The 263690-nt window shown below is 41.0% G+C and overlaps 14 protein-coding genes across 21 annotated transcripts; 6 read left to right on the top strand and 8 right to left on the bottom strand.

Moving 5' to 3' along the window:
• Positions 1-2620: 2620 nt before the first annotated feature.
• On the bottom strand, positions 2621-18800 carry mcf2a (MCF.2 cell line derived transforming sequence a). Its single transcript, XM_079556049.1, has 29 exons — positions 17915-18800; positions 14655-17695; positions 11840-11908; positions 11651-11765; positions 11399-11489; positions 10008-10127; positions 9719-9835; positions 9498-9647; positions 9292-9404; positions 9055-9169; positions 8827-8946; positions 8557-8748; positions 8289-8480; positions 8048-8219; positions 6837-6913; positions 6674-6759; positions 6332-6398; positions 6115-6230; positions 5832-5901; positions 5659-5751; positions 5488-5580; positions 5288-5416; positions 5002-5223; positions 3980-4072; positions 3831-3909; positions 3679-3742; positions 3372-3526; positions 2817-2914; positions 2621-2661 (listed from the first exon to the last, which is right to left on the bottom strand). The coding sequence occupies exons 2-27, from the start codon at positions 14770-14772 to the stop codon at positions 3391-3393; spliced, it is 3009 nt and encodes a 1002-aa protein (XP_079412175.1). The 5' UTR covers positions 14773-17695; positions 17915-18800; the 3' UTR covers positions 2621-2661; positions 2817-2914; positions 3372-3390.
• A 797-nt stretch (positions 18801-19597) lies between these two features.
• On the bottom strand, positions 19598-48886 carry atp11c (ATPase phospholipid transporting 11C (ATP11C blood group)). The gene is made up of 29 exons (XM_079556047.1): positions 48341-48886; positions 36598-36717; positions 34445-34534; positions 29401-29481; positions 27274-27381; positions 26978-27106; positions 26568-26656; positions 25973-26023; positions 25529-25593; positions 25370-25451; positions 25154-25304; positions 24829-25026; positions 24276-24446; positions 23669-23898; positions 23504-23575; positions 23352-23425; positions 23164-23267; positions 22889-23070; positions 22518-22784; positions 22255-22432; positions 22076-22178; positions 21850-21995; positions 21698-21757; positions 21324-21451; positions 21086-21221; positions 20935-21000; positions 20726-20829; positions 20018-20174; positions 19598-19688 (listed from the first exon to the last, which is right to left on the bottom strand). The coding sequence occupies exons 1-29, from the start codon at positions 48365-48367 to the stop codon at positions 19599-19601; spliced, it is 3459 nt and encodes a 1152-aa protein (XP_079412173.1). The 5' UTR covers positions 48368-48886; the 3' UTR covers position 19598.
• Positions 48887-65533: 16647 nt separating this feature from the next.
• Positions 65534-111996, bottom strand: LOC306962795 (uncharacterized protein). Of its 4 annotated transcripts, XM_079556086.1 has the most exons (7): positions 111737-111996; positions 110770-110944; positions 97930-98190; positions 86028-86282; positions 85430-85583; positions 84055-84169; positions 65534-65878 (listed from the first exon to the last, which is right to left on the bottom strand). In XM_079556086.1, the coding sequence occupies exons 4-7, from the start codon at positions 86088-86090 to the stop codon at positions 65857-65859; spliced, it is 354 nt and encodes a 117-aa protein (XP_079412212.1). In that variant the 5' UTR covers positions 86091-86282; positions 97930-98190; positions 110770-110944; positions 111737-111996; the 3' UTR covers positions 65534-65856. The 4 variants fall into 4 exon arrangements, with proteins under 4 accessions (XP_079412212.1, XP_079412211.1, XP_079412214.1 ...); XM_079556085.1 differs by lacking the exon at positions 97930-98190; XM_079556088.1 differs by lacking the exons at positions 86028-86282; positions 97930-98190.
• On the bottom strand, positions 104818-106389 carry sox3 (SRY-box transcription factor 3). Its single transcript, XM_079556084.1, has one exon. It carries the CDS (start codon positions 106239-106241, stop codon positions 105342-105344), a length of 900 nt encoding a protein of 299 aa, XP_079412210.1. The 5' UTR covers positions 106242-106389; the 3' UTR covers positions 104818-105341.
• An 8856-nt stretch (positions 111997-120852) lies between the features above and the next one.
• Positions 120853-122825, bottom strand: LOC306963375 (P2Y purinoceptor 4). The gene is made up of 2 exons (XM_079556923.1): positions 122640-122825; positions 120853-122227 (listed from the first exon to the last, which is right to left on the bottom strand). The coding sequence occupies exon 2, from the start codon at positions 122208-122210 to the stop codon at positions 121143-121145; it is 1068 nt and encodes a 355-aa protein (XP_079413049.1). The 5' UTR covers positions 122211-122227; positions 122640-122825; the 3' UTR covers positions 120853-121142.
• Positions 122826-124990: 2165 nt separating this feature from the next.
• inppl1b (inositol polyphosphate phosphatase-like 1b) lies at positions 124991-134326 on the bottom strand. Its single transcript, XM_079556655.1, has 28 exons — positions 134223-134326; positions 133343-133945; positions 132513-132576; positions 131733-131871; positions 131495-131597; positions 131282-131422; positions 131012-131093; positions 130843-130920; positions 130604-130747; positions 130422-130536; positions 130245-130345; positions 130077-130179; positions 129807-130003; positions 129561-129678; positions 129397-129493; positions 129188-129323; positions 128994-129093; positions 128812-128900; positions 128311-128392; positions 127944-128033; positions 127763-127876; positions 127589-127677; positions 127438-127525; positions 127166-127318; positions 126741-126819; positions 125919-126669; positions 125721-125836; positions 124991-125643 (listed from the first exon to the last, which is right to left on the bottom strand). Exons 2-28 carry the CDS (start codon positions 133477-133479, stop codon positions 125550-125552), a joined length of 3600 nt encoding a protein of 1199 aa, XP_079412781.1. The 5' UTR covers positions 133480-133945; positions 134223-134326; the 3' UTR covers positions 124991-125549.
• A 1652-nt stretch (positions 134327-135978) lies between these two features.
• Positions 135979-140007, top strand: arr3b (arrestin 3b, retinal (X-arrestin); the record flags this gene model as incomplete). Its single annotated transcript, XM_079557151.1, has 14 exons — positions 135979-135992; positions 137432-137462; positions 137586-137646; positions 137734-137778; positions 137866-138059; positions 138135-138194; positions 138255-138331; positions 138415-138635; positions 138710-138782; positions 138876-139013; positions 139112-139186; positions 139275-139298; positions 139391-139440; positions 139880-140007. 14 exons carry the CDS (start codon positions 135979-135981, stop codon positions 140005-140007), a joined length of 1191 nt encoding a protein of 396 aa, XP_079413277.1.
• A 309-nt stretch (positions 140008-140316) lies between these two features.
• Positions 140317-146090, top strand: rab41 (RAB41, member RAS oncogene family). 2 transcript variants are annotated; one of them, XM_079556398.1, is made up of 8 exons: positions 140317-140506; positions 141459-141517; positions 141603-141656; positions 142235-142340; positions 142529-142640; positions 143060-143153; positions 144167-144233; positions 144357-146090. In XM_079556398.1, the coding sequence occupies exons 1-8, from the start codon at positions 140428-140430 to the stop codon at positions 144419-144421; spliced, it is 636 nt and encodes a 211-aa protein (XP_079412524.1). In that variant the 5' UTR covers positions 140317-140427; the 3' UTR covers positions 144422-146090. The 2 variants fall into 2 exon arrangements, with proteins under 2 accessions (XP_079412524.1, XP_079412523.1); XM_079556397.1 differs by lacking the exon at positions 143060-143153 and adding an exon at positions 143529-143622 and having other exon boundaries at positions 140320-140506; positions 144357-146086.
• A 3578-nt stretch (positions 146091-149668) lies between these two features.
• On the top strand, positions 149669-152171 carry stard14 (START domain containing 14). The gene is made up of 6 exons (XM_079556924.1): positions 149669-149886; positions 149991-150138; positions 150407-150516; positions 150590-150707; positions 150807-150859; positions 151738-152171. Exons 1-6 carry the CDS (start codon positions 149716-149718, stop codon positions 151942-151944), a joined length of 807 nt encoding a protein of 268 aa, XP_079413050.1. The 5' UTR covers positions 149669-149715; the 3' UTR covers positions 151945-152171.
• A 1489-nt stretch (positions 152172-153660) lies between these two features.
• pdzd11 (PDZ domain containing 11) lies at positions 153661-155289 on the bottom strand. Its single transcript, XM_079556921.1, has 6 exons — positions 155192-155289; positions 154807-154902; positions 154523-154663; positions 154342-154440; positions 154182-154242; positions 153661-154088 (listed from the first exon to the last, which is right to left on the bottom strand). The coding sequence occupies exons 2-6, from the start codon at positions 154897-154899 to the stop codon at positions 154054-154056; spliced, it is 429 nt and encodes a 142-aa protein (XP_079413047.1). The 5' UTR covers positions 154900-154902; positions 155192-155289; the 3' UTR covers positions 153661-154053.
• Positions 155290-155657: 368 nt separating this feature from the next.
• On the top strand, positions 155658-161877 carry gdpd2 (glycerophosphodiester phosphodiesterase domain containing 2). Its single transcript, XM_079556794.1, has 15 exons — positions 155658-155783; positions 156808-157013; positions 157366-157469; positions 157561-157654; positions 157732-157791; positions 157865-157963; positions 158065-158158; positions 158284-158429; positions 159256-159338; positions 159435-159594; positions 159658-159864; positions 160463-160611; positions 160927-161074; positions 161164-161246; positions 161497-161877. The coding sequence occupies exons 2-15, from the start codon at positions 156921-156923 to the stop codon at positions 161573-161575; spliced, it is 1599 nt and encodes a 532-aa protein (XP_079412920.1). The 5' UTR covers positions 155658-155783; positions 156808-156920; the 3' UTR covers positions 161576-161877.
• A 530-nt stretch (positions 161878-162407) lies between these two features.
• Positions 162408-220558, top strand: dlg3 (discs, large homolog 3). 4 transcript variants are annotated; one of them, XM_079557329.1, is made up of 24 exons: positions 162408-162462; positions 162672-162803; positions 166172-166257; positions 169591-169701; positions 190915-190968; positions 191276-191326; positions 192388-192512; positions 193619-193788; positions 193871-194007; positions 194538-194682; positions 195179-195323; positions 199933-200089; positions 200169-200271; positions 207917-208031; positions 210128-210304; positions 210378-210453; positions 212564-212663; positions 216590-216631; positions 216750-216800; positions 216878-216979; positions 217058-217230; positions 217308-217417; positions 217498-217589; positions 217668-220558. In XM_079557329.1, exons 1-24 carry the CDS (start codon positions 162423-162425, stop codon positions 217772-217774), a joined length of 2601 nt encoding a protein of 866 aa, XP_079413455.1. In that variant the 5' UTR covers positions 162408-162422; the 3' UTR covers positions 217775-220558. The 4 variants fall into 4 exon arrangements, with proteins under 4 accessions (XP_079413455.1, XP_079413454.1, XP_079413452.1 ...); XM_079557328.1 differs by having other exon boundaries at positions 169585-169701; positions 194538-194684; positions 195163-195323; XM_079557326.1 differs by lacking the exons at positions 162408-162462; positions 162672-162803; positions 166172-166257; positions 169591-169701 and adding an exon at positions 173289-174452.
• Positions 220559-220721: 163 nt separating this feature from the next.
• tex11 (testis expressed 11) lies at positions 220722-228584 on the bottom strand (the record flags this gene model as incomplete). The annotated part of the gene is made up of 29 exons (XM_079557150.1): positions 220722-220787; positions 220855-221022; positions 221541-221661; positions 221853-221961; positions 222023-222172; positions 222284-222356; positions 222706-222819; positions 223077-223147; positions 223219-223296; positions 223361-223401; positions 223477-223530; positions 224876-224961; positions 225034-225158; positions 225229-225331; positions 225404-225541; positions 225618-225703; positions 225804-225955; positions 226026-226104; positions 226316-226397; positions 226469-226564; positions 226636-226693; positions 226775-226860; positions 226927-227007; positions 227178-227297; positions 227372-227452; positions 227551-227630; positions 227711-227795; positions 227894-228003; positions 228569-228584. The coding sequence occupies 29 exons, from the start codon at positions 228582-228584 to the stop codon at positions 220722-220724; spliced, it is 2709 nt and encodes a 902-aa protein (XP_079413276.1).
• A 3969-nt stretch (positions 228585-232553) lies between these two features.
• Positions 232554-255574, top strand: kdrl (kinase insert domain receptor like). Its single transcript, XM_079557149.1, has 30 exons — positions 232554-233009; positions 236566-236656; positions 237179-237378; positions 238085-238212; positions 238694-238853; positions 238933-239069; positions 239168-239339; positions 239411-239537; positions 239614-239780; positions 240622-240778; positions 242224-242347; positions 243179-243287; positions 244236-244520; positions 244595-244741; positions 244828-244956; positions 245159-245265; positions 245500-245629; positions 245853-245957; positions 246549-246662; positions 246743-246831; positions 246904-247054; positions 247984-248081; positions 248286-248408; positions 248501-248612; positions 249080-249179; positions 251079-251184; positions 251547-251671; positions 252554-252632; positions 252742-252845; positions 254762-255574. Exons 1-30 carry the CDS (start codon positions 232946-232948, stop codon positions 254901-254903), a joined length of 3882 nt encoding a protein of 1293 aa, XP_079413275.1. The 5' UTR covers positions 232554-232945; the 3' UTR covers positions 254904-255574.
• The last annotated feature ends 8116 nt before the right edge of the window (positions 255575-263690 follow it).

Raw genomic sequence — 263690 nt, 5'->3', positions numbered from 1 at the left:
TGCAATCGTTTTTTTATTATTATTTGGAAGTACAATCAGCATCTAGCAAAGGCTTGTTGGCTCATTTAAATACATGACTTTTCAAGCATGTTCTTTGGTTTTCCAAAGATGAAAAACTGTGCAAAATCTGCGGCATTTCAAAAGGAGTTAAAACATCAAACAACACAATCATTTGGGAAGAGACAAAAACAGTGTTGGCTGCACACATCTTGACATTAGGAACCAACATGACAGAAACAATAAATAAGTTAGCAACATAGGAAAAGTGTAGCATGCAGTTCCTGCTGCTTTAGAAACTCATTTCCATATCAAACACAGGGAATCAAAGGCATCGCTCCAACTGGGGCCGTGATTTGATGTGGCAAATTCATCTAAGACAGCAATCAATATTTCATTAAGTGTTCAACACAGAGGGTGTATTTTATGTTGGCTGTATGATCCCTTTTAAGTGAGGAGCTCGGAGAAACAGTGCTGTGATGGGAAGGAAGAACAGTCCGCTCAGGGTTCAGCTTCCTGTTACACAGTAAGCATTAGCAGCTGAGAGAGTGTCTCTGCTCCATCTGTCTTCATCACTAAGGTCTGTGCATTACAGTGACAGTGACGCGCCGACCGCTGGCTGCAGGCAGGGGGTCTGTCTCCTGTGCAGCAACCGCATTCAATAGTAAACGCTAAGAGCTTTTACACCAGCAAGTGCATAGAGTTAAGCTGAGAAGAGTGATTGCATCTTAACAAAGTGCTTGGCAAATCTGTTGATATTTCTTCAAGTCGGAGTTGAAGTTTGCATATATTGTATTTTTTGCAAAAAATAAATAAATGAAAAAACATGATGTAAAAAAATGCGCTTAAATATTGGGAAATTGGCATTTAAATTATTCAAATTACACAGTTTTATAAAAAATATGAAGTATAATAAAACATGTAAAATATCAAAATTCTTATAGATGTGTGAAAACAAATGGTTTTATCAAGTATTAGCTGTAGTCGAGAAATGTTCATAAAAACCATCATGTTTCTGTCCACAACTCGACAGTTCATTGTCCAAAGTCACAGCCGTCCTTTTATGCCTTTCTGCTGGTTGCAAATTGTACAGAAATGTACATGATGTCCGTGAAATAAATCCATGAAAAAGAAACTCAGGTCTTCATGAGTCGACGTTTCAAGGTGTGAGCCACATTAGGAAAGCGGACAGCCCCACACAAAGAGCTGGCAGATGACAGTGCATCCTCATCATGCGGCGCAGACTTAGCTCCTAAACCTGTGCAGTGCCGGATTATCTATGGAGAGCTGAGTTTTCTCATCTTCGGAGTACCAGGCGCTACATAACAGCAAAAGTATTAGACAAAGATTGAACCAAATTGAAGAATAAGTTGATGAGAGGATCTCACCTCCCAGTCTGCTGGACTGTCCTGCGTGCACAGACTCCAGCACTGACTGCAGGCTTGCTGAGGACATGAAGCCTTCCCGATGCTGGCTTAGGTTTTTCACCAGCCTACAATGGTCAAATCAGTACGTCAAATATATGAGAAAGGACATGGAAAAAAGGACAAATAGTCATGCTACTGCTTAATGGTTCAGGCTACCATGACACTTTATTCTAAGAGTAACCAAGAGACTGACGACACTGCAGAGATTAATTTTACACTAAGACAGGCCTTCTCAAACTCTGGACCTCGCTGGCGCCTCTGCACTGTGAATTTTATTGTCATAGCGGAGCTTATACCATCACCAGTGCAGTGGCAGCTTTGGCCTGTAGAGGCAGCGTCATAAAAATAGGCGCACACTGCTGGAATGGCGCTATATCCCTCACACAGCTGCTAATAATAAGCTCTTGAGGTCCCGTTTGAGATTACTGGCTGATGTCCAAATCATTGAAAAAAGATAATATTATATTGTATTATATAATTGACATTCTTTCAACACCCTTAGCTGATCATGAAGCGAAAACTATTCATATACATTTTTTCCTGGTGTTTGGAGTTTTGGGAGCTTTGAAAGTTTGAAATGGGTAAATACCTAAGAGAGTATAGCAGTGATCTGGCTAAATCTAAATGGAATATGAAGAATTTGTTATTTAAAAAAACAAACGAAAAACAAACACTTTATCTTAGTGAAGTGCATTCTCAAGCATGAACTTTATAAAGAACTCCAATCGCAGCTGTCTGTAAACAGAAATCATTTTCTTGAGTAATTTCCAATATTATGCTATTTCTTTTTTACTATCCAAATGTTTACAGTTTTAGTGCAATGAGCACTTTTGATTTTGTAAAAAATAAAATGTTCAGACCTTTGAGTTCTGTGAATTGTTTTTATCAGACCTTTTGATTTAAAGTTTGAGAACCCCTGCTCTAAGCCTAGGACAATAGACTCACCATAAACTGTGCTTGTCTTCTTGCTGTAGTTGAAGGATGTCTCCAGACTTTATTAGGACACTGCTGGTTCCATTTTGACTACAGTCCGCCAAAGCTTTATATCTGCCTGGAGTCTAAGACATAAAAAAATATATATTTCCCAATAATAAATGCAACACTTACATTATTGATGTTTGTGAGGATCTTACCAGTGTCAGCGTACTGCCCTCCTCCGTGTCTGATGGCTGGAAAGGATCGCATTCAGCAGGCCACTCCTCCAGAGCCTCGCACATTTGATGAGCTCCTGGCCAACCTAGAAATGCAAACACGTTTTTATATTGACATAAATACTAGGTAACTCTGTAACTTTATAGGCCCATTACCCCTTAAAGGTTTGAATCAAACCTCAGTCATTTCTAACCTGCGTGTGCAGTGCCTTTATATTTAGTGTTCATTTGAATGACTCACTCCTGCGGTTTTGTTGCTTTGGAGAACGACACTGATGGTTAGGACTGCTCCGGCCTGACTCTGTGTCCTCAGAGCTCACCGACGCCCTCTGCTGTTTGCTGCGAGAACAACACAGAAACAGGTGTGTCACTACAGTGCAGGGGTTTAAGCACAGCACTCACAGAGATCATCCTCAGACACATGTTCAGTGTCCAGGACCACTCCTGTGATAGAGCCACCATTCAGGAGTCGGGCAGCACAGAGCAGCTATGGCCAGGTCTCTCATGAGGATGTTGTGTGCCAGAATTTAACGTCACCTCAAACAAAAATGAAAGATATTCATTTGAAAAATAAAGGTGGAGCCTGATGAGCCAGATGTTACTAGCAAATAGGCAAAATAATGAAGAGACACATTTATGAATGTTAATAGATGAAAACACAAAATATGATTTTAATTTTGGGGAAAAGCACTGGTTTTGCCAGAATGGAATTTGATTATGTGCAGGTGACATGATGCACATTAGCTCTGGCTTGGTCACAAAGCAGGGCCTGGTGGTTCATGCCAGACTGAGTTACCCCTGAGTGACAGGGCAGGTCAGTGGCGCTGAGGACGGTGGCAGGGGTGCGGCTGGGGGCTTTGGGAACGAAGGCACAAAAACAGGTCTGCAGACAGAGACACAGCCAGTCCCGGCACACAGCGCCCTGGGACCCCTCTGGATCGACGCATGCCCCTGCAGGGAGGGAGGGGAGCAGGAGGGTGAGGCAACCGAAAAGCACTGGACACAGTGAGCCCACACACACAAGAAGCTGAGGTGAAAACCATACATGTGTTTCCTATCAGCATGCCCCTCAACAAACATATTGTGCCTAAAGAGCCACTAACCTCTCTGAGAGCGCAGGAGACAGCTGCATGCGTTCAATCATGGGGCCATGATGATAAACCTCATCTGTGGTTAAAAAAAATACTCACTTAAATATAGTACATAGACAATACAAAAATAATAAAGTGAATAATAGTTTACAGTAAAGCCGTACCTCTTAGGAGCTTCTGCTGGTTTGTTAGTATTCTGCGCAGCTCATTAAGCCATGCTGTCTTTATCTCTGGTGAAGGAGCCTGCACAACAATCCCAGCAGCATCAGAATTAAGACCCCTGTGCCATTTACTGATGCTGAGATGTGCCTACCTGTATCACATACACCTCCTCCCTGCCGCTGTACCAGATCTCAAACTTCCTGACATCTCCTTTGACGTTCTCTGTGATCCCCACAGCTGTCATCTGTCAGAAGACATACAGTCACACAAGGGGGCGCCATACAGGTGTTACATCATGTAGCACAACTGTCACAGACATACTCACATGCACCCTCCCATACACCACCCCCACCTCACTGCTTCCTCCAATCAGACTAAATAATAAATCAAGAGCAGCATCTGTTACTCTGCAGCCAAATGTACAACAGGTGGAAGAGCAGGACGCCACAAGAGTGACACACTGTTTGTCGAAAGCACTGTATAACTGTATGGGCATTGTTAGAGGATATCATTAAATCGCTATTTATCATACTGGGTCAGGCTGTACAGTCGTACTGTCTCTGTCATTCATAGCCTGAATGCTTGTGTATCAGTATGACGCTCTGAGAGGGTATTTATCCTTTTTCTGTGGAAGCATAGACAGACTTGAATGGTAGGAGTAACGCAATGTCTCGAGTTCATGTCTCCGTGTCCCGCACCTATGGTAAATAAACTTCTCCTGTATTAGACATCCAGACTGCTGCCTCTCCCTCTCGAACACCATTGTTAATTCTCTAACACTCGTCTTTTACTCAACACTTCCAATCATCATTTCCTACAGATGACAGTTTGTAAAAAAAAATTTAATTGGATTAATCACACTTTTGGAATTTCAATGTTTAGGATTAATCACAGCTCATTTTATTAATTGTTGTATTCATTATTAATATTGTGACGACATAAATGTTATTATCATTTTATCAATTTAATAAAACCATGTGAAAAGCCCAACTGCTTACAATTTGCAATTTGTTCAGGGAACGTGTCCCCATATGATGCGATTAATCCATGGTTAATTAGTTAATTATCTTTTGATTAATTGTGAGTTAAAGCGTTGACAATGATATTCAGGGACGCCTGTTTAAAATAAGGCAATCTTCTGCTCACACAGACAGTACATGGAGAGAGCAGCACCTTTAGACAGTGTTTGAAGCTGTAGGAAGGCGCCTTATCACAGCCGTCTCCGTGCTCCTCGCGGCGCTTACAGAAGAGCAGAGCCCTCTCATAGAGGAAGAGGTGCCGCTGCATGGGCTTGAAGCGTGCAAACTCTTTCATGCGAGTGGCTCCTCTCTTGTGACTGATCCACACACTGAAGGCTCCCTGCATCAGCACGCGGCCCAGCTCACACAGGTCACCCTGTACACTCCAACAACCGTCATTATTCATTTGATTCAGCAGCTTCAACATTGGAACAGATTACCTCATATCCTGTGATGGCTATCTGATGCATGGAATCGTTGACTGATTTGACCAAGTCCAACATTGCAGTTAAAGCTCCATGTAGATCTGAAGTTGCTTCTGACTCAGTGCTACAGTATTTCAGAAGCTCCTAGACAGTCAACAGAAACCAAAATATAAAGATACAATACAATAATGAAAATAAATGACAGAAGTGCTCACCTTGAGCAAAAGTTGGTACTTAGTTAAGCGCTGAACTGGTTTAAGTAGATAGGAATCGAGGCTCAGTTTGTGCTCTAGCTTTATCTGACAATCCTTCATGAAAGGAAAAGGTCTTGTTAGAATTTGACAAATAACCAAGGATAACGGTCTGTAATAAAAAACAAGACTCACATGAAAGAAGGCACAGTCAGAGAACTGCTTCCAGAGTGCATCTGAACGTGGCTTGTTATGGCAATAGCATTCGTACATCTGAAAACTGTTTTTCTGCAAAGAATAGTGAGCAACCAAAGATAAATGTCAGTGTATCTTTGGTGTTAAAAACATTATTTTAGTGATCTTCTTACATGCGCTAGAAAACAGGCCCCAACAGCCTCTGGTGTCTCCAAACAGGACTCAAGATCTTGAAGGAAAACTCTACAAACAGAGAATGCCATATCAAACTGACAATATGCACAATTATGTCTGACACAACGGCACAGGCTCTTTATTCAGTAACTGTTAGTTTGCTTAGTAAGTGACATGATAACATGTTGCAGCGTCCACATAATCAGCTATAAAACCTGCCAAATAATTGTTAAATCACAGTTATGATTTAATGCTTTTAGGAGACTAGCATCATTCACTTGCCTGCTGTGAAAATTGTAGATCTCAGGCATATTTCCAAAGAGAATGTCCCTCCTGCTGCAGAGACCCGGAGGCAGGAAGCCTGACAAAGCTGGGTTTTCCATTTCAGCTCTGTACCCCTGTGACACACACACACACAAACACACACATGCACACACAAACACACACAATTTTTATGATTTAAATCACAATAACAGCAACAGGGAACAGGATTTCTTACCAATAGCACAGACAGAAGCTCCTCTACGTAGATTCTCTCAGTTTCTATCAGTTCCCTCATCACATGCCTGTACAGAGGAAGCACATAGGAGACTAAAAAAAAGGCCAAGTTTTTGTATTCATTTTACATCAAAGGGAGGCAGCTTCGAAACTTAAAAGTTCACTCTATTTATTCTTGATATGAGTCCAATAAGAAACTGTCGCTGATGTGCGAGCCATGCTTTGCTTACATCGGCTACTCACAAAAACAGTCGAGGATTTGGTCCAAAAGGATGTTTTTGCTCGAGTGTGCATTCTCTCTCATTCACTCACGTCCCTTATGGAAATGCGCCTACCATCTCACCGTTTTAGGACTTCTGGGCTGTCCTCTCCCTCCAGACTGTACGACACACAACTGCGACTCTCCTGATAGTCATGGATCACTTCAATCTAGAGGCAACATTAAAGGATCATACAGTCTGAGAAGAATGAAATCACGTAATCTTTTCTCGGTTGTAAAATTATACCTTTCTGGTGTTGGGGTTCTTCCGCGATGCCCTTTTTCCAGGTAGTGAAAGGTCAAAAGTGAACTTGAGACCCTCACCTATAAATATCACATCATAAGGGCAGGAGCTGATAAAAACAGCCACATACAGAGGACAGCACGTGCTTGTAGATATACTAGTATACTATACGACTCATTCAGGAGCCTACAGTATATCAGTATAAATCACACACGGTTTTCCATAACTGCTCCACTAGCAAGTCACATAGGTTTTCATTTGCCCTCCTCATGACCTTCCTATATTTTTCTGTGAGCTGTGTGAAATATTAATCAACAATGACTGGCAGTTGCTATCATTATTGGTAATAGGAAGCTTCTCAAAAGGTGAGCAGTGTGAGCAGATCTAAAGACGAGCATTAGAGGAGAACCTTGGCACTACTGGTACTGTCCTTTTGATCTCCACAGGAGAACTCTTCCATTACAAGGCCAGCTCCACTGAATCTGTGTGAGGGTGGGACGCTTCTATGTGCCCCATTACATCTTCATCAGAGATCTATATGCATGTGTGCATGTATGTAGCAGATCAAGTCAATCAAAGCAAACCACTTTCCCCTTCATCTACCCTCTTAAGAGGCTGTTCCCAGGAGTTTTGAACTAACCTCAAAGGCTTTTCCAAGCACAAAAAAATGTCTTTCTTGCGTTTATCTAATTAATGTGTGTGAGGCCCTTATGGGCAAAAAAGAACAAATGTTAAAAGGATAATATTCCTTTTACACTGACAATTTTGTTGGATAGAAAGCTAGGATGAAAAAAAACAACAAACGGACACAACACATGGTTCTAATTGGGTATCACAGTATGTAGTGAGCTTTGTGCAACCTCCCCCAAGACACAAAGAGAGATGAAAGGTGCTTTAATGCATATATGAAGCACATAGCATGTCTCTGCAGCTGCCTAACTAACACAGGAGTCAGGTGTGTCCCTGGGGACTGATTAGAGCCGCTCCCTTCCTCAGCTTGTTTGCTAAGGCTCCGGTTAACCCTGCAGCCTCCTCAGCACCGCCTAAAGCCAGCTCACTATAGACCTGTGATGTGTTAATTTAGGAATGGTGCCTAAAGCAAAATATAGAACAAGAGAAAGCAAGAGCGAGACAGAGACCTGCCTTATTTACGGCCAACCAAATGAAACAGTTATTCCATAATAACGATGAGTGTCTGAGACCATAGTACGTACTGTTCTTCGGGGAGAAGAGAGGGGACTTGGGGCGTGGAGAGTTCTCAGGTCTTGGGGCCACTAGCTGCACCGGTCGTATGTGTTTGTCTGCCAACTTCCTCAAACATTTCTGCCGATTCTGAATCATTTGTTGAACTGTTCCATATTTTTCAAAAGTTTTTTTAATTTGACTCTGTAAAAGTATACCAAATACATTGAGCTTGGATGTTTAAAGTGTCAGCACAGAGATCACATTACTGACCAGCAGATGAGGTGTCATAACAGCCTCATGTTCCATGGCTACAATCTCAGGTTCAGAGCTCAGCACTGAGGGCATCCCCTGTAGGAAGTTCTCAATGTCCTTCAGAGCAGACTGAGCCCCTTCTTTAGACTGGTGCTTATTCCCAACTTGACTGGCCAACAGATAAGCTCCATCATCACACCAAGTCTGGGCCTAAACACAGACAGGGTGCAAAGAAGAGGGTGTTAGCATAAACACATGGGCCTAATAAATGTTACTGTTGTAATACCTTTCCCAGACACAGGAGCAGCTGGTGCGCCTGCAGAAGGAGAGTGTGTTTGTTCTTGAGAGCAGCATTTAGTGTATCACTGTAGTGCCGCAGCTCATTGCAGCGCTGCATAATTAGAGCCATGGCATAATGGTGACCTGCAGAGAGCTGGTGTCCATGCAAGATTATGATCTGGGCCCGGGACATCACATCCTGCGGGAACAATCGGGACATTCAGTGCATAAACCTTTAAGCATTTGTTTATTATTTACTGTGTGAAATTCAAAGTACTTGGGCATTTGACTGAAGGCCATCCATCTTCTTCAGAGCCTGCTCTGCTTGAGGCAGATTATCAACAGTGGAAGGTAGGTCCTTCTCCTGAGCCATGAGATGCTCCAAGCACAGCTCCATCTGACAAATAGAGGAGGATAAACATAAATAAGAAATACGGCGCTGTGACTCAGCAACCATTGGTGTAAATGCAGACGTTATCATGTAGCGGCATAAAGTAACAGTTACCTCCTGGAAGCTCTGTTCGTATCTCAGAAGCTGCAGGTACTGATGTAGTTTCATGTGATGCTTTTCAAAGAAACCATCAAAGGCAGACTCCATCTCTTGGAGTTGAGCAAGAAGCCTATAGGCATTCAGCACAAATGACATTAGTCTAAAATGTTAACAATATGAGGATTTGACCAAAAATATGGAGATGGAGAGCAGAGTGCTAGTAAAAGGATGGATGTATTGTACATGTCTTACCTGTGCACAGTTTCCCTGTCCAGCCGCACATCCCAGTGAGAGTCTTCTTTTCCAGAGGCTTGTAGATTTGAGAGAAGATGACAGCCTTCTTTGGACACAGTTCGGATTGCATCCTGTGAAGCAAATACTGCTTCATTCAACTTTCTTTTCAGCATAAAAAGTCACAGTAGTAAGTAAGAGTAATGAAAGAGTTATAAAAGCTTTACTTTAAGGGTCCTGTATTTGTTGGTTTGAGATTCAAGGAGGTACTCTGTATTTTTTGCTTCACTTGGTAGATCAGTCTCTGCAAGCTCAGTGCCAAAAGTCTGTAACATCTGAGCTATGTCCTTGACTGTCACTGCAAAACTCTCGATCGCCTGTATAATATATTATCAAATTCAATTCACTTAATAGAACAATTATATTATGTAGTCTGTGTATTGCCTACAGTTCGTAAAACAATCCAGTCACTGTGGCAGTAGTCCAAGGTGCCTCCAAACTCCGATGTGAGCTGATTTTCTTCAATGTAGTGCAGAAGATCAGTCACTGAGCTCAGCATGACCACCTGAAGGACACACATGGAAAGGCATAGCATTCACATACTTAACTACACTATATTTCATCAGGCCAGTTAGATTATACAATGCATCTAAATCTAGTGTCTGAATAATGATGTCTCTGAAATGTTGACAATTTAAAAATATGTACCATGTGGTGGACATGTTTTTGTTTCTTACAGGCATCTTAAGCATGAAGTCCTCTTGACTGAAGCGGAAGCCGATATCTGTGACAGTGCGGTGGAAAAAGCTGGTGGGTCTCAGCACCAGGACTAGGTGAAGGTTGCCAGGGAAGGATGCCTCGATAAAACAAATCATGAGATGACCAGATGTTAAAACATTAACTAGTTAGAGTGCATTTAATCATACGTAATAATACAGTACTTGTGCATTAGATTAGACTCAAATTATACCATTCATTCACTATATATTTGTGATAAGCTGTTCCTGTAGCCACAGCTGCCCGGGGCTGACTGACTGATGTGGCTGTGACGTGTATCAACGAACGCTCCGACTGCCTCCAGTCACTCACTCACACATGAGCTCGATGCATTGGCAAGGTGCGTGAAGTGTCTTGTCAAGGACAGACAGAATGCTCCGGCCAGAGCAAGTATTGAACCACCAACCCTCTGGTTAACTACAGCTCGACCATCTGAGCTACTATTACCACAAATCCAACCGACATTGTTGAACCTGATTTTGAGTTTCAATAGGCTAGTGTTTAGTTGACTGGGAAATGCTGCTAGTTATATTTTTCAATAATGGTCTATACAGACCTAAAAAAAAAAGCCTGTAGGTAAATCATTATCGCGAGTTACACTTAAGTGGGGAAATTATGTTTTACAGGCAACTCAATATCCCAAAGAAGAAGAAAACGAACTTATCTTCTACCAACACCTATGACTTTCAGTCGCCCTGAAGCATGACAAGATCAATAATCATGCGCTATTTCGGAATAACCGAGCACGGCTCGCCGAGAACAGCCAGTTTAGATTTCATTTCACACACATCACATGCACGGGAGATAATCGCATGACTAAGCAAACGCGCACTGCAATGCTACAGCGCGCAGTGCCACTGCCGCAGTGCCAGCCCGCCCGAAACTTCCCGCTCAACTCCGCCACGTCTCTGTCAAATGTTGCTCGTTACCGGGCTTCTGCGGATCCGCGGCATCCTCGGCAGGTTAAAGCGGTCAGCCCTCGTGTTACCGGCCATTTTCATATTTCCGATCGCAATTCCAGACAAAGAATTGTATCATTCCGCCTCGGCCTGCTGCTGCCCTTCTGCAAACTTTCCCTCCCTATGGCTCCGCTCTCCTGCTCATCTGCTCGGCCCGGCGCGTCATCATCAGCAGCTACTGCTGAGTCACACTTTTGAAGCAATAAACTTGGCCGGGAACATCTTGCTATTGCATTGCATTGTGCGTCTGTGCAGCTGTGTTTCAGCACCATAGACAGCTCACGGTTTACTTCTATGGAGGCAGCCTCTTTACAGCAGCATGGCTCATTTTCACGTTAGTAGGACTTAGGCTGTTGCAGGAATATTGATTTCTAAGGAAATGTAAAACTCACTGATATTCTTGCCAGTGCACTTTTGATGGATGGCCATGTGTCCAGTCTTCGATCTAAAATGATGATGAACTTGACTCCTGGTTGCCTTTTTCTGTAAAGATGACATACTCAAACATTGGTATTTAATGCATAGCTCCTTATTGCTTAGTTACAACAGTTATTTATTTGTTTTCCTCTGTTGTACCAAAATGCTGATTCCTAACCCAGCTGTACAGGTGCTTGGTGCAGTGCAGAAAAGAGAGAAAAACCTACCGTGGGATGAGCGTGAGGTATGTAAACACTTTGGCTAAAGCTTCATCAGGAATGTCAGTGAATGCTGAGCATTCTGGGAGTGTGATTATGACACTAGAGTCCTCCCCACAGCCCCCTGCAAATAACACAAAGCATAAACAGTCCTCTGAAGAGCTTTAGAGCGGGCAGCATGTTTAACCACAGCCTCACCTGACAGGTAGGCCACCTGCTTCTCTATGTAGCCTCCCACTTCCTTCATGCTGACAGGCACTGCCACCTCTGAACAAAGACACACATTTAAAGACCTTAAACCTCATCTTTTGTTTGCAACAGTGAAGGGAGCAGAGCATGTGAGGTTTTTGTGGTTCAAGCTCATTCCTAACACATTTCTAACATACCAGTTCTTCACAGGGATAAGTTTATGAGCACATTTCTCCACTTTTCAGAGGAAATACTGCACGCTAATGTAAACAAGAACAGCAGTGAGGTCACAATCGATAAAAAGGCTTTATATTTAGATGATCGGCGCATCTAATGTATTTTTCACAAATACTACTCTTAGATTCAGGTGGTGAGCTTCAAAAATCGCAGCATATGTAATGATAACTCTTGTGTTGTCATCAGGCAAATAAATCAACATAGTGAGTATACCAAAGAGTTCTTTCCACATTAGATTTGAGGCAAATTAAAGCATTTTAGAAGGGTGAATTTTAGTGTGTCCTATTACTCACTGGGCAGCTTTAAGGGCAGACTGCGTGCATAAATCCTGTCTCCGTTCAAGACATTGAGGACTCAGAGTGCATTAGCTTTCTTACTCTAGCGTTTTGTGTAAATGTTTAATCCTGGCTAAACTGTAATTACTAGGTTAGTTCAACTTGTTCATCTTATAAAACATGTTCATTTTACAAAACAGTATGTCAGATCTGTGATACGTGTTGAGCAAACAGTTTCACTGAACAGGTTTAGGGGTGGCTGTGACTTGAAAACAAATTGTAATTTCCCACTTCAAAGAAATTATTTTACTATTTGGTGCTTTTGCTCTCTGCTCAAAGACAGACCAACCACTCCTCCTATTGGCCAGTCTCTGTCATGCTCTGTGCAAATTAGGCAGATTTTATTAGTAACAGTTAAGTGTGAACCCTCAAACGAAGCAGATAAAGGGCGGATATCAAGAATGAGTTCTCAAGTCCTTGTGAAGTCTCAAGGTCTTGCCTGTGAGAAGATTTTGTTCTCTACTGTGAGTTCATTGCTTTATTCATAACTTTAAAGCATGTAAGCAACTTGATTTACTTTCAATATATTTGGGCATAAAGTGTGTCCTTGAGCCTGGCAGCGAACCTTTCCCATCTCTGGAGCGCCTGCTGAATATTTCATGCGTGTGTGTAACAGAGATGGCACACACACACACTGACCATTCTTGTGACGTACACAGGGTTCAGTTTCAGTCACAGTTGTGCCGTTATATCATCGCTTATGCTCTGAGCCACTAGACCTTTGGTAGACAGGCCTGATATGAGTAGCTAGCTACAGAGCGGAAGCATGCGAGACGGTGGCAGCATGTATATTTAATGTCCATTATGACCTTATCTAGGGAAACATAGGCCCGTGAGGAACCTTTTTAAGTTTCTTCTATGGGGGATAACATTGACCAAACACAGACTGGATTACTTAGCATGTCTACCTGACCATAACCTGTCCATGAACCTGCAGATGTTATTAGATGGTGTACAAGAAACAATACCTCACAAAATCAAAACAAAGCTAAAGCGGCTAAAACCTTATGTAACACAGCATAACTGTATCGTGTGAGTCATTTGTCATAGTTGGCCTTAGCTGACATGTTAACAAACCATGTCTCCCAGTTGTAATTCTGTGTCTATTTGAGCTCCAAGACTAAATATTCACATTACAGATAAACAAATTATTCAGCACAATCTTGACATTACGTAAGTTTATTTTTAAATCGGCAAATCAATGTTTGACCAGTGGTTATGTTTGCAAATAGCTTGTGCTTCCCAGACAATTCGAAGCCTATTCCAATTCTCTTATTTTGTACTTTGTAGATTTTCAGTATCTCCATCAATTACATTACTAAAAGCCCTCTGTTTTGGCCTTAGTGCCCAATTGACAGTCGGTGTAGTAATTCCATATTTTTCAGGTCACCAGTTCCCCTCTGACTGATTGTTTTGTGCAAATACAAACATGTAATCCCTGCAGAGAAGCAAATCCTTCATTTTGCCCACAGACATGTCGACTGCATCCACTGAATTTAGAAATACAGTCATTGCTTTAGATTAAAAAAACAAAACAAAAAACACATAAAGGACAGAACAGCCAATCCGATCAATAACAATAAATCTTCGGCGCACACTTCACATGACTTGACTCCTGCTCTATGTGCCCTGTATTCTTATAGATGTATTTGAACAAAGAATGGATACACAGCCTGAGCAGGCGTTAATAGATATTTAGTTGCAGAGTTAGTTGCGCCCACAGTACTGGTGATACACAAAGACCAAACAGGACAGAGGAATGCAGTAGTCCATCAATTAAACAATAAATCAGGCTGCCAGGTCCCTATAGTAATCACATTAGGCTCGGAGACAGCTGATCCTACAGGCTGTCAGCCATATAGGCCCATTTTAATTGTAGTTGTAAAATGCTGTACAAAAGCCAGAAGTTGTATCTTTTGAAGAAATTGCTCTCGGATTTTCTTGAAGATTAGCGAAATGCTTACAGATACTTGCCCACAGTCTGCTTACAAAAACAAAAAAAAATCCATCTATGTTGGCTTAAAATAGCTGACATAATCCCTGCAATGGCCCACTCTGCATAAAAAGCAGCAGGAACTGGCATTATCAATAATTCTGACTTGGGACATTGTGTAGTAAGGGCAGCCTTGAAAAATACTGGAGTTAAATGCAGGATTTTTCATGTATGACTCTGTAACTTGACTTTGAGAGAAACACACTGCAGGCAGTTAGCAAACAGAGGTTAGATGAGGACTAGAGTGCTGTATACTCACGCTGCAGAGTGCTCTGGAGCTGAGATGAAGCTTGCAACAGACTGTGGTAACTGTCCATCTCTCCTTTGGGCTTGTCTTTCTTCATGTGTCTCTCCTCCTGCAGTGACGCCGGGCCCATTCCGCTCACACGGTCCGTGGGACAAGTTTGAGAGGGGACAGTCTGGACCAGGCCTACCTCCTCCTCCTCAGAGTCCTATAGTCCGCCATAGTCAAGAGTTTGCAGTGCTGACAGCAGTGGGATGTGCGCTCACCTCCAATCCGAGTCTCTTCTGACTTTGAGCTGCATAGAGTGGCCTCTTTGAGTACTGTCCACAGAAGCACAAACAAATGTCCCCTGTACACTGTCAGATGCTCCTTCACCTCTGCAGATGTGCTAATTCAGACAAGCACAACCTGCTCCCAGCAGCAGTCTCTGAGTCCAAAACAAACATGACTCCATCTGGACACTGCTGCCCCTCCCCTCTCCCTCTCTCTCTCTCTCTCTCCCTCTCTCCCTGTGCGGAGTGCGGCAACTCTGCTCTGTGCACTGCTCAAGAGTCTCCTCGTGACACACTGCCAAGTCCCTCCCACCTTTCCACTATGCCTATTCACTTTATTCTCTTTCAACCAGATCTAATCATACACACAATCAGAACCTGACACTGAACATGTATACAGTATATGTAGTTATGGCAGAAAGTCTGTAATTTGTTAACTCGATGCCACCCACAAGTGAGCAATTTAGAGCAGTGTGAAGCCAGCCTTCAACACACAACAATCACATTCAAACAGTAGGACAAATATGAAAGGGGCCGTTGTGCACTGAGCCATATAGTATGTGCAGGCCCTCTCTGCTCAGCCCAAAGCTATGAATGGACTGAGAAATTCATTTAAACCAGTGTGGAGACAGATTATGCATACATTCCTTTTTGCCACATGCAGCAGGAGCAGAGCAGTGGCCAACCGGATTCGCAGCCACTCAGCTGATCCAGCTTAGCCTCTCAACCTTCTCATTACTGCACAGCATCTGCTTAGTGGACGCACAGGCCAGCCACCCACACAGACAAACATCCCTCTATCAAACACAGTGTTGGTTTAACAAAGCACCAACACAAGTCTTCCAAATGTTTGACTTTATTACAGACAGGTCCACAAGAGGTACATTCAGAGCTTTGGAGAGTGTCCTTACAAGCACAGTGCACCACAGCACATTCCCTCCACTCCTCGCTGGGATATTATCACTCCCCAAGACATCAGAGCATTGGAACCACTCCACATTTTTAAACATTTTAATTTTCTTACAAAAAATGGTTGGAAAAAGTTGCATTAAAAATACATACCATTCTTTTGTTTTGTATTTTTATTTTGGCAGGCAAAATATTAGAATTAAATAGATATAAGCTCTGAAAATAGCATCTCTGATGTCACTTAAAGGTTTGTCAATCTTTAAAAAAAAGAAAAGAAAAAAAGCAGGCAGCCCCGCTCTTCTGGCACAGTGCAGTCTGAAATGTCAGGAAGCAGCAGTTATTAATGGTCATTTGATCTCGATAACGGTGCCATGGACTGATAGATCCTACGTGTTCAGGTGGCAAGTCAACTGCACAGCCAGGTTTAGCATGTGAGGAAGTGGTCAGAATATAAATGATAGTAAAAGCACATTGAACAGGGGCTGCCTGTTTTGACTCAGACATACAACATGAACTGGCATAAAATAATAGATACATGTAACAAAACTAAATTGAGTAAAAATGAGCAATAACTGAGCCAAAGAGACAATAAAATGTTTATGATAAAGAAAACATGCTCTAAGTGTGAAATGCTGGCATGTGTAAATGGAATGTTTAAAGCGGTACATAACACAGAAAGGCCTGACACTCCAGTCTGGAGCAAAAGAGCCTCACAGTGGTTTAACTATAGCAGATCTCCATCTAAAACCTGCCTCAGTGAACTAAAATGATCAGAACAGAAATACCTCATTTAGGCTTTAGTGCACATGTGCATTTGTTTGTACATAACTGTGGTAATCAACAATGTGCTCAGGCGTGTACGAGTCCTGACAACTTTATGACCATTCAAGCAACGAAGGAACCAGTTTCCTTGAATAGTGCAGAAAACAGTTAAGTTTCAAGTCATCCTGGTTTCATTTGTTTCTAACTAACCAGCACACACCAAACAACACACTCAAAACAACAAACAGTTTGACAGTGTCCGCACTGGTGCCTGATGTCATCTTTTTGGCCTGGAGCATGTTAATTTAAGCACATAAAAGATATAAATAAACATAAATTACATGGCACATATATTAATTTCTGTATTGAATTTTCTTAAATATTCTCTGAGAGTGAAGTCAAACCTCAAGACAATATAGACAGGATTCTACGTATTTCTATGATTTTCTTGCATAAACAAAATGTGTGGACGAGGCAAAAGAACCTCATCTATAACTTAACATAACAAGTCTTTAGTAACTCAGAAAGTACACTGTTCTAACAGTCTTACTGGGCCTATATCTATGAAGTAACTTTTCACTTTGCAAGTATGAATGAAGTCAATGAGTTAGAAATAAGCTATGATTGAAAATAAGTTTTAAAATCGGATCTTGAAACTCGCAGAGTAGTGCCTGAGCATCAGTGAGGTGTAGCCTTCTTTTGGGCCATTCATGCATGTGAACCTATCTGGGAGTAGATTTTACAACTGCTTCTTCACCCTTCACTGCAGTTGAACAGAGCAACCATCAAGGCAGTCGTGTTTGCATTCAGTTTGTAGCTTGTATACAAAAGAATAAAATAAAAACATCATGCCCATTAGCTCTTAGCCTTTTAAAAATCCAGGGCATGCTTTAAAAAAGAGAAGGACGGACAAAAACAGGTGCAGCAGGAGCCCATCAAAATGACTGCGCTGCCATTTTCATTTTCCTCCTGATCAGGTACTGTCTTTGTTGTGTAGGGACAGTCTCTTCCTCTTCTGTAGCAGCTGTGACCCAGCGCTCCGAGGCGTCACCGGATCGAAGTTTAGTCGCCTTCCCTCAGACTCTTGTAGGAGAGCGGTGTGACGGGCGCAATCTGCAAAACAACACAGACTTCAGCTCTAATGCAGAAACACTCAGGAGAAGCCAAGGAAATCACCCAGAATTAAGGTTAAAAGCATGTGGCTGTAAAAAATGATTAAAGCAACCCTTCACCAGACAACAGACGTGATTAGTGATCCTTTCCCTTTGTGATCTGCAGAAGCTTAGACCCCACAGTGAGCAGACACACACATTTGGTTTGTTAGAGGTTTACCTGGACGTTTGTAGTAGGCCACTGTTTGAAGGCTACAGGGAGAAATGGAAACGCAGGTTAAATCACGCCTGACTATTATGGTACTGGTGAACTTTATCAGAGCAGGAATCTGGAGATACCTACAGGGGGTGGACAAACAGCTTTCTTTCCTATGATTGTTTACATACTTTCATCTTGTTAAAGCCTCACTGTGGAACATTCCAGGCTTTTAAGTCACTACAGGAACTCAACTTACAAACATAATCATAAAAGCTATTTTTGAATGCTGTCTGTGTCTACCCCTTGTATGTAATACCCACATCTTGAAGTTATAAAGTCATATCATGCAGTGAGCTTGGTGACTCAAATGTCATAGGCAAAGAGCAATACGCACATAGAGAACAACACAGGTTTAGGCATGCTCATAACATGGCACACAACAACTGAATCATGTGATGATATAGACCTCGTCCCCAACCAGCTCCAACTAATACACAACACAAACATAGCCACCAGCTCACATTCACTGCTCACCAGATACACAGATGGACTGACGGTAAACTTGTTTTCATTTGGGTTTGTAGAAGCACATGCAGCAGGACAGACAGGCTAAAGAAGGGAGGCTGAAAAGGCGCATGTGGCCTTGTAGCTGCTCTAATGTGTACTATTGCGTTGCAGTAAGCGTGCCAATCGACAAAATGAAGAAGAACTGTGCTCTCAAATCTGCATCTCTTCAGCCAGCCAACACATACATACTACAGTATGACACAACACAGAAGTTGCTGTAATAACAAGGTCTTGTCTGTGGCCAAAATGCTTTTACACTTTGCTTTCATTGGGTTAGACTAAACTTTGGGCCAAAAGGAGGAGGATAAGGAGCATAGTTTGCAAGTCCCATGTCAAACATGGGCTGATACCTGTTTAAATGACAGTACTGGACTCATCTGAAAAGGTTCTCATGAGCAGGGGCCTGGCCGAGGATCGGGGAGACGGCAGTCCCCCCACACTCGATTCAACCAGTTCTTTCTAGAAGGGCAAGGCAAAAGACACTGATGACACACTACACTGCCACACAGCCATTCACACGTGAGACATTCACATGTATGTACACAGACAGAGCTGGAGAGTTTGAGGAAAATACATTATTTTGAGAACTTTCTTTTTGGAACAATTACCACACGAATGCCATAATTCCACAAAATGATTTAACATTATCTGAAGTTACCCGTCAAAAACACACAGACCAAAGGCAGGTCTTGCAAGGTTTTCTGAGGGTCCAAAGGGAGGCAGCTGACTTGAGCCTCATGCAGGAACTGTTTGGTGCTTGGAGGTGCTGCATTCATTTACAGGACATGCCAAGGCAGCAGGCAGTAGAGCATTATTGGCAGCAGCAGGTCACACTGACTGATACAGTACACACAGAAATATAGGCTGACTGCACGTATTTAGAGTCTGGTCCTGCTCCTCACTGCTGGCTCAGCCAAGTCATTTAAAATGTTGGAAACGTGCTAGCCACAGATCAATGTCTCCATAAAGGAACTGAGGTTTTTTATGAGTCACCAAAGATATTGGCTGCTAAAATGTGTACAAAGGTTTCTTCAGGATAGGGAAATTAACTCTAACAGTGGGAGAGGAAGAAGACAACAGGTGGGAAACAAGCAGACTGTGGGCTGACATAACTGAAGGCAGCAAGGAAAGAGAGACCTCAGTCAGTCCATGAGAAGCTGTGAGAGCTAGCGGTCTGCGACAACATGAAGATAGTGGAGGTCCCAGAGGAAGGAAGGCGCTGTTTCATCTTTAGGGCAGCACGTCCACACACAGACAGGAAATAAGACATCGAGACAGAGCAAGGAAAAGGTATGAGGAGATTAAAGTAGGAATCATATTTTTGTGCCAAGAAAAAAATAGTTTTGGGGAAAATGGAATAAAATAGAAAAGTCACACAGTACTAGCCCCAACATTTACAACATTATATTACTTAATTGAATCTGTTTTTGGTGGGCCATCCTGAATAACAGATATTACTTTTCCTGAAATCAAATTAATTGTACATCATGTCTGACAGTAGTATTTAAAATGTCTGTGTCGTTGCTGTAGTGAGGCACCGCAGTTACACGGCTGTACCTGTCGAAGGTGGGGGCCACGGGGCTTGCGGAACACAACCAGCAGGATCTCAGGCAGGAGGCTGAGCAGGATGAGTAAGATGATGACCAGCCAGGCAGAGACTGAACTCAGCATGTTTGCAAACACAAAGTACAGGCGCTGCTGCCTCAGGAAAGGCCTACAAATGAGAGAGGCCTTTAGTTCACACAGAAAAGGACAAATGAACACAAAATTAGAGGTCGACCGAACAGGGTTTTTTCTAAGGCCAATGCCAATGCATATTGGTATTGGCCCGATATGCACGAACATTTTTGGCTGATGTTTTAAAATGTTTTGTCTTTAGTGTATGATGCTTCCAACCTTGAAAATGTGTCAGCGTGGAACTGTAAAAACAAGGGCTGCTTTACTAAGGGCTAAGGGCTGATTTATCCAGGACATTCATGTTTAGCAGCTACTTCACAGGGAGCTAGTATGAAAGACAAAAATAAGATTCCAGAAGAAGTCTCTACTATCTCTTATGGTTGCGAAGATATACGCAAAAGTCTGCAACATCAAATACATAAAATATGATCCGACGTGTAAACTTGGTACCGTCTATCACGGTGATGTTTCTCAGCCCCCTTGAGGTCTAGGAAGTTGTGGGTGGGCTCGGCCGATAGCCGACATAGTAAAATACCTATATATCGGTATATCAGTCGACCTCTACACAGAGTTCTGCTTTGCTCTTACCATATAATCCCTCCCCAGAAGAAGCTGAAGAACACATAGAAGGCCAGGGAACCCCAAATGACAAAGTGGTTGATCCATGTCCAGTGTCTGGTGTCCAGAGCGAGCTGAAGATAAGAGGCGAGCATGTTATAGAAATAAAACTAATGTACATGCATATAAATGAGTGATGCCATTTTTATATCAATTACGAAGTAGTTAACATTGGTTACCTTCAGTGTAACAGTGAAGACAAGCACAGTGAAAACAATAGTTCCATAGGACCAGTTCCCAAAAACCTGCATGTGAAAAGTTAAATGAATAAATCACTTTTAGGCTGTCAATGAATACCTTAATTAAAAAAATAACATTCAAAGCACACACCTGTCCATTATCCTGCAGAGCTGGGTTACAAAACAAATACCAAACTCCAAAGAAGAAGAGAAGCCCATGAAACAGTCCAAGAACTGTCCAGTATAGGAAGGGCCTCCAACGCAACATGGCATTTTTGGCAATCTCTCTATGAACATTAATGAGGGGGAAACCAACAATACAATAGTAAATAGCAATAAAACTAAAGCAGAGAGACACGTCAAACACAGTTGTAGTTCATAGATCTTACCTGTAGAGGGTAGCATTGTCCAACAGAACCTCAATGCAGATGTGCTGCTCTAGCAGGCTGTAGGCCAGGATGGGCATAGAAGTGAAGCATATGTTGTACATCGTCAAATAGGCTGCATCATACAAGGGCTGACAAGAATGGAGCGGCAAGGAAAGGAAAGACCATGGTAAGGAACAAGTTCTAAAACGGGGGAAACCTACATATGGATTGATTCAATGGACAGGGAAAAAGAATTTAGCATCTTCCATAAGAAAGATGCCAAAATAAAACAAAAATAGGCTCAACTACCCCAAAGGGAGGGACACATTTATGGAAAGTAAAGGAGTATACAAGTGACACTAATTCAATACTCTAAGCCACTAGGAGCTACTCACCTGCTGCGAATATCCACAGAAAAACTGGTACAAAAACTGAGGTAAGATGAAACAAAGGTTCTGCAGAAACAGAGGGAAGAGGACAGGCTTACAATGACTACTAAGATACAATGTATAATAAAACAATGGGAAAACCAAAGACAGAAACTGACCTTGTAAAAAAAATATTGCACCAAGTGAGCAATGCGGACATAATACAGATGACCATGAACAAGTAGGAGTTTTCTGAGATGCTTTAGTTTTGGAATGGCATAATCACTGTTTCTTACGGCCTGACGACCTTCCTTCCCCTTAATGCCTGAAAGAGAAAAATCACTCTTCATCAAAGATGGACTCTCCATTGTTATAAGCGGTCAGCTTTGAGACTTCTTTTCTCACCAATGCCAACATGGGCTTCCAAAATCATGCTAACGTCATTTGCACCATCGCCAATGGAGAGCGTGATTGGGCTCCCCTTGGAGTTCTTTACCATTTTAACAATCTTAAATCCAGTAAACAAAGAAAACACTTACTAAACTGTATCATAATAATGTTAATTTCATCCTTCAGCAACTGACCTGTGCTTTCTGCAGAGGAGCCATGCGACAGCAAAGCACAGCAGTAGAGTTTTGACAAATCTGCAAAAATAGGTTCTTATAGCGACTATTGCTTGAGTCTGGGGAAGAGTTCAGGATCATTGACAAAGAGGCCCCATCAACAATAAACCCATAATCTTGGCTAGTAGAAGACCAGCTCCTATAAAACACAGAGTAAATGACATTCAATCAAACATAAGCTGATATCCATTATAATAGAACTCTGGGGGAATCTTGGGCCGAACCTAGTGACGCCTGCTTTAACAGGGGGTGCATCTTGTACAGCCTTCTTATGATACTCCACCAGAAGGTCATGAAGTTTCTCTTCACGCCTTCGGACTTCATCTTCCAGAGTTCGCACGGTTAGCTCCAACAGTTCTGTGTTCTTCTGAAACAGACGGCATGCGTAACAGGTGGATTTTGCCGTCTCCATTTTGTCCCCCGTTAAGACCCACACTTTCATGCCTGCACCCTGCAGAGCCTCCATTGTTTCTGCTGCTTCCTCCTGGAGTCTGTTACATGTATGACAAATAATGCAAAACTATGTAACTGACAGAGCACTATAACTGTGTAATTAAAAGTTGATAATGTTGAGGTAAATCTCAAAATAACTCACCGGTCTTCAACTGCGGTGGCTCCTATGAGACTCATGCCAGTCTCCACTTGGTTGTACACAGCCATGAGCTTCTCCTCTCTGTCCTGCAGAGCCAGCCTGGCTTCTCTTAGTCCTGCATCTGCCTGAGCATACTCTCCTGCACTAAGGAGCTTGTAGGCTACGCAAAGTGTTCGGTAACCCTCCTACAGAGCAAGAATTGTTTTAAAACAAAATTATCTTTTTCTGAAACTGGAATGTGTATTGCACTTAATACAGTGAAAGTATTAGACACCCACTGTAGCATTGCGCTCTACATGCATACGTATCCTCTCAACTTCCTCCTGTCTGACACGAGGAAATATGGATGAGTCTGCTCCTTTGCAGAACAACAGTGTGTCACCTACACAAAACACACAAAAATGAACAAATAAAATAAATCAACTCCACCACAGTCCTCCACCCATGAGAAAAATGTCAGGCTCACCTGAAGATGATCGGACTATCACACTCATCCGTCTCCTCACAGGGTCAAAGTTCAACACGTGAAGCAGTTCATACCTAACAGATGTTTGACAGTAATTATCATTATCACTCTGTAAATTAGAAAACATGGGATGCTTTTATACTAGGACATACCTTTCTATGTCATTGCTCCTGTTGAGTATTTTCATTGTTTTACTCTCAAGACCCAGAAACGTAAAGCCGTACCTGCAGATAACAGCAGCATGTGGTCAGGTTCAAGAGCAGTTTTCATGATACTGCTGATCGGTCATATTATACAGTATGTCCTTGTGTGAGTACCTCATGGCCCCTTTCACCAGAGCGATCTCATCAGGTGAGGAGGCAATGAAACCTCCCTGCTCTTGTGGCTGAGACAACTCTCCATCTATTCCCAAACCATCCACCTGGTCACTCAGTCCATCCACCTGATCATTCAGTCCATCTGTCTGATCAGGGAACTTCTCTGAGGACTCTTTGACCTGGACTGTGTGACACAGGCACAGGGCACGCAGAAATAACTCCTCTTTCTCCTACAAAGAAACCATGTTAGACTTTTTAAAAAGAAGAGGATAAGACAGAGTAGCAAACACACAACCTACACAACTGTAAAAGTTTGATTCAAAGAAAAAGATTCAAAAGTATAATAAGCTATATCTTTCGAAGGTATATTATAATATACAAGTAATCAGAAACTCCTCAATGGTCTAAAGCGCGAACAAATAAAGTGAAGTGTGCTGACGTTTAATGGCATTATCAGGTGCTAATGTCAAGAGCACTTAGCTTCTACTTCACTGCTGTGTGCACATGTTGTACATGTGTGACCTGTGATGGGTCTTTCTGATCACTGGCCTGTGTAATGGCCATATGTTGTTGCTTGCGAGTTGTGGACAGATGGAGGAACACTCACCCTGCCCGCCTTCTGCTGTAGTTTGTTCACAGGTCCGTCTGTGACACAGAAGCCATCCAGCTCTGACCCTGCGTCGCGATGCTTATACTGGAAACCATCTATGCAGCACTCTATGAACTCCATGTTATTTTGAGTAAGGGTACCGGTCTTGTCTGTGAAGACATACTCCACCTATATACGATATTTAAAGTATTAACAGCTTTACCAACCACAAATCACTTTCATATTTGCTCAAAAAAGAATCACAGTGTGTACTGGTTAAAGGTGGCATCTAATCACCAACCTTCCTGTTATAAGACCACCATATTAATACTAACTGTCGCCCCTGAGACTGGGCAATTAATCATATTCAAATTACTACAGTGTGATATTACACAAATCATCTTTTAAACCAACTATGACAGACATCAAGATTGTTCTTTATCAAATTACTCAGGCCTCCAAAACACTTAAAGGCTGAGCGATTCACATCATATAAAGTATATCAATATAGTCTAATACAGCACAGTAAAAGTTATAACGTGTGTGGCATAAAGAAAACAACATGCATTACCTGTCCCAGCTCCTCATTGAGGTCTGAGGTGTTAACCAGCGCTCCTTCTTTTATTTCATTATCAAAAAAATCTTTGTCCCATGTAATGAAAAAAGAACCGAGAAACTTCTGCATCTCCACAGTCACGTACATGGACACAGGGATTATGAAGTTGAAAAGCACCATGAAGGACAGGAAGTCCGTGAACATTTTCAGGTACTGTGGAAAAATACAAAGACAATTCAGTGTGAAAAAGTAAGACATTTAGACATAGTTCACATTAAACATATATACACTTTGATGTTAATAATTGTATCGAGATAGTCCAGATAGATCCACGTCTCACCAGATTGGTGTCCCTCTCTCTTTGGGTTTTCTCATTGTACCAGGGCTCATCCTGTCCCGCCTTGCTCTGCCACACATACTTAAGTGTTGTGCAGACAAGAGCCTTGCTCACCAATATACAAAGGTAAACCAAGAGGAAGGCATTGATGGACCTGACAGCAACACATTTTGAATTATTTCATTGTGAAAAAATGCAATTAAATTTTTATGATCTTACTTCTCCACAACAGAACGCTTTTGCGATTTTCCTTGATAGTTGAGAGCCATTTTGGTTTCCATTCCCGTATAAACTGCAACACCTTCCGGAAATATTTCAAAGGAAACTTCTTTTAGGCCATATAATTTTAGGGCATAAAATCAATGTTAATGGACTCACCACAGATTTTCTGAGTGTTCTTTAAAGTTGCCCCTTTCAGCAGAAGATTTTCTGGACCCAGTGACCTACAAAAACCACAATGTCTGTTAGACAGTGTAGTGATGCGGGAGCAGGACTGTTGCCTAAATGGATGGCTGGCACTCGCACTGGTAGCCACTCCAAAACTGCTGTGACAGTTACAGTATGATTGCAGCCTGGGCTCACGCCACTCTGTTCTTGAAAAGAACATTAGCATTTGTTTGTATGGCAATTACAAAGCAGTCAATAACAAATACCCATGGGGGCACTTTGTAGGCTATGGCTGAAGCCCTGCCAACCTGTTTTAATTTTAATGCTTGTCCGCTATGACGGATCAATGCAATAATGATTGGTTGATGCAAACAACAAGTGAGTGATTAAGCAGTGTATTATGAATCTCAACTGGTCGGGAATGAGTGGCCTCACCTCACTATAGGTTCCTGATTGTTTTTACAAATGTGCATGCGTCCGACAAACCTGAAACAAAAAAGCAGAGATCCTCATCAAACCATCCAAACATCGATCTGTGGTAAGAAGTCCTAAACCTGTGTGAACAACTCAATGATGTGAAGATCACACAGATTCGGGGAGCCAGTTAATTACAGATCCGCAAGAGTCACTTTCACTAATTAAATAGCAAACACTTGGCACTATGTCTCTCTGTTAAGGCAGGTTAAGTAAGTCTAAATCAAAATGCCACTCTGCTAATTTACTTTCAAGACAAGATGCTTTTAAATATTCAGTGGAACGGACCTCTTTGAGTGTTCACAGCATAATGTGCCACTTATTTTCTTTTAATAACTTCAATGACATTTCTAAACATTATCACGTACAACAAGGCCAATTTAAAATCTATAATTGTCTGTAAAATTGTATCGCAACACTAAGAAGTTACTATTGTGGTTAAGATGACTATGCTAATATGTCAGTTATAAATGAAGTATATCTCTAATAATGTAGAGTGTAAATGAGGACACACATGTTTTTTGTCACATGTTGTGCCCTTGCATGGAGTGCATACTTGTAAAGGTCTGGCTGAGGCTGTTCACACTCGATAGTGGCGCTGAGAGACTCCAGATTCTTCTCTGTGTCTGGCACTGTGTAGTGTGTCTGGAAAAGCACAGGAGAAAATGACACAATGTCAATAGGGTGACTTGCCACTTAAAACATTATACATATGCTAAAAGTCCTGACTAAAACCAGAAAACCACTGGCTTCCTGCTGCTCAGAGACTTTAAAGTAGCTTTGCTTGTGAACAAGTGTCTCTGAAAACCTCAGGAAGTGGTTTCCTACTGGCACCCAAAGTCAGGACTAAACACAGTGAGGCGACACTTCATTTTAATGTAGCTAAAGTTTGCAACACTCTTTCTAAAGATGTGAAAAAGGCCTCACCTCTGACACAAATGAAAATAGTGTCTGATTTGACTTTACTTTATGATTGGACTCTCCATCCAGACTTGCTGTGGTAACAAAGCATGTGTCATCATCGCGACTGGACTTCAGCAGAATTAAATCACAGGGAAAGGTCTCATCCTCTTCCACCTCCACCACATCTCCCACCTGCCGAAAACAAAGCAGTACATTTGTCCAGTTACAAAACCAACTGATAAGTGCACTCTCACATGTTCACCGAGACATTTCTAAAACTGGCTAAATGCACGTCTCTCTGGTAGAAGAGTTATAGACAAATATACAAACACACATCATGAAGATTAGGGTGATCCTACCTTTATCTTCTCACTCTCTTTTCGTATCCTTTGACCATTTTCGAGCACAGTTACAGGGTACTTATTCACTTCATTGTCAGCCTTGTGTCGAAGCCAGTCTTCATATCCCTACAAACAATGATAAATTGATTTTATCAATGATAAAAGTGGAAATTGTTTCAGAAACTTACACTATTCTTTATGCTAAAAAAGGCAGAAAAGTGGGTTTCAGTATCCCAAAAGAATAAACATTTAGTGGACAGATATGTACGAACCATAGCAGTAGATGCCTTCATTGGATATTTCAGGACTTTTTGACATCATTTCTTAGTTATCCACAGTGTTGTTAATTTCTGGAGATGCTTTTTATTTTTAATTCATGCAGTCCTTATATTTGAAGAGTTTAGTGGTGCTAGGCTAGTGCTAGGCTAGTGCATGTCTATGGTAACTAGTAGCCTGCATTGTCTGACCCAAGCACAGAGGCAAATCACATTAACACCAGACTACCGATATAAATGTCTGTGTTGACTGAATAAATTATTCAAATTTAACAATTTTGCATTTAAAAAACGTATATTTGAGCAACATCAGCTTCCTGGTTTGAAGCTACGCAGCGGCGGAGTGATCTGCTTACCGGATCTACAGTGTTTACCTGTGGCCGGCATTTCTACAAGTGGAATTCACAAAGGAGCTTTCTACAAATCAGATATGGCAACATTTGGAGGACTACCCCATGATTTTGAGGAGGTTTTTAATGCAGGCTACTAGTTACCATAGACATGCGCTGGCCTAGCACTAGCCTAGCATCACTAAACTCTTCAAATATAAGGACTGCATGAATTAAAACAAAAAAATATCTTCAGAAATCAACAACACTGGATAACTAGGAAATGAGGCCCTATGTCAAAAATCCTGAAATATTCCTTTAAGTCAGTGGTTGCCAGCCAGGGGGGGGGGAAATTCATCAGTTATTACTAAGAAAAAGTGCATTAAACAATCAAATTTCAGTTTTGTTTGAAATAAATACATAGCAATTATTTTTCATGTTTTGATACATTTGTGGGGGCCACAGTTTTGGACTGGGGGGGACACGGCCTGACTACAGCATGCGCAGGGGGGCTTCAAGGAAAAAAGGTTGGGAACCACTGCCTTAAATAATAGACAACCATTACATGGCAATTAAGGAAAAATTGCAAAATGCACTAAATTATAAATAATACTATTATATATGGTCTAATATTTTGTCTAATTCGGTCATGTGTAAAAGGCTTTCTTCATGGGCATTCTGAAAGATGCAACAACATAATAGAGACGCCTTGTGTCGCATAAATTCCAAAAAAGGTGATGAGGGGAAGAGAAGGGGAATCCACAGATGGTGCACAGGTTATTTCTGCCTGAATAATACTCAGGGGACAGTGTGTTCTCATAGAGCACAAATAGTGCTACTCAGACTTTTACATGCACTCTATTAACACAAAGACACACATCTTTTATCTCAGTTTCTGACATCAGTAACAATTGCCTAAAATTATCCAGATTTTCCCTTTTTGTTTATTTTGGTTTGATTCTAATTCTAGTAGTTAATTATATTCTCCAAGGACATTTATTTTGGACCAAAGATTTCTAAAGGATGCTTCTGTGAGGGAGAAACCATTGCTCCATAAGAAGCATGTCCAGAGGATAGTACATGTCTGAACAGAAAAGTCACAGTACTTTTAAATGTCAGCTGCACTAAACTTGAACCGTTTGACCACTGAAGGAGAAGCTTGTGAGCTGAGAAAGATCTCTAAAGTGAAGTACAGGGGAAGTTGCTGTTATGGGGTGGTTTTGGTGTGTGCACAAAAGAGATTGCATCATGAAGAGCATTATGTAGAAATATTAAATCAACATCCAAGTAGAAGAGCAAATGAGTCTTTCCTCTTCCGTTCCTTCTTCAAAAGCTCTCACAAAGAGAATAGATGTGCACAGAGTCTCAAGGAGCTCATTTAATCTTTCCCTGATCACAATTCATGACCACAGAGCATCACTGCCACTAAACCCAAGAGAGCATTAGTCACGTACCAAATACAAAGGCACATGAAAGAGAGGAGATGAAGGAAGACAGACTCATTTGAACATACCATGACTCGGAGAATAAGTTATTCTTACCTGCTTTATAGCCGTGACTGTTATGACAAAAAATAAGGGTAGGCCACTGGTGACTGGGCTGGTGGGTGTGTCCACTATGACCTATGGAGAAAGCAAACAATTAATTCAAATGTTACATAGAAACAAAGCAGTGCTAAGATACTACTGTGTTGCTGACTGTATGTGTGGTTTCAGCATGGCCCAACCACTAAATACAGGGTGTAGCACATTTCTAGAAATCATTTCATTTCTTTGATAGCAGTGATTTTATCTGTAAGAAACACTTTTGTTGATGTAGCAGACTTCTAATCATCTTGGCCCAAAAAAAACAGGACTTAATGCGCAGGTATTCTGTGTAAAGCCTGTGGTTTTGCCAAGGCCTAGGTAAGGCTGTACCGTTATATCTCGGCAGCTAAGCAGGGAGGGGCCTGGCTGGTGCTTGGATGGGAGACCGATGGGAACACCAGGAAGCCTGGGTGAATGTAGTGAGTGAGGGAGTAGTTGGTGGTGGTCAGAGGGGCCAATAGCACAGACTGGTAGCCTCGCTTCAACAGTAGCTTATCACCACCGAGTATGAAGTGAATGAATAATGACAGTGTAGCGCTTTGAGAAACTTGGTAATGCAGACTTGTGAAGCACAATACAAGTGTAAGGCATTATCATTGTTATTGTTGTTATTATCATTATTATTATAACACAAAAATTAGCTGAAATGTTTCAGATGTTTTGACCTCTCAGGTAATCCCAAAGAACCAGCTGCCAGTCCAGCTCACAGTTCATAGCTAAAACCCTAGTATACAAACGGCCTTCTGTGCCACTGTGTCCCTCTGCACCACCATAAGATGGATTTATTCTGGTATTTGTGATCCTGCAGCATGAAGCATGGCCTCCGCCTGAGCCAGACTGTGCATTAGTGCAGACACACTGGTCGTTAGTATTCTGACCAGGACCATTACACACTGTCAGATAGACATCACGGTTGCTGAAAGCACGAGTGTTTTCCTCACCGGTGCTCTGACTGTCAAAGATCTATTCTTCTAAATCACAGGCTTTCGGAATACTGGATTTATACATTCCTCTAGAGACCTCCTTGTAGTCTGGTCACTGGTGACTTGTAATCTGTGTGAGCCTGTATTCTCAAAGGGCAGCAACATGTGTAATACCAGGTAAAAATCTATGCTCTTTATGGAAAATTAGCAAGCATTTTAAAAGCTTTTTTGGCACGATTTTTGACAGATGATTTATAGGTCTGATAGATGCTGTAGGATCACTACAATATTAAAAACATGAAACACCACCAAAGAAGACATTGTGTCCATTGTGCTTCTAAGTAAAAAAAAAAAATCACTAAATTGCTCCGTATACTGTATCTCTATAATAATTCTTCCCGCAAAGCTTCCAGGTGGATGAATACCTTCCCCAGGATTAAAAGGGCACTGCATTATGTCCCAGCATTACCATGAGACCTGATGTAGCAGTGTGATAGCAGGGCAGCGCAAAGCCCGTCTTCCGAGCAGGCAAGTGTGCCACGGAGCGACAGACAGCACTTCCCAGGAGTCCCCCTTGAGCCATCGCATCCTCCTACACTATACCACCCCCTCGTCTTTCCCCATTTAGCCTCATCACGATTCCCCTTGCTTTCGAACCCCTGTACTATTCCCATTTGAACAGATTCAAGCAAAGACACACAGGTCTATTTATAGCAGAGAGTGGGGCTTTTTTATCTGACTGTGTCTATTTGTGGCACACCAAAGTACAAGAGGGCTTCCTGGCTGCTGACGTAAGCAAGAGCTGCTGCAGAGAGATGGGGGGCATGTGTGAGAGGAGCAGACAGAAGAGGATGGAAAAATAGACAGGGGGAACGAGACAGTATGATAAAAGCGCAGACAAAGGATGGGGAACACATGGACTGGAGGAGGCACGACATTTAGCTCTTGGTTGAGAACTGATACACTTGTATTGCGCTTTAGTTGAAGAGCTTCTCAAAGCTGCAGTCATTATTCATTCATTCCATAGACTGTAGTGGAAAGCTGCCCTGGGGTAGACTGGTGGAAGCTGGGCTGCCAATCTGAGCCACCTTCAGTCATTCAGTCACACAGGAAAGGCGGGATTCCACATAAATGGCAACCTTCTGGTTGTCGCTCTACCACTTGAGCCACTGTCCACAGCATTGGCAATTAGCATTAGATCCTCTGTGGAATCAGCCATTTGGTGAATCTTGCTTGTTCACTATTAAATCATAGGCAAACGATATGAGTAACATGTAGGGAACCGATGGAGAAAGAGAGAGTCCAGATTAGTGAGGGGAAAAAAGCTCATGAGGCAATTTGAAAAGACTAATGTCACATGCCTGCTTAATCTAAGCTTTAGCTCATAATATTTGAAATGTATTCCCTCAATACAGCACACAAGAGTACTATTGTGTGGTACCAACTTAAAGGTAGGGTATGTATTTTTTGTATATTTTACCAACCATCCCAGTGTCCCCAGATATGAGGTAAACTGCGCCAGATACTAAGGCTGAAATCAAGCAGGAAATGTACTTTTAACTGTCTGTCTGAGATATGTTCCTACCTGCGTTACTGTCTAGTATTTGCGCGTGCGTTCAGTCATGCAAATGTTGTTAGCATTCAGCCTCTCCCAGCACAGGTATAGCTCCAAAGTGGGGGGAAGTTAGAAGCTGGAAGCAGATAAAAAGGGGTACTATATTGTGAAGCAAAACATCATCTGGAGTACTATAATATATTACTATGGGGGACGTCAAAGTACTCCAGGGGTTATTATGCCTCACAATGTAGTGCCCTTTTTATCCGCTTAGAACATTTTTGATTTTGTGTAACTAGACTTGAGATCATGTAAAAGCTCACGCAACTTTATTTAAACAGGGAAAACGTGGAATAGCTTGGTAGCTTCTGACTTCACCCCAGTTCGGAGCTATACCTTTGCTGGGAGAGGCTAAAGGCTACATTTACGTGACTGAGCGCACGACCAGACAGGTACGCATTTCTTGTCTAAGCTAAGGTAAGAACATATGTCAATATGTAAAAACGGTGGCCTGTTCCTTTAATCTGCTTTATCTAGTGGACAAAAATAGGTCTGGTTTACTGTTGACTAAAGTAAGTCTTCTAATAAAAGTCTCCTCTAAACTAGTAAACCCAGACCAACCAAACTGGATTTGCAGTAAACTAAGCAAATTTGTTAGCCTTAGCCGAGATTCTCAAACCTTGGGCTACAAAGTGTGCCCAAGGTTTGATACGCTGACTTCCTGTGTAGGAAGTCAGCGTATCACTGACTTCCTACACATGGCTCAGGGACTCCCGGACACCACTTTGAGAATGGTGGGCCTAAAGGACTCACTGAATGACCACAGAAAGCAAAAGCCTTCTGGGCAAACAGGAGCACCTGTTTACACGAGAGAGCGCTGAGAGCATCAGAGTTAAGCTTAGGATCAAGGCTGTTTCCATTTATGCACAAATACAATGATGGAGAAGATACAGCAGATGAAACCAACAGGCACTGAAAAAGATGCCGGTCATTGCTTGTTGTTGATCTCTCGATCCAGATATAGTGATAGTGCAACCACACCAACCCTCATACACTAAACAACTGCTGTTACAATTTCACACTTCAATGGAAAACTAAAGCAGTTTTGTTTACAGTGTTTTATATTTAGCATTATAAGAACCTCGTTCAAATCATAAGCATACGCGTCACTTGAAAAGAATGCCCCTTCTGCTTTGATATTACTTCACAGTCAATTTGCTTTGGACCATCTTCAATCAATCTAAACAACCTTCCAGTCTATACAAAATATTCCCTTGCACCATAATGCTCACAACCAGTTAATGCATGAATGTCTGACAGGTGTTGGTGTTTTCTTCCTTAGTGCCTTACATTCATTGTGGGTGAAAGGCAGGACACGTTGTGAAATGTGACTGTTCATTTACCTTAAAATAATTTCAACAATTTCAGTAATTGTTACATTATCCATCCATCCAGCTATTTCCTTATCAAAAACACCCCCAGAGTGGTTTTTGGCTTCATTCACGCAGTTCTAAGCAATCCTCCTGAATCCTGCTCCACCCTCTCCTGGAAAATGAATGACTTGTGACACTCATAGTGTCAAACAGGAAGGGCCCAACGTCTGTAATGTAATGCCTTGCGGCCTGATTTTAATTTATAAATTAAAATTAAAAAAGAAGTGCCCAAGGCACTTCCAGGTCAGCGGACAAAGAAACGCACCCTCTGAGCGTCTGAACAGATGTCATGTTTACACTGAAAGCTGTGCAGAAGGAGCTCTTTCTAACCTACTCAGGACATCCCTGTTCTTTTTTCTTACCCAACGATAATGTCACGGAGAAAAGCACTTCTGGCTACGAGAGGACCGGACTTTTATTCAACCTTCCAAAGAAGAGGCCACTCGCCAGAAGTGACTGTCTCTTGGTGGATGCTTGGTGAACCTTTGCCAGAATCAAAGTGGATTAACTTTTGTAAGCAACGCGAGTCCCATAACGTAAACACGCGATGGAGCGGCCAGGATAGAGCGGTGAGTCAATCAAAACGGGTGTTAGCCATTTATGAAGCTGTGTTGCAGATGTCAACTCCTTATAACTGTATTGTGAAGTAACTTCACTTACTGCTGTGATATTTATATTTCTTAATGCTAATATTACATGGGCAGATTAGCTAGGAGAGAGGGGGCGGAGTTAACTGAATCAAGGCATTGTGTCTTCTGGGTTTGCAAAATACCTCCAGAAAATACTTATATTTCTCACAAAAATGAGTACTCCATAGTGATAGAGGTACAATATATCATATATGCCTATAGTTTACTTTGGGATGGCTAAAATAGCATGATACAGATCCTTAAAAAAAAATTCCTGTTTACCATTCCAAACCCCTTAGCGCTGTCCAAGTAAAAAATACTGCAAAACCATGGATGAACAGGTCTGAGCCATGTGTACCATGAAATCAAAGAGTTTGTTCTTGTGCAAACACTGTTCTGTTGTTGTTATATACACAAAAGTCCAAAAAGTCAACTAGGACAATAGGCACCTGTCCTTACCTGTACCAGGAAGATGATAAGAAAGTAGAAATTTGCGATTCTTCTGAATTGTTCAAAAAGATTCTTTGGTAGAAAGTTCCACACCGTATACTACAGGGAGAAAAATAAAGAAAGTCACAAATTATTGAATTAATATACAACTGCTTCATGATGACTCAATCACATGTGATAATTACAAGTACAAAGAAAGAATGTTCTACTGAAAAAAAAGAAAACTGGTCCTTGGAGATATCTCTGATATAGAATGAAGTTGAATCTCCTTTCAACAAGCTGAACTTTTCACTTGTCCCTTTTGTTCTCTGATAATGCCTTGAATGTAGATTGTTGGGGCTGTAACATCCCTTCCATCTGCCTAAGTGCAGAGAAGCACCACAATACCCTGGGAACAAAGTATCACCGGGACTAGCACAAGCAGCTCACACAGATATTTCACACAAAAAGCGCAATGAGCAGCCTTTGTAAAAGGGGATGTCTGCATGGGGGAGAAGCGAAATGCAGTGGCAGCAGAACGGCCCATCTCATTTTGCCAGAGAGAAAAGAGAGGGAAGTAATGAAAGACGAGTGTGGGGTGTGCGGGGATGACTGCGGTGGAGATGCAGAGACTGTGTTTGTTTGTGGAATGAAAATGCAACAGGAAGATGGAGAGAAGAGGCACGGAGCAGCACAAACACTACAGCTGGGTAATTAAGGACTGTTTACCCCAACGTTCATCAGCAGACCATAGATTGACTCATCTTTGCAGGGAAATGTCTGCGCCACTATAGCTCGAGCGTCTTACACACATCTTTGCATACACACCGCGACTTCAACAGCTCATGTCCATACGCCTGCCCAGTGAGCGTATCACTCGGCACAAACACATGGCTCCGGTGAGATTTAGGTGATGCTCAGAGGCATCTGTCAAAGCCAGGGGGGAAAACCACCAAATTGCCCAGCTCGCTCGAACATTAATCGCAGCCATGTATTTCTCTGCCATGGTCTGTGACAGACAAATAATCACAGCAGCAGGAGGCGACGATTCATGTGAAGAGAGCAAGAGGAGAAACGGCGAGAGGATTAAAGCTTAGAGTGATTTGTTTTAGGTTTTTGAGAAGAGTTTGATGAGAAAGATACCTTTAGCACCAAAAACATGACACAAACACTTGGAGTTCCTGGTTACACATTTTTAAAGTTGTTTCCTCAGTTTGTAACACATGTAAATGCAGAGCCCCGATTTCTCACATTGACATAGATCTACTGGAGAAAGCCAATTGTACCTGGACTAGTAACCTGCTTGTATCCTGTTAATGTCCCCCCTGAATACTATAGGGGGGACAGCAACTGCACTTGTACAACAATACCATTCCACACCATGGAGATACAGTATTACTTAAACCTAGATTGGCTTCACAAAATGGACATCCATCGATTTCAATAACCCATGTTCAACGGTGCAATGGTTCCTTGTTTGTGGCCCAGAGAATATGCGCTCGGCATGCCGTGTAGCGCAGGGCCCAGTTAAATATTAAAGCTATTTTACACATTACATTTGTTTTTTACCCTTTCACTGTTGGATCTCTGTACCAGCACTAGGTTCCAAACTGTTCCTCTTTGTAACTTACGGATTTAAAAGGGAGCAGGACACAAGCCGATCATGAGCAGTTTGATGCAGAGTGATTTCTGCACTGCAGTACCACAAAGCATTCACTAATCAAATCAGCAACATGCCAAAGGAGGCAGTACTCCGTGCAAATCTTTGTAATGTTTTCTACAGAGCAACAATATGGCAAGGAGTATGGCTGTGTATTAGCACTCAACTGAACAGGAAAATACAAGACACATACACAGGCATTTTAGACCAGCAAAGACAATAGAGATGCTAAACAGTTCAATAAATCGATTAAGCATCGATTGTTCAATTGTGCAGTGAGAGATGTAATTAACGTGACAAGCACATTTTCCATCTGGTACAAACATATATTATTTAAGTATTTGTGTTGTTGCTGATATGAATTAGTAGAATTATAAGCATGTTAGCCATTTCAGCAAGTAGAGTTACAAAGATCAAGACCCAAAGCTTTATTCCCCATATATCCTCAGTTTGTTTTTGTTGTTTAACTCGGCTTCTAACACATCTACACCTGTGTGAAAATCACAGATGTTATACTACTCACCTTGGAGGACACAATTCTGTTATCACAGAACTTTGAAGGGATAAAACCCTCACTGTCTGGACTCGACCGGCGACCAACATAAACAGTCCTGCTGTCCACTCTTCTCTCGTCACGACCGAGCTGCGGAGAGGCAAAGCACACACACACATGCATTAGTTGAAAATAACCACGTGTTCTCTATGCATCACATCAACTGCAAGCCGCGCTTCGTCACTATGTGTGATCACAGTCCCTGCTAAATGAAAAAGTTGAAGTAATAATCTTATTTATGTAGAAGATATTTAAGTAGGCTGTCAAGAAGAGAGAGGAAAGTGAAGGATTTTTTTTGTAATGACCAAAGAGCTGCTCTTCAATATGGCTTTAATTGCAGCTGCAAAATAAAGAGATTAGCATTACTACAGTGGTACATAAAATTAAAGCAGACACAAATGCACTCTCTGGAAAACTGGACCACGGGTGCGTTCCAGGAACAGTCACAGTGGCAGAAGAAGAAATGGCCAGACCTATAACTTAATTTCTTGTGTCCCGGGTGGTCACTCATCTGTAATACAGCAGATGTTCCGGAGTAACAAAAGTGGCCGGAGAAATATGCTGTGCTCAGATTTATGAGGGGTGCTTCCTGGTGGTGCAGATGGCTCAGAGACATACAAATGCTGACACTCCACACACACAGTGTTTATAGGCTGCGCACAAGACTGTACCTTAGGAACCAGTCAGTAGCTGGACTCACTTCAAAACAACAAGCACGTGACATTCCTCATCCTTAAAAGACAGAATCACAAGCAACTAAAGCAAATTGGGAACATTCTTTATAGATACACTTGAGATGTCCTAAAAACTCATTAAGAGAAACAAGATGATTGCCCTTAGAGTGACTATATACATTTTATGAAGATTTTTATTTCTTGTTATTTTGGACAATGTTGGTATGTACTTGAAAATATAATAAACACTTGAAGAGAAGAGAATATCTCAAGTGATTTTTTGTTTTTGGACAGAAAGCTTCTCATTATCCTTGTGTACTTGTTATGAGTTTGCACACAGTGCCCAATAGCTTACATCAAGGAGCACAGCATGTGGGCTGAGGGACAGAGATCATTACTATCTGATATTGGACATGGGCCAGAGAATATATGAATAATGGCCACCTGGACCACAAGCTGCTTAGGGTGTGAGGTGAGATCAAAGAAGTCTCCACAATCTGGATTACAGACAACACACATCTCCACACGCAAATGCATCATTTATGTCCCACATTTAAGAGAAGAGCACACATTTAAGACCACTTCTTTGTATCAATTTCAGGTGAGCAAAGAAGATAAATAAGATCCAACAGTCTTACATAATGGAGCCTTATGCATGAGCAGCCACGTTCACACCTCAGTATGACTGTCAAATCTCACACCCCCTTCCCACTCGGCAGCTCTGACACGGGTCCAGCAGGACCGGACAGAGCTGCTGCCATACGATGAACAGAGAGCGAGGGGGGTGAGGAATGAGGAAGCACAAACACAGCCAAGGACAGAAGTACATCCAGGTTTTCTGTATCAAACAACAAGCAGCCCCCAGGAGAGGCAACCAGCCAAGTACACCCCCATCCACTACTCCCGCTCTTTCTTCTGAGGCTGTACTGGCATTTCTACCTAATACACTGTGTCATTTCTTTCCCTCAGTGAACGACACAAACTTAAGAATTAGTTTAACAGAAATGCTGCACATCGTTTTGTTTACCGGTAGTTACGCTGGTGTTCATCTATAAAGCTGCATGTTCTCCCTCTGTCTCTGGATTGGATGCACTAGATTTGATAAAAATGCCCTATTATAAAATCTGTCACTTATCACGTGTTACCTTCAGTCCATTGGACCCGGGTTTTTATTAAAGTACGCAAACAAAGACATTTGAGACCTACAAATTTCTACAGGAAACAAAAAAGGGACAAACGAGGAGGTATCCAGGCAAGATTCGCAGTTAAGCTACACAAGGCTTCTATCCCTACTATTGTTCTGACTAACGTTCATTAACTAGAGAATTAGACGGATCATATATTCGTCTGCTATGCTCTTCCCACAAGATGGTGAAAGACTGTTGTGGAGCAGAGGGAGCTGCGCAGGCGGAGGGAGGAGGTGGAGGAGCTGACCAGTGCAGGACACCATGCTCTGAAACAGGAACAACCCCAGGAGGCGGTGCACCGTTTCAGAGGATCAGAGGAGCACCTAAGGCAGTACTCAGGTTTCCCCTACCTCCAAAAACATGCTGGTCAGGTTGGCCCACAATGGCAGCACGCTCAGTTGCAGCGGCTCAGGACTAGCCCAACGTCTGAACACAATTTTGTTGTACAATTACATGATGACAAACAAAGCACTTACTTATTGGAAGTTCCTTTCTCTCAATGATGCAATAAGGTCTCAACTATGAAGTAAGCTTTGATATAAACTCAAAATGGGCTCAAAAATTTAGGACTCAACTTCAACAAAGTTTTATGATAAAGAGTTGCTTTTCCCACATGGCACTTGAACTCCTAGTGGTAAAAGATTCTCATGGAGGCCACTGCTTGAGGTTGTGGTAAGAGATGAGAAAAAAAAAGACCCTTGTAAAAACATTTGTAGGATCAGACAAATAAGTTTCACTTTATTTCAGGATACCCGACTACAAACCACAACGCACACACGCTAAATGCCAGTGTAAGTAAAGCGTCCATTATGAATTTGTGCTTTTGTGTCAAAGGTCAAACAAAACCCCATTAAGCTCAATGATGTTCACAGATAACGTTTTTGCCAAGAATCAAGCGCCAGCGTGTCAATACCAAACAGCCTGCATACCCTTGATGAAAATGCATTAGGAACCCAACATGAACAGGGATCGATAAAGAGAGCATCCAGCGCTCCTCTCTTACATAATTACTTACTCTAAATGGTGCATTAGAATATTAAGAAGGCTAAGTTTGCTGAATTGTAATATACACACACACACACACACACGCAGAACTGTGGTGACAGTAGAGATGGTGCTCCGTAGACAAATTAGAGCAATGATGACTTCAGGCTGATGACACTGTGTCCTGTCACATTACACCATCAGGATGAACCACAGTCTGTCTCACTGATGATCGCCACCGAAACAAGACAAGCACTATTGGCTGGAAAACATAGTGACACAAAGTCATTATGCAGAATTGCCCTAAATCAGTAGAAATTGACCCTGCTAGCAATGGCACTCTCTTAAGTTAAAGTTGCTCACAGGGTAAAAAACAAACAAACATTTGATTATCGTGTGATATTAATTCCTATGTTATGATGGTATTTTTCTTTACTTTTATTGAGGAGCTTCTGTCTTCTAGCAGTCTTTTTTCAGTGTTTTCATAGTTGATAGAAGACTATGCAGCATTATGGGCACTTTACAACTAAGTAGCATTCAAAGCAAATGTTTTCTCACATGTTTACTTTTAATAAGTCTTCAATAATGGATTATGATCAATAAAAAACATGCAGTTTGTATAATGTACACTGACATGAAGCCAGTGGTTAGCAATCAGCAATATTGATGAATCGTGATAGTTGATTCTTCCAAATGACTGTTTATAGAAAATGTACAGATTGCGCGTCCCCACAGCCGATGCTTATCACCACCACACAGGCCATTGTGCTAAGCTTGCATCTAACTAAGGTTCCTAAAGATAGAGAAAACTATTGACCGGCAACTCCTTTTTCTCCTCATTTGCTTTAAGTGTCTATTTTTAATGTGCTGACTCCTCACCAACTTCAGGTTTGTTGCTAAATATAACACATGGAGGGTATAGGACTCAGCAAGTTTGGCTTTAATTAACATCCCACTGGTTGAAAGACGCACTGGAGCTTGACTGTTGCAGCTTGGCATCAGGCCCTCAGCAATACGTAGCGGAGAATGTTTTTTTTATGGTGCTGTATCAATATCTAACTCAACAGTTACATGACAAGTGAACAACAAAAGGATTACGGTGCTATGATGCGTGCAAAGAAGCGTGCAGCAGCAGGTGAGACTCAAGAAGAGCTGTTGATCTTCATTTTGTGGATATGCTAAAAGTGATACATAATGATGGCAGCAGCACAGGGCTGCACAGGTAACCGCAATCAAATCCTAATGGTTGTTTAGTAGGTTGTAATTGGCAAATCTCAAACAACTACATGGTCTGTACAATATTCTTTGAAAACAAAAGTCACCTTTCTCTTTTATTAACACTCTTTTATAAACCATGTAGTTTTGTATTCAATGATAATAAACATAAATCTGTATTTACCAATCAAATAAACCAATAAATAATAAATAAACATGTAAATATATATACATACAGTATATATAACTTCAATTCTCTCTCCTCATTAGCAGGTCTTTATCTGTACCAAACTTTTTTATGAACTACCTATCAGCATTTATGATGTTCGTCCTCTCTTGGTGGAGTCATGCAGCCTTATCCCACTCAGTCTCGCACCATAATCTGTTTATCGCTCAGTAGATAAAAAGGACAGCACCAAGGGTTAGGTATGACTGTATGTTTGTGGTGAAAGGGAAGTAAACAAGGAAAAGAAGAAAACATTGTGCAGCAACATTCCACTACATGAGCACCAATAAATGAAGCATGACAACAACGTATTGTAACAGTGACAATAGGACACATATCCCATCACATTATTGTTAATCCAGTAATGATAATTGTGTCTCAATACATTTCAGAACATTGATTAACGGCTAATGCATAAAATCAGCTTAATTCACTTATTTATATTATATTTTCTCTCATTATGTCGATATTTAAAAGGAATGACATTGTTACAGCAGTTGTGTTAGCTGTAATGTTTCCTAATATAATAATGATTTTAGTATCCGTGAGTTATGTTCATAAAAAGAGGAACTACTAGAGCAGCCTAATGCTGACAAAATAGTCAAATGCACAAATAAGCTTGAGAAACTTACTGAAGCGTGAACTTTATCCTCAGTAAGAAAATGACTATGCTGTTGCCAAATGTTGCCATTACATTCACTCATGAAAGCAAACAGGAACCAACAACCGACAGCCATAAAAATAAATAGCAACACCACTTATAAAATCCATCTTAAACCACACGCAGTTTAAGAAATCAATAGTGTCCATCAGAGTAAAACTATAATAGGAGTTACCTCCATTATTTAAATAGAGATGCCATATCAGTGGCCACGCTCTGCTCTGTCTGCTGTTTGCACCGTGATGAACAACCTCATGCACTGATGACAAATCAAATGGGGGGCTGAGGAGCTGCTGTAGCTATAGGCAAAGGCCCATTGTTCCAGAGGCATCCTGCAGCTGTACCAGACACTGGCCGTACTGTAGTATGGGCTGGTACTGGCCTACATTACACTGGGCACAAACAGGGCAAGGAGGGGAATCAGGCCGTGCTCTCACACGGACATGCAGCCACTTCCTCTGTCATTAATACACTTCAGCAGTTTTGATATGGTTCAATTGCAATAAGTTAAGAGGAAGTGCAGCAAGTCCTGCGTTGAAACTTCTGGTCGTTACACCAGAGACTTAACAGGAAATGTGTAAGCAGATGGCACAGTGCTGACACTAGTCTGTGGCCACTGCTGGTCAGAAAATACCTAATCGTGAAACATATAGACTCTAAAAAGATGTTTACTAAGCTGGACCTCTATGCTGGTGCACTTTACCATTTACACACTTTATGAGTTACTTTTTAACTGTTTTATGAGACAAAAGTCCCAATACAGTGAAGCTTTGTATTTGGCTTAGAGATTATGTTCCTGCAGCCTAACCTTTGTTCCTGTGGTCGTAGTGGCCAGGCGGCTCTTTCTGTCATTGTTCTTGAAGAGAAACCAAGCAGAGTTAATGTTTAAAAACCTTTCAGACTATAAAGCCTGCATATTTGGAGCTTCAACCAAGTCACACTTGCATGTATAATTAAACACAATTTTAAGTGGCGTAGCCATAAATGGAGGATGTTTTTTCCAGCGAAGTGCACTGCTCACTGCCATTTGTGTGTGACAAATAGACACATTGAACTACTTAGAGAAAGACGCTTGATCTTACACTTATTCTTGAGCGTGGTATTGAGATGTAACTCAACTAAACACAGTAATAGTACAGTAGCTTTCATAGTTTCAATTGGGCTTGAGAAAAAGCTGTGCAACAGCAACAAAGAGCCATTTACGATTGATGCAAACGCTGACAAGCTTCAAAACCATCCGTGTCAGCTACATTCCACTGACGACACTATCGTTAATACAGCAGCGGGCTACACGCCATGTAATTGCTCTTTAATTAATCATACTTAGATGCTGCACTGTAAGGCATTGAGACTAATGGCAAAAAACAGCACAGCTCTTTTCTTACTGTTCAAAGACTATGGTTCGGTTTTGATTAAGATTATGCTGCAGATCTGTGATCATAGTTAATAAGCCGACTGTAAAAGGGAATTCCTGATAACTTTTCCATATTATCAATCACTGTGGGATGCTATATTTCAGTATATAGGGGCATAGGGGTAGAGATGCTTGCCCTTTGGTGATTGTCCATTAAAGATTGCTCTTAATCAGGTTAAGCCAGAAAAGGCACTCACTAGAGATTAAACCCTTTTTTTTTAGATCATGCCTTTTTCTTGCCAACACTTTTTGGTGTTGTTCTGTTGAAAGCTCAGGAAAGATGATTATAATGGTTCTGACAGTCACGTAATATCAAGCTCAACACTCTTTGTGCCAGTCCTAAGTCCTAATAATTATAAGGGCTATATAGCATTGGATTATTGTTCAATAGAAGTAAGACTTATATATTTTGTACTCAATAAACATCATCATTAGCCTTAGTGGGAAATCCTGTAACTGGAGCACAACTACATGTGAATGGCTAATTACATTAGACATACAATTTTATGTCTAATGGACAATTAGACATTCAGATTTATAGTTATTGTGCCTAAAACTGCAGTATACTAAATGTGGATCATTTGCAGTGGTTTCAGAGAATGTCTTTGGCTTTTATCAGCTGAGCACACCCGAGGACTTTTTGATTCATTTATATTGAAGGAGGAGATATCCCTCAGTCATAGCATCTCTATATTTATGTCACAGCTCTTCATAAATGCTGTCTTGGAAATGCAGGGCAAAGAAAAATCTTTATACATATATAGATGACAAGCTGGCATTTGAACAACAGCTAGCTGTCCTGCATAGCTGATATGTGGACGTTGGGACAGGGAGGAGCGATGTGAGGAGAATTCAAAATAAATGAGGCAGTCTGAATTATTTAGAGGTACAAACTGGGAATTGAACCTAGCTTTTAACGGGAAATGGAAAGTAGCCACAAAAAGCCATCTCGCTGCATCTCCCGGACACAGCCCACTCAGACGCTAGTCCTATAGAAGAGAAGCTGCATTATGGGTCCAGTAAGTGAGCTCAGAATAGATACATGGAGTGGTGCTAAAAGGTTACAGGTTACAATTGCTTTTGGTGGAGTTTTGTGGCATTTGTTTGGTAGTTAGTTGCTTATGAACAGGGTGGATTGTAAATGAAAACTCAATCATTTTTCATTAACAACTCAATAGTTGTCTCTGCAGGACAATAAACCGGCGTCCATTGTGAAAGAGGGTCAAAGTTATGATCAACCCAAGCCACAAATAGTAATACTGTGCACTAATGTTTAGGGATTGTCATCAACCTTGAGATATATGGGACTGGATGATAGCTGAGATGATGGCCATCAGCTATTTTGGACTATACATGTCTTTCAGTCATGTGACTTTTGTTGTTATGGTGGCCATTTTGAATACCGAAGTAGAATTATGCAGTATTACAACATGTTACAATATCTCTACTCACAACTGATGGACAGTGGCATTTTTATGTACTTGTAGTCATTGGTCAAGAAGATAACGGTTTTAACACGGTCCCAGAGACGCACGTTTATGTGAAGAAACCAGTGAGTCAGTGTTTAAGCTGCTCAAGATGTTAGCATGCTACTGGTTAGCATTTAGCTTCAACAGCACAGCTCTGACCTCTCCAAGAAAAAGCCCTGAACCACATTCCAAACATCTAGCCTTAGATAAATGTGACGGACGTCAGAGCTGAGCTGTTACTGCAGTATTTCCTCAGTGTGCCTAGATGTGAGCCACACGTGTTTATCGTGTTGAAGTCATTGACATTTGATTGATGACAGTTGCTAACCAGTGTTTAAGTTGCTCAAGACATCTTGAGCAACTTAAACACAGACTCAGACTGAAACTCTGTTGACATGACAAACTGTAAAAATCAGAGAGAAAGGTCTTCTGTTTCCTCTTTGATGGGTTAATTTAGTCTAAAAGCAGATCTTTAGTAAATCCTGCAGTAGCTCGATGGACAGAGCTGCTAAGTCTGTGCCACATTTGCTGGTTATATCACATAAACGTGCGCTGTGGGGCCGTGTTTTTACTGTAATCTTCTTGTGCAATGATTACGAGTACATAAAAATGCCACTGTCAATCAGTTGTTTTTCATTTATATCAAGGGGTAGAGATATTGTTGCCTGTTGTAGCACTGCATAATCGTACTTTGGTGTTCAAAATGGCCACCGGAACTATGTGTGATGTCATTGGAAACGCAGGTATTTACTTCTTTAATTGAAGATAATTCCATTCATGCTTTATTAACGCATTAGGTGCTTTCTGACTGGAGCAGAACATTTATGAACTAGAAAAAAAGCAGAAGGTGTTCTGTACAAAGAGTTCAGCTGCGAAAAAGACACATTTCCAAACCTTGCTTTGTTGCCAATATGAGGTCTAAATACCAGGTTGCGATGCTTCGCCTTGGCCTTTTCATCAATGGCTAATGTTGACCTTACCATCATTCCTTCTCATAGCCACAAAAATCAATTATCTGTGTATCTACTGTGTGTCGCTGCCTTTCAATTAGACCATAGAAGACATGAGGAAAAACGTGAATGGGGAAATCAAAGTAAGCACTTCTGTTCATGGAGCAGTTCACAAGGCAAGACTAATGGCGGCAAAACTAAGCACCCGCCAATCAATAGGCATCCTTCTTAATCAAAGAGCCCTGATAAATCAAATTGGCCTGCACTGCTTGTATGGTCCGTGTCCTTCACTGCCTTTACTGCCCCCTCCAAGAGAGAATAACTCTGAAAATGTTGGTGCCAACAGGTGCTTCAGAGAAATGTAAAATCAACAATGATTTAAAACAACTACTACTACTAGAAAGTAAAGCACAAAGCAGCTTATCCAAAAACAGTAATATAATTAATCATTAATGCTGTTTACAGGAATTAACTAAATGCAAAACTGCCAAAGTTACAAGGTCAGTTAAAAGCACTGTACAGCAGGACGCAAAACCAAAAAAAAAAATTGTGCAATGGAGCTTCCCTAGAGAAAGGTGACACAGGATAAATATTGAAAATTTAACCTTGTGCTTGTTGATGTTAGCAGAAAACCGTGTAAAACTGCAGGAGTGCCCAGTTTGCGTCCGTGTCAATACTCAGAGTGTTGTTACAGCGCACAAAGGAGGGGGGGGCTGCTCCTCTCAAACCTGAGCGACCTCAGAAAACAGGTTTGCAGAGCCCTGGGGCGTCAAACCTCACCTGACATGCAATCCTTCAAAGCACCACTACGCAGCACCACGCATCTCCTGTCAGGAATGAGCCTTGCACACTCACGCCTGGGTCAGAGCGCAGAAGACTGAAAGAAGCTCAAAAGTCCAAGGCCCTAGCGGTAATCTGGTCTGGTAACTTTCGATGTGGGGGCAGCAAACGATCAAGTGCACTGTAGCAAAAAAAAACAAAAGAATGTTCCAGGCCAGTATGCAAAATAAGGGTGTAAATGCTTTATTTGTGTAGCTACCACAACAGATGCTTTAACAGATGTTTTCATTCACTTCTGTTTTGTTGAAGTGTAGCAGATAGTCATATTTTTTCTCAATCATATACATTTGGATTTGAGTAATCGATGACAAATCTCATAATTGTATCTCTTGCAGGCTTATATCTTGCATGTAACTACAGAGAGACATGTCGAGTTCCTCTCATTGTGCCCGGGACAATGGCACCTGTCGTGTTTCCGTCCTGTTCCTGTAGAACCACATAGTTACGCCTCTGTGATTATTTAACCACCGGCTACACGTTTGCTTTTTTAAACAGCAGGAAAATAATAAGACCCAACTTCACACATGTTGTACGGAGCGTGAAGCCGAGTGTAGGCGGAGACCTCCTGGCTGGTTACCATGGTGAAGTAAAATGAGGTGTTGCCGGGGCCGCGGTGTGTTCATGTGTCTGCAGTCATGGCAGGGGCTCCCACAATGAATACTATCACATTTCCTGCAGACTCCACCTCTCGCTGATCACGCCGCTGCCTTCAAGCGCTTGAACGGACATCAAAGGCAGCTGTGGGATTTTGCATTCCTGTCAGAGTATTACAACCTCTGGAGCTTCCCCGAGATGAAGAAGAAGGAAAAAAAACTCCGCTCCTCTCCTTCCCTCAGCCCTCTGTAATGATTTCACAAAGAAGATGCACTCTGGAGGGTTTAGTGGCACGGCACGCATCGCGGAGGGAACGCCAACCTCCCTTTTAGTACACAAAACACGACTTGCTATCAGTCTCTTCACCGCGCACACGTAACTCCTATAGGCAAGGGGAGAGGAGCGGCCTCAGATAACACCACGGAGTGCATCAATGACTGCGCGGCTCCCTGCTCGGCACAAAATATTATTTACAGCTCAGTGCGAGGAGAAATTACAGCTGCAATCCTCTCCTGAAGAAAAGAAAAGCAGCTGACCTGGCAACACTCAGTGCCGGGCCAGGAGGAGGGTCAGCCGCAATAATTATTATATTGCTTCTCCTTATTCATTGTCAGTATCTCTACAGCTCACACAGCCTGTGGGGAATTCAACACTGGAGACAACAGGTTAGTGGTGGTGCCTAGGAGGATGATAAAGAGGTAATAAAAATCAGTGAGGAATTTAGAAATGTGGCTTTGCAGATTGTCGTTCAAACGAGTCTCACTAAGAGTGGTTAGGTAACAAGACGTTCATATGGAAGTCTTACAAATCGCTTCAATTTAAATGGATCAATAGGGAAAATGTAATTGTAAAGCTGCTCATGATGGCAACAAAAGTCAATTATAATAATGCACAACTCCACTACAGGGAATAAAAAGAAAATGGAACAGTAATAAAATAGAACGCAATCAGCCAGGCATTAGTCTCCAAAGTAAAGAGAACAGGAAAAAAAACAAGGGTCTTTAGATGGAAGTCTTTGTTCTTCATAATAGAGTATATTTTTAGCTTTGGGGACCCCAGAGAGAACTTCCAGCCCCTGGAGACAAGTAGTGCTCCTGAAATTGAGGCGTAGTTTCAAGGTCTTTTCCACTCAATATTACAGTACAACTTACTTGACAGCTCCGTTTTATCACCGTGATGTTGAGGTCGGACATAGAACATTATTCAGGCCTGTAAGGCATATAACCTTAAAAGTGCAGGGACACTGAGAGGAGCTCGCACCATCTGTCTGTAAAGAACTAACAAATGTTAAACAGACTTCCAGAGCCGTCTGAGGCACGCAGCGCTGCAGGCCAAGTTTACAAGAGCCACATTCAACAGCCACCGTAAGGGAAGGGCGTGATGGGAGAGATTGCAGGGGTAGCTCGCATTCTTTGGTGGAAGAATCACAGCAGACTGAACGCTAGGTGAAGGAGCAGTGTGTCAAAGCTAAGAGTGTAATGTCGTGTCAGGGTACATACCAGACGGTTCAGCCTTCTCCGGAGCATCTCTATCCTCTTCTTATCGCAGTACAGATGAACTCTTCCGTATCAACAGACGCCCTGAGCCCCTGCTCCAGCTTGTCAGGGAAATAACTTTACATGTATGTTAGTTGCAGTGCTAGCTCCTTGGCTATCTGTTTTCTACTCTAGCGTTAATTCTAGCTACACGAAGTGCCGCATTCGCGCTACATTGTTTCCATTTTAGTTGGTTTCTGTGTCCTCGCACCATTCGCATGCTCTTCCTCTGAAGATTTTCCGCGTTGCGGTGGACTAGTCGCGCTCTTCTTTGCTCGAGGCTGAGGCAGTCCCTGACATTTCTCTCTGCGCCCTGTTGCTGAGTCTCACACAAATCATCTGTCGTGCAGAGTGCCTCCCCGTTTGCACGGGACCTGCCTTTAAGGTGAAACTAACTTCTCTTTTCCCGTCCACAGATCAGTCCTCCCTGTCAAACGCTCCTCACTCCAGCCGTGGACACGGACCTTCCCACGCTCACAGGCTCCACCCGGTGAAGGTGCGGTGACTGGCGCTCACACTGGATTCTGGGTAATGTGGTCACACTTTGAACTACAGATTCCTTCTTCACCACCAACCCCCCACACACGTCGAAGCGAAGGAGAGACAATTTACTATGAACTTCCTATTTGGATTTTAAATAGTGTGTTTAAAGGCTTACTGACAGCATTATTCACTTCTAGTCTGTTTAGGAGTTTCTGAGACTGTAGCCTCAAGTGTAGCAGGATCACCTCATTTGCTTAAGAGACTGAAAGCTGGTCAAAATTAGTCAACCGAAGTGTGTAGCCTATATTGTTAAAAGTGAAACCAGACAGGACTGGCCTTGGACAAGACTGCTGGTCAATAATTTGAATTGGTCCTGTGTCCGAATTTGACAGGCTACAGGCCATTTGAATGTGGCGGATTTGTTTTTTGCATAATCCCCAGCGCTCCTTTCTATAGCCAAATTAGTTTGGTTTGAAAAAGCTATTGCGAACTATGTTGACGTGTTCCTTGAGATTGGAGGAAGGTAAAATAAAGGGGGGAAACAATCTAAGAGTAGGCCTAAAATATGCAGGCTGCCTGACTAGTTGCATGAAGTTTGCGCTAGATAACTTTGCATTAACGCAGACAAAGCCCGTAGAACTTAAAGAGACAGCCTGAGTTATGTCCTGCTGTGCTATGCTGCCATCGCGTGGTCATGGCGAGTATTACTACTATCGGCTGAAAGAGGAAGTATCCATGGAAGTCTAGAGACTAATGCTGAGAGATGCAACGCTCAGGGGCAACTCCGACTCTGTCTTCTGTCCCCTCTCTGATTATGGGAACATTATAGATGAAAATATGTATTTATTTATTTATTAATAATACATTTTAAAATCAACACAGTTGACCAAAGTGTAGCACACATCATAAAAAACAACAAACACACAAATATATGATAGAAAAAGATTGCAAAAATAAAATCAGAACAATAAATGGAAGAAATACAACAGAAGACGATGAATCATCCATCCATCCATTTTCTTCCGCTTTATCCGGGGCCGGGTCGCGGGGGCAGCAGTCTCAGCAGAGATGCCCAAACTTCCCGATCCCGCACACCTCCTCCAGCTGTTCTGGGGGGACCCCGAGGCGACACCAGGCCAGCTCGGAGACATAGTCCCACCACCGTGTCCTGGGCCTTCCACGAGGCCTTGTCCCACTAGGACATGCCTGGAACACCTCCCGCGGGAGGCGACCAGGAGGCATCCGAAACAGATGCCCGAGCCACCTCAGCTGGCTCCTTTCAACGTGAAGGAGCAGCGACTCTACTCCGAGCTCCTCCCGGGTAACTGAGCTCCTCACCCGATCTCGGAGGGTGCGCCCAGCCACCCTGCGAAGGAAACTCATTTTGGCCGCTTGTATTCGCGATCTTGTCCTTTCGGTCATTACCCAAATCTCATGACCATAGGTGAGGGCGGGAACGTAGATCGATCGGTAAATCGAGAGCTTTGCCCCGACTCAGCTCCCTCTTCACCACGACAGACCGATACAGCGACCGCATCACTGCTGACGCCGCACCGATCCGTCTGTCAATCTCACGCTCCATCCGTCCCTCACTCGTGAACAAGACCCCGAGATACTTGAACTCCTCCACTTGAGGTAAGGACTCCCCACCGACCTGTAGACGGGAAGCCACCTTTTTCCGGTGGAGAACCATGGCCTCAGATTTGGAGGTGCTGATCCCCATCCCGGCCGCTACACACTCGGCTGCAAACCGCCCCAGAGCGTGCTGAAGGTCCTGGTTCGTTGAGGCCATCAGAACAACATCGTCCGCAAACAGCAGAGATGAGATCCTGAGGCTCCCAAACCGGACACCCTCCGGCCCCTGGCTGCGCCTAGAAATTCTGTCCATAAAAGTAATGAACAGAACCGGTGACAAAGGGCAGCCCTGGCGGAGACCATCACGCACCGGGAACAGGTCTGACTTACTGTCGGCAATGCGAACCAAGCTCCTGCTGCAGTCATACAGGGAACGGACAGCCCTTAACAGAGGGCCCCGGACCCCATACTCCCGGAGCACCCCCCACAGGGCACCACGAGGGACACGGTCGAACACCTTCTCCAGATCCACAAAACACATGTGGACTGGTTGGGCGAACTCCTACGAACCCTCGAGCACCCGATGAAGGGTATAGAGCTGGTCCAGTGTGCCACGACCAGGACGAAAACCGCATTGTTCCTCCTGGATCCGAGGTTCAACTATCGGCCGGATCCTCCTCTCCAGCATGATGAATGAACGATGAATCAATGCAAGCTAAAAGCCGAAGCAAAAGGGCAAGTTTTCAGCTGGTGCAAAAGAGCAAACAGATCAGTTCAGACACTGCATTGGCTATCTCTCCAAAAGTGTCAAGCCTTTAAACCGTTTTGTGGGATCCTCATCCAGACCCCCTGTAGTCTAATTAGCCGAATATACAACATATTTTCTAAAAAGTGGTCCCCCACTTTAACTTTGGAGGAGGGGAGGTCTATCCTGAACTGTTAGGACGGTGTTTTTAAAGGTTTGTTTCTTTTCTTTTCTACTAGCCTAGAGGAATAAAACTTGTAATTAAAACCAGTCATTGTAACCTAATATATGCCCCTTGAAAGTTGTGATCTGTGCTCATAATCTCATCCTTGTAAAGAATTGGGATGTTGTAAATGTGGTAAAAGTATGAACAGAGTAACGGAATACATAAGTATTTAGAATACAAATTCAGTAGTTACTCTTTAATCAAGGTTTTTCAGAATACAGTTACTTTGCTAATACCAAGGGTGGTACTCTTTTAAATTTCGGCTTCATACCGCACGTCATTCATTAGACAGAGAAAATGTTAAATTAGTCTAACCAGGGACAATGACTTCACATGCTGGGGCCTGGGGCGCGCACCGCCGCACACACGAGGGAGACTCGCATTCGGGGAGCAGCCCAGACTGAGGAGGAGGGGAGAGCATTACCCACAAGGTAGTTCTGTCCTTTGACGTTTTCGCTGAGTTTGTTTGTTGTGAGCAGTAGCAGTAAGCTGTCACACTTTCCCAAACTCCTCTGTCTGTCCTCTGTGGGATGCAAATTAATGCAGCCAATGGTTCATAAAAAGACTGTCCTCCCAACATAGAAGTAAATGTGCCATGATTTGCCAGTGTTATAATCTGCAGACTGGAGCGGCTGCACATTTGCCACAGCAGATAATCAGACAGGTTAATGCTCCCGGTGAGCATTAACCACTTTCTTCTTGTCTAATTCGTGGTAAATAAGCAAATTATTAATGAAGTGAAATAAATGTACATGTTTTTAATCCTACACGAAGTGAAAGTATTTAAAGTATTCAGAATACAGTACTCTGATTGGCCAGAGTAACGGACTACGTTACAAAATACACTTTCTGGCAAGTAATTAGTATTCTGGAATGGAATACATTTTAAAGTTGTATTTAGTTGCAAAATACTGAATAGCCTACTGGCCTTAAAATGTAATTTGTAATGTATTCCGTTACTTTGTCCAATCAGAGTACAGTATTCTGAACACTTTGAATATTTTCACGTTGATTTGCATTATATTTATGTAAATACGGTGCATAATTAGAACGTGTAGGCTACATTTGTTGGAACGCCTGTTATAAACCCATTACCACTAAATAGGAACTCAAACTCTCAGCAAATGCACAAGAGCAGAAGGTCACATGACGCGCATGTGCATTGTTTTATGAACTGTGGCATAAGGCGTTCTTCATTCAAGAGGAACATAAGGGGGTTATCATTAAATGTTTATTTATTTTTTATTTATTTTTTTAATACTGTACAATATGGAGCTAAAATGTAATGACTGAGTACTGTGATGTAATTCTTTGGTTTAGGAAAGTAACTGTATTCTAAATACTATCAAATGAAAGTGGAACTGTGCCTGAATACGGTTACTCTAATGTATATTCCGTTACTACCCAGTGTTGGGTATATGTAGTGAGTATTTGTCAACAAAAACTTAAACTTAAACTGCGACAAAAGAAAACTTCAAATAAACACTTCAGACGTACCCTGGGTTTTTGGTTTACGCAGCATTCAAAAGAGAGCAATGTCCAAACAAACTTAAAGGTTCAAAAAGAGGGTTTATTTTCCAGATTTGGACGGCAAACAGCAAGATTTCATGTAAAGGCCTACTTGCTGCCTCTCCGACATGACTGGTAAAAAAACATTAGCCCACCCAGGTGCGTGTTGGACAATGTGCGCTACTCCCCTATACCCCCTAGGTGCGCAATAAAAGACTAATCAAGAAAAATAAAACAAAAAGTAAGCAAATTAGACTTAACTTAGCATATTGAAGACTACATAACAAAAAAGAAAACATACTTATGTGTAACTAATAAACAAAAAGTGACATTTTAGCTTTTAATCAAAAAACTGACAAATAGCTCCTACAGTATATGTGAAGTCCTCCACAACGTCCTTGTTTGGCCCCTCACAATAACAAATGACTATTTTATGTAATGCAGTAATTGCCCACACGATGGCAGCCCAGTCACACCGATGAGAGGTCACCTGTTGCACACAGAAGTTGGCGAAAGGCGTCGGAACTGACCAGGCTCCATTTAGTAAGTGCATTTTACATAGTACATTGACTCTAATAACCCTACCTGAAACATTATGCCAGGAAGTTTTATTTTTATTATGTTTCCTATTGGCTATATTACAGGCCCATATTTGATCCTTGATAAATGCAAATCATTCATATTTCATGGTAGAGGTGGTGGGGGTTAAAATTTACACTTTGAAACATATTTTTATGGATTGTTATTTGTGTTTGTTCAATGTTAATGTTATTTAAATGTTACTGTTATTTAAATGTCAATGTACATTTCAAAAATGTACATTGACATTTAAAATGTACATGGACAAAAGTAAATTAACTTTTTTGTACTGCTGATGTTCAACTGACTGTACGTGTACACTGGCTATTTATCTCCAGGGCATTCCTTCAGTGCCTCTTCCGTGTGCGTCTCACTCGTAGTTGTGAATTCAAAGTGACAGCCCCTGTGGAGGAGTTGGGAGACTTCCCCAGCCATCTGTCTTAGATGCAGCCCCTCAGGACACCCCTCCTCTGCCTCCACACATCCACACATCTCTCATTCCCACACTGGGCCTTTGTCAGCAGTTCCTGTCCCTGGACTAGGCGTGGCGTGCGCAGAGGCTGGGGCGACCGTGGGTGCTTTCAGAGGCACCTGCAGATGGGACAAAGGGCCAAGGGTGCTGGGACTGAAGACAGATTGATGCTTTGTGCACCCGAGCTGGAGAGAGCCGGGGAGAGAGCCGGGGAGAGAGCTGGGGAGAGCGAGAGGGCGGTGGGGGATAGTTAGCTGAGAAGTTTGAAGGCAGTGGATTTTCGGGGGGACAGGGGTGGGATGGGGTGACACCGGAGGGGGGTCTGTCACTCCAGTCTGTGTGAGTCCAGGCTTTGGAGGACCCCAAAAAGATTGACAGCTTTTGTGGGCCACATCTCAGCACAATAGTGGTGCTTTAATGGGCGGTAAAGCTAGAGCAGAGTTTGGGAAGGTTTTGGAAGGGAGGTGGTGTTCTTCGCTGGTTACGATGATGGCAGTGTGGGGAGGCTAATGGATGGGGGGCCAGAGGCTTTACTGCTTCGCTTGGTGGGGACCAATTCATGGGCATTCAGTCCAGGGCTCGTTATTCACTGAATGCATCCAGTGGAGGTATGCAGCAGCATCAATTAGAATGTGTTAGCAGATAGCAATGGCGGAAGAAAAAAGCTTTCTCTCCCTTTTGCTCAGAGGACAACACAGTCCCACTATAGGAGGTGTCAGAGCCACAAAGCCTTTTTTGTGGGTCTCTCTCCATTACATTACCAGTGCAATATGTAAGGTGGGGACTCTTTTGATTTAAATTAAGTGGAAAAAACACTAAATCCTATTTTTATTCAGCAAGGATAATGGTGTTATACTCTATAAAGGTCTTTAACTACTTATCTGTGGCTTAAAATCTTCCCCAGCTCCTTTCACTCCACCTCAGTGTCTTTGGAGCATTATATTTATTCAATGGTGGAGGGTCAGACAGACTGTTAAACAGAGAAGCTTGTAGCCTTAACTGCCGCATCACTTCTAATTGTGTATCAGTGGGTCAGTGGTTTGTTGTGTTGTCGTTGGGTAAGAAAGGACGGGCGGATATGAATTTAAACAGTATCTTGTAAGGCATTGTCTGCAGAAGACTCAGGCCACCACTTCACTCACAGTAAAGAGTTCCTCTAAGTTCAGACAGAGATATAAAAGAAGAGAGCAAAGTGGAAACACTTTAATGGCGATCACATGTCAGGACTGACACATCGTTTACACAGGCCAACACTGCATGGATTTCCAAATAATTAGCCTGCACTTCAGTGCGTTTTAGTTAAGCACAGCCATAACATTGCACATCTATAAACAACCAAACTAGATCTTAAAAATTAATGATCATTGCCCTCCTTTTCAATAATATTCTGCATAATTTTCATTTATACTCCCTTTGGAAAAGAAATTTAGAAAACAGGTTTGCATTTTTTTTAAAAGACTGTTCTCTGTTCACAAACATGAACAAACTGATTTTTGAGTTTTCCACCCATGCACTCGGCTCCCATTTTATCTCCAATTTCCTTGCTTTTACCACAAGATGATACAGATGTCATGTGTGCTGAAATGAAATAGTGAATTTTTGTTCCCCATAGGTTTAATGAGAACTAACTGGCAGGAACCTCTTGTAGAAAGGTGTGGATTTCAATGTGAGTAATTATGCTTCATTTCAAGCCAAATGAGACAAATTTGCATCAACTGAAAAGGCAACCAGAGTTAAACTGTGTGAAAAGTGTAGTAAATTGAGGCAAACATCGCAACGTGCAGAAATGCATCTCCGCTGTAATTGTGTAATGGTAGAAGAGCTGTAAATGCACAGGCCAATTAAACGGGCTTCTTCTGCAGGGGCAAAGAATCGTCAGGTTATTATGCAGCGAGTATCAGCACAGTTAAATAGCTGCCTCCTTCATGGGTCGCCTGAAGGGTGGCATCATTTGCAGCAAAATGGAATATCTGATCAAATATGGACAGATGTCTTCATACATGTGAAACGGCTGTGAATTGGATTGGAAGAGGAGAGCGAGATGGATGGCCTGCTCTCAGAGACACAGCTTCCTGCCCTGAGTACTAAGGGGCACAAGAGGAAGAGGGCGAGGGGGGAAGGTTGGCTCAGCGGGGGGAGACATTTTCCTCAAACACCAGTTGATGGGTTTCTCCCACAAAGGCTTCAGTGACGCAGTCTGCGCTGCACAGAACAGCCTGGTTTCTGTCTGGATTAGGCCCTGCACTGCACAAAGGGAGCTCAAATAAACGATTCATGAATGCTGATTAATTGATGCCATTTTTGCAATGTGCCATGGAGATTTTGTGGGTACAGTGTGTGGAAGAGGAGTCTACTTTGATGCTATGAAATCCATCGATTTTTACATTATTGCTAGTGGAGGTTTGAGTCACAAATTCAGCAGGGATGCCATAACCACATGGAGATTTCATGTCGTGCAAGGAAGGATCGTTCTGAATGTTGCAACTGACTGATCTTTCGATTAGCTATGAACGGGCTCTGCTGTCAGATGTGCCCAACTGGCAGGCCCATGGAGCTCAGGTGGCAGCGTCGGTGGCCTATGCTGGTTCCCACGGTGGGCTTTGGGGTACAGGTGTCTGGGGAGAATGAGGGTGGCCCGGGGCGAGGAGGGGCGAAGCACTGGCCCATAGCCCACCTCAATGGAGGAGTCCCAGGGGCCAACTCAAAAGGCCGGGTTCCACTTGATGGAGAGAGAATGGAAGGTTTGAGCCGTGGCCCAGCAGGAAAGATCTGGTTGTGGGAGACCTCTTTCAGGACGTACTGTTTATGTGAAGGCTGTCACAGCAGATGAGTACTCAGCAAACAGCGTGAACAAGGATTTGAACCAGAAAACCAACAGAGCCCCGACAATATTGTGATTGGGCCTTGTCTCTTTAGAGGGGAATGAAAGCTGAATTGAGAGCAGTAACAAGTGCACATTCAGAGTGGGACAGGGATGCATTTGGGTTGAGTTTTATGCATTTGCGGCCTGTGTGCGGCTAAAGCAAAATCATGGTAATCTCCTCTTTGTCTATAGAACACAACCTCTGGCACTTTAATGGTCTAACTAATGTCTTTAAAAGTCATTCTTGTGTCTTGCAATGTCAGCCGTGAATGGGACTTCTGCTGCCTGTTGACCCAAGATAGAAACATGAGCAGTAGTTTCAAAGACGGGCTTTGTGTTACTTTGGACTTTTTTTTCCGGTGGACCTTTTAACGTGAAATAGATTTGTATTAACATTTCACTGAAACTTTATCAAACCGTTTAGAATGGCATCTGTAATGAAATTGTTGAAATACTAACACACTCAAAATTATTACATTTCTTATGAACCAAACTCTCTCTTCTTCATTCTACGCCTGAATCTGTCCCCAACTTGACTTTGTGTACATTTATGGGCCTTTTTTATCCGTTTGGACGTGGCTTGAGAGGAGCCCTTACAAAGAGCCATGTTGTCTTTTTGGGGAAGAATCGGGCAAACTTTGAAGGTTTTTTTTTTTTTTTGAGCGAGAGACGGCGGTGATGGAATGGGCCGGGAAAGACTGTGACTTCTCCATTGAGGGAGCAGGGGCACGCTGGATTAGCTTGATTTGCCTGTGAATGGCCGCCCTCCATTCTTCTTGTTAGAGAGCTGTCACATCGAATTGAGAAAGTGAAAACCTCCTTTTATCAACCTTTTTCCAAGTGAAAGTGAACGGGCAATCAATAACTGAATTCAGGCCCAGGGGAAAGTCAAGCAGAATGATATGGGGCTGGGATAAAGGGGGTGTTTATCAAATTGGTAATGGAGGGAAAAGCGGATAACTGTTGTAATGTCGGTTGGAGTAACACACGCTAAAAGGCCAAACACCAATTAAATCGAGCAAACTATTAAGCGTTAATTTTTATTGCTTTATAAATCAAGCTCTTGCACATGACTGAACACACATTCCTATTTTAGTCGTAATACGGGGTGAATGAAACACCACAACAGATATTAGCTTTTCTTCTTTCTTTCTTTTTTATTGCGTCAAGTGAAATTCATTTTTACTTATGCCAATAAAGTGCTCATTTGCATTGTCCAAGCCAGCCCAGATACTGTTCAAAACAATAGGCACTGGTCCACTCCCATTGCCCGTGAACGACACCATATTGTTTTGTAGTTTCATTATATTGACCTTATTGTGCCATTGTACGTGTTCTGACACCATGATAATGCCTGAATACTGGGGGAATTATGCCCTGTATAAATAGATCCCATAGTGGAGGATCGCTTCAATTATCCCTCTACACATTGACAACACGCACAGAATAAAAAACTAAAGCCGCAGTCCAAGCCGGTCTCAAGGCGCTCTTCAAACATTGTTGTGGCCATTGTTCGCCGGGCCGCGCGAACATCATCAGCATCAATGGCCACAATAGAAAGAAAAACACTCATCTGATACATTAACCTTTTTTTAGTATAATGCAAGTATTCATTGGGAGCAAGTAGAAAAGAGAGGACAATTTTGGTTAAAAGCTTTAAAATTCTTGGATTTGTTTGGCATTTTCCCTTCTTTCTTTTTTTTTCTCTCTCTCTCAAACAAATTTTCCAATGATGTGGCTTCCAATTTTTTCCGCTATTGCCTGAAATTAATCGGATCATTTACTCTCATCAATCAATTCGGTAATTAATGTTACGCACAATTGAGCACCTAGATTTTCACTGTCAAATGTTTCAGATTTTTTTTTTTTTTTTTCCCCAATAGCATTGTATTGTCAGCAACACTTCAATATGTAGAGGCCAAATTAGGATATGGAGGATAGAAGTGCTTAAAAAATAATGTCTTATGATACTGTTGAGTACTCCATTAGGTTATGTGGGGTTTTTCATTGCTGTAATTGTCATCCATCCATCTTGGGCGCTCTGCTGGTTGATAAGCGTTTATGAAAAATGACTCAGAGCTGTAATGAGTGTCTCACGTCTCAGTGCTGCTAACCAGGGCGGGTCATTTATTTCCAGTCCGCTGTGCTCCCCTCCATTCCACGTACTGCTTTATAGTGGAGGTCTTAAAGTGCAGCGCAGGGGCCCGTGTGGGACAGGGTCGAACTTTTCAAACGTCCTCAGATCTGAAACGATTATGAATGAAGCAAAAGCCTCCTTCGATTGAAATAATGTGCTGTGGTAATTCAAACTCGCTGACTGGTTGTTCTTTTTAAACTGTAAATCCAAAGTTGTCTGCAAAACCCCAAAACAGCATTTACAAAGCACTTTGCACTTTGTCTTATGTTAAAACTCTTGTTACTCTGTAGTTTAGACCTCTAACACAATGTTCTGAATTGCATGTGATTCTTGTATTAGTTTAGCAGTTTTCTTTCAAGAGTTACGCTCTTGTGTGTGCTTAATATGCACAGTGAGCTGAATCTTAAATTACTAATCTAATCGCATTTTCCCAATTCACATTCCTGCAGTTACCTTTTTACTTATTCGTTATGTAATCTGATCCACAGCTATTTATTAAGTCATCTGATAATCTTGATTTCATGCAATCAGTTTAATAACTCATCAAAAGGATTGCGAACTTTGGACTTTTTTTTTTTAACTCACAAGGGCACATTTTGCGTACTTTCTCCACCAAACACTTACTGTACACCTCCCTTTTAGATTCAAACATGACTTTAACCCTTTAATGGGCACAATATTGTTAATTGACGTACGGGATGTGCCAATTATTTCTGTTCCCACATCGCATGGAGAAAGGCAGCCGGTTCCAAGGCTCTGGTGCAGCTGTGAGGAAGTGATCGTCAAGTAGCGGTGCATCTGTGTACAAACAATCCCCCAGCTGCTGGCATTGACACTGTACATGCAGATGGAGCGGAGAAAGCTCGGGTTAACCTCGGGGCTCCAGTGTCACTGTTAAAACCGCCACCAATTCATCAAGAGGGCCGAGTCTCACCTACCAACACTTAACCTGGGTACTGTTTCAAATGAGCTGTGAACTACACTCTGGCCTTTGTCCCGCAGAAGTGTCAGTGTTTGTGTCACTGAAAAAAAAAGGATCGTCAAGTCATTTTTTGCTGCTATAAGAATGTTTATAGACTCTGCATTATTTTACATTATATCTTCCTTATTTTTTGGGATGTTCAGAATATATCTCACTTAAATTGTTGTTCATAGATGAATCAGGAAGTTACTTTGTTGTGACACTGCTGTGGGTCTGTGTCTCCTAGAGTTGTGATGTGCGTGTCCAAAAATGTGAGTGGGCCCGTTTGTGAGAGGCCAGTGTGGGACGGGAGGGTAGCGGGACGATGACTTTATGACACCGAGGGGACAGGATGAGATGAGGGTCTGGCCAGCGGAGGTGGTGCTGGGGGAAACGGGGGCAGCTCTGAGCCCCTCTGTGTGCGTCTCAGCAGGAGCCCGGCTTGGCCCCAGGACGCCCTGTCACCACGGCGAGGCCCTGGAATGCGCCCGCTCACAATGGGCTCCCGGGGCTCCTGGGCCACTCCGATTTGATAACCGCATTAAGGTCCTAGCAACATCTGTTGGTGCGCAGAGAAAGGCCTACTGGCAGACTCTCACCCCTCCAAACTGGGATCATTAACCCGGACCCTGGGAGAGAAGGGGGACAACAGGCCTCTATTTGTCAGCCGCCCTGCGCAGGCCTGTGGGGGCTAAGATTTACCACAAACAGCGTGAGAAGAGAAGCAGCTCGGCATGGGCACCTCACTCAGGCTGTGTCACACTTTACACACATTAAGTACTGTTGGCTTTGCCATTAATAACATTTGTACAGCTGCCAATGCACCTTTTCATTTTACTGTGGACCAACTGTACTGTTATATGTAAATGCACTTCGATAACAGGTGATCCAAGTGGTCTTTTTTATTGACATAATCAGAAACTTTCTCTCAAAACAGCATGTAACATTGAGTTGTGCAGTTTATTCGGAAACATTTCAATAATAAAGATTAGCCAAATTGCCTAAGATTACATGTTAAATTGGATTTTTTTGAAATTATTTTTTTCCCTCTGGAGAATAGCACGTAATCCATTTCTCTAATATAAATGCAAACAGAAGGTGCTGCTAGTATCAGCGCATCCTGTTCCCATATAAGGACATTTAATTATGACATGTAAACAAAGCTGTGTGTGATCTGTGGGTTGTTCAGAGGCAGGGCTGCAGCGCTGATGTAGGCAGGAGAAGTAACAGGTGTCCCATCACAAAGACACCTCTCCGCTGCGGGACGCTCCAGTGGTGTGGGTCAGCGCCAAGCCTCATCCACCTCTGCGCGTTTCAAAGGGAAGGCCACCTCTCTGTAATGAATAATTAAGGAAACAAAAGGCCCAGGAATAGTGGAGGTGGGTTGGTGGTGGTGGGGGGCTTGCTTCTCAGAGTGGAGTTTAGAGGGCCTAATGCTGAACCAGATGCAGGCAAAGGAGTGCCGAGGTTTTTTGCCCCCTACATAGAAAGCATCATCCTAAATGTATTCCCTGGAGATATAAGGGCCTGCAGGAGGTGCCCCCAAAGCGCTGCGGTCCTCTCAAGTGCCTCCACACAAGTAATCCCATTCAATGCAGCTCATTACATGGGCAATTAAGTGCTGGGGTGGAGGAGAGCGCTGGGCTGGGGTGGGAATATCGAAGAAGTGCGTATGCAGTGCATCCTACCGAACCAATCCACCCTCCCCTCTTTTAAAGCCAATGGGCCCCCCCCCTTCCCCACATCACAGCTCCTTCACCTGGGCTGGGTCTCCACGGACACCTGCCTCTCCCTAATGAAGATCCATGGCTTCATTTCCATTTCTGGAGTCATATCAGAGAGTGGAGAGCACAAAACGGGCCTGTTTCCTCCGAGCCTTGGAGAGACGGATAGAATGACACGGCTAAGTGCTCTGGCAAAGCGGGGCAGCTGCGGAGCCTCCAAAAAATGGGATTTAACTGTGAGGGGGTACTGAAGTGGAGGGGTGGGGGTTCGGAGATGGAAGATGAGGAGAACCTGATGATCGGATTGGTTACAATTTAAGCTGCGTGCTACCTCATGCAGCTCCTGGGCGCTATTGAGGCTTTCTGTCAATAGAGAAGAGGGTAGAGAGGATAGGAGAGGTCACGAGGAGCTAGGAGAGGAGAAGAAGATGACCACTTATTAGACCTTCACTCGTTACAGAAGAGTGTCCTTGCACACCAATCAAATGAATGAAATACAGCAGGAAAAATGTGGATCACAAAACCCCCTTTCTCACAACATTATCAATTCAGAATCAATTCATCAAGTTTAGCATTCAATATAAAATACATGTACACAGTATACATGCTTTTCAGTAATGTGACTTTTATTGTTATGGCGGCCTTTTTGAATACCGTAGGTAGGTATTAGGTAAGTAGAATCAGTACTACATCATGTAACAATAGCTCTACTCTGGATGAAATTGAAAGACAATTGATTGACAGTGACATTGGTATGTACCTGTAATAATTGCTCAAGAAGATAACAGAGAATGCACGTTTAAGTGAGTCATTGTTTAAGCTGCTCAAGACGTTAGCATTTAGCTTCAACAGCTCAGCTCTGACCTCTCCAAGAGAAAGCCCTGAACCACACTCCAAACATCTACTCCTGGATACAACATGTGACAGAGGTCAGAGCTGAGCTGTTACTGTAGTATTTCCTCAGTGTTCATAGATGTGAGCCATACATGTGTTTATCATGTTGAAGCCATTGACAGTTGATTGAATCAACTGTCAATGGTTGAAGCTAAATGCTAACCGGTAGCATGCTAACGTCTTGAGCAGCTTAAACACTGTCTCAGACTGAGACTGTTGAAGTGACAAGCTGTTAAAATCACAGAGAAAGGTTTTCTGTTTCTTCTCTGATCTGTTAATTTAGTCTGAGGAGTGAAGCAGATCTTTAGTAAATCCTGCTGTAGCTCGACAGACAGACCTGATATGCCTGTGCCACATTTGCTGGTTATGTCACATAAACGTGCGTCTCTGGGGCCGTGTTTTTACTGTTATCTTCTTGCTTCTGAGCAATGATTACAAGTATATAATAATGCCACTGTCAATTAGTCTTTCATTTTCATCCTGAGTAGAGATATTGTTACATGTTGTAGTGCTGCATAATTCTACTGCAGTATTCAAAGTAGCCGCCGGAACTATGAGCAATGTCATTGGAAATGCACGTAGAGTACAAAAAATGTCCTATGTGTGAAGAGTGAGGACAGTGATACCTCCTCAAACCAAGTCCCTCTCTTTAATGTGAGTGCTACAAACCCATTAGAGCGTGACAAAATGGTGTCCTCTCTTTAGATTTGTCATAGCTGTGGTCACGTAGAGAGCGAGGGTTGAAAAAGGGTTGTTCTAGTTCATTCCTACTTTTCCCACAACAATAGGTAGCTTGAACTTGTCACCTGTCCCCTCTCCACAGGCTACGCGTGTGTGTGTCATTCAATGCACTGGCTTAGGCTCTGGTTGTTAACATGTTCTAGCTCAGTGACCCCTCTCAGAGCCCGCAGGGGGGGCGTCCTGTGCTGGGACAGGTGAGGAGGAAGAGGCGGCAGACACAAGGCAAAACAAACACGTAACCCAACAAGGCAACACCTCCTCACGGGAGGCAGATGGCCTGTTCAGCCACACACCTGTATCAAGTCCTTACAGGAGGGGAGGGACAAGATTCAAGCTGCACCCTAAAACGTAAATAATATGTGAATTCTCCTGCTAGGTCCTGACCAATCAAGATGTGGAGAAGGGTCCCCCGGTGCTGCAGGATGGGTCAAATACAGGAACATATTTCTATGGCAAGAAAACATACCATAACCTTGATATGTTGCTATTGCCAGTGTCAGCTGTTCTTTATTTTATTCAATGATAACTTTTCACTCTTCTGTTGGATCAGACAAACTTAAGAAGAACAGCAGGGATGGTCTGTTTAAACCTGAGACATAAAGGTGAGCTGTTTATGTGTGTAGGGGCGGAGCCTTGAGCCAGGGGGGTGATGTGGTGTCATTTTGCAGGCCCCTCTGCACTCACCTGGAACAGAGCACTTCCCCTCCCCGAACCTTATCAGTTCCCAGAGGAAATACCTGCCATAGGTAAACACGACCCCGCGACCCCTTTGGCCCATCTCCTCTGCCCTTCTCAGCCGTCCCTGTCCTGGGATCTGTCTCGAGGATTACAGGTAGCCCCTAAGCACCCTCAGCCCATGGCCACGGCTCTGCTCATGCCCCACGTCTGCTGCATCCTCTCGGCCCCGTCACGGCAGGCTTAGTGCTGTTTGTCACGCACCAGCAAGGAAGCCTTTACCCCTCAGTCGTCTCATCCTTCTGTCTCAAATTTAATCTTATCTACATATCACTGCTTGTAACCAAATATCCTGCTGCCCCCCCCCCAAAGTGTCGCCAGCTCTGTTTTTGCTCTGTCACGTGTGATTTATTCAAGGCTACATAGTAAATGATGTGTCTTATGTAATCTTGCAGTATTTTCTGAAGTTCAAAAGAATGAAGAGGTTGGGTTAAAGAATGATAGTAATTAAAATGGAGATGTAGTGTAGTTTTAATGACTCTGGTGTGTAATCATTCTTCAGCTGTATCTATATCCCACTTGGTAATAAATGTGGGGGTGGTGATTTATTTTTAATTACTTCCTTAATAAGTTTGTAATAGTACTTTTTCTGTGAAATATGACTCAGACAGTGATCACTACAGAGCCACACCTCTCTCATTTTGCTAAATAGGCTTTACCAGAAACGTCAAGACACAGTGCAGACGTGTACAACTGCATATGTACTTCAATGTAGATGTTTTCCGTCAGTAACTATTATAAGAACACAACAAATATATTACTATAGTCAAATATAAATTCACTTATAAAAACAGATTACAGTTGTATAAAAACCTTTGGTACAATAGAAAAAAGGAATTCTGAGATCTATGGTTCTTTGGTTGTAACAAACCTAATTGGCTGAAGACAAAGACAATGACACATAAAGGTGCAGCAGAGTTTGAATGAGAGAAGAATGAAATAAAATATTATTTTTGTTAGTGGTAAGAGGCTGACGATTTCATTTGCAATTTGTTTGCGCAGTAAAATCTAAATTCTTTATTACCGCTTGATAGTAGTGGTGGTCAAAGTACTTTATTTCATCTCTTTATTAAAAGTACAGACACTATAAGTTTTTTAATCAAGTGAAAATACTGAAGTATTTGCTCTGGAAAAATTCACAACCCGCACTGCGTCAACATTTATTCAAATTCAAACCTTCTTCCATGTCGTGACATTGACTTAACATCTGCACATTGCCACCTCTTATGGACTGCACGTTTTAAGGATTTTAAAACAAACAAAACACATAGCAAAAGGTACTTTTTACTTTGATGCATTTATAGAAATGTAGTAGAGTTGAAAGTATTATATTTCTCTTTCAAATGTAGGGGAGTAAAAGTAACAAGTTTTCAACAAAAAACACCACTCAAGAAAAATGTCGATCCTCACAAACTCTAAATTACAGTATTTAGGTGAATTAACTTTGCTACTGAATTGTGAAAAATGTGCTCCTTATTTTTCCAACATTTTTTCCAAGCGTTCTCTAATATTTTTAGATTTTATTATATGTCTGTTATAGACTTTGACACTTTCCCTTGAAAGATGTCTGGAAAAGTCTTCTACAGAAGCCACAGAGTGCTCTTGTGACTGTCCCAGGACAAACCAAACCCTCTGCTCCCCTGTCCTGTCCCTCCAGGGTCAGGGTTATCGCCGCCCCTCCCCCACAGTCACCTGAGCTGCCCAGGTAAATGCTTGACTTTCTGTGATCGATGCGGTTTCCCACGGAGACAGTGATGTACTAGGAGCGCCCCCCTCTTCTTCCTGATGGAGTCTGGTGCTACACAGTGATCTGGAGCTGATAACCTCCTCCCTCCCTCAGAGGCTCGGGCCGGAGAAACTGGAGAGGAGAGAGAGACATCCTGTGTGACGCACCGCAGTGTATACGGCTCATCAGGCGAAAACAAGGAGGGGGCATTCACAAACTTATCATTAGGGAATTAGGGACAAACAGCTGATTATGTACACATAAATGACAGCAGCTTTTAAGAAAACTATATTAGGGTGAAGTGCGGGGAGAGACATTCAGCAAACTGTCAGTTGATTTGAACCCAGGACACTAAAATCAGAAAGAACAAAGAAAGATAAATAATCTTTTAAATGTTGAGGTCAGAGCAGTTAAGGAAAAAAATCCTTAACCTTGTTTTAAGTGCCCTTTTGGGATAAGATCAACTCGATTTTATAGGAGCCAAATACTCTCACAGGTACAACCCGCCATGTTAACTTCATGCCCCCTCTGGGAGTGTTTCATACATTCTGTGAATTTTGATTCCTTACACTACCGTTAAAATCTTCAAATATTGATTGAAAATGACAGAGTACTTTCATACATTACCATAAATCATAAACCTTTAAGATGCAATTTTTTACCATGAACAAACAATTTTAGATAAAATGCATTATTTTTTAATCAAATTGTTTAAATTATGGCTTTTGTCTGTGTGACCGGCCTGTCAGTGTGAACAATCAGTGGGAAGATTGAATTTGGTGCATTTTTTGTTTTTGTGTAGTCAATTTCAAGTCAATTTAAAAAAAATGTCTCCTTTGGGAGTGTTTAGTACATTCTGTCTAGTTCGACCTTTAAACTAACATAAGATTGTCAAAGATTCCTATTTTTCAAATATGATTTTTTGATTATTTTCATGACATTAACATTGACACACAGTGGTATGCACAAGTATGGGCCCCCTTTTAACTTTTCGACATTTTGCCATACTATGGACCAGAAACTATTAGTCGTACACTGCACAGATCTGGCCTTATGGCAGAGTGGCTAGAACAAGCCATTTTTTACAGAAAACCATAAGAAGTTTTCTGTTTGCCAGAGGCCACATGGTGGCTTTTGGCAAACAGAAAACGGGACTTCTAATGGTTTTCTTCTAAAAATACCACTCCGCCATAAAGGACAGATTTGTGCAGTGTACGACTGACTAATAGTTGTTCTGTGTACAGTTTCCCCCACCTGAGCTGTAGCTCTCTGCAGTTTATCCAGGGTCATCATAGCTTGGTAACAGCTCTGGTCAGTGCTGTCCTCTTTCGGTCAGTAAGTTGAGGAGGACGGCCGGGTCTTGGTAGGTTTGCAGTGATATCATACTCTTTCCATTCCTGGATGGTGTATTTAGCTGTTGAGGAGATGTTCAAAGCTTTGGAAATCTTTTTATAACCTAACCCAGCTTAATACTTCTCAATAACTTTATCCCGGACCTGTCTGGTGGACTTCATGATGCTGTCTGTTAGTTTCCCCAATAGTTTCTTAACAGACCTCTGAGACCATCACAGAGCAGCTGTATTTGAACTGACATTAGATTACACACAGGATGACTATTTAGTCATTGGGTCAACATGTGATCATTCAGAAATCATCATCTTCTGAAGGCAATTGTTTGCACTAAAAGGGAAGGGGGCTAATACTTTTATACATCACACTTTTCAGTCTTTTAAAAATGTTTAAAAAAGGATTTTAAAAGTGTAAAAAATGTAAATCATGTATAAATTTCACTTCACAATTGTGAGTCACTTAGTGTGTGTCTTTCACATAAAATTTCAATTAAATATATTTCTGTTTATGGTCCATAGTATGGCAAAATGTTGAAAAGTTAAAGGTTATGCAACCCACTGTATTAACTTTATAAATCACCAAATACTATTAACCCTTTAAATGCCAGTTTTTGCCATATATACGACATCAGCAATGTTAAGTAAAATGAAATAATTTAATAGTAACCCTTTTTTTAACTATGGCTATGCTATCAGTGTGACTGGCCAGTCAGTGTGGATAATCAGCAGGAAGACTGACTTTGGTGCATTTTTTGTTTTTGTTTAGTTGTGCCCCATAGACTTCCATTATAAATGCAAGCTTTTGTGAGACAACCCCCATTATAGAAAGCCCGAAAAAACGTACACGTACATTTGCCCTATCCAAAATGTCAGATTTTTTTTGTTTTTTTGTGGTGACTTTTTGTTCCCACAAAGTCCTTGGTAGTCATTGTATACAAGATATCACTATTTACTATTTAATTGTTTTTTCCTCACATTTCCTGCCTATCCCCTGAGTGTTTCTAAGAGCTGAATGTAACAAGTACATTTCTCTATTGTGAGATCAGTAAGGCTATCTTATCTTATCTCATCAAATTACCACATTTTCAGTATACTCTGAAAACCAATGCTTTGCATTGGCATTGATTTGTAACTGTCATTGACTCCTCCCTCAAAAATGTTAAGACAAATTTCACTTTGACTGATATCGTTGTGACCGGCTCACCCATATGAATCGTCAGTGGGAAGATTGAGTTTGGGACATTTTTTATTTAGTATCAGTTTGAACAATACAGTTACTTCCATAGTATTAAACTGCATGACTTGTCTCATAGACTTACATTGTAATTTGCATTCTAATAAGGAGAATTACAGAGTTTTTTTGTTTTTTCTTCACTTTTTTTACGCACCTCAAATATTGTCCCTGAATGCATAATTTGGCGGCATTTGAGCTTCCCACACATTTTGCACAGCCTCCACACGTGCACCCACAGTGGGTCATTGAGTATTGAACATGAAGGTACTAGTCTAAATTGTGCGTTTCCACCATTCAATCCTAAAGAAAATTAAGATATTTTGTCAGAGTATATATATATATATATATATATATATATATATATATATATAATATTATATATATATATATATATATATATATATATATTATTTTTTTTTCATTTAAAAAAGTGCAGGTTGATTTCAATAGTTGAGATCTTTTTGTACACAGCACAATAAAATGCTCTTATCCCCGACAAACCATTTCAAAAGCTCCTCCCCATAATTAGCAGAGAGCGCGACATTGCAGATAAGGGGCACAGAGGCCGGGGCAATGCGGTCTTATCTCTGGCCCGATCTGCAGCCTGTGGTGGTTCTGTCAGAGGATGTTGTTAGACCAAGGAAAACACTCAAACATCCTGTGGCATCACTCTCCCTGTAGAACCGCACCACCTCTGAATACAACATCCACCTCAGTGGGCCGGGGTCTAGACATGGTTCACAAGATCAGAACAACAATAATAAAACATAAGTCCACATGTCAAACAAGGTTGTAAAATGTATTCAAATACTATATTGTTTAATGTATAAAGTGAGGCCAATAAATATTTTGACTGTGACCCAAATTGTGTTGCTTTATTTCTTTATATATGCAGGCAAACAGGAAGCGGAGTAAACCAATCAGCAAAGGGCGGGCGTCTGCCTTTGATGTGGCATTGATATTCGCACACAGGGGCGCCGCTAGATATTCCGGGCCATATGGCTGAAAAAAATTCTGGGCCCCCACACATTTTTTTTTACATAACCCATTAAAAAAATCACCTATATACCTTAAACAGCTAATTTAAATGCACTTACATTTACTTACAGCAACTTACAATAAGGGGCGAGGGGTGGTGCTCTACCAGAATTTTTTACTTGAACAGATGGCATTTCCTGCTATTTGTGTTCAAGTTCAAGTTGTTCAAGGTTCAAGTTGTGTATTTTAATTTGCATAAAATGTTGTATGGCTACATTTTATTTTTGCAATATTAGTCCATTTAAAAACAAACAAGTAACATACTTGAGTACACAGTGGAAAAATAATGGCCCACATAAAGGTTAAAACCAACGTATCTTCTAATTTCAAAATAAACATATTTTTATTTTGACAAAACACTGCTGCTTATCAATCTGAGTGAGTGGGTCCCAGACTCCCAGGCCTCTGCTGCCTGTGATCCGCCCCTGCACTTAACTTAATTACTGACAGCGAGGTGCAGCCACACACAGGTCTGGCTCCAGTCACAACACTCTAAAGCTTTAGTCAGGACACTTGGTCTCATGTTTTATTTTGCTTTTGTAACAGTTTGACTTATGTATGTGAACAGTGTGTCGAGAGTCGAGGCGCCGTAGACATTTGTGCATTTGAATGACACTTATTACTGACTTATCAGCTGTTGGCATTCAGGGGTAGACTGGCCGATACCGAACTGGGCCACGGTCGGGGATCAAAAGCGCACAGTGAGCTCTGTGTGACCGAGCGGATGCTGCAGTGATCAGTGTTTTGGTGACAGTGCTCCCGGTTTGAGTGGCCTGGCTGTGGGGCGGCCTGCATGAGCATGGAGCTCTCAACACTCGAAGACGTGATAAAGATGAAATCAAACGATGTATTTGAAACTTACCAGGCCCTGCCTGACTTTTGACGTGATATGGCAGTGGAGGAGCAGTGACAGAGGCCGGAGCCTTGTGCGAGGAGCTCCAGTTCAACCACACACGTTGCCTGTCGCCATGCAGCAGTATGGAGGAGCGAACCATTATGAATGGAGGGGGGTGTAAAATAAGTATATGTTTTTATTAAGAAAAAAAAAAGACAATATTACATTAGAATTGACTATATTTAGGGCCCACAGTCTTACAGCATTTAAGCCTATTCATATATTGGTCTATCTGCTGAAAAGTGCCATGATTTTTATGGGCCTTTGTCAGCCCAGGACCCTTAGAATCATCCTAACCTCCCATCCCTTTACGGCGCCCTTGGGATTATGAATAGAGAAAGCTCGTTCTTTCTCGTGCACCGTTCGTAGACTGTTATTGAGGGGACTTCCACGTCCCGTGAGTGACGCTTCTTGTGAACAACACGGGACCACAAATAAACGAATTGGATTGCACAGGCTCATTTGAGTTTTCTACTACCACCAAAAAGGCCGTGGGTCCCAGACTGATACCCCTCTGTATAAAAAACAATACAGAGGGGTATCATTCTGGTCTCACCAGGCTATACAGGTGCATTATCACCAACATAATTCGGAAAAGGCTCATTATATATGAGCTCAGAAAACCAATAGAAACCATTAAAATTGTGCGTCCCAAGATTTGAGGCCAAAATATAATGTGGCAGGTAGGTGATGAGTGGTTTATGCTCTGCCTCACCCGCCACTTCTGAACTGAGTTGGCTTCAACGGGTCACACTTTTTTTTCTAGACTTTACTGCACATTTACAAAACATCCCACATGAGTCACATTACATTTAAGCTTCAGTCTCTCTTCTTGTTCATATCTTATAGCAAGAAATAGCTTTCTAACCATCATAAACAGGAAAACCAACATGCCCCATGCGTGGGCCAGGTTGTCACAATGATTGTTTTTTATGAGAAAAGAAACCTTTTTTGGTTTGAGATAATAAAACAAATTTTAATGTTTTTTTTGTTTTGTTTTTATCTTTTTTTAAATATACTCTGTATTACTCAAATAATATAATGAGCTGAAAACTGTAGGAACTCACCCCATGCCCAAAAATATGGCCTCAACAAAAACGAATGTTAAAATCATTGCAATAACAAAAACTGACACAATACAAAATGTTCCACCATGTACAGTAAACCCCATGTGAATACAAAGCCCTGATTCCATGAGGAAGAGGTCTGCAACCTGCAACTCTTCAGACTCTCAGGCTCTCTTTCGCCTTGACGAAAAAAACAAAACAAACAAAAAAACGTGAAAATTAATATTATTATCATTATTAATCAGTATTATATATTTATTTATTTTAGACCCTGAGTTGGTGTAGGTTTTTGTTAATTAAGGTGCTTCAATTGAATGCTGTCAGTGAAAGAAACATAGGACAAGCGCACACTGAACGCTCAAAATTTCCTTTTATTTTTGTTTTTTTAAAAGCTGCTAAACTGCAGTAAAACAATTCCAAGGCATCCCAAATTGTTACATTTTGATTAATGACTGGATTACCTCAAAACTTTACCAAGTGTTTGCTCATGTGCAAAACAAACACATGCAAATGTGGATCAGCGGCACAGTCATTTTCCCTTTTTTTTTACTCACGCAGCATTTTCTCTTTTACATATCAGGTTTTGGGCTCTAAAACTATAAAACAGGTATGGAAAATATCAAATGGTAAATCAAGCGCAACATTCCCACAAATGTCTATATGCTAGTTTGCACTCGCTATTTAGCACCTGTCTTGATAAATAGTGTAGGTGTGGGGAAGCAACTTTTGAAAAATCCAACAACCTCTTAATAAAGAGTACAGCCAAAATATTCTAAAAATGTTTTCACTGCAATATTACCTAACTAGCTTTTGATTACAAGAACGTATGTCATTTGTGTGTTAGCATTAGCATTTTCTGCTTCGCGACTCTTTTTTGGGTCAGCTCACAGCTGAATGACTGAGCATACAGGTGGGTGTTCCTTTTTCCGTTTATTGCCATGACGGTCACCACCGTAAGAGATTGGGGGGAAAAATACATTACAGTGAATACATTTCTCATATTACTACCAATCAACCAAGGTATGTTTTATTTTGTATAAAACATACCTTATTTTTAATCAGCTCGGGCCGACAGTGAGGTCTGGCAAACCCACCCGCCATATTCCATTTGAACATTTCCTGCTTCCCAAGAACAGCAAGTGCGTCATAGTAGAAAAACAATCTTCAAAATAGACTTTGTCCATAACACTAACATTTTATTGAGAGACAGAGCAGGCATTAAGGTTCCAGGTCTAAATAAAAGTCGAGGTCGAGGAAGAAAGAACACCCCACCCACCTCATTGTTTTTTGAGAGAATGAAAAGCTATAAAGCTATCAGGATTTTGATGTCTGGTAACAATATCAAGTCACAGCGCCCCCTAGTTTGGAAAAAGCAATGAGACAACCAGACCTGGTCACTCCTACAAGTTCATCCAGTTGAGTGGGTAGGTTTCATACACGTGCTCTGGTTTCCTCCCTCCAACCACCCAAAACATGCAGAACAGGCTATTCCTCCTGACCACAAACCTGTCGGCCATGATTTGGAGGTGTCTCTAAGATGCTTCAGTACCAGCAGCAAATATGGATCAATCACAGAGGGGACAATTAAGTATATCTAACCTTTAACGGAAAACCAGAGAAGAATGTTTGAAACACTTCATATCTCAAGATGATCCAAATGACAGGCCACACCAGATTAATATAGAGTGCCATTAGGACAGCCATTTAGTGTAAAGTTGTAAAACCATACAAAATAAATGTTGTACTCTTGTTCACATAAATCGTTCACTTAATATTTGTCCAGTTCATATTTCAGTTTCTCTTTAACAAACTTTAATCAATAAGCCTCATGTCAGAGTGCTTACACACGCACAGACATCTGCCCAGAGTGAAGGGAGGAAGCCTGGGAGCAGGCAGGTTAATATCAGGAGCACTTGACAACAATGGTGTGTTATGAGGTGCTGCGGTAGTAATAAGGTCTTTGTTGGGACTTTAGAGCAGAGCCACATCACATCATTACTCATCCTGGGAGACCAGTCGCCAGTCGGCATGGCAACTGGGACTTGGCTGAGGCCAGGAGCAAGACCAGAATCTCAATGCCCCGCGAGGACCAACACACAAAGAGTGTTCTGGAGCAGGGGAAAAGTTTGCAAGTGGACACAGTGACCCTGGACGAGTGGTGCGCTGATGAGTAGGAAGAAGTTTAAAAGTGTTGAAATACTGTATTGAGAGAAGGGGAAGGTGACTTATTCAATTCGAAGATTTAGTTTCACAGAATAATTTTTTGATTGACTCTATGAATGAGTTAAAGTACCTTCCAACTAGATAGTCCTGAGGTTTCACTGTAAGTCGTAGTATTTAATAGATGAATTTTCTCAAGTTTGAATTGAAAGTAAAGTCACTGGAATAAGATTTGAGGACTTCTTAACAAAAATGTTTGGATTTTATTTATTCATTTGTTTACATTTGGAATTGCAGCAACACATACCTGCTGTGAATCAGTGTCTGTCCCCACGTGAACTAAATTATCTCTTTCATTGGGATACTGCGCCATCACTCACAGTGGACAGTCATCTGTTGGACTCTAGTGTAAACGCGATTGTGCGGCCCGTCGATGCTGGTCAGTGCGGAGCGGTCAGCAGCTGCTCCCTGGCCGAGGTCCCATCGTTCCCAGGCTGGGGGGATTGACTGGCCAGTAATAAAATCAGGCGCCCTGGTTGGGCTGTGTGCGGCCCATTGTTCCTGCAGCGAGGCCCGCGGCTGCTGTTTACTTTCTCCCATATGCATTATTCAACGGCACAGGAGCTCCCGGAGAAAGGGGCCCCATTCAGGGATCCTCTTGCCCTTGTTTTGTTTTGCTAATTTTCAATTAAAATAAACCATCTCTCGCCAATGCCATGGCTGAGTGGGGTTAGCGAGAGAGAGAAGCACTGTCCTTGCCATTTGGGCTGTCTGAAAAGATTAGGCCCAATGTATAAATTAAAAGAAAGAGGCATGTATCGTTTGTGATATGTTTTTGTGTAGGTCTTAGATAAAGAGTTTCAGTTGAGCGCATATGCAGGACCCTTTTATGTATGTCATTGTGCATGGACATGTTGCTCAGCATGACCTCATTTTCACAAAATCGGATTAGATATGTAGACAAAAATCAAACCTCTTTTTTCTGATCTTTTCTTCTTCTTTTTTATTAATTTTGCCTTTGTTTTGGCTTGGCCACAGCACAAATCTCACCCCTCGAGTTTTGCAACAGGAGGATTCCCATATGGCAGGAGAAAGTGTGAAGCGACCACAAAGACAATGACTTTTCAATAATGACTCCCAGAGGTCATTAAATGAAGCCGGCCAGGGCAGGCTGGACTAATCAATAAGTCCAGTGATGGCTCTCTTTTTTTTTTTTTAAGTCCCCCCACTTTCACACAGGAAGGCGGGGGGCTGAGCGGGGGGACACAGATGCGGTGACAGTGGGGAGTTGGGAGTTAAAGATTCACCACACATCTGTCACTTGAGCCCGGGCCCGAGCAGCTCCGAGCCGGCCCCCGCTGACTGCCGGCCTGCCTGGCTGCCTCCGTGACGCCGTGCCTACCTGTGGCTGCCCTCTGAGTCCGGCCATCTGCCTCTCCTCTACCACAACAAACCCCATTCCCTGTGCCTGTCCCCTTACACTTCCCTAATCTTCAACATTATCTAATTAGGCTCGAAAACTCCTCAAAGCGCCACCTCTGAACACCTGATATCCCACATCCTCTGAAATTACACCGGGAACATTTTCTGTAAAGTAGGCGTAATAGTATTGACCCTATTGGCCTCCCTGCGCCTTCCTGTCAAATACTGATAATTACCGAGTTTAAGCGGCATCATGTTGTGACCTGCAATGGCTCTCACAGTAGTCAACTTTCACTTGGAGAACCATTCAGCACAGCATATAACTGGTCCCGTATCTGTCATCATGTGCGCTAACTGTTCACCGGGGCTTTTACCACAGGCTGAGTGGGGAGCTGGAGCGTGGAGAGGCCTCTTGGCTTGGCTGGACACAGGCCGTCCCCCCGCTGCGTGCAGGTGAGCTCACAAAGCAGCCCCCCAGCACCTGCCCTCTTTGTTCCCCTTGTTGATGGCTTTATGGCGTGAAGAGGATCTGTCTGTCTGGCTCTCGTAAAGCTAAGCGGCGCGAGGCCTAGTAAAAAGCTATAGGCTGCCGCTGCTGCCAGGGAGAAGGGCATTGTGCGGGGGGCCCTCGAGCTTCCCGGAGTGACCCCACTAATAATGCACAGGCACCCTCCGCCACTAACGTTGGTAAGTTGAGGCAACAAGGGCACAAACGCTATCCCCGGACTGGGACATCAAAAACAACAAAAGTACCTCTCCTCCATCACACAAAAAACAGATAACCTTAAGACCTTTGTTGTTGCTACTTCTGGGGTAAATGCTCAATTAACATCAGCTAAAATCTACAAATACATGTATAGCATCATTGTTAAGTCACTTGCTCAATGGCTGGATGGTTAAATTAAAGCTAAACGGGAAACACAGCCCACACACTTTTCTATGCAGGTTCTCTTTATACAGTAAATGGTAAATGAACTCAACTTATATAGTGCTTTACTACCATTATCATGGACAAAAAGCACTTTACAGCAAAGAACCAGTCACCCGTTCACTCTCTCATTCATACACCAATGTACGCAGACGCTGGAGGCAAGTAGGGGGAAGTGTCTTGCCCAAGGACACAACGGCAGTGTGCATTTGAGAGAGCTGGGATTCGAACCCATGGCCGTCCGATCACGAGACGACCTGCTCTACTAACCCCACATACAGTAGCATGTATGTGGATATTCTTTCAGTCTTTACTCACTAAACCTTGATGAGAGACATCAGGCTGATAAAGAGGCTGCATCTTTCAGTATCGTGTGCGTGTAATTTACCACCAAAAGTAAAGAGTTACAAAAATATACTACTTTTTCAGTAACTTGACTTGATGGTTTTGTCATTGCCTTTGTATTTGTTTATTTTACCTTTTTTACTGTTTGCCCTGCTCTGTGTGTACTGCACTTTGGTTGTTTTTAAACTCTAGTATATATAAAATTGGATTTGACTGGAACTAAGGAATACAACACATAAGATACCGGAATATATTATTCATTACAATTCAAGTAACTCGAGTTACAAGTGTATTTAAATGTATGAACTCCCCCCAAATAACGCAACATTGGTGTATAAGCTGTGCAATGGCGTGTAGCTAACGTCGCATGAGGCATTATTACTATTTTCAGTTTATATTTTGCAAAAAGTAACTCAAAGTAGTGTAACTCAGCTACATTTTTGAAACAGTAATGTGCAACACAAACATATTACATTTTTTATATACTAATACAGAATACATTACAGTTTTAATGCAACTTGCCCAACACTGACCACAGACCTGAACTTTCATAACTATATTGAAATCATAGATAAATATTGATGGTGTCGTATGGGATCTGAATACTCATCACTGTGAAAGTCTGTTTTCATCTTTTCTTTCTTTTTCAAAAACCCTCTCGATGTCTTATTGTAGGGTAATCAGTAGAATAAATATCTTACACTTCTTACTAAATCAAATGGAATGAAACGCAAGGCGTAAAGCTGTCTTGCTTCCTTGTCTGATAAATAAGTGCCAGGCTTTTGTAAGTGGGTTTGTCTAAGCCGTCGATCTGAACGACTAACAGTGACTCTTGAGGCTCATAACCGGACTCAATGGTGGCGGGAGGTCAATGATGGAACAGAAATAAGCCGCACATTAATGTTTAATTTATATGATTTTTCTGGATACCGGATAATCTGACGGATAAGCACAGACAAATTAAGAGGCTGAAAGGAGGGCCATAAGCACTTTGCTATTTGAGATCGGGTCTTTGAGTGGGCGCATCTTAGAAACCAATTATCAGACAAGAAATAGATCATTATTTTTTCTTAGGGGAATCGGTTTGGGTGCGGGGAGGGGGGCAAAGGTGCTCGCTAAAAGGAAGGGAGGGTTTGCTAGATTGAGGAGGTAGGGCACAATAAAGACATAATCATCCAGCCTCAACTTTTTCCAATCCAACTTTCAGATTTTAATTTGCCGTCTGTGAAGTGGTACCTAATTTACTTTCGCCTCATCCCTTCAATGCGCCATTGTTGCCCGCGCTGAGATTCAGAGCTTCCTCTCTTAGCTCACCCCGCCGTGAAATTGGTTTAATGAAGCTGAAAGGTATGGGGCTCTCACAACACTGTGGATTCCAGTGACACTGCTTGATCCACCCACCTCCTCCCCCTATCGTCCCCCCCCCATCACCCCATCCCTGCATTACGGGCAACAATCTATAACGCGGCCACAAAAGATCCCTATCTCACACATTACATCAGGCCATATTAATGTCCCTCAGAGTGCCGAGAGCCGGTGGGGAAAAAACAGCCAATCAGATGGAGGATATGCCATGTTAATATTCAAATATGTTGATTTGATAGAAAGAAATTAAAAGTACTGTGAAGAAGGTATTACCAGGAAATATGGACAGAATTGAAGGTTTCATGCCAGTCATGAGATTTGCAGAAATAATTCAGTCGTGTAGCATGGATGGACACTGGACACAAATATAATAATAACGAATAACAAAACAAACTTCTTACTGTCTATGCAACAAGTTTGTGATATTGATAGAATGAGTTTGTGACTCTTTTGAATTGTTTAAATCAATTCTGACAAAGATTCACTCAACAAAATCATTTGACTAAATTTCTATGCTATTAAAATAAAAGGTACAAACTGCACTGTTACTTATCATACATTTGTGTGGACGAGTGGGTAGTCTATTTCGTACTACTTTAACTGCAGTTAACGCAGTAGTTTTAAATCCATTGCTTCTAATCTGACTGGTGTATTGGCAGCTGAACTACAGATTTTTTTTTCCATTGAAATTTTGTTGTAATTAATGAAGTAAATCTGTCTATTTGTTTATCAAGTGGAAAATGCATTTACTGTTGTCTTTGGTTTTGACACAAGGGCTGGGCTCATTATTTTTACCATTGTGAAACAGAGCAGACCTTTGGCAGAGGCATTGGCACTCCTGTTGATTCTATTTCCTGTATCTTTCTACTTTGCTGTCACAGTACATTTAAAATCATATTATCTACGTTCAACAGTTTTCCTCGGGCCTCAGTCAATCTGACCCTGTGAAAGGTGCGCTCCAGTTACCTGCGCTCTGGGTGTGGCCTCTAATGGAAATGAGACGGAAGTCCTGTGGGATTATTGTGTACGCCGTACATTAATATGATCCCCCCCAAGTCCTATCACTTACTTCTTCTTGTCCCCCTTTAGGACAATCGAATGGAAATGCATCTGTAACCAAATCTGCCACTACCTGCACCACTGGTTTGTGGTTTGAGGTCCAGTTTGAACCTCACGGCACAACGGACTTGGGTATGGAAATAATACAGCAGTTTCCCATTTAATGATGTTAATAATAGGAGCAAATTCATTTAGTTTAGTTAATTTAGTTAAATTAAAAGACAAAATGCAGGAAGTGAGTAATCAAGTACATATGGATGAGGGACTGAATGGAAAGAAGAAAGAAATCCCTTTACACTATGTGAAGCCCTTTGGGTGACTTGTGTCATGTGAAAAGCGCTACACAAATAAGCCTCCATTCCAAAGAAGTGGTAGAAGTTATACAAGCAACTCAAGTTTATATAAGGTCCTGAAGGTCCTTAATCAAGCTTTAAAAATACTGTCTTTGCTCTGATATTCACTGTTTAGTATTTGAAATAATGTGTGTAGGTGTGAGGAAAGAACATTGAATTTCTATAGCACTTTTCACAGACATGATCAAAGCCCTTTTCAAGGAACCTTTTTTCATTCCACTCCATACATTGCAAACTCTCGGAAAACACCACCCACCACCACTCACACACCTCTCATCCAGAACACCTTGAGACTCCAATACAGTTAGTAACTGGGTTCATCCCTGCTTCTCCTGAGATCTGATGAGATCGGGCATTCACAATAAACAAACTAACGCTGCGTTTGGAGAATACAAAAGGCCAAAGTTCATCCTCAGCTGAAACAGAGTGGAGTGAAACATTTAAGGTAAAGTGAGGGGGGGAAAATGCAACTTGAAAAAAAGGCTCCCGCACACACTCTTTTGCGTGGCTTTTATTACAGTGACGTTTCGGTCGCTCTGACCTTCATCAAAATGCAAGAAAATATTCTTTGTGGAGACAATTTGAGGGCTAAAAATAGGTGAAGCTGTCTTGGATTTATAAACACAGAAGAGCACCAACTCATCATCAGGTGGGGAAGAGTTCTAAAGCTTTCGAGATGGATACGCCGGATTTCTAAAACAAGAGGAAGGATCAATGAAACAAGCTCAAAATGTTATTTTATAGCCCTTTATTTTTAACGAAAATGACAGTTAAGTGTGTAGATCTGCATGTGTGGGTGTGAGCGACAGTGAGAGGAGCTGGAAAAAGCAAAAGGAGGGTACTGACAACAAGAAGGAAGTATCATGAAGAAATGATGGAGAGAACTGATAATCAGATGAGCGAGACACTGGGTAAGAGGTACGGAAAGGAAGACAAGAAGGAAAGAGGAAGACAGGAACTAAAGAAACAATCTTTGAATACGATGAGTGAATATGTTTGGGACGGACCTAATGAAGGACTTAACAACAATCAAACAAACAATAAGTCCACACTGTTGTGACATAGACATTGTTGTCGTAACTCAAAGAAAAAGCCCACTTTCGCTGCAGAGGGCTGTGGCCCGCGCTCCTAATGCTGTTTGTCTTTCAGATGCCATTGTGGGTGAGGCCAGTAGTGTGCTCAAAGTGCCTGTGACAACTCTCCATTCACTGATGGATTGTGGACTCACAATGGAATGTCAAATTACACATTGACTTTGTGCAATGAACATTTAAGTATCTTTATGTTCAAACATCAGTATGGATTTACTTTTATTTGCTGTGAATGACTTTGAGATCCCGGCTGCACTATCTGAATGTGTTTTTGTTGTTGTTTTTTGTTTGTTTTTTATTCATTCTAAGAGATCAGGATATTTTGTGGTTTGCGAATGACATTGTACGAGATAAATAACTGCCAAGTGGTAATTGCGACCAATGACTCAGTTGGGATTAATTTTGCATCCCCTGTACATGTCCCTGCCTTGTCAAGTCAAAATGCCATCTTCAGCACAGTAACATAGAAACATTAGAAACCATAGCAGTGTTCGAGCTTCCTCCCAGGGCCAGCTGAATGTAAGTTGACAGATCCCTGGAGTGCTGTCTTTTCAGGTAATTACTCAATTATCAACAAACACTGTCACAGGATACACAATGGCACCGAGGAGCTGACACAAACCGGTGAATGATTTGCTTCAGCAGGGCAACAACAAGCATTCACACAGACGTGAGCACGATGGAGAAAGAGAAAAATGCGTTGCACCTGTGTGTCACAACAGTTTAGTGCACTCTGATAAAGACTGCACTTGCAACTATGAAAGACCCTAAACATCAGTAACAAAACCACAGAGAAGTGCATGCTTACCGTTGAGCACCACTAGTGGGAGCCAGTGAACACACTAACTCCACCAAGCCATGGTAAGAAAAAGTACCACTGTGATTTATTGTTCATTACCTTGTTGAACCTAACCAAATCATCATAAGAATATCCTGCTTATATATTTACAGTGATTTAATACAAGATGAAAGGTGTGTGTGCAAAGTAGACACCAATCTACAAAGTTTGAGTCTTGTTTTCTGTCCTATTTTGGGTCCCTCAGAGGTTATTTAGAGACAGTGTGGTTCCTTCAGCCACACTGTAAGCCAGAGCTAAGTCTGTGGTGTTCACTGCTTGTGGTGCAAGCGCCCTACAGTCATGACCTGGGCTGCTCTGCCTGCGGTCTCACACACTCCCCACTCCGCAGGTTAACACTCAGTTTGAAGTAAGCCCCGGAGGCTATTTAAATCTCCCAGGGATGACCTGCCGTGAGCTAATGAGGAATTAAAGCGAGGAAGGAGGTCCCCTAAACATTCACAGGTTCAAACTCCTGCTAAGCTCACCCAGGAAGAACCGCAGGTCTGTGGCTCTCACTGACAACAACAAACTCACCATCCCAGCAACTGGGCAAGTGTGGCAGGATGGCCAATCATGCACAACGGCATTATGGGGATTTGTTTTGTTAAGATGCATACTAACCTCTAAATGATCTCTAATTCTATTTTTATCTTAATACCATGCCGCACGTGATATTTTATATCACGGCTGAAAACTAAATTCATATTTTAGTCATAAAGTGAAACATGTTCTGTCTCAATAAAATGTCGGGCTGCACAATCGGTCAAAAAGAAAACACGTCGCCGTTGCTGAGGGCGCCGATACTAGTGTCTAAACACATGCGCTATATCAATCGTGTGTGTTGATCACATCAGCATCCTGTTTACTTTTTCACCGATATATCACCAAATTATTGTTACCGCATTATCAAGATCACAAGAAGCCAAAATACTATATCACAAAATCAAAATCATACCCAAAAACAAGAGCGCAACGTGAATTTAAAATGTTATTGTATTTTTATTTCTAGATATTGAATACAGCATTTTTTTCTTTTTTTGTCGTACAGCCCTAATAAAATATAATCATTTTAAACCTGAAAAACCTGTTACTAGCTGTGTAGAAAATATAATATAAATATGCATTAGTGAAATAGTTCAGCAGCAGAAAAAGCAGTAGAATTGATCTTAATCAGAAACTTACAATTGTTTGTAGTGGCTCGTAGTCCTGGTGGTTCTTTGATGTAGCTTTACTTTTGCTTAAATACATATCTGGAGTACTTCTTTCTCCTGAGCCAGCTGGAGCTCATACTAGTCATTTTCAATGTCACACTAAAAATATATTGATTAAACGGATCGCATTCATTTATTGGCGTGGGAAACGCAGCAGCGATGGCGAGCTCCTGTGTAATTAAAGGTAATAATAAACACAGTGTTGGCAAGAATTAGACATGGGAACATGTCCTTGTTCACCTCGAGACAGCCTGTTATTACATCTGACTAAGTTGATCAGTGCAATGAGTAGAATGTGTTTTGGACACTGCACATGTCATGATTTCATAGCCACTCATCATTCCATACAGCGTTCCCGAATCAACAAAGTAGTAGTATTTCAAATATCTTCCTTTGTTTTGTCCAACTGTTTTAAGTTGTGTTGTTAATGCTACTAAATATTATCCATGTTGTGACGGGATTGTAAAACACCGTGAAAATGTATTGCACCTTTTGGACATAGTCTACAGTGAGCGGAGGAAGTAAAGAACAGACATGGATTACAACTGATGCGACATGCAGATAAGGTGACAAATTAAAGCGAAGAAAGACGCAGACATTTGTCAAACACGCAGCTTAAAATAACTTTAAAAGGATTGCTTCGCTGCTTACATACTGCATACTCTACTAATTCACACGTCACTAGAACGAAAACACGCAGTCTGACTCACCCCCATGTCATGAACACAGCTACAGAGCAGACAAAATAAATGTGAAAATCTTCATAAAGGTGGCGTAAAGATTTTGATGTTGAGGACACCCAAAGTAAAGCCAGTACAGCATAAACATAAGGGATAAATATAGGATACAAAACAAAATAATTACATCGGACTGAAGTTTGAAGATATAAATTTCACTAAACCAGAATCCTCAACATCAGGAGAATGTTGAGGATTCCTGAACATCAGGAGATGCACAGGTTTAGTGGTGTGTTCACACTCTTACCACTATGAGAGCTGATTTGCAAAGTCAAATACATAAAGCACTATGCAAATACCTTAATTTCTATTTACAGCTAGAAAAAACACTGGATGTGGTATAGAATTCGGGTTTATAATTTGGCATATTAAAATGATGAATTTCATGAAGATTTTTCAACATTTCCCAATCATATACATATAATTGAAATATAGAGTGCTTAATAAACATAAAATAAACACATTTTGGATGGCTATAATCAGATATAGATGGTAGACAAATCCCATCTATTTGAACTTAACTTACTTTTTTTTCCAATTAGAGGAAAATGGTGTAAAAAAAAATGTATATATATTGTACATTGAACTCGGAATAAACAATAAACAACAATACTTCAATATAATTTTGTGCAATAGGAACATAATTTAGATCTTTGTTTCTTTTAACCCCTTGCCACAGTGGTACAACAGATTTCTGGGATTGCTCTGAAGATGATTGACAAGCGTGGGTCATGAGTTTGCTGAACGACTGGCGGCTTCCTCTCCCTGTTACAACAACCCTGAGCCCTGTACCAGAGGGGCCTCATGTTCAGCGGATGGGCTTACACCCTCAACAGGTATGTACCATGCAATTACCAGGCTCGCTCTCAGCACGCTGTAATCAGTAGGTGCTGTAGCATTAAGTACGGGGGCGGCCGCGCAAGCAACTTTAGAGAGGGACCACTAGTGTCAGGTGTCAAGATTTACTTCACCCGACTAATTTCTGTCTTTACTACAACCGTCTTGTTCTTGTGGGTGTGTCTAAGTGTGGGAGAATGTGTGTAGGTGTGCTCACTGTTTTCTAAATCGGAGACGCCAGATATGAGCTTACGTTGCGGAAGAGCCTCCAAAATGTGTCGGTGTGCCCCTTACAGCACCACAGTGTGACGGTAACGGTGAAATGAAAATGTATGAAAAGTGCGCAGACGTGGTATGGGCAGATAAACATAAAGAATACCAGAGCACTATAGGAGACCTCCGGGAGTATTCGCGTGCGTGAGCTGCCATGTCTGCAGGGTGAGGTGGAGGCTGATGCTTTGGCAGCAGGTCTGGCACGTCTTTCAGGCCCAAACCTGCAGCGGAAGAACAGACAGGGAGCCGGTAAATAGCAGCGAGAGTGCACCTCCATAACAGTGTCCTCGTCAGTGTAAACTCAAATTAAGCTCCGCACTCTCATCTCATTCCCACTCTTAATTCCTGGCTCTGGTTTTCAGATTTGTATTGAGAATCAGATTGAGATTGTGTATTTGCTGTGGTCTTATCGAGATCACAGTGGCAGGTGAGGTCTTTGTTCTGCCTCTGCGTTTAACTCAAGCGCATCACTGGGAGGAACACATTGTGTTTAAGCAGTCATGTGTTTCAGACAGAAATCTATTTGTACAACCACGAACTGAAATGGATGCAAACTTCCAAAACAGTCTTTTGAATCATACATGTCCTCAGCCTTGGTCATTACTATATTACTACTCTTGAATGCTTTAAATTCATCAACACAAAGTAACAAACAGCTGCGTAGTAATTGAGTAGTGTTAGCACAATAGCATCACAATAAATCGATAAATCTAATGTGTTTTATCATTACATCTTATTCATCAAAAATAAAATCATAACATGTAGGTCTCTCACACTTTTCTTTTTTTGCAAAACAACTGTTGATTCTACTTAAACTACTGATTCTATTTATTTATTATTTTAAAGTAACAGCACTCTTGTAACTTTGAAGATTTTGATGACTCAAAAAGACTCCCTTTGCAACAGTGGTGTATAATTGTGTAAATACTTTCCATTTATGGCGTGTCTTAGTTGTAACTTTGACAATAACAGTATTATTAGTATCCCTAGCTGTACCCCTCACTCATCGTCGACCTCTGTGCCCTGTCCCAAAGATGAAAGCTTGCATTCCCGCATTAAGTCAAACGTCTACTACCAATATCGTTAGATAAAAGGATTTCCTGAATAATATCCAGATAATGCCTACACCTACGCGGGAACACATCTAAAGCAGCTAAGTGTCCCCTAAGGCAGTAAATCACTCCACACCGCGACCACAGCACAAAAGTGATGCTGGCGAGTATATCAACTGTATAACCTCAAAGGAAATCTCTATTCAGCGTCCCATAAAAGAGCGCCTTAGCCTACTGTCGCTTTGGGACCAGTTAGAGAAAGGAGGAGCGGATTAGGAGAGAAAACACGGTGTGCCCAGCGTACAGGTGAAGTCCTATCGCTGCGGAGGTTTGCTCAGCTGTGCGGTGTTCTGTTCGGGGCCCCACCCTGTAACCAAAGGCCAGGATATCTTTTCATTTTAAAGTTTTTTCACCGTGTCGCTCACTCACTCTCTCTTTCCACAGGCTTGTATTTGCACAGGTGAGAGGACAGCAGCGGGCCGATGGGTGTGGGTGGGACAGGTTGTATGGCAGGTTGGCCCGGCTGGTGGCTGTGATGGACGCTCACAGATCTGATGGTGGTGGGGCCCAGACTGGCTTTTGTCTGAGGGGAGACAGTTGGCAAACATGCAAACATGTCAAAAACAGCCGTGAGGTATGACACTGGTGAAAGACGTACCTTCACAACATCATTAGTCAAATCACTTCAGAGACGGAAAAGAAAGCACGCACATAGTGTTGATTTAAAACAGTCCTTAGCAAGTTGAAAATATCTACAGTTTGTGTTGTTTTTTTTCCTTTATAATCAGAAAGCTTTGCCAACATCTTAATCAAAGTAAAATAGTGAACATATCAGCTGTGTGGTGTGCTCCAAATCCTCCAAAAGTGTACTACATACATAGTATTCATTTATTCATTTGTTTGTGGCTATGTACTGTGTGCTTCATAATCACTTGTCACAACAACCTCTAGTATTTACAGTGTTCAAAGGCTACAAACTATTTGTAGTGGAAATTTTACAAAACCAAGGATGTAAAAATGTGATTACACAACTTTGTGGGAGGGCTGACTTGAGAAAGCAGCCAGGCAGGTGAGGCAGCAGCGCAGTCATCAGGGTGGAGAGGTTTAGCTTCGAGGGCCAAAAGTTCACCGCGAACAGGTAACCCTAGCCGTCATGTGCCAAAGTCTCACGTGTTTTCCTCATTGTCTTGGCAGGATCGGGTTTCTGGATCTCCCTGTGTTTCCTGGGATCATGCTGCCCTCCTCTTCCTCACCCTTTCTCTCCTGGGCCTCCGCCCCTGCCCTGCCAAACCAAAGGTAAACAGGCATAGGCAAACACATACAAACCACATCTAAACATACATGACAACATTACGCAAACACAAGCACTGGAGCCTGTACCTTTAGCATGCAAAGCTTCACGTCTGCAGAGAGGAATGTCTTCCTCATGTTATTTCAAATACATAGTTATTATGCAGAATTAGAAGGAGTCAGTGACTAATAAAACTTATAATGGTAGCAACTGGAGAAACAAGTCATAAATCAGCATAACTGCGATAGTATTACGCCCATGTCAGAACACACCAGGCGCGACTATCAGACGTACACCAGAGGCAATCCTTTCACCCCACACCCTCAGGGGAGTGTGTCCTGGGCTGATCCACACGGCAGGTACATTACAAATAACATCATGTACCTTAATCATTTACAAGGTATCAAATATTTGTTTCCTTGAATCTAGTATAGTGCCATAATGTTCGGACTATTGAGCGCTCCTGAATATAAGTCGCACCAACTACTTTTTTTTTTTTTTTTACATATATTTTACTTTTCTTTTCTTCATTATTATTATTATTTTTTTTTTACATATACAGGCCACACTTGTCTATAAGTTGCAGGTGCCCACCACGTTGTCAAATATTCCAAGAGAACTGCGGCCTACAGGTACAGTTCCTTTTTTTTTTAGAGCTGCTCTCCCCTTGTCTGCGCAGACTGCGCCGGGAGTTTCCCGGTGGTTGAAACCGCTCGAAGTGTGGCAGAGCTGGGTCCATGGTGAATTGCTCAAGGTTTAGCCCGTGCTCTGCTTTGCCCACGTTACAGGCACAGGAGGGTATCTTGCAGCCCCTTCCTGAGTGTGCAGTAAACTTCGAGAACAGAGCTGGAGGAAGACAGACAGACGGCTGTTGTCACGTTGGAGTTCTTTCATTGGAAATAGTCCAGTGTTTTAGGCCCGTATTAAAGCACTTTTGTAGCACTCTATCTAAGATTAAATGTAGATACATTGTTATTTATAACATGACACAATATTCAGTATGGCCATAAAAATCTAAAATTACAGTAGTTAACAGAGCAATATCAAATAAGTGAATGAAAGACAGAAATATTCTAAATGCCCGTGGATCACCCCTGGTCTACAAAATGCTTGTAAGAAAAAAACACACTCTACAAAGAATTTATTAAATTAAGGACTAAAGAGGCCAAAGGTAGATATACAAAGTATAAGAATAAACTAATTAATATTCTTAGGAAAAGTAAGAAAGAGTACTATAGCAATATTCTAACAGCAAAGAAAGCAAATGTAAAAGGAATATGGAATATACTTAACTCAGTAATAAAAAATGGAGTAAATAAGAAAACCTATCCTGAATATTTTATGGATGATACAACCAAAATGGATGATCGAGAGTCGATGGTTAATTGTTTTAATGAATTCTTTGTGGGTGTTGGACCAAAGCTTGCAGAAAGCATTCCCCAACTTGATTGCAAGGATGGTAATGAAACATTAATAGATAGAAATGACTATTCCATGCTGCTCTCCCCTGTAGATGAAAAAGAATTATTGCATATTGTTATGAATTGTAAAAGTAAGCAATCAACAGATTGCAATGACATTGACATGGCTCTGGTTAAAAAGGTTATTACAAGCATATCTAAACCTCTCACATACTTCTTCAATCTGTCTTTTCAGACTGGTATGGTCCCTAACACAATGAAAATTGCTAAGGTAATACCACTGCACAAACATAAATTCACAAACTACAGACCAGTGTCATTATTACCTCAATTCTCGAAAATTCTCAAAAAACTTTTTCATGCTAGACTGGAAGAATTTATAAACAAACACAATTTATTAACAGACGACCAATATGGATTCAGATCAAAAAGATCCACTGCCTTGGCAGTTTCAGAAGCAATTGAGGAAATTAACAAATCTCTCGATCAAAAAAAGTACACAATGGGTCTATTCATAGACCTCAAAAAAGCATTTGACACCATTGATCATGTGATATTAATAAACAAACTGGAGAGGTATGGGATTCGGGGGGTGGTGCTTGATTGGATAAAGAGCTACTTATATAGAAAACAATATGTGAACATGGGTGAGTTGAATTCTGATTATTTAACTGTAACCTGTGGTGTACCTCAGGGTTCGGTACTAGGCCCGGTGTTGTTCATCTTGTATATTAACGACATGTGCAAAGTTTCTAAACTGATCAAATGTATTTTATTTGCTGACGACACAAGTGTTTTCTATTCAGATAAGAACGTCGACAAGTTATTTGAAACAGTAAGCGCAGAAATGTGCAAATTTAAAAAATGGTTTGATCAGAACAAACTCTCACTCAACCTAAGTAAAACTAAATATATGTTGTTTGGGAACAGAAAAAATAATGAAGCAAAAGTTCAAATCAAGGAGGTAGAGATATTTAACTAAATTAAATTTCTTGGGATTTTAATTGACTGCAAATTAAGCTGGAAGCCGCATATTAAACTTATTGAAAATAAAATCTCTAAAAGCATATCAATAATAAATAAAGCCAGACATATACTGGATTATAAATCACTTCGTACTCTCTACTGTACGCTAGTCCTACCACGTCTAATATATTGTATTGAGGTCTGGGGGAATGGCTACAGCAGTACTACAAACTCACTTGTCCTTCTCCAGAAAAGAGCAATTCGTGTAATTCATAATGCAGGATATAGAGATCATACTCACCCTCTTTTCCTAAAGTCAAATCTACTTAAACTGAAGGATCTAATCAATTATTTCACCGCAATAATGATGTTTAAAGCTAAAAATGACCAGCCAGTATTCAGGATTTCTTTCGACAACAGGAGGAAGGGTATAGATTAAGGCCAAGGGGTCAGATGAATTTCAAAACTCTGGTTGTCCGATCCACTAGGAGGAGTTTCTGCCTTGCTGTTTGCGGCGTAAAACTATGGAATAGCTTGAATGTGTCACTCAAGAAATGTACCACAGTTTGCCAATTTAAATCTATGTATAAAAACATGGTCTTCACAAACTATAGAGCTGGATGTTAATTATAATTTAAACAACAATTTAAACAATCAGTAACATTATTGTCGCTGGATTTCTATGGCCGTGATGTGTATATCGTGGAAAGACATTCATAGTTTGTAAAACAATTGTTGTAAATATTGAGTTGTGCAAGTTGCTGTAAAAGAAGAACGATATGAGCTTCTATTACTCCTGTAAAAATATCAAGTAGAAAGGGGGTGGGACTAAATAAGGTCACACTTCAACCCACTCCTTTTTGAACAATTGCTGTATTGGTATCCATTACTTGTATTATCATTGTTTTTAAATTGTTCGAAATAAACTAAATTAAAAAAATATTTAAAAAATCTACATACAACACATACGATTTGAAGCCAGCAGGCGGGAAGGGCCTGGAGGATGAAGCTGTCCTTCAGTCAATTTATCCTGTCACTGATCGAGAGTCTGCACTCTTCTCCCCTCTGGGACTGAAGAGGTTTTGAGGTGGGTGTGGTAACTCCCCCTGAGATTACCCTGTTCACTCTGCAACAGAAAAGATGGTGGAATTGGCCCAGTCCAGATTATTGTTGAACCAAATCACAATAGATGTCGTTTTTCCACCAAACCGCTGCACAGGTAGACATGGCACTGGGCTGGGTAGGAATTGCCAGTGGGAAAGGCCTTTGGAAACACTGTAATTGGAATTATCTCCAGTAAAACATTTACAAATACTCTGTAGTTTTAACAGTTTAAATCCCTTGTGTGATTTAATAATCCAAGATGCTTTCAGAAAGTTTAGCTTGGCCTCCTTTCACTTGGTTTTCAACTAAAGCTGTGGTCCCATTCACTTATTTAAGTAGGATTTCTTACTCTTTGAAATTCCCCTTGTATCCTCATGTGTCTCTAATCCACAACAAGAACCCAGGCCTCAGTGAAAACAACAGGTGATGTCATCAGATTGTGCAGAGGCCATCGCCACGACAACACACCTCCAACAACTCTGTGTGTGTTCCCCAAGTTACTGGGCTATATAATATAAAATACATAGGTAGTGATATTTTAAGGTCAATATCTTGTTTTACAAAAACCTACATACATATGGCAAAAGCTGTTCACAAAAATATGTTCTTTGATAAAACCTTTAGTGCTGATGTTCTCAACTAATCTGATTTTTATCCTTGGTAATGTTATAATATTTGTATCTTGAGAAGTAAGTGAGATCATCAAAATGCTGACTGATTTATTTACAAAAAGAAAAGATGTTTAACTGAAAACTCCTTCAGTATATAGTAAACTCATTTGTGGGAAAAACACATCTAATTATAAACACATCTAATTATAAAGCATTTCTATCAATCTCATGAACTAGCAGGTTTGTTTTCTCACAATTCTGTGAGAGTGACTCTGAAAAGTGACTCTGCAGGTTGTGAGATGTGCTTATAAACTCGTGTTGGGAAAGCTAGAAATGGCTTTCTCCTCTTTCATTGTTTGTAATTAAATTTCAGTTATAGGCCCTTTAAGTTGTAGCTGTGGTTCTGGTTGAGCCCCTGACTGACATTATGAATTGCTTGCGACAGTACCAGAATATAGTTTTAGTGTGCCACCTTGAAATGCCTTTAAAGCAACCTAAACACAGAGTTCAACGCCAATACATTACACATTACATTTCACCTTACACGCTGTCTAAATAATCTTCAATACATATTTTATAATCATGTATTTTATAAAGATAATTTGACAATTAACTTAATTAATGTAAATTCTCAGTCCGAGGTGGTTCATGTAATCTTCTCTTCAAGACAAGTATCATAATGACATCTACACTTTATAGTATGCTACTTATACAGTATGACAAGGATCCAGCTGGTCACACCAATGCAACCAAGAAAACAAACAATTAGTGGTTTTAAAATAAGATGGAAATTATGTATGTGTGGCCTTTATTTCCAAAATCAAAAGGATAGAAAGTACAGTACATGAAAATGCGTCTGTTATTTTTATATTGAAGATAATTGGCCGTAAATTCAAAGCACCACCTCAGATCAGTGTAAACTCACACCACTGCACAAAAACACACTCTTCAGTAATAAATCAAACTGAACAATACAACAAAGTACACCGCTGTCTCTGCGCTTCCTTTTCCACACAATACACAGATCAAACACATCTATGACTCTTTAGGCTATGTTTGTCAAGTGCCCTTTTTTTTAATTCTGACTATGTATTGATACCTATTCTTTTATTAGTAATGAAAGAAGCAGCTCGTCTAGTTTCCCTTTGCCTTTGAAAACCAGAAGTCTCTCCAATGGCCCGGGGGCACGGTGGAGGTGCAAATGCTAACGCGGCCCAATCTGTATGCCACAGCGGAAAAACAATCCATGCTAATCTGCCACCACAGACAGGAGTCCAGTTAGGCCAATCAGAACGGGAATCATCTGGAGTGGAGAGGGGAAGAGAGAGAAGCCTAGATCGGGCCCCTGATTGCAGCGTGGTGATTTGCAGCTCGAGAACAATGATTGCCGCTTGGGTCAGCAGCAGCAGCAGCAGCAGCAGCAGCACTGATGGGGCTACTGCCTCTGCATCACACCTGCCCAGAGGTGGGTGGACGTGCCAAAATATTTACTTAAATACAAGAAACGTTACTTTAAAATGTTAAAGTGTACAAGTAAAAAGTCGTCGTCCGAATAATTCAATAGAGAAGAAAGTTTTTGGTGGAAATTGAAAGACTTTAATGTTTAAGCACAAAAGTCAGATTTATGTCTCAGTAGTGACATAATCTGAAATGTTTCAATTCTGACATTTCTCATAAATACACCATTAAATAGAAAGAAGAAAAATACACAATACTGATATGCTGTGTTGGGGGTAACGTGTTACAAAAGTAATGAGTTATAAAAATATATTATTTTTGTCAGTAACTAACGAATATAACATATTACTTAAACAAAATACGGTAATATGCTAGTTATTACAATTTAAGTAACTCAAGTTACAAGAGCATTTAAACATATGACTGAAAAAATGCCAAACTCCCCTAAAATCAAAAGGCAGCACAAATCAAGTTGGACACTGGTGTGTAAGATCTGCTGTTGCGTGTTGATAATGTTCAATCAGAAAAAAACACAAGAGAAAGGTGGTGATAGCGAAGGAGAAGGAAATCTTTCACTGCACTTTTGCTCAGTGGCATTATTACTATTTTCAGTTTGTATTTTGCCAAAAGTAACTCAAAGTAGTGTAACTCAGCTACATTTTTGAAACAATAATGTGTAATACAAACATATTACAGTTTTGAAGCTGTAATAATCACTAATATAGAATTTATTACAATGTAACTTACCCAACACTGTGGATATGTCAACATGAAGCAGTCGTCACAGTTACCATATTTACCGAGCACTGACACCACAAAAACCTTTACTAAGTAAAGGTGCTGGGTGATTGCCGTTTTCACATTATTATTATTTTTTACTTTACCAGACAAATTACTTCATGTTTGGAACACAAAACTGGTATTTACACTAAAACATTTACTAAGTACTCACGCAGTATATTCATCAAGTACTTTTATACCTTTTACTTGAATAAAGGAATCTAACATAATCTTTCTCTTACTTGTATAAATATTTTTGCCACTCTACCCACCTCTCCGCACCTTCACACATTCAAACATGCATGAGGACGCGCGCATACAGCAAATCCCACTGTCAGAGCGAGTTAAAGAGCTCATAGGATCAACCAGGCCCGCGTTTACTCAGCCACCAAACCACGGCCCCTGCAGGCACTTTGAATCTGACCCTTAACATCTGCACTATCAACATAAACCAAAACAACTCAGCAAGAGACTTCCTACCAACTCAGAGAGATAAAAAGACATTGGTGGCATATGTAAATACAAGAGAGGGGAACAGAGGCAGTGGTTTTGGTGAAAGACTGCAGGAAGGGGGGCACTGAGATGTCAAGTGTGCATATGAGGGGAGTGGGACACCATCAAGGTTTCTTTAGGAGCATCTCCTTTGAAGTGGCCAGTCAAAATGTGGCCAAAGAGGAAGGGCCAAGAGAGCAAAGGTCCCGCTGGGGTTACCTTGGTGAACATTAAGTTGTTTTTTTTTCAAAGGTGAGAGATTTAAGGATTGTAGGAGTGGAATTGAGGGTTGTAATAATTAAGACCCCAAAGGAAAGACACATATTAATAGAAACAATGATTGTTATGGTCGCATGGCAGTACACAGTGCATAACAGTGATTCTCAAGCATTTAGTACCACCGAAGTAAAACCAATCCTCTGTCATCGGTCTATAACTGAATAAGTTATTAAGCTAAAGCAGTTTGAACTGGGACTTGCTGAAAAGGACAAGAACTTGTGAACTACGTCTTAATTCCCACAAAAAAAAAAAAACACTGCAGAAGGATTTATCTGATCATTTTAAAGTGGTGATAAGTTACGCATTTGTTTGTCATTTTCTTGAATATTTCCTCTGTGTTTGCCCTGTGGCCTTTTTGCATCATAAACTGTCATTGGCAACATCTGCAAGGAACAGCAACGAGCTTTCACTTCATCTGTCAAAACTTTCAAACATTTCAAACTTCTGAGCGCTGCATAAAGACCTGGCCAGAATCCAAAGATCTTAATAACAACAAGACACTCTTCCTGCCCGTGAACATGCAACACGGGAATCGTTTCATCTTTTCTGCGCTTGTCATGAGCTAATACTGTGCTTGTCATGAACTTGTGTCCTTAATAAAGATTGAATGAATGAATAACACTTATTTTTTGTCTCAATTTCAAAAATGCACTTCCACAATTGATGAAATGCATAATTGCTATTAATGATAAGGCATCGAAGTTGAAGCGACTGTTTGAAATGGATGTGCTGCTACTTGCATGTGAACATAGTGGTGGTTAATTCTGGGTTTGCCCTGTGTGTTTTTAAGTGGCCGCACTCTCGCCCCGGGACTTATGTGGGAGTAGGGAGAGAGAGGCTGGCTTGTCGTGCCACATTACACAGATGAGACTGCGCTTAGCTTCTGGAACAGGCAGGTGACTACATGCAAACGCACCCCTGGTCTGCCCCCACAGCACACACAGCCCTGGATTCGCTATGTAGTGGTAAAAAAAAAAAAGAGAGATGGCATGGGCCGTTCTGTGAAGACACGATCATACTTCAAGGATATCAACTGCTGCTAATGTTTTTGCTAATTTACAAAATCAAGGGGGATAACGATATTACAGTGGTTATTTTCAACAGATTTTAGGATTATGAATCAGGAATGAGCTATTTCATCCAAGTGATTTTTGCCTTGAACAGATTGTTTTACGTTTCATGAAATATTAAAAAATATACAAAATGAAAAATTGCTACTCTCACTCTGGTCACAAGCCCTTGTACAGTTTGGATGAATGGAGACAGAAAAAAAAGTTATAATTTTTGTTTAAACTTTTCCATTACAGCATTGCAATATAATTAGCACACAACTTTACTTGCGCAAACACCCTACAGGGAAAGAAAACGCTTACTCCTAGACATGTCAAAGTGATGGGATAGATTGGAAACCATGACAACCGCAAGCAAAAACACCTTCTTAACATTCGTTTGCTCCATGAGGGAGTGACTCATAACGTCCCGTCCAGAAACCAAAGTGTGTGAGAGGTAGAGGTTTGCCTCTTTATCGCGGTCGGACTACTGTATGACATATGAACACGACCTATGAACTGTGGGGGCCTTTGTGGAGGGCATGGGGCAGAAAAGGGAGGGGGGGGCGGAAAGAGATTTTAGGGTGCCTAGAAGTTTTTGGGCCTGACTAGGTCTTGTATATAGCCCCCGGTGGATTGCCCCTCGCAGCCCCTCCCTCCCCACTGCCTTCTCCTCCCCCTGGCTTTGTGCGCCCTGAGCCCCTCTCCTCCCCCTTTTGTCACCCGGGCATTCCGCTTTGGTTAGCACGCACAAAGGCCGCTCAGTGCTCACCCTCCTGACACTGCATTCTGCCTGTGCACCAAAGGGGGGAGTGGGCACGGGGAGGGGGAGGGCCACAGGGATGACAGCTACTCACCCCATGTGATCAAAATGCCATCAAGTATCAACTCCCCCAACTTTTTATTTCCATGCATCTAACTTCCATGCGGGCAGGACGGGCAGGAAAAGTAGTGCCAGCCGGTCGCGTTGGCACATCGCAGAACAAAAGGGCACTAGCCAAACAAATGAACAGGTGTCTCTCACGGCTGAGTGGAGACGCACAGCCCTGCCCTGTCCTGTCTGTGCCCAGCTACACGTGTGTTCCCATGCTCCTCGAGCTGGTGGGCACACATTCTAACAGGAATTTTAAGACCTGCCTTAAAAAACTTTTTTGTCTGAAAAATAATCCCCCGGTCAGAAAAAAACTGGCGTAAGTACAAGTGGAGGCCCTGACAAGTTTATCAGAGTTTGGAGCTGAGCGCAGCGTCCTGCAGAGTGGCACTGCTGATTACTGCTGTTTTACTCATATCTTTCAGTTGTCAGTTCTTTTCTTATTTACCCTTTAAAACATTTATTTGGAAAAACTACAAATTATTGAAACATGGGTGATTGTAGTTGGCACATTGAACTGGGCATTTATATATATATATATATATATATATATATATATATATATATACATAGTTAGTTATATTTATATATGGTGGAATCTACAGTGTGCAAAAATGATTCATATCATTAAATGACAACATTCAGTATTAGCACAAGATGAAGATGTGATGAGAATAGTTCTGAACAAAGTTGGTGAGAGAGAAGCTGCATGTTGATGGTTGCTAATGCCAGGGACTGTAGATGTGTATGTGGCAGTCGCTCGAAGTTGCTGGGTGGGGGGATTGTTGGAGTTTCAAAGACCCTGCTTTGTGCCCATATTTCACACCACAGTGACATCTTAAAGCCTAGACAAGCCTGGTTGCTTCGCCTTCTCTTTCACTTTCTGAGAAAAAGGGGAATTGGGATGTGAGGGAGGGGGTCCCGAAATATATGCAAATAGTCCCCCAGAGGGGATACGAATTTTATGGGTTCAGAATTTAGTTCAGCCAACCTGAATAATCAAATGTGGGAACAAAAAAGTAGCACCCCACTATTCCAGCACCAGAACTGGGCACTGCAAGGTTCATCCCCCACCTCGGACCTCATCTGAGGTCCCTCCTGCTAGGTCCTCTCATAAGAAGAACTCACTACGTCCAAACTCCTATTAGGATCTCCTTACGGGGCAGAGACGAGGGGGAGGAGGAAGAGGGCCTCGTATACCTGATCAGGCAGAACTGCCAGCTCCTGATTACGACACCATTTTCTCAGCAGGGCTTTGCAGCCTCATCCTGCTTCTGTGAATATGGAGCATAGGGCCAGCCAATCCCCACCGCGTTGCCTCTCATCTAATAGCAGAATTAAGACCGTTTAGAGTGATTTCTCCTGCCTTCATGGTCACACTCTGAAAGAGCTGAATCTTTTTCCCTTTGCACCGATTTACAGTGTGGGGGGTCTGGCATGCAATGGCTGAGAGAAAAGTTCTACATGGCTGAAATTACAATACAACAGGTGGGGAATTCAACAGAGTTTACAGAACATGGCCCAAAATCATATATGTGCATTCTTCTTATATCCTACCACTTTTTCAATTTGGGGAGAATATGTACTTTTGTTGCACACTTACCCATACAGGACTAGATTACTACAGCCTGCTTTCCCAGGGAGCTCCACAGTGCGAATCTTTTGTCTCCAACACTGAGTAAATTAAAGCTTTAAATCAGGTAATAAAACCTAGGACTTTGTGGGTTTTATTGTTTTATTTTCACATTATTGCAACAGTCCAGCAGTTAAATAACTACTGATGACCACTCATCTGTTCCAGTATTGATCCATAATGGGGCAGACTAGTAATAGAAGAATGACTACTAACATGTATCGTCTGGTTGTGTGTTTGTCAGGTCTAAGCACTCATTCATTTTTTGAAATAATAACTTAAAGGCTCTGCACCCGATTTTGTGTATAAACCATGAAATACAGTTTAAATTGATAGTTGCAGACTTAACTAATACCCAATTCTTCACAGTCATGTCAAGACTTCATAATCATGTTTCAGAACTTTCAGTGGAGCTATACAGTCAAGGTAAAGCTAACAACAACTAGTCCGCGTATTAACAATAAATTAAAACACAAAATAAAAGAAAATCAGGGCTATTAATGTACAGCTAAGACAGTGGCCATTTGCATTTTTAAGAGTTCTTCAAGCCAGGTCGTAGTGGTAGAAAATCCATCATGCTTCAGATCACCCTGATTTGTAATGACACAAACCCAAACAGGGATTAAATCTCCTTAAACTCACTCCTACTCTGTCAAAATGCATTTGGTGGGAGCCATCACTGAGAAAAACACCGTAGCAGCAGCAGCAGCAGCAGCAGCAGCAGCAGCAGCATATCAAACAGTCGCAGCCTGAACCTGTTGCTTTTGTGTTACCCATGCCGTCTAATGATCCCCCACACTTGTCCGACTCCAACTTCCAGTAGACAAATCCTTCAGCTTTATTGCCCAGATTCAAGGACTGCAGGTGCACAGGCCACAAAAGGGAGAGATGGGGGTTTTAGGGGTGTGGGTGGAGGAGGGGATAGGCAAAAGAACGGTCAGTGGGGAGATAAGAGAGGAACACAGCCCCCCTACTCTGGTTTAACCTCTGCCTACACAGCCACCGTCCCCACCGCACCCCAGTCCATCAGTGTGGTGCTGCCTGGTGCTTGCAGGAGCTTCACCCGGTGCACAGCGGCAGTGGCATGGTGGTCTTGGAGGGAGAGTGACCCTTTTCTCCTCAGCCAGCAGAGGAGCAGTAATGACGGGAGTACCGCTGTGCCCGCTCAGGCTTGGTTCACACTTTGCCCCACAGCAGCCTCTTCTCATCGCAGTGCCCAGTCCCTCGGGCCGCAGCTGCAGAGGAAAAGCACGATTTCTTTCACACAAATCTATGCGCTGAAATGCTGACATGTTGAGGATTCAACATCACAGTAATTAAGAAAGTACAGAGCAATAGAATAAATAATACAATATACTTTTCAGAGAAATACTTCTAAGTTTATAGAAGTTATTCAAATGTAAAATTGCAGTGTGGCGTGGCATTTCTTACTATGATACTGGGAGGAACTGTATAATTTGCTGTGAACTTATAAAGTCAAAACAAGCTTTGGTAAAATAGTCAAATTCTAAAATTACAGTAAATGAAATATATTCAAATAACAATGGTAAAAATCACCATGTCTTGTTCGCACTAATGTTTTGTTTTGTTTACAATTTTTACAATATAACCTTCATTATAAATTTAAATAAAAACATTTTTAAAGCACATATGAATTTTAATCATATTTTAATAACAATTTTAATAAACTTACATGTTTGTTGTAAAAGATGAAAGAAGACACTCATATTTTGTTTCCACTTTAGTCTGGTGAATGTAGATGATCAAACTCCTTAAGAATTCACCAAATCATATTCTTTCACATTTGCATGTTTGCGTATGAAGTTTAATCTCAAGTTACATTACATCTGAACTCAAAAGGGGAAATTGTTGGGAGAGAATGACTATTTTAAATCCATTTTTACTTGTCACTCCAGAGCGTCATTATGTTGTTTGTCTAAATGTGACTCACTTTAGGTTACAGTTCAAACTGAACACCTTGAGTGAGTCACATACAGGACAGTGGTGTAGAGAGTGCGCCAGTTTAAATGCTTAAAAAGAATATGACAAGGCCTTAAAGCACACACGGTGCTGTGGGAAGCAGGGCCGAGAGGTCCCGTTTCAACACACAAACAGGTAAACAACAGCACAGCTCAGTCTCTCACTAATACATATATAATCACAGACAGGCCTATGTTACTAGAGCTGTGACACTGGGAACACACCCTTTGGGACAGGAATAACAGGCCACTCCGGAGCACAGGGACATCTGAGACACAGTGGCACCATGCAAGCATGATGACTCTCTCCCTCTCCTTATCTCCGGCCCTTAATCCTGCATAGCTTACTTTACGCTACTGTTTACACCAAGCACAAGTCAAGAGTGGAGGCAGAAGATGGACTTTATTCATCCTGAATGACTCAAGTCCACTAGAAATCCATTGAGGAAGGCCCCAAATGTGGAGGGAGCCTCATACTGAATACGGATTGAAATTTACATGACAACTTAGGAAAAATGCTTTTTTATTACTCATTCATCCTCTAAATCACTTGGCACCCCTTCTTATTTCCTTTGCTTGAGCTATTAAATCACCATCTTGACCCTGTGACCTGGGGCCGCAGCTATAAAGAGCCCCCTGCGGGTCAGAGGCCTGATTGTAACATTTGAATATGAAACGGACTTGGTCGGGTCTGGAAACAGCCCGATGCGCTGACCCCCAAGAGAGAGGCCCGGGCCCGCGTTACTTGGACTTGAGGATTTTGGGATAGGAGGCTGAGGAGTCGGGGGTAGGGTAACGGTTTGGGGAGGGGGTGAGCGAGAGTGAGGGGACTGAGAGAGGGCAGACATTTGAATAAGACAAGAAGCGATGGTTGTTTGCATGACAAAAGAGCCCGCCATCTCCTCTGATTGGTGTCACAGCGCAGCACTAAAGCCATGCAGGACCCCTGGGGTGGGGTGATGTGTGGAGCACAGGCATGTTTATGCATTCAAGGTGTGATATTAGGGAGGCAATGTAGGCCCAAACTTGAAAGCTTTGGCCGAAGAACTTTATGTCCAGATTTTAAAACTGGGCATTGGTTTGAAATTCTCCGAAATGTGTTGCCAGATATGACTTTGCATTCATAGCCTTTACAACCTGCAATAAAACCCATAAAAGATAAGCATTAAAGCACCAATTCCCTTTATTGCTGTAGGTCTTTTCTCCAAGTTCAGTCAATTGTTCTGTCTAATGACATTTCAATATAGCAAGATCTTTAAAGCTATCTTTGAAAGTTGTGTGTGTTTCTCCTTAATCTCAATTCTACTAAATATCTCCCAATGGTGTGAAAAGCCCTTACTGGTTAAACCAGTCTGTATGGATAGGCAGTTTCTGCAGGTGGACCACTGCGTCTACGTGGCCTCAACTACACTGAATATAAGTTGAGTCGAATAGAGAGAATGTCGATGCAAGTATGGAGATGAGAGGAGATCAAATCCTGGGATTTCACAGCTCACTAACTTTGGACAATTATGTACAATCCCCATTATTACACGTCCCATGGGACAAGGTATATGCATAAACATCGATGCATTTAAGAAAAAAGATATAGGAGCTTAGCCATTCTACTCAGGAGGATCGCCAAGAGGCAGCAGAAGCTGAACTACCCCAGGGGGCCATGGTAGGAGTGATGAGGAGAGAGGAAGCATGAGTGAGAGTTAGCGAGGTCACACGCTCATGCACACACGCACACACAGCGACCCCCTGCAGACAAAGCCTCCGCAGGCTCATCTGGCCACTGCCGCCGGCCTCAGGGACACACCTCCAAGAGAGATGGCCTGGCTAACTCTCCATGGCAACTAATCAATAAGTGACAGAGTCTGTCAGGACTGACCCATAGCAGAACATGTATACCTCCCCTTACGTTCCCAGGGTTACACGTTCACGGTACTACACTTGAAGACAAAGTGATCAGTGCCCCCGGGGGATAAATCTGTGTCTGTGTTTGACAACATTCTCCTATCACTTGTACATTACTGTTTATGTGGGAGATATGAAGTGAGTCAGCGATGGGCACACATGGGCACACATTAAGTGATGAACACCACACTTTGACAATAGCCATATGATCTGAGTCCACAGTCACCACGCAGCCATTGTGTGTCTGTCAAAGTGCGTTCCTTCTCACTGTCCTCAGCAAACACTAATCGATATTTGTGGCCTAGTTGAGCGGCCTAATCTCTTGCTTAGGCCACCCCCTCAGCTCCTTGCGCCTGACTATGTATTGTCCAAAACTCACTGTGCTGTCTCAGGGCATAGATACATCACTGCACATAGACATGGCCCCATTTTTTCCGAGGTTCTTCTTAGACAGGTCAGAAGTGGGGTCAAAACTCTAGTTTGGCGAATTAACGCTACATGCTCCAGTGTCCACAGACAAAGTGAGTCTAGAAAGGGAGCATCTGCGACAGGCACTCACTAACTCACACTTTGGGAGCAGCCGTTTGTATATAATTGCCTTTACAGGTTATTCAGGAAGACGCCTCCTAATCCAGTTTCATTCCGTGCTGATGTATGTGTGGTTTTACACCGCTTCCTTTATCTACAATTACAAGCAAAAACAGGTTCAAGAAAACCTCAGCCAGGCTTAGGCGAACAAAACCTCAAAAGCTTTGGGTTTGAAGTAGTCTAAATATACAGGACGCAGGCAGAGGAGTGTACACAGCCCTTCCATTTCAACTGTTCGCGTGATTTGTATTTGTTTTGTTTGGCACAAAGCAGCTGTAATCCCGTCTCATATTTGAAAAGTCTCATATTCACACACACCTGCTGCAACGAAGTAAACACACCTTTGCACAGACACCTTAATGGATGACCCTCACATTAGAGGCTAAGGCCAGTAGAATTCAAAAACAAGTGCGGTGACAACTGAGGGTAAAGCCACTTTCTATTTGTCAGATGATTCATGGGAGGCCTATGAACAAAAGCAACGCGGCTGTGCTCTTTGACCTCACGTACACCTGACATTTACAAAAGCCAATGTTGAAATGTATCAGCGTTCTGTATTCAGAAATCTAAAGGGAAAGGATTTCACCACCAAAGTTAAAAAAGTGCCAGTGAAAAAAAAAAACATCTGTGAAGAGTAATCCGTTTTTTTTATCTTTGCGTAGCAGTGTTTCCAATTGCTAATTCTTAGTTCTTATTTTAGTGAGACATTTATTCTTCAATAAATTCACTAAACTTCTGAAATAAAACTGAAAAATCTGTTTTTGCATAAGAACATGCGTAATAAAGAGTGCTGAAGTAATTTAACCAAGAAAGATCAAAACAAAAACAAGCAAACACAATATTAAACCACAGGATGAGGCCAAACCAAGAGCAATTGAACTAATTTAATTTATTTGACCTTTATTTACATTTTTTTCCCACTGAGATTAATTATCTCTTTTACAGGGGAGTCCTAGCCCCAGAGGGGAAGCTATTGTACATGTTTTAGTGGTGGAGAAACCGGAGTACCCGGAGGAAACCTACGCAGACGCGAGAAGAACATGCAAACTCCATACAGGAAGGCCTTGTCCAGGTGGAAATCGAACCCGGGACCTTCTAGCTGTGTAGCACGAGTGCTAACCGCCGTGCCACTAATGTGTTGTCACCTGTAAACAAACATGGACGTCACACATTCTGAACAGGCAGATGCTGAAGGTTGCAGTTTCACACTACTTTCATGCCAGGTTATTCTCATCTGCCGCCTTTGCTAAGTTTTGGTTAGTACGTCTTAATCCACGGCACTACTTTAGAATCTTCTCACTAATACATATATAATCACAGACAGGCATCGCATCTTCATCTTAATTTAGTTCACAGACAAAATCAGTAGTTGCCCTGTGCAGGGCGGATGCGCTTTGTTGAAAAGCGGCATATTTGTCTTTGAAGCATTTCCCACTTGGCATTCCTTGCGGTTGTGTCAAAGCAATGACGATTCAACCACAGCTATCATTAATGGGCCAATGTCATCACGGAACAAGACTGTTCTCAACAAGAGCAGTGGTAGAAGACTGGTCAAATGTGACTTCAGGAGAGGCTGAGTGAATGAAGAGACTGGAGAGGGTTGGCTCTCAGTGGGTCAACCCAAAAGCCCTGACCCCCGGTGGATTTGATGCCATTTTCCCACGCAGGGAGTCGACCTGAGAGTAGCTCGTTAACAACATCTGCCCCAGTTCAGGGAGATTAACCCCCCCAGCCCCCGCACCTCCACATACACACCACTCTGCTGTCAATCTCAGCCTCTCGGCACTGGACAGGCCCGCTCAGGCCAGGCAAACACTGGAGGCACTTCCATCACTGAGGGCCTGGAGATCTCAGGCAGCCACAGCAAAGTGTCAGTGTAGGAACAGCCGTCAGTGCTGTCCCTTTCGGCCTCACACGGATCCAGACAGAGATTAAGGGACCATGCAGTAAATTCACAAGGTGTGTTCCTCACAACGACTTGCCTGGCCGGTCTAACAGCCACATTAGTGATGTCACTAATGTCAACCTGTCAGCCAGATTTAGGTAATGAGTTTCCACTCATCATCCTGACGTAGAGAGGCTACCCTGACGTTAGAGCACTCACCATGTGGAAAATCATGCCCTGGTATTATGATGCCAAAGACTGGAGGTTGTTCTGATGTGAAATGGCAGCAATATCACTGATCAAATGTATGCTTATATGCAGCCTTCAGTGGCAAAATCCACAGGGAATCAATTGGAATCGTCTAAATCCATGTTCTGCAGAGCTATAATTAGGTTAGTTTTTGGAGAGGGGGTTAAATAAACAGGGCTGTGAGGTCATAAGCAGATGGAAGTAGGATATGCCTGCACTTGCTGAGTGGGCACAGAGCTGCACATGACTGGAGTGTGAGGCCCCAGAGCGCTCTGTGGGATGGGGGGTACAAGAGGGGGACCAGCCTTAGATAGCCAGAACATTCAAACCAAATCAACACAGCACAGAGGTGCTCACACACTTTGCCCCAAAGATGCACATTCATTTCAGTCACAATCAAGAAATCATTTGGAAGGAAACTTTCTGATTTAAATAGAACTGAAGTTTTACATATGCAGCAAAAAATACAGAATTATTTTATTTTATCTTCCCAGTCCACAATAAACACTCCAAATATTGCAGAGAAGAAATAGAGAAGCTGTTAAATTACAAAAAAGTTGTGAGTGTGTGATTAGGTGACGGCTGGCTGCTGGCACGCTAGAGCGACTTAAGACCCTGTCAGTGAATGCAGGGAGGTCCCGATAATCTTTCCCTCCACAAAAGTGTAGGGCTAATCCATGCTGCAGCGCTCAACTGTGGATCAGAGCTGCGCAAGTGTGGGAAGGCCAGTGTGACCACGGCTGACCACGTTTCTATGGACAGTGCTGAAATAATACAAAGCAATTATCTAAGTTCTGTTTGTTTTTATTTTAAATATGATGGTTATGTAAAATTAAAATAGGCTTTTTAAATACATAATGAAAAATGTCAAAAAGTCTGAAGATTTTCCTTAAATTTAAACAGAAAAGCATGTTTTAAGTGTGTGTTTGTAAAGTTATTAACGCCATACAAGAGCCTTGACTTACAGTTGCACGTACAACTGTTTTGTAGATATTAAATGTACAACATATTCCAATAATTCTGTAATTTAAGGATCTTTAAGGATTTAAAGTACACGTTTGCACGCTCAGCTTTATCTGTAAAATGTGCACAATTCCGTAGTAGTTTTTTAAGTATATTAAATGACTGCGTATGTAAAGTAAAACAAATGCACATGCAACACAACACACAGAATCAAAATTATGTTTTGTACAAATTTATTCAGCATTTAAGAATAGAGGATGGTCTTAAAATATGTAGAAACGTCAGTTTAAATAAACCTTTTCGTTCGAGTAAACATGACACTGTCAGAAGTTCAGAACCATCGCAGAACAAAACATATTCACATGACAAAACATGGGGATCACAGCTAATGAAAAATGTACTATAAATAAAACCTGTTTGCGACCTGCACAGTCTTAACATTTCATTTAAAACTATAAGGGGAGGACAAAAAAAGACTACAAAATTTGGACACAGTCAATACATCTGACATTCTACAAATTAAGTGTAAACATTTATGGTCTTTCCATCCAGCTTTTCTGAAATACACAGCCTCATCACGAGGCCACATGCCTTTTCATTTACAGAAAATATGGCATTAGTTAAAATATAGAAGTCCAGTTCTTCTACATAAGTTGATTGCTTATACTGGAGATAAAAAGCCTACGCATTGGCTCAACGCTCAGTGAGTCCATTTCAAAAGCGCAATGGACAAGTCCACCTTTTTGAAATTGTTTTGAGTGTTAAAGCAACCAAAATGTTCAAGTATCCAAGTACTTTAAAAAGTTCACGTCTGTAGCGCGCCTCAAATGTGCGTTAGGGGCAGCGTGCCGTTGACACCGGTGCCTGCGCTCTGGTAGTGCGGGTGCACGCTGTGTAACCGGCTGCTCTGCAGGGACGAGTGCTCCGCGCTATCTCCTCCGGGGGGCAGGTACATGCTGATCATGTCCCGCAGGTCACCAAGACACGCGCGCTGTGTGTGGGACGTGATGGCAGGCGGTGGGGAGCTTGGTTCGCTCTTACACACGGATGCCATGGAACTCAAGCCCATGTTGGAACTCTGCTGCGTGTACGCCGGAGACATGCTGTACGTGGACGCTGCGTTCATATAGGTCTGAGCGGAGGACATCATAGGATACTGCAAGCCGGCCATCTCGTAGCGATGCATCTGTTGGATCTGTGGGCTATTCATGCTGTGGTGCTGCGGGTACGCGAGCTGGTCCTGCATCAGGGAATACGCGCTGTTCGTCCAGCCGTTCATGTGTGCGTAACCGTCCATGCGCTGTCCCACTGACACAGAGTTGCTGACCGGGTTGGTCCCTGGCGCCAGCAGCCCTCCAGGCAGCGAGTACTTGTCTTTCTTCAGCAGGGTCTTGGTCTTTCTGCGGGGCCGGTATTTGTAATCCGGATGCTCCTTCATGTGCATTGCGCGCAGTCGTTTGGCCTCGTCGATGAACGGCCGCTTCTCGGCGTCCGTTAGAAGTTTCCAGTCGGCTCCAAGGCGCTTGCTGATCTCAGAGTTGTGCATCTTGGGGTTCTCCTGGGCCATCTTCCGGCGCTGGCCCCGGGACCACACCATGAAGGCGTTCATGGGACGCTTGACTCTCTCCGCGTCGCTCACGCTGTTGTTCTTGCTGCCCGGCGCCGTGCCCGTGTTGGACTGTGGCAGCGGGGTCTTCAGCTCGGTCTCCATCATGTTATACATTCAGGCGGCAGGCGGGTGCACGCGGCACTGAAAGTTGAGAAAGTTGGAGGTTGCCTCGGTGTACGACCAGAAGTTTTCTGGGAACAGGTGTCGGATCAGTCCGTGCTCTCCCCTCTCAAACTCAATTCTGAAACTTGTCCGCCTGCCTCCACAGTTAATAGGCCCAGCAGTGTCGTCATGTGACCTAGACTGACAGCATCACAATGAGAAGTGAGTAGCCAATCAGCGTCTAGCCAATCAGAGCGCGCACGACTGTTTTGGTTAGTGAAGGGAGGAGAGACAGTTTTACACATTTCTAGCACTTTATCTATAGGCCTAATAACAAAATAATAGGCTAATAATAATAATAAATAATATAAATTAACCTGAAGTAGACCTATGTCAGGCCAAGCTTGACTCGGAGTAAGACCGATAATCAAGGCAAAGATTTTATTCAAAACAAACCCAAGAGCTAAAGTGGCCTATTTTAAAATGGCATTGCAACAAAGGTTTAGGAATATTCATCTAAACTACGTTTTAAGTCTAAATAGTCATGCCAGAATTTGTATTTTAAAATGTTTGTATATTCGATAGGGTGTGGCCTTTTTCACGAGGAAGTTTCAGTGCAAGTTTTGGGCACAGTAAACAGCTCCTGCAGTAACGAATTTGAGCCAAAAGAGAAGTGCCAATGGTTTATATGTTTATTTCCAACAGAAACACCGCCTTTATTATCCAGGGCCCATCTTAAGATTTAACTGCTGCACATAAACCGCATAGCTCAGGTATCTATATTATTTACCGTGATTGAAATTGATATGTTCCGCATCCCTTTGGCCTGCTAAATGCAGCCTACAGTGGAGTATACGATAGCCGTTTTCCGTACACAGGCCTACAGGCTCGTGAGCAGAGCTGGAGCAGAGCAGTAACGCTCCCCCATTGAAAGTACATCAACGACCTCTTGTGGAGAAGAGAGGCCTGTCCTTTTAAGGGAAGTTTGTTTGAGACGTGTTAAAGCCCTCGCTCTACGCCTGTTGCTCGTCCGAAAATTAACACCTCCGATTTGTTCACTTGTTAATGTAAAATAGTGTGCGCGGTTGCGCATTTGCAAGTGTCTCCTGGTAAAACACTGAAACTAGCAGCCGAAGCGAAAAAGCTCTCACCTGCTAATGACACGAAGCGCTCGGCCATCGAAAGCAGCCATTAACACCTCTCGGACCTCTTGGTCTTATGCACATAAGTAATGTCATTTACATGGCATTACTTATGTGCATAAGACCTCACCTCCTGCGGCATCCTACCTCCACCTGAATGGGGGTTTCAGGGTTATGCACACTCTATTACCCTTTTTAGTGTAAAACCACAAAGTAGATCCATTTCAGAAAATATTTTACTTTTTTAAAATGATGGTGAGTGTAGTACGATGACAAATGGAAGTGGCCGCTCACGCTGATATGGACTAAATGTTTGTTATCAGTTTCTTGTAACCCACAGATTGCACATTGCAGCCCATCGGTCCTTTCAGGAAAAAGTCCCATAGCCTCGATGCAGAGCAGAGGTAGGCTATACCTCTAACGGGGCGTTTCGGGTTGCCATAAAACCAGTCCAATTAGTCACCGTGTCCTTCTCGGGGAGCGGTTATTTGTTTATCTGGCCACATCTCGGCACTGATCCTCTTGTAATCTGCTTATGGAAATGGACCGCTAGAAAAGGAGAAGAATAGGAGCTGCGGGAGTAGCTGGGCTCTGGTAATGAGGGCCTGTGTGCGGCTAATTTCCTCATTAGGCAGCACGGGACCACCACCGCAGCCTCTGCGCGGTATAAACTCAACCATAGAAATGATCTCAACTGCAAACGTCCGAGGACTGTGTGCGGGGCGCGTCCGCTCACTGCTGGACCTCACACGTCAATGCTGAGAATTGGAACATATGGGAAACTTTTACCGCGCCGATTATGGCATTTCTTTGTCAACAATGCGCGTAAAAATATTTGATAAAGAAATGTTAAACTTTCTAAAAATGACAACATATTAATGTCCATAGGATAAATTAAAACCAAGGGCTACATAAATAAAATATGGAGAAATTGGATGTTTAGACGGCCTTCAGGCCCGACCCACAGGCAAAATATTAGTTTGCCAAGAGATTTAACATCTCTCGTTTACGCAAAAATGTCACATTAATCCAACCTTTGTGAACATATTCGACCGCATCCTGTGCTCGGTGTTCTGGTAAAAGATTTAAAGAGGATAAAATGCAGGTAATGTGTCTATGTCTTATTAAAAAGAGGGGGGAAAAACGACTAGAACCTCCACGGGCATTTAGCACGGGAGTTGTTCTCTAACCCGTGTAACCTCTGTAATCACAACTTTCTTGTTTCAGCTCAGAGGACAGGGCCTTGTGGAAAGAGTAATTGGCAAAGAATGGCTTTTCAATTACGACCACAATGAGCATCTCATTAAGATTGGCATGATTTTTTTTTTTCTTCCAGGAATGCAAATGCAAATGAAGATACAATTTCCGTACGGTCTGCTGTTCCTATTGTGTGGGCGTGAATGGCGCGTCCTTGCACAGGTAAAATAATATTCACGGGTCATTTAGAGGAAGAAAAGTAGTGCCATTATCACCTCTTTATTTCACAATGTCTGGCTCCGATTCCAGTTGATATTTTTTTAGTTTATTTTTTTGACCCGTATCTGAATTTGACAAAAATCCCAAACAGAACCAATTGCACCAGCACCCAGAAAAAAAATAACGTTTCTACAGTGACACTAACTGCAACAGGAAATATAGATTTTTTAAAAAGTAAAAATAAAAATAAAAAAAAGACAATTTATGAGCTACAGCCACAGTACAAAAAAAAAAGGATGAAAATATGATATACGAGAATCACATCCACCTATAAAAACAATTCCCGGCAGCCTATAGCCTGCGTTTTTCTCAAAATGAAAATGACAAGTTCTTCTTCTAAACCCCACATTACACAGGAATATATAGATTTTTTTTTTTATATATACCATTTTCCTCAGTCCTAATAAATCATGACTTACTTAACATTATCTTTGTAAAGCGACACATAAAAGCGGCATGAACGCTTCACCAACATTTCTCTCGTTGGCAGACCAAGCATGTCCCTCCTCATTATGTCCGACACAAGCACTATAATCTCTTTAATGCCAAACAGTGGCGAACAGACAAGGCGTGACCACAGCACACTCGGAGCCGCGGGAAGACTTCCTCACTCCGCTGTTAATGGCACTTATCACATCAGGATTTCAGAACGCCGCCGGGTTAATCGCTGTTACAAGGATCATCAAACGCAGCGGTGTGTGCTACTCAAAATTAATAAACTCACTGACCCATTGAGTCCCAGTAATTGACACATACATTACCAGTGATTATTGACTAATGAGGCTAAAATCTAATAAAATTAACGCCACATGGAAAGACATCTTGTGAGTGCATTTTTGAAATTAATATACAATGATTATTAGTCATCACTGAAAGAGGTCTTAACTGGCCGATTAGAGGGAACACTCACATGGAGCATTTGGGATATGGTCCGTTAAATAGAGAAAATAACAGTAAATGGCTCAGAGTGATGACCTCAGAGCCATTAGCACTAGTTTCCATTGAGGGGAAATTAGGCAGAAAATTTGAATGAAATATGGTTTGGTTTCTGAGTCGTTGCTTGTTGCTGCATTACTTTGATCACTTTGAGAGCTTCGTCCTAAAAACTCCACTAAATGCATGTGTGATGCGGTGAAAAAAGTTTGGTACATTTGCATGCGTTCTGTCTGTGTCTTTTATTGACAGCAGCAGAAAAGCTGCCGTCAGCCATTAGCTCCATACGATCCTCACTTAAAGCTGGTATCCTGGCTAATTACTGCCGACATTATTTCTCGTGTATCTTTTGAATCAATGCAATGTTCACTTTGACACAAACAAAGGAAACTTTCTTTTTTTTTTTCCTGTTTTTTTTTTTTGGGTTAAGACAAAAGTGCTGAATGGTCACTTTTTGGTTTGCACCGTACCCAAGCAGCCTTCTTTTGTTTTAGGCTTAATTGAGATCCCACTAATCTAGCCTGTATAAAAAAGAAGCATTCCCTTTGTCAGGCCTTCATTAGTTTAAGATAGTATTGTGAGAATGCACAATTAATTTGCAGCGTAACTTTAATTAATTAAATACACCCACTTTTCTAATAAGATTAATGTTGCCAAGTTGCTATCTGCACTTTCCAAAATTAATTTGTTATGACAAAATGCATCACATTAATTGCAGAAATTTGAGCTTTACGGGGCCTAAACAAGGCTAGGTAATTACCAGAGGTAATTTATTAAGTCTTAATAAAGAAACAAACAGGCTTAAATTAATATATAAATCATGAGTAGTATTATACACAATAACAGTGATTTGGGAGAAAATGACAAATTATTGTTGTTATTCTTGATAAAAACCGATAGGACTCATAAATTTAGTTTCATCCCGAGTCTCATTAAAAAGGCATAGTTTAATTAAGAGTTAGGAATCGCCCTCTAAATATATTAATTACCTTGAGCATGACGAGATGAGTGCGGCGATTATTGCTGTTTCATTATGCTACGTCTTGTGGGAGAAGAGCAAACGAAGGTGGGGGGCTCCTGCCATGACAAGATAATGGATGGTTCCAGAGGAGAGTGGTCACCTTGCACTGCGCTCCAGGAGGTGACACAGAGGACAGCACGGCTCTGCAACAGGACAGCAAGACGTGAGACAGAAAATATCTGAATCAGAAATTTAAAGTACGCATTTTGTTTAACACAATAAAGTAACACCCTCAGCCTAATATAGGGACAAAATCAATATGTCATAATATTACATTTCAAAACAACTTTAATTGGTAGAAAAGGAATATAAAAAAAAGAAGAAGAAAATTGTAAAATAATAATAATTTCAAAAATTCCCGTTGCTTCATTTCAGTTTTGCACTAAATCTAAAAACGGTACATAAAGCATGCAAGCGTCCCAGAGGCGTGCAAAGGAGACGGCTCATTGCCTCACAGACAGATATGTCAATGCAACATACAAAATGTTACTGCTGCTTTGGCTCGACTCACGCACTCGCTCCTCTTGTGGCTGACAGCAGGACAAAGAGCTTAAGCTACTATTATCTGCCAGCTCTCCTCTCCTTTCATTTTTCTCCTACACAAACATAGATGTATGCACTTGTGATTCGAATAAATTCACTGATGCACCTGGGCAGTCTAAATAATATAAGAATGTAGACTGGACTACAAATAATGAAGTCATTATTCTGTCATAACACTTAATAATGAAATTGCATTTTATTAATATTTTCCAAATTTATCAGCTGCATATTATCGGCACAACTGTGATCCTCATCAGATGTTGTTCGTTAGCAGAGTACACAGATGTAACACACAACACTGTGGTGCTCCATCTCCCAGAACATCCCCTCCCTCTTCTCTATCTTTACTGCTAACCTCCTCCCACTCTGGCCACTAAATTGAGGACACTCACCAAACTGTGGCTTCCCCAACGCTGCCGCTGCCTCCAGTCCTCGTTAAGACACACCTTTGACAGCAGCATGCAGTTCGCCGCCGCCACTGACCACACAGAGGGATGAGCAGAAAGCAGCCACGTCCATAGCCAGACTTCATCCACCAGCTATCTCTGAGAAGAAGCTGCACCATGCCCGAGAAGCAGAGGAATAGAATTAGAAACGCGTCCAGCCCTGGTGTGGAAGTGCACTGCAGCTGAGCGCACCCTGCTCTGGGACCCATCTCATTCAGCCAAGATTGCTTCATACAAAAGTTGACAATGCACCAGTGAAAGCCATTGTTGATATTCAACATTTTTTAAATAGCTGAGCAGAATAGACAACATGGCAGGCTGCAAAACTTGGCAAGGGAAACTGACCTGGAGCTTCCTGTTTGAAAGCTTGCCATGGTGAGTGAGAGCAGCAAGGGCTATTGTGATGAAAAAAAAAAAAAATAGAGCTGGTCTGAAAGAGCCAAAAACAAAACATGTCCCATCACATGGAGAGCAGAGCACAATAGTTTCTATGCCACAGAAAGAGGACAATCTCACCGCACAGCCACAAGCGAATATGCATTACCAAAATGAGTCAGGCCAGCAATAAACCCAGCACAATCAGCTCCAACTTAGACACTTGCATATCTCCCTGATGTATGCTCATCAGGGGAGAAACAGAGTGATCACTGGCATATCGGTGTCAAGAGCAATGAGCAGGTCAAGAGCATATTTACAATAAGAATTACAGCTGATCATATGTAATTGACTGCACTGGCTGAACTCCAAGGGAATGTCTTCCACAGAACCATCTATTCCTCTACAGTTGCACACAGCAGGATCATACTTCTCCTGCTAATGGTGTTGCGTTTCCATCATTGTCAGGCTGACAGCCATGCAGATTGATATGGACATTTAAGCCGCCTTCAAGCCTCCGTATGTGTGAGTATCAGTGCAGCGCTCGTGTCCCAGCGCCTATCAAAACATCTAGCTCTGTGCAGTGTGTGTGTGTGTGTGTGTGTGTGTGTGTGTGCGTGTGTGTGTGGCCTCGGGCATGTCCCAGTGTTGTGTTTCACTCACCTCGTGTCTCTGTGTGGGACCGCAGTGGGTGGGGTACCTACTCAAACTGCCAGTGATTAATGTGGATTTTAAAACCCCTAAAGGAAACTGAAAGCTTCCTATCTACGGCATGATAAATTGACTAACTGCTGCAACAAAGTGGAGCTGCACGATATGAGGAAAAATTGTGTTATTCGATACACAATGTAAAATATTGGGAAAATAACATTGACTTTCATTTCATTTCTTAAACAATTTTCACACAGTATGTTCCACTTAAGTTGAGCAAAAAAAGGCTAAAATTGAATCAAATTAGGAAAATGAAGAAACTTTCTCACATTTTTGGGTTGCCATGTTATGGTTTTGAAAGGTGTAAATCTCTGGATATTGCGTCACCCAATATTGCAATAATAATAATTTGGCAATGTATTTCTGTACGCTGTAAGTCAAAGGTCCAAAGAAATATTTGTAGCATCACTTGACAATGTAAAGTTATGCATTACGTAATGTTAACAGGGTGGTAAAGTCGCCTTGTTCAGTTTACTCAGACCAAATGCACTGAAATCTCAAATGATGATGATTTATATGAATTTACATTCCATCCTCTGACCTATCTTGTCACAGCTCAGAAGTATTATTCACGGACGGGGTTAAGTGGAAGAGTCAGGTAACAAAATGCGTGCATGTTCGCTTCTCATCTGTCCTGGGAATACTGTATAAGAGTGTTGTTCAGCCGTGTCGTTCCTGACAGTGTGAGTGAAACAGAGAAGCAGGACCAGTCTGCTCCAGTTAGAGATAATTACACTGATCAGCAAGAAATGACAGTGTTGTGAATAAAGGAGGTACACGCATAACCTTAAGGTGTGTCAGTCGGCAGAGAGAGAGAGATTTGGAGAACCTGTGGCGTCCTTACTGGAAATCCACCCATCGCACACATTAGACGCCATCAAGGCTCTAATTTTACTATAGCATTACACCCGGCTCCCGGAGCGCCCCTCCCTCCCCTGCTGGTGTAGATGGTGTAGCCTGGTGGGAAAACGACATTCAATCCGCTGTCCAGCCCATTCAGCCCAAATTGGCAAATGACAGTCTCTCCGCCTCTCAGATTTCGGGAAGAGAAAGGTACCACTGCAGCCACCATCCAGAGGAACGGGGGGAGGTGATGTGGAACTGCGGCTGGAGAGAGCGGTCCGAGAGGTGGGTTAACAGCTTTCCCTGTCATCCTCTGTAGTGACAACGCTGGACAGGGAACAGAGAAAAGAGAGTAGAAGAATACCCACTCAGCAGATCAAAGAAACTTCCCCAGTCTAAACGAGAAAAGGTTGACCTCAATTCCCTAATCGCACTCTTTACCAGCATGGACCGGGCGCATGGCGGGATGGGCGCAGCGCTTGCGCTGGTCAAGATTAACCTCACTGGGAAGGCGGCACACAGTTCAAATTCAGAGAGACAACATTAAAAAGTGGCAGACTTCAGAACAGAGGCCATATTTATGAGCTAAATTTAAGGTTTAGGTTCAGTGCAAGTCAGGGCTGAACAATATAGTGGCCGATAATTTTTATCCAAATATAATGCTAGAAGCCACAGTCACTGAGGCCTTTCATTTGATTAGAGTTTGGCTTCCACAGCCTACGAAAACATAATGAAACATGCTCTGCAAAAGTTACATTTTTAGTATGATTTGACTAATTTAGTTCCTTTTTGTTTTTGTCAGTCTTTTTTATTTTAATTTTTTTCAAATGTTCCCTGAAAAACCAACCATTTGAGACCCACTGCTGTGACTTCCATAGGATTTTCTGTAGACTTCTGTAGACTAGCTCCATTGCTAATTAATGAGATGGACCACAGATTTTTATCATGATTGACGATCATTGACAGGCAGATTTCAAATTAACTAAAAACATTTATTCCTCTCCAGTACCGTTTAACATATAATAGCTTATTCTACTTCTCATGGAGTTCATCCTTCTTAGCATCTCTAGCTCAACAAACACATCTCCAGATCTCACACCTCGCACCACCCTCTTTCACCTTCGCTTGTTGGCCAAAATCAGAACAACCCTGAGCTGTAAGAATCTTCAAAAAGCACTCCACGCCTTGTGAAATGAACTGTAATATATAAGTGTTACATTTTTTGTGTTGTTTTATCTTTGTCCATCAACTGTCACTGTTGGAAAGCGCTTTATAAATAAATGTACTATTTGACACAACAGACCATTAACTAATTAAGCAAAAGTGAAAGCCGAGCATTATCTGTGGTTTGGGAAACTTTGAAGCAATAGGAATAAAACGCCATATCAGAAGGTGGTACTTCTGCTATAACGCACAAACAACAGTCATTTGTGCACATTTTCCATTCGGACACATAGAAACACATAGAAACATATTGTGTCAGACACTAAGAGGCCGCCCAGCTGAATAGTACTCTTGCTCCTAATTAAGTGCTAATGGCAGTTCCCCCTGCAGAGAATACTAATTAATGTCCCATTCTTGTGCGGCTCGAGCTCGCACTCCACAGCGGCCTAACGAGCAGAGGCAGGTACGTCTTCTCCCAGGCCGCCTTAATAGGAACAACACAGTGAGAGGGCCATACCAAGGGGCTGCTTCCTGTTCTCTACCAGACCCCCCTCGGAACACTCACAATGAAATGAAAGGGTTTTGTCCCATAAACTTAGAAATTAGGCAAGCCTATCTGACTGCATGGACACCACTTCAAAGTTTTCGCATACAGCTGCTAATAGATCTGCAGTTATGGAAATGTGTTTTTGTTACGAGGGTAAATCTGCCTAGCAACAAATAACGAAGAATTTGAAAAGTGTATTAGGTGTGGGTGTGATTACACTTTGTACAGGAAAAGTTAACATAAAACTGTCCCATTTTTGAATAGCGTCTATATATTGGGTACTTTTTCCCTCTTCATTCAACAGAATCCCTTGCTCAAAACTGCTGATGCCTCTGAGAAAATAACTTCTATTTTATATAGTTTCCAGGGCCCTGAGAATGTGCACTGCCAGGAAATAAATAAATACATAACCTGTTTGGATGCAGAAAGCCTGGGAATCAGATTCAAAGTGCTGAAGAGTGAATGGATGTGCGAGTATGCGGGAGTGTGCAAGAGCGTAAACATAGATTGAGGACCGTATTGGAATTACCTGAGTGAGATAATGGTGCAGCATTAGATTAACTTTCAGCCTCTAAATGCAACACATTTAGGCAATCTTGTCCCCCAAAAACATGTCAATGTCTGAAAGGCCTCCCTCTCGCTATCAGGAGCCTCTGGTCCCCCACACTGATGCAGCTGGCAAGGCGCTAACGGTGACTGTCAAAACGCAGCGCCAGATCTAGTTATAAAATAATTGAATTTTCATATCAGAGGGGACCAGAGTCCCGGCAGACAATAGGACTGCTGAGTCCTCTCTGATATTGGCTCAGGCCCTTTGCCATGCGCATGAAATCAGTATGTTAATGTTCCAGGGTTTTCTTTTTTTAAGGGCACTTGTGCTCTCGCAATGTACTACCGATGCGGTTTCAAAAATTGCAACTATTGATAAGTAGGCAGCCAACCCCCTCGACCCTCCTCCCATCCAACATGCCCACACCGCCTCCCCCCAACCCTGCTCGGTTCTAGATGTTCTCGCACCCCCATCCTCCCCCATTATTAAAATTGTAATTTATTTTTCTAAATCAGAATGACAGCTTGCTTTCTTTTCTGTGCAGCAGGCAGTGAATCACCAAGCTTTAATTACTTTCGTAACTTCGCTGACCCTGTGAGCGTGCTGCTCTGCCAGAGAAAATGGGACCTCCAACAAAGGCCCTCCATAGCTGCCGCCGCCTCCGGTTCATTCAGAATGCGAAAATTTATCAAACTTCATATTTTCTAAGATTTTGTTAACATTTCACCTCCTATCTCTTTCACGCTCTCCCAGAACACCCCCCGCTTGTGGCAGCTTCTCGTCCAGAAACTCAGAAACACCAAAGCCTTATTCCAACTCTGCCTCATTCAGTGTGCGGCTGTTCATGTTGACTCAACAAGGACCTTCCAGGTCAAAACAGTCAGAGGTCAAACCATTATCAGTAGTCCTTGTATCCAGGCCATAACCTCAGCAGCAGCAGACACACAGCAAAGGTCCTGCAGCTACAAAGCACTGCTCAACAAGGATCAATGCCACATTTGATCATCTCACAGAGCCTTGGCCCGTAGGGTCACACTTACTTCATCTAGAGCCCTATAGAGCCTATGGTCTGGACTCCGTAAATGCATATTCTTCGCACATAGACACGAATGTAAAGAAGTACTTTCAAACTTTTTAGCTACAAACAGATCCCTATTTGCTGTGGGCTGATGGTGCCGGTCGTTTTATTAAACTAAAGCAGCTAATATGTTGTAATCCCTGCTATCGCTCTCACCTTCTCATTGGCACACCTCTGTTTCGGGCTGTGCCACTGTGTGAACCAGAGCTGCGCAGGCACAGTTGGTCTTTTGCTGACTGCCTGATAATTGAATGAGCGATTATCCCTCCCATTAATAGACAATGATACAGAAAGCAGTGCCATATGTAGGGAATATTAATGAGTGGCTGCAGCAGCCTAGATAAGAGAAGCACCATGCGGTTGCTGTAATAGGGGTTAAAACAATTTGCCCCCCACCACCCAATCCCCCCCAACACTCACTGGATCTTTGCACTATGCTAATCCAGCACCACACACACAGCCAGCCACAACTTGCAGAGCAGCCCCCAGCGGCCTGCCGTGGTGTTCGGGGCTGACCTCTCTGCTGCCAAGGCCAATCTGCTATTGTGTAAGAGTACGATCAGGGTCACTTAGCAACAAAATGACATGCTAATGATTATTATCATCAAATTACCACATATATATTATAGCCTATAAATATGCAGTCACACAGGATTATTAATTTGAAAGAAAAGGTTTTCATATGAGAAATGTTTTGAAAAAGCGAGAGTACATTAAAATATCATTATCGATGTCTCTCGTGTGACTAGTTATGTACTCAAAGCTCAAATTAACTTCCAACATAACACAAAAAGGCCTGTCCCTAACTCTATCCATCATCAAACACTAGTTACCTTCCGACGTGCAGGTGTAACAGCCAGGGCACCCAGTCGCACGAATCTCCTCACAAATCAATATCTAACATCTATTAGCATTGGGAAGCAATATTTCCCCTTTTACCGTGCAATAATTGTGCTTAATGCTGTGAAGTACCTTATCATAGGTCTGACTGCTGAAGAAAGGCCCGTCTCCATGGCGATGGTGAAAGCCATTGGTTTCCTTTTCAGCAGAATAATGAACTTCTCTCCTCTGTGTGTCACTCTTCCACTCCACTCACAGCCTCTTCGATTAAATTCAAGTCCACGCGTCCTTGAAATCCCTCGTCTCTACCTTATAATTTATCAAACAGAAGAGACACAGAAAAATGTTCAAGTCTCAACAGATGCATCACTTTAGGGCACAGTGTAGGTGTATTTGAACATGTGTTTTTTGTTGTTGTTGTTGTTATTCTTGTTGTTTTTTAATTATTTATTTTATTTGTTTGAAAAGTAGAAGGAAATCCTTCAAGGACCTTTGTCTGTTCTTTGGTTTAGTAAAAAGTCTGATTAAAATGAACCTATTTTGATTTCATGCGAGACCTACAATTCTAATCAAAATGAGTGTCTGTTTTGTTTTATTTTGTTTTGTTGTATTTGCTTCCTAACTTTAAAAGTACTTTAGTTTTATTCAGGTTTAGGAAAAGGTCTCACGTCATAATAACGGATTATTAATAAATAGCTGCAGTCTATACACGTAAAAATATCCATATAATTGTGTGCATATTTCTTGCTGGGGCTTGGCGGTGTCCTTGAGTAATGTCTGAGGCCACGCAACATGTGGTACAATGAAATGTAAATCTGCACACAGGATGTACAAATAAAAGTACAGACTTATATTGAAATATAGTCAAATTCAGTAGTTGTATCCCGATAGAAAACATTTAAATCGATGCAAATGTGAAGATTTAATTATTTAAATTGTTTGCAGGCATACCGCTGCTTGGCGTCTCCATCTCCATTGTGGAAAACGAGTCACCGACTTCATTGCACACACTTGCTGCACGTGCTTGTTTCCGTGGTTTCATTGTTTTCTGGCGGGCCCAGCGAAACTCGCGCGCAGACTTGACACCCGTCAGGTGGGTCACACCACAAGGTGGCGCCAGTGAGCTATTGATGACCATAACAAACAGAAATGGGAGCGAGGACGTTTTATTGTTTGATATTAGACAACTTTATTCAATAATTTAACATGTTTATATACGTGGACAAGTTCATCCATCCGTCCATGTTCTTCCACTTTTCCGTTGCCGGGTCGTGGGGGCAGTAGTTGGAGCTGCCCAAATCACCAGCCCCTTATGGTTCCTCCTGCAGGTGGTGGGTCCACAGAAGGACGGGCTCATGGTTTAAACCGGGCCCGTCACCTAGGACCTGTTTGTCCTGGGACACCCAACCAGGGGCACGAAGACCCGACAACAGAGCTCCCTGGATCATTCGGGTGCTCAAACCCCTCCACCGCGTTAAGGTGGCGGTTCGGGGGGAAGTAAGTTCATGGTTTATTAAATAAGCAGACTTTGCGCAACAAAATGAATGACTCTTAGATCTGTATAGGTAACTGAAAATCCTGGCAAATGGGAGTTTTTTTTTTTACTTATCCCTACAGACATCATTTAAGCCGGGAAAACATTTTCATTATTTTCTGTTTTTAAATATTTGCTGCAGTCAGCTTGGGTCAATGTCATTAACTACAATATAGTCATTGTGATATATTAAACTACAGGGAGGGGTTTTCATAAAGATTTAATTTCATAAATGACATAGCAAATTCACACACAAAAAAACAAATAATCTCTGCGACCCATAAAGCTTAATAACAATAACATTTCTAGATCAAACATAAAACTATTAGTGAATTCACCAGTTGATAAATCCCCTCACAGCCTAAGAAGGACTTTTCCACACCTGGAGGAGAAAAGGCACAACAACTGTTGTTAACCTTATACTAACAATGACTTTTCTAACTTTTGATAAATGTCAAGTTTAACGTCGTGGACAAACTATTTTTTACAGGAAAATGCCTTTATGACTCCAGATATGGCAATAAATGACTAAAAGGGTTTAACTACTGAACCGCTTTATTATTTGACAGTTTCATACACAATATCAAACCTTTATCAATCTTATATAAAACTGTTAAGGACATATTATTGGAATATTGGAAACCTTGTACATTAACAAGAGGTAAGAGGGGTGCCCAAAGTGAGGCCCGGGGGCCAACTGCAGCCCTCAAGCTTCTCACTTGAGGGCCTATACATCAGTAGGGACTCTCCTTGTTACTGAAAGGTTAATAATTCTGCACAAATTATAACCTCAATAACATTTTTGCATGATACAGAGCTTTGTTATGGAAATCTGAACCATTAATTGTTTATTCCTCTCATCATGTCACATATGCTTTATGGACATTTGACCATTACATACAGTGACCTATATTCAGTGAGCATTACCTCATTTACTAGAGTTCATGTGCATGTTTGTGTATGAGTTGGTGCGATAGGGCGGAGGATTTCTGTCCGCATTTATGTTCCAAACCCAGTGAACCCTGTTGAATGGTTTGCTTCAACAGGTTAAGTGTGTGGATTGGCTGTGGACGCTAATACTATAGGATTTGGCTATTGGAGACATTGCTCCACTGAAATTAACCTCTAACAAGAAATATTTTATGCAGCAACTAATGAACTCTTACTCCACACCCAAAACGACACTTTAAACAAATAAGAGGTAAACAAAGAAAAGGATTTGACCATAGACTAATGGTTTAAAGTTTTCAAGTTTTATGGTTTCTTGTGGACATGTGGCATGAGAGTCATTTTTCTTTCCCTTTGTTCATGTTATGTTTTACATTATATCATAAAACAATAAGATATTTAAAAAAGAAAAAAAAGATATGCTGGAGCATATTATAATAGCATTATATGCAGTAATGTATTGTACAAACTTGAATCTTTCAAGTTTCCAACAGAGTCTCACAGTCAGATAACATTACTGGCCATAATAGTAAAAGTGGAAGAGAAAATCGTACAGAACATGTGCTGAACTGACCTGAGAGAGTTGAAGGACAAAACAGCTGGAGCAGTTTCTGGGTAACGCCAAAAATATTTAGAAGAAGTAGGAAGTGTTTGGACAGAGGCCAGTTTATGTAAAGCTGCTAACTCCTCTCACTGATACAAACTTTAATGGCAACATGGACATGTTCATCATTGGCTATACAATAATACAGGCACTTGCGCTTAGCTTGCCTCTTTGCTTGATAAATCATGTGACTGCAGAGCGATGTTATTGTTTGGTTGTGTTTGCCCCTGCTCTGGAGCCAGGCTACTCAGTGTCTGTCTTTTTCCCGTCAAAACAGACATCAGTTTGGAACGGTAGTGGTCTCCGGCCAAAAAATATACAATTGGGTCAATGCAGCTGTTGACACTTGCTAGTGGTCTGGTAATCTTGTAGGTGAAGTTGACAATGTTGAGGAATTCACAGTTGGCATCCAGCACGCGGGAGGTGTAGTAGAGTGTCCTTGTGATGTGAAAGGGAACAAAGCTCACCGCAAACACCACAAGCACAATCACGATCAGCTTAATGGATTTCTGGCGAGAAGCATTTCTTTGTTGGCTGGCCGATAATCCAGCCCGGGGTCTGCAAAGCGACCTGGCCATGAGGCAGTAACAGACCACAATGACTGTGAAGGGGACCCCAAACAGAAGCACCATGACCACAGAGCTGTAGTCCACATACTCATTGAAGGCATCCTGGCTGGTCGTATCATGGCACAAAGTAATATTGTCCCTTCTGGAAGTGGTGACGAAAATCAGATTTGGCACCAAGCACATCGTTACCACTGCCCAGACCAGGCTGCACACCAGATGGGCGTGTCGCGGCTTCACCAGGGTCATGGCTTTGATCGGATGGCAGATGCCCAGATACCGGTGTACACTGATGCAAGTGAGGAAGAGGATGCTGCAGTACAAGTTTGCATAGAATAGAAATCTCACTGTTTTGCAGGCAGCTACTCCAAAAGGCCAGTGGCTGCGGTTGGCGTAGTAGTATATGAGGGTGGGGAGAGAGATGACATAGAGGAAGTCAGACAGAGCAAGGTGGAACATGAACACAGTGCTGGGGTTCCATGGACGCATCTTCATGAACATCCACAGGGCAGCTGCATTGAGCACAAAACCAAACACAATCACCAGGCTGTAGGACACTGGCAGAAGAATGTACTTGAACTCCTCATCGAAGCGGCAGCTGGAGTTGAAGACAGGGATCGATGCAGCAGACAGGTTGTGTGCATGGATCAGTGGTTCCATCCTCACAGCGATATGATCTGTAAACGCAGAAGAAAAAGCTTTTAAAGAAAGGGTAAGTTCAGATAGGCTACACATTCATAAATGTTTTATGAACATAGCAGGCCAGTGTCAGCAGTGTAAAGGGAGTAACCTAGTGCAATAACAAATCCTCAGAGTTACGCTACATGTAAAATGTTATAATTATGGAGCATAAAAAATGCACACGCCCAGTAGCAGTTTTACATTACTGCAATATGTTATATCTGTTTTTTTATTCCGCCACTTTAAGTCTAGATGCAACATAAAATGCACCCCAAACGCAACCAAGAAATATCGGAGGTATTTGTGGCAATAGCTGCATGAGCTGGCGAGGCACGCTCTCACTTACAACATGCTTTTTGCGCGTGACGTTAGTGGGAAACAAGGCACAGTGAAGCCAATTGAACTTACCACGAAATTGGAAAGTTGAGTATCCGATATCTTGGTGTAACCTTGACTACCTCAAAAAACTATTCATGAGAAAAGTAAAGAGGACGTTTCCGTCAAAAATCGAAAGATCCGCTCGCGTAGATCAGCAGATGCGTAAATTACGTATTAAACGTCTTGCGATCATCGCCAATTCCGAGGCAGGCGTTCCTCGACGGGGGAGCATCGTAGCCCGCTATCACTGCGCCCATTAAAATCTACGTGTAAAGTGGGAAGTCACATTGCTGAGTGGACGGGTCTGTGTCAGTTGTTCTAAAAACAGCCTTCAGTTGAACTAGCGAACCACGTGAAGCAATAGTGCCGAGAGAGCGCGCGCTGGGTCCAGACTTGGTTCTGTTGCACAAAAGTTATCACGAAGAAGGCATGCGTCAGCTATCGCCAATATTTAAAAATGGATAATGATAGTAATAATACAAATCAAAACCTTACAGAGACAAAAGTAACATAGGAGCTGATGCTATACTGTATTGTCAAAACTCGCAAGTGTGTGGGTGTGAAAATATAAAGGTAGGCGGAGGATCCAGTGGATGATGAACTCGCTGAGATAAGATGAGAACTTAATAAGTAACCAAGTTTAAGTCACATTGAAGTTTATAAACAATTGAGTTGACTGACCCTTTTGATGAACAGCACTGACAGGGGACGCGGTGCTTAACTTGGCATGCGAATATATAGCCTTCCTGTGGTTTTGGTCAGTTTGCCCACTATGTTCTATAGGCATACTCAGATTTAGGCTTTTGTGCAATGAAAAAATAAATAAAAACAATAATAAATAGTTAAAGCCTATGCCCCCTGACCTCCTCACCCTTAAACCAGAGATGAGCTGGTCTTGTGTGGTTGATCTCTCCAAATGGGCAGTTTGTTGGAAGGGGTTTCTGCGGTTCGCTGTCAGGAATGTGAGCTCCTGTATCCAAGCGGGCCATTACTTCCACATATGGAATCCATATGTTCACTCTGGAATACTTTTCTGGTAAATGTGTCTCTCGCCGTGTAATGCTATTTCTAAAACTGTCTGTGTAAGCTCTCAGTCGTACAGGAGTTGTCCATCTTCAATGAAGGTATTCAAATCGTCTTCTGTACTCAGTGGTTGAAGTCTTGAACGTTTCGCCTCTCATCCAAAAGGCTTCGTCAATGAAAACTAGAGTTCTGTTCAGCTCGCAGCCTAGATAAAGACCAAAAGGGGAGGAGTTGGGGTCGGCCCGGTCCCTCCCCAGAAACTACCGGTACCCTCCCTGCGCGTAAACACCTTTGAAGTAGAGTGTCTCTAACAACCTGCTCACTCCAGAGTATTGATGTGTCCTGACCTATTCAAAGCTGATCACTGCTAATTACCTGCCTATTGTTCTGTTGTTGCTGATGTGCCGTCTCATTGGACTGGCAGAAACCGGCTGTTGGCGAAGGAGATTGGAGTAAAGTGGAGAAAGATTAAATCTGAGTCCCCCATTCCGGTTCATGGAAGGATTTTCTTTCTCGACAAAAATAGCTTCTTTTACTCCTCGTTCAAACCAACGTTCTTATATTGCTAAGATTTTGACCTCTCCGTCCTCAAAGGAGTGGTTGGAGGCTTTGAGGTGGAGATGCACAGCCGACTGGGGGCCGCTAGTGCTTTCTCTTCGGTGTTGATAAAGTCTCTTCTGTAATACTTGTTTTGTTTCTCCAATATAATGTTCTTTGCACTCTTCTTCTTTGCATCTAATAGAATAAACCAAATTGCTTTGTTTGTGGCTCGGCGTTTTGTCTTTGGGATGAACTAGTTTTTGTCTCGGTGTATTCACAGGTTTGTGGTACCCTTTCTTCTGGGCTCTGTGGTCTGTCTGTCCTGTTCTTTGGGTCTTCTTGCCCTTTGCGCTTTAGTGAAGGACCAGTTAGGATATCCACAGCCTGAGAGAGCTCTCTGGATGTGTTGCTCTTCTTTGGTCTTGCCCTCTGCACTGGTGGGCACCTCTTTAGCCCTATGTCTGGTCGTCCTAATGACCCCTAGCTTGTGCTGGAGTGGATGGTTTGAGTCAAACATCAAATACTGGTCAGTATGAGTTGCCTTCCTGTAAACCTCTGTCTGAAGTTGTCTGTTTTCCCCTATGATAATCTTACAGTCCAAAACTGTTATTCTCTAACTGCTGTTTTGCTAGAAATCCCAGTTAGGCCTTCAAGTACTGACTTGTATTATTACTACATAGTGGTCAGTGACATGACTGTGTGGTCACACAGAGGGATGTGTTTGAACATTCAAATAATAAGTAACTGAGCAGCTGAACGTGTAATCACTGAAACTGTGCCTCACTTGATCACATGGTTTTTACTAGATGGTTATTGTAAAATGTTATAAATCCACACTTTAAGTCGAGTGAAAAACAATAAAATTGTCTATTTTATTAACACCTTTTGCACAGCATATAGGTCCTCTGTCAACTAATGTATGCTGTAAAACGACAAACATTGCTTAGTGATGGACAAGAGTTGCTTTGTGCACATACAGCTGAACAGGTAGCATAAAGCACTGACAGTGACCATTCAGCTGTGACATAAATGACATGGTAAACAAATGAACTAAAGCAGCTTGTTACAATAGATATGTACAGCTATAGATTTTACGATCCACAGAATAAACCAGGGGCTTTTAAGGGATACAGGCTCAACAGCAGCAGAGTGAATGAAGTGCACACAGCCTTGAGTGAGGACTGAAAACCGCACCTATGCTGTTTATACACACCAAGAGTCACACCAAGGCTGAATGAAGGACAGCTGAATGCAGCAGTTCTCTGCAGCTGTATTGATTGAGTAAAGTAAAACATACTTTGAAATACTTGACCAACTCTCTCCAATTGGAGCTTGGTTTATAGGTTCCAGTCTTATTGTTTTAAGTCCATGACTTAGTCAGTTCCAGTTTTGAGGAAGGTTTTCCAGGATCCTGCGTCTATGGGCAGGATTTATTACGCCAGCCGCACAAAGGTCTTCATCTGTGATTACACTGTGGAAGACATAACCACTTCAGTATACAGTATAAAGTACAAGCAATGTTCAATGCAGTATAGTACATTATTTTACCTAAAGTAATCCAGGTCATTCCAGCCACTCAGAATGAGGCCTTGGTTGTATCTTTGAAGACCCAGCATGCTGAGAAGTTCTTGCACTGTTTCAGGTGCACCGTGAGGGACAGACACCTGTAATATCGTAAAGTGTTTTAAGAAAGTGGAATCTGAAATCTGGAATAATGTCATTCATATGAATATGAGAGTGTCTAACCTCTTTAATCCAACTATATCCCTTGTCTGCTAACATTTTACGACTATTTTTATACTTTGGTGGTTTTGACAGACTTTTTTCTTCAACGGGAAAGAAATCAACCTCACTGAGTGACTTGGCCATCTGTAAAGCTGTCAGAGAATTGTCTCCAGTTGGGCAGGGGGTCTGGGCCTCCACCTGCCAAGGGACAGAAGCCCGAGAACGCTCTGCTTTGGTTGGAACAAACGGAAAAGCTGCTGGAGGCTTGGCTGAAGAGACAGGTCGATGATCATTTACAACTTTGTCTCTAGTGATCACTGAGTGATTCATATACAAGTTTTTGAGGTTCTTTTTTGGCAGAACAGAGTCCCGGACTGCGTTCTGAATGCCTTTTTCTTTAGGTTGTGGAGTGTGGTCTTGATATTGTGAAATGCTGGATGTTGGTGGAACAGGAGGGGGATTTTTTGCTGGAAAAAGCTGATAAGAAGAAGCTGTTTGGGACATGTGAGGGTCATCTGTCAGTGTGCATTGTGGCAACATAGCTGGAATCTCAATCTCGGTAAAGTCAGCTCTACGGTCAGGTCTCCTGTCAATGCCTGGACGTCCTGAGACCTTGGGGAGCTGCAAGGCCTCATTTCCAGACCAGATCACCTGGAGGTTTCTGCGCTGAGGTGAAGACTGCAGTCTGGGTACCACTGACACGCCTTCAAAGATGAAGTAGGCAGGATTGGTGTAGCTGCTGGGAGTTAACCTTGAGGAAGCTGCCGAGGACCTGCATAGAGCACATGTCGTGAGGTGTCACACTAAAGGGGGAAAGATGTTATCTCCATTCTTAATAATTACCTGCTCATTGTGAATCGAGTTTGCAAAGGAGCCTGACATCCCCTGACAGACAGTTTGTCATCTTTCTCAAAACAGAATTCTAAAACAAAAACCATAAAGCAGTTTCAATAAATGAACCTACTTACGTGTACCGAGCAAAAAGAGTAAAAAGCAATAGCTAAATAAAATTAAGTAGCCTAACCTGGCCACACTTTACTCATCTGCTTTATGTCTCAGGATGCATCTGGGGAGGGTGAGCCAATCAGGAGCCAAAAGAGGAAGCAGCAGATAGATAGCAGCAAGTGCAAAGCCATTGATCATTGAGAAACCAAATAGAGGAAGAAACGTAAGGAGAAGCATGGATTGCAGTAGTATTAAAAACTGAAGTGTAGTCAAAAGTGCAAGTGTTAGGGGAGAAAAGGAAACAACACTTCTGTATCACCAACCATAGATTTTTGTCCTGGTTCCTCTTCTGTCTTTAGGCACATGAACTCTGACCCGCCCTCGTATGGAGCCCATCTCCTCCCCGCGGTGACTCAGAAATGCCTCAAACTGCTCTGAGGCTCCAATGACTGAGCGCAGAGCCACACAGCATTCTCCTACAGATCAGTGATTTTTGTTTTTGTTACATCCATAAATCCATTTTACATCAAACATACAAAATATATGTGTATCACAAGTAGACATGTTATTTTAAAGACTTGTCCTCAGCTCCTACCATATGATTCAAAGCCATCACATGACTTCACAGACAGCAGCAGGTGTTGATCTTGAAGATACTCCAAGTCAGAAAAAATGGGAAAGAGCTACCAAAGAAAAACAGAGTAAGGCTGATAGCATTTTTAATCACTTTTTAGAAGATTCTTTACCTTTGGCAGTTGTTTAAAAGACCAGCTGAGCTTCAAAAATCCAGGAACATCACAGCTCTGAGAGTCATTTTCACTTGAGCGCCGTGTCTCTGTGAACAGAGGTGAAAACATTTACATGATGTTTTTCATTACAATTATTGTTCATACTAATTATACTGAATTATGATGTCAAACCATCAAGAGAAGGTGAATGAAACTCAATAAAAAACTTGGCTTTGCTTGATGTTTTTACGATGGCCTCAATCACTTCAAGTTCAATCCATGCTTTCTCAATGCTTGTTTTTTTATCTGTAAAATACCAGCATGGTCAGAGAATGTTTTTTTGTATACGTGTCCAACAAAACCTCCACAACACCTGTTTTGGAGACAAAATGTGGTGTCACTCCGACTTGGAAAGTGGCAAAAACAGGAGAGTGATCACTTGTAAAGATATCATCAGTGCAACCTGCCATGAAATAAAACAAAAACATTTATTTATACTGTATCAATTATATTTAATTTTTAAATAGATATATTCGTTTTAAGAGCCCATACAGGGTCCTCCCTAGGGCAAGACGAGATTCATATAAGCATGGTTTGACTTTGCTTGACATATTAGTATTTGATATAGTCTTATTCTCTGCTTCTTTTGAGAGTTCAATTTTCACTATATGACAGGGTCACATCATATCACGATACGAACTCTGCACCTTCTTACATTGTGAAAACACACATTTTCTTACCATATGAAGTGCAGACAATGTGTGTTTCTGGAAAGGATTTCCACAAAATCCTGTCACACCACGAAGGCACATTGACTCGCACCTTTAACAAAAAATATTATTGATGATGTTGTTGCTTGAAATTCTGCAGTGATGTTGTTCTTGTTACACTGAGCTAGACTCAGGATAATGCTGTTATTTATGGAATCAGCAACTGTCCAGTTATGCTGCTGCCTCTCAGACAGGATTAGGTTACTCATGAAAATAAATATAGCACGTGAACTGCATTCTTTAAATGCTTTAAGAGAAACCTTATTTATTTCAAGATGTTTTTGTTCTATTAAAATGGGTCCTATGATATATTATATTCTGCAAACACAAATAAGATTATTTAAGTATTTCAAAATCTCAAATATAATTAAATGTTGAAAGAATCATTAGTGTTGCATTTACGCATTTCAATATGCACTTAACTTCTGTGATAAATGAGCATGTGTCTAAACAATATAGAAAATCATTCACCCCAGAAGTCTTGTATTTCTGCCACAGGTAACAGTTTCTGGAGCCTCTTTCATACCGATATGTTGGTGGAAATATGATCTTCTCTTCCTCTTAATCACATAAAGAAAGAAAAATATATATATATGCATTTTATAAAATGTATAGTGTTTGAAAAAAACAAAATTAAGAAGAAAAAAACTCACTGAAATTAAGAAAAGACTTTCTCTTGTGTCTTTCTCTGGTCAGTTGGTCAGCACACATCAGCTCTTCAAATTCTCTTTTGGACACATATTTTAGAATATCCTGTAACATATTTCAGTAACATTTCAATACTGTACAAATCTTTTGTGAGTGGCATGACCAACCCCATTGTTTTGTGAGTAGATGTTAGACTAACCTGCACATCCAGGTCTAGTCTGTAGTTGAGGTCTCCACACCAGAACAGGTGAGAGAATCGCAGACTGATGTCAAATGGACCAATCTTGTCCCCGAGGGAAAGCAGCCTCATGATATCCAGGAAATTCTGGTTTCTCCTAATGTTAAACAAGTCATATACCCTTTTTTCATATAATAAAATATAAACATCAGAGCATACAAAAGAATTACCTGAGCACTTTATCACTCCCAGACGTCAGGTGGCAGTTCACAAAACCAAAAGACGTCCCGTTAAAATAAAAAGAGACACCAACTGCTCCTTTATTTCCTATTAAAAAATAAAACAAACAAACGTAAATGTAAAGTGTATTTCGTCCATACTTGAAGGTGCTTACCCAGAGTGTTGCCTAAGCCGGTTTTGACGCTGGCCGTGCCCACGCGGCTGATGCGCCTCTCGTGCTGTGGCTTCACAAACACCGCCACTCTCATATTCCAGAGGGATTGCACTGCCACCTACAGGACATCGATCTGCATTACAACTTATGACTAAATGACCGGTTCTATTTTTCATACTGGCCTCTTCAGTTACCATGAGAATGAAAGGCACTTAAAACACTGTGATGAAAAAGTGAGTCTGTTACCAGTTTAAATTCGATGTGAGTGGAGCTACGGAGACTGGCTTTGATGTTTTCGATCCACTCTCTCTCGCCTTGTGGATTTTCTTGAGTGCCCAAAGCGTATATGTCATGAGGAAGAAGCGCAACAGACTCGTCGGGAGTGCGACCCAAACCACAACAAGTCGTCCACGACTGCAAACTGCCCGGAGGAGGAGACCCCCCTACATACAGCAACAAACATTTGATTAAAGAGCAGTACTTGACCTTTTGTAAAGCTTTGAACAATTCCATTACCCATGTTCCATGTCCCAACAAAGACAGAGATCAGGTCTGGGTCACTCATGTCAGAATGTCGCACCTTCGTCAGCTGCAGGAGTTGGCAGAAAGCATCACGTTTCTGAAAAGAAATCATGAATGTGAATATCGGAGTATCTAAAAGGATTATTGGTAGTTTAGTCATACCCGAGCACTTTCGAAAATCATCTCTCGTGGCGTGTTGTGGAGTTTGTCAACCACCATCTGCACCTTGGCCGGACTGCTCTGAAATTTGATAATCTGAAGGACTAATGGAGGAGAGGATATGATTATACTATCTGCAGTGTGAAAGAGCAAAAATAAGTAGAAGTCAAATGTTCTTACTTCGGTCATGTGAAACCTTTTCCACACTAAAGGAATCAGCTTTTCTGTCAAAGAGAATTACTCCAGCATCAACATCTACAGAGACAATCTGTCGACCATAGCGTGCCATCTTAACCTGGACAGAAGAGAGGTCATGTAAGACACACAGAACTACAGTGTTCATGGTTTATTACAGGTGTTACCTGAAAGGAGCAGACAGACGTGTGTCTAGAGACAGTCTTAACAGGTGCAGTGTTTGTCATATTGATGGTTGTAGATTCTGGGGGTGGATTTGGCTGCACGGCTAAATTGTGATTTGTCACTGCCTCTTGAAGAGCGTGTAATACCTTTGTAAAAAATAAAACACACACATACAAAAAACACATAAAACACACATACAATCATAGTATTTCAATGGAAATATTGCTTTGCCCAAACTTACCTTTTTTTCTAAAGTTGAAAGAAGGCTCACTAAGATTGATATCTTGAACAACAAACTGTCTATCTGCAGGTCTGGACCCTGTTAACAAAATGGTAATAAAACAATAATAATAAATAAACATTTCCAAACCTCAGTGCTGTGCTAAGCTTGTGTTTGTTTATTTTACTACCTTAGTGTGGGTTAAACTACAGCATGGATGGTCAAACACTTTGGCCAGGGTTTCCAAACTAGAGAGCGTGAGGTTCATCTCACTGTTGAAGTAACCAGTGAAATTAATCATTCAATGCAGCTTTCAGTTCTACTACATGTAAAGCACATGCAGGGAATCAAAATGTTGTTTCTCTTAATCCAATGATGCAAAAATGCATTAGTTAATACCAGAGCAATATTTGTTTTTTTGCTAATGAAAATAATTCACATAAAATCTGAAAATACAAACTTGTTCAGCCCTTGGCACGCTGTTCCCAGAGTACGTCTGAGATGGAGAAGACTTGTAGCCCCCTTGTGCACATTCTCAATGTCAAGGGGCAGCTCACAATAGAGGTAGTCATTTAGCAGAGAAATCATCTCACTCGCAGCACTGTAAAATACACAGTGGACATAAGAAATATGTAAAAGATTAAATACTTGTTCTACTTGAATATTCTTGTACCTAGAAGTGTTAAGCTCCTGAAACTTTTCCAAGAACAATGCTGGAGGAGCAGGTTTTGCTTGTGTGGGCACAGGCACCACTGGGGGTGGAGGTTTCTCATCATCTGCACAAACAAAATATACATGAAAAATAGCACAAAATGTATATATATATATATATATATATATATATATATATATATATATATATATATATATCTGTGTATATATGCTGCTTTTCTATTATTGTGTCTATATACCAGAGCTCTCTTCCCCAGTGTCAGCATCCTGGGGAACAGGATACAAAAGTGGAGAAACAAGACCTTTGTGTGGATACTGATATCCCAGTACCAGGTCCTCCAGAGTCCGGAAACAGTTCACCTGCGCTCCCTGCGTTGTCTGTGAGCCATAAACACAAAACAGAAGTCAGTGAGTGTGAAAAAAAAGTCTATGTCCTGTCAACATGAACCTTTACCTTCAACATGCATATTATTGATTCAAACAGACACACAAGACATTTTATATACTACACACAACAAGCACACGGTTCCCCTGCATCTCTTCATCAATTGCACCAATGATTCAGGACAAAACTGGTTACCGGTCAGCAGATGCATTTCCTCAACATATAACTTAAAAATAAATAAATAATAAATAAAACAGAAGAAATTATATCATTTTTAACCTGTCTAATAGCTCTGCCTCACAGCAGGAACTGTGTTTGTGTAAGCTATTATTCATCCACTTAAAAACAAACACTCGAGTGTCAGTGGCCTTCTGTGTGGGTGGAGAAGGAATCTTTGAGACAAATTGCGGATTCTCTGTTCTGCTGTGCTCATTCATTAGGCATGCAGTCACATCACAAGGTTTTCATTCAAGCAACAAAGCAAACACCAATGCAACAGACTCTATTTAGAGGACAACAAATGTGTTCTGTTCTAACGCAGAATAGCAAAGCATTGTTTCTGGCTCTAAATGGTTTTACTTGTCAAACTGAAGTCTTTGCATATTGACTGTTAGACTCTGTGTAGGTTACTCACCTGCACTGCCAGGAGGCCATCAGGGTCAGGAAGAATGCGGTAAGTGTGAACGTGTCGCTGGAACCTTCAAACAAATATATATCACACACAATTGAAAATATGACTGTAAATAACCTAATGACATGTTTTTTGTATTGACTAATTAAACAAAACAATATCCTATTCTGTACTGGTGAGACTTTAGCCAAACATGAAAAGTCATCAGCTAAATTCATTAAGGAGTATTGGTGGTAACTTTGCTAATTCCAGCCAGTGGAAACAGAACAGATGGATCAGACAGATTTAAAATGTACGAGCATTAAAGTGGGAAATTACAGAGCTGGTGAAAAAAAATAGGGAAAGGGTTAGTGGAGGCTGCTGGGCTCGACTTTCAGGAATGTATCTGGCTCAGCTCGAGGAGCAGTCAGCGTGGTGCGGTCACTGGAGCTCCCACCCTCTTTCAGGGCCCCCGGGAACACAGAGGGTAAAAGGGGAAACCAAGCCCTGCACCGGGCTCTGGTGCCTTCAAAGGTAGCTGTAGGTGTGGAGTGTCCTAACCCTGTCCAGTGGTTTTGACTATATAATGCAAATAAAAGGACAAATCCATTCAATGACGGGGCCAATCTGCAGAAACACTCTTTCTGAAGGTTTTCCATCATTGGAAAAGGCATAGCTCACACTACACTAAAGTTCATCAGTGACTGTGGCACTTGCAGATCTTTAGCTCTTGAGATATAGTAATGTGCTGTTTATAAAATGAACAAATGAATGCAAAACCATGCTAAGTAACTCTCATTTGTTGAATGATACAAATGAGTGTCTTCGACAGCATTACTGTCTGTCATACTCACAGCAGGCACAGTGCATAGGCCCCTGGCACAGACTCACTGTCTCTCACGAGGTAGCTGCCATCCCTTCCGGCCCGGGCCAGTAAATCCTCTGCATGCACCCGGCTGATATCATGATGATACCAGGCCGCTGTAGCCATGGTGATCTGCGCTGATTGATGATATGGCTGTAAAAGTCATCCACATGAGGCGGAGAGCTTCACATGACATGTCCTGTTATGTTTACTGTCAAATGCACTCATCACACTGTCATTCATGATACAAACTGCGCCGCTGAACGTTGTGCGCCCGCAGTCTTCCAGTTCTAATCCACATTGTTTACATCAGTCCATTAGCTCCCTCTGAGTCACACTTTTTGATTTAAAGGCAGAAATCTCTGTTCGTCTCCGTTGTCCACTTCAAATCTGGCCCGCTGGTGAGGAAGTTCCAATCCAGTTTAATGATGATGTCAGTTTTTCCTTGTGAGCATCTAAAGTCTGGTGGGTGTGTTGCTCCAGTAAACATGCACCATCATAACTGTGTCCAGGAGGCAAAGGTAACAGTGTCGCCCAGGAGCAACAACGATCCCAGCTTCAAATCAATCACAAGCCGAGCCCTCCTCTTGACCTAGAGTTAAGAGAAAGAAAGTCAAAGTTAATGAAAGAGAAGTGAAATGTACAAATTAAAGTACAATCTGGTAATAAAGACATTCACAAGCGTCAGACAAACAGACCTCAGCTGGATCTCAGTCAGCACTAAAACCAGACAGACATGCAATAGAAAGCAGACAAATTCAAATGATTTCCCAGCTCTGTTGCCATATAAGGGAAAAGCAACAACCATGACTCCAGTTGTCCAGGCCCAAAGATTTCTTTAGCAGAGTGTCTGGTGGGATGAGGCTTACCCAAGATCCAGAGGTCTGACTCTCAGCGTTGTGCTCTGACGGTGTCTTCTTGTCAAAAAGCGACGTGGTGTCCAGCGGCCCTGCACAGAGCTGTCAGAGCAGAGGGAGGGCGCAGAGTGGGAGAGGACAGCCCTGTTAGAGTGAAATGCAGACAAAGGAAGTGACTGCACATTCCAGATGGCGGACACAACCAGAGAGAAGAATTCTTGCGAGGGGTTCAACTTTACCACCACTGTGTGAAACTGCTTCCCGTCTCCTGCTCTCCCTTCTCTTCCTTCCTCTCTTTTATTATTCTCCTTTTCATCGTCTCAAACGCAATATGCTCACTCAGGTGACCTCATCCAATTTTTTTCTCTCCTTTCTCAAACACATATGGTTACGATCAAGCCTCACTTGGTTATTTGTGCCTAACCAGAACATCGCCCATTTTCCCTTCTTGAATACTTCCCTACTTTTTCCATCAACTGCAAAGTCAAACACAGTAGGATGCACTATAGTTACATATTTGCTGTTGTGTCTCTATTGAGTCAGCAGAAATCAGCCGACCACTTTAACCGCAACCCCCATTAAAAAAATACACCCAAGACCATCCCTATCTGGTGACGTAGAAACTTAACCCTTAATCACATTTTCCAGTGGTTGTCAATAGGACAATAAATGTTAAAAAAAAAAGCTCCTTATCTTTTTGACATTTGTATTTGTATATAATCAAGTAAACCTGCATTGTGAAAATGAACTATATGCCTACAAAGGAACTGATTGAAATTTGCTGTATTTTTTAAATATAATGTAGCGATAATCCTGACCGGCTTGTCAATGATTTGAGGTGGTTCTAGTTGATGTGAAGCATTCACTACATCACTGTCCCAGTGCACCAGTGCACCAGCACAAATACTGGGAACTTACCATCACTTACTATCACCACTTAGTGCTGTAACACTGGACCACTAACAACTCACTATTTATAAAGAACCTGCTTTAAATGGCAACAGCTTAAGTCTAAGTGGCTTATGTGCCTGTGTGTAACTCCCATCAACAAAACAAGAAGCATAGATAGGGAGGGTCCCAGGAACAGATGGGGGATGTACAGTACTTACCTAAGTTTGCTTGTAGCATTTTTGTATATAGGTATCTAGAAGCTACTATACAGACATTAAGACATAGTTGCATAATAAAACATACACATCAAAGGTGTGACTCTTATTTCACAGGAGACAGAGTCCTGTTTTGTAAAGGTTTGTAAAGGTAATGTCAGAGTCCTGTTTTGCAAAGGTAAAGGGGCAGCACGGTAGCGCAGCAGTTAGCGCATCCATTTCACAGCTAGAGGGTCCCAGGTTCGATTCCTACCAGGTCGGGCCCTTGCTGTGTGAAGTTTGCATGTTCTCCCTGTGTCTGTGTAGGTTTCCTCCGGGTACTCCGGTTTCCCCTACCACTAAAAACATGTGCAATATTTGAATTCTGACCATCAGCCTCGCTCCACATCATGAAGATGGGTCCCCGGGCGCTGCACTGCCGTTGACTGCTGCTCCTTACGGTTTGCCCCAGTGGCATCGAAGGATTGGTCAGATTGGTCAGGTTTCCCTACGGGAACAATAAAGTATACAAACAAACAAAGCATTCATTCATTTCAAGTCATTAAAGTATAATTGATAAATGAATCCTTTGAATGCAATGATGACAGTGTGAGGAGCAGGAAGGTAAGGTTGGCTTTAAATGCTGTTAAAAGCTTAATTACTTGAGCGCTAACAGCCGGATGATGATCCGGGCCGGGTGAGGTCAGCCTATAGCTGTATTGATGACCTCTTGATCCTGTTCACACATTAGACCGATTATTTCATTAAGTCTGTCACCGGTAAGGTGTGACAATCTTCAGTAACACCTCTCATCTGCCTCTTCTTTAATCAACCAATTAAACACGGTTGACACAGAGACAGTTACTCTGTCCATCAAACTGATTGGCCTGTAAAAGAGCCTGATCCACTACATTTCCTGTGTGCAAGTTTGGATGCTATCTAATTGAAATTGGACTGAAGTGAAGTATAATTCTAATTTTAAATATGTGATGAACAAGGGTCGAGATGTTACATAGTCAGTCACTGGAACACCTGATTACTGAAAGAGTCATGAGCACAGATTATATGAGGCTAAGAAAAACCACCTGTCACCACGGCTAACATAACCAACAACCAACTGATGCTACTTCAGTCTAAACTTGGATGCAGGAAGTCAATGCTTGAACACTTACTGTGAAACTGAACAGTTTCAGAAGCTTCATACTGCATAACAGTTGGTTCTTTATTTTAATTCATATTTCAAAATAAACACAGTTCTACAAGTGATTATGAAACCGTGGACCATCACTCTTCTGTGCACCAACCGTCCAGTCAGAATTATTTTTACATGCACCATTCAAAAACAGCCACAGCCTAATGAATTGATAAGCTTGTGTCTAAAACAGAGCTCTTTGGTGAACAGAATTAGCTGAAGGGAGGGCTTCAAGGTTGAGAGGTCAAAGTATAAAGCCACAGGAGACACTGATCGCCATTCACACCATTCGCTCCCACTGACAGTTACAGAGCAGCCGAGAGGACACTTTACAGGATATTGTAAGTTTAACATTTTGCTTGTTTAAGTTTTAAATGCATGTTTTATTATTTTTCCTTTAAGATAAAACAATGTTCTTTACAATTTATTTCAAAAGTGCACAATAGAAGGCATCACTAACTACTTTATGTATTCATTTTTTCCCCAGGCACAATCATCAAAATGTCTAAGTGAGTAGAACTACACTATACACCATTTAATTGCTTACTAATGCATGGATACAGCCTACATAGTGTTTTAGATGATGACTCTTCAATAAAATTCTAACAGAGAAAGATACGCTGCTACAATATTGATATTAAAATAAATTGCTCCCTCCCAAACTGAAGTTAGACATTTTTAAAGCTTTTACGTTGTACTTACAGAGTCAATTGTACAGAGTCCTGAATATATCTTTGGTTCAGATTATCCAACAGGTGTCTCTCGATCCCGAGCGGTAATCCATGCTCTGGAGCAGTAAAGTAGAAACAGGGAAGAGGTTATCCATAAGCAAGCGCAGGATTGACAATCTCCACTAAGAGCACTTTAAATAATTAACACCACTACATGAGCTACATGGGTAACATAAAAACACTAAAGAATTCTTTTTGACCCTCTCCTTTCAGGGTTTTCAAGAAGACCAGTGGCAATGGACATGTAAGTGGCTTGTGTACTGCAGTCATTATAGGGTACCCCTAGATCACAGGGAGGAGTAAGAAAACCCAGAAATAACTCTTGTGACTTTGGCAAGAAATACTATTTTCCTGTGTTTTCGCTCAGATCGCCCTGTACTTGGGGAAGAGAGACTTTGTGGACAACATTGATTCAGTTGAGGTAGTTGGTGAGTGGCACTTCAGTTAACTCTCTCTAAACATTCTCACATAAACAGTAAGTATTAAAACAATTCCTTATCTCCTATTTATTGTAGATGGTGTTGTAAAAGTGGACCCCTCTGGTCTTAATGGAAGAAAAGGTAATGAATAAGACAAACTCATTACAAGTGAATGAAATGGCACATGTGAATCAGTCTTATGCTTGACCATGAAATATTTTTCCACAGTATATGCGTACCTCGCATGTGCTTTCCGATATGGAAGTGATGATCTGGATGTGATTGGGCTGTCCTTCAGGAGGGACATTTGGATCCAGCGCGTCCAAATTTATCCTCCTACAGGTGACACTGGAGCCAAGACTCCAATGCAGGAGTCCCTGATGAAAAAGGTTGGAGACCAAGGATATCCTTTTTCATTTCAGGTACTAAATACAGAGTTCACACTTTCCCTGTAACTAAGCTTTTATTATAATGAGATTAACGTGACATTTTTACAGTTGCCAGCCAATCTTCCATGCTCAGTCTCCTTACAGCCAGGACCAAATGACTCTGGAAAGGTAATTTTCTTTGTATTCTCTATTCAGAGTTACACATAATAAACGTCTATTCGGTTATAGGCATGTGGTGTGGACTTTGAGGTCAAAGCATACCTTGCTAATGCCCCTGACAATGCTGATGAAGTTGTTGAAAAGAAGTGCGTACTGTTTCCACAATCCAAATCTATGTTTGAAAAGGCCATAACATTCATTTTGTGTCATTTTATAATAACTCTTCCAGAGACACATGCCGCCTGATGGTCCGCAAAATCCAGTATGCTCCAGCCAATAACAAAGCTGGGCCTAAGGCTGAAATCAGCAAAGGCTTCATGATGTCGGACAAACCAGTTCACCTTGAGGCCTCTTTGGAAAAAGAGGTTTATTACCATGGCGATCCAATCACAATCAAAGTAAAAGTTAACAATGAAACTTCAAAAGTGGTGAAGAAAATCAAAGTCTCAGGTACTTATTCCTGACAGAATTACACTATTGGAGAATAGTATATTATATTGGTAACATATTGTTTTTCCTTTTAGTCGAGCAGCTTACAAGTGTAGTGTTGTACTCCTCCGATACTTACTCCAAGGCAGTCTGTTCAGAGGAGTTTGGGTAAGACTTTAAGTACTGTTTTTGTGTAAGCACATACAATATGTGTTATCATTTATACATTTTTAATGAACACAATGGAAAACTCTTTCATAGAGAGACTATAAACTCCAATGCAACACTTGAGAAATCCTTCACGGTGACACCCCTGCTGTCCAGCAACAAAGAAAAGCGAGGCTTGTCAGTCGATGGACGACTCAAAGATGAAGACACTCACCTCGCGTCCACAACCTTGTAAGTCTAAACTCGCAACATTGCTAAAGACTGTGTCATCCACTTAAGCATGTCTTGGTCAAATCCTAATACTGTGGGACCGTTTCTGTTTAATCCAGGAGTCAAGGAGATAAGGATATGCAGGGAATTATTGTTTCTTACAAAGTGAAGATCAATCTGATGGTGGCTGGAGGGTGAGTTGATCAAAAATAATAATACATTTCTAAATACCTATACCAACTATTGTATGCTAATTTTCTGTTTATTTTAATCATTCTTAAGCCTTCTGGGTGGCCTTACCGGAAGGTACATTTTTCTTTCCTCTAGTGCCATTTAAAAATATATAATGCTGTGAATGTATTATTAACAAATGTGAATTTTTGCTTTTAAATTCTTAGTGATGTGACCCTTGAGCTTCCTCTGACTCTGATGTCCCCAAAACCCGCAGGTAAGCACTCCTAGAGCTGAGGTTTAAAATCTACTTAATGAGACTTGTTTTGATCATACTCTCTTTTTACATTAAATGCATTGCTTTCCTGTGAATTGAGAAGAAGTGTAAGTATCTGACAGACACTTATGGTGTTATTTGTTGAATGCTTTGTTTACTGATATTGTTTTGTTTGCTTGTGTATTTGACAAACAGAAAATTGGATTAAGGACCAGTTTAGTGCAGGTGAGGTCACCTGCGACCAAGTCAGCCCGTGTCTTCCCCATGATTAATATTTTTAATAATTCAATTAACCATTCATCAATTAGAAGTTACAAACTCCCAAATTATTTCCTGATGAGAATTGTTTTTACACAGCACCCAATCCTTTAATACTTTAAACCTCAATCAAATGACTTACTTTGTCTGTTTTGTTTTGTTTTGTTTTTGTCCATCGCAGGGCAGATATCACAATCCTGGCCAACGATGACTAGGACTGCAGAAAACGAAGAACAGAGGAACTCCAATCAATTCCATGTGATATGTACAGTTATAGACAACTCCCTACATATCCCTCACATAATTTGAAATGTCAAACAAATTGTGATGCTTATTTTCGTGTTATAGCCTGTTATTTGTTTTGAGCTAAATATTGTTTATTCAAAATGTAACTAATGATGTTTCTAAAGCTATAAAATGTCCCTACTACCTTTTCTTTAAAATATAAAAAATAAAAAATAAATAATTGATTTTCTCATTTATTCAAGGGCAATAAATTCAAGGGCAAATTATTCACTTATTCACTTCTGAAAAGGTGTATATAGTTAGATGATGGTAAAAATACAAAAACGTCACATTCGCCTTCTGGCCTCTTGGTGGCGCCATTTCTCCATCGAGCAACACGAGAGCAGATTGTTTCGTGAGGAAAGAGAAGCTCAGCTCTTCTCGGTCTAGACATCACATCATTAGCAAAGTCTGCACTCTATATAGTTATTTCATTCAGGCGAAATGTCAACTACGACAGGTGGTGGAGAGTTTGGTAACCCTCTCCGAAAGTTCAAGCTCGTGTTCTTGGGAGAACAAAGTGGTAAGTGATAGATTTATAAGAAAATGTTGGGATGCAAGGACGAGTTAGCAGTGGCTGCTAACTAGCGTCCTCTGTTAGCTACCAGGCGCTTAAGGTTGTCATTATGATCATTCGCTTTCAGTGACAATATACAAATACACTTTTTGTCCTAGTAATTTAGGCAAGACATGTTCATGCTTGGGCTTTGCAGTACCTTGACAAATCCAAGACAAGTATTTAGTCCTGAGATGATGTCATTGCCTCGCTTGCTGGACGAGGGTTCCTTTAGCTCATATTGTTTTTACAGGAAACACAGCTATGTTTCTTATAAATGTCACACGGGATATAATTGATCTATGTCTGACTGAGGAATCACATGTAATACTTTTAAAGCTGCGAGTGTGATGTGCAGTATGTGTGTGCTCTGCAGCTTCACCTCATTAGCATTAGCCATTAAAATTAGCTTCTACAGAAATGGCTAAAAACTTCGTGCGGTTTTGAAACCGTAATACTTTCACCGGCTCACAAAGTAATTGATCCTTCTGCCCCCCATTACAAAGCTCTGACAAGGCTTTGCGCAGTATGGCATTGAGAACTTTGTGCTGCGAGTCTGTATGATCAGCCGATGGACGGATGCTTGTGTTAGCTTCTGCCGCAGCTCTGAATGTGGCCACGTCGCCACTGGTTTTCAAGCGGCTTGTTTTGGACAGTTATCCAGTGGTTATTGGACAGCTCTGTTTAGCGTAAATTCATACCATTTTGTGTAAATTCTTACCATATTACCAGATCAAACATAACCCTGCACTTAAGTGTAGTGTATTTGGCCATTTTGACTCCACCCATATGCTGCCAGCTCAGCAGTCCACTGACAGTGCAGGATGTTGTAAGAGTTTGGTTGAGGAGGCCTCTGGAAGCACAGGGAGTTGCAATGGATGTGCTACTTGTTAACATTCATTTATATTTGCCCAAACAGTTGGGAAGACGTCCCTTATCACCAGGTTTATGTATGACAGCTTCGACAATACTTACCAGGCAAGTCATTCACATTATTAAATTTCTGTCCGTAGCACTTGTAAGATTTCTCTCACTTAGTTAATTACATTTCTTGTCTAACCAGGCAACAATTGGAATTGACTTTTTGTCAAAAACAATGTACCTTGAAGATCGCACGGTATGTCCTAAAATCATTTTTGTGTTCCTTGATCACGCATTTGAGATTTAGTTAAACCATCTCCCATCTACCTTTTTGTTTGACCATTTATTTCCCATTCTTATTTTTATCATTTCATGTTTGTTTATCATCATTCACTGCTGCATATGTGTCATGGTGGACAAAGATTCGACTTCAACTCTGGGACACAGCTGGGCAAGAGCGCTTCCGCAGCCTCATACCCAGTTACATCCGAGACTCGGCAGCTGCAGTTGTGGTTTATGACATAGCTAGTAGGTATCATGGCCCTGTATGCACTTTGTTCTCAACCTTTTATCCACTAAAGGGCAGTAAAGCTTGGAAACCCCAAAATGACATGTATTTGTGTCAGTTTTAGGTGTTCACAATTACTATCTGGCAGTTCTTTACACATGACACATGGTCATTCTTTTTTCATTTTTTCATTCCCGTCATTGTCAACAGACCATCTCATGGCATGGCTTTCTCTTCCTTCATGTTTTTGCTATGGCTTCTGTTTTCTTTGTGTAATGTCTTTCTTATTCTATCTTGGATGTCTTTATCACTCCCGCCATCCTCAGGTCCGGCTCCAGCTTTGGGACACTGCAGGACAGGAGCGTTTCCGTAGCCTAATTCCCAGCTACATCCGTGACTCGACCATTGCTGTGGTTGTTTATGACATCACCAGTGAGTTAGGGCTGCTCTCTGATGTCTTAGAGGAATTCTGCTTTTACAGCTGATTTCAACTCTTCTCTTGACTTTCTGTATTTAACCCTGTTTGTATTATTCACTACATTTGACCGCTACAAATACTTTGACTTTGCAGCTGTTGGTCAGTTATGATTTCTTTTAAAATCTTTTTTTTTAATCTACAGACCTCAATTCATTCCAGCAAACTTCGAAATGGATTGATGACGTGAGGACAGAGAGGGGAAGTGATGTCATCATAATGCTTGTTGGAAACAAAACAGACTTGGCAGATAAGAGGTACTCGCATTATGTCAATCTTTTTCTTTTTTTTCTGTTAACACAAATAAGTTTTGTTTTTTGTTTTTTGTTTTTTGCTTTTTCTTGTTTTAGTCTGATGTTGAGATAGTTTGCGCTGTAAATTCCACCTATGCCTGGATTCCTACAATTCTTCCCCTTGAGTGTTTCTCATCGAGTTTTGAGTTAAACCATTCCCCCATTTTATCATGTTTTTCTAAATGTATTTTACTTTACACTTGGCATAGCCCTAGTTATTATTTGGTCATATCTTATCATAGCTTTATTTTCTGTCTTCCCCCTGTCTGTTCTATGCATGTTATTTTCATTTTTATTATTTCTTGTGTATTTTTTGTGTGCGTGTGTCTGTCAACTCCATGCCATCCCCCTTCCCTCCCCCTCCTTCCTTGGGACCATGGCAGGCAAGTTTCTGTTGAGGCGGCAGAGAGGAAAGCTCGTGAGCTCAATGTGATGTACATAGAGACCAGTGCCAAGGCTGGCTATAACGTCAAGCAGGTTGGTGTATATGCAGGCACATACTGACAATTGTCTACATTTTGGATGGTGCATTAGGTTGTCAGGGATATCTACAGTCTATGCACCATTTTCATGTTTTATGGCTCATAATACCTTTTATAAATATGGTGTTTTATGAAGCCATTTGCTTCTTCTTTACTCTGCACATCAGCTATTATCCTATTCATCTCCCTCTCAGTTTGTGTCATAACTAAACTAACATTTCTCTATTCTTAACTCGATAAATGAGCATCACTGAGCTGTGTTTGTTTTCTTTCCCTTTCCTGCCCCCTCTTCTTGGCCTGTTCTCTTGGCAATGTTTCTGTTCATATTTCTGTCTGTCCACCTGTTGGCTCTTTGCCTTTACCTGAGCAGACAGATCACCACGGAGGAGGGCGAGCAGAGAGCAAAGGAGCTCAATGTCATGTTCATTGAAACCAGCGCAAAGACTGGCTACAATGTCAAACAGGTACAGGTGCTGCTCTCTCAGGATAGATGATCTTGTTCAGGATTTGGTGCTTCTGCTGCATGCGTCCATCCTCCTCTCCCTTTTTCCCAGCTGATCAGTCTCTCGCCATAGTTTTCAGTGTCTGCCGGGAGTAGCACTTGTCCACAGCCTTTGCTTGCCTTTCTTGATTTACATCGCTCTACAATTACTTACTCTGCTTTATGCTTTGTCTTACACACTAAACTGTATTTGTGTTGTGTTGTGTAGTGTGTTTACTTAGGAAGCATGGCATCACTTTTTTTTTTTCTTCAAGCGAACGTAACTTTTTTGGCACGTTTAAAATCATTCTTTAATTCTGTTATTAGGAAGATGACCACTCTGTATAGCAAGCAGATATTACTTACTGAATGCATACTAAGTAGTGAACAGTGTCCAAAAAGCACAATGTTTCCATGTTAGAAGCATATGTTTTTGTTTTCCTTTTAGAAATCATATCTTATGTTTACATTTTAGTATTGGTGTCCGTATCCTTTTTGCAAAACCTGAATTGTGATGTGTTTTACAGCTGTTTCGCCGTGTTGCTGCTGCACTGCCAGGGATGGATAGCACACCAGAAAAAAGCAAAGAAGATAGTATCCTTTACATATATACAGCAGCAACGAAGCTTAAATAATAGTGGTGCAGAAAGACGTTTTTTCAGATTGCACTTTTGGTTTACATTTTCTTGGTGTTGTTGCTTAACCGATTCCTCTCAGTGATCGACATAAAACTGGAGAAGCAGCCCGAGATGACTGTTACCGAGAGCAGTTGCTCCTGCTAGTACAGCTTCCCACACTCGGCCTGTCATCTTCCACAAACCCCTCGTCTCTCAGTGGCCACTCTCCACCCATTGGCACATGGCTGATGGTCTCCCTTTTAAACTCAGTGACTTTTCAGAGTTACCACGTGGATACGTCTCAAAACAAATAACTTTAACATGGGTCGAAGATTTAAGCAAGGAATAAGTTAAATATGTTCAGATTCATACCGTTGCATGGCATTATACAGAACTGACAGTGCTATCTGCTTATTAGTTATTGCAGTTCAAAATCTCAAAGCTCACTCATAGTTCTTGTCTTCAAAGTTACTTCTTGTCTATGTTGTAAAGTAAATAGCTTGGAATTATTTAAAAGACTTTTAGGATCGTAATATGTATTTTTAAGCATTTTGTCGCAGATAAGTTATTTATGGTCTTTAAATGCAGGGCATAGAGATTTCATAAGGGATATGTCCTTTGAATTTGTTAGGCTACATTTATCATTTCTCAAACAAGCATTAAGTTAACCATAGCAGAGAGGATTTTCCATATAAAACTGAAGTAACTGCCCTATAATTGTTTTGCGTCAACCTTCCAGGGTAGAAAAAAAAAGTTAATTAACAAAACAAACAAAAAAAGTACCTGATTTTGTGTCTGCCCAGTTTCAGAAGGAGCGTCAATCTTATCTCTGCCCTGAGACAACAATCCATTCAATATAAACAAGTTAACAAACATGGACTTATTATTTTATTTTTTTTATGCTTTAAATCATGGCAATGTTTACCCCTTATCAAACTAAAAGCAGGGAAGTTGATCCTTGGGTCACTATTTGTACCCCCATCAGTGACACTTTATTGTTTATTTCACAGGTGTCAAATGCAGCATGCTCACGATGCAGGATTTATAGGGATAAGAACACAGATGCCTTGCTTGTTTGTTCACTAATGTTGTGCACTGAATCAAGCCACAATATTGTAAATGTTAGCGGCCTGCTAACTGGTTAATTGTTTCACTCTTAGTTTGGTAGATATGGTAGAGTGTGTCCTGATACAGCAATGCTTACTAACACATGTAAAAGGTGCAAGTAAATTTCAGTACTCCTTGCTGAATTTCTATGGCTTTTGTTATACTGCTGGTTTTGTGTTAATTTATTTTCTTACTTGGACATACTAAGACAACTGTTACCAAACTACAATTTCTGGCACGCATGTTGGATTTGTTTCTATATTATCTATTGTTTACATGCCTGCTGGAAGGCACTATTTAATCTTGCTCCATATCCTTGTTTTTGTTCTTAAATTGACGCTGTATCTGCTTCTGCTGTCTGTTGCCAGTGGTGTGGTTACACTCGCACTTTTAAGGCTGCATCACAGTCTCCAAGGCAAAGAATGGCACAGAATATTGAGTAGCTGCCACAGCACAACGAAAGACACTGGTCATTTGCAGTTGCTTGTCTCAAGTGAGCAAACTTTTAAATGGAATTAACATGTAACCACATAATACATTTTAAAACAGACTATTTCTCAGTGACTAAAACTTGGCTTTGTGCTCTTCTGAATTGTGTCCGTCTATTTGAAATGCTGTCTACTCGTGTTTAGCGACATTTGTGTGAATAATGTACTATTACTATCTTATGTATAAAAAGGACAATTAATGAATCACAAGTGTAGGATTATCACACATTATAGAATAAAGTTATTTCACCAAACTATACTTTGGTTTATTGTTTGTTTTTTATGCGCAGGCTATTGCAACCCACTTATCATTTAGTGTTGCTCACAAAAATATGGTATTTTAGATGTAAAAATGGCTAAAATTTCCAATTTGGGATAGAGGATTAAATGTGTGGTTTTATTTTGTTGACACCAGTGGGTCCGTTCACATTCTAGAATGTGATGTCATAATCTCAGATGGAGGGCAGGGATAAATATAACTATGGGAGAGGAACAGTTTTTGAAAGCAATCTCTAAAAGGAAAATTGTCAAACATTGAAACTGATCATTATTTGGGCGTGATTGGGTTCACAAACCTGTCACATTCATAATATTGCTGAGTCCTTTCTAACCATCAAGCACATCATTTTGAATATTGTCTCCACTTTTGGACACCTTCATGAGAAAGTAAATGTACCTTAATTGCAGACGAAGAAAACTGAACATTGTGACAAAAAACAAGAAAAAAAGAATGTGTTTTGACAGTTACCATAGTTACCATCATGGAATTGCTGGGTTGCAGGTGACATCACAGCATTCTAAAGGCCTATTACATAGAGGAAAAAATATTGTCTTTGAGGAAATTTTTGGTCTTGTACAGAGAGATCATGGACCCAGTAAGTGATCTTAATGATCATTTTTCTAATCCACACATTTTCTTTTTAGCTACGACTTGTGGAAGTGTAATGCTGTTAATAGGAAAAACTGGCTCCTGCCCCCCACTGGGTCCAGTGACATCATCATATTCTAGAACTTGCAACCCAGCAATGGGTAGCGTTCATGTGACATCACAACATTCTAAAGAGCCTATAGTTTAAAACTGAGGTGGAGCAGCTGGAAATTCCAAGTTTTTGGTTAAATCTCAGTCTCAAAGTTCATTGTCTTCTCTGTCAGTACATATAAACTAAAGTCCAATTCTTTTCTTTGAAAGGCGTCCAAAAGTGGTGACAGTATTCAAAAACATCAATATGTTAAAAACATGATATACATAAGAATAATGTGGCAGGTTTGTGAATCCAATCACTGTCAAAAAATGATAAAGGAAAACATTTGGACATTTCCCTTTGGGATATTTCTGACAAAAAATAATTGTTTTGTGTTTAAAGGGATTTGGGGGTTTTTTTTGGTTCAGAGAGATCATGGACCCAGTCGATCATGATAGCCCATTAATGTAATTCATACACTTTTATTTTTAGATACTACTTATGAAAGTGTAATGTAGTTAGTATGAACACATAGTAGTGTGACGTCATCACATTCTAGAAACTGCAAATTAGGGTGCGTTCACTTGACGCTACAACATTCTTAAGAGCCTATACTGTAGCTAAGAATTCCATGGCGGTAACTGACTTTAAGCAGATTTATAGTCTGTGTTTATTGCTAATTCCTCTGTCATTCCTGAGCCAGTTCACGCAAAAGAAAAACTGACACAAAGTTCAAAGTCGTCCCTCCCAGCTCATATGGAGACAATATTAAAAAATACGTGTGTGATATTGGTCAGGACTTTCAGCCATAAAAAATTAAATGTCAGGTTTGTGAACCCAATCACTTTCAAATATTAGAATTGTATTGGCACTTGTCCTCAAACCCCCAACTCTTCAAATGACATTATGACCACATCAAATTCTAGAACGTGAATGCAACTTATTGTTTGCATATAGTATAGATATACATATGTACAATATATACATTCGTACTCATTCACAGTCGTTTCAGCTTTTCCTTACATTACATGAGGCATCTTACATTATGGTTAATATAGTTCCGGGTTGATATGTCACATCGCTAAGCACCATGGGATCAGCAGCAGCAGGCAAAACACATTGTTTACATCAAGCACATTCACACTACAGTGTGTTAGATGTATAATCAGTAGTGACGCAGCAGCTAACAGAGTTATTCAGAATGAAACCTTTTGGTTGTTTTTCTAGGTTCTAGAATGTGATGATGTCACACTAAAATGTGGGGGGCAAGAGCCAGTTTTACTTATCAACTGCATTACTTTAACTTAGTTTCTAATTACTTTAGATAAGTCATATCTAAAAAGAAAATGAATTACAAAAATGATCATTAATATCATTGACTGGATCCATGATCTCTCTGTACAAGACCATAAAATCTCCTCAAAAACAGAATAATTTTACCTCATTAAATATTATAGGCCTCTAGAATGCTGTGATGTCACCTGAAACCCATCGATTCTTGATCTATAGATTCTTACCTGCCCTCCACCTCAATTTGTTTAGAATGTTGTGATGTCACGTAACGCAACCTATTACAAAGATTTGCTCAAATTTCTAGCAAATCAGGCTATAAATTTGATATTCTTATCTATTATGTTATGTAAATGTATATTGTATTGAACATGGGGTAGGCATTTATAAGCTTATTGCTTCAGTCATACTCCATTTTGAGCATCCACACTGTATGAATTTTGGAAGATAAAATGAATGTAAAATTGCTCATCCCTCCAAAATCCCTCTGAACAAACTTTCAAAATGTTAAAGGCACACTGTGTAACATTTTTAATGATATTGTTTCCAGCAATAACCTTCAAAACATGCTCCCAGTGACCAGGGAGACATAACTTCAACAGAGCATGTCCTATATGGTGAATTTTCCTTGTTGCCTTCAGGACGTCTTTATACCTTGCCGTACGGTAAGAGGAACCGCAATATGAAATCTTTTATCCCTGAGGCTATACGACTCCTGAACTCTCTTTAATTAGAGGTTGTCTCTTGCCTGTTATTCAAGCAGATTGTAATCTATGAGTGAGCTCCACCTGCTTGTTCGTATGTGGTTTGTGCGGCTGTTTTTATATTGTATGTTTTTTGTTTTTTTTTCCCCGTTCTGAAGGAATTGCCTCATGTGGGATATATAAAGTTGACTGAATCTGAGTCCAAATAGACACAGGAAATGCTATTTGAGAATGGATTTGGATGAGGACCAAACCTATTTAAATCCCATATTTATTATCATATCATCGGGAAGAATTAGGCTATTTCCATAATAACACAGAATCTCCAGTGCAAAGAAATTGCCACTAATAATACCACTACCACTACTACTACCACTACTACTATTTAAATTGCATTCTTTTAAATACTTGGCTGTCAAGGTGTAGGGCTCCATAAAAGTTGTAAAAATTATACATGTGATATGTTTGTTTTCCTTGTCTAGTCACTTGTCACTGTCACTTGTGCGGTGACTGTGGACCGAAACCACTCATGGGGCAATAATAGGCTTCTGCTATTACAACAGGGGTGTGGCAATAAAAGCGTGGATCATTTGTTTGCTTGATAGTTTTTTTTTGCCTCAGATCTTCGGTTAAATGTGAATCTATTCGTAGCCAATGAAAGATACTTGTCAACAACAAAACAATCGCCAATCCGTACATCTTGCGCATTTGGGAGCCACACCTGTATCCCGGAAGTCATGTGACGTCACAGTCGCTCAGGTATTTCAGCCCTGAAATCCTGCTCGACCGGACTGACGATCGGAACTGATATATTATTGCGCTTGTGTTGAGAGAACTGAACACGACCTCTGGCATCGTAGGACCGCAGACTGTGACACGTTTACTTCGAAGACTCTGGGATTTACAAAATGACATCGAACATTATACCAGACGATAGTATGTTTTCAGATTTCAGAACGCAGTGTCTGTCCACGGAGAACTGGCTGAACAGATATGATAAAAACGAGATGCAGGTGTGGGTCGAAGCGGCCCCGGCTATTAAAGCAAAGAACAACGCGTCCAAAGTACATAAAATTAAGGTAAGTTTCCCAAAACAGCAGAATAACTTGAGTAGTATGGTGAAAACTATTGTAAAGTTGGTTGTAATTAAAAAATAAAAAATAAAGTATGTTCTTCTCTTTAGTGTAAAATGGTTATCAAGGACGTTTCTGCTGCCACTATGTATGATGTTATTCACGATGGCGTGTACCGAAAGAAGTGGGACCCCACTATGATGGAAAGTCATGACATTGCACGTCTCTCTGCAAATGCTGACGTTGGCTACTACGCATGTAAGAAAACACGCACTGAGAGCTTATTGCAACAGTCACAGTGTTTTATAGTGACACGTTATGTTTTAACCAAATGATTTTTCTTCTAAGTACATTGGAACATATTATAGTTTAATTAAATATTTAGTTTATTTAAAAAACAAAACAGCATCTGTGTTTGGCAGACATGTGACCCTTAGGAATACTTATTATCTTTGTATTTACTGTCATAACACCATGTTGTATTCTGTCTAAATGCCTAAAGAACTTTTTTTTTTTTTTTTGTTAGGGGGTTTTCCAAAATATCCTATTAAACACAGAGATGTGGTGACCTTGCGATCGTGGCAAGTGACTAAGGAGGGCGAATACATCGTCATGAACTTCTCAGTAAAACACTCTGTAAGTTTGGTTTTAAACCTCTTTCTTTTATCTTTTGTTTTATTTTATTTTTTAACATTTGTTCTTATTGCAGAAATACCCTCCTCGTAGTGACCGAGTGAGAGCCGTTTCAATCCAGACAGGCTATTACATTAAGCCCATTGGACCAAATAGCTGTACATTTATCTACCTTTCTCAAGCCGACCCCAAAGGTACAGTTAACAGATATCACAAATACACTGTCCCCCAATTATATTAAGCTATAGCACATCTGTTTGACAAGAAATTAAATGAAAAATGTTGCTTTTCAGGTTCCCTTCCCAAATGGATTGTAAACAAGGCATCTCAAGTTCTAGCTCCCCGGGTACGTAACTTCATACATGTATGGCAGCATTGTCCAAAAAAAGTAATTTGAAGGTTTTTCTCAGTTGTACATACACTGAAAGTGATAAAATCAGTGCAAGTCTGGCCTCTGTATCAGTGCATCTGACCTGTCAAGGTGTGACAAAAATGCAATTAGAAAGTGTCCAGAAGGTGTGTGCTTTAAGAAGGCAAAGGGTTGATGTATTTAACAGAACAATAGTACCTATAGAAAATGAATTGGCCTGTCCTGGTTAAGACTGCTGACAAAGGACTATCTCAGTTTCTACTGTTGATGTCTCGGTATAACTTGTTCTCCTGGTTTCATATTCTCACTGTGAAACCATTGACGAAAGCATGAGTGGATCTAAGATTGATCTAAGCTTATCCAATCTTATGAAATACAGAGGTGGGCAGAGTAGCCAAAATATATACTCAAGTAGAAGTAAGAAGTAGTGACCCAAACAATTACTCAAGTAAAAGTAAGTAAGTAAGTACTCGGAGATAATGTTACTTGAGTACTGTGAGTACCCAAAAGTGAAAAAGGGATTTAAATTTCCAAAGAAAGTTCCAAGAAAATGGCATGAAAATACAGAAAACAAAATAATTCTTAAGAACAAGGTGCACGAGATGAACTAGATTTTACAGATCAAAATGAAGTATTTGCTTCTTAAATATTTACTCCCAGTAGAAAAGTAACAATTACTTTCACTCAACGAAGAGTACAGATACCCGCCTCTGAAGAAATATAGTAAATGGTTCCAATGTACTGTTTCTCAACCAATCTAGAATTTTGTATCTGTGTCAGAATGGAGGTGTGGCATGCTATGACCCCGTCTTGTCAGATTGCGGCTCTCTGATAGTGGTGTTTAATTATTGCAGGTGATGAAGTGTGTACACAAAGCTGGACAGAACTATGACGAATGGAAAAACAAAAACTCTCCAGAACAAAAACCCTGGCTTCATCCTGAACAGAACATCCTGCCCATGATGGACCCGGCAGAGCTGTCCATTCAAAGAGGCGACTCGTTAGAAAACGTTGACGAGAGCTTCAAAACAGAAACGCAAGACAGTGAAGACAGCTGCTAGAGACATGATACAGTAGATATACTGTATTAAAATGAAATACAGTAAGTCCAAATGGCAAAAATGAAGACGAACAAGGTGCACAGAGACTTCGTGTGACTCTTGGCCACACATATTTTACCTTTTTTAGTGAACTATCAGTGGTACAGGAGTTTTCTAATCTACACATTAAGCCCTCATCTGTACTTGGTATGTTTTGCCTCTTATCCAAGAAGCTTGGTTACGGACAAAGCTTCAAAACTTCGACTACACTTAAACTACCAAGTACAGATGGCAGCTTTAGAACTTTTGTCCACGAAAGGAACCATTGTTTACAATACTCTCACACGTTCAAAATGACAGAACAAATCATCTCAGCCTATATTGTCCTAGGCTATTGTGATTTAACTATTTTTTATATCTTTCTGACAGAGAAATGTTACAACACTACTTGTACAAACTTGCATTTTTGGCATTTGCTTTTTGACAAACTTTAAATGATCATGAACTATTATTTACGGCAACAATTTTATTTTGGCTTTCACCATAGACTGTGAATGTTAAAACTAGAATTCTATTTTTTTTAAGGGGCTATTGAAGATCAGGTGTGTTCTACAAATGCATTGACTTTTATTATTAATTTCTCTCACATGCAATGGTCTAACAGTGCCCTGCTGTACACTCGCACAGAGCTTCACTCTATATATTTAAACATGTTCTTAAGTTTTCAGAAGACAATGTAATGCAATTTTTCTGGTTTTACCGGTAGCCTCAGTCTTGCGCTGACACTGAAGGAATGATCCAATTGTGACCTCTGTGAATGATACTGGAGTTGGGTTGTGTTGCAAAATGTTGATGCCTTTTGTATCAAAGATTATGGTAATGTGTGCAAGGTTTTTGGGCAGTGTAGAACAAACCCTACTATACTGTTCAGTATTGTGTTTTGTTTTAATAAACTACTAAGATGTTTTTATATCAGTCTTGTTTTTGTCCCCCCAAAGTTTATATGTGGAACACCTTACCTGCTGGGTCCAATCACAAGAATAAAACATCTGTAAAATACACAAGGACATTCCCAAAGAGCAGTCCTGACAATTTACCTTACGCTTTGTTCAAAAAGATGTGTCCGTACCTGAGATTTAAAAAATGTTGAGTCATGTCTCAAGGCAGGGATTTTTTGGGTAATGATTTCCACAACCTCACCAAGGTTACTATTTAGTGCTATAATTACTAACAGACCGATGGCAGGTGATTTCAATGGCCTAAGTTGTCTCACCCTGGGTCAAAAGATCAGATCAGATATTATTCAGACATTTACAATCCAATGAATTTTAAAATTGAATCTTATGAGGGACTAGAAGTCATGCAACAATATTAATATAGGGGTGATATGGTCTTTTAGTGACCTCCCTTGATGCAGAGTTTTGTATTTTTATTGCCATTGCTTGATTTGGTGCGACATGTAAACAGGCCAAAACTCATGTTTACCTGAAATGAATATATGGATTTGTTTCCCAAAGTGTTCTCTACCAGTAGTATGAAAACATTACAGCTCTCAATGTGATTTGTATCTATTATATGTCTCCTCAGTTAATTATTCTCTTTGATACATAAAAAAAAGCAAGCCTGTTTCAATAGAATTAACCATTAGATATGATTAATCACTCTAGGCATCTTAATAGCCAAGAGACGCAACAATGAACAATACAAAACATTAACAACAGCTACACTCAAAGCCTCTCAATGTTTTTAATAAATTCATTAATGTATGATATAAAACATTTAGTTGAAATGAAATCAACGCATCATCCCAGATACATTTACAAACGTATGCAAGCCCTCTGTACAATCAGATGTTTAGCTCGTAGACTTTTTAATTTAGCACTTTTCCCAACAGAGTTAGAAGTGTCCCTGATGCAACTGTATACATTACACACTACAATAAAAAAAGATTAAAAGACTGTCCTAAATAATGACAAGTGAATTTTTCTTATCTTTTCATCCATGTATAAATAATTTCATAGATCTTTAATTCAGTCTTTACAAACAAAACAAATGTGTAAGTTAAAATATAAAGTAGTTGAAAGTGAAAAGAAATATTTGAGCCACTTGGTATCTAGTCTCTACTGCCATCTAGTGTACAGTCCTCTCCTTCTGCCTTTGGTAATCTGGGGGTCAAAAAAAGGATAAAAATTTGCAAATCAAATTGACAGGTTTCGCTGTAATAAAAACATGTGCCTGACTACACAGTGAAAACTTACTATAAGGAAAGAAGCGCACTCTCATGAGGATTTCCCGCGCTGTCTTCAGAATCTCCACTGCCTATATTTTTGAAAATGAAAAAATATATATATATACATTTTCAGCTAAAATGTATAAAAGTTTCAACATACAGAATGGCTGCAGGCTCCTGTCACTTACTCGTGAATGTTCTATATCTTGAAAATCCACATCGTTAACAGAAAGAACCTGGTCTCCCTCTTGTAACCCTGCTCTGTGTGCGTCAGAGTCAGGAACAACCTGTACAAAGCATAATAATTACACAATTATAAAGAGACGTGTGGGATCTTCAGAGATACATACATTATAGGCGTAAACGTACCTTAGAAATAAAGATTCCTAATTGTGAAGCCTTGCCTCCGCGGATGTTGAAACCTAGTTGAGCTCCTGGGGGCTTCTTTAAGACAATGGTGCGTGGCAAAAACTGGGTGAGTTCATTGTTGTAGTCAGGATGATGGATCCTCTACAGAAAAATGAACAGTGCATAAAGTAAGTAGTCCAAGTATTGACACTGAATTTAAAATATCAACAAACCATTAAATGTATCGACCATTACATTTTTCAGACATGGCTTAACACAAAACCCAATAATAAAGTGGCCTTTACCTCCTGTGGTGGGATCCATGCTGGAGGGTTTTCATATGATGGCAAAAACACCACTGGGAGCTGGTAGTCATCATAAGGAATCTTCTGGTCCATTTTCTAAAAACATTGTCAAATAAATGTAAGGAAAATGTAATGATGACATTTATGGGGGAAAAATGGGTCAGAAGTTGCTGACTCCAGTAAGTAGCTCCTCTGTTGAATATATTCCTGTTTTGTTTTTGACGTGGCTAACGAAACGTAGCTAGCGTATGTCTCCTCCTTCCTCCACCCAATGATTGAAACTGTTCAATTATTCTGCTAATTGCAGTTAAGATTTGATGTAGAGATTACCGTCATTTCGGCATTATATCAAGAATTATTCAGAATAAAGTAGAAAACTGCTTACTTTGTTTCAGCTGCCCTTTAGGCTGATGTCAACAAACACTTCTTCGAGTACGACGGGCGCCCTCACGCGCCAGTCTGCCACCTAGTGTCCGGGCTGTGACCTACGACAGAGCTGCTAAAATATCCAGTTTACCAGGATGTTGTTGCAGAACCGATTTTTATCTGACTTCCTCAAAGGGAAACAATCTTGTGCAAATGTGTATAAGTTTTATACTTACACAGTCAGTAGACCGTGAATCAGGAGACTGCTGCTAAAATCTATTTAAATGCTTGGAGGAAAAACACCATGTTTGTGAAAATGGATTCTTTGCGATCATAACTGAGACAGCAAAGCGTTTGTGTTCCAGGAGACGAGATCATTTTTCCCCCCACACTATCACACGACACTGTCTAAAACTTTCACTTACATTTTCACTGTACTGTATCAACACCTGATGCAGTTTTTGGCCCCTCCCCTTGTCAACACCATGGTTTACACCCCCTTTATTCATGGGAGCCATTCACATTCAACCCACGAGCCCCCAGAGTTCCCACTGGGAGAAAAGAAGTGAGTGCATTAGGAGGACGAGCATCTCTACAAGTTATTTGCTGTGGTAAGATGTTTTTCTTTTTATATTGACTCGTTCATCAGTCACTACGTCCGTGAGATGTTATTACAATTCTTTCATCACTTTTCATTATGTCTGCATCATTGCATGCTTGCCCATTTCACAATGACAGGTTAAGCAGCTGAACAAATTGGCAGTTAGAGGCAATGTTATCTTCTGTGTGGGTTCTCAACTATTGCATGCTCTGTCTATTGTGTACACAGATCAATTTGCAATTTAAGCATAGCATTAGACAAACCCGAGTATGAAATATATACATTCTATAGTTTCTTATGGCAAGCAGTCAAGTAGTTACTTGTCATAATTCACGTGAAAGAAAATTACTCAGGTGTAATTCTCCTATTACACAATAATTAAGGAGTTTCGCTCTGTGACAGTTCCTTGTTGCTTTGTCTAAGTCAACCAATGAATTCATTTGTATTACAAATTTGTAAAGTGTCAAGAACATCAATGTCAGAATTTAATCAAGACATAGTATGACTTGATCAACAAATGCTTGACTAACGTATGCCACTGGCAAGGAACCAACAGAAACCTTTATTGCACAATGTTTGGCAACAGAAAGTGCAGGTAAAAAACCCACATCGCTCAGGTGCAGTGCTGTGACAAACTGGTGACATTCCCTAAAGTCCATGCCCCAGCTTGTCCATCCTACTGGGACAAGAATTGGGAAAAAGTTACATTCACTCTTTAATCAGAAATATTTGATTATCAGGCACCAAACAAACTGATTTTGTTCATTATTTCCACCCCCGTTATCTGATTCTGAGTGTGCAGATGTGCCTGGCACTGGCTCTGTTTGCAGCGGAGAGGCCAGAAGAGTCTGACTTCACTTTGCAGCCAGTCCGGGCTCCGCTCCGTGTGCCCCATGGTGCAGGCCATTGTTACTGTTACTAGTGGCTATTATAGTCCCATCCTCCACCCCTCCATCACGTGCACAAGGGTCCATTGATAGCCTTAATACCCACAAAATCTCTTATTTTACCCTCTCATTTCTTTCTCCTAATAGGTTTAAAGGACAGAACTCAAACTCCAGGACTCTTCAAGTGCAACCTTACAATTTATGTATCCATTTTTACTTGGGGGAGCACAAAAGGCTCTCCCATATAAATACAAGAGGCAATGCTGAGCTGCAAATGTTGCTGTGTAGTCTGCACCAGGACCTTGTACAGCTGTCAACTGGGTAAAACTGTGGAAACAAGCAAAAGCAAGCAAGTTAGTATATGTTACGTTTTCATATTTTATGTTCCCATACGATGGCGCAAATCCTCGGATTAACATACCAGCAGTCTTAATCTTTTTTTTTTCATCTTGTTACTTTCGAAATGAAAAAAAAAAGTCAATATGAGGTGATGACTGAAAAGTTGATGATCTTGTTCCTGGTCAAATGAATAAACTTGCAAGTCTTGACAGGTTTTTGTATCTTTGGGGTGTTTTTGTATTTGTGGTTTGCTACACATACAGACTTGTGCCAAGATCTGTTTGAATGATACTGATTCCCCATTGTTATAAAATGTGTATTAATAGTTTTCAGATTTACTCATTAACCTCGTGTTCTATATTGTAGAAAGCATGCTGCTGGTTCTCTATTGTTGCGGTGGTGGCTGTGTTGGCCCTAACCTGGATGTACATTTGTCTAGTCAGTTATAATGATCAAGAAGATGTTAACTGGTGAGTGTGCACATACAAAACTCTACATTTCTTTTGTATCTGGTCACCTTTTCCGCTAACCTTACAATGCCCTTTATTGTTCTGGTAATAGGAAGGGTTTCACAGCACTGGAGTTGTGGATAAACTGGTTTATGGTACTGATCATTCTTTCAGCATTGTTAACTGCCTATTGTGTCCTTCTGCTGGTGAGAACAATACTTAAATTGGTGATTATTGAAACACATGTAATTCTTTTCTTAAATAACCTGTTACATTGTTGCAGTTGTTTGTGCTGATTCAAGTTTCCTTAAAAGAACGACTTAATCTACATTGGGTACACAAGGTTTGGAAAAAGTTTACTGTTTACTTTTAATCAGTATTGTTGCTTTGTTTATCTTATTTCGCCTGTATTTCAGATTTTTCTATGTGCCGGGGTTATATTCATTGTTGCCGGAGTTACAGGAATCAGTTGTATGTGGAAACAAGAATGGCTGACAGTTCAGCTCTCACTGGAGGTACACCACATTATTGACTCTATAGACCGATATTAAGTGTACCCTGAAGTACAGACATGAACTCCTGTGTCATAGTAATAATATCCTAATTTTACTGGCAGGCTACAGCACCCTTTTTGCAGTTCGGTGCCGTTGGGGCCTTGACACTACTGAGCAAACTTGTTTTTCAAGCTATCTTCAGCACTGATCAGAAATGTATGTGTAAGTTGTACAATATATATCCCAAAAAGACAAGATAACAAATAGTTACATTGCATTTATACTTCAGATAAAAACAATATAAAAGTTACATGTCTGAAAAATGCTGTATCTTTTTTCAGTTTCCCGGTATTTCATTGGTGTAACATTTGCGGTGGTGACCATTGCCATCTTCCTTTGCCCGTTGTGCATCCGGTCTCCTTGTTTTATAGAGATCCATAAGTTACCAGCCAAGCCAAAGCTGATAGGACATCGAGGGGCGCCCATGGTGAGAATCACACTTTCATTATGTTGCAACATTTTAGGCTCCAGTTCAGTCAGTTTATACCAGTTTATACATTTTAGAATATGTGCATTTCGTTCCAACACTGCGGGATATTTCACCAAATAAATTGAATACAATACAAGCATTTATTTAACTACAAGTATTTTTTATCATTGAAAAACACCTAGAACATGGATGAACGACATGTATTAGCTGTGAGTGGCTCACCTCTTCGAAGATGACTTGTAAACTTTACTGGTAGCAGGATGTCTCCAGTTGTCTCCATGGAGATGTTGACTAAAGGCAGCCCAATATTAGGTATTAGGTAAATAGGATAGGTCCTCATCCTAATTCATTCTGTAAGTACAAAAGCAAAAGTATTTTCTGTGTGAAGCTGGTCATTAGCATCATGCTGTGTATTGCTGGCAACAGTATAATCCCAAATTTTAGGCAGTGTACCTTTTAAGACCCTATACCTGATTATTTATTCGATTAGTTAGCTTTCCGTTTTTGTACATTTTAACTTGTTAGTTGTGTCCGGACTCATTCCCAACATTCGTAACAGATTTCCAACATCCCAATTCTTCACAGGGATGAGTTATTTAGCACCTTTCATGGCACTTTTCTGGGTCACTGACACAGTAATGCTAACAAAAACTTGTCTGCTAGTTCTTGGGCGAAAATAAGGTTTCGCAACTAGATGTACAGTTGTTATAATTTTTCTTTATTTCATCACTTTTCTTTGACAAATGTATAATTGTATATTTTTGCAATTTAGTGAAGAAGCGAGAAAACCTTTTTCATTCCACTTCTTGTCATCTTTTTTTAGTTGGCCCCAGAAAACACCATGATGTCATTCAATCGGAGCATATCATGTGGTGTCACAGCTTTTGAGACAGATGTACAGCTCAGGTACTCTCAACAGTTTTAGTATTTCATCATTCTTTCATTGTATTGTCCAATCAACAGTTTAAAAAAAAAAATATATGTTTCAACATTGTAACACAGTAAGGACAGAGTTCCCTTTCTTATGCATGACAACAACTCCAACTTTCTACTGAGAACCACAAATGCTAAAGAAACATTTCCCGACAAAAATTTAAACGAAAGCAGCAGTCTGACATGGGCCGAATATCAGACTCTGAATGCAGGTGAATGGTTCATCCAGGTAAGGACCTTAGTACATTATACAATTAAACACAATAAATGACTAAAATACCCTCATATGCAGGCAGATCCTTTTAGGACTGTTTCACAACTCTCCAAGGATGAGGAGACACTGGCCCGAAATCAGAAAATCCCCTCTTTACTACAACTGCTCCACCTGGCTCAACAGCACAACATCTCTGTAATGTTTGATTTGTACAGTCCCAACGAAGAAAATGACACTGTTGATACAGTGGCCACCATCCTGGGCTCTGGTATTGACCCTCATCGAGTAAGTCATATGTTGATAACTAGACAGCCTCTACAGTAGCTTCAGAAAGTGTTCATACACCTCTATACCATGTGGAAGTGTTGCATCCTAAGACTGAATATTGTCTTCAATAAACAAGTGCTATTATTTGGTTCTTTTAATAAGATGATAGGTATAGCAGATGTTAACTGTACCTTTATATGTTTCAACGGGCTGTCTGACTCTGGCCTTCCTCAGAAGCGTCACCAAACGTGTGTGACCTACCTTTTATCAGCTGATGTTTCCAGGCGTGGCCAACCTGGTAAGTGTACAGGCGTATTTCCATAGGACCGGACTAGATCAGTCAAATGACACAGTCTGTCCTTTGAAACATATAAAGGTACAGTTAACATCTACTATACCTATTGTCTTGTAACATGATACTGAATGTTGAAGCCTGATACTGAGAAAGTGTTTTTGTATTTAAGTGTTTTGTATTCACTGAAAATCTATACTCTGGTTTCTTGAATTAAACTTGTGACTGACCCCTCGCCCGCATGAGTCTAGGGGTGGCTTGTGCTAACCTTTGACATATCCCTGCCCTGTGTGACCCTTTATTTGTTTTTTTGTCGTTTTAAAGGTGCTTTGGCTTCCCCCAAAAGAGAAAGACTATGTCCGCAGAAGAGCTCCAGGATTCACCCAGGTCTATAACAGTGTAGAAAAGATGAAACGAGGAAGAGGAAAGCACTTAAATATGAAATATAGCAAGATTAGCACCACAGATATCAGGTAAAGTATAGTTGTAAGGTAAGATAAACTGTTAAAATTACTGTTTGCAATAATGCGACTGGGCAGACAGTTTTGTTGTTTTCGTTACCTGCAGCATGCTGAGGCAGGCACTGAATATAAAGTTTCCCCTTTCAGAGCCTTGGGCAACTATTTTCACACTTAGTCGAAACCAGCACGGGTACAGCAATAGTCCCGTTAATGGTTGAGTGAACAAATTTAATGCACAAAGAACAGCATTGTGGGGACATTCAGTAGTTTAGAATACGCCACCAAAACTCTCACGGTCAATTTGTTTTGCTTTCTTGTGTCGAACAGGGAACTTCGAAAGAACGACTTTGAAGTGAACTTGTGGGTCGTCAACGAAAGGTGGCTCTTCTCCCTGCTGTGGTGCGCAGGGGCGAGCTCCGTGACCACCAATGCATGCCACCTGCTGAAGGAAGTTGAGAGCCCAGACTGGAGAATGGTAAAGCAATGTTAAAAATGGGTTCAGAAAACTGTAGACAATGTAAAGGTTTTATAGACAGTCCCTGAACCTGTGGGCATATGTTGCAGTCTCACAAACTGTACAAAACCATATGGCTGACGGTGGATATGGGATCGTTCCTGATAATGGCAGGGCTCTTCATTTATCAATGGTAAGATATTTATAGATCATTTACTAGTTTGTATTCAACGGAAAGTCCTTAGAATTATGTGTTTTGCTTATCAGTAATAAAAACAAATTCTGTCATAGGCCAGGTATTGTATTGTTAATAGGGAATAAAAACTTTAAATAACCTGGATTCATTACTTAACAATATTACAATGTGTGTGCTGGTACTGTGAGCAAAGCAGTTACACACACTGTAACTCTAGTACTCTAAAGTGCTGACCTCTGCTTTTTAGGGATGAGAACCGAAAGAAGGTCACTCGGTTGGAAGGAGAAAGAGCTGCTCCCCTTCTTACCAGCAAGCAGGTAGTTTGATCGCAGCCAGCAACGCCATAAACTCACCAGCCATCTCCGCCTCTGTTTCTGAGAAGACAAGAACCTGTGTCATTTATGTTGAGCGTTTTACCCATTGTAGGCCAGTTAATGTGAGATTTGGATGTAATCAAGTTGTAATGGGCTATGTGTTATTTTTTATTTGTAGGCCGATAGATGGGCCTAGTGTTTTTGTGTAAGCCTGAAAAATGTGTTTTGCCCTTTTATACGCTGAATTACCTCAACCTAAAACTTTGTTCATTTGTGTTTAATTAGTTTATTGTGCCTATATGTGTGTGTGTTATAACTGAACAAATAAATATGGTACTTTATCTGAGTGTCTGCTGCTTGCACTGCCTTAATCCACCACTAGATGGCCGTATATGCTCAGGTTGATGGAGAAACTTTGGGCAAAAAAAAAGCGCTTTGACAACACAAAAATGATCCGTGAAGAGTGACTTTTGGATGAGTTATTAAAGCAATGGTGTCATCCATATGGTGACAAAACCCTCCCTCGTGGTGAGCGATCGGCTGAGGTAAACAGTCCGATAACAGTCAGGCAGACAGTGTTGTGACGATGAGGTATGTGTAAAAGGGAGGGGATCGCACGGACTCGTGGACAGCATTTCCCAAACTTCTGGGAAGTTGTCATGAACTAACAGTGTCTTGTCACATCTGAACAGGAGTGGAAGTGGATGCTGCGCCTTCTCGCAGCGGCGAAGGGAACCATTTGTGACTGGACCAGACCGTAAAGATTATATTTCACTTTAGATAGCATTATTATTAGCGCAGTTCATTGTGTAAAATATAGTAGCGTTATTTCTGCTGCATTCCTTGTTGTAACACCTTCATGACACTTCAGGTCGAGTCCAGCATGGTTCATAAGTATGGTAAGTACTTCGCTTTACGCTGTATTTGTGCACACGTGTCAAGTTTGTTATGGAGAAACTGTATCCACTCTACTGCTACTGCTTATTAATAACATACAGCCTATCCTGGTCCGGGGCTAATCTTGATCTATGCCCGTAAGAAGTTAGATGTCGTAATAATAGTAAATGTTGCTGATTTCCATGTTCTCGTGTGTTTCTTTCGTTGACAGACACGGATAGAGCAGTGGGGCTGCTCAGACAGTACCAGGCCAACATGACCAGTCCAGAGGAGCAGTCCCTGAAGACCAGCGTGGCCAAAGTGTCTGCTGTTCTTGGTAGCCACCTATTTAAAGCACTTCTTGGTAAGAAATGTGATGAAACCGGTGTTATACATTTAAACCTTCTAAAAGCTGTGTAATAGACCCTGTGTTATTATTATTGCGCATTTTATTGCTTGAATTTGCTCCAATCTGAATCACTGCTTTCTTGTTAGACCTATTGGTTGCAATGCTACACAGGATGTGGAGAAGGTCATGTTATATTAATTTGTATGGGAGGTTAACTCAGTTTAAATGTTTCCCAATTAGTGTTATGAAAGAGGCCTTTCAGCATGTCCCACAAAGGTTTGCTGTGTACCCAGCCAGGCCTGTGTCATACTTTTATTGTATTGAAACCCACATAAAGGTGCATGCACACGCACACAAAAAACAACATTTTTTTTTTGTATGGCCTAAATAAAACTAAACATACACATTAATAATCACCCATATGTTCTTCAAACAACAAGTGTAGCTGCTGACCTCAGTTTCTTTTTAAAGACATGTAACATATTTGTGGAGTTTAACCGCTGCCTGAGTGGTCCCTCTAATTATCACATCATGTTGTGGTGCTGCCCCTGGCTCTGCTCTTACTCCTTCTGACCCACTGCTGCTGCTCAGAGGGGATCTGGAGGAGGGGCTGCTTCACACTCATTAAAACATGTATGCATTTTGACATTTTCACTTAGTTTCTCTTTGCAAATATCTCTGTGTGTTGGGGGGAAAGTTGCCATAACACATTTACATGGACTAGATAGCAACATGTACTATGTGGATTAGAAATTAAAAATGAAGCAAATGCTATGAAGAATGACATTTTTAATGGACAGAAAAGGATGAGTGTGTTTTGTTGTGCTTTCATAATGCTGTTAAGCATTTAGTTGTGGCGTTCTCTGTGGTAGAGACAGTCTTCTTCTGCTTATCAAGGGCACTTCAATGGAACAGATGGTTGTGATCATAATAATGAACCTGGGCCTTTGGAATGTAGGTCTCCATATTGCCAGGGCCCTGTATAGCATTTTTGTACAATGACCTTTTGTTACAGGTTTTCATACAGTAGTAGTGTTTATAATGGAAGATGTATTGTCCATGAAAGCTGTTGTGCATGTGAATTGTATGATCCTAAAGACTGGCGCATAATGTCAAGTATATCATATTTTTTATTTAACATGGACACTGATAAATAAGCAAGGAAACATCATGAAGTTTATTTATTAGAGAAAGATCAAAGGTAGATTTAGTTAAATTCCATGCATTCCTCATAAAGAATGTTCTGTCGTGGCTGGTCCAGGACTTGCTGTAAAATAAACACTATTAGCATTTTTGACTCTCAGCTGTGGGCGATCGGTTGCAGTTGCAAAAAGACAATAAAAACCTGTCTTTTGCAACACTATTGTGGTTTGTGTGACATAGTATAAAACAGCAGAAGCAACCCTGAAGTTCTTTGTTAAATTAAAATGTGCTTTCATCTCCTAAGGTTTTGATTGATCACAAGTTCAGGAATCTCTGTTTGAACATGACTAACCTGGATGCATTGTGGGAAGTAAAGTAGTCTGATATTGTGTGGGACGTTCCAGTTCGGACCACTTGATTGGATGTGCACATGGTTGGACTGGCACGAACAAAGCGACCCTAAAACAGGGCATCCATCCTTTTGTCCTGGCATACAAACATGCTATAGCACTCACTGAGGGACCCACACATTTATGAGCTCAAATTACAGGAGAATATTGTTATTTGGTCAATAAAAATTGCTTAATAACATCTTATTTCCGACCTTTGTGTTAGCTTTGTGTTGTTGTTCATGAACATTTAGTGAACCAGTGGCACATTTTCTTTGGATGATTCACCCTGACTAGCAGCAGCGTGACTTTGTTCAGTTCAATAGGTGAGTAACAAATAAGAGGCCCAATAACCCACAAAGTGGTTTCTTTAGACAACAGCACCACCGCACTTTATAAGGGCCAAAGCTTCGGCTTGAAATATTTTTAAAAGCAACTGAATAAAATGCCTAGATTGTCATCAAAGGCAAAATCACACAAAATAGCATTTTTTATCTATGTGAAAACAATGAAATATTCTGTTGCTGTTGTTGTGAACGGTTGTTGAGGCAAAAAAAAAATATGCTGACTGTTGAATAAATGAATAAATAGCAACTCAATATTAGTTGTTGGTAGCAACTAAATACAGCTCAGTGTGTAACATTTTAAACTGTGCTTGCATATAAATATTCACATTTTATCTAATCAACACAATAATTATTTCACAGTTTGCAAATGTGATGATGCTTCAATGCTTCAATATACCAATAAACAAAGTGTTTGCCCTTTGTGGCCTGTTATATCACTTTGCAACCGTTAGATACTGTAGACATGAACGAGTTGCACATCGAGGCATGGTTTTCCCAGTTGCATAAAAGCACCCGTTCATAAAAGTGAAAGTGCCAAAATGGCCTGTCAGAGACAGGTAAACCTAATAGATTGCATACACATTAGAGTTTGTATAAGTGAGCGTGCTCTTTAGTCAGCTGGGCAACCAACTCGTCTTCCCACACACAGCTTCACTCCTCCACATTCAGATCCAGGATGAGTCAAATGCTCCATTCTTACACTTTTGTTCTCACTGTGTCGTGTTGGGACATACTGTCTCTTATTGCTGGTTGTCTAACAACGCACTGCATTGGAGAAATCTTCTGTCAATGTTTCAAATGTATCGGGTTTGTGTAAATGTCCATGTGATGTGCTACACTTGGTGCTTAACACAACACTCTCAATGTCACTCTTTTATTTTTTTACTTGGTTGGGACAGTGCATGTCAATGAACATACATGGGACTCATGCATGTAAACACATTTCTGCCCATTGTCCCGCACTCACAAACAGACTCTCATTCATCCTGATCTATTGTACATGTTTTTACTGGTAGGGGAAACCAGAGCATCCGCTGTGCCACCCGTGTGAATGTCATTATTTTCAAAGTTAAAATAAGTTAAATAATTGTTGAACATGGAAGTTAGTGCATCATGTAAGTTGTAACTTTAAGTCCAGGAACTGTCTGAGTCTTGTAATGTAGCAAACATGTTACGTTGCATCTGTAATTGAAGTTGCAATCAAAATGTGATCAGAGCTGTATTTGTCTGCGTCTGGTGGTCTGATTTCTCAGTCTGTGCCTGACTCATTTAGTTTCCGAATGTGGAGACTGGCCTTTGATGTACAGGCAACCTCCACCTTCTCTTCTTCACCCCTGTGTTATACTTCTGGGATAACACTCTCCCTATGTGCTCATGACTGCTTTGTTGATGCTTAAGCACCAGAAAAGTAAGAAATAGAAACGAACACTGCCGTTACAGAGAGTTAAAATGCAACTGTTACACTGATATAGGTAACAGTCTGTTATTGTTTCTGTTTTCACAGATATTCAAGAGTGTTACGAGGTGACCTTGCAGCTGAATGCAGAGCAAACTGTTGTGGTAGAGGCAAAACGGCAACATGCGTGGGAGGTAATTTTCTTGTTTAATATTATGTAGAAAGAACAAGAGTGGTAAATATTTACAGGGTAAAGGTGATCACGAGGTGTTTATTCTTCATGACCACAACAACAAGGTTCCTAATAAGGTCACAGTGATTCACTCCCATTACACTTTACGCTCCTCCATAGCGACTGTTTTACAGAAGGGGGAGTTCTTAAAGAATTTTCCTGATAAAGACACCGCCACTTAAACGACAGATTACTGCATTAAACTGTAAATGACCATAAAACATTTAAAACCTTGGCCTTAAATCAAAACATTTAACAAAATAGTACAAAAATAACATAACTTAACTTAACTTAACTTATTGTCAGCTATATTTTCTTTGCCTTTTTATGATGGAATTAAAGACAACAAATTCTGAATTTGTATGTATTTTTATTTTTGTATGCTGATAACTTATACATTTTTACTTTGTGTTAATTTTTAGCAAAACATATTTTGTGCTTGTTTATCACTGTGACTCATAGTACAGTTTTGAAAGTGCTAAAATATGACTTCAATTGTTTCCCCAATGGATTTGATCTGTGAACTTCCTGGAAGAATTCTCACATGTGCCTATTAAGTGCTTCACACAGTAATTTAATTTCACACTTGATCAGAAAATAACCAAAATAAATGCCTAATACAAAGAGCCAGTCACAGTGTCACAGACATTAATACAACCGTTAAGTTTTTCTAGTTTTCAGTTATTTCATGGTGTCCTTACATAATGTTTTAGATGATGGGGTCCCACAGCATCTTTTAAACAAAAATAAATGTGCCGCCCAGACAAAAAACGCTGTTCTACAACTCTTTGATGTCTCAGGACCATCTTCTCAAGAAACCGTTTGATAACGTCATCAGTTTGCACATTGAGAGAGAGGATTTCTATTTATTTGTTTTTTTCTGTTATGCCAACAGCACTCATTTCAGAGAGATTTCAAATAAGAGTTTTGTGTGTTAGATTCTCTAAATAAATTGCTATTAAATATTAATAAGCAGAAATATAGGTCTATAAAATCACTGAAACGATAATTTTCATAGACAGTAGCTTTGGTTCCACTATTTTGCACAGAATTGTGCTTATCAAAAATGTTGTCAAAATAACTATTGAGTGCTTAGACAGGACAGCTCTAGTGTTTATAGTGTACACAAGAGAACAGGAGATCTGATGCTGTTCAGACAGTGAAAGCTCTTTTTTGGTGATGCTTCAATAATTTAAAAGTGATAGACATTTTTAATCTTAAAATGCATGCACTCAGTACACCCAATCACTTAATGGAAGGGTGTTTTAAACACTCATCATGCCCTAAGTTTGAACTGGATTATATGTGATCAGTTGGACAGGGTCAAATAGTCTTCTATAGTGACAGCTTCACAGTGTTTCTGTGTTGGCCACACTCTTGCTCTGCCCGAGCCCCTCAGATCTTAGAAGCTAAGCAGGAAGGGCCTGGTTAGTACTTGGATGAGAGAGCGTTTGGGAACCAGGAAGCCTGGGTGAACGTAGTGAGTGAGTGAGTGGTTGGTGGTGTTCGGAGAGGCCGATGGCACAGACTGGTAGCCTCACTTCTGTCAGTCTACCCCAGGGCAGCTGTGGCTACAATAGTAGTTTACCACCACCGAGTATGGTGTGAATGAATAATGCACAAAATTGTAAAGCAACTTTGAGCGTCAAAATGTATTAAGATTAACATTGTTATTATTATTATCCACCGGTTCATCTGGAACCTGCTTGGCCCAGCATTTATCTAACTTTTACACATTTTACACTTGGTGCCAACACCTCAGACTAGTTACTTTTTTAGTATCTGCTTCAACCGTGGGCTAAAGAGAGCCTAGTAGTTACTAAACGTGACGTCATCAGACTGCCGGCTGCTTATTTGCCAGAGAAGGGTCACAGACCGTATTTTTTATAGTTGTAATTTCTCATAATGTGGTGAGTTGGGATTTTTCTACACTCAGTAACATTAACCACCATTAATTTACTTGAAGTTGTCTTTTAGGAACTGTATTTGTCTTGTTTTGACATGACTCTCAAGAATAACTTCATAAACTCCCTTAAAAAGCAGTATTTGTCCACAGTTTTCACTTCTTGAGTTGCGGCTTTGTTTTGAGAGTGATAAAACACCACAGAGTGAACAGTAAACAGTCTGCATTGTGGTTTTCCTTGTTCCCGGTTATGCACAAGAACGCCGCCTCCTTTTTTTGTAGAGCAGTGGTTCTCAGACTTTTCATACCAAGTTCCACCTCATCAAATATTTGACCTTACAAGTACTACAAGGCTAAAGATCAGGACTAAACGGGGGTCTAAAGGTAGCAGCTCCTGTATTATTATGAGTGCAATTACAAGTGAAGTTTAGACTTAACTGTTAATGAGTAAAGAGTAGACCAAGTGCAAGTGTGTTGAAAGTTGGCAGGGACATCTAGCGGCTAGTAGACAATTAAGAAAAAACTGCGAGGGCCCAAGCTTTCACCAAGCCTGGCCCTAGTCCGACTGTCAAAGTCTGGAGGTATAGGGGCTAAGATAAGCTCCTGGCTGACAATAAAGCAGTTCACAACTCAGATCTTAGGGCAGGAGTTTTGGTGTGAGAAATGCAAGCTGTGAGCATGTGATAGACCATGACCATTGCATGGCCCAGAAAGTGTGCTACTCACCGGGAAACCTCCTGGCTCGCACACAGCTCGAAAGTGCCAGTGGAAAAAAAGAGAGGAGCGAAAACTTTCAGAGTTGGGGATGGACGGACAGTGAGGGACAGACTATTTGGGGAGCAATAAAAGTCAGAGCCAAATGTGAGTCTTAATGGTTAATTCTGTTGATGTCTTTAGTTGTGTTCGTACCAGTTTCTGCCTCCTCTAAAGGCTGCCCTCTGCTGTCAGTCAAGTGCCTTTCCGAAGTGAGCATGGCCAACAGAGCAGCGGACTGCATAATGTACTGTACTTTTCACTGGAGTGTGACATTCCTGAAGTGTCTTTTGTAATTAAGAAGGATGTCTAAAGCAGTATACTTGTGCTTGTGTTTTTTTTTTTTTTTACCCTACGTCATGTCAAAGCTCAGAACCCATTCAGGTCTCATGACATTTTGTCACATTTAGTCTTGGTTTCGTTTTGATTTTTGGTTTGTTGGTTTAAAAGGATAGTAAAGTAAAGCTTGAAATGGACTGAAGTGCAGAGACAGACATTCAGCAAATTGTCAGAGCCAAAAGTAATGATGCCAATACCAGCATGTTGCCTTCCTTGCATCATGTTGGCATAACCTCTCGGCCACCCTGAGGTCCTATTTTAATCTAAAGATGTTTTTGTGTTTGTACTCCGCAGGACCAGAATGAGGAAGAGGAGGGAGCGTCTATGGTGCGAGTGACCAGCAGGAGGAGTCCTCACAAAGTGGAGCGAGTGTCTGGCCTTGTGACTCTTTCTACTGTGGATATTCCAGAGGTACAAGAAGATAATGTTACTAAAAATTGGTCAGTTTTTATCAGTGTTCTTATATTTTAAATATTACTTTCATGACACTTAATTACTCTTTGTCCCTGTCCAACCCCTTAACGTCAAATGCTGCAGAACTTCCTATAGCAACCTATGTTACTATGGTGTTTAATTTATGGAACTTTGCTGTACCAGGAGCCACTTGATTTACTTTAGCCAGGCTGTGTGGACTGATCAGTTTTTATTATGGTACAGTTTACGTGTTATTGTTCTTCTGGTCTTTATTGGTTTACTATTATTGGTAATTTGTAATATACTGTATGCATGTTTTTTAGACAAGACAAAATTCTCATATCTTCCATTTTAGTGCATTATAATTTGATGCTCTTATCTTATCTTATATGCTCTTCTGCACAAAAGCAACAAGGTGTAGCTGGTGTTTGGACATAACTCTGTATTGTTGAAGGCCTTGTTCTGACATCCGTTTTTCGCACTGCCGACACATGGCAGCCCTTTGCCTGCAGGCGTTGGCTTTTCACATGAGATCCCCTGCTACTGAAGAGGGCTTTGGGAGGGGTTCAAGATGAGATGTAAAACAGCATGATAATGAGAGTGTGAGAATTTGGTGAGGCTACATGGGAAGATAGCATGGCGCTGGTTTTGCTCGCGTTAGCGAGGAGGAGAGTGGGGGTGTGAGTGGAGCGTACAGTGGGGGAGGCTACAGAGAGGCGAGGGCCGGTGCAGTGCAGAGCGGAGCGGACACACACAGCTCAGCCTTCCTGCAGGTTACCATGGAAACACATTCCTCCCCCGCCTGCATCCCTACAGACTATCTCTCTCTCTCTTTCGGCTCACTTCTCGCTTTTTTATCCTGTCTTTTTCATTCCTCTTTTAATTTATTTTATTTGTTCCTTTCACTGCTACATGCATCAGGCACAATATGTGACGATGCACGCTTGGCAAGCAGAGCTTTCCTCTGCTTTTGTATGAAGGTGATGGGTAATTACGCCATTTATTTAGCACTCCCATATACCACGAACACAAGCACTCAGTTGTCTTCTCGCTCATTCTCTATTTTCTTCTCTCTATTTTTACTCTCCTTCTGTTCAGCACCATGCTTCAGTAATGCCCCATCCAGTCATCACATTTCTGCCCACACAGGGCATTTAGCTGCTTCCCTCTTCAAAAACACATCCAACTCTTCACATGCTGAACATTATTTACATCATAGCCTCGCACCAGGAGGGGCAGGTCATGAGACTGTTGTCAATTAACCCTGGTCATGCTTGTTGCTAATATCTTTCATCGGTTACATCTATGTTCATTCCTGTCCATGTTTCCCGCTCATTATTCCATCAGCTGGAGGTAGTGTGTTTAGTGTGTGACGCAGATGTTCACTGCCACTAAGGCCTATTAATAGGAATCCCAGCCGTGTAGCTTTGTTTTCCACATCTATGTCTTTATGTCATTTGCATTGGGATTTTGCAATTGTTTCCAAATGCTTGATCAGTTTTGACTGCTTCCTTGAAACACGCTTGCACAATTAGCATGCAACAACTACTCAGAGCTACTTATCTGCAAGTGGGCAGTTTTGTGTGTGAAACAGTGCAGTGCATCCCCATCATAGCTGAGGCCACTGTGTGTTTCGATGCTGCCACTTTAAGGTTGCTTCACTACCGACGGTCCTCATATGGTTGTGCATCCGGTCAGGTGACAGGCACAGCAGTCATATAGTCTCTGAGAAATGCCTCGAAATGACTGAAAAGCGCAATTCATGTGGACTGTGGTGGATGGGGGCTGTAGTGCTTGGTTTTGTGACAGCCTGTCCAGGTGAGTTTATGTAATAAGCGCTGCGCCCGATCTGATGCTGTGATGAGTATGCAAGGTTGAAATAAAGAAGGATTGTACCTGTTTGAAAATGCAACTCGAGCCTTTCTTTATCATGTGAGATCATTAGTTGTCACTTTAGGATCATACAATACATTAACTAACTGAATACGCCTGTTCTTGCTGTCACACGGTGCAACCTGAGTCAGTCACGCTCTGCCATGCATTGCACAGGACATATGAATGAGCTGTAGTGTCATTACTTGATTTATTTCAGTGCTTTCCTCATGACGTCATGTAAACCACCCAAAATGCTCCACAGGGCACATTTTTGTTCTCTCTGAACTCTGTGGTGGTAAGATACTTGATGTAGACCCTCGGACCTTGCACCAACCACACGCTCACACCTGGTATTCCCTCAAAGTCTCCCATCAAGGCACTAACCAGGCCTATCCTTGCTCAGCGTCGGGAAATGTGCCGCTTTTCATCTGTTCATATGATTTAAAAGTTTTTGACCTTTTCATGGCCTATTTGATAGTCTGAAAATGTTTTACTATGCTACTAGAGGCCAACTTCATCTTTTAACGCAGTATATCACATTAGAGCATTCACATTGTTCCCGTAAGAGTAATTATTTTATGGTACTGGTGAATGGTGAATGTGGACAGTCTAAGAGGTCAGCCAAAGCATGGGAAGGATGATTGCGCTTGGTCATGTGTATTATGATCAATATGCTCATCTTTTCAAGCCGCTGCCTTGAAGCTCCTCCTCCCTTTTCTGGTGGGAAATAGGCATATATATGTGGCTGCATCACACTTTCAGTGTAACTTAAGGGCATTCAGAAAATGTTAAACTTGTTATTGATGCATGTTTCACATTCTTGCTTGGATGTTACTAAAAGTAATGTGCACTACACAAAAAAACATGCCCTTATTGATAGTGGACAGTATAATGATGAATAAATAAGTGTGCTGCACAAAGAATGCAGGTTTTGTCCAGGCACATCCATGCCTGACATTTCACATTCTATTAAACATGCATGCATTGCTTTAATAACACTTGCTCACTCTTAAAGAAAACTTAGTCATATGAAGCGGTAATTCAACCCATGAATTCTACACACGATGATCGACAGACAGCCCTGTGCTCAAAATACAACTGCCACAAAACATGAAAACATATAGTTCCTCGCCTTTCTCGCTCTGACTCTCATCCTCCACCCACTCTAAAGCCCAAGCGTGTAATCGTGTTGGTTTCATACACGTGTTGATGTCATTTTGAACACAAATATTTCCCAATGCTTCCTCAACATGCCAGAACAAATCACAACACAAAGATGGGGAAATTATTACAAAGGTTGTCTTGATGAGCAGGGTTTCCTTAATGTGGGTAGTATGATATTTCATGTACTGTTTCTGCATTTATTATCTGTTAGGATTTTGTGTGTGATATAAGTGAGAAGCTGGGTCTCCAGATTAACACCACTAATGTTAAAATGATGCATTTGTTTTGTCTTGAGAAGACTGAGCTGTTCAGGCTCTTAGTAAGCACTTGTGCTGAAGAGTATCTGCTCTGTGTGGAGCAGCACTCGCAGTAGGCAGTGGAGGTGACATGGTCCCTTTAAGAGCTGCTAGTGCAGTGCTCAGTACTGTTGGTGCTGCTGCTGATGGCGGCGCTGCTCTCTGATTGGCCGAGGTGAGGTGCTGGAGGGATGCTGCTGCTTATTCGCCCCCTCCCTCCTGCCTCTCTGCCTCTTGCTCGCGCGCATCTCTCTGAATAATCCACATCTAGGGCGAGCGGCTGCGACGCGATCCAGTGCTCCGCTCCTCTCTGCAGGCTGAGAAAAGAGGCAGACATCCACGCAGGAGGAAAAACGTGAGCCTTTGAACTGGAACAATTAAGGGAAGATTTTCATCTGCGGATTTCATTTATTTATACATTTTGTTTATATATCTTTATATATCTATATATATTTGTACACACGCATAAAGATATTTATATATCTATCTATATACATTTATCTCTGTACATATCAGTATTTGTGCTTGTCTGTTAATATTAATATTTTTATATGTAATTGTGTGTGTAAATATATATATGATATATAAACACAAGAATATATATATGTATGCACATATATATAACTATATATACATTTATATGCGTATCACTGTGAACCAAGAGAAGCGAGAGGAGATTCTTACCATCGGGGCTGGTCTCTGATTGTCTGCTCATAAACAGTATTTTGAATATATTCTTTGATCTTCTACGTCAAGAGGACAAAGACTACGTGCCCATTTTGTATTTTTGTTTCCCTGTTGCTGCTTCACATCCATCTTGATTTTTCCTTTTTCGACATAAGAGAGGAATAAAGTGAAGACGCAGAGGATTTGCCAAAAGGAGAATCTGAAGATATTGCTGTGATTAGTAATATTTCAGCGGGCATTAGCACTGTGTGAGGCTTCACATCAGAGGAGCATCAGCGACAGAGTGCCACGCCGCTCAGCGTCAAAGCAGCCAGCTTAGCCAGCATGCACAAACACCACCACTGCTGCAAGTGCCCAGAATGCTATGAAGTGACCCGAATGGCTGCCCTGCGGAGGATGGATGCCCCAGCCTATGGTGGAGACTGGCAGGCCGAACCTTATGGATACCCACCTGGGTACGGCGGAGGCCAAACCTTACCCCCTCCAGCCTCAGGGGGAGGTGGGGGCATAGGAGGAGGAGGAGGAGGAGGAGGAGGAGGAGGAGGAGGAGGAGGAGGGGGCACATTGGGTAGAAGTAAAGGCAAGATCATGTCTGGCGGGGGCCCAGCAGCTCCAAATCCAAAGGGCCAGTCCAAAGGCTGCCCCAAAGTGAATGGCAACAACTCCAGTGGGCAAGGAGGATGGTGGCCTGAGTGCACTTGCACCAACCGGGAGTGGTATGACCAGGTAACACCTCTTCCTTATTGTGTATGGGGCTGTTAGAGGGAGGGTGCAGTAGAACACACACAATCATGCATCAGCTGCTTGGGCTGTGGACCATGGGAGAGAATTGATGTTTAGTATTCGTCTTGAGCTCTATGTATCCCATTTGTAGTCCCCTTCTATAGATGCAGCAGCAGAGCGTGAACAGAACAGGACTGAGCCAGTCTCACTGCTCACATGGAGATTATCGTCAGGTGTGGATTGGATGCAGATGACTAATGCTTGTAGATTTAACACACCTAGTGTTGTCAAAGCCTTAAGCAAGTGTAGCTACTGTAGGCCGAAACTGGTGTATTTTTATTGAAGCAGCAATATGCGTTGGGTGCCCAGACAAATAACCAGGATGACATCATGTGCTATCTTAGCCAATGTGTATGCTTAAACCGAGCAACATTTGAAGTATTTGTATCAAAGGGATGATAATAATTATCAGATACATACACATTTCTGTTGATGGCCTGTATTTATGACAGAGCCTTCCGAAATTAAACATCCTGTTTCTTTTCAATAAGAGAGAGGTATACTCTGACACTGCCTGTCCAAAGAGTGTACACATCCAGATAACTGCACACTCTTCATTTTATGCCTTTACTGCATCTACAATTGTGTGGACTTGTATTTCTAAGAGAACACTTGTTAAGACTGAGGTGGAGAGATGCAAGTATAAGAGACAGCAGGGTGGGGGAAGGGACACAGAGCATGAGATTCAAGAAATGGCATGTGCATCAGTATGTTTCTATGTGGGCTTGCATCTGCGCTAATCTATGATGAAGAGTGGAGCTTCTTTTACTTGATGCCTGATTGTGTTTCAAGTGGCAGGACATGGAAGTAAAATGGAGGCTTAGATATGTTGGTAGAATGCAGAAGATGCCTCACATATGCGGCACAGCAGCGCTGATATTAGCAGATTACCTCTGCTACAGCTATGAAGAGGCTTTTGCTTCATTGAGGCTCCAGAGATTGACACTTGTGCCAAAATGATCAGCTAATTGAGCTTATTCTATTTTCACACATTTCAGAGTTCAGAGCAGATATGATTACATAAGTAAGTGAGTATTTCTCTGATTTCAACATCCTATCAGTGTCTCTGCTTTATCCTCACACTGCCATTAACAGCCAATGCAGAAAGTATTGGTATTTGTGTCTATCAGACGTAGATCATTTTGCACCTTTAGCCTTTTACATAATGTTAATACAGCACAGTATAAACTGAGCTACTGAAGCACCTCTTAAAGATATACAAACATTTGAATTGATGTATCCAAAAGCAGTGTAAAGACCAGTCCTGAACATGGTTGTCATTAGGCCAAAAATTTACAGTACGGTAAAAAAGGAAAAGAAAAAAAGAAAAGGCCAACTGAGTGAGTCTGTAAGGGGGTGGGGGTTATGTAAGAAGAGGCAGTTGGTGGTTTGCTGTCAGTGAGCGAGTGGCAGAAAGGGCCCTGACACGGCGGGCAAGGCTCTGTCCAATGCGTCTATCCAGCATCTACATGGACATGGGCACTGGTGTCACATTCTGGGCTTCCTGAGAACAGGCATGGACCGCGAGGAGGAAAAAAACACGCCCACCTAACCCCCTCCTCGGATTCACAGTCACCATTGCTCATCCTTGGGTGGGAAATGTGTGTACTGCCCTTCCCCCCGTTACCTATATATGCTGCTGGAAAGCACATAAACACTGATAATAAACCTATTGTAATATTTGAGCTATTTTAATCATTTTGCTTTTGAAATGTAGTGCCGTCGAAAAGGATCTGAATTGGCTTTTTACATTGTAGTTGTCATGAACACGTTATACTGTATGTGTCTTTTGAATCTCTAACCAGAAGCAAAACCGCTGCTTCTTTGCTCTGTCACCTATTAATGACTGTGCTCCTTTTATTCAGATCGTGCTTGGTTAATTACTAGTGACTCCAGTTGGGATTATGGGAACACTCTTTTTCAAACAAGGGCTTTTGAATTGAATTCTGAGAGGAACAGTAACCCTGTCTATGGGGAGCTGCCTGTTTCTCTTCCCCCCGCAGGCTCCAATCTGTCTTTGTGTCTTCTCCAACTCTTCGCCGATGATTAGCTTTAAATATTAATTTGATTTTACTTTATTTATTACTGACCGGATTTGGTCCAAACATATACATGGGGGTGTGTGCTTGTTTGTACTTTAAGCATTTTGTGCAACATTTTCCCCAGTAAACGGAGTCAAATACAGGCATAACATGAGTCTTTACTGTGAGCGGGCTCGCCTCTCTTCAGACCTGACTCTGTAACATGTGCTGTGTTCATGTGAACTGGCGAGCTTGTTTTGCTGATACAGAGCGCCGCTTTTCCCAGTTGGTTTGCGTTCATGTGCTCCAGCCATGTGCTCCGGAAAATGGGGATTTTGATTTCGGAAGTTGGGAATCTTCTTTTATTCCGAGGCAGAACCATGTTGCTGCTTCTTTTTGACCATTTGCCAAACATTGGGTTTCATACATTATATCCTCTCCCAAACACTTTATTTTCATAACCCGCTGCATTGTCTGTGTCGAGCTGATCATTAGGAGTGTGTTTGGTATCACAGGCATGTTTTCTTCTGTTTTTTGTTTTTTTTTAAATACTGTTTATTGTTGCTCGTGTGACGTAGTAAACCTTCAAATACTGTGCTATAGCTGGCATATAGGTGGTTACAGGCCTATACTTCTTATGTCCATCTACAGAGATTTGACTTCGACCGGTTGGATTTGCCATTCGGGCTGACCAGTGGCGTATTAAATTGTGGGATTTACATGTGCTCCATGTCCAAATGTCTCGAGCTGGATCTCCTGCTGTGGTATTGAAATGCTCTAAAACCTGGAATATTCGCATCAGATCAAGGGATTTATCTAGAATCCTGTCTTGGATAAAAGAGTTAGAAAGATGTGAACTGAATGCTGAGGAATTTTCCACAGCCTTAAAGATTCACTTGTGATATAGTTACATATGTTGATGGTTTTTCTGACACTATTTTATAATGGAGCAATTTACTGGCTACACTAAGCTCACGACCAGCTTTATGTGGCCTGTGTATTAAGTAAAACTGATATAGTTATAGAATTACTTCAGCTTCAGCTTACATGAGTAAACTACCTGCTTGAAATTAGCCAAGAGTTTGCACTTTTATATTCTGATAAAGCCCACTCTTTTGGGGGGCTAAAAGAATGATCGCTTAATAAGTTACCCACAGCTGTTGTCCTGCATCGTTTACATGTGCTGTGGTTACCATAAATCAGGAAAAGGTACTAATGTACTGTAGTACAAAGTGAGACCACGAGACACGAGTCCTCTGTAGTTTTTATGGGCACTTAGATGGTTTTGATTTCTCTTTCAGGGAAAGGCTCCAATAAAAATGAAAGTCAGTTGGTCAGCCCCTTTGCCAACCAGGACAGTTTAGTTCTTGTGATGCTGTACTTTGATAATCTAGTGTCGTTTCATTTTGAGCTGGCTTTTATCTGCCCTTATTGTTATGTTGTAATTGTTTGTTGGGGATATAAATGCTGGCTCTCTGTCAGCCTGTCACAAGATACAGATGAGGAAGGGGAGGCCGTCCGCTTTGTTTTAAGCACTGACGTTTTGCTGATTACAGTAGTGGCTTTCCGGGATATGTGACTCCTGATTCAGCACAAGGACTGATAGATTAACCGTGGACTTTCAAAACAATGTTTTAGTATTAAGCGATTTGGCCACATAATCCAAACTCAGATTTAAATCTTGACTCGCTGTAAACTAAACCAGGATAAAAATTATGATTGACTACAAACCTAATTATAATTCTTTAGTCAATGGTGAAACATAGACTGTTCTAATGGCACTTTCATTCACTCACCACTATTCAAACTAGGTTGTAGTAAGCTACATAGTATTATGTTGTCACTGCTGCCCTTGTACTGAATTTGCCTGGCCTGCCAGACACTCCTCCTTTCTGTTCAAAAGAAGAACCTTCTGGGCTGCTGCTCACAGCTAGTCATTTCACGATTTTACCCACATCGGTCCAATCACGCACCAAGAGACGGAAGCCGTCACCTGTCACCACCACGCTCTCTACCAAAACATTAAAGATGGCGGTGTGGCGACTGATATACTGTTTTCTTCTGCTCTTTCGTCTGTTTTAAATCATTAAATCATGGAAAATATTAAATCCCCAAAACTGGAGCTAGAAACAGCGTTCTAAGCATTCCTCGTAAAAAGGACGTTTTTGGAAAGGCTTCCGGCCGCTTGTAACTGCGGTGTATCTAGCGTTGCTCTCATTGCTTGATGCCGTCTGTCAATCACGGCCACCGGGAAATCATTGAGATCATGCTTGCTCCCAGACTATTCACCGGAAGGTCGCGTGGGCACCGCCATGAATTGTGCCCGCAACTGTTCTCCTAACTGTTAACATGGAACTGGAGAGGTCCAGATAAAATCAGTTACTACATGAAAACAAAGCCGTTTTTCGGCCGTGCCGAGAAACGGTGCAGTGTTGACATGTTGGTGCAAGTGAACATTGACCATTTTACACAAATCAATCTACTAAACATCAGATATGAGCGGAGAATATTTACCCTCGTTCTCCGCTTAAATGAACGGGCTTTGTGCTCGACCGGAAGTGTCTGTACAACAGAAATGCCGAGACAAAGCAAAAAGTGGCAAAAGTGCGGGGCGGAATAAGGTGAATATGTCTTTGAAATATCTTTGAAAAAGCATGTAGTTTGGCAGGCCAGGCAAGTACTGAATGATAGAAACGCGGCTGCCAATCTGCACCAATGGCCTCTCCCATCACTGCCAAACATCCCCTTGATCATCACATTCACCACATTAAACCAGGTAGAGTCCTACTTTCTCTAAGCAAATAATAGAAAATTCTGTATATTTTGAATTTATTCTTTAACAAAAAAAACATTGTGTTGTACCGTCTTGTCTAAAATAAAACATACAACACAAACATCTGGTGCAACAGGTGAACGTACCCTATTCTTACAGGCCTGTTTTAGCAATAGAGAGCTAACAGCTAAGTGCTGCAACCCACATGCTACAGAAAAATGCACAATTGATTTGGTGAGGAGCGAGTCCCTAAGTCTCTGACTCCTCTTCATTTCTGTGGGGGTGTGTGGGTGCTCTCAACAGCGCCTTGAGTTGTTTCATTTTTTGCCTTTATATGTAAAACTATTTTGGTAGTCCTTTAAAATGAGGTTGGCAATGGTACATTGCAAAGCAATAAGGCTGTGGCTGGTACGAAGGAGGACCCTGTTTAAACAGCTGAGTAATGGCTATACATACATACATATATAGATATAGATATAGATATAGATATAGATATAGATATAGATATAGATATAGATATAGATATAGATATAGATATAGATATAGATATAGATATAGCTCCTTTAACTTTTCTGGAACTTTTGGGTCCATTATGGCATCAAGGTCGGATCAAAACTTGCCTGTTGGCCTTTAAGGACTATTTCAACATTTATATTATCATCATCACCATTTGAGAGACAAGTCAGATGCCTTTGATGCGAAACAAACAGCATTTTGAAAGCTCAATAACTTTTTTTTTTTTACAGAATTCATGTATTCATTCTTCTGTCTGCTTTATTTCAAGTGGAAGGGAAGTTCAAGCAGATGGGAGGGTTGCATTATAAATTAAGCTTATACCGTGTAAAAAGCTGACCATCTGAAAGATTGATGCAAAAATGTTTTTTACTGAGTGTAAATTTTACCCATAAAATGCAAAAGTGATGCAGCTGTTCTTCTTCAGTAGTTGTCCCCTGAGTGAGGGGACAAAAAAAAACATTTTTTCTTTAATTTTCCAAGAGCTGGTTCTAATTTATTTAAAACGAAGAGTCATTTGTTTGGCTAAGCAGTTTATTTTCTACCATGCAACTGCTTTGAAAGCCATCTCTGTCTCATGCATTATCCAAGTAACCCTTCAGCCATTTAGTCTGGCCGCTCCTGGTTTTTCAGTTTGTGTGTTCATTTTGTCCATATCCCTTCCGTCTTCTTCTCCTCCTACGCTCCTTTTTTATACATCGTACAAATCAAAGTCTTTTTTCCAGTGCAGAGCTGAGTATTGAGAGACAGTGCTGCAATGGTCTGGACTGGTATTTGTGTGTTATCAGTGCAACCGTTGTGGGGAAATTGTCAGACCATTAATCTTTTTATTTATAGTGTTTTTTCTTTGTTTGTTGACTCTTTGTAATTGACATGTCCCTATCTCGTAACTGCTAAGATTGTTCTGTTTCTCGTGCAGATGTATAAACAGTATATTAGAAATGACAGTTCCTCTCTTTGTACTGCTGAACTGCAAGATAACATTATCCAGACATTTTCTGGGCCTGTGTTTACAAGCCGATGCATGTTGGTCAGCAAAAGAAGCAAACATTCCCAGAATCCTCCTAAGCGATTCATTGTCCAATTTTGGTCATACTTTCTTTTATTATTACTTTCTATTTTGGACTACCTTTAGCTTTCTGGCTGAATAGGAGGAATCGGAATGCTGCGTTTTCACTCTTAATATAGCTCTAGTTTTTAATAGAAGCAAATGTTATATTTAAGTACATTGAAACATAAATAACTGAGCATTTATTTGTATTGTTTATATGAAAACAAAACTAATTCTGCTACAATAATCATGCATTATGTCAATTTAAATGCAAGTTATTGAAAAGCACCTTAAATCTGCTGTGACGTGCATTGGAGGCTGATAATGTAATCTGCAATCTGGTACATTTCTCTAAGGGGCCCAAGCATGATCATTTCCAGCTCACATTATTATATAGTAGCTGACAGTTGCCTATTTGTTTGTACTCTTTCAGTAAATACAATGTACAGTGTTATTTTTTTACTACTCTGTCATATATTTGTTAAATAAATGAGATGATTCTGGTTATTAGACTCAAAGTGATTTTGCATGATACAGTCATACATTTTGCCAGTGCCAAGGTTAAGCTCATCATTGGAAACCTATTATACATATTTGTGTAGCGCCTTTTTTTTTTTTTTACAGGACACAAGTCACTCAAAGCGCTTACATGGGGAAGGGTTTTGTTTTTAGTTTTTTTTTTTTTTCAACAGTCCCACCCACCCCTCTGGTGCAGGAATTTAACTTCCCATTCATTTGTCCCATAGTCTTTGACTAATTCAAATATGAAGACTCTAAAAGCACAACAGAGAAAGATTAGTGCAGTAACTTACGGCCAAAACGTGTTTATTTTAGATTACACTTGAAGATATGGCCGAATAGCTCTTTGGGGGCACAGCGGTTAGTGCTCTCGCTTCACAGCTAGAAGGTCTGGGTTCGATTCCCACCTGGACGGGGCCTTTCTGTGTGGAGTTTGCATGTTCTCCCCGTGTCTGCGTAGGTTTCCTCCGGGTTCTCCGGTTTCCCCTACCACTAAAAACATGCACAATAGGCCAGGATGAATGATGTGTGTGAGTAAATGTATGGTGGTGGTCCGTTGGCGCAGACGTGTGACAGTCTCCCCCAGGGGAAACTGAAGCTACAAACGTAGTTTACCACCACCGAGTATGGAGTGAATGTACAATTCTCTCATGTAAAGCGCTTTGTGACCATGTCTGTGAAAGGCGCTATATAAATAAAGATCTTTTTCTTCTTCTTCTCTTTGGGCTAGAAAGTTTCAGATAGGTAGCCTCTTCTCTCTCTTCTTTTTCTGCCCGTAACACTGGCATATAAAGATATGTATGAAATATGTGGGAAATTTACAACCAAAGCAGGTTTTGAAGGGTATTGGCATTGTTGTGCTCCATTGACATTCTCCTTATGTGGCACGTTTTATTTAGAACCCAAAATAACATCACAATAAGGCGAGGGGCTGCTCTGTGGTTAGTGATGTCATGTTACAATCTGCTCTGCCAAGGATCTGTCTTTGCTGCTGTTGTTTTTTTAGTATGTTTGGCTTGTTAATTGGACAGGTTGTGAAGTGCAGGGAGAGACATGCAGCAAATAGTCAAAGCCATGACTGTAACCCATGATGCTGAGGCGGGAAAAGTTGTGAAGCAGCCTTACAAACTCGGCTATAGGGGCTCATAGATATACCTTCAATAATATTTCTTAATGTGATGTTTTGGACTGGAAGAAAATGGCTTGTTGGCAGTACCGTTGCATCTGTTCAGCCTGTAATGAATGTAGACACAGTTGAGCAGAAAGATGAGGGCTCGACAGATAAGTACGTGAAAAAAAGAGCAGTGCTTTGTGCAGTGCAGACACTGCCCACTTCTTTTATGAATCAGACACTTTCGTTGTGTCAAATCATGAGTGATGAGGCAAACGTGCTGTAGCTTCTTCACCTGATCAGTGTTAAATCTATAAACCTACACTGTATTTCATTCCATTTTCCTCATCATAATTTTGCAAAATGCAGACTCCAAATGCAACAAATTTTATTTAATCATCATCCCAGGAACAACTGCAGTTGTATTTTTAAGTAGCACTTTTGAGTTGACCAACTGTATTAGAGTATATGACTTGCTGTCACTACTAAGCGGCACTGCACAGGGGTTTGGAGACGAAGCACAGGCGTGGATGGGAGAGGAACAGTGCTGTACAGAGAGGTGGGGAGGGGAGGGCTGTACAGGCTGCCTGGTTGCCATGGAGCCGCTCAGTCAGATGTGTGCGTTAGCTCCGCTTCTCAGCTAATTACACTGACTGCAGCGCGCGCACACAGGCAACTGAAGGCCTCCACAGTGACGTCACACACTCAGAGATACATTTATTTACACAGAGAGAAAGGTATTCACATGACTATCAATGTAAGTCTCAGTGACAATGCAGATAGACTCGTAGCTCTCCAAATCCAGTGCTTCAAATGATCTATAAATACCTGTGTTCCTGCAGATTGTCCGTCTGCTTATAAAACCCAATATAGGTCATTGTGGATTCACTATTCACATTTTCAATTATGTAATCAACCAAATCCAGGCGCCACATATGCCCACTAGAATATCTGGGCAGGGACAGATCAAGCAGATGGGAGGGGTCTGCGAGAGCAATGATGCAACTAGCCCTGCACCTACCGTTCATTCATGCAGTGTCCTTGTTTGAACACAGATCTGAGGGGTTCAAGAAAAAAAAGTCCTTCATGGTCCCATGAGCTGCTGCGGCTGTCACTTTGTACGAAAATATCGAAGTGTATCTGCCACATAGACGCTTTGAGGAATCTGAAGATCATGGCTTTTGATAGAAGAAATGCTCATGATGTTTTAGGTGGATAGATTAGACACTGTATACAGTATGATATAGTTTGACTGTGCACTGACATCATGGGTGGAGCTAAAGGGAGAGTGCCCCCACCCCCCTTGGAATTTGACTGACCATCCCATCGAGGATGGCGTAAAATGAAAAATATCTGGCTGACATGCATTTGACCTTTTTTAAAACCCCACCCCAAAACATCATCACAACTGCTGTTACTAGACATTCCCCGGACATCCTCCCATAGAAACTAATGCTGCTGGACCAGTTTCTTGTGGTTCAAAGCCAATTAACAAGCTAAATATAAACCACTACCAGCTAACTAGAGCCAAGCTTGTTTACCATCCGTCTTGTCGTTTGCCAAGAGTTTCATGAGCTGTCCTTGCTGGACATAAAAAAGCTTGTTCTGCTGCTGGAATATGGGCATTTTAACATTCTAAGTGCTACACTTAAGAAGCGTTTTGTCACTCTTAGCAGAGGCTTGGTATTTCTAACCTGGTAAACCACACCCACTTCTTTTCTGCGCGAAAGAAGGTGGATCTGGACACACGCGGTAAACAAGTGACTGATTGCCGGCTGAGGCCGAACCATTCACGACCGTCACAGTGAATTGACAAGGTTACGTCACTCGCTGCGCCACTGTGTTGTAGTTCAATCAACAGTGACACGTGCAGACGTTATTAGCCAAAACTAATCATGGGTGAAGTAGTTGAGGATTTTGCCTCTGCGTTCTCGTCAGGCTATATTCATTTCATAGTTTGTGAATTGGACTACAGCTGCCTGTCGTCACGTCCGCTAATTGCTGATTGGTTTATTTCACTGACAATCTGTGCGCATTAGGCCCGCCCGTTCAAACCGCTCCAATTGCTCTGTTACCAGACTAACTTCCCTGTGTGGAATGGACAGGGAATAGTATGGCAGAACCAGGCAATGGTATTTCAGCCGTGGGTGGATTTGTCATTGTCACTGCACTGATTGCACACGGGACACACAGCTTAAATATACTATGTCTACACTGTTGCCCCGCTGAGCCACAGCCACGTGGGGGAGACAAAGCCACTGCAGCTTCCCGTCAGCCAGCAGCTGGGACTGTCTGTGGGGAGACCCCAGACTGGCCATATTTTAATCAATACTGGACATAAGAAGACAACTTACCCGATGGTGCAAGAACATTACTTGTCCACACGACGGTGCCGGTTGCATTTAAGTTAGCTCCAGGGATATTTCATGACACTGGCGCTAATAGTTGAAGTGTCCTCTTTGTTGCATGTTTTCAATATATTCCTCCACTGCACATTGTAACCCATTTTGCCTCAATCTAGATGATATTGCACCAAAAAAAGAGTCCCCCATCATACGAGATGCAAACATTGGCTAAGGGGGCGGGGCTTTTGTACGTTTGTATCTCCATTGACCCATACAAACCTTTTAAAATCAAACAATACAAAAGGTTTTATATGGAAAACTTGTGTGTTTAGCATTACTCATCAAAATATTCCATAAAAATCTAAGGATAGAAGTTTATATTTGTCTTTTGCAATCTGATAGAGGAAGGATCAACATTATGTGTTTGTTTAGACCCAATAATGGTTATTAGCTTTTAAGTTCTTAAAACAGTTCATGTGTGTGATGAAACGTCTATCTGATCTCTTGTCTCACATGTCCTCAAAGTGTGGCGTCAGTATATTGGTGCCCTGTATTACAATATTACAGAAGCTTGTATTTCTGTTGTATCCATATTGTAGTTTTTTATTATTTTAACAGCTCCTGTGTGGCAGAATTGTAGGGAAAAGCTTATGAATGGATGTACAGTATGTAGCATGTGGGTGCTTCTGAGCAGAGCTCTAGAACTGTGTGAAGCCATGACAGGAGAGCGATATGCACTGCATTAAGGCATGTGGCAAGTGTCTTTGTGGGTCTTGAAGTGAAAATTAGACTTATTGTTCTCATTATACAGTATATACCTGTACATACACTGCATATTATCATTAAATCTGTAGCACTTAAAGAAAAAGTAGGAGCATTGCTTCAGTCAGTACCTGTGAATGCAAGGTGCTGCTGATATTAATTTTGTCCAAATCAAGCAGTATTCAAATCATCAAGAAACTTCTAAAATAAATCTTTGTGGGGAAAGACTTGAGAAAGAGGTTTACATGATAGAAAACTGCTCCACTGAGTACATCTGATTACAAATATTAGTGGTGTTTTAAAATATAGTGTGTAATGTATTAGGATTATGCTGGAAATTGATGCATTACTATATGAGATGACAGGCCATAAAATGGATAAGCTTCTATGGCAAATTAATATATAAATGTAATAAAGCTGCATTTTTATCCAGTGTCGAAAACGTCAAAATGGCAGCTGTTGCTTGTGTTGGGCTTGTGCCTCAGCAGTGTCACCGACTCCCGACTTAGGATTCAAAACACTAAAGAGAGCGAACGCAAGCATATCAGCTCTTAGCAACAAGGATAGCAACTAGTCAAGAGCTGTGAGGTAACGTGCTGCAGTGACCTCTGATGTGCACAAACGGGATGGGGGGAGAGCTTTGCACATGCTACATGTGCTAACTTCCAGGGGAGAATCTACTCTTCCTGATTGAGTCCCGTCTTTGTCGGTGCTCTGTGATTGATGGGAAGCATTGCAGCTAAATGGTAATCTGTATGATGTGCAAATGAGCCTGACCAGTAATACTCTGACAAGGCAATACAGCATTTGGTATAAATTATTCACCAAAACAATATTCAAGCTTACTTGAATTGCTTCATGGTCCTGGTGCTAACTGTAGCATCAACATATACGGATGCACAAAACCTAATTACACATCACTACCTTGCCATAGCCAGGCGGCAAAAGGCCCCAAGATGGTGATGCAATAAATGTCTATGTTCACTTTGATTTTGGGAGGGAGACGTCGTTGTCAATTAAATGAATACATTTTTCAGCAAACAGCAGAAACTTATCAAATATTATCTAATGTTATTTGTCCTAATTACACGTTAACTGTATCACACATGAAACAGTGTCATGATTAATCCCGCTCCTCTGAGTCCTTGAGGTCCCTCTTGAGTGTCTCGCTCTGAAAGCATGTTACATTAAGTACTTTTCCCATGCGCGATAGTGAAGGTCAAACTGTCCAGCTCATTTGGAGCTGCACAGCATGACAGGGAGGTAAGCCAAGCCAGAGAATGCTTTTGTGATATTACGTGCAGATGAAGAGGGGAGGCGACTGACAGCTGTGACGGGCTATTAATTACGCGTCTATGCATGTGTCGGGAGGCTATCGTTGGGCAACAGTCAGATCATTCAGAAACAAGGAAAAAAAAAAAAACTTAACTGTTTTGAGCTAATTGTGGATGAAGTTATTGGTAGTTGCTTCTTGCGTACAGTGAATGTTCAGATCCTTTTGCTGTTGTAACAAGAGAGAAAGAGCTGTTGACCTTTTGCGCTATGGGATTTTATTACTTCTCATTATTTTGTCTTTGTCGCAGAGTAAGGACACATCATTGAGTTTGTATAGAAGCTGAGCTCTTAGTCTTTGCTTCATGATCAGCCTTCTTCATTCGTCTGTCACCCTGACTCTTCTGTCTTCCATTTTGCGAAGAGGCCACAGCGTGAATGTGATGTTGGTTGCATGGTAATTGAGTAGGTATTGATTGGACTGCAGCGTGGCATACAGGAAGCCAATGAGAGCCGGAGGATCTGAGCAGGAGCACTGCCTACATCCCACATTCAGCAAGAAAAGAGTAAATGAAGCTGTTTAGATAGGAGAAGAGCATCATGGCCCCCCAGTGAGCCCTGTCTAACGGAGCCTGTGTGTATCATGTGACAGTCATATTTCACTGCCGTGTCACTACTGGATGTGAAGAGGCATGTCGAGGCACCTGCAGGGAGCCACTACCTTGGAAGAGGGATGGCAAAGTTGTGTGTTGCAATGTGTTCTGCATTGCAAAATGTCAGAAGAAAATGATGCTTCATTTTTTTATTATTTATATTAGGATGATTTTTTTGTAAACTATTGTAATTTGGTTAGTGTATGGGCCAATGTATTTAGGGATTTAACAAACTCAATATTGTATAACTTCAGATATCGCATAACATGATTTAAGCTCAATGTATTGCACAAATTGATTGGTCAAAGCGTTCATTACAGCTTGTATTTTATTTGAAACCTTTTCATTATGTAAAGGTAAGCAAATGTGTTGCTGATCTGCTGCACATGTGGCAGAACAATTTTAAGTCCTCTTAGGTTTGAGTTTAGGCTCTGACAATTTGCTGAATGTCTCTTCCTGCTCTTTAAAGCCTTTCACTCTGTGCGGCCTGGTCAGATAAAGCCAATGAGGAGAAGCATCCTTTAAAAATAGTTAAACTAAAGCACCTGTGAGAACTGCTAAAGTGGCTCAGAACAACGAGCTAATCCAGGCCTGTGCAACAGCACAGCAGCAGAACTGCGGTAAAAACCTCAGAGGTGAAGGAGGGGGAGGTGACTATAAGCCTGCTGGCCAGTACTGTGCAGCATTGTTGCCATGGGAGCACATTGATTATTTAACAATTTGGATGAAGCTTGTGCCCTGCACTTGCCAAGGTTCAGTTGTAGCTTCACTGTCCCAAGGGCTGACAGGCAAGTGTGATGTGGTGCAATAGTGTCAGTGGGACACTTGAGAGATCAGTAACAGACAGTGTCAATGTCATAGAAGAGAAAAGACATGGATTGTCTCATAAAGAAGTATACAGACAGATGGACAGTAAACTGACTGAGACAAAGAAGTTTTTCATCACTCCTCTTGGTCAGTAGCACTTGTAATGTTCACTTGCTGAGTGAGCAGTCTGGCTCACTGGCATCGACTGGAGAATGGCTTCATGTCATTACTTTACACATAATTATATGTGTTATTTACCCTACATGTACTGTACAAATACTAAACTCTCTAAAGGTGTGGATGGATGTGTTGCCAAATAAATCTAGTTTTCTGCACTGATGCATGGGTTGCGTGATGTCTGAATCAGATTGAAAGAAAAGCAAGTTTGCTCATTTTTGCTCTCAATTCTTTGACCAGGTTGTTCATTTACAATGTGATTGAGGGCCAGAATTAATTGTTTGATCTGGCATTTTCCTGTTTCTTTTCAATGTGCCTCACTTGTCTGATTGGTTTACATTAGTGTAGAAAGATTCTCGCCTTTGCATACATTTTAATGTGTAATTTTGTTTAGTTGCAAGTCAGCTATTTGCAGCCTTCTTTTTGTACTCTATGGTGTGCACCTCACCTTCTGAGTCTTTAGTCCACTAACCTACATTCCCCTCAGTCCCAGACCTAGTAACTTCATAACAATCTCTATTTGTTTCTATCTTGTCAAGTGATATCTTTTCCCAGTGAGATTGCAATTTCCTTTTGGACAATGGGTCCAAACAGGAAACCAAGAAGAAGTACTTAATCCTGACTAATCCAAGTTACCTGAGTCAATTGCTATACTCATGCTGAGATTACTGGGCCAGTGAGATTATAATCCATTTTTGTTTGCTCGTTATGAGAGATTCTGATAGAGGGATTACACTCAAATCCCTGACTGGGATAATATTGCTGTTTTCTTCATCTCATGGGCTTTTACCGGTAGACTGGCAGATCCTATGGGGCTGTGAGATTACTACACTGGTGGGACAGGTGTGTTTATATGTTCATGGCTTCATAGTGAATGTGCAGTTAGGGCAAGATGATTGTGACATTGTAACAGTATAATCCTCCTGAATAGGGTTTAGTTAAATTACAATGAGCAAGTTTATGAATAAAGGGTAAGCACAGAAAGGTTGCACTCACGGCCAATATGTGCATTATCAAGTATGATTGCTGCTAAAACGTGTAATTATGTCAATAATTACCTCTACTTAGCAAACTGTAAATGCTTCAAAACGAGCTATAAAACGTCCTCTGGGTGCCTATATTGCCTTTATTTGTTTAGCCATGTTTTAAACATAAATGTTGGAACCTGAGGTACGGTGGTCCCACAGTTAGCTCTCAGGCCTCATTGCAAAAAACAACATGTACAATAGCTTAACCTCAGGACCTGGGACCTTCCTGAAAATGAGATTCTGATTTTCAGTGGGACTCTACTGGATAGATGAAGGACAAATTAACATTTAGCTCTGCTGCTGTTACTTTCCCAGAACAATACAGTGGCGTGAGAGTGAAAAAGTATACCCTTGAAGCGTCTAAACATAAATACAAACTAGCATCTTTCAGTACCTGCAGATTACACATACACCACTGTGGGCGTAAACACATCTGCCTAAAGTAATAACTTATGGTGTTTATACATTTATAAAACAAGATTAGATAGCTACTTTACTAAATTATAAACACATATACCACATCTGCAAAAATACTGTGAAGTCTGGGAGTTGTATTGCCACCTGTCCCACAGATGTGGGGGGAAAATGTGTATTGGCTTCTTGGACACAGATTGTATCTGTCTACTCTGACACAGGGGTGAGAAGGTGAGGACACAAGTGACAGTTAGTGATTTTTCCCTCCATTGTTGGACATAAGGAAACATAAGGGCCTGAAGCAGCACTGTCAGCATTCCCTCTCCCAGTCTGTTCAGTCCAATCAATAATAAGTGGATTATCAGTGTGCATAATAAGAGCTATGCAATCAAACACAACCAGTGTGGCTTTGTACTTGGTACAGTATCATCGAACATGGACAGCCATGTATGTCTAAAAGCACATGATTAAAGAAGAATATTATTTACTGAATGTTTCTATACCAGTTTTTTATGATTAGAGCATATATTGCCAGAGAATATTGACTCTTTCTTTTTATGTGTTTTTTTGTGTGTAGGATTATAATTGGTGCATTTGTTGTGTGCTATATTGACCTCTATATTCGGCAAGCTGCTCCAGACCCCAGGGCTGAAGTGGTCCAGGGCTGGAGCTGTTTGGACCCCCCTTTGGAGTGGAGCGGTTCACTTTTGGCTGTTGCTTGTACAGGTAGAAGGTTGTAGCGCAGTGAAGGTTAGCACAGTCAGCCTCTAAAACACATGTTGTTTGTTTTATGAGGTGACTCCAGGATGCCAGTGTAGGGCTCTTAATGAGCATCGGTCTCTGTGCCCCAGTCCTCATTCGCGACTGTCACACCTTTATCCCGCCTCAGCCCTGTTCCCATGGCGTCTCAGTGCTGCGAGCCTCACACTCTCATAATATGTATCTCTTCATATTCACAGGCTAACCCTCCCCCCATCATCGTCAACGCAGACTCACTAGATGCAGGCCCTTATGTAAGTATCTGTTCTCTGGCTGTCTCTGTACAGTATACGTCTCTCCCGCTCACAGTCCCTCAGCAGCCGTGCATTCGTGTGTGCTCTACATGTTTGTGTGTAACGGGCCACGTGTCATGTGGACACACAACTTCTTTTTCATTTATGAAACTATATAGGGCTGCTTTTTATCAAAACATATACATGTGGAGGAAGTGGGTCAACACTGTCTATTGATCCAACAATTTGGGGATTTTGTTTGGTCATAATTGTGCCTGTTGTACTTTCATTCAGTTTTAATTTAAGTTGTTTGTTTGTTTTTATACAGGTCAATGGAAGTGATGGGATGTATAAATATGAAGAGATTATTCTAGAAAGGGTAAGTCTTTTAATTGTTTGCTCCTTGCTCATCAAAATTGTATTATTGCTTTCAACTCGCTTGGTGTTTCTCTCCACTAGGTGGTAGTAAGTAGCTTCATATTTTTTTCTTACGACATGGACAAAAAATGCTTCTATCATATTGTTTGTTAGAGAGAGGCAACTGTTACACGGAGACCATAATAGTATGTAATGTGTGATGTCTCATAAGAATGAGCATAGAGTAAGGCCACTGAGGCATAGCGTTTTATATAATCCTTCCTCATGCACATGTCATCAGCAGACGCCACAAATATGAAGTGCTGTTCTCTTCAATTGTTCAGCAGGCACCACTGCACTTGTCAGCTGTGTTTCAGCTTGTAGTAAAGCTATACAGTGTGGCTCTCATTATTCCTCCCACACTCTGAATCTGCAATAGATGTGCAACATACTCTGACCTCTGCTGTTTAGTGGTATCCAAGCATGCAGCGAAATAAACACAGCTAAGTCACACAAATGCAGCATCTGTGTGTAGCATATAGTGGTAGGGTCCAGTATACTTCAGAGCCTCTCAGTGGAAGCTTTCAGTCTGTGTCTGTCCTAATTTGTTTCGACTGTTGCTCATTAATTATAGAAAATAATAAAGTGAAGTCTTTTCTCAGCTGTCTTGTTTGCTGCCTGTCTCTGTGGCCAGGACTGTCAGATGCCCTGTATCCTGCATGCAGCACATCCACATGGCTGTGTTTATTTGCAGGGACAGGAAAGATAGGAGCATCTGTCTCCTCAGAGTGAGAACTTATGTACCATCCATCTGACTTTTCATTAGAAATTCTCTGTGGGACAGTTCAGCAACTCACAATTTAAAAAAAGAAAGTGACTTTATGGCACAGAGTGGTCTTTACTAATGGATTAGTTATGTTTGGTTCAATCATTTATGGATACCCAGGGATATGCAAAAGCTATGAAGTTTTAGTTTTTAGTCTCAATTTATTGTTGAGCAGGAAAATGATTAACATGGGGTCCTTGCTTTTATGCTTTGTTGTGTGTATTTTAATCAAAATATCCATTTTAATATATTTGCAGGGAAATTCTGGCTTGGGATTTAGCATTGCTGGAGGCATAGATAATCCTCACATTCCCGATGATCCTGGAATTTTTATTACAAAGATCATTCCTGGAGGAGCTGCTGCTATGGATGGAAGACTGGGGTAAGTTTTTAATTCAAAATTTTAATTCCCATGTTTTCAAACATCCTCTTAAATTCAGCTCCTTTTTAAACCCTCAACAGATCAATCATGCTTTACTTTACAACACCGTAATAACTTACAAGATTAGGTTAGGTTTCTTTATTGGCACCCGTAGGTAAACTAGAGTGCTGTGCAAGAGAGGCACGGTGGCACCGTGGTTAGCACTCGTGCTTCACAGCAAGAAGGTTCCGGGCTCGATTTCCACCTGGACAGGACCTTTCTGTGAGGAGTTTGCACGTTTTCCCCATGTCTGCGTAGGTTTCCTCCAGGTGCCCTGATTCCCCCCCACCACTAAAAAGGACTCCCCTATAAAGAGATTCTTAATCTCAGTCTTTAATAAATAAAAAGAGAGAGGCTTCTCATAACACACATAACTGTTGTAGTAATAATAATAGCATGCCCACTTGGCCTCACAGCGGAGATCTTATGGAAATTTCCATTTTATAACCAGGAGCATTAGCCATGTTTCCTGTAATTAACTGTCTTTCTAAGCTTTGAGATATAGGGTTAAGGTATTCTTAATCATCCTCTGCCTTTAATCCATCTCTCAGTGCCCCTGGGGAAACCTGTCAGTGGGTAGCTGCAATACAGCACCCAGGGACTTGTCAGTTTCTTGATCAGGAGTACCTACCTGGAGGATTAGCTAAATGTGCAAGTGGTGATTTTTTTGGGTGAAACCAGAGCACACGCAATGAACATAAACTCCAAAGAGAACACAGGGCCTGGGAATCAGACTCAGATAAGGCAATCGTGCTGCCATGCTGGCTTTGGGTTAGGTTTAAATGAATTACACATCATAAAATAAAATAGGTGTGTGCCCTCTTTCCATTCTATTAGAATATTCTATTACATCTTATAAATAATAATTTATTAGCATGTGTGTAATCTATATGTATAAATGCCATGCTCTTACACTTAGGCACCATACTTTTTTATCCTAGTACTCGGCTGATATTGTGCTTTAAAGCTAAGTGCTACCCACTAAGCCCAAGTGACATCTTTTTTATGTGTCATGACTACATAGTTAAGCAGTTTTAGTTGTAACTATCTGAGTGTTCTCTGTGCAGAGTGAATGATTGTGTGCTGCGTGTGAACGATGTGGACGTCTCGGAGGTGGTGCACAGTCGTGCTGTGGAGGCGCTGAAGGAGGCGGGGCCAGTCGTGAGGTTGCTGGTGCGTCGGAGACAAGCTCCACCTGAGACTATCCTGGAAGTCAATTTGCTCAAAGGGCCCAAAGGTATTAACAGTGCAAACATGATAAAGTGCATGTGGTGTCTCCTATCTAGTGCTAAATGATGTCTTTTGTTCATATGTTAAAGGTCTTGGATTTAGCATTGCTGGCGGAATCGGTAATCAACACATTCCTGGCGACAACAGCATCTACATTACAAAGATTATTGAAGGAGGAGCTGCCCAAAAGGATGGACGCTTGCAAACTGGAGACCGTCTGTTGGCTGTATGAAAATTTTGACATTTTGGCAATCAAAAAACTGTAATACAGTAGCTTCCCTGTAGCCAGCACTAAAATGGATTGGTACGACTAAACCAAAGACATAAGACACAACTTCATTACAGACGTTAGAGTTTCTGCGTCGCATCAAACAGTAGATAAGAAATGCCTGCTGACTGTGTATTTGCATTTTAGTTTTGTGACTCTAATGATGATTCAAAATAGGACTTTTTGTTTCCTTTGTGTGGTTATGGCAGGCTATTACCATATACCAGAGGTGCAAAATCACACTTGACTGACATTTTGGGCTGTATTGCTGCATTAATCATCAGAAACACATCAGAAATCCTGACAAACCTCTACCCACTGACGGCGACCCATATTAATTCTGTAAAACACAGAACACAACATATAAAGCTGTCTCCTAGCTGTAGAAATGAAATACGTGTCCTTATGATTCATTATTATGTTGGCTGGTGTAATGGACAGTGTTGTCATTGAAATCCTTATTTTTACCACCTCCTCTTGCCAATCAGGTGAACAACATTGTCCTGCAAGACGTGCGTCATGAGGAGGCAGTGGCAGCGCTCAAAAACACCTCTGATATGGTTTATCTCAAGGTGGCCAAACCCGGACCTGTACATCTGAATGACATGTATGCTCCTCCAGACTATTCCAGCAGTACGTATCTATGCCTTCCTATTACTTGGCTTCAGCTCATCGTCATCTTTGGGTACCATTTCCATGTACAATTTACAATGTGAGCACCCGTTTCTTTTTAGTCCTTCAATTTTAGAAACATGATGTGTTCTCTCCCAAAATTCAACACCCACTTAGTGTATATGGGTGTGTGTCTGGCCACACATTCCTCTCAACAACGACTTTCTCATCCTCCCACTGAGAGCTCACAGTTTCTCACATCCCACCTGCTTCTTAGAGCCATACAGTGAAGTTGCAGCACGTCAAATGTCCACAGCTACAGCTATTTGCTGTAATACAAGCCTGTAGCTATGGTTTAGATTTTTTTCAGTTGCTGCATTGGTTTACCCATTTGGGGTCTTCGTTTGTGGGTCTACATTGAAAAATAACAAGATATGTTTTAGTATATGAACCTTTTCGTGTTGTGCAGCGTTGTAATCATTCTTTTTTCCCTCTACTGGTCTGGCCCTCCCTCCAGCCTTCCCCGCTATGGTAGACAACCACGTCAGTCACAACTACATGGGTGCAATGGAGCCCAAGCCAGTGTACCCACCTTCCCAGGTCACCCCATCCAGGTACTCACCAGTCCCCCGGCACATGATGGGAGAAGAAGACTTCACAAGGTAAGTTGAGTTGTAGTGAACAGTTTAAGGTTAAGGCCGGAGTACATTTTGGCTTTTAGTTATTCTCTGTCTCCATTTGGGTCCACTTTGGACTATAACCCTGCAGTATAAAAGCTACTGTGTGGAGCAGATCTGTTCGTTTGATTATTTTTAGCCTCAGAGAATGGTGGCAGTACTTAAATTGCTGTGTGCAAAGAAAAGGCTTTTTAGAGAGTCCTTGTGTAACTCTTTCTAATTGTTATGACTTTGTTGTAAACTTTGATCTTCAAACCAAGTACTGGATCAGAAGTGGCATTCATAGAGACTTGACTGGAAGATCCCATGAGGCTTGAGTCATTTTAACCCACAGCTCTAGGGAGGAGATTCTATCCCACTTGTGTTTTGTGTGTGTGGATGCATGCAGGCTTTGTGTACTCAAGTATGCCTTGTTGACACTCGAATGTCCTTGTGCTAGCTGTCCTTGTCATGTTTGTATGTACATTGTACTGTATGTCAATTCTTTGTCGGTGTCTTTTTTCTGTCCAACACTGTCCAGTTTACTGTAATTCCTGTACCCACAGCAATGCTGAACCTATTTACAGTGTCATCCACAAACCTGGGGACAGCAAGGTGCCCCAGGCCCTCTACAGAAGCTTGTGTTCCTCCCCTGCTCCTTTGTGCCAAGGTCCTGTCCCCTTCTCTGGCAGGTACTAACCTAGTCCCTCATGTCTTGCTTAGATAAACTTCCGACTAGTATTTTTTCAACTGCAGTGTAGGCATCAGCCTTAATCACGTCTAAAAATCATTGAAGATATTTCTTTCAGCTGGTCGCAATGTAATTTTCAGTCAAATGATATCGTGTCCCCCCTAGTATTGAATATCAATTTATAGATGGATCCCAAAATGAATACATTAGAACACTAAAAACAGAGATGAGGGAAGGGATGCTGGCAATGTGCATTTTGATTTTAATTTCACCTTTCAGTCATTTATGTTTGCCTGTTTCTGTGCAACATTCTGCCCTGCATTCTTGTGCTGACAGCTTGCTGCTGTTTCTTACGCTATGACATAATTACTTTTTTCTCTCTAACAAAGTAAATCACACAAATGTAAGCTATTGACCTATTTGAGGCCAACTATAATAATAATCATCATCATCATAATATTAATAATAATCATAATCATAATAATAATTGTACTACTGATATATATTTATTGTACATTTAAATCCAGAAATGTCAGTGTACTAAGTGTTGAAGTTCAATTGCTTACACAGTACTTTGACTTTACACTTACAGTATTACTGTTGTCTTTATGGGAGCCGAATTGGATTCTTACCTGCTCTTTGTAACACATTGGCAGCACAACTCCACAGGAGAGAAGCCCAAACGGCTCCATACTCTCACAAGCTGCTCCCATCTGTCAAGAGGCACTGATCATTTTCTCTAGTTACGATGAGAAAATGTAACTAGTAGTGACTCCTAAAGGATGCTATAATATATAAGCCCTGCAAGCTTTTTACAGTTTCTCTTGTGTCCAGTTTAATTTAGTGCACTGACCTTTTTCATCCAATCCAGTGCGTCTGCCTTGCATCACCCCTGGATACATGTTTATGTGCTTAAAGAGCTGCTTTTATGTGACTTTGTGTGTTGTCCCAGAGTGTGTGTCGTCTCTGTGTGGATAAGAGCGAAGCATTCTGTACTTGCATACCTGCATGTTTAAAGGTATCTGCTAGTGACATAAATATGAGATAAATAAAGAGCTAGCTAAAGTCCTGCAGCTGAAGTAATTCATCTGAGCAATGGGAAAATCAGGTTTGCAAAGGATTGCTCTCATCTTCTCCACATAATAATGACAGTATTCACTATTCATATGCTGAACCAACACTATGACTCCAAGACTACCACCATTATGAAATTACTATTTGAATGGTCTCAAAGGCTGCCCTTATTTAGATCATCATATATATCAAATCATAATATAAAATATAAAACATTCTTTTCATAAGGTTAAGTATCCATATTCTGAAGTGCATTTTAGCAGTATATTAATCAAATCAAAAGAAAATACTGGGCTTAAAAAAATCAATAGATAAATAAATGTTCAGAGCATTTAAAGAAGACTACCTCTCATCTTTCAATTGTTTCCAATAAACAGATTAGACCTCTCATTTCCAGGACACATATAGTAAACATGAAAAGCCTGCATGCAGATACCCTTGTATTCAGTTGCATATTTTATCATTTAAAATGCACACTGAAAACAAATTGGGTAACCAATCACAAAAACAGAAAAATCCCAATTCCATATTTTTCCCTCACAGACACTTCAGGATATCAGTGAAGACACCCATACTAGGTTTCTATTTTACTCTGCAGCCAATTGACAATTCAACTGCTAAAGTAAGACTGGCTTCACATTGCACCTGTTGTCTCTAATCATCACAAAAGAGAGCCATTGTCTCTTCGGACACTGTGGCGGACAACTGGCTTGATCCCAGTCACAACAGATGAGTCTTCCTCTCCATCAGTCTGAGAGGCACATTGGCTCATTGGCTCCTAATCTCGGAGGTTATTTTCAATGGATGCCATAGTAAGCACACAGGAGCTGGATTGTCATGAGCTATGAGTCAATGGTGTAGCACATACACGAAGCCCCTTTGTAATATGCAGCATATTTTCTGTTTTTCATTTGATTTATTAACCCGGTTGTTTATTATGATATGAAGCTGCTATGTTACTTTTTGTGTCTTACTGCAGTATCCACCTTCACTCAACAGTAAAGCAGTGTAGTCTTTAGCACTGTGACCCTCTGAACCCCACATTTACATTCTTCAGCACGATGCAGTAACAAACAAATGCCAGAGCAGCAGGACGGTTTGACAATAAGAGTGATAGTCACTGGAGAAATGACTCAATAACTGTTTATGAAGTACGTTCCTGGCACGGATGAAAAGGCCAGCAAAGAGGATAGGCTCTTGACAGGAGGACTAAGTCCCATATTTAGCTAAGCTAACTTTTTCAGCTTTTGTGTTGTCGTAGTCCCTCATTAACAACATACACAGAGATATATTTTGTCATGCTTGCTCCTGTAGCATCAGTTTTCTTCTCCATAGTTGAATTTACTGGTTCCACTGATCTATAGCTCCTTAATTCTGCCTTTTAAAGGTGGTATTCTTGCATGTTGTCAATAGTGTTAAGTATAAGATGGAAACTTTAAAATGTTGAAAAGTGTTAATTTGAATGTTTTTTCTTTATCGTTGCTCAGAATGGGAATGAGAGACTTGGATAAAGTTTGCGTTCTGATGATTCCAGCTGTGGGTCAGTGTAGAACTGCTTTGCCTTCATTGTTTAAACTGGAACATGATGATTTCATGGGCATGTTAGGGTTAAATAACAAGCCTGGAGAGAGTTTTGACAGCTTCAAAAGGGGCTGCATCCCATCACAGCACACAAAGATGTGATAAACGTGGAGCAGCTCTAAGAGGAAGGCCAGGAAAGAGAGTAGCGGATGTACTTTTTACAATGCGCCACAGACACCATGTTCACGGTCAATATCTCGTCGTCCATGCCCATGGTGAGGATCCAGCCTGAGCGTGCAGTTAGAAAATGCTCTGTCGGAAGCAGCTCTGGGACCCATATCCAAAGGTAAATTACTGCACGTGATCGGGGAGTAGGTCAGTGGGGTAAACACTGGACTTGTCTTTTCAACTCTGAGTTTTTCGACAGAATGTAGCATTTATATTTTTGTACCAGAACACTCAGTGTTGTTTTGGGCTTTTTTGTGTGTGGGACTGTGTGGTTGTTCACTAAAGGTCTTAGGCAGATATGTGATGTATGGAGGATTTATGACAAATGTCTTTGTGCACTTAATGAAATAGATTTTGGCCTTCTGGGACTCTTCATCTGGATGTGAGTGTTCCACACATTTTCACAGCAGTCCTTGGTATGTGACTGAGTTTGGAATGCTACCTAAGCAGCCTATGATGGTCTTAACAGCAAGAAGGAGAGCCATTAGTGAGTATGAATCTCTCCTGTAGACCACATTTGGAGGATTGCAGGAGGAGGCCACTAAGGGGAACCATTCAGTACTTTGTGTTTTCTGAACGTTTGTCCGTTTGTGCTTAGAAATGTTCAGACTGCATATTTGTACGACATGATGATGGACGCCTTAGGTTGTGTGTGGTCTCAGAGCACTTTTGCCAGCAGTGATTTAGATTCTGTATCTTAAAACTATGGCTGTCTAATCTGCTCACTTGGATGAGTCATAGTTGCCAAAGCAGAGATCTCTGACTCTGTTGAGCACTGTGTGTGTGTGTTAATAAGAGGGAATGCTTAAGTGTGTGTATTTCCATAAGATGACAAACAAAATGCACGTAAGCAAAAACTTGGCACTGTGATTTAATATGCTGGCTTGTTGTGGTATTGAATATAAAGCAAAACGTTTCTTATTGATTATACTGTAGTATTATAATTGCAATGAATTGAAATTTTTAAGATAAGCTCATCTTTAAGCATACCCAGTAACCCTGAAGTTTGAAAACTACGGTTTCACTATTCCTGTTTTGAATATCTTTTTTTGTATGTCTTGCATTCATCCATTGCTTTTCTTCTGTCCATTTATTTGACAGGGAGCCCAGGAAGGTGCTGCTCCACAAAGGCTCCACAGGCCTAGGTTTTAACATTGTTGGTGGGGAGGACGGTGAGGGCATTTTTGTCTCCTTTATCCTGGCAGGAGGACCAGCTGATCTGAGTGGGGAGCTGAGGAGGGGCGACCGAATTCTCTCGGTCAGTAACCCAAACATAAATGCAGGCCTTTGTTTATTGCATCTTACACATAAACGTGCTCTGCCCTGGTTTGTTGTAGGTGAATGGTGTCAACCTAAGGAATGCCACACACGAACAGGCAGCTGCAGCACTAAAGAGAGCTGGGCAGACGGTCACCATTATTGCTCAATACAGACCTGAAGGTGAGCTCTTTTTATGTATTCATTTATTCAAGATGGGACAGTGCATGTTAATCAACGTTAGTCCTTAAAGTCCACATGTAAATTAGAATTATCCACAATGGCTAATTTTCATCTGTTGGAGGCTTATAGTGAAACTTAATATGGCATGTGAGTGAATGGCTCTGAGTGAATGGTAATGTGGTTGTTTTCTGATTCTAGAATGAGCTGACAGGTGACTGTATAAAACAACAATTCATTAGTCTTTTTTTACCTCCCCCCCAGCTGTAAATACTGTAGACCTTTGGAATTTCCTTCATGAGATTATGTAGCCAGAGGCAAAGGGTGGTGAAGTGTCTTGCCCAAGGACACAATGGTGGAATGCACTGATCAGAGCTGGTGCCCCTTTATGATTCTGTTGCTTTGTTTTTTCATCATTCGTTGTAACGTTGGCAATGTAACAATTGTCTGGAGTTATCAGGAAATAGATTTCAGTCAAGTCGTTGTTTGAACGTTTTGTATTACTTCCCTGTTCTGATGGAGCGACAGGTGAAACCTGATTATGGCACTGATTCAACATTCTCTCATTCATTTATTTGGGAAATTGTAACTTCAAAGGCCATTTCCTCCAAATGCAATTTACTCGTATGTTGTTGCAATTTTCCAGTCTTGTTCTTGACAATAGAAACTTCTGAACACAAACTGAAAAAAAAAAAACATTTCTATGTAAGATATCAACAAAACAAAGAACAAACACATTTATAATACATTTTTGTTACATCTGTCAGAATCTAAAGCAACAGACTCATTATGATTTAAAAAAAAAAGTTTCCCGTATTCACACGTGGTGTCTCACCTTAAAGTCACTATACCTTTTTTTTCTTGTAGTGGAACAAATTATGTTAAATGATGTCCTTTTTTAGTATATTGTAAACTCAGACATTTGTAGGAAAACATTGTCCATCTAATTACCATGAATTTGTATCAGTTTCATGAACTCTCAGGGTAGTTTTCCAGCATTTCTGTGACAATGACCTTGAAAAGTGACCCTGCAAGTTGTGAAATGTGCCTATGAACTCGTCCCTGTGAAGAAACGGGATATCACAAATATGTTAGAAAAGTTAGGAATGATGCTAACATGAGAGTGTTTCCTCTGAGGGAGCCCTCTGCCCCGGGAGCGGTGGTCGGCTGTGGCTGTGTGGGCGCTGTCCTCTGGGTGCCCGGATGGAGGTGTGGTGCTTCTGCTGCACCTCCGCTGGGTGTCCGGTGGTGGTGCCCTGTGGCTGTGGCTGATGTGCCGCTCCCGGTGCAGACGGCCAGAGCCACCTTAACCAATGGGCTAGCAGGGGCTGGAGCCCAGGGGCCTACCATAGTCAAGGGCCTATCAGAATTAAGGGGAAAAATGTAAAAGATGATTCGTTGATTTTCATGTCAATCAATTCACTTTGCGGCAGGACTAACCATATGCGATGATTGCGCTAAGCTCCTATACTGTATGTGCACTTGGAGTAGGCCCGCCCTACCTGGCCCAGAGGGATACATAGGAGTAGCAGGGTTAGGGTTTTTGTGGGATTTAGTGTTACGGTTATAGGTTAGCGTTAGGGTTAGGGTTTGCGCTGAGGCGAGGTGGGGGCCTACAATTCTGTTTAAGCCCCGGGGCCTATGGGTGCATTAAGGCGGGCCTGCAGACGGCTCCTCTGATGGCATTTCCTTACCTGGTTCATCTGTACCCCGACTCAGCACTACGTCCATTATCTCATCGTGTGTGTGTGTGTGTGTGTGTGTGTGTGTGTGTGTGTGTGTGTGTGTGTGTGTGTGTGTGTGTGTGTGTGTGTGTGTGTGTGTGTGTGTGTGTGTGTGTGTGTGTGTGTGGCTGCGTGTGTGTGTGTGGCTATGGGGAGGGGGTGGGGTGAGCAGTGTTGTCTGTTTGGAAGAGTGGGTGGTTGGGTGGGCGGGAACTGCTTTTAATCTGTAAAGCACTTTGTGTTACAACCTTGTAGGAAAAGCGCTTTATAAATAAAGTTTTGATTGATTGAACATGTTCTTATAGCCAGACCTGTGTGATCATTTCGTACCTGACAGTTTCGGCTACAACTGTGGCCGAAACTGTCTGGTACGAAATTAACACACAGGTCTGGCTATAAGAACAATTTAGTATCATTACTTGAAGAGATAATGATCCTAATCGGACAAGTAGGAATGAGTTTGGACCACAACTAACATAGTAAAGCTCTTTCTTTCTCCAGTTCAGCTTTACCCCCATTTAAAAAACTACAAAACTCATCTAAATGGATCTTTTCCCTCACTTTTTTTGAATTCTTTTTTCCATCACTTTTTAGTTGCTCTTTTGTGGCTTTTTTTTTCTTCTTCACGTTTTCAGCACATTTTTGTCGTTCATTTGCTGTGTTTTTGTCACACATTTATGTCACTTTTTCCGTCACTTTTTTGTCGCTCTTTTGTTGCTATTTTGACACTTTTTAATTGTCCAGTTTGGGTAAGGCCAAACTGAACAAAATGTGCTCGGCTCAGGTGGGAGTTAAAAGGTTAAATTAGCAGCTTCCTCTTTCATTGTTTGTAATAAAAGAAATCGGGTATAGTGCCTTTAATGAAGCAGACCTACTGGACTATAATCGTTTAATTTTGGAAAATGTGTCAAAGAGTCGGGTCTGGTTGGCGCTCGCGCAGTAATGAGGACAGTTCTCCTGATAGGCCTGCAGTCGCAGTATTCATGTTCTGGGGCTGCAGCTCAGCGCTGACTGAGGCGGGCAAACGAAACTGCTGTCCTTCCCTGTTCAGACGCTCTGACACCGCGGGGTGTACGGTGGACTCATCCCGGTGCACCATGTTGTTAACGGGACGGTAGGGGATCGCGCTCGTCCACTGCGTTGCCCTCGGACACTTTAAATGAGAAGTTGGGAAGCGCGGTTAAAGTTTGATCTGCTCCCCAGCCTGTGTGGATGGGGGATGGGCTCAGTACAACAGCAGAGAAGCCGCATGAACTCCCTTACGTTGGATAAAGAAACTAGCCGCCGACACAGGCAAACTAAAGGCACAAGTGGGCTAAAATAAGGTGAGACCGAGACACGGTGGGAATGAGAAGCGAAAGAGCGCGTGAAAGCGGGCGCTGTTGCCGCGCGGTGCGGGCTGGTTTCGGCTGTTACTGTTACTGTACCGGGGTGTTTCTAAGAGCCCTGCCGTGATAACCTGTTGTGCTTGGCTGGTATTGTAACACCCAAATGATCTGTAGGCCTGTCTGTGGCTCTCAAACGACCACAGCGAGGACAGTCCAGCTGTTGATGGTTCATTGACTCTCCTCTTAATATGTGCTCATTCATGTATTTCATGAAATAGCGCGTGCTCTTAGCAAAATGTTGCGCCTCACCCTACCTACACCTTTGCGGTGAATTAAGGCGTTAGCTTTCCTTAGCTACACAAAGATACATGGCCTACACTGGCTATTGTTGTCAGTGTGTTTCTGGTAATCGTTCACTGTTGCTGAAATGACTATACAAGCAGTATAGAGATTATAATTGTACTGCACTTTACTCTCCAAATCTCGATGAAAGACTTAAAGGTGTGGTCAGGCAGGTTTGTGTGTCAGTTTTCCATGTGACCTCACCTCAGTATCTATAATATTCTGCCTCAAAATGTGAGCAAGCAGGTCAGTGGACCTTTGAAGCAGACTGACACAAGCCTTGGTTGTGGCTTCCTATGTACAATGAGTTGTATCATTGTTGAAATTCTATGATTTGGTCAGTAACACAGCAAGTATTAAAGGAAATACATCTCAGCAGGAGAAAAGCGTAACTGGTAATAAAGAAACGATTACTGAGACTTTATGACTTGCTGTCTCACGTGTCAAACCAAAGTGACGTCATCCTAAATAATGATATGCTATATTACACTTACTTGAAGGGATCCCTTGTTCTTCAATCTGAATCGTGTTTTTTTTTAGCCAAACCCTTTGTAAGGCACTTATCTGTAAATGTAATGTCTAACCTCAGAGAACACAAACGAAGGGCTTGGAAATGATTAACTCCCTGCATCCAACCGCTAACCTAAGTTCAGTCGACCAGGAATCTCAAAGTACTGAGTACTTTGCTACGAGCTAGAGAAGCCCCAGTGTGTGATCTGATGACAGGCCTTTGGGAGGAGGAAGTGGCGGGTCAGAGCTGGTAGAAACTGGGCTCGCTGCCCGCGGAGTATTCCCAGGGGCCAGGGCTCAGGCATCCATAGACCTCAGATGGAAAGCCAGCGATGAGGACAACAGGAGGCCGCAGTCGAGCGCATGGGCTACAGAGGGAAGCCCCTTGTGTCTCAGTGGAGTCTTTACCCCACATCTAGCTGTGAGGAATTCAACTGAGGGATGTCCTGTACATCCACAGTCCTGAGCCTTTATAAAGGACATAATTACAGTTGCGCTTTAGCTTGTCGGAAATGGGAGGAGGGCTGCAGAGGAAATGTTAAACCCTTTTGCTTCTGTCAAGCAAACAAGTGTTTCATGTTGTCAAACTCTGACCTTTAACTCATGACCAGGAGTATGTCCTTGGGTTTGTATGTGTTACGTGTCTCTGCTTAAATTATTCCTGACAATAACAAATTATTGTATTAAATATCCATGCCTGCCTTGTTACATAACCAAATCAAAAGAGAAGCTGTCCACCCCCGAAATAAAGGAAGCTGCACAACTAATGAGGACACAGTGGGAGTAATGGGTCCAGAATAGTCCCAGCTTCTGTTGGCGATATCTTTTCTTCTCGTGTCACTCTAAAAATACCGACAAGCACTTGCAATTTGTCTGCTCAAAGTTCATGCTGTTTACTCATTACTCTTAAAATGTTGGATTACTTAAATAATTTGTCGATTTACAGATTTGTGGTTGCATTTATTCTCCGAGTAAAATCTTGACACTCTACAGCTGTGACTAGGGCGGCAGAGGTGCAGAGAGTAGAGCGGGTCGACGGTTCGAATGCCGCAAATGCACGATGTCGTCGTGTAATTGGGCAAAACACTTCACCCACCTTGCCTCCAGTGTCTGCGTACACTGGTGTATGAACTAGAGTTTGATTGGGTTACACTATATTGACTTATCAACAAAAAACGATACATTTTTGGGCCCGATATTTATCGTCTGTACATTGATTAGCATTTCCCCCCCAGTCTTCCTTTGAAAACTTAGATTTTTCACTAACGCAAATAGAGTTCCATTATATTCCGTGTTTATTGCAGCTTGTGTGGTATTTTAGGACATGATTATGCACTTTTAAAGTAACATGTGCAATAATCTATGTATCAGCTACACTTTATTAACTCTGATCTTCTTGAACGCCGAGTGTAACAAGTGAATTTCTCCTTTGTGAGATCAATAAAGGTTTATCTTATCTTATCTTATCTTTTAGAACTAAGGCTTACTGTCATCATTTACTGTATCTAGTATTGTTAGGGTCAATAATATCGTTCATCGCGATACTTTCCTGCCTCAATATATCGAACTTCAAATTTTGTTATCGTGACAGGCCTACTTTAAGTGCCTAAAGCAGGTAGAAAGGCGCTATATTATTTACATTGTTGTGCTGGTTTTTTGCATTTAAAAAAGGGGGTTTTGTTGAATTTTCTCTCAAGTCTTTGAAAAGCCTATAGCTTAAGACTGTTACCTGTTGTGACAGTTTCCACAGGTCTGGATACACTACAAGGATTTCAGGAATGTGACCGAGCGTAGTATTTAGCTCTAATGCCAGTGCTTGTCACACCGCTGTGTGTGTCACAGCGCCTAGGTTGCCTTTCAGGTTGTAAAGCTGAGCCATTAGTTTGCTCTTTCCTTTAGTTACTCCTTTGTCTTGTCCTTTGCCCCTCCTTCTTGGCGGCTCTTGTTCTGCTGCCTCCTGTGCCTCAGAGCCAAGTGGACTCGTCTAAATGGCTGCTTGTGTGTGTGCGTGTGCGTGCTGTCACCGTGCGAGGAGTGCTGTGGTGTTGCTCTTGGTTACAGGCAGTCAGGCGGTGTCTTGTTACCTCACCTTGCAGTGTCACTCTGTTGTACGGCTAACTCGCGGAGCTGAAACAAGGGCAGAGAGCTGGCGCCTCGCTCGAGGCACGCTCTCCTTTCGGTCAGTCTGTGTGTTTCAGCAGGGCTGGAGTTGAATGACCTTAAGCATGTTTTCACACCTGCTTTTTCATCTTTTTAACCGACTTAGCTGAATAATTTCTGTAGGTATAGTTGGTTTTGAGGCCACTGGTTGGACTTTACTGGACTTTGACTGTTTGTTCTCTACGTTGCAAGAATCACTACCAACGATAGATGAGTAAGCTGTGAAAGTGTGAGGTAGGCGTCCGCTGTGTAGCCATGCGTGATAGATTTTTTTATTTATTTTTTTCATGGAGAAGGAGAACCATTTTATTCTATTGAGCAGTTTTACTGGATCATTGTGATGGAGCATGTGCTGTAAAATGTGCTATAAAACGTATCTTGGACAGTTAAGGTCCTTTATACATTATTATTATACGACAATTGGACAACATTCTGTTAACTGTGGGAAATCAATCAAAAAACAAGATTATATGAAACAATACACAGCTCACATGCACTAAAACATCAAAACTCACACACAATGAGAAACTGCTCCATTATAGTGTCAATACCTGCCTTTGTGTCATCACGTGAGCCAGCCTTCATACTTGTTTTTCCAGCAGTATCAGTGTGTTTATCTAGCTGTGTGTTTTGGTGGCCTAGCTTGTTCCAGTAGCCTGGACACCAATCCCTCTGTGAGGCAGGTTAATGAGCACCTTCTAAATGAGTGCCTTTTGGAGCATGCATACGTCATCTCGGTGCTCCTTAACAAACTGGATTTATATCCATATGAATAATGGCCATGCAGTTCAAATTGTTTTAGGCATTTTTTTAAGAGCTTCAGTTAATCAGTCCATTAATTGCCTGTCAGTTTTTTTTTTTATTATTAATTGCCTGACATGAGACATTGTATTATGGATATGTGAGGCAGATCTGCGATAAACCATTTGATCCTGTGGTCATTAATCAACCTGCTGTTCTCTGGTTAAACCATAGGTTAAGTAAAGGCCAGCGCAGACCAGAATGCAGTGCGCCGCGGCACGTCATGTGACGCGCATTCAAGTGCGATTTCAACACACGCTGGAGCGCCATTTTAAAGGCTTTTCTCAAACCACACAGGGCTTTAAACACGTGATTTATACGTTTATTATGAATAAAATCAGTCACGTGTGTTCATGTTGAAAGAAAGAGAGCAAACATGGCTGTTGGTTAATAGCGAGTTGGCGACAGACAGGACTTTATCATGCTCCAAGTCCAACTGAAGAATGAGCCATGACGATGGTTACTCTGTCTCCGCTGCTCCTCTCCTTCATCCAATCAAACTTTACAGCGGCCTCCCTGTCCGTCACAGGCCAGAGACCCATCTGTTCAGCAGATCGGAATCGTGGCGCGTCACTGCAACCTCGGTGTGCGTTCGCTCATAGAAAATCATTGAGGCTTTTTGCCGCGCGTCAAATTGCCTTGGTGTGCGTTGGTCTTAACAGTGAGAGCTCGCCTGTTTAAGACATGGCTCATAATTGAAGATACGCTTTCCTTGTTTAAGCGGCACATGCGTAGGGGGGCTTCTTGACAAGTTATTGACAGACTTTTTCTTGTTTGTTTTAGAGTACAGTCGCTTTGAGTCCAAGATCCACGACCTGAGGGAGCAGATGATGAACAGCAGCATGAGCTCAGGATCAGGGTCCCTGCGCACCAGTGAGAAACGCTCTCTCTATGTCAGGTAACAACACATTGGGTTTATCATATAATCACAATAAAACATTTCCACAACACTGTATGGCACAGTAAGTAACCCCCATTCTTTCTCTAGGTTCAAAAGATCTGTGTCCGTCACATTAACATGAAGCGACTAATGATTTATTTAATAGAGTTTAAAAAAGAGTTTGAAACGGAATATTGTTTATTTTCAATACAAACACTAGAGTAAATCCTGCTTGATGCTGGAGATATTATAACAGCTTTCTGATGGTGTTTATCACCATGTGACCATGTATTAGCCATGTTTTTTACTACATTTTGTTTTCATTATTTTGCGAAAGAGGATTAGTGGGTTTAAAATCTTATTTGAACAACGCTTGATGGAACAGTATCAATAATTAACAAATTGGGGATGGGCATTTTATAGCTTATGGCACTATGAGACTTTGGTAAAGCTACATTTTTATAAACAGGGAACTACGTCTGAAAAGTAGTAAATTATTGACAGATATTTTTTGCATTCTTTTTTACCTCTGTGTGGGAGCACCACCGAGTAACTTTGGATTGTAATGTTGTATGTTGTCAGCCTTTCTATTTAAGTCTGTAGTCCCGCTCCTTGTCAGGAATGTAGAGGTGCCTGTAGGGTTCACTTCAGCAATAACAAGCTTAGACTCCTTTGAAACACTGACTTTGAACTAGCCCCCGTGTTACAATTTGTTGACCAATCCATAAATATGACTTCATTACATGTAATATTTCCTGTGTTTCTGCTGCAGTGCAATTAGGAAGTACAGTTGTGCTCAAAAGTTTACATCCCCTGGCAGAACTTTAGATATATTTTTTTTGTGTGTGCCATTTTTCAGAGATTATGAATGATGGCACAAAAAGTTGTCTTTTTTCACTCATGGTTAGTGGTTGTGTGAATCCATTAATGGTGAAACAACTGAGTTTATGCTTTAAATCATGATGAAAAAAAGAAAGTACTAAAATGACCTTGATCAAAAGTTCTTAACGCTGTGTTTTGCCCCTTTAACATCATCATGACAGCTTGGATTCTTTTGTGGTAGTTGTGGATGGGCCTCTTTATTTCCTCGGATGGTAAAACTGGCCATTCGTCTTTTGCAAAAAGCCTCCAGTTCCTGTACATTCCTGAGCTGTCTTGCATGAACTGCACATTTGATAGCCACTCCAGACATGGCCTTGTGATTTGGATTGTTGTCATGTTGGAAGGTCCAAGTGCGTCCCATGCACAACTTCCAGGCTGATGAGTGACTCTTTTCCTCCAATATTCTTTAATAACATGCTGCATTCATCCTGACATCATTTTTGAGTGGTGCACCGTTCATCACAGGCCATGTTGACTCCTCCAAATGTAACATTTATGGTTGTGACCAAAATGTTGAGGCTTGTCTCTGTGCTGTTTGGTATATTGTAAGGGGATACTTTGTGGCATTTGAGAAGTAATGGCTTTCTTCTGGTGACTTGGCCATGAAGCCCATTTTTGATCAAGTGCCTCCTTATTGGGCATCTTGAAACAGCTAACAGTCGACCTGACCGTGGTTTGGTTTCAACAGAATCCTGCATTTTCCGCTTAGAGTTTCAACACTGCTGATTTACACTCAGTAATTTAGATATCCCTTTTATAACCCTTTCCCATTCTATACAGGATGCTTACCTTCAGTAACCATCCAAACCTGTTTGTGTGCACTTGTGTGCATATTATCATGCCAAGATCACCAGGGTATGTAAACTTTTGATCAGGGTCATTTTAGTAGTTTCTTTTATCGTTATGATTTAAAAAGAGCAAACTCAGTTGTTTGCTTCACACAACCACTAACTATGAATGAGCACAACTGCTCATGTTATCTGACTGACATGGCTGTGGTATTGTTGATGCCAGCTGACCTCTAATCCTGCTAAACAAGACATTGAGGCTCTGGGTTGACCCGTCTGGCAAGATGGTCTCAGACTCGTACTTAACAGTTGGCTCAATGCTAAAGTTATTTTTGTTTTGTTTTGTTTTTCAGATAGCACTAAATACAGCAAATATTCAGTCAGATGTGATTTTTATTTTATGTTACCTGTCCGTGTCCACTAATTGAGAAAATGTGCCCCCAGAGCTTTATTTGACTATGATCGAACGAGGGACAGCTGCCTGCCCAGCCAAGGCTTGAGCTTCTCCTATGGTGATATTCTCCACGTCATAAATGCTTCTGATGACGAGTGGTGGCAAGCGAGGCTGGTCACCCCGCATGGGGAGAGTGAGCAGATTGGAGTCATTCCCAGTAAAAAAAGGTATTTATTGCTGCTGATAAATTCATAATGCAGATCGATATAGTCTGCATATTAAACCCATGTTATTTTTCAGAGTGGAGAAGAAAGAGCGAGCTAGATTAAAAACTGTCAAGTTCCATGCTAGGACAGGCATGATCGAGTCCAACAGGGTAAGTGTGGCAGTCCAGCTGCTGTCTGTGCTGTTGCTGCTGTTCAAGTGACTTCAGAGCTGCTGTTGTGCTTCCAGAGTGATGGCCTACTTCCCCCTGAGTGTGGGAAAGAGGCCAGCACCTGCTTACTGAAGCCCAGAGCACTCATGTTACTGTATAGGTTATACACAAGGCCTATGCTGCTCAGTCTCAGGGACCTATACATTAGCTTAATTGATTAGAACTTTCCACTCTCAAATTGTTTCCTGAGACCGCAGCATTTTCTTTGATTACAGTGGGTTCAGGAAATCTTTAGACCTCTTAATTATTTCAGCAGTGTATTTCCATGTGCAAAAATGGAAATATACAATTGTTGACTACCCTACAACAATATACAAAAAATAATAATTAAAAAGGTTTTAAAAAAATATCAAAGAATGTCATTGTCAAATCACATTTACCTAAATTATCACCCTGGAAAAGTATTTAAAAGTCTGAATCACACTAGTTTCTTAAAGGAATAGGCCACCGTTTTTAGATACTAAGATATGTTCTTACCTCACTTTAGACGTGTTAATATATCCCCGTCTGGTCTTTGTCCGTGCGCTCTGCCAGGCAAACGGAGCACATACGCAGCCTCTCCCATATGTCACATAGCTCCGAAAAAGCTCACGATAGAAGCTACCAAGCTCTTCCACGTGTTCCCTATTTAAATAAAGTTACGTGAAGTGTTTTCATGCGAAGTATATTTACACAGAAATGTAACATGTCGATTTTATAAGCAGATAAAAAGGGGGACTATATTGTGAGGCGTAATGATACGAGGAGTAAAACGTCCGCGCAGTAACTCCTAAAGGTTATTGACGGAAGTGAGCGGGGGAAGTCTTTAGGAGTTACTACGCGGACGCTGTGCTCCTCGTATCATTACGCCTCACAATATAGTCCCCCTTTTTATTTGCTTATAAAATCGACATGCTACATTTCTGTGTAAATATACTTCGCATGAAAACACTTCACGTAACTTTATTTAAATAGGGAACACGTGGAAGAGCTTGGTAGCTTCTATCGTGAGCTTTTTCGGAGCTATGTGACATATGGGAGAGGCTGCGTATGTGCTCCGTTTGCCTGGCAGAGCGCACGGACAAAGACCAGACGGGGATATATTAACACGTCTAAAGTGAGGTAAGAACATATCTTAGTATCTAAAAACGGTGGCCTATTCCTTTAAGTTATATCTAAATTGATACATAATATTGCACATGGTATTGCGCATAACAAGCTATTCTGGCTCAAAATGGTTTGTTAGCAACACACTAATGCTAAGCCAAGTAGCTTTTGCCTGGAGTTTATGATATGGCTCCACCTGGCACTTTCATCAGTGTTTGCTTTGTCAATTGTCACATTTGTTGTACCAGTGCCACCTACCAGTGCGCAGGATACGGGTTAGAGCAGGCGAGAGGCACACCTGAGGTGCCAATGGAGCGGGATTTAAAAAGGAACATATTATAACACAGGCTGGAAGTTTTCCTGACAATGTAGCAGCTAATACTATTGAGCAAGTCCATGCCTGGGTTTGCAGTGCTGCTTTCAGCCAGATAAATATAACTGCAACAGGCAGATTGGATACTTAATTTACACGGTCAAAGGTGTTTGTGATAAACTTGTCCATAACCTCTATATTTAGGCACAATGGCACAGGCAAACACAGGTTTGCCTGTGTTTGTTTTTTGTCTTCCAGTTGCCCCACGATTAAAAACATGTTCGATAGGGTCCAGTCTGGAGTTAGGACTACCCAAAACGAGATTCTGAATCTCAGTTGCATTCAATGGTTAAAAAATGTCACATAAATAAAAATATAAGCCTAAGTGAATGAAAAAAGGAGTTAAGACCTCTTGAACCCACTGTATACATTATGATGTGGCAGACATGTGCAAAATGTAAAAAGTTGTTAAAGCTAATCCTCGTATTTACTGTATACGCCCTTCATTCCACCCATGATCTGTCTCGTTTCCATTTGTTGATGTGCATTGATTTTTGCATGGGTGTCAAGTACTTTCATTGAAATTCATTTTTTTGTTTTCGCCCTGTTATTGCTCCCTACCCCATTCTCACCCCACACTGTGACGAGCAGCCCGTCAAAGTAAAGCGCAAAAAAAGCTTCAACCTCTCACGCAAGTTCCCATTTTACAAGAGCAAGGAGAATATTGTGCAGGAGATGGTGGAGTCTGAACGTGAGTATCCACTGTGTGACGAAGGGCGTGTTGTTTCACCTCTCCCTCCACGCTTCATGTCTGTCTCTCAGCTTCACTTTTCAGAGATGGTTTGTCTCTCTCATCCCCTCCTTTCCGGAGCTAACGGCTCACATACAAGCTGGCCTCAGTATGTGGGTCTTTCTCTGGGTCTGTCTGCAGGCTTAAGAGGAGTGGCTACTGGTGGTTTGAGGAAAGCTCTTATTTACTAGACTCAAAACACATTTTATCTCGTAGAATAGTTGCGTTCACGACTTTTCTTTGTTCATGACCTTTCTTTTAATTTGATGTTACAATTTCAGCTGGAGGTGGGTCTATGTAACTATGGGCAAATAATTTTTTTTTTTTTTAGGGATTAGGTCCAAATCTTGTGGCTTTAAGTCCTTTCAGGTGACAACAAACGCGCCTTTGTGATTAAATAATATCACCCTTTTAATTTCATTTTAATTTAAGAGGCTACAATGTCACAATATCAGAGGTTCTCCGAAAAGCACATGGCGACCTCCACCAGCGGCCGATAATCAGGTGTCTGCAAAAGTCCGATGAGCGATATGCATTATGCACAGTTTCCCCACGTGGTTTCCCCCTGGACAATAAGATCAGGGCTGTCCTTCCTCTCCCCTATCTTTCACATTCAGCAGGGTTCCACACACATGAAGAGAGGGCTCAAGATGTCATAAAGGGCAGCGAGTAAAAGTTAGGATGTGACTGGAGCAGGTTAAAAACAAACCTCCGTGTTCATAACGATGGATGTTTTTGTCTTGCGGCTAACGACTAACACAAAATAAAAATTAAAACTAGTGCAAAGTTTTGAACGAGCCTGTGCAAAATAGGATCAGCCTGTAAGTAGTCAGTAAAATACTTGTGTGAAGTTAGCCCCCCCATAGTGTCCGATTCCCTCATTTTTTGTTTGGGCACACAAAATGTGCCTTTTTTGCTATTCTCAAATCAAGTTTCCGTAGCAGATGTTTTACAAATCAACCATTATCTGGACAGGGCTGTTTTGAATTGATGACATTATTATGAATACCACTACATTGATCATAAAGTTAATCTGGAAACATGGCAGTAACTTTTATTCAGAACATTTTACTTAAAACATTTGCCGGTCATCTGCTACTCTGTAAATCAACGACGAGCTGCAGAGGCATCTGAGAACCTAAAAGAACCTAGTGAAGACTGTGTAAAATTGTTTGAGTAACACAGTTCAGCTATTTTGTGTCAATTACAACATGTGCACAGCTTGTAAGAGATTTCTTTTTCTTGCACCACAAACATTTTGTGTACTTTTGAATTGCAAGTAAAAAATTTAAGCTGCAAGTGGCAACATTTCTGAGAACCAAAGAAAAAAGTGTCTTGCAATTTCTGTTTTTGTGCAATCTATCTGGGCCTAAAAAAAACATTTTTATAACTGTAGTCGGGTCATATGAATGAAATAATCAGGATGGGGCAGAAAAAATAACAAAAAAATGCGAAAATTCAATTTCTCACATCATACTTTACCTGAATGTAAAATATCAGTAATGAAGGATGGACCTTAGAAAAAAATTTATGGGTCCAGTTGGCCCAAGAGAGAGAAAATAAAGACTGTAGATACTGTAGAAAGGTTTTTATTTTTTGACAATAATCACACACAAAAATCCAGGCGTTCATTTCCTCCTTTTAAAGGCTTTAAATGTGACATGCAATGTACCATTTGCATTTACTCTCCATATAATAATTAGAAAAATAAATTGTATGTATAAACCGATGCTTCTCCATACATTTGCTTAATGTTGGCACAAATGGCACATTACCTACAATGTGTTCTGTAAACACAAAACAAGATGGCAGCTGACCAGGGACACATATTATTGATGAAAAAGTAGAAAAAATAATATGAATCCCTGATCAATAACCAATCAATGATCAATAACTCAAAAACAAAGTGCGCATAAACGCTCATTTTGTTTTGTGCACAAACGAATGACACTATTTTGAAGCAAATCGGACACTGTGGGGCTAACTTCACACAAGTTTAAAACATTTTATTGAGTTGTTACATGTTATTGTCATAACATGTAACCTCACAACCACTGGCGTTGCCCCCGGGGCAGGATTCACATCCAACATGATGACCGAAATTGATGAGTTATCTCTTCATTTGTGCGGGACCCTGCTAATCGTGAAAGTAAAAGACAGGGAAGAGGATGGACAGTGCTGATCTAATTGTCCTGCCAGAAACCACGTGGGGGCACAGTGCATATAGCCCATTGTCCCGATTTAGCATTTACTAATAGTAGGGTGTGTAAGATTTTAGTTTAGTAAGTAAATCATAAACATGATCCCATATGTGTTGAGATCTTCAACTCCAATATTGGTCTGGCAGATAACATTTGTAAAGTTGTTTTAAATCACAGTAAAAAAAAAAAAAAAGTCAAGTTGTAAAACTTTTAGGTTTACTTTTTTTGTCTTAAGCTGTGATCCAACAATCAGAAAGGAGAATGATTCCATGAGCATATCTTCCTTAAAGTCTGGTGTGAACATGTTCCCACCAACTCAGGCCCTGCAGGGACAGTCCTCACCAATATTTCACACCTTTTCCTTTACGTGTATTTATTTGCGGACAGTAACTTGGGCGGCAGCAGCTGTGCAGTGTTCATAGCGTTCTTGAGCCTTGCAATTATGCACAAATGTTTTAAAGTCCCACTGCTCCCGCCAATCGGTTAAAATATTTGACACCAAACCTACGCTCTTGAATGAGCCCCACACTTACTGTATGGTTGTCAGATTATGTGGCTAAAACCTTGCAAAACATAAAGAACGTCTTTCCTGCTTCTACAACCCCAGCACCTGTCCCCAATCAAGTCCTAGTTAGCACTAGTGCAGGCGATCCATGCTTTCAAATCAGGAATGGCATGTTCACATACAGTGCAACTCGTATTATACAGTTTAAGTTGTAATGCCTTTTTGAAACCACTGATTTAACCGAAAGCACCGTGTTGAAACTTCTTGGTAAATTATCACAATAATATAAATATTGCAGTACTTAAGACAGTTATGGAATATCTACGTAGATCCAGTATTTACAGAGAAACCAAACCAGGTCGAAACATCTGCATTTTGACATTCAGGGCCGTCCTTCAAAATGAAACTTTTTTTTTTAGATATTTGATTTGACGTGAACACAACTTATTGAAAGGTTAACTACAATTGAACAGATATAGCGTTACATGAACTGACAGCCACCACACGCCACTCCTCTGCCTCTTCCCCAACTCTTGACTAACCTCTTCTTCTTCCTGTCTGCTTTCTTCTCTTGGTCTCTGCTCTCACCTGTCGGGACATCTAGGACTTCCCAGGGTTAAGCGATGACTATTATGGATCAAAGAGTTTGAGTAAGTGTGCGGCTGTACTACATCAAGCAGCTGTCCTCTTAATCTTGAGAAAACAAAATGATTTGTACCCCACAAACACATGTGTACTTTACATTGTTGTTTACTTCATATGGCTCCCCAAAATAGGCTACACGCATATACATATTACATATTTTATACGATTTCATGACATATTTATAGGATTGCAGTATTTCTTTGCACACATCACGCTCAGGTGGTCAGAGAATTATGTTATATCCCGTGTGATCAACCTTCAGTGACAGTAATTTCCCTTTTCTTGACATAAATTCCCGTTATTATCTTGGCCAAAGAAAACACTTGGATTCTACGATTGTCCCTTAGACCTGAATTTACCAATTAGTGATGTCGAACAGAGGGTGTACTTGTTTGTACCTAAAACCGCTTCCCAAATATTGCTGTTGCATGTCTGTAAATATTTCCTTTTTAGGCCTAGATGTTGAAAAAGACCCTTCCACTTTTCCTAAAACTGAACTGAGTGCTCATGGTTTATTTGCCTCTTGAACTTTGCAGAATGCCTGACATCCAATACAAGTGACAGTGAAAGCAGTTCGAGTAAGTGGCCGTTTTCTTTTAGATTTTTTTTTTTCCTCCTTCCTCTTTATTCCTCTCTACACACCGAGGTACTGTCTATACCACTTTGATTTAAAATGCTGCTGTTGTTTTTTTACAGAGGGCCAGGAGGACACGATTCTTTCTTATGAACCAGTAATTCGACAGGAAAGTAAGTATGGTACTGAGCAGATTGAGGAAACATTGAAAGTTTGAATTCAATTTCACTGACATCCCCTTTTATTTCAGTTCACTACACGAGACCTGTAATCATACTAGGCCCAATGAAGGACAGAGTAAATGATGACCTAATCTCCGAGTTTCCCCATAAGTTTGGCTCCTGCGTACCTCGTAAGTTGGAGTAAACCGTACATGTTTTTTTTTTAATTGCTGGGTTCAACAGGGTTATGACATTTTACTTTGTCGCAGACACGACACGTCCAAGAAGAGAGAACGAGATGGATGGTCAAGACTATCACTTTGTGGGCTCAAGGGAGCAGATGGAGAAGGATATTCAGGACAATAAGTTTATCGAGGCAGGACAGTTCAACGAGAACCTTTATGGAACAAGCATCCTGTCTGTCAGAACGGTGGCTGAAAGGGTAGGCCACGGCAATCGTGTTTACTTGATCCACTGTGTTTGCTAAGTTTGCTCTATTTACATGTCTTTGTGTTTCAGGGGAAACACTGCATTTTGGATGTTTCTGGAAACGCAATTAAACGACTGCAGCAAGCACAACTTTATCCAATTGCCATCTTTATTAAACCAAAATCAATTGAAGCTCTAATGTAAGGTGTTCATTGTATTTAAGTATTTGTTCAACTTGAAACATACGAGAGCTGTGTCTGATGGTTCTGATGTGTTTCAGGGAAATGAATAAAAGGCAGACGTATGAACAGGCAAATAAAGTCTTTGACAAGGCCGTCAAGCTAGAGCAAGACTTTGGAGAGTATTTCACAGGTTTGAAACATTTTCACACATTCTCCTCCACCATTTTGTGTCAAATGCACCAGATATGAGTGTGTTTTGTTTTTCCAGCTATTGTACAGGGTGATTCACTAGAGGAGATCTACAACAAAATCAAGCTTATCATTGAGGAGCAGTCTGGCCCTTACATCTGGATTCCCTCCTCAGAAAAGCTCTGAACTCCTTGTGGTCCCCGTCGAGCAGAGCCCCTTCTTTCCAGAGACCCCATCCATGCCCCTTTCGCCTCCTTTTGCAGATATGTTTCATAACAAGTTTTAGTGTCATCATTATGTTAATCTCTAAATGAAAAGAAGTCTTATCACCATTACTGTGACTGTGCACACCCTGCATGAGTTTCTCAACAAATCCATTCAAGACTGGAAACTCCATTCCAAAGGAATTTGTCCATGAAAACAAAGGGAAAAGGAATAATCCTTTTGTGAACTGGGACTGAGTGAAGATCCAGAGCGCTTTACTTTGTGTGACATTAGGAATTCAAAAAAGCTGCAGGGTAAAGAAGCAAATCATACCAAGATGGAACTCTTTGTAAATGTCCATGAAATCTCTCAAGACCAGAAGTAAAAACCAATAAAGGTGTTTTCTATAGACTGGATTAAAATCGACCTCTGCTGATGGTACTGTGTAAGACGTCATCCTATTGTTTATAATGGGGAGAAAATTAGCTGAGAAACTGATCTATTTATCACAAATCAGCGTGCTGTATGGTCGTCTTTCTGTGGTGCGGCTGGAAAAGGACCTTGGATCTTGGACGTCGAATCATAAGGAAGAATTATGTTAAATCTACATTTATATTATAAAATCACAAGATTTAATGCTAAAATCCTAAAAATTTTACTACATATTAAAAACTATACATTTACACTTCACTAGAGTTGTCAATTTGGAGGGCTGTTAGGTTTAAAATGTTTTTGTTTGTTTTTTTTTTTCTATGTGGGGTATTTTTTGCTTGTGGTTTTTAGCTGCTCTGTGTAAAGGTGGGGGTAGAGAAGTGTAACCGGGCTCTCTGCAAAACACCAAAACTGCCTTACATCAAATACAAATTCTGTTTTGTGACTACCTGTTGTCTGTAAAGGGGGTTGTCCACAATTCAAAAGGAGCTGAGCGCACACCTCGGCTGTCCTTCACTTTTATGTTTTTAAACTGCCAATAGGGGCCTGACTTGAGTGCAATAGCAATGGAATGTGTCTTGTATGCGGGCACATTTTTCTACGTCTTTCCTGTGTAAGAATTGGCTTTTGGATTACAATTTCAACAGACTTGAGCCTCCTAGCTTCTGTTATGCAGCAGATCACCCTTTTACACTCTCTGCCTTCCAATAGATTTGAATGGTCACATGGTACTGTCCAATCTGCCAAAAGTCGGTGGCCTTAAAACGGGTAGAACAAGACAATAATTGTATTGGATGTTCTAACAATTAAAGTGTCAATATAACCAGTTCTGAATTGTCCCCTGTCCCCTACCAAACACTAAAGATGGGTTCGATTCAACCACTATACTTTGTCCATCTTATATTTATGACTCCTACTCTGCGGTTTGTGGTTATTGAATCATTGTGTTGACCTCTTGAATCTTAGGCAAGCTCGACTGGTTTGCAAATGAAAAAAAGATCTCATTTGTAGTTGTAAGACATGTGGAGCTGGACACGGGGTTCACTTTTAGCTGATCAAAAACTTTTACAGGTCATTTGGTTATGTGTACAGCTATATGTATATTATATCATCAGCAAAATCTTAACCATGGGTGTCAGTAACACAGATGACAGACTTCAAATGGCATTTTCTATCCTCCAATGCAGACAATGGCACTGTATATTTTAAGTGTTAACATGTAGAAAGGCACATCTGAGCCACTGAAGGAGAGTTCCGCTGTTCATCTTTCCTCCTCAGATTTATGAAGAGTGCACTGGAGTTGTCCTTTGAGAGTGAGACCTCTGGGTCCTCCGCTCTCCCTCCCCACAGAGCATCTGCATCTGCAGCATTTTCTGAACAGGTGGACCACCTGCCAGCCACCACTGCTTAACCAGCTGTCATTACCTGTGTCAAAACTAGAGTTCAGGGAATATCCGAAGGGAACAGAGCCATTATAAACTGCAGACTGTTTTAAAGGGAGTGGCGGTGTACAATGTAAATAAGCCCCTCAGCAGATCCCCATCACCTGTGCTTCATGCATGTGTGACTCAAACTGGGACACTTTTATAGACCGCAATTGTCAGGTAAGTAAAGTGGAGCTACTCTTGAACAAGTCAATGCCATTCAAATGTGCTGTATTGTTGCTGTTTCTCTTTAAATGCCTATTGGAAAACTTCACTATTCAGATGGGGATCTAGTTTCCTCAACTATGGCCTGTGAACATGTGACTATTGTGGAGCGTGTGTAGAATAAAACTAGGAATATGACTGAAATTTAAAGTCATTCAGAGACGGAAATCTCCATCACAAGTACTAGAAACAATGATCAGTACTTATAAAAGTTTTATCACTGGTCTAAGTTAAAACGCAGCCAACTGTTAAAAGGTGTGTTTTTTTATGCCTCAGTCAGCCATGTCAAAGCCCAAAGAAATGGATTTCATGTTGCTCTTTCCATTGAGGTTTGGTATAATGATGAGAAAAGAGTCTGAATGCCTCTGTGTATAACTGATAAAGGTCTATGTTGAGAGAAGTGACATGCTTTTATTTATGGGGGGGCGGGTCCTGTTTGTACTTGGGGAATTGCGTTATGTTAAAGCACATAGGTGCAGTAAGTGCTTGCAAACATCAACCCTTTGATTGTACAGTAGTCCCCTTCCTGTGGCCGCAGCTGGTACAGCCTATGGGACACTTGGCCTCAAGGTCTTCCCTGTCCTACTTATGAGGAAATACAGTCCTGCAAATTTTGTTTGGGTTTTATTTTGGGACTTGACAAAAATTTATTTGTTTGAAAATAAAATGTGACTCAGTTATCAGATCTTGATGTCCTTGTCATTCTACTTCTGTCTGTGACTTTAAGTGCATAGAAATTTATAACTATAACGTTTACATGAAAAAGTAAATACACTGGCCAACTAAAAACCTTACATATCAATAACCAAGGTTAAACAAATAGAATAGAAAGTATTGAATCACAGAAACTACCCCATAACACTCTGCTTCGCTTTGTCCAGTCTGTCCAGGATTTGCGTATAGAGACCAGACATCTGTTGGCACAGATACAATTCAATGTCAGGTTGTATTTTCTGCTTTGTTTGGTCAATGAGTCTGTACCTGTGTCTGGTAGCTCTCCTGCAGTGAGCCCAGGTGCTGCACAAAGCTCATGGCGAGGCCACACCACCTCTCGGCCTCTGGGTACTGAGTCAAGCTGTACAGCAGGATTCCAGTATTCCAGGCTCTAGTTAACAACCACAGGATCTCCATTTCTGGAAAATCTTCTGGCTACACAGAAGAGCAGGAGCAAGGTCAAAGGAATATTAACCAGCATCAGCGTGGGCACCTGAGCCAACTGAGTGAATGGGAATTTTGGTGACTTCCACCCCATTACTCATTGCTGCCTTTAGAGCTTTGCAATTGTGAATTCTAATGCCTCTCAATCTGTGGTTTGCTCATAATTTTTCCACAACTGTTTAATCTCATGCTTTTGCTTTGATCCAAAAATGACATGCTTTCAAGTAGTAACTTTCTGTCAAAGGGAAATATGAACTGTCTCTACAGCAGGGTTATGTCCCAATAATTTGATGTCTTTTTCACAGCTGAAGCTCACCGGCAATGTGACTTGTACAGCACATTAACATTCAAATTGGCAGGAAGGGGGTGTTGAATGGAAGCATCTGCTAATTGAAGTGGGGCTAAAAGCCCATTGATAAAAAGAGCCTGCAGTACAGCGAGCAGGAATGGAGTGGAAGAGAGGGGGTTAATTATACGGCAGCCGCGGCGTGTGATTGGTGCTGACTCACTGCAGCTGCAATGATGGACAGAGCCTCCTCATAGTAGTCCCACACCTCCTCCAGTACATGGGCCTCTACTTGTGTCACACCGTTTGGTAGAGACAGCTTAATGAGGCTGTGAAGACACTTACTGAGGAGAGACGCACAGACTTTTAACCAAACGACTACACAAAAACACATGGCATACTCCAATCACACCCAGTCACACCGACACATTCATACATGAGCAGGTAGGGCGAGTATCTTGCTCATGGACACCAACGAACTATGCAAATACGTTATCAGGTATTGAACCTTCAGGTTTATCTTTCAAAGTAATACCTGCACTGGGACCAGTCGATTTGTGGTTGCTTCTTATGCAGAGAAATGGCAACTCTCAGGGCCTTTTTACACAACAGCGGAAAGTGAGCTGGAGACTCCATGGCTAACGCTTTGTGGAATAAAAGTGTCAATATCATGGTTATAAAAATAAGACATTCCTTTTCAGATACCTGCAACAGTTTCAAGCACTTTGGTCTCAATGTTTTCCAGCTCCAGCACCGATTCTAGGACAGTTTCGATTCTCGGGTCGCTTAGTTTTGCACGGGCCTCGAACTCATACAAGAGCAGCAATGTGTCGGTGGGGTCTGTCGGAAAGCTCCCTTCAAAAATAAGCCAGAGGCACATTTAGGATAAACATGAATTGTAGACAAAAACAACATCGTGTGATTCAATGTATTTATATGGATTGCAGTATACAAGTAGTTTATTACCAGAGGCTTTCAGCGTTTTCCAAATCTCTGAGCAGACCTGAATGTGCTCCAAAGCTTGAGTGAGCTCTTCAGCCTGGAAACCAACCATGACTAGTTTTCTTTGCTCATCATCGCCATCTTGTGTTCAAAGTATGGTAAATACTCAGACAACACATACACCAGCACAAGGGTTTGCAGGGGTGTAGCACAAAATACTGGTCCCTTCATAAACATTTTGGTGGACCACTACAAGGTATTGCATGTTCTTTGTGCAATTTTGAGCGATACAAATATCACCTCTGTGTTGCTCTGGGTTTCCTCAGCACTTATTGGTATAACAGTTCCCTACCCCTCCCAGGCCAGAGACGCCCCTGATGGTTTGTCACCTATACTACACTGGTGATGCTAAATGATTGAAAGCTGAACACACAAGGGGGGCATACCTGGGCAAAGTCAGGTGATCTCCTGCAGAGCGCCAGAGAGGCTGCAGCAGCCATGAGGAGACACGTCTTCTGACCCATAAGAACGGCACGATCAGGAGGGCACAGCTGGGAGAGCTGGTAGGACAAAAGTGAAGTATTAAATCCCATGTCAATGTGGCAACCCTTAACATGTCCGTGCAGGAAACAAACTGTAATTAAATATTTCTGAAATGTTAAAGCATCAAAGGACAATAGTAAAAAGAGCTGATCATTAGTATGTTTCTATAATTTAACGTAAAGTGCCGTCCAGTCCTTGTTTAGAGCTATTGATCCACACCCACCCAGTAAACATATTGATCCATGCGGCGGCTACAGCTAATAAGAGCACTTGCCTGGTAGGAGAGCACAAAGAAATCCCTCATCCTATCAGGGCTGCCCTCACATTGTAGGGCCGAGTTCCACGCTGCACACAAGAACATGCAGATTATTCAGCCATCCAAAACTCCCATCTCCGTTTTAAACTGACGTTGATACCAATCTTTCTGAACCAGTTGGCTTCTTCTGTCTTCTTCTCAATGGTCAAGTTTGGCTCGTGTGAGATTTTCTGCAAAGCTAAACACACGATTAAACATGCACCCCAAGTGTTGTAGTTGTACGTTCGGTATCACGCACTTACCCATTTTTAAATACGGCAGCAGAATGTCCAGATTTACACTTCTAGAGAGAAAACAATCAGTGCCAAAGATCAATACCATTTAAATGAATGTTTTATATTCTGTATCAGTCACTCACCTCAGCTCCTCATGGGACCTTTCTACTTTGGAGAGCACAAGTCGAATCAAGCATCTATAAAAAGATGAATGGAAACACTGATGCTGACCTCCTTTATTTCACCTACTAACTGTGTTATACGGAGACACACTTTCAGAGAAGTGGGGAAATATAGGTCAGTGGATCACAGAGGTGTTTAGGAAACTAAAATAGAGCCTTTGATTTGTCAGCATGTTATCCTTTCCGCCTCACCAATACATAATATCGTTTTAGGGCTGCAAAATATATGGGTAAAGTATTATTAATGAAATATCAGCAGTAGCAATATCCGAAGAAATAGCAAGAAATCAAGAAAAAATAATGTATAATTGAGGTCTTCCATATTTGAGTTTTCACAATTTTTTCTCTTGGTACAGCTACATTTTTTTTTTGCCTTTTTCTGTGAGCAGCATTTGTGGCTTCTGTTTTTCACATTGTTTTACTGGATACTTTTGTACATCTTTGCCGTGTTTTTTGTGGGGTTCGGTGGAATTTTTTACTGCAGAGAGTCCATAATGGTCCTGCTGAAAAATGCTATCCAGGAGGTATCCAGGCAAGACTCACAGCTAAGCCACACATGCCTTCTATCCCTACTATTGTTCTGGCTAATGGACTTTCACTGGAGAATAAAACAGATTATCTGGAGGGAGCTGCGCAGGAGGAAGAGGAAGGAGGAGATGGAGCTGACCAGTGCAGGACACCACGCTCTGAAACAGGGACAAAGGAGGTGCTGCACCGGATCAGAGGAGACTGAAGGCAGCCAGCCAGGTTTCCTCCGGGTGCTCCGGTTCCCCCCGACCTACAGGTCAGGTCGGCCCACAGTTGCAGCGGCTCAGGACTAACACCTGAACTATTTTCTCTCATTACTGACCTTGAGCACCACCAGGCCTAGATCAGGATTAATAGATCTTACATTTCTTACATACATTTCTCTCTCTATCCTCATTTTCCAATCTTACAGACTATCACAAGGAATTGACGATATTTTCAATTGTTTTTTTCTTTTTTGTATTTTAATAGGTGATTGAGTGACATTTGTGAACAATCAGATTTCTCAAATTCATCTGGAGGGCAATATGAGGATATATGCTCAGTGGCCAGACGTCGTCTACCCCTGCAGCGTTAAACCGTTGTGACATTGTTCACAGAGACCAATGTTGTTAACTTGTATAACTCGCAAGATTAATATGCCAAAATTGCATACATACAACATATATTAAAAAAAATAATTGTGGATCGCATACAGGCACCAACACTCTCTCATGTGTCTCAAATCCTAGAAGGCCATACATGTGACCTTTAATCACATTTTCCCCTAATGTTTACAAACATGTTGATTACTAACAGCATAAACATGACAATAAACAATAATAATCCCTACCTCAGAGCCGCAAGGACCTGTGCATTATCTTGGGAGTTTTCACACAAAGACTCCAGAGCTTTCATTGCGGTGTCTTCTTGTTCATTCTTTAACAAAAAAACAACAACATTGCTCTGATGTTGCTTTATTTGAACTTGAGAACTTGAGAAAGATCTCACCTCTAAAGCGATCTGAGCAGCCAAAGTGAGGAGAGACACGGTAGCGTTGTCAGAAACCAGAAGTTTGTCATCAGCGGTCGGTCGAGTCTTTGACAGATGTCCCATTGCATTTATGGCCTGAGAAGCTTTTACAATATATATGGCATGAATCAACACACATGGGAAATGTAGTGATGAATCTCACGCTTAAAATACCTTTCTCAGCATTGTTTTCCTGCACGGCAATCTTATAAACACTAAACTGAGTGAAAATACTATCTGGATCACACCTCTCTGCCTCTCTTGCTGCCTCTTTCGCCTGGAGAATATATTATTCTAATTTAAAAATCTATGTCCGTTGAAATATTACAGCAATACGAATGTGCACAACCTTTTCTAGCTGCTTCAAGTGCAAGAAACAAGAAGCTCTGTTTCTCTGCAATTTAGCCAAGTTGGAGTCCATCTGTCCTGCTTTGAAGAAACTTAGGGAGTAGTTGTACCATTGCAAAGCTTCACAATAAGTCTTGGCCTGAAATTTCATAACAATAATATGGCAATCTTATTCCAAGAGAATATGTATTGAATTTGTAGCAACCTGCACATACCTCAAAATGCTTTGTTGCTTTATCCCATAACAAAACATGTAGAGTAGACAGGGCTTGAGGAGTCAGCTGTTTACCTGTATAGTGTCCTATATGATGTACAGAGATGATTTATTCTACCCTGTTGCATAAGTAGATATTTCATAGAAAACAATGTCTTTATATGATAAATGTATTTAAATGATTAACCAGTGATGATATCCTCAATCTTCTGTTTGCCCAGGAGCTCTTGGCCTCTCTGCAGAAGCAGCTCAACGTGGAAAACAAGAGCAGTTCCCAGATCAGGAGATGACTCAAAACACTGACACAAGCGCTTTAGAAACGTAAAGGCCAAGGCCTCTCTAGAGAAACAAACATTTTAAGTGTATGTTTTAGTCAAAAAATGTTTTACATCTTTGCCACAGTCATTACCTTTCATCTGATAAAAGTAATCGGACAGTGCTCAAACACACATCGAGGGGAACGTCTGACTGTAGCATTTCATCAAGCCCTGAAAAAAAAGTCAAGCCGATCAGTGGGTGCAACTCATGACACAGATACACAGCATATTCTGATGTGGTCATAACTTTTGCATCTGTTTGTTTTACATTATTTCATGGCTAATCTGGAATGAGTAAACATACATCAAGTATACATATAAAAACTAAAGGTAAGACATGGAAGAGCAAATGTGACTGAATTAAATGAGCTAAATCACTAACCTGCTCTGATGTGATCATCGGAGGCACCACTTCTCTGGAGTATTCTGATCTTTAAATACAGACCAGACACGCTCACACATTCCTACCAAATCAGTTAAAAGGCACAGCTGGTAAACATGCCAATATGCAGTTGCAAAAATACTATTAAAGCACCTTATTGGCTAAAGTGACAGCATTAAGAGCCTCCTTCTTAAATGTTTGACAATCCCACTCCAAGTAAACAGTCGCAAGAAGTCGCAAAATGGTAGCCTGTTAGAAAAAATATCCAAATATAACTTACACATTCTTTTGAACAAAATGAAATAATGAATAATAATTACCTGGACCTCAGATCCCGGAGAGTATGTTTCATTCATTTTTGCAATGCCATAGCTTTGGCTTCAAAGATACATTATTATTTTACTTTTTGGGTTTGTTTAAATGTATGTGACGATAACCAACAAATGGCTAAAGAAATACCTTAGCCAAAAAGAGCTTTCTTCATACTTTTTCAGATTGTACACATCCACTCCAAAGTTGTAGCACATCAGTGACAGGTATGCAGTCTGTGTAAAAACAGCTACAGTTCATATACCTGAACTCTGTTTTAAGTTCATATATTTTTGTGTTACCTCTTTAGGTAGTCGCGACAACATATCTTTGCATCTCTTCATGTACACCACAGCGTCAGGATTATTGCCTTGACATATTGCCTGCATCATCAAATACTGTATAATATAACAATTTGAGTCTTGAAAGTTGTGTTTTGTTAGGTCTAACACTTCACAGTATAAGGCAATTAGAATTACACTCTCTCAGGTGATATGGCAAAAATAAAAACATCCACGTTAAAGCTGCTGTACGGTGCATGTGCACAGCTCACCGACTCGGCCTGGTATGACAGGATGCGGAGCAATTCCTTCTCCACGTCCCCTTTGGATGAGTGAATCTCACCTTCTCCATCAACTCGAGACACTAGTTGACTATACAGTATTTCCAGGCTCTATAATAGATACAGCACATACAGGAGCAATCAAATTATATTCACTGTTTTATGAATGGACTTCTTATTCTTACATCTATAGCCAATTTGAGAAACCTGTCTGCCATTTGGGGATTTTTGCAATCTAGCCAGGTCCGCCCTGTCTTACTTGCCATCTTATGAAGGTAAAAAGACGAGGACAACCCAAGAAATCAGAAACAAACGCTCATACTTACATTGATGTCATGTTTACAGTTCAGTGGAGTTTACTGACCAATATCTGTTTGCGAAGAGTGCCCTCTGCTGGACTTTGAGGCTCACAACCATACAGAAGAGTACAGGCAACATGACGCACTGGACAGATAGTAACCAAGGAGAGAGTTATGGGCTTCAAACGTTTTCATATCATTGTCAAGTGTCTAAACAGTTCAGACCTTTGGCTTTTTGATGTTTGCCAAGGCTGTTCCCCACATTTTTAGTAACTGCCCAGTTCCACAGCTGGACAGCGCACTCTTCAAGCTGTAATAAAAAAAAAATGCACTGTGTGACCGTCTGCTGCAAGTTATAATTATTTTGATGCCAGCATAAAACACGAGCAGAAATGGCATGTTCTGTACCTGTGGATCATTGATTTTAGGCAGGTCTTGCATGGTGGAAATGTCAAAAAACAGCCTCTCTATAGTTTCGTCATCCGGCTGTTGCATTAGCAGTAGTTTTTCTGATAGACCTAGAAAGATAACAAAAGATCTCATAGTCATAGTCATTACCCAAAAAGTGAATTATATAGTATTTTTCTTTAAGTAGTATATTATATTTAAGCTAAAGTAAACACATGTGTTTTTCAGACTTTTACATTGTGGCAAATAGGATAACGCTAGCTGTTTGCAGTTTAACGTTACGTCAGTAAAACGTACTGTATTCCATATTTTATCACAAATATCATCTTTAGTTAGTTATTCTACGACGACATAACCATAACATATGAACGTATCAAAAAAATACATAGCTGTTACATTTGACAGTCGTTGCGATTTGCTCCATCTTGAAGTCTTCTCAAACCGCGCGAAAACTGAGCATTCCGCCCCGCCCACTTTTGCCACTTTTTGCGTTGTCTCGGCACTTCCGTTGTACAGACACTTCCGGTAGAGCGCGAAGCCCGTTCATTTAAACGGAGAATGAGCGAAAAATGTTTTCCGCTCAAATCTGATGTTTGATGTGAGTAAAATGTCCAATGTTTTGTGTAATAAGTGATTTTAATAGTGATTTTAATAAGTGGGAAATCCCACAGTTACCATGGAGATCGGCCATCTTTGCAGCTGTTAGCATACATGAACTAAAAACAGCATAAAAAGTGGAGAAAAAAGCTGTGGAACAACTCTTGTTAGCTGCTGAGTTACTGCTGATAAATACATCTAACACACTGGTGTCCAAGTATTTCCCTGTGAACAATAACTTCAGTATTTTAACTTTTAAAATCTGCATTAGTTTACAATTGCTGCTAATCCCATAATGCTTAGCGATAAGACATCACATTCCCGAACTCTGTAGCCAATCAATACGCTAATATGCTAATATCGGCACCCATCTACATTTTGTCATATTTTTATTGGCCAAAACATAATCTGAAATAACAGAAAAGCCGTTTTTGCTGCAAAAGAAGGGTCTGCCAGCTATTTAATACAGGGGTTCACTTACTTATTCCACGTTGTGAATGTCTCGGGTCTTTCTGCAAAATATCGTAGAAAAAAAATGTCTATTGATGATATCACGTTGTCCAGGCCCTGAGGCAACAAAATAGCCCCACACCATGATTCTCCCTAGACCATACTTCACAGTGGGGATAGGGTTTTGATGTTGGTGTGCTGTTCCATTTTTCCTCCACACATGACGTTGTGTGTTCCTCCCAAACTATTCCAGGAAAAATGGAACAGTACACCAACATTAAATCCCCATCCTCAATGTGAAGCATGGTGCAGAAGCATCATGGTGTGGGGGTGTTTTGTGGCTTCAGGGCCTGGACAACCTGCTATCATCAAAGGAAAAATGAATTCACAAGTTTATCTCTTGTATTAAATAGCTGGTTGACTCTTTTGCAGTAATAACTGCTTCTCTGTAGTTGCAGATTGGATGCTCACAACGATCAGGAAGAATCTTGGATCATTCCTCTTCACAAAACTGCTGCAGTTCAGTGACATTCAGGGGGTGTACTTACTTATTCCACGCTCTCCTGTGAATGTTTACATGTTGTGGCCAATAGAAATATGATCAAATGTAAATGTTTGGGTGGTATTAGTTTAAGCAGACAATGTTTATTCTTTCTTATGATTTTGATGAAGATCAGACCACATTTAGTGGCCAATTTAGGCAGATGTGAGAAATTCCAAACAGTTCTTACTTTTTCTTCCCACTGTATTGTTGCCACAATGTAAGAAAAAAATATTTTTATAAAATTGCCCTTGAAATTGCCCATATACATCTATGGAGAAACATTGAATCAGCGCATAATTAAACATGTTATTGTGAAGATTGTTGTTTATTTTTTTTCTCCAAGGTGAAGGTTTATTATATGTAAAATTGGCCCAAAACCTGATAATTGAAATGTTTTTCTTTTGCCTAGTGTCTCCCTTTAAAGCGGGAACATCTAAATATACACTATATACACTCTATGGGAATGTAGCACACACCCTTACAAAGGTACCTACAATTTTGCTCAGCGCGGAAATAGACTTTATAGACTGTTGAAGTTAAAACCTATGAACAAATTATATAGAAGACTTGCTAAAAGTACAACAAAGAATCCAATTTATAAGCAATATTAATTTCATCATAGGACTTCACGAGCCATAGAGTCATAGTTTCCTTCCTTCATGGAAGTGTCAGTTCAAGCCGAGTGTCAGTTCAAGCATTATAATGATTCAACAGAGTAATATGTACTCTTAACCACCAATTGATAATTAAAATAATTGTGTAAAACGTTTGCATATTTTCCTTACTTTTTTTTTAATGTTAAATGGTTGGAGTAAAATGTTGAAAATCAATTCTACTGTGTTTTGTCTGTCATTTCATTTCTGATCGTCTTTCATTGTTACCTACTCCTTTTGAGTATTGGAAAATGATAATAGAGAACAAATTACTGCTGTATATTAATACCAAATAGAAACCTGTTGCAATGATCAAAGTTAATTATCTGTGGTGTTTTAAGAACACTTTAGATGAAGCTTTTTTCATAACATCATCTGGCTCTGTAACTCAGCACACTCTGGGACTCACCTTTTCAGCTTGTCATTTCCTGAAATTGTTTGGCCAATATCTTTTGCTCTCCTGGCCCAAGGGAAGTCTACTTTACTTAAAAGTACATTCAGATGCTCATCTGACATGGTCGCAGGTTGTCAGATATTATTTGATGGTTCAAGGTTAAACAATAGTTTGCTTCACAAATGATTAAGTTGCTGTCTCATGACTTACAGGAGTGTTTAACATAATACTATACTTTTTAACTTTCAGGAATAAACATACAGAAAAACATGACTAAATGACTCTCGTCTCTTGCTCAATCTTCTGTGTAATTCATTTCCAAATCAGTTTTGTTTATCGTGCATTGGCGGATTGCTTGATGTGGTGTTGGATCTTCTTTGCCAGGCTACAGTTGACATAAGAAATTGTTGAATCAGGTCATGTTGAATCAGGTCATGTCAAGGTCATGTCAATTGACATGCACCCACCTTTAAACATATTGTCTCAATAAAATGTGTCAATAGCTATTCTGAGTCTTCATTGCCAAAGTTTGCAATTTTGGTCAAGCTTCTGGTTGTGGCACGTTAAGAGTGTTTGTTTTAAAGTGTGTTTATGCGGCTCTTTCGTTTAGGCTATTTTGACACATTATTAATGTCACACAGACATCTTTATGAAACATTTTTTAATTGTTCTATCATTATCATTTTTTCATGTCTTAGGAGCAGAGTGATTGAAATAACGTTCTTCAGTGTCCATCCTGTTCCGCTGATGAAAGAAAGGTATGAGCAGGATGTTCTTATTTGGAGTGGACTTAACCTCCACCTGCAGAGCACTTACAGACACTTATTTACTCTGATATAAAAAGCACTGTATCCGGTCTCTGTGCTAAGTTTAAAAACACAGGGCATCATCTACCCCTTTGGAAGCCCAGCCATTTGGTTCAGTAGCAAAAGTTCTAAGCTGAGAGAAATCAGACAATGTGATTAATAAAAAATCACTTTACACAGACAAATCATTTTAAAGATCAGGCTGCTTTTTGTTGTTGTTTTTTTTGTTTTTTTGTTTTTTGTTGTTGTTGTTGTTGTTGTTGTTGTTTTTTTGGGGGGGGGTGCTTTATTTAAAATGCAGTGTCCAATCTAGCACCATTAACCAGATTTTAACCTCTTAACTCCCACCTGAACCGAGCAGTTTGGCTTTGCCTAAATTAAAGGTTCTGGAAAAAAGCAACAAAAAGTAAATGAAAACGAGGATGAAAATGCAACAAAAATGTGGCAAAAATGTGACAAAAACACAACAAAAAGGTGACAAAAAATCTATGAAAAAGTGTCAAAAATGCAAATAAAAATATTACAAAAATGTGACAAAAATGCGATAAAAACACTACAAAAAAGTGACCAAGAACTATAAAAAGTGGCAAAAATGTGATTAAAAAAGTTGCAAAAATTCAATGAAAAAGCCTAAAAAAGTGACGAAAATGGGTCAAAAACGCAATAAAAAGAGCCCCAAAAAAGGCAACAAATAAAGCGATGAAAAAGGCAAGGAAAAGGATCCATTTAGATCAGTATTGTAGGTCTTTGTATGAGGCTGTAAGCTTTCAGATTTGGGTGAAACTGAATTGGATAAAAGGCGCTCAGTCAAGGTGGGGGGTAAGAGGTTATATCACATTTTACTGGAGGTGGTCCCGAATTGCTGGTGATTTTAGGGGTCGCGGACTGAATGGTTTGGGAACCTCTGGATTAGGCTACATTTTCAAAAGGGTCACTCATATCCAAGTGGTTCCAAACCTTTTTTGTCCTGTACCCCTTGAGTCTTTGTTTATGGGGTCATTTAGGCAACAAAATAATGCTTAAATAGTCTCGGATTCAAACCTTTTACTGCAAAACAATTAGAATGAACTTTACTTTTAACTAGTTCCCCCTGCTTTGTGCCTTGAAGTGCGTGTCTCCCCCCCATGGTCTCCCCCCACACACAGTGACGTCGCGCGCCCTGCCTCCGTCCATAAAACGTGCCTAGCGCTCGCACTCTGTAGTACAGAGCGAGGGGGAATTGTCTTTAGAGCACACAAAACTGAGACTCGTTATCAGACATTCTCTGGCCCTCGATTGCACCCACCTTGCAACTATTTTTTAATCATTTTTTGGTGTTGGCTCTTTCCTTTCATCATTGCTTTCATTCATCTAACTTGGCCGAAAGAACACCTGCCCTGCCCTGGGATACAGCGCTGAGTTTGGCAGCTGGACTTGGGGACTAGCGCAGGAGAGCTCCCCCGCGAGTCGCATCACTGGAGATGGGAGAACACGCGCGTTAACTTCACCTTTTATGTGGGAGTCGTAAATTATAAAACTATAAACACACAAGAAGCTGTTGTGAACTTAGACCTGTGGATTTATTCTTCGCTTGGACACGGATTGGACTTTTAGCAAAAAGTTGACAGAATGCGCCTTCATGTCAATGTAAAGCTGGCCATTGTCCTCTTTTGGAGTTCTTCATTCCCTTACGGTGAGAACTGTTTGTCAATTATAAACCATCTGTGTATTTGTTGTTTTTACTTAAAATGACGCGTTTTTTATGTTGATTACCGACTGAAATGTCACGTCTGTTGAGTGTTAAAGTGAATGTTTTGTCTGGTGACGATACTTCTGGATTTTGTTGTCTTTGTATTGGCTTTTGGTCACATATTTGGATCAGATGTTCCCGCACAAATAGTGCTACAATATTGTCAGTACAATGGGCTATCAATCAGTGCCCCGCCGGTTCCCGCAGTTCCTAATGTTTCCACTCGAGGTCATCTTTTCTTGTTTTAACTTACTGAGACTTAGCTTAGAGGTATGCAGTGCAAGGTTATTCTAGCTGCTGATGTCCTGCTCTTATTTAAGTGTTGTTGTACAGTTTATTTATCTGGTCTAACTTGATTTAACTAAATGTCTTTCATTTGTGGCGTTTTCTTTTTTCCAACTGGTGAGTGTAATATTGGTAGACCAATATTTTTTCAATGTCCTGCTTCAAAGAGCCAGAGAGAAAAAAAGTATTGCCACTATGTTAGTAATATAATATTTACTGTCTTCCCTCCTGCATGTCAAGTAATCCACACATCCAAACAAGACTGTCCACTATTTTATTACACTCTCGTCCACAGTCTGTGTTGCTTTGCCTGCAATGATTTTGTGTAGTTTTCCTTCACTGTCACAACCTAAGCGTGGGAAAGACACAAGGAGGAAGCGGATGCAGTGCCTGGAATTGTTCTGGCTCGCAAGGGTCACGGAAATGTGACACGCTACCTGAGCGAAGACTTCTTCTGACAATGGTCAGGATAGACACTTGCTGCGTCTGACAGGGAAACAGAGTTGATCAAACCATCTCAGTCTTTATCCAGGTTTACAACCTCTGTACTCATGTCAAATAAAGAGGGTAACATATTCTAACATACACCAAAAAAAAATCTTACTTGAAGTGCAGACAAACCAGCAAGACTCCCACATTTAAAATTAAAAACAGCACACACTCTTACTACAGATGTCAATATAATATTTGTGTATATATATATGTGTATACAATAGTGCACTACTATTAACTAACATTTTTATCTAAAACTTCCACTTACAGTTATGATCAAAAAGTATTTAAGTGGTTTCCATGGTGCTCATAATGTGGCACAGTTGCCACTAGAGTTCTATTCTTTGTTTAATCAACACACAATCAGTTGCGTTAGTCTTAGAACTATAACTTTGTCAAGATTAAGTCCTATTTTGATCTGATTCAGCCAGTTTAGACCTGACGGTCCTGTTATAAACCTGTTACATATCTGGTGGTGCTCAGAAAGCCATATTAGTGCTTTGTCGGTTCGTGTAATTGCTTTCTCTTAAGGATGCATACATAATATGGAGAGGATAATTGCAAATATTTCTTTGTGTTTTGAGTTGTGTGAATGGGATGAAACAGTATATGCATAATATTAACCGCAATAATCAAAGTCTTGTCTTGTCCTGCTAAACCTCAGCTGTGTGTTTATCATGATCACTGCATCTGGGTCACTTAAGACTCTGAGCCAGCAATACATTTTCCTTGAATCCTGTATGGGATTTCAGTTTAAAGGAGCTTCAGTCTCCCTTCTAATCTTTATCCAATATCATGGAAGGGAATTTGCTGGCTTTGTAGAAGACTTTAGGCAGGAGATTCCTATCGCTGACGGGACTTAACTTTACATAACCCACAACGGCCACCCGTCATGACCAGATGTTCCTTTATTTGGCTTTTTAGAGGAGTCCTGGGCATTTTGCCTCCAATAAAAGGCACGCTCCAAACTGTTGTGTTAACCTTGTAGTTGATGAGTACAATTGTTTAGATGGGTGGAGGATTTCAGCTACATTAAAGCACCAATCAACCACCTTGTATGTGGCTATTAAACATGTTGGTCTTTTTTTTTTTTCAGCTTAGTTCTAAATGTTTCTGTTTAACTGTTTTATTTCATTATGCGTAAAATGTGTCCTAGGGGATTGTGATACATTATTTCCTACTCCTTATTTAGTTTGGTTTAACTATTAAATTAAAACACGGACATCCTTATAATTACTCAGCCACACATTTGAAATATTGTAAATGCACCCCTAAACTGTGTTTCTTTGGGCCATACCGGTGCTTGGATGGGAGACCGTTTTGGGAACTCGAGCCTGGGTGAATGTAGTGTGAGTTGGGGAGGGGCCGATGCCGCAGATTGGCGGCCTTACATCCGTCAGTCTACCCCAGAGCAGCTGTGGCTACATTAGAAGCCTACCACCACCCAGTATGGAGTGAATGAATGATGCAATGTTAAGTGTCTTTGAGCGTTCAGAAAAGCGCTATACCTGTGTCAGTGAGCTGCTGTCGCCTGGGAGGAGGTTTAGGTTGTCCGTCTGTTCACGTAACCGCTATAAAAAACTCCTTTGTACCACACTCCATCAAATTTATTAATAAGAACAACTAATACTAACTAACTACTAACTAAACTCAATCAATCAATCAATCAATCAATCAATCAATCAATCAATCAATCAATCAATCAATCAATCAATCAATCAATCAATCAATCAATCAATCAATCAATCAGTCAATATATAAAACCAATGCATTATTATTCTTAATGGCTCCTAATGAGAGCCAGCTCTAAGGTAAATGAACTGACACAATAAGACATCATTTCTGGCACCTTGTAGAAGTTCGTTCGGGAGGGATGGGACACACATCTGTTGGTTGAGGAGTTTGTGAGCACGTTTGCTCGGGTCAGTGATGGTCAGGCTCTGGTGGGAACAGGTGGAGTTTCGACACGAGGGCGTGGTGTCAAGACGACCGCAGAACTGTTTCTCTAACAAAGTTGTGTGCATATAATCTATTTAATAAATACATTATGGCCAGTGCATCTAGTTTGTTCAGATCATTTTGTTACAGCTCAGGCCACCTCCCTTTCCCTTCTAACTTAAGCTTGGACAATAAAACATTGTTCTGATCATTTGTGAGGAAGTCAATGTTGAGTGCCAAGGCTGGCACTTTCTTTCTCACAACAGCTGTTCTGAATCATAACATGACATGAGCAAGTTGGTATAGTAGAACATGTTAACTCCTAGAAATTTCTTAATTCATCTGACAACATTTCCGTAGGGCTGGACGATATTAACTCATATTGACTATTTTGATTTTCAATTTGATTTAGTTTTTCATAATAAAATAAATACATTTAGCTGATTCATGAACTTAGAGACACATTTTATTCAAACCTCAGCTCAAACAAAAACAAATGTTTTCCTCCATTATCATTTAATGAACAAAACTCTCCCATAGGAGCAGTTTCTGCCAAGTGGCGGCGAGCCTGACAATTATAACGTTACATGAAGATTATTGAGATTAACCCAAGTAGAGATTTCGATTTCGATTAAATTTGTATTAATTGCCCAGTCCTACATTTCAGTAAACTGACATAGAGGTGAATGTTAGTTTCTTCTTCAGACATGAGTGTGAACTACTGTGGAACAAGTGATGCATGATTCTCTCATAATGAACTAATGTGCATTTGTGTTGTCCACAGAGCATGGAGAAGCAGCGCACGTAACAAGGACATTGCCTGATGCAACTCCTCTCGTTCTGCAAAAGGGAGATTCAGTGTCCCTAGTCTGCAAGTATGTAGCATCATACATTTATTTTGCTGTTTTATACAAACCAAATGTTGCTTTGAGGTTATTCCTATAAAGAACAAAGAGTTGTTGCCTCTTGGGAATAACAGAGTATTTGATAAGAATTTAAAGAATCCTGTCTAATTTTGTCAGCCTGCGGGGAATGCCTTGAAACAATCTTTGGTCTAATGCAGTGCTTCCCTACAAGGCCACATGTCTAAATGACTCACTCATGGTGTCACTGGTCAAAGTTACCCCAAATTCTTTACGGTCTGCAAGAAATGTCAGATGTTCTCCTGGGATCTCCGAGTGTTTAAAAAGACCATGAGTGGAAAGATCGTTTTAGTCTGCTACATAGTTCAAAGGTTCTCATGTGAAATGTTCAGCTCATATCTAAAAATAACTCAGCAATAACCGTAAATAATTACCAGTACCATCCTTGGCAACAATCTGGATGTTTCAGTGCAACTAACACCATGGATTAAAATGTTATGGGTAAGAACTTTTTCTTTCTCCTCTACCTGTCAGTGGGCATGGTCAGCCGCACTGGGAACTTGGCTCTGTCCGAGTGTTAGGATCTGAAGGTGTGAAGGTGGGGCATTGTGAGCCAAGGCATCATTCTACCGCTCACTGCAGTAAACTGACCATCAGTGACCTGAAAGCCAACGACACCGGGGCATACAGCTGCAGACACTCCGTTCACAGTTCAATTTATATCTATGTTACAGGTAAGATGGAACTGCTGACAGTGACTGAACTTTGCAGTCATGATGTGCTTGTACAGTCTGTCATCTTCGTTTACCAACTAGAACATTGTGTAGGAGTTTAGTTTAGTTTAAATATATAAAAGAAAGGCAACCACAACTTGCACAATCCATTTCCCAACTCAACATCTTTCCTTAACTGTTACTCACAAACTGCGAAGACAGTTCTTACACATAACATAATTATGCATAAGAAACAAAGAGGTCATTATTAAGGAAGGGGCTAAATAGCAAGTGCAAGCTGAAAAATATAACTGTACCTAATTTATTTACCATTTGAAATTGTGTGTGTTACTGTATTAGTGCCCCAAATCTGATTTGTAAATGAGAGAAGTGTATCTTGGTTGGTAAAGGACCCTCAAAGTGGAGTGTCAGTTTTTAGATTAAAAGTGTTACCAGTGTGTTACCACCAAAACAGTGTTTAGTTTATACATTTTTTCTCAAAGCATTGCACTGTTAACAAGATCATTTGTTGCAATATATTATCACAGCAGTTCTGTTTGACCTCACTCCAATTGCAAGTAATTACGTCTCACAACATATGAAATCCTGACCTTTAGCAACTGACAAACAGTTCTTTTTACTCTAACCTTAACAACACTTTCAAAGTTTACATCTTGTTTATGACTGGCTGACTTTCTTACATGATTTACATGGTTTTGTGTCTCAGATTTGCACCAACCATTTGTGAAGCCCTTTCCTTCTAACCCTAAGATTCTGTGGACTTTGAGAAATGATACCAGTCTCATAATTCCATGTCGCACATCTTCTCCTGACACTGTTGTTGCCCTCGAAACGGTAAGCTCTCTCAAACCCGACTTTTCTTCATATATCCCTGCAAAGAGGTTACATGTTCTACTTCGTTAGGTTTTGAGATGTGTGAACTCAGAATTACGACCACACACATTCGGCTGTGTGTGTTTAAGATCAGTGTTGCAGAAGCAGCATTGACTCAGTAGTGATTGGCTCGACTTTCGGAAGAGCAGGCACAGCGGAGGGAGTCGTCCTGTCGCCTTCCTGCTTGAACAGGAAGATGCATCAGAAGCACTTTTCTTTGTATTGGTTCTGAGCTAAATATAGTCACATCTATATTTCAACCATTCGGAAATGCAATGGACAAACAGACACAGCGTCCAGTCATAGGAAAAAACAGGCACATGTATCACTCCTGTTGCTTCATGGGGGAAATTGCGACAGAAAATTTGCCATGAGTGTTGGAATACTTAGTGCTAGTAGTTTTTTCTCTGTAAACTCTAATTTGTATTTTTGGTCTCCACAGCGACCAGCTTTATCAGAGAAGGTGAAGGAAGAAATGGAATGGGATCCCAAAGTAGGGTTCAAGATCCCCATCCGTCCTGACACTTACTACATTCTGCTGTCCTGTGTCACTGAGGTGAAGGGAGATGCTTTCACATCATTGTACCTGCTTCAAAGATGGGGTAAGTCTTCAACCAAAGAATGTTATCAAAGACTCTTTATACTCAACAGTTTCAGACAGATATGTTTTCTTTCACATAGCTGCAGATCTTAAAAATGTAAAGATCACCCCAGACCACGTGAAACTGTTAGTTGGTGGCTCCCTTAATCTTAATTGTACTGGTGAGACCACTCATGGTGGAAGAATCAACTTCACGTGGGACTTCCCAAGAGGGAGAGTAAGTTATGGACGATATTCACAGCTTTATATTCTGTGATATTTACCCAGCATGAGACTGTGGCCTTGTGTGTTATTGTGAACTTGTTTTGTTTGCAGGACTATCAGCATCATACTAACAAAACCCGAATAGAGTCTGGGAGAACTCTCTACATGAGCAAGGGGTTACATTTGTCTAACGTTACAATGGAAGATAAGGGGGTGTACCAGTGTAGAGCAGAGACGGAAGACATAACGTATAAAATTGTTCAAGCCACAGTCACAGTTTATGGTGAGTCTTTTAATTTGTATTAAATAAACTATTTCATATATAGTGGGCTTTCAATTTTATTTTCCTTCCAGAGCATCCTTTCCTCAATGTGTCGTATAAGACTGACAAACCTAAAACTATTTTTGTTAATAAACATATTAAGAAGGTCTCATTTGGGCCAAAGGTCAAAGCAGTCCCGGCCACAGACGATGTCTCTTGGTAAGTGACATGAGAAAAAAAGTGATTGTGTCTTTTGGTTAATGCAAAAGCATTAACAAAGCATGTTTTGTTGCAGGCACAAGGATGGAGTTCCTATCAAAAATAATTCAGGTAGCTACAGAATGTCAGCCAACAATCTGATCATCACTGATGTGCAGCAGAAGCACGCAGGTGTCTACACGATCATTGTGGGCAAAAAAGGAGGGCTCTACAAGAATCTCACCTACTCGCTTATTTTCAATGGTAAGCCGATCTGACTGGAGCTATAGTTAATGAAAGTGCATTTATGTGGCGCTGTGGTGTAGTTACAGCGGTCCAGCCGGGTGGACGGCAGGTAGCTGCTTAATATGAGAGGAATTTGGGGGCTTGTTGATTCCAGGACAAGACTGACGTAGCAGTGACAGCTGTTGTTGATTATTGGGGCTGCTTTGAAAGGACTTGACGCAGTGTGTAACAGCACAGGCTCATTCCTTTACACAGCGCAAGAAGCGGCCACTGCTGCAGAAATGAGTTGCTTCACAAAATGTACTTAAATAATGTATGGATAACATAATGACAATGTTAGCTACAGCCACAATTTATCACCAATCACTAGTTTTAAGAGCATATACCATCTTAAACTGACATGCTCTAAGAATACACCACCATTGCCACAGATTTTTAATTCCTGCTTGTTGTGAGATTATTTTTTTTTATCAATTCTGAGCTTTTCATTCAAAGTTAAAACCGTACCAGTATAAATGGATGTCCTGTAATAAATGAGTTGCACAGGTTTCTTGTTTCTTGTTGTGCACTGGCTGATTGTGGGCAGTGGCTTTTGATTGAAAGTATAAATAACTGCAGGTCTTTCCTGAACAGCACAGGAATTTCAGGTCTGTCCAAGTACAGAAATCATGACTGGTCCTCTGACACAGGCCACTGTGGGGTTGTGTTTCGACCTATAACCTCAGGCTCACCAATCATCAGGAAGACCGTGTATGACCATCATGCTCATTAAAACAACATTAACTGTTCCACTGTAGGTCCTGTCTGTCTTAACCTCCCTGTCATGTGTCTGATGGCTTTTTTTCCCTTTACTTTACAGTGCCTCCGGCTATTTCTGAGGCAGAAGTGTCTACTGTGGATGTGCAGCCCTATATGTTTGGCAAAGAGCAACAGCTGACTTGCACTGCCTATGGACTGCCCTTGCCAAACATCACTTGGCTCTGGCAGCCATGTCCCTCGGACCCGGACACAAAAGAGTGAGTCTCTGAGCTTTGATCTTGCAATAAGCACTCAAGCGTTAAAATAACATTTTCTGCATCAATGGGCCGTTAGCTTTTTAGTTTAACACGGAATCAAAAAGTATATCACACCATCAGGAGTCTCAGTTGTCATCAGATGTTTAAATGATTTATTTTTTCTCAAACTAAAAAACGCTTGTTGCAAATAAAGAGGAAGATACTATTTGGTTTCCCACCATTATGTGGAAACAATTTTGTTTTTTTGTTCTTCACTTTATCCAAGAATAAGGCACAAATCAATGTTTGAACTGCACTCTGTTTTGTGGCCATTGACTTTAAACTATGGAGAAATAAAGCACAAAGGGCCATGAAAAAATACCAGCCTTTTACTGAACCTGCAAATACATCTGCAGACATTCACCGTTTTCAGCCAGTGCAGGAGTCTTGTAAGTTTTGTAATCAGTTGAAAAGTCAGCGTCTACTTTCATGTTATCAACATCAATAACAAACAGCAGTGTGCTGAGAGATTGCAAGGATATACTGTATATTTTCTGCACTTACAGATTCTCTGTGTATTGTTTTATGTTCAATCGATATTTGTATGTAAGTTATTACATAATGTAATTAGGCTTAATGCATTCAGTTCCTTAAGGATAATCAGCAATGGCACTGTGCTGTGGTAGACAAGTAATTAGCCGCTATAACCTGGTGGGAGGCCTATTGCTGTGCATGTTTGTTTTATAGGCGCCTGACCCTGTGAAGTACCTGTCACAGTAAATCCAGCGTGTTGCTCCACACGATCATATCTTCTTTTTGTTTTGTAAAGAAAACACAGGGTCAGTGGTTGGTTTTAGAGTTGGCAGGATCTTACTTTATTTGATGTGGGAAAGCGCTGTATTTTTTGCCTTGCATGAAAGTGGTCAGTATGGTGCGCTCTTTATCACCTAGCCAGGTTGAGAAGTTATCAGATATCAATTGTTGACGGCTAAGGTCTAAGGATCAGGCTTATCTTCCCTGGCCAGAAGCTCAGGGGGTTCCTGTGAAAGCTGACGCACAGCCCTTCCTGTCGCTGCTGCCATTTCCTCCTCGGCCTCTGCTCTCATCAGGCTGATTGTTCGCCTCTACGGGTGCTCAAGGCTTCGAGGGTGGGATGACTTAGGGCCTACTACAATTCCCATGTCTGGTGCAATTCTCCGCTTTACGCTGATGTTGTAGTGGCTTCAAAATAGGCCACATTGTGATTGTAACATTCAGTGGGTTCAGGGAATATTCAGACCCCTTTATTTATTACATATTTATTTAGAACATAAAACCATAGTTCTAAACAGCAGCTTGATATGATTTTACTACCAAACTGCTACATCCTAAAATACAATTAAATGTATTAATATATATAAAACATGTACATTTTCTGTTAAGTTTATCATGTAGATTATGTTTGGTTGTTTTTGTCTTTTCTACAGTTGCCATGGTAGCGTTCTTCACGAGTCGTTCGTTGTTACCGCTGACAACGAGAAGAGAAATTATTCCCACAATTGGATCAAGAGTGTAAACTATAAACCTGAGCTGGTCCAAGGAAAAAATAAGGTATGTCCCCATTAGACCGATTCAGTTCTTATAAGTAAATAACTGGCACTTAGATTAGAACAAACTAAAATGCTGGTGGACAGGAGCGAAATGTTAAGCTTTACTTCAAAGCACAGTGAAAGTGCGGTACCAGAAAGTGTAACATGAGTGATAGTGATTACTCACACACACACTTGATTTGTTTCGTTATTTGTATGAATCACCACATAGTAATTTGTACATTGTTATTACATTACCAGAAACCATGACCACTCATTTCTTTGGAACAGCACTGCAAAATGCCCATTTCCTTAATATGCCGTGTGACCAGGTCAATGCGAACAAGTTTTGCTTCGCTTTTTACTATTCATACATTTTCTTCTATAATTTAAGAACCGTGTTTTCGAACCCTTTAATGCTTAGTTCTGTCTGAGGGTCAGCACAAAGGGTCAATGATAACAAGCAGGGTTTTAAAACAAGTGGGGTTCGTTGTTGGATGAATTCCTTTCTGTCAACCCACATAAATTGTGTTGGCCCGTGAATAAAGGTCAGCTCCCTGAGTGGTGTGCGTCGAATGCAGTGTGTCCCACGTCGTCATGAAAGAAAACACAGGGCACAGATTAGGGCTGCAAGGTGCTGCAGTTTTAAGAGGAGTCAGCGAATATTTTCTATTGAGCTACAGATGGTGAAATTACAGTCCTAGGCGTCTTTAAGATAACTGTGTGATAACGACCTTTTTAAAGCACCACTATAGGACATCATGGAGATATGATATATTCAAGCCAAAGATACTCAGCTGCTTAACATACCATTTTAATCCTGTTAATTGTACTGTCCTGTTGTTCTTAATAGACTGCAAGTATACTGGTGATAGGATCAGCCAATGTATCAGGACTATACACTTGTGAGGCCAGCAATCAAATGGGAACTGCCACAATGACAATCCCGTTCTACGTTACTAGTAAGTTCATCCGTTTTCCTTTTGCTTGAATTCAGTATAAACGATGTGATCACAGTTGGTTGTATGTGTGTCTTAATAACACCTTAAATAATACAAATGAGACAAAAATAGCAAGGAATTTGCTGATCATTTTGAAGAGACCAGTGGGACATTAATTGAAACCATCAGAGCCAGATGCTTCAGAGGAAACACAAATGTCCTCAGTGCTGTAATGGCACACTTTCAAAAACAGCCACAAATAACTGCATTCCTGCGTCAGTACCAACAGGTCATTCCTCTTGTTCTATGAGCCTAGTGCGATGAGAATTCCTTTGTTATGCATCTCTGACTATTTCCAAATGTTCCCAAACGCAAACCCAGTGAGACAGTTATGTAATGAATGCATGGATGTGTCGCTCACAAAATCACAAATGATCTGTGGTAAAGCAACAGCACTTCAAGCTCACTGAGACATTAGCAACAAATGTATTTTGTCTTATGGGATGAACAAAGGTTATTTTAAATAACAAAGACCTGCAAATGCTGTTCTGCACAAGGTGGAGAAGTTGAACAACGATGGTATGCTGCGAAGAAGTGGATCAAATGCAAAAACAGCTGTCTTCTTTTATGAAGGAGAAAATGCTTTCCAGCAATCTGAATAAACAAGCCTGGTGTGCTCTTCTGGGGCCCAGACTCTGTTTCCCGCCAACTGAATGACTGCAGGGGTGCCATGAGCCATGTTGTCCAAAAATGCATGCTTTCAATTAACTGTGATGAAACAGGAAATAACTCAAGTTTTATATTCCTCTAGTTCTAAATAATAGATTAAAAAGAAGTTAGCAACATATGCGTCTTTGCTCTTTCATGTGCTATAAATAGGCTGCATCAGACTCTCCTCATTGACACAGTGCACACAGTGAAGTATGCATGCGCTAATTTGTCCCACATTTCTTTGCCCGGTCTCTATAGATCAGACTGAGGAAATTGCTGTTTTGGCAGAGTCTGTTATTGAGGGGAACAATGCACTCCTGACCTGTCAGGCGGCTCGTTACCTCTACACAGACCTCCAGTGGCTTGACGCAAGAAATCAAACCATAGCCTCAAATATGTCCACTCTTCAGACAAGCCCATACTCCATTTCTCGCTCTCTCCATCTGTACAACGTATCTCAAAACAGCTCCAGGGGATACAAGTGTCAGGGGCACAAGATGCACAAAAAGGCTTTGCTAAAGACTGCCATGTTAAATGTCGCTGGTGAGTATTTGTATTTTCTATATTGATGGAGCGCACTGTACACTTTCCAACGCTCTACCATTGTCCTGTTCCAGAGAGAAAAGAGCCTTGGCTGAGTCAAAATCTGACAGATCAGTATGTGAATAGCAGCACCACCCTCATTTTGACTTGTTTAGCTGATGGCGTTCCTCGTCCCAACATCATGTGGTACAAAAATGAGCTTGAAGTGAAAAAAGGCCCAGGTAAATATTCAAATGCTTCAACTTGATTTATCTTTTTTTTCCCTTTTTTTTTTTCAATTCAGCATTTGTATGATTTCCATTTACAGGCATCACATTTGGGGATGATCGAGTGCTGATCATTGACCGAGTAAAAAAAGATGATGAGGGGCTTTATGAGTGTGTGGCCTCGAATGATCTTGGTGTTGCGAAGACAAGCGCTGTTGTTTATGTCTATGGTTAGTCACTCAGTTTCCTTTGAGGTCCTCCTTTCGCTCTTTTTTGAAATGTTTCCCTTGACTATTTCACTGACTGAAAGGTCTCCACGAGCGCAAAATGTGTGACTGCCAGGAATGCTTAATAAATTGCTCAAGAGTTTTATGATCTCGCCTCTCACCGAGCGTCAGAGTCTGGTGCCTGACGATTGTTTTTCTCTTTCAGATGACGACAGTAAGCCAAATGTTGAGCTGATCATTCTGGTGTGCACTGGAGCTGTGGCAACCTTCCTCTGGTTTATGTTCATTATGTTTATTCGCAGACTTAGAAAGGTAAGGATTCCTCATCGACTCTTATTAGTTCTCACAGATGACTTTGTGGAGTTATGAAAACATCTCACACAGTTTTTTGCGGTTTCGAGTGTTGCTGGATTTATAATCTGCACATTTGGGAAATATTTAGATTAGATGGTTTGTGGGAAGTACCATAGACTAACTCGGACAGTAAATTCAGAATCATAATGTTAAAATAATAGCACTCTCTCACTTCCTCTTTCCGAATCGTAGCAGCCTGCGCATTACAAAATGGGGCCCTCCATCATCATTGATCCTGACGAGTGTCCTCTGGAAGAACAAAACGACCTGCTGCAGTACGACAGCAACAAGTGGGAGTTTCCGCGGGATCGACTGCAACTCGGTGTGTGTTGAGCTGACGCATGATTTTATAGTAACGCTATTACTTTAACTAATTTGAAAATGCTTGTGTTTTGCAATTTAAAAGAGATTACTGTCACAAAGAAAATAAACCCATTTTGCTCTTAAGCCATACAATATAATGGGCTAAGAATGTAACATGCTTTGCCGCCCGACTATCTGACAAATGAATTCAACATTTATGCATTATTACTTTGTTTATTCAGGCAAAACTCTTGGCCACGGAGCTTTCGGAAAAGTCGTGGAGGCTTCAGCGTTTGGGATCGACAAGTTCTCGACATGCAAGACTGTGGCAGTAAAAATGCTCAAAGGTACAGTCCCGGTCCTCGCGTTCACCTTATTATTGTGGTATGTGCAGCCGATAAATAAATCCTCCGTGTCAGTAGAACCAACGGTAGATTTCCAGAGCAAAGTTCAAGAGCCACATGTGATGACAATTACGGTAATGTTTGTGTCCAAAGTAAAGTGAGCGTTGCCTTTGGAGGTAAAGTATAGGAAAAATTACAGAAGAAAAAAACTTGGACGCGACTGTCAACTCTGCACAATGATGAGGAGGTTCATGTTAAAAGTAACACACTTCTTTAAAGCAGGCATTGCTTTAGAATAAAAACCTTTTTATTTATGTACAACATCCCTTTACACAGCAACTGCTTCAATGAATTAAATAATACATTGAAATGGTACATTTTTAGTAAGTTGGTAAGCGTAGTGCTGAATAAATACACTGCTGTCGATGCATGCGTATTGTAGCCATAGGATGTGCAGGACACTGAAATAAATCATGTCTGACCATAAATCGTGAGCTCCCGGGACAAACCCTCTCTGGTTAGTTTGGGGTCAGACCTAACCTAATGGAAAGCAGCAGCTCTCTGACCAGATTTTTTTTTTTTTACTTTTTGCAGGGGGAGCTACATCCAATGAACGGAAAGCTCTGATGTCTGAGTTGAAAATCCTTATTCATATCGGACACCATTTGAATGTTGTGAACCTGCTCGGAGCCTGTACAAAGCCCGGAGGTGTGCTAATGACGGAGAAGCTTTTTTAATTATTTTCATTTATTTATTATGTTTAAACCTTTTTATCCTTTCACAATTAGGACCATTGATGATGATTGTTGAGTTTTGTAAATATGGAAACTTGTCCAACTATTTGAGGAGCAAACGAGAGGATTTTGTCGTCTATAAGGTGAGTTCCCTTTAATTGATATTTGTGGATGATGAGTTGTTACTTAAATACTTCACCTTATGTTCGGGACAGAATCCGGACAGTAAGGTGGTGTCGGGGGCGGACTGTGAGCTGAGTGAGTTAATGAAGCGTCGCCTGGAGAGTGTGGCCAGCACCGGAAGCTCTGCGAGCTCTGGCTTCATAGAAGATAAGAGCTACTGCGATTCAGAGGAAGAGGAAGAAGGTAAAGGTCCTGCTTCCCTTCACCCTGCCCCCTCTGCCCCCCTGCTGCCTTCTCACCCCCTCAACCTGAGCTTTGCTCTCCAGAGAAATAAAATTGCTCCTCGGATTGTTTTCTGATGGGACACTTCCTCCTCCTGTTCAGTAGTACAATCACTCCAGCAGGAGCTACTGTCACCCACTGAGACGAGGGAGGCGTTCACTTCCTGTCCCAGTCAGGGATGCTTTACTCTCCTTCATGTGCAGACTGAATTATTTTAGGTTTGATTAGCTGTTTATTCAGGTGTGTCTGTGGAAGAGCTCCTCTGAGCGGCCTCTTAGTACCAAATATACACATTTCACCGCACATCTGAATTATAAATACAAATCCGATTTGTTTTGTCATCAAAAAAGGAAGTGCTAAAACAGCACAGGAGGAGACGACTACGTGACAAACTGGAGTTAATATTTAGCTAAATGTGGTTTAGAACAGTCCTTTGTGCAGCGCTGTTTTGACTGCGCCCCAGCCGCCTCGTGATCAAAGCTGAAGCACGTTTGCTAAATGTTGTCTCCGCCTCAGTGTCATCAGTTGGGGTCCTGGCTTTGACAATTTGCTGAATGTCTCTCCCTGCTCTTAACCCAGTTTTAATAAAACCTAATGTTTTACTAAACTAAGTCAGGGCTGTAGAGTGGGACCAGGTTGGGTGCATTTTCAACAAAATGTTTTCCTGGGTTGTACTGGTGCGATCAATGGGATCCTCGTCAATTAGCGCTATAGAACTATGTATCTATTATAATAAAGTAATATTATTGTATGTGCGGGGCATGTCTAAAGCAGAACGCTGCAAGTATGTTCTGGTGCAAACGACCTCAAATGCCATTGTTGAGAATCGTATGGAAGATGTATGGAATACTTAACAATATTGATGTGCTCCAAATGTTTTTGTTTCTCAGAAGCTGAAGATTTATACAAGAGAGTCTTGACTTTAGAGGATCTGATTTGCTACAGTTTCCAAGTTGCCAAAGGGATGGAATTCTTGGCGTCTCGTAAGGTAACCAGATCATCCTTATGCTTCTTCTTTTACCACAGTGAAATATGTCATTCTCAATGTATAATTCTGATGAAGCGTGTCGTGTAAAATGTTATTTGTAGAACATAAGAAAAGCCACATTGTTATAATTGAAGAATTTTAGTGTTGTTTCTGTGCTGTTCTTTGAACATCCATTCGTTTTGAATAATCCTTTCCATTTCTTAGTGCATCCATCGTGATTTGGCTGCAAGAAACATTTTGCTGTCTGAGAATAACGTCGTCAAGATTTGTGACTTTGGACTCGCTCGAGATGTTTACAAAGACCCGGATTATGTGCGCAAAGGAGATGTGAGTGTTGCCCACAGGCTCCCCGTTCAGATGTATTGGTGTGACATGTACAGTAGTAGAGTACAGTGGCTAACAGCGTTTTCTGTCTGAAGGCGAGACTGCCCCTGAAGTGGATGGCACCTGAAGCCATTTTTGACAAGGTCTACACAACTCAGAGCGACGTGTGGTCCTTTGGGGTTCTCATGTGGGAAATCTTTTCTTTGGGTAAGAGGAATGTTCATGTGATCTAAAAGTTATGGCTGACTCTGACTCTAAGGGAAGGACGCAGACTTCAGACTTAATTGTATAAGTACATTTTTCTTAGTAATCATAGAGAATCATGTTGCATCTGAAGGCACTGAGTCAGAGCGTGCCATTTTAACTCAGAACAACTTCTTTAATGAGGTTCTTAAAGCCAAAATCCAGATAAAAATCATTCTTTGGTTTGAAAAAGAAACATAATTTGTAAAAGCCAAGCAAAATACAGACTTCTTTTGTCTGACTGTCATATCATCTTTTCTCCATTCACACAGAAACCAGTATGTCTTTAGGTACATACTGTACTTCTCACAGTTTCCCTTCCCAATGCATCTGCCTCTCAGGCACAACTTAGATGCTGACAGCAGTGCCAGAATTGAAAAAACATTGTCATGCTTCCGTGTTCAAATGAAGATGATGTTTTCTGCTTGCAGGTGCCTCGCCTTACCCCGGAGTCCAGATTGATGAAGAGTTTTGTTGCAGACTCAAAGAGGGGACCAGGATGAGAGCACCAGAATACTCCTCATCGGAAATGTAAGACGTGCATTCTGTTCTATACAATATTGTGATAAAAGTGTGTGCGACGAACAAAATGCTGCTCACTGTAGGTTATGTTGAAGTCTGTTTTAACCAGACCCTTTGATACTGATTTACACCTGAACGCTGTGGTGCGATGTCTGGCTTTAATGTAACATGACTCTGAATACCTAACCATGTTTAAAATGAATATTTTCTCATCGGGAGAATAAATCTACCAACTTTCCAAATGAAACACTGACCAAAATACTAAATGTAACCCAGATTGTAGTTTCCAGGTTTCTCTGAGGTATTTGTAGAGACAGAACGGCTGGTGCCAAGAATCTCTTTTACACTTCAGCAGCACCAAAGAAAAGGCCTGTGCCAGATTATACTCCCCATGCATGAGAGATTGAGGCCTCCTCCTGTTAAAAACAAAGAGAAAGCACTCTAAATGCAAGCTCGATGTTGAACAAAATGCTCTACAGTAAATAGGATGACTCTCTTTCATATGAGGCGTGTGATCTGCGCGGTCCGCTGCAGTTTTGATACTTGAAGTTATTTTTAAGACGAGGCTCAAATAAAAGACATGAGGAAAAGGATGCTCACTTCCTGTCGCTTACCAAATACAAAACATGATAGTCACGGCATGCTATTTCGTCTGACACAAACAAATGAACGATACAGCTACTTCCTCAGTCATGGTGAATATGGTCTGATTAGGCCACATTATACAACTACCATACAGCTCAGTGGCTCTCAAGCTGTGGTAAATGTACAGGTAATACTTTGGCTTCATTTATGGTTCACTGATGCTTTTAAAGTGCATATGACACATTAGACACAATAAAACATAGTTCACACGATTATATTTAAGATCTTGCTTAAGATTATACCCAGCTTTCTTTAGTCTGGCCATTTTTGTGATGTTTATAGTTTCCCTTCCTTATTGGACACCGACAGGAAGTGACATAGATGAAGGACAACAATTTTAAACTGTTGCCGTGCAACCATGTGCAACCATCTGATCACAAAGAAATATCACATTTACTCATTTACGTTTACTGGATTTTCATTAGTTATACTTTTCTGGCATTAATTATCAATTAATTATTTTTTCCACACACATTGAAGGCTCGTTATGAATATAAAAATATCGTCATTTTCCTGGAGAAATGGTGAGCTATATTCAAATTAGGTGTAAAACCGTTTTTTGCCTTTTATATGTTGTTTTTTCAGCAGGAGATTCAGATGAAGTTGTGTTTTTTGCTGTGTTTATCTATGGAGCTCTCAACAGTTGTGATCCGGAGGTAGCTAATTATTGTGTGTGATGTCACAAATAACAAATGTATTGGAACAAGTCAAACTGCTATGGACCTTTACCTCTATCTACGTCACTTCCTGTCAGCAGATTAAAAACGCAAATAAAAATTACTTTTCAGTCCAACATTTCTTCATTAAAATTACTGCTTCACTCAAATAAAATGATAATTATGCAACTGATGTTGTCCATCTAAATAAGTCATCTTTTCAAAAGCATTAAAACCTGTCATATGCACTTTAAGTTCTTAGGGTACTTTGCTGGTTTACACAGTTTACACATAATTTAGTTTAAGTCTATTTCAAAATCTTGTTAGACACACAAAGGCTGACTCTTCCCACATGAGCCAAATGCTGACGCCTGTGGTCCAGGTTTCTCAGTAAAACTGAAAAGGAATCAGATACAGCCAGGCACAGGCATTGTATGTGTGAATACTTGGATGACAGTCCATTTAGGAGTGGACCAGATGTGGGTATGTGAGTGTTAACAGAGGTCCTGTGTAGAGGCTTGATACCGCTGACACCATTGTGTTCTTGTTACATTGAAAGTAAAATCTTACTGCTTACATTGGTTTAATGACGTATTTTCTTTCTCAGTTATCAGACTATGTTGGACTGCTGGCACGGGGAGCCCCTGAACAGGCCCTCCTTCACTGAGCTGGTGGGACAACTGGGGGATCTGCTTCAGGCCAGTGTCCAGCAGGTGTGCTCCATAAACTCACTACTTTGTTTAGCTTCACCTAAAGTCATTCATTTCACTGTCAATCCATTTATTTACAAAATGCCAAATGCAAATGATTAAAAATACAGCAGCATAAAGGGGGAACGTACAGCAGCACTAAATGCACTACTAGAAGTGGTATTTCAGTGTGTAAAACATTGAAGTGAATGATCTTGAATAATAAATGACTAGAGTGCCATTTAAGAGCGCACTTTACATATGTTTACACCTCCTGATGTTGTTTGAAAGTTTACAAACTGATACTTGTAGCCTTCACCCACTAAAACGTCACCACAAAAAGGACGCTGTTACATATTTTGCGTGTTTTTTTTTTTTCATATCAGGAGGGAAAACACTACATCCCAATCGACACGGCGCTGCTGGGTTCAGCTGGAGATCCATCCCGAACAGTGTCAGCCGACGACAAGCTCACGCGACCGCTGTCCCTCCGTGACTCGGGAGGCACCTGGTAAAGAACCAAGCACTGATGTCATGGCATTTTAGGAGATTGAAGTGTGTTGCTAAATCTTCTGCAAAATCAGTTTACATTTGAATTGTGACAAACTGATTTTCTCTCATTAGTTCTTAAAAGCAGAAGGCTTTGTTCCTGACATTTGTAACCTAAACTCAATGGGGCTGACTGGCACTTGATAAGAAACACTGAGCTTTCAGAGCAGGAATTTCCTCAGAGCCAGAGGCGGCAGCTTTAAGAATTATGTCCGCTTAAAACAATATTTGTCCTGCACTTGGATTTTCACTGCTCCTTCTGTGTTTGTTGAAAGGTGTTGAAAAGCAGCAATGACAGTTTGCACTTAAGCTAAATGAACTGTTTTACCACAGAGTGCTGAAGTGTTTTTTGAGGAGCTACGGCACAGACATTGCTTTGTCCATAAAAACGCTACATTATTTTAATCAAAAGTATACTAGGGCTGAACGATATTGAAGTAACTTGTGATATGCAATACAGCTGTGCATTATCGCGATAACGATATTACTGCGATATTTCACTAAACCATTTCAACACGATTATGTTCCATTCTAATTCAACACAAATTGTAAATGACTCGTTTTTCAGCAAATTGTGTTAAAACAAGCCTTAAAGAAACACTACATCAGGACCAAAGAAGAATGAAATGTTTAATAAAAACTGAACTTTAAACATGTATAAGTTCAATGCATTGTTTGTTTTTGGCTGAGTTTGCAAAAGAATATCTCATTCAGATGAAGACTTAAATGATGTTGCGATATAGTGTGGCTTCTTGCGATGCAGATATTGCATCACCTAATATCGCGATAAGATATTTGTTGTGATTTGTCGTGCAGCCCTAATCAGAAGTTATTATTGTGGCAGGAACATCAAGATACGTCCTGCCAGTGTGAAAACCTTTGATGAGGTGACCATGGAAGATGGTACAAATCAGAACCACGGGGTAAATATTGTTCACAAAGTTATTATTTTATGAAAATATATATTTTTAAATAAAGAAATAAGGATGTGTTTGCCATAAAGCGTAATGGGTCTCCTTTGTTTTTCATCAGAGTGGGCAGTCAGACAGTGGGATGGGCCTGTCCTCAGACAACATGAAGACACTGAAACGCCTTGAATCTTTGGCTGGGCGACCCCTGAGCATCATAGCTTTGGCGTAAGTGCAGCATATTGCCTTAAACGGGACAATACCTGCTGGTAAACCTTCCCACTGAGCAGGAATGCAGACGCTGTAACGTCTTACAGCGCGCACAGCGCCGCATTTGAAAAGAAAGCAGCAACTAGTTTGGCCTTTTGTCTTGAGAGACCACGCCTGAGGCCAAGTGGCACAAAGGGGACGTGGGTTAGATAAAGTTTGAAGGAGACAAGCTGAAAGTCAGGCCACAAAGAGCAACTGCGTTTACCAGGGGCCCAGTCGCTTTAAGAGTGACCCTTTTGTTTCTCACACACATTGTTGCATCTCAGTCTCCTGAAATTTACAAGTGACAATTAGTTTATGGATGACAACCTGCTGTATGTGCCTTAATCCTCTGAAATCCATCTGAAATATAGACACACACGTTCTGACTTGAGGATGTTTTGATCTTGATTAAATCCGAGTCCAGTGTGCGTAAATCTTTGCCTTCTCTCTCCGCAGCAGGAGATTCAGAGTTCACAGCAGCCAGTGGCGAGGTTAATTCACAGGGTCAAACCCTCTGAGCCATTACACTTTAAACCACATTGACGTTTCTGCATCAGTGAAAGAAATTTAGAGAGATTTACCGCTTCATATACAAAACGAAACATACCTATAAAACATATTAACTGTAAACTTGCCCTCATTTGATGAATGCTGTCAAAAGATAAAATGACTGACACAAGAGTTATTCCACTATGGAATGAAAAGACACATTAATTTAATTGAATACTTCATTCAAAGCCACACCCACCATAGACCCAGTTGTTGTAAGTGTGCCAGGGTTGATACGGGCGGCTGCCATGGTGAAGGGCATCCAGGCATGCAGAGAATGAGGTGTGAGGACTTCCTCATGGGATAATCCCACAATCACTAACACCGTTAAACACGCAAACAGCATTTTACAAGGCTCCAGTTATTCACCTGTTCCTTTCAAGGCCATGATCAAATTTACTTAACAATGACCTCAAATGATCACGTTAGTGTTTACACTATTGTCATTACTAAGTTCTCTTAGTTGTAGACGACGTACCATTACAGGGGCGTCACCTGCCCCTGCTGGTTTCTGACCCTCTAACCTTCTCTGCACAGCCCAGGAAACTCCTGGCAACCGACAGAAAAACAAAAGCCAGCGATTACTCATATTCTGAGCCTCAAGCTGAACAGAAATGTCCAACATGATTGATTACATCAATAGTACAAAATATTTTCACATTCCAACGTTTTATTCTATGTGTTGACTATAGACCCTTTAGTTGTTTGTAAACATTCCAGGCTTAGCTGGAGGCAGGAAGTTAGATTCATATCTATTTCCATTGGAGCTGTTGTCATGGTAACAATAAACAAATGTTTAGCTGTTTTTGGAAATATCAAATAAACCTTATTTTATCGTCTCAAATGTCATTCCTCTTGGTCTTGCATCTTAAGCCACAACAGGACCACATTATTTAGCTGTAGTTTTACACTTATAATTGCTAGTTTTAGTTTATAAATTGATCACTTCCTGCCTCCAGATGATGTCACTGATGATGTCAGCAGTTAAAGGGTCTATTGCATTGATACCATGACTGAAATGAACATACAGTGGGAAGTATTTCTCCAAAATCCAATAGAAAGTCTATGGGAAAGTATCCAAATACTTTTTTTCTTCACTGTAGGGAGTCACTGATGATTAATTACACATCAGTCCCTTTGTCTACTCATAGACAAATACGATACGATAGCTAAATGGTCAGCTGTCAGCTATAAGGCATGTATATTCTTTTACTTACTGTGTTCTTACTCAAATCCCTGAGCATTCACAGTTTGCTGCTCAGTTCCCTGTGTCGATCACTTCACACCACAGGCTCTATGTGTGTGACTGCATGTGGTGACCAAGATGTTGTTGTTTTTTTCAGGAAGAAGGCCATGAGCAAGAGCAAAGAGTCCGTTCTGGGTGACTTCAGTCTGGATGACTCTGTCCTGGACGCGGGTCTGGAGTGTCACAGTCCTCCGCCCGACTACAACTCTGTGGTGCGCTACTCCACTCCGCCGGTTTAACACCAGCTCTGTCCCAGGACCCCTCCCCTGTTGACTCTGGCCTGGTATCTGGGAAGAGAAACCTGTGAGATTCCTGTATAGAGTAATTAGAGTGGACAAAGCAACAAAGACTGGTATATTGTTGCCCTTGTTTCCGATGTAGGCGTTAACGCTGCTGTTTTCCCTGAAACGTCCACTTTGATTTGTCCTCCTGCACACGGGCTCCTCAGGTAATTATCTAAACTACTGTGAAACCTCGCTGCAGGCCTCCCCCCTAATAGATGTACATAGGTTTCTTATTGTTATGCTTCATCAATATCATAGAGAATACGCAGGCAATAGTTCTAAATTTCTTGCTCTTTTTTCATTATCTCAGGGGGGTCACAAGTCTGATTTATCTTTTGAATAAATACAATTTTATAGGAACATTTTTTCTCCAAAAGCATTAAATTATACGTAATATTTATGTAGAGTATATAGTTATTTGCTTAGTTTAAGAAAGATGAGACTATGAAACAGATCATTTGAGCGGTTCAGGCCAAGTCACTGATCTGCACTTTTCAATATTAGCCTGGAGAAGCACATGTCTTACTCTGTATATTCTATAAACCATGTATTACTGTTAAAGTCAGCCTGGTCTACCTGAGGGCTGGGTACCGTTAAACAATACCAGTTTGGTATCGGGGAATAAAGGTTTTGATACTACTGGTATCAAAAAAATTAAAAGTATTGAAAGCAGGTACTGGAAGAGATATTAAATGTTATTCAACTTTGGTGCGGTTGGTCATCGAAATGTAAAAGAAAAAAAATTCAAAACAAGTGGGAAAATTGGGGGTAAATTGGGGAAAAATGTTGAACAATGTGTGTGTGTGGGGGGGACGTGGAATAAACTGTGAAAATCTGGAAAAATATGGAAAATTGGTTGAAAAAAAAAAGGGGGGAAATAAGAAAATCTTGGAAAGTGTTTTTTCTGCCCTTTTGTTAGCCTGATAAACCACACCCACCTTCTTTCTGCACGAAAGAAGGTGGGTCTGGCCACGCACGGTAGACAAGTTGTTGATTGGCGGCTAAGGCCGAGCCGAACCAATCACCACCGTCACAGAGAAATGAGATGGTTACGTCACTCGCTGCACCTCTGTGTTTTTAGTTCAATTAACGTTAACATTAGCCAAAACTAATCATTGGATGAAGTAGTCAAGGATTTTGCCTCGCGTCTTCCGCGTGAGTTTATATTCACTTCATATTTGTTTAATTGGACACAGCTGTCGTCACGTCCGCTAATCGCTAATTGGTTTATTTCACTGACAATCTGTGCGCGTTAGGCCCGCCCCTTCAAACTGCTCCAATTGCTCCGTGACCAGACTAACTCCCTGCATGGAATGAACAGGGAAGAGTATGGCAGAGCCAGGCAACCCTTTTGTAGTTAAAGGAAGGTGCAGTTGCACGTATGACCTGAGGTGGCAGTAGTGAGTATAAAATGGCCAACTTGCATCTCGCCTTTAAATGAAAGGAAAAGGAATAAATTAACACTATTAATCTGTTTTATGGTTCTACATGACGAATATTTTAATATGGGTATCGGAAAAAGTATTGTTCAGGTATCGGTGTCGAAAACCAAGTATCATTAAAGTATAAAAAAAAATATTAACGGTACCCAGCCCTAGTCGACCTATATATTTCTCTCATAGGCGCAAAAGCTGGGTGTTTATACTGAGGAGTATTATTGACCAAAAGGTTCATAAAACGTTCATTCATCCTTATTATTACTGAACAAATCCAGTAGCAGTGCAGCAGTAGCATTTTGAACGACTAACCAGGAGATGCCGCGATGTTCAGTGTAACACAAATCATTTAATGGCCTTGGACCAATGTTTGTTTTGTCCGAAAAGAAATAGTTATGCACTGAAGTTTTATACGTTTTTCATACGCTAAAGTTTATTCTATTTTTTATCAAGCAGTGTTACAGAGATTTTGTATTTTCTTTATCTATTTTTAGTATATGTACCATGTTGTTTGTGCCACATTTGTAAACACCTTGCAGTAATGAAACACTGATGCAAACACTCATTACTACACTACCATTGTACTACAGTCACATAGTTGTTGTTTTCTTTTATGTAATAAGCTGTTGAGTGTACTATATTGAAAGTACTGTCCTCACACTGTAAACAGAGCATATAAGTTAATAAATATATTTATACAGTAATTGTGGACTGTTTTTTTAAAATTGTGTCGATTTCTACCCTTTTTGTGTTGCCGCTGATCAGTTGTGTGTAGGTCTCAGTGGTGGAAGAAATATCTCGTTCTGATGCCTCTGATGTTGATGAGAAGATATGGCCACAAAAAATACTGAGCTTAAATCAAATGTGAGCATTTATTTCTATATGGGTGCTACGTGGCATCGCTGTCAGTTGCTCTTGTTAAGTTACAGCGTCCAGGCCAGTGTCACGGCTCATTTGAAAGCTAAGACCTACAAAAAATGCTTTTGCCATATTTTCATAGCTTTTTGTCACTTTTGTGGCTTTTTTTGTTGGGTTTTCATCACACATTTTTGTCACTTTTTTCTTCACATTTTTGACACTTTTGCTTCACATTTTTGCCATTTTTTCTTCATATTTTTGCCACTTTTACTTTATATTTTTTCCACTTTTTCTTCATATTGTTGCTACTTTTACTTTATATTTTTGCCACTTCTTCTTAACATTTTTGACACTTTTCCTTCACATTTTTGCCACTTTTTCTTCATAGTTTTGCCACTTTTTCTTCATAGTTTTGCCACTTTTTCTTCATATTTTTCTCATTTTTTCTTCACATTTTTGCCACTTTTTCTTCACATTTTTGCCACTTTTTCTTCATAGTTTTACCACTTTTTCTTCACATTTTTGCCACTTTTGCTTCACATTTTTGCCACTTTTTCTTCATAGTTTTGCCACTTTTTCTTCATAGTTTTGCCACTTTTCTTCATATTTTTCTCATTTTTTCTTCACATTTTTGCCACTTTTGCTTCACATTTTTGCCACTTTTCCTTCATAGTTTTGACACTTTTTCTTCATAGTTTTGCCACTTTTCTTCATATTTTTCTCATTTTTTCTTCATATTTTTGCCACTTCTTCTTAACATTTTTGCCAGTTTTCTTCACATTTTTGCCACATTTTCTTCACATTTTTGCCACTTTTACTTCATATTTTTGCCACTTTTTCTTCATATTTTTCTCATTTTTTCTTCACATTTTTGCCACTTTTTCTTCATAGTTTTACCACTTTTTCTTCACATTTTTGCCACTTTTGCTTCACATTTTTGCCACTTTTTCTTCATAGTTTTGCCACTTTTTCTTCATAGTTTTGCCACTTTTCTTCATATTTTTCTCATTTTTTCTTCACATTTTTGCCACTTTTGCTTCACATTTTTGCCACTTTTCCTTCATAGTTTTGACACTTTTTCTTCATAGTTTTGCCACTTTTCTTCATATTTTTCTCATTTTTTCTTCATATTTTTGCCACTTCTTCTTAACATTTTTGCCAGTTTTCTTCACATTTTTGCCACTTTTTCTTCATACTTTTGCCACTTCTTCACATTTTTGCCACTTTTTCTTCATATTTTTGCCACTTTTCTTCATATTTTTTTGCCTCTTTTTCTTCACATTTCTGTCACATTTGATAATTTTTTTAACCACTTTTCTGCTACTCTTTTGCTGCTTTTTTGTTGCATTATCATCACATTTTTGCCATATTTTCAATGCCTTTTGTCACTTTAATGGCTTCATTGCTGCGTTTTCATCACACATTTTTGCTAATTTTTGTCACTTATTGCTATTTTGACCCTTTTTCCAAGGAGCTTTTAGATTTGGGTAAAAGCTAAACTGAAGAAAAAGTGCTTGGTTCAGGCCTCGTTTAATAGGTTAAGTGACACACGTTGAATTCCTCCACCACTGGCAGGCCCATGTTGAGCGCCTCCCTATCTGCTGTATCAACTCAAAAAGCAGCCGTCTGATTCTCTCTCCAGATTTCCCTTATTAATGAGGCGTGTGTTCCAGCTGAAATAGTGCGTGCTCCTTGGCCGGCCAGAGCCTCACATCCTGGCACAGGCGGGATGAGGTGTCGGCAGCCTGTCTGTTCACCGGGACAATACCCCCCCCAGAATCTGAACAGGGGGAAGGAAGGAACTCTTAATCATCCCTGAGAAAAGACCACACGGCGTTCCAACCGCACAAGTCCACCCTGGGCTTCCTATGGCACTTGCTCTACCGGCACTGGGCGGGTATCCCTGAATCACACGCCACGGTCCAGACGCCCATCTCTCCTTTGTCCCCTCAGGATTTGCTGTTCTCGCAGGGGTGGGTAGTGGGTAGTTACATTTACTCAAGTACATTGGGGACTTAAGAGGACTTTGATCACACCATACTTTTAACTTCACCATAAGTAATATCATTTTGTTCAGAATCAGAATAGGTTTCATTGCCATGGTTTGAGAGCAGGTTCACAAACTAGGATTTTTTCTCGGTGCAAACGTGCGACATAAAACATATAACACAGAATAAAGATAAAAATAAGCTAAAAAGTGATTGATAGTCATAGTGATAACGTGATAGGGTGATAGCAGCGGGTCTAAGTGTGGACACACCACACAGTGCAAGTGCAGATTACATTTATGAGTCTGCAACTAACTAACTACTTTTGTTGTATACTTTTACATGAACAAAACATTTCATCCCACTGTGAGTAAATCTAAGTGAAAGCATAAAGAAATGTCAGAATAGTCACATTGTTTTGTCAGATTACATCATTAGTTAGAAGCACATCAGACTTTTATGCCCTGTAACTCAGGTTTACCTTTAGAATTATTTAGACCCTTTCTTCTACACACGCAAAGTCTAGTTTAGTTTAGTTTATTTTCAGTCAGTATCTTCACACAGACACGATTGACTACAAAACATGAAAACACAGAAACAATGACTGAAAAGGGGTTTGGCTGAAGTGAAACACTTATCTAAAGCCAAACCCTATTGCAACTAATAGCAACTTAGAGTATACAGCAGTTTTACCATCTGCAAGATGAGGACAAAATGATTATGTTTCTGTATCAATTAGTTACAAAATGAATTCGCACAAGTCACACATCAATCAATAATGTAATGTAAAGACAAAATATAATGTACACAGGAGAGTTTATATGTGAGTTAGCGCTAGTGCCTTATAACTGCTAATTACATTAGATTTGAATTTTTTTTTTGAAAGCGTTTCAGGATGTTGAGTTTTTTAAGGTGTCATTCAGACTATTCCAGACGTTTACTCCTCTGAGACACATCTGGCTTTGGTGTTTGTTCCAAATGCTCTTTTCTGATAGATATGAGTTCCTCTGAGATTATATCCAGTCTCTCTGGGTTTAAACCTTTCTTGTATACATTCAGGAAGCTTATGGTTATGCACCTTATACATAACAATAGCTGTGCCAAGATCAACTAAGTCGTGTAGTTTTAGTATTTTCCTTTCTAAGTAGCGTTACTCTTACTGAGGTAAAGATTTGGCAACTCCACCCCGGAGTTTACAGTAGGGACGGGGCCCAATAACAAGGTTTACCTCTGCGCCATTTCCAGAAATGGAGACAAACAAATATAGGAAGGATGTCGCCACAGGCTCCAGACTGTCATGATGTTTTTTTGTTTTTTCTTTTGTTACAAATGTACTTTAAACGTGTTACGCATGGTTTTGATCATTTGTCATCCAATACAGATGAAATGTTCAAAAGGAAATTTCTCATCAAAGTGACTTATGATGCATGACATGTTGGGCCACACTTATGGGGAAATGGAATAAAAAGAAGAGCACAATCTAAAACCTCATCGTAACCCTAAGTATTTTATTATTATTCCCCATTATCTGTAATTATCTATGTTGCAACAAATGTCCACCCTATTTCCACGCGATAACAACATGTGCATGAAAAGATAATCTATGACACAGCTTCAAACTGGACGATACATATCAGATTATACTAATATTAACTAAAAAGGTGACAATAAATGGAGTTCCACATGTTGAAATCACACAATGTTTTTCCCTGACCCCTGCCCAACAAGGTGAATGGTGGGCAAAGGACACATTTGCGCCCCTCACCTTAAAGCAGAACAATGCACGGACCGGATGCCAAAAGAGCCCACCTTCAGCTTAGAACAACAAGTAAACAAAGCTATATTAGGCTTTGGAAAGAGGAAGAAGATAGCTTTGCCTTAACTGCGGCTAATAAAATGGTCTTGTGGGAGTATTTGTTGATGAATACAAGAATGCGGTTGATCAACTCCACAAAATGTTGCCTAAGATTGGGGGCGAACTAAACTAAAAATAGATGATAAGCAATTGCAGATAGTTGTACAGTGAGTCATGTTCATTCATAAAACTGGTGGAGTATGAGAAGCAGATGTGACACTCAGAGCCCAGAGTGCCTCCTATTGTTTGTCTCATGATTAATGCCAAGTTCAGATAGATTCTACATGAAACTTAAGGCACATATGACACACAGGAACTCTGTCTCTTTGTTTTTAACAAGAACATAGTTAGCCAATCATACTTCAATATTGTGCAACGACAACAACAAAAATCTCTGGTTTTGTCCTGTCATCTCATGTGTAAGTCAGATCCACATAAAACAATGGTAGAATGTCCACTGAGTCTGCAACCATATAGATACAGACGGCATCTCTCGCCCATATATGGTCATTTTTGAAAACAGTTGAGGGGGAAAACAATTTTGAAAAAATCTAAACTTTGTCTAAATATTCAAAAACAACTGTAACAAATGCTGAATTATGAATATAGTTTCTACTAAATAGAGACAAACACATGGGGAGGAGCAAAGTGGTTCAACAGCCCATAAATACATGAATAACGGAGAATGCTAACTTCATGCTACATGTTAGCATCGGGCTAATGCTAACGTTTAGCTAGCGCTTGCTACAACTGCCGTTTTTTCACTTCTACAGAACAATCTGCTGTGAGAAAATATCCATAAGGGCCCGATTTACATTTGACTTTACTTATGTGTGATAAATAAGTTCATATTCCACCAGAAAATGGCTAAAAAGAGGGAAAATTGTCGAGATGCCGACAAGAATTGACGAGATGCCGTCTGTATCTATTAAGATGGGAAATGAGTGAGTTTTTTTTGAATAGGCTACTTTTAAATTTGCAACTTCACTGGTAGCCTATAAAACTATGATTGATACAGGCAGCGGGCATTATCCAATTCAAATTATATAACTTAAAAACCTGCCACATGCACTGTTAAAACAGTACTGCACCAACTTATGGGCGCTGGTGATGAGCCAGGGCCGCTGTAGCACATCTGCACAGAACTATTTACAGTCCCCATGTCCTTACACAGGGACATGTGTTTTGCATTAGACGGGACAGGCTCTCGGCACTTTAGACTGCGTGTGCTGTGCTAAAGGATTGTCCAGAAATAGTATCAGATGGTCTTTTTACGTCTCTTCCCCCGCAGAGAAACGCCACGGATTTTTTAAACAACATCGGTGAAGTTATGCAACAGAGGATTCCTGCGCTCCAGCAACAACGTCGTGCTGAGCTCAGCCAAATACCTCGTGCGTCCAGACGAAATCTGGGTCAGTCCTGATGGAGCTTCGTGTCACCCCCGGACCGCTGCGTGTGCGTGTCTGGGTGACATGTTTCTAAATGGTCGGGAACTCCTGAGAAATTAAGAGATAAGGACCGAGTCAAGTGCAAGAGGCTGATCACATTTATGACACAATGGCGCCCTCGAGTGGCTGTGTGTAACATAGCCTCGTTTGAAACATAGCCTTGTTTAAAATGACTTTAAAACCACTTCTGCTAAAATAATAATAATATTAGTGATAAAAGGTGGGTAGCCTAAATACAAATTGTAAAACGATAGGATTTCTTTGGTGATAATGGAGCAACTGGTCATTTACTAATAAAATGGGAAGTGAGTTATATCAACAAACCGCCTCGTGTTTCGTATGTTTGTCTGGCCTCTTGTGGTTAACTTTGGACATGCAGTGTTCATCTGTCCATCTGTCCATCCATCAACAGATAAATCAATGTGTAATTTGTTTTTTTATTTTGTATGTATTTTTGGTGAGAATGTTTTAAGCGTTAGGCTAGTAGGTATAAAGTAATATAGGAAGTATTTAGTGGGTGCAGTGGGACATGGAGGGATATGGAGTGCAACACTGAAGCGTTTCCTTTGCAATTTTGACACCAAAATCACACATACAGACAGGAATAGGTCGCAAAATATTCTCATCCGGAATGTTACGACACAAAATTGTTCATTTTCATGAAAACATTAAGTTTAATACTTTTTAATTCAGTTTTTAAAACCTCAAATGCAACAATCTATGCATATACAATTTGGAAAAAAATGGAAACAATTGATTAAGCAGAGGAATAGAGTAAAATTTTGATATTTGACAATTGGGCATTGTGTACAACAGTTGAATGTTTATTATTATCATCATCATTTTTTTTTTTTTTTAAATGAATTTATGGGATAAAAGATCAAGAAATTTAGATTTGATGCCAACTTGAAATGACATTTAAGGCCTTAATTTTGGCCCCAAATCCTTTAAAGTCTCAAAGAAATTGGAAACACTGGAGGATAATTTGTCATTCTCTGTTAATCTAACTGTATTAAAACAGTGGGACATTATAAAAATTGGTGGGACAGGGGGACAAAGGACTAAAAGGCTGTGCAGTGCAACCAAAAGCCTATAGCAGCAAATGAAGCTATGGCAACTTTTCTTATTTGTTGACATATAGACATTCAGAGGAATGA

Source organism: Gobius niger (genome assembly GCF_951799975.1).
Source record: "Gobius niger genome assembly, chromosome: 5".
Taxonomy (NCBI): Eukaryota; Metazoa; Chordata; class Actinopteri; order Gobiiformes; family Gobiidae; genus Gobius; species Gobius niger.
This window is presented reverse-complemented; position numbering and strand designations above follow the sequence as displayed.

Bases quoted from the DNA above. Each gene is read 5' to 3' on its own strand.
- mcf2a (XM_079556049.1), bottom strand. From the start codon at position 14,772: ATGGGCCCGGCGTCACTGCAGGAGGAGAGACACATGAAGAAAGACAAG. The intron at 8,947-9,054 runs GTAACTGTTACT...TCTATTTGTCAG, and splicing joins ACGAACAGAGCTTCCAGGAG to ATGGAGCTGTGCTTGGAGCA. The intron at 6,231-6,331 runs GTAAGAAATCCT...TGTGTGTCACAG, and splicing joins AGCTTCTGTCTGTGCTATTG to GGGTACAGAGCTGAAATGGA.
- atp11c (XM_079556047.1), bottom strand. From the start codon at position 48,367: ATGCTCCGGAGAAGGCTGAACCGTCTG. The intron at 23,268-23,351 runs GTGAGCCTGACA...TGTTTTGTGTAG, and splicing joins GATAGTCCGATCATCTTCAG to GTGACACACTGTTGTTCTGC. The intron at 20,175-20,725 runs GTAAGAGCAAAG...TCTCATTTGTAG, and splicing joins TTCTGGGGAGGGATTATATG to GCCTTTCCTGAGGCAGCAGC.
- LOC306962795 (XM_079556086.1), bottom strand. From the start codon at position 86,090: ATGACTGCGCTGCTGCCTCACCTGCCTGGCTGCTTTCTCAAGTCAGCC. The intron at 85,584-86,027 runs GTAATCACATTT...GTCTCCCCTCAG, and splicing joins CAGCCCTCCCACAAAGTTGT to ACAAAAGCCAGTCTGGGCCC. The intron at 65,879-84,054 runs GTATTCTTTATG...TCTCCTCTCCAG, and splicing joins AGGTCTCCTATAGTGCTCTG to TTTCTCCGGCCCGAGCCTCT.
- sox3 (XM_079556084.1), bottom strand. From the start codon at position 106,241: ATGTATAACATGATGGAGACCGAGCTGAAGACCCCGCTGCCACAGTCC.
- LOC306963375 (XM_079556923.1), bottom strand. From the start codon at position 122,210: ATGGAACCACTGATCCATGCACACAACCTGTCTGCTGCATCGATCCCT.
- inppl1b (XM_079556655.1), bottom strand. From the start codon at position 133,479: ATGGCTACAGCGGCCTGGTATCATCATGATATCAGCCGGGTGCATGCA. The intron at 132,577-133,342 runs GTGAGTATGACA...ATTTGTTTGAAG, and splicing joins GCCTATGCACTGTGCCTGCT to GTTCCAGCGACACGTTCACA. The intron at 127,526-127,588 runs GTAAAGAATCTT...TTTCTTTGGTAG, and splicing joins CTTTTAAACAACTGCCAAAG to CTCTTTCCCATTTTTTCTGA.
- rab41 (XM_079556398.1), top strand. From the start codon at position 140,428: ATGTCAACTACGACAGGTGGTGGAGAGTTTGGTAACCCTCTCCGAAAG. The intron at 142,641-143,059 runs GTACTCGCATTA...GGACCATGGCAG, and splicing joins ACAGACTTGGCAGATAAGAG to GCAAGTTTCTGTTGAGGCGG. The intron at 144,234-144,356 runs GTATCCTTTACA...GATTCCTCTCAG, and splicing joins AGAAAAAAGCAAAGAAGATA to TGATCGACATAAAACTGGAG.
- stard14 (XM_079556924.1), top strand. From the start codon at position 149,716: ATGACATCGAACATTATACCAGACGATAGTATGTTTTCAGATTTCAGA. The intron at 150,139-150,406 runs GTAAGAAAACAC...TTTTTTTGTTAG, and splicing joins TGACGTTGGCTACTACGCAT to GGGGTTTTCCAAAATATCCT. The intron at 150,708-150,806 runs GTACAGTTAACA...GTTGCTTTTCAG, and splicing joins TTCTCAAGCCGACCCCAAAG to GTTCCCTTCCCAAATGGATT.
- pdzd11 (XM_079556921.1), bottom strand. From the start codon at position 154,899: ATGGACCAGAAGATTCCTTATGATGACTACCAGCTCCCAGTGGTGTTT. The intron at 154,441-154,522 runs GTACGTTTACGC...TGCTTTGTACAG, and splicing joins TAGGAATCTTTATTTCTAAG to GTTGTTCCTGACTCTGACGC. The intron at 154,243-154,341 runs GTAAGTGACAGG...TCAAAAATATAG, and splicing joins AAGATATAGAACATTCACGA to GCAGTGGAGATTCTGAAGAC.
- gdpd2 (XM_079556794.1), top strand. From the start codon at position 156,921: ATGCTGAGCTGCAAATGTTGCTGTGTAGTCTGCACCAGGACCTTGTAC. The intron at 157,792-157,864 runs GTTTGGAAAAAG...CCTGTATTTCAG, and splicing joins ATCTACATTGGGTACACAAG to ATTTTTCTATGTGCCGGGGT. The intron at 159,595-159,657 runs GTAAGGACCTTA...CCTCATATGCAG, and splicing joins CAGGTGAATGGTTCATCCAG to GCAGATCCTTTTAGGACTGT.
- dlg3 (XM_079557326.1), top strand. From the start codon at position 174,051: ATGCACAAACACCACCACTGCTGCAAGTGCCCAGAATGCTATGAAGTG. The intron at 216,632-216,749 runs GTAAGTGGCCGT...GTTTTTTTACAG, and splicing joins TGACAGTGAAAGCAGTTCGA to AGGGCCAGGAGGACACGATT. The intron at 217,418-217,497 runs GTAAGGTGTTCA...GATGTGTTTCAG, and splicing joins AAATCAATTGAAGCTCTAAT to GGAAATGAATAAAAGGCAGA.
- kdrl (XM_079557149.1), top strand. From the start codon at position 232,946: ATGCGCCTTCATGTCAATGTAAAGCTGGCCATTGTCCTCTTTTGGAGT. The intron at 233,010-236,565 runs GTGAGAACTGTT...TGTTGTCCACAG, and splicing joins GAGTTCTTCATTCCCTTACG to AGCATGGAGAAGCAGCGCAC. The intron at 240,779-242,223 runs GTGAGTCTCTGA...TCTTTTCTACAG, and splicing joins TCGGACCCGGACACAAAAGA to TTGCCATGGTAGCGTTCTTC.